This window comes from Crassostrea angulata, chromosome 8 (genome assembly GCF_025612915.1).
Source record: "Crassostrea angulata isolate pt1a10 chromosome 8, ASM2561291v2, whole genome shotgun sequence".
NCBI lineage: Eukaryota > Metazoa > Mollusca > Bivalvia > Ostreida > Ostreidae > Magallana > Magallana angulata.
Genome location: NC_069118.1, coordinates 7,623,345 through 7,911,702, shown reverse-complemented (window position 1 = coordinate 7,911,702; position 288,358 = coordinate 7,623,345). Strand labels below are relative to the sequence as shown.

The 288,358-nt window shown below is 33.3% G+C and overlaps 15 protein-coding genes and 1 pseudogene across 23 annotated transcripts in view; 6 read left to right on the top strand and 10 right to left on the bottom strand.

Moving 5' to 3' along the window:
* The window catches only part of LOC128159711 (uncharacterized), a 140,952-nt gene extending 37,732 nt beyond the window's left edge, over positions 1–103,220 (bottom strand). For 2 of the 3 annotated variants that reach the window (XM_052822892.1, XM_052822894.1), the window contains exons 1-12: positions 103,099–103,220; positions 96,988–97,057; positions 96,350–96,646; positions 95,946–96,251; positions 95,571–95,858; positions 58,852–59,166; positions 58,676–58,729; positions 58,082–58,441; positions 57,694–57,996; positions 57,306–57,596; positions 42,114–42,194; positions 40,928–41,017 (exon numbers count right to left, since the gene is read on the bottom strand). In XM_052822892.1, coding sequence (XP_052678852.1) covers positions 40,928–41,017; positions 42,114–42,194; positions 57,306–57,596; positions 57,694–57,996; positions 58,082–58,441; positions 58,676–58,729; positions 58,852–59,166; positions 95,571–95,858; positions 95,946–96,251; positions 96,350–96,646; positions 96,988–97,057; positions 103,099–103,140 — 2,497 coding nt within the window. In that variant the 5' untranslated portion in view covers positions 103,141–103,220. Of the gene's footprint in view, positions 1–40,927; positions 41,018–42,113; positions 42,195–57,305; positions 57,597–57,693; positions 57,997–58,081; positions 58,442–58,675; positions 58,730–58,851; positions 59,167–95,570; positions 95,876–95,945; positions 96,252–96,349; positions 96,647–96,987; positions 97,058–103,098 lie in introns of those variants that run through there. The other variant, XM_052822895.1, reaches the window with a different exon arrangement.
* A 12,694-nt stretch (positions 103,221–115,914) lies between these two features.
* On the top strand, positions 115,915–119,277 carry LOC128161290 (uncharacterized). Its single transcript, XM_052824546.1, has 3 exons — positions 115,915–116,246; positions 117,092–117,179; positions 118,028–119,277. Exons 1-3 carry the CDS (start codon positions 116,042–116,044, stop codon positions 118,482–118,484), a joined length of 750 nt encoding a protein of 249 aa, XP_052680506.1. The 5' UTR covers positions 115,915–116,041; the 3' UTR covers positions 118,485–119,277.
* A 457-nt stretch (positions 119,278–119,734) lies between these two features.
* On the top strand, positions 119,735–122,130 carry LOC128159072 (sushi domain-containing protein 6-like). The gene is made up of 3 exons (XM_052822123.1): positions 119,735–119,939; positions 120,061–120,148; positions 121,240–122,130. The coding sequence occupies exons 1-3, from the start codon at positions 119,735–119,737 to the stop codon at positions 121,310–121,312; spliced, it is 366 nt and encodes a 121-aa protein (XP_052678083.1). The 3' UTR covers positions 121,313–122,130.
* Positions 122,131–122,270: 140 nt separating this feature from the next.
* LOC128159060 (polyglutamine-binding protein 1-like) lies at positions 122,271–283,420 on the bottom strand. 2 transcript variants are annotated; one of them, XM_052822103.1, is made up of 8 exons: positions 283,417–283,420; positions 127,981–128,087; positions 127,650–127,794; positions 126,517–126,669; positions 126,070–126,170; positions 125,637–125,719; positions 122,989–123,149; positions 122,271–122,546 (listed from the first exon to the last, which is right to left on the bottom strand). In XM_052822103.1, the coding sequence occupies exons 2-8, from the start codon at positions 128,051–128,053 to the stop codon at positions 122,408–122,410; spliced, it is 855 nt and encodes a 284-aa protein (XP_052678063.1). In that variant the 5' UTR covers positions 128,054–128,087; positions 283,417–283,420; the 3' UTR covers positions 122,271–122,407. The 2 variants fall into 2 exon arrangements, with proteins under 2 accessions (XP_052678063.1, XP_052678061.1); XM_052822101.1 differs by lacking the exon at positions 283,417–283,420 and adding an exon at positions 137,621–137,624.
* On the bottom strand, positions 130,619–133,157 carry LOC128159056 (uncharacterized). Its single transcript, XM_052822098.1, has 5 exons — positions 132,511–133,157; positions 132,108–132,254; positions 131,740–131,869; positions 131,519–131,659; positions 130,619–131,398 (listed from the first exon to the last, which is right to left on the bottom strand). Exons 1-5 carry the CDS (start codon positions 132,969–132,971, stop codon positions 131,207–131,209), a joined length of 1,071 nt encoding a protein of 356 aa, XP_052678058.1. The 5' UTR covers positions 132,972–133,157; the 3' UTR covers positions 130,619–131,206.
* LOC128159066 (complement C1q subcomponent subunit A-like) lies at positions 134,044–135,615 on the bottom strand. 3 transcript variants are annotated; one of them, XM_052822112.1, is made up of 5 exons: positions 135,588–135,615; positions 135,403–135,477; positions 135,060–135,110; positions 134,817–134,849; positions 134,044–134,682 (listed from the first exon to the last, which is right to left on the bottom strand). In XM_052822112.1, exons 2-5 carry the CDS (start codon positions 135,458–135,460, stop codon positions 134,279–134,281), a joined length of 546 nt encoding a protein of 181 aa, XP_052678072.1. In that variant the 5' UTR covers positions 135,461–135,477; positions 135,588–135,615; the 3' UTR covers positions 134,044–134,278. The 3 variants fall into 3 exon arrangements, with proteins under 3 accessions (XP_052678072.1, XP_052678071.1, XP_052678073.1); XM_052822111.1 differs by having other exon boundaries at positions 134,045–134,682; positions 135,403–135,472; positions 135,588–135,609; XM_052822113.1 differs by having other exon boundaries at positions 134,046–134,679; positions 135,403–135,472; positions 135,588–135,609.
* On the bottom strand, positions 146,156–147,542 carry LOC128159067 (complement C1q-like protein 4). Of its 4 annotated transcripts, none has more exons than XM_052822114.1 (5): positions 147,516–147,542; positions 147,363–147,437; positions 146,871–146,921; positions 146,701–146,733; positions 146,156–146,575 (listed from the first exon to the last, which is right to left on the bottom strand). In XM_052822114.1, the coding sequence occupies exons 2-5, from the start codon at positions 147,418–147,420 to the stop codon at positions 146,172–146,174; spliced, it is 546 nt and encodes a 181-aa protein (XP_052678074.1). In that variant the 5' UTR covers positions 147,421–147,437; positions 147,516–147,542; the 3' UTR covers positions 146,156–146,171. The 4 variants fall into 4 exon arrangements, with proteins under 4 accessions (XP_052678074.1, XP_052678077.1, XP_052678076.1 ...); XM_052822117.1 differs by having other exon boundaries at positions 146,156–146,572; XM_052822116.1 differs by having other exon boundaries at positions 147,363–147,432; positions 147,516–147,540.
* On the top strand, positions 150,278–153,294 carry LOC128159069 (complement C1q tumor necrosis factor-related protein 4-like). Its single transcript, XM_052822120.1, has 4 exons — positions 150,278–150,313; positions 150,855–150,916; positions 151,190–151,228; positions 152,848–153,294. Exons 2-4 carry the CDS (start codon positions 150,862–150,864, stop codon positions 153,258–153,260), a joined length of 507 nt encoding a protein of 168 aa, XP_052678080.1. The 5' UTR covers positions 150,278–150,313; positions 150,855–150,861; the 3' UTR covers positions 153,261–153,294.
* LOC128159070 (EMILIN-1-like) lies at positions 200,896–205,583 on the bottom strand. The gene is given in 3 exon segments (XM_052822121.1): positions 200,896–201,312; positions 203,728–203,766; positions 205,419–205,583. Coding segments are annotated over 3 exon segments (495 nt in total). The 5' UTR covers positions 205,471–205,583; the 3' UTR covers positions 200,896–200,908.
* LOC128159071 (complement C1q-like protein 4) lies at positions 213,763–215,389 on the bottom strand. The gene is made up of 3 exons (XM_052822122.1): positions 215,342–215,389; positions 214,703–214,741; positions 213,763–214,386 (listed from the first exon to the last, which is right to left on the bottom strand). The coding sequence occupies exons 1-3, from the start codon at positions 215,385–215,387 to the stop codon at positions 213,983–213,985; spliced, it is 489 nt and encodes a 162-aa protein (XP_052678082.1). The 5' UTR covers positions 215,388–215,389; the 3' UTR covers positions 213,763–213,982.
* On the bottom strand, positions 222,526–224,352 carry LOC128159068 (complement C1q tumor necrosis factor-related protein 4-like). The gene is made up of 3 exons (XM_052822119.1): positions 224,237–224,352; positions 223,641–223,706; positions 222,526–222,943 (listed from the first exon to the last, which is right to left on the bottom strand). Exons 1-3 carry the CDS (start codon positions 224,292–224,294, stop codon positions 222,546–222,548), a joined length of 522 nt encoding a protein of 173 aa, XP_052678079.1. The 5' UTR covers positions 224,295–224,352; the 3' UTR covers positions 222,526–222,545.
* Positions 228,055–244,843, bottom strand: LOC128159063 (ubiquitin-conjugating enzyme E2 H). The gene is made up of 7 exons (XM_052822109.1): positions 244,710–244,843; positions 241,413–241,489; positions 237,143–237,217; positions 236,375–236,414; positions 235,980–236,032; positions 231,719–231,847; positions 228,055–230,104 (listed from the first exon to the last, which is right to left on the bottom strand). The coding sequence occupies exons 1-7, from the start codon at positions 244,760–244,762 to the stop codon at positions 229,983–229,985; spliced, it is 549 nt and encodes a 182-aa protein (XP_052678069.1). The 5' UTR covers positions 244,763–244,843; the 3' UTR covers positions 228,055–229,982.
* On the bottom strand, positions 248,471–249,382 carry LOC128159062 (perlucin-like). The gene has a single exon (XM_052822108.1). The coding sequence runs from the start codon at positions 249,326–249,328 to the stop codon at positions 248,732–248,734; it is 597 nt and encodes a 198-aa protein (XP_052678068.1). The 5' UTR covers positions 249,329–249,382; the 3' UTR covers positions 248,471–248,731.
* Positions 266,266–269,775, top strand: LOC128159059 (uncharacterized). Its single transcript, XM_052822100.1, has 3 exons — positions 266,266–266,707; positions 267,504–267,632; positions 269,157–269,775. The coding sequence occupies exons 1-3, from the start codon at positions 266,287–266,289 to the stop codon at positions 269,552–269,554; spliced, it is 948 nt and encodes a 315-aa protein (XP_052678060.1). The 5' UTR covers positions 266,266–266,286; the 3' UTR covers positions 269,555–269,775.
* LOC128159057 (uncharacterized) lies at positions 272,387–275,592 on the top strand (annotated as a pseudogene).
* On the top strand, positions 282,181–287,184 carry LOC128159058 (uncharacterized). The gene is made up of 3 exons (XM_052822099.1): positions 282,181–282,649; positions 283,467–283,595; positions 286,649–287,184. Exons 1-3 carry the CDS (start codon positions 282,229–282,231, stop codon positions 287,047–287,049), a joined length of 951 nt encoding a protein of 316 aa, XP_052678059.1. The 5' UTR covers positions 282,181–282,228; the 3' UTR covers positions 287,050–287,184.
* Positions 287,185–288,358: the final 1,174 nt, after the last annotated feature.

Below are 288,358 nucleotides of genomic sequence, written 5' to 3'. Positions count from 1 at the left end.
GTCGTTCTTGAAATCGGAAAGGTGTTTGTTAAGTCCTACTTAAAATAATTCGTATTTTGCTAAGTCGTACCAGGACTAATTCGATTTTTTTCATCTTTTTATTTTAGTTTTTCTTGCTATTGGTATAAGAGCTCTGCTTCTTACAGGAACTTACAGCTTTACTTCCAACATTAACGGAAGACCCACTCGTTGCTTTGCAACGAGCTTTGCTCTAGTTATTATACTTTTTTAGGGTCTTCCGTTTCCAACGGAAGACCCTCTTGTTATTCTACGGTTTCTTTTTCTTTATTAGGGTCTTCCGTTTCCAACGGAAGACCCTCTGTTATTCTACGGTTTCTTTTTATTATTATTCTACATTTTTCCTTTGACATTTTTCGAGAGCTATAACTCAAAAACTATTTGGTCGATTTTCACCAAATTGACAGGACTGATAGAACATAAAACGTGCTTGCGAATGTAAAATTTTGAGCTGATGACGTCACATCCGGTTTGAGATTTTGAGGATTTTGTGAATTTTTAAGGACCATTTTGTCCACGTAACTCCTCCGAAACTAAAGGGTATAGAAAAGTGAAACTTTCAGGAATATGTAGATGAATGTCTGTAGATGATCCTCTGTATTTGACATTGTGGAAAATGCGCACGGCACCGAAGCTCGCCCGAGGTCAAAATTTGGCACCAACATTTTTGGCAAAATTTTAACACGTTTTGCAAAATATCTTTTAACCTGTTGATAATTTGTTAAAACATGTAATGCAAAAGTTGTTAAGATTTACACGAGCTTTTGTTTTGTTTTAATAAAAAAGGGCTGGCCCTTTTAATTAGGGGCCAGGAGGGCTCTAAAGTCTTTTAATTTTAACTCTTAACTGAGCAATAATTTGTCATTAATTATAGAAGCAAAAATGTTCATTGTACAGCTGTTGATCTACACAGTACCTTATTTTAAACATTTGTTACGTAATTAGGGGTTTCAAGGGGCCAGAAGACCAACACTTTGATCATTAATATCTTAAAAAGGAGAAATATTTTGAAAGGCAATGTTGAACAAAAGTTGCTTAAAATAATGTTCTTTAGAACATGGTACCTTAAAATTTATGGTTTGTGGCCCCAGTAAGGAGTTTAAGGGTCGGCCCCTAAAACACTGTTGTCAAGATATCTCCAAATCGGTCAACAATTTCTGAACACTTATTAAACAAAATATGTTTATATTAAGAAGATCTTTTATCTAATATTAAGAAAAAGGGACTAGCCCCTCAAATTAGGGGCCAAGAGCGCTCTAAAAGCTTTATATAATAACTCTTTACTGAAAAATAATTTGTTATTATTTATAGAAGCAAAAATGTTCATTGTACAGCTGTTCATCTATTCTGGACCATACTAAAGTCATATGTTACATAATTAGGGGTTTGAAGAGGCCAGAAGTCCAAAACTTTGATCAATATTATCTTGAAAAGGAGAAATATTTTGAAAAACATTGTATAACAAAAGTTGCTGAAAATAATGTTGTGAACAATGTGATACCTAAACATTTTTCGTTGGTGGCCCCAGTAAGGAGTTGAAGGGTCGGCCCCTAAAGCACAGTTGTTCCGATATCTCTATAACGGTTAATAATTCGTGAACACTTATTGAATAAAATATGTTTATATTTGCGAGACCTTTAATTTGATATCAAGAAAAAGGGGCTGACCCTTCCAATTAGGGGCCAGGAGGGCTATGCTACAAAGTCTTTTTATAGTAACCTTTTTTAGAGCGATAATTTGTTATTAATCATAAAAGCAAAAATAAAAGCTTATTAAGTTTAATGTAAAACTGAAATCCGTTTTAAAATCGGCCGATGCATTACAAAGATATAGGTGTTTGAAAATTGACTTTTCTGGAAATTTTGATTCCACATTCTTGGTAAAGAAAAGAATGTTATGTTCATAGTTTAATTAACTCGTACCTAAAATATATCGATAATTGTTAAATCGTACTTAAACACATTCGGATTTGTATTTGCTAAGTCGTTCTTGAAATTGATAATGTTATTGCTAATTCGTACCTAGAATCATTTTGATTTTGTGAACTCGTACCAAAAATAATTCGATTTAAGTTGGTTTAAGAACTCTGCTTCTTAGAGACAGTTTTAGCTTTACCTTCGACATTATCGGAAGACCCACTCGTTGCTTTGCCACGAGCTTTGCTCTAGTTATTCTTTTTTTTCTTTTTCTGACTTTTTTGGAGCGCTATTTCTCAAAAACTATCCAACCGATTCGCAAAAAATTTTTAGGACAGATAAAGCATGATCGGCGCTACATATTAAAATTTTTTTAAATGATGACGTCACTTCCGGTTTCAGATATTGACGATTTTGTAAGTTTTAAAGGGTCATTTTGTCCACGCATCTACTCCGAAACTAATCAAGATAGAAGCTTGAAATTTTATGGGATTGTAGATGAATGTATGTAGATGTACCCCCATGCTTCCAATGATGAAAACTTGTAAAGGCCTCAAAGCTCGCCTGAACCTGAAAATTGGCACCAAATTTTTTCACGAAATTTTTACACATTTTCTGTGATATCTTTTAATGTATTAATATGTTGTTAAAACATGTAAGGCAAAAGTTGTTTTAAATTACACGGGCTTTCGTTTAATATCAAGAAAAAGGGGCTGGTCCCTCAAATTAGGGGCCAAGAGGGCTGTAAAGTCTTTTTACAATAACTCTTTACTGAATAATAATTTGCTATTAATTATAGAAGCAAAAATGTTCATTTTTGGGCTGTTTATCTATACAGTACCATACTTAAGTCATATGTTACGTCATTAGGGGTTTCAAGGGGCCAGAAATTCAAAATTTCAATCATTGATATACGAAAAAGGAGAAATATTTTGAAAAGCATTGTAGAACAAAAGTTGCTTAAAATAATGTTCTGTACAATATGCCACCTTAAATTTTTTTGTTTATGACCCCATTTAGGAGATAAAGGGCCGGCCCCTAAAACACATTTGTAAAGATATCATAAGAACGGTTAACATTTCGTGAACACTTGTTGAACAAAATATGTTTATATTTTCAAGACCTTTCATTTGATATCAAGAAAAAGGGGCTGGCCCCTCAAATTAAGGGTCAAGAGGGGTCTAAAATCTTCTTACAATAACTCTTTACTGAACAATAATTTGTTATAAATTTTAGAAGCAAAAATGTTCATTGTACAGCTGTTTATCTATACAGTATCATACCCAAGTCATATTTTACGTAATTAGGGGTTTCTAGGCCAGAATTCAAAACTTTGATCATTAATATCTGAAAAAGGAGAAATATTTTTAAAAGCAATGTAGAATGTAGAATGTAGAACAAAAGTTGTTCAAAATAATGTTCTGAACAATATGATACCATTAATTTTGTTGTTAGTGGCCCCAGTAAAGAGTTAAAGGGTCGGCCCCTAAAATACAGTTGTTTAGATATCTCGATAACGGTTAACCATTCGTGAACATTTGTAGAACAAAATACGTTTATATTAGCGAGACCTTTTATTTGATATCAAGAAAAAGGGGCTGACCCCTCAAATTAGGGGCCAGAAGGGCTATAAAGTATTTTTATAATAACTCTTTTCTGACCAATAATCTGATATAAATCATAAAGCAACAAAGGAGCTTTTATTAAGCTTAATTTAAAACTGAAATCCGTTTGAAAATCATACGATGCATTACAAAAATATTAGGATTGAAAAATTGAGTTTTCCAGAAATTTTGATTCCACGTTCTTGGTTAAGGAAATAGTGTTTTGTTAAAAGTTAAATTAACTGGTACCTAAAATAATTCGGAAATTGTTAATTCGTACTTTAAGACATTCGGGACTTTTATTTCTTAGGTCGTTCTAGAAATTGAAAAGGTTTTTGTTAATTCGTTCTTGAAATCATTCAGACATTGTTAAGTGGTACTAAGAATTATTCGATTTTTTAAAAATATTTTTTCAATTTTCTTTGTAGTTGGTTTTAGAACTCTGCTTCTTACAGGAACTTCTATCTTTACTCTCGACACCACCGGAAGACCCACTCGTTGCTTTGCAACGAGCTTTGCTCTAGTTTCTTTTCTGACTTTTTTGGAGCGTTATTTCTCAGAAACTATTCAACCGATTTACACCAAATTTTAAGGAGTTATAAAGCATCAATGTCGCTACTGATTAATAAAATTTCAAATGATTACGTCACTTCCGGTTTCAGATATGGACGATTTTGTAAATTTTTAAGGGTCATTTTGTCCACGCATCTCCTCTGAAACTAATCATGATAGAAGCTTGAAATTTTCAGGGATTGTAGATGAATGTATGTAGATTTTCCTCCATGCTTCCAATTGCGAAAAATGCACAAGGCCTAGAAGCTCGCCTGAACCTGAAAATTAGCACCAAATTTTTTCACAAAATTTTCGCACATTTTCCGTAATATCTTCTGACGTATAAATATTTTGTTAAGACATGTAATGCAAAAGCTGTTTCAATTTGCACGGGCTTTTATTTGATATCAAGAAAAAGGGACTGGCCCCTCAAATTAGGGGCCAAGAGGGCCCTAAAGTCTATTTGCAATAACTTTTTAGTGAACAATAATTTGTTATCAATTATAGAAGCAAAAATGTTCATTGCACAACTGTTTATCTATACAGTACCATACTTAAGTCATATATTACGTAATTAGGGGTTTCAAGGGGCCAGAAGTTCAAAACTTTGATCATTAATATCTGAAAAAGGAGAAATATTTTGAAAAGCAATGTAGCACAAAAGTTGTTTTAAATAATGTTCTGTACAATATGCTACCTTAAATGTTTTTATTTATGATCCCATTTAGGAGTTAAAGGGTCGGCCCCTAAAACACATTTGTTCAGATATCTCAAGAACGGTGAACATTTTGTGAACACTTGTTAAACAAAATATGTTTATATTTACAAGACCTTTCATTTGATGTCAAAAAAAGGGGCTCGCCCCTCAAATTAGGGGCCAAGAGGGCTCTAATGTCTTCTTACAATAACTCTTTACTGAACAATATTTTTTTATTAATTATAGAAGCAAAAGTGTTCATTGTATAGCTGTTCATGTATACAGTACCATACCTAAGTCATATATTACGTAATTAGGGGTTTCAAGGGGCCAGAACTCAAAACTCTGATCATTAATATCTGAAAAAGGAGAAATATTTTTAAAAGCAATGTAGAACAAAAGTTCTTCAAATTAATGTTCTTAACAATATGATACCAAACATTTTGTTGTTAGTGGCCCCGGTAAGGGGTTAAAGGGTCGGCCTCTAAAACGCATTTGTACAGATATCTCGAGAACGGTTTACAATTCATGAACACTTGTAGAACAAAATATGTTTATATTAGCGAGACCTTTTATTTGATATCAAAAAAGGGGCTGACCCCTCAAATTAGGGGCCAGAACGGGGCTATTAAGTCTTTTCATGATAACTCTTTTCTGACCAATAATTTGATATTAATCATAAAGCAGCAAAGAAGCTTTTATTAAGCTTAATTTAAAACTGAAACCCGTTTTAAATCGGACGATGAAATACAGAGAAATTGGGGTTTAAAATTTGAGTTTTCCGGAAATTTTGATACCGCGTCCTTGGTTTAAAAAATAGTGCAAAATTCACACTGAAAGTAACTTCTACTGAAAATGATTCGTACTGATCATAAAACTTGATAAGAAAACATAAAATTATATGCATATAGTAGAGTTTGCAACGCTAAATACGAAACTGAAATCCGTTTGAAAATCGGACGATGCATTACAGAGATATCGCGGTTTAAAAATTGATTTTTCCGGAAATTTTGCTTCCGCATCCTTGGTTAAAAAAATAGCGTAATGTTCAAAGTAAAATTAACTCGTACCCAAAAAAATGTTAAGTCGTTCTTGAAAACATTCGGATTTTTTTTTGGTTAAGTCGTTTTTGAAATCAAAAAGTTTTTGTTAATTCGTACTTAAAATCATTCGGGATTTTTTAAGTCGTACCATGAATTATTCGATTTTTCATCTTTTTTTTTATTTACTCTTGTTATTGGTTTCAGAGCTCTGCTTCTTACAGGAACTTCCAGCTTTACTTCCGACATTAACGGAAGACCCACTCGTTGCTTTGCAACGAGCTTTGCTCTAGTTAATTTTTTTTTTCTTTTTCTGACTTTTTTGGAGCGCTATTTCTCAAGAACTGTCCAACCGATTCGCACAACATTTTCAGGACGGATAAAGCATGATCGGCGCTACAAATTATAAATTTTTTAATTGATCACGTCACTTCCGGTTTCAGATATTGACGATTTTGTACATTTTAAGATTCATTTTGTCCACGAATCTACTCCGAAACTAATCAAGATAAAAGCTTGAAATTTTCAGGGATTGTAGATGAATGTATGTAGATGTACCCCCATGCTTCAAATGATGAAAATTTGTTATGGCCTCAAAGCTCGCCTGAACCTGAAAATTGGCACCAATTTTTTTCACGAAATTTTTACACATTTTCTGTGATATCTTTTGATGTATTAATATTTTGTTAGAACATGTACGGCAAAAGTTGTTTCAAATTACACGGGCTTTCGTTTAATATAAAGAAAAAGGGGCTGGCCCCTCAAATTAGGGGCCAAGAGGGCTGTAAAGTCTTTTTACAATAACTCTTTACTGAATAATAATTTGCTATTAATTATAGAAGCAAAAATGGTCATTGTTGGGCTGTTTATCTATACAGTACCATACTTAAGTCATATGTTACGTCATTAGGGGTTTCAAGGGGCCAGAAATTCAAAATTTCGATCATTAATATACGATAAAGGAGAAATATTTTGAAAAGCATTGTAGAACAAAAGTTGCTTAAAATAATGTTCTGTACAATATGCCACCTTAAATTTTTTTGTTCATGACCCCATTTAGGAGATTAAAGGCCGGCCCCTAAAACACATTTGTAAAGATATCCTATGAACGGTTAACATTTCGTAAACACTTGTTGAACAAAATATGTTTATATTTTCAAGACCTTTCATTTGATATCAAGAAAAAGGGGCTGGCCCCTCGAATTAGGGGTCAAGAGTGGTCTACAATCTTCTTACAATAACTCTTTACTGTACAATAATTTATTATTAATTATAGAAGCAAAAATGTTCATTGTACAGCTGTTTATCTATACAGTATCATACCTAAGTCATGTCTTACGTAATTAGGGGTTTCAAGGGGCCAGAATTCAAAACTTTGATCATTAATATCTGAAAAAGGAGAAATATTTTTTAAAGCAATGTAGAACAAAAGTTGTTCAAAATAATGTTCTGAACAATATGATACCATAAATTTTGTTGTTAGTGGCCCCAGTAAAGAGTTAAAGGGTCGGCCCCTAAAATACAGTTGTTTAGATATCTCGATAACGGTTAACCATTCGTGAACATTTGTAGAACAAAATATGTTTATATTAGCGAGACCTTTTATTTGTTATCAAGAAAAAGGGGCTGACCCCTCAAATTAGGGGCCAGAAGGGCTATTAAGTCTTTTTATAATAACTCTTTTCTGACCAATAATCTGATATAAATCATAAAGCAACAAAGGAGCTTTTATTAAGCTTAATTTAAAACTGAAATGCGTTTTAAAATCGGACGATGCATTACAAAAATATTGGGATTTAAAAATTGAGTTTTCCGGAAATTTTGATTCCACGTTCTTGGTTAAGAAAATAGTGTTATGTTAAAAGTTAAATTAACTCTTACCTAAAAATAATTCGGAAATTGTTAATTCGTACTTGAAGACATTCGGGACTTTTTTATTAATTCGTTCTAGAAATTGTAAAGATTTTTATTAATTCGTTCTTGAAATGATTCAGACATTGTTAAGTCGTACTAAGAATTATTCGATTTTTTAAAAATATTTTTTTTATTTTCTTTGTAGTTGGTTTTAAAACTCTGCTTCTTACAGGAACTTCTATCTTTACTCTCGACACCACCGGAAGACCCACTCGTTGCTTTGCAACGAGCTTTGCTCTAGTTATTGTTATTATTTTAGTCCGGATAATATTTTATCTGATGAAATAACGATATATAGTGGTGTTCCATAATTGTATAAGTAAAAGTGAATTTCAACAGACAATTTTGATTTGCTGCTACTTCGAACGAACTGCCAAGAAAAGAGCATTAAGATAGACGTTATAAACAGATACTTGTGACAACATTTCAAATATCCGGACGCTTCACTTATATGGACGATTTCACTCTGTGTGTGTGTGTGTGTGTGTGGTGTTAGCGCTCATCATTCCTAAAAGAGTGTGTTCCAGAGGTCTTGGGTCAATTCCCGACCGGGGCGGATATGGAACTCCAATTTAGCATCTATTTCGCGAGGCGAAGCGGAGGGAAATAGTTGCTTTCGAGGGGGATATTAAACTTGCTATCATCCGAATAGTCAGTAAATAGCTATCTTATAATACCGAGTAAACTTTACTTGTCTGCGATGAAGAATTTCTTGATATTAACAAATTATAATTATCTGATTTTATGTAGCGATCGGATTACGTCAGAGGTGTTCCGAGTTTAAAAGTGAGGGAAATCGAATGTCGCCGGTGAATATTTTCCATGACTATTCACCATGGGCAGATAGCACTGGAACTATTTCTGGGCTAGATAGAATGGCATTTTCATTCGATTTACTTTAACATAGAAAATATTCACAGAGGTATAATGATAACATAATGGTATGCTTGTTAATACGTTTGTGGGGATGCAGATTCGTGGGCAATGGTTACATGTACCGGCAAAAGCCACAAACGCTGGTCCCCCACTTATAACGTCCACTGATTAAAGGTTCTCTGAGCTGATATAATCAAATAAAACAAGTATTCTGAGAGTATTGCATAAGCAATACACGTCCCCTACAGGTTTGTAGAAATTTGTGAGAACAATGCACTGTTATGTGGAAATTTGTGAAAACAATGGACTGTTATGCAGAATATCATTTCTTACCGTCTCAACAGACCAACCCGATAACGAACCCGATTGTAATAATACAAATAAAAACCTGTAGATTATATTTACAACCCGATGCTTGACACTATTTTACTGAACTTATTTGTTTGTTAGAAACAATAAAAGGAATGGCCCAAGTAATGCACACTATTATTACTAATAACATACTTTCCTCGTTTATTCAATATACACCAAACCCGATAACGAACCCGAACATTAGAAAATTGGAATATAAAAAATTAATTTTCTCGAAAATATGTCAACCAGACGCTACAAAAGTGTAAACTTGATCTGTAGTTTGACATTTTGAAGCTGTTCAGCAAATTTCATATTATTCCCCAAACGCATAAAGAAACAAGAGGCCCATGGGGCCACATCGCTCACCTGAGCAAAAATGGGCGTTCAAAAGATATTGTGCCATATGACCCTCGGTAGAATAACAAAAAAAAAAATATTGTAAAGTATTCAAATTTTACACTTATTTTTGCATACACGTAATCTTTGACATTGTACCTTCATGAAATACTGTTTTTACACAGAAAAAGAAAATCCTACGCAATATAGAACTAAATATTTGGTAGGGGTACACAGTTATATAACTTCTAATTCCCTGTATTTTCGTTCTGCCCCCCCCCCCCCCCTCCCCCACTTAAAGCGATCAAAATATATGATAACATATAGGTACATTTTCTTCCTCAACTACTTACTAGTTATTTTATTTTCTTTTTAAATATAATAGTTATTGTATTTTATAAAAAAAAATCCTGCATGTATATATGTGAAGAAGAAATTTGCACCTCCATGTGCTCAATTTCTCAAATTAAATATATTTAACAATTTAATTTGTCCTCTCCATTATAATTAAATGACTGTTGTTTACCTCGCGTAAACTCGTGACTTTTATAACTTTAATCACACTTGATTGATGAATACACTGGAATGAAAAATGTTGTCACTTGACATGTTAAAAAGCTATAAAAATCAATGTTACCGTATTGACAGACACATCACTCTAATTTACTATGGCCCACCCATTATTTTCATTTTTATTCAAAAATAACAAATGGCTACAAACCAGGATAATTTTCCGCTGTAATATTTTCTTAGGAATAGCGATAATTCTTTTATCCCCGCAACAGAAATGTGTCAGAATTATGGAAACTGTTTAAACGATGTCGTTTTTATTTACTCACATTTCACATTATTCATTGTATAAAGAGGGGGCCCCAGAGAGTAGTTATATACAGCATATCATTCTTTAATTTTTTATGTACAAGTATTTAACATACTCTAATTTATATAGAATTTCTAATGATCAACCAAAATTTCAGCGTCAATCGTAGAATTATAAGCAAGATGAGCTCAGAATTTTGCTAGGTTTGAGTCATATTTTGTTCACATGAGTTTATTACATTCATGCAGCTTAAGATTTTTAACTTGGTATTTCCTATTCGGCATTTAAAATGGAAAAAAATGAATGGCCTCAGATCTGTATACAAACATAGAATTGTGAGCAAATCTCTGTATCTTGCTTGCTTATAATTCGAAGTTTAACACTCAAATATGGTAAGTAAATAGAAATTGTAAACAATTAAACACAAGAAACATGCACTATAACAAATAAAGAACACAATTTATTTTTTCAAAATGAATCATATACATGTATATACCTACATATTTCCGTCAGCGATATTAAACTCTATTTAAACTGAATAAACCCGAGAAAATGCCGAACATCTCAACAAAACATATTGCATTATTCTACCATTACGCAAAAGATAAGACAGAATTACCGATAGCCTGAATGAATTGCATCTTCATACATCAGATGTTGCTTAATTTGCGCAAGTAAACAGTAAACTGTTTGATTTACCGAAGTCTCTGTTTGATTTGATACGTAAAAATCAGGAAATACAAGCGACAGTTCCCAGGTTAACGCAAAGCATAAATGAAAACGAAACGAAAATCACAAGCTAACGCCACCGTCATATGTGAAAACTGTCAGCGCATTGAAATATTTAGCCTCAATTTACTTCACAAAATCGGCACCAATGTATTTTGCATGTTTCAAAGATTCCCTTCGTACACGAACTGTTGCACAACAAACAAATTCATCATTGTCAGATCGACCCGTTTATCAAATAGTGTCATGGCTGCTTTAAATAAGGAACCTCGTTTTAGAATTATGGAATACGAGTCTTGGTAAAATGGGTATGCAAACCCGGGCCGTGTCAAAATAAAAGCCGGGGCAGATCGGCAATCGTCAATTCCAAATACGCATTATTTTGCAGCAATATTTACAGCGAATACAAATATACTGGTCCATCAAATGTCCAGAAATTTTAATGAAATAGCCAGATTAATAACTGCCAATCTTTTGTTTTGCCCAGGGTAAGTCTTGCCTACCCATTTTACCGGATGCCGAACCCGAAACTATTAAACTGATTGAAACACGCCTTTTCTTTCTTATTATTTTCGTAATAACTGAGATTTGAAACAGAATTAGCACTTAATTTTTGCAATTTATATTTTTTCTGCTATAAGGATTATTCTTGCTAAATTACATTGAATTTGCCTCAGTAGTTCTTAAGAAGAAGATTTTTTAAAATGTACCCTCCGCTTTCAATGAAAATTTTTCTTTCATTCACTACTGAATTCAAAATCCACTGATATTCCCAAAAATTGACTGACATTGTCTGACATCCACTGTATATTCACTGTACCCTACTGTATATCCACTGTACACCCACTGTACAGTGCTACTGTACCACACTGTATCCCACTGTACCCCACTGTACAGAGCCACTGTACTCCACTGTACTCCACTGGACAGCACTGTACCTACCCACTGACCAGCACTGTACCTCACTGTACACCACTGTACGGGGCACTGACCAGCACTGTACCCCACTGTACACCACTGTACAGGGTACTGACAAACACTGTACACCACTGTAACCCACTGTACCTATGTTTTTATAAGTTATTAATATGTTTGAACAATGAATTGAATAATAACTTTATTTGAGACCAAAATCTGGATTTGTTTTGATTCTTTCCTATTGCTTACAAGAGAGAAAATGGGCTTCTATTTCTTTAAGTTCATATATAATTAGATGCACGGTCAGGGAAAAGGCAGGAATATCATCGATTTCTCGGGGAGCTTAGACATATTTTGGATAGTTGTACAATGTAAGTTTTAAAAAATTGAATTATCTTCTGACCCCCCCCCCCGATCCTCCGATCCGTGCATGTATTAAAAACTCAGAATCCAATAATCATACGAAATATAGCAACTCATCCAATTAAAAGAGGGAATTATTTATATGTATTTCAATATCAATGTTTTAGTAACTAAATATTTAATTAGGTTGTTTTTTTTTTACAATGAATTTAATTTTATCGATATTATCTAATAAATATGAGTTAACATGTTACATTAAAGTTTTAAAATTCAGAGAATTTAAAACAATGTATAATTACAATTTATAGATATAAAAAAAATCCACTATATTGCTCAGCATACTGAATTTTTTTCAAAAGAGAGAAGATTACCAACTGGTCTGGACTTTAAAATGTCTTTGAAGTTTTACTTCACAGGAAGATCAGTGAGTCGGTGTCTGTGTATAGTATACATACTTTCAGTAGATCAAAAGGTGTGAGTGTCGCAATATTCAACCTTGTAAATTGTCAGTCTGACACCTTGTTCAAGATATTATGCAATTCCCTTATAAGGGTATATGTGGTCTTGAGAGTATTAAATCCAGTTGAAATATGTATTTTTAAAAATATAACATTAATGAATAAACAAAATAATCTTTATATTAATCATTTTAGACGCGTTTTTTATCATTTAAATCAAGTCGGATATTATACATGTTAAATATTTATAAATCCTCCCCCCTCCCCAGCATTCGCTGATATCAAAATAAGTACATTGTATAGTGTTAAATTAAAAATGGAATGTGGTGATAACGAACACTGTTCAAATAATATTTCACTCTGTTACGGTACTTTAAATTATATGCTTTTGAATTTTAACACTGTTCGTTATCACCAGTGTCATACATCTACATGTACCTTCTCTTGCACGGCTTAGAATGTTGTCATGATATAGTTACATAGTTTTAATAAGAAAAAAATATATCACCTCTCTCTCTCTCTCTCTCTCTCTCTCTCTCTTATGTTGTAACTATCTTCCCAGATGTTTATGGAACAAGGTCAGGAAGGCATTAACACCCCCTGCATCACAATTTAATTTTAGCAACTCTTCAATTATAAGCGACATTTCAATTAATAGGCAAACATATTTATTTTCTCTTTCCGTAATAGGTAAATTGTGTACAGGTCGGATAAATAAGAAAAATATTTCTATTATTCAGTAATTGAAAATACGCAATTTATATTTGAATCATGTTAAATGTCTGTGACCTAATAAATTCCACGAAGATGAATGAGCATGCAACCCAAATGAAATCATGCGTATAAAATTTTCTTTTTAAAACAAACTACTGTATTTACTGGTTATACAGACAATTGGAACTTGTTGCACGAAAACGTCACTCCATTGAGAACGAACTCCATTAGTTGTCATCGTATAATGGCTGCCTTTACATTCAACATTTTAACTGATCGTATGATTTTTTTTTACACACTTATATCTAAAATTGACGTCTTAAACAATGTCGAGTGCTAAACACAATGTACCGAGTTAAATTGGGGGGGGGGGCAGAATTACATGTAGTTTACCAACTTTTGCTTTACACACTTAGAAAAAATCCGGACGACACGTAATCGCTTCGTGTTGTCTTTAGAACAATAAGATATTCAAACAAAGACCAATTCTGACTAATCATTTATATCTTGTGTAATATTTGCTTCCTGTGTATAGTGATTAGCAGCGTTCACGACCGCTTGCGGGTAGACTTTCCAGCCCCGGAGGCTTTCACACTTCTAGAAATTAAGCCCCCCCCCCCCCCCTCCTCACCTGAGATTTACCACCCGGTAAAAATGTTCGGCCTTTAAATTGATTTTTCGTTTTTTCTTCTTCTTTATTTACTGAAACCAGTATATTGGTATATTGTATCATAGCAAACAAGATAATCTCTCTCTCTCTCTCTCTCTCTCTCTCTCTCTCTCTCTCTCCATGCTTACGTACAAATATTTTAGTATTTGAATAAAGTACTACCGGTAACATGTATAGTAATGTTGACAGCGGCTAAATGTAAATGTTGGCATAAAAAATTATTTCTTGTTACGGGATAATGTCCATGGATTCAAATGATTTGAATTGAAGTTCGTTATTGAATGATTGTCATTTAAATTCTTAATGAATGAAAGTCAACGCTAAAAATTAATTTTTAATATCGACGATGTATTGTCTCCTTCTTTGTGTATGTCTACAGATAAAAATCTTTTGTCTGTTTTGGAACAATGAAAAACTCGGAACAAACAGAAAAAGGCGCAGACTATACACACGACCGGCTGACTGCGCCGAGATGTGAAAACTGACCACCTGTGTATATATGTTGTAGCCTAGGTATAAATAGATGTAAACGTCAGGGAAATACACTGTTGAAACAAAAATCTGAATTTTCACTTTTGATTAAAAAACCCATTACAGTTGCCGTGTGCTTTAGGATCATAATCATTTAGAATCTGTCTTAAAAGATTCTTTTTATTTACTTACAACTAGGTCTACTTGCATGTAATGCTTACAAAAGTGGGATTAATGATATCTATTTAATAGTTATTCCACACCGAGGTAAAAAATATTTTCATTCTGAGTAAACGTCATCCTTAACATAATATTCATGCTTAACATGAATCGTTTCGACATAGCACAGTACTGCAAGGGGTATCAATTTGCAAGTGGATGAGGAAAAAAGGGGGGATTTATTATCCGTACTACATTCTATTTTTTGATTTAAAGTTTGCAGATTTTTTTAAACCCAGGAGTTAGTTGGCAGAGATAAACTTGAGACTTAAGAAAAAGAATCGGTATGTAAAAGAAGCAGATTAATAGACAATCAGTTTCTTACCCCAATCGATTTTTGATGAATCTCTCTCTCCCTCTCTCTCTCTCTCTCTCTCTCTCTCTCTGATTAAAATTAAAAATGCAATCTGCATTATATGTTATTTTGCAAAATTAAAACCCAACATTTGCAATGAATTTTTAAATATAATTTTTAAAAAAAATCAACATATGAGCTAGAAACTCGCACGCTTTCTTCAAAATGTACCTGTGTAGTGAAGCGCGCAGTCATGATACACGGACATGTGTACACGAACAAGGATGAATATATTTTGTGGATTCAGTGTTTAATTGACTGTTTTTCAGTGGGTTAAAGCGATTCATGAGACACAGAGAATTAAAAACCCGATCCTTTAAACAAGGGCTTGTCGTATATCATCAATAAGGAATGATAATGCACCTTGCTGGTTTTGGGGGGGGGGGGTGTTATTTTCCAATGACTGGCAGAATAAACATATTGACATGCACTTTTTTGATAATCAGATTCAACATGTAAAATTCAGAACTTTCACCTGATAGCTATGGACATTATCATAATTTTGTGATCGTAACATTCAATAACAATAGACGTTAATAAATAAAACATACTAAATAAATTTAACGACCTGTTGCATTCTTCTGTCAGGTTGTATCTATGCATAATGTGAATGCTATATACAGCATAATAAAAATAAGTATTGAAAAAAAAAAATATCCTGAAGATTTAAAAATCCGATATTTTCTCAAATTAATAGTACAGTGGCGTACAGTGGGGTACAGTGATGGTCAGTGCCCGGTACAGTGGCGTACAGTGGGGTACAGTGCTGGTCAGTGCCCTGTACAGTGGCGTACAGTGGGGTACAGTGGAAGTCAGTAGGACTGTACAGTGGTGTACAGTGGGATACAGTGTTGTTCAGTAGAAATGTACAGTGGGGTACAGAGGGGTACAGTGGAAGTCAGTGAAATGTACAGTGAGGTACAGTCAATGTACAGTGGATGTCAGACAATGTCAGTCAATTTTTGGGAATATCAGTGGGTTTTGAATTCAGTAGTGATTTCTGCAATTTATATTCATCCTTCCATAACAATGCTTTGAGCCAAATTTGGTTGAATTTGGTTAAGTGGTTTTAAAGAAGAAGTTCAAAATGAGAAAAGTTTACAGACTGACAGACAGACAGACGGACAGGCAGACTGAGAGACGGACGACGGACATGTGATTAGAGAAGCTCGCTTTCAGCTCAGATGAGGTAAAAAAAGTGTGGAAAACTGAAGTGGGACAAACAAATAAGTTCTGTAAAATAGTGTCAAGTATTGTGTTGTAAATTTAATCGACAGGATTTTAAGTATTATTACAATCCAGTTCGTTATCGGGTTGGTCTGTTCAGACGGTAAGAAATGATATTCTGCATAACAGTGCATTGTTTTCACAAATTTCTACAAACCGGTAGGGGACGTTTATTGCTTATGCAATACTCTAAGAAATCTTGTTTTTCTTATAAACACTCCTATATTTCCCTTGACAACAATCCAAATTTGGATTAAAGAGAGAATATTTCATTGAAAGCAATGGGATTTGACTTGTATCAGTACTTTCAGTTCTTTGATTTTAAAGGGTCATCTATTCGTTTGAGGTCAAAAATGTAATCTCTTGAACTAGGTTGTTTCTGTCCCAAATTAATCAAAAATTGTTATAAGAAACTAAAAACAATATGAATTTTCACTTTGTGTTTTCACAAACATGACAGATATTGATAACTTAAAACTGCACAGCTACACACATCTTGAAGATTTGAACACCTGAAAATAATGAAAGAACGTCATTAGTGTCTACTCTACAGCCATTTGTTAAGAAAAAGCTACAACACTGATATGCAAGATCTGACTTTTTTCTATCAAATGGTCGTAGAGTGACACCAATAAATCCCTTTCATAGTTTTTTCAGATTTTTAAGTCTTCAAGAAAAGCCTGCAGCTGTGAAGTCTACACATGTTCCAGGTGGTTAAAAGAAATTGTTATGCCCTTCTGTGTGCAATTGTCATGCGAACCAATTTATATAACCTCATTTTTATTGCTTTTTTATCTTTTGACAACAGTTTTGGTAAGTTTTTGCCATAAACTAGCTTGTTCAAGACATAATTATTTTTTTGAACCACATTTCAGTAATAAATGTAAATAAGATTGGTTTTGGCATTTTGATCAGCTCATATATCGTTCCAGAGTTGTGAACTGAACATGAAATAGAACGGGCATCCCCTTGCCCGGCTAAGATATTCGAGACACAACTCCGGTGGGAAGTAATTTTAAGTTATCCCTCACAACGTGCCACGTTTTCTACCTAAGTAAATCAAATCGTATAACTAATTGTACTTCACAATATATGTGCAACATTACCCTTAAAGCACCATATATACTTTTAAAAGAACACATTTCCCCAAATAAACTAGCAAATGTTCTGCAGCAGAGTAACTGCTTACACCTTTTGGCATTTCCACACTTGTGAGATTATTTCCGCAAAATCTCATTAAATTCTACTTGATAGGAATCATTGTGAAATATTTTAAACCTCCTTTAATTTTCAAAGTATGAATGACCAAATTTTCTTTAAAGAAAGCTTAAACAGGTTGGGACCAATCGCGCAAATGAGATATAATAACCCTTTTGGGATATCATAGCCCAAATGGGATATAAATTTTAAGTGCAAAAAATAAGGAATTTGATTTTGAAATTTTTGATATAAATCCGCATTAGAATAGATGTAATGCAACAACTTTTTGTAAACAACTTTTTCTGGAACTGTTCTGTTACAGAAATTGATCCCTCAGTATATCCAAAACTTCTTAGGGGTCAATCTTAAAAACCATTGAAATGTAGAAAACTTCTTAACCAAAAATTGTTGCATTTGATACATATTAAGGTGGAATAACACACCTGGAAAAAGTCACCCAAATTAACAAGAAATTTTTTGATAATGTAAGATATAATGATCAATAAACTGTACAAATGTCGAAAAAGTGAAAAATTTGCAGTTTGGGGATAAAAAATAAATATCAAAAATAATTATTCCAGTAATTAAAACAAAAGCCCCTGCAAAATTCGAACCCGAGATGTACGGATCACAAGTCCGACACTTTATCCACTCGACTATGGAGTAAGTTATATGTTTCAGTCCATAAAATCATTTTAATAAAACGAAATGTCTTTTCTATCAGCGGTCAGCCAGTTTGTGATGATGTGTTATTCCACCTTAATGTATAAAATATGATGCTATTTTATCCCATTTGGGCGATTGGTCCTAACCTGTTAAAGGTGCTTAAAGGTAGCTTAAAGACGATCTTTAAGCCACCGTTAAGCTATATGTGGTGCTTAAAGGTGACTTAAATGTGGTTTAAAAGGGACTTAAAGAAAGCGTAAAGATGCCTTAAAGGTGCTTAAAGGCAGCTTAAATACTATCTTTAAGCGACCTTTAAGCCACCTTTAGGGACAACTTATAGGTCCTTAATGTCCAAACTTCTTTAAGCCACCTTTAAGGCACCTTAAAGACATTTGAAAAAACCTCTTAATTCAAAAGTGTGCTTAATTTACCAACAAAATGTATTAACTTTATCACAATTTAATTAGCTGTGATCATAAGAGATTTTGATTATACATGAACATATACGGTAGATAAGTAAATAACGTATTATCTGTCAAAAGTTGCAATGATTCCAAGACAGAAAAGGTATTTAGGACGGTGTTTGCTCTGGAATATAACATGAATATTAAGATTTAAAAAAACCCCGCCCAATACGAGATTTGAACCCAGGATCTTTGTTTACTGACCTCACCTCACTCCCTCTGCTCCACGGCAGCTCATATAGATTTTTATATCCTATACATCGGAGGCTATTGAATCAATATAATGAGGGTATATTTTTTGCTTGAAAAAAATTGACTTCCATTCAGTTTGTAACAACCAATTATATTTAATTTATAAATTACATGCAAGTGTTTAGAATGAAATACGGTACTTGGTCTTCGGTGAAAAAATATACATTATACCTGATTGGAAACTGTTAGGCTTACTAGTACTTATTTAATAAATTTAAACCGGATAGATATACGTTCGCCTAACTTATAACTATATGAAATGCAAGAAGATGAAACTATTTTTTCAATGCAAGAAAGAAGATGAAACAATTTTTTAATGCATTGAAACTATTAGGGTAATAGTTCTACATGTACGCAATTTCCCGGTTTTCATGATCACAGCGCCGTTTTAGCAGCATGTATTATTTTAATAATATTGATTAGCATACATCTAGAATAACAAATCAATTGATAAATGTTTAAATATTTAATTGTATGCATGATTTTTAAACTATCAATTCTATAACAAACAAAGTCACCAACTAGTAAACTAATTGTTCTCAAACAATTAGAGGTCTTTCCACCTTAATATTTTAATTAGTTGCTAAATTGCTAAAAAATATACAAAAAATTCTCATACCTATAATAGATATTGTACTATAAAATGGAAAAACCACAAGCCCATCAGTGATTTTAAAAGATTTTTTTTTCATTTCAAGTCATTTAAGAATTCTATGTTGTTAATTGTAAACATTTCTGATTTTTTTTGCATATACTCTGTACAAAACCGAACCAAGTGAATATTCTTTACACAATCATATAAACAGAAAATCTAACACCACAAGAGCGTGTTCTAGAGGCTAGCTATCTTTGAACAATATGGATTGGTTGACTGTAAAAACAAGTTCCACTTGAGTAACCACATGACTTGATGTGATACCTGGCTGACCCAATTAAATACCTTATTGCGCAATGTAGCAAGCTATTAAAACCCTAACTATAATATTGTATTTCAAAAAATATGAACATTCATTAATTAACAGATTTCAAAATGACCTTGACCTTTGAGCTATGTGTCATTTTGTTCGGCCAAGGTAGACGCTTTCATACAAAATGGTCCGAAGACTCTATGATAAGTAATAATAATAAAAGTTGGAAGTGGTTTCAATAAAGTTTCATTACTTTTAAGGGGAATAACTGCTAGAATGGGGCAGCAGACATTGGTTAAAATTTCAAGTCTTTATATCTTATGGTTTCAGAGGAGTAGCGATAACAACCATTAAGTATAATAGGGGCAATAATTCTGTAATTATTTAAAGATGTGAGCCAAGGGTTTATATTTTAAAATGTCTTTAGATGTCCTACTACATACATGAAAAAGTTTTTCTCTAGCACCTTAAACTAAAAAAAATATAAAAACTCATTAATTAACAGATTTCCAAATGACCTTGGCCTTTGACCTATATGTCATTTTGTTCGGCCAAAGTAGACGCTTCAATCCAAGTGGTCCTAAGTCTCTATGATAAGTAATAAAAAAGTTGGAAGTGATTTTTTGGAAATTTAAATACTTTCAGGGGCAATAACTACTTGAAGGGGGCCCTCAGATTCTTTCTGTATGAATACATTGAAAAACCCTCTAATTGTATTGAAGATGTTGGTAAAAGTTTCAAGTCTCTATCTCTTATGGTTTCAGAGGAGTAGCGATAACAAGCATTTCCTTTTCAAAGGGCAATAACTCTGTAAGTTTTTTGACACATGGTCAATTGGTACCATAACTTTTCATGAGCAATTACATAAAGTTTAATTTCTTAAGATATCCCTAATAACAAAAAAGTGACTCCGAGGTAAATAGAAAAAAAAAGAAAACGAGGAGGTCTTCCGTCTGATTTTAGAATTTGAGATATATGTTCGATCCTGATTTTGCTATTTAAGAGCTAAACATGATTTAGAATAGAATAGAAAAACAGGGTCTACATTTTAAGGGCCAGATACTATTTTGTTTCAGGGGGATAAGATCTTTGTTCAACAAGTGTTTAGAAATTCGTCACCGTTCTAAAGATATCTGAGAAAAAAAGAGTTTTAGGGGCCAGTCCCTTATCTCCTTATTGAAGCCGCTGAACCAAATTTTGAAGGTTGCATTTTGTAAAGAACATTATTTTGAGCATCTTTTCCTTTTTGAGATATAGGTGGTCATAGTTTATGGATTCTTGACCCCTAAATAATCCTTATTACATAACACATGAATAAATCATTACATTACTTGGATACAAAACTTCAAGATTGACATATTTGCTTCTATAACGTATCACAAAATATCCCTAAGTAAAGGGCTATAGATAAAAGACTATAGAGCCCTTTGCACCCCTAATTTTAGGGGTCAGCCCCTTTTTCTTGACATAAAAAAGGTCATTTAAATCTCAACACATTTTGTTCAACAACTGTTTAGAAATTCGTTACCGTTCTTAAGGTATATGGGAAAGAAAGTTTTAGGGGCTGATCCCTAAACTCCTTATAGGGGCCGTTTAACGAAATTTTGAAAAATGCATATTATTTAGTACATCATTCAAATTATCTTATATTCTATACTGCATTTCAAAATATTTTTCCTTTCTGGGATATTGGTGATCAAATTTCTGGAATTTTGGCCCCTAAAAACCCCTTATTATGTAACACATGAATAAATCATTACATTACTTGGATACATAACTGTAAGATAAACATATTTGCTTCTATAACCGTTCACAAAATATCCCTCAGTAAAGAGCTACAGCTGAAAGAATTTAGAGCCCTTTGCTCCCCTAATTTGAGGGACCAGCCCCTTTTTCTTGGTATCAAATGAAAGATCTTGTAAATATAAACTTTTTTTGCTTTACATGTGTTAACAAAATATTTTTGAGAAAAGAGATAAACTAAGAAAACCATGAAAAATTACGACTTTTTTTAGTATCAATTTTCGGGACCAGGTGAGCATTAACGCCTTTTGAGCATGACAAATATGAATGCCAAATTGCACATCTACAATCTCTTGTCTACAATCCCTGAAAGTTTAAACTCAATATCTTTTACCGTTTAGGAGGAGATCCTTGGACAAGCCGACCCTCTGAAAATTGCTAAAACGTCATTTTCTCAAAAACGGAAATGACGTCATCAAAATAATTTTTTTATTAAGTTCGGATTAATATCTATTAGATTTGAAAGTTTCACGAAAATCGGTTTAGCCATTTCCGAGATATCGCCTGCACAAATTTTGTAAGAAAAAAAAAATAACTAGATACGATCTCGTTACGAGTAACGTGTAGGTCGTCCGTCCGTTTTTTTTAGTTTAAATGATACCATGAAATATCGATACAATTTCAAAATTACCCCCCCCCCCTCCCCCCAATTTTAAGATAAAGAATTAAAATCCCTAATTACGTCAAACATGGGCCTGACGATGACTTTTTTCAAACCGATAATGTAGAGATCAACAACTTTGATTTTATGATGCATAGGAAAATATTTATCGTTTTCAAGTTATTCGTAATAGACTTCACGAGTCTCTTGGTCCCTAATTAAAGGGGCCAGCCCCTTTTTCTTGATTTTATTGGATAGAACTTTTGATTTTCTACTACTTTTGTTCTATATGTCTTCAACAAAATATCAACTCATAAAAAGATACTGATCAAAACATATGGAAATTTTGATTCGAAATCTGTACTCCATTTTCGTGCCTAAGCGAGCTCCAAGGAATAGCGCCACTCGTGCAAAACAACTAAATAGTGCACAACTTCAAACCATGCTCTACGTATCCTGAAAATTTCAAAGTCATATCTCTAATACTTTCTGAGATCAGCTCTGCACAAAATTGGTCGTAAAAAATTACAAAATCGACCGTAAATCCGCACCGGAAGTGACGACGACGACGACAAAAAAAAAACAAAAACAGATAAAATTCAGATAATGTCCCATCATCTGTGAAAAAATTGTTGAGATCGGTTGAGCAGTTTTCGAAAAATCGTGTGCACAAAATTTGGACAAAAAAAAATAAAAAACAGTACGAAAACAATAAGGTCTTCCGTTGGAAACGGAAGACCTTAATAATAGGGAAAAAGAAACCGAACGAAAACAATAAGGTCTTCCGTTGGAAAACGGAAGACCTTAATAAAAAAACATAAAGAAAACAAGAGGTCTTTCACCTTAAAGGTTGAAAGACCTAACAAGAGATCATTCACCTGAAAGGTGGAAAGACCTAATTACCGGTGACGTATTTACTGGCAATTGCAAATGATATATACATATAAATGTACATATGATGTACCCGTTCTGGTATGTGACATATTTACACTTATAAATATATTTAGATAACTGACCCCCATTTATGATTACCGGTACTGTAATTAATTAGCCTCTAGATTTTACTCTTTCATATATAATGAATATCTTTCGGTATACAATCCGAAATTTTATGTTTTGTTTTTGTTGGTTCCTTATTTAGTGACAAACTGGAAGTTGTTAGAACGTACTTGGAACGTAATTCAAAACATGCTGCTGCCCCCAGGACTCATTTTTACTTACTAAACTCAGGTGTTAGGCCATGTACGGAGTAAGTTTTATGAATACCTTTTCACAGTAGTGCATATATATCATGTTTTATTAGTTAAAAACTTAAAAGTAATTTTCATGTAAATTTTATAGACAACAAACAAATTTAAACAAACACAGGGGTTTCAACAATTTATTTTGGTCTTGTGTATTGTAATAAGCTCATATATTATATTGAAATATTAGGTGTATTTTGACATTACATGTGAATTAAATGGGTTTGATTCTGTAATATGTATCTAAATATTGTTTTATTGTACTTGTTACAGTTTTGTACCCTCTCCGGGGGTTTGGATCGCAAATAAAGTTTGCACAGTACAAAATCCTGGTCAGACTTTTAGAACATCGGAATGGCTGCGGGAGGGCATGCTACGATTTCAAGCCTTAGAATCAAGAAAGAACCGGAAGAAGAAGAGAACATTCGGACCCACACAGAACAAGTTCAGGAGAATGTTAGAACTCCTTCAGGAAAAGCGGAACCGAAACTGGAAAATCCAGCCACAGATAAGAAACCCAAAACCAAAGGGATCCAAGACATCAGTGAAGAAAGCTAAATCAGTGGGATCCAGAAAATCAGGACTTTCTAATCTCTCCAGTGTTAGTACTCTATATCTGAAGCAGAAGACAAAAGTAGAAGAAGCCCGTGTTAGACTGAAGTACGCCAAACAAGAAGCAGAATTGTTAAAGGAGAGTGCTGCGCTGAAAGCGAAGATGGACATTCTAGATGAAGAAAGGCAATTTGAGGATTGCAATCAAGGATTAAATGTCTTAAATGAGTGTTTTGACTTAGAGCCGAGCGATGAAGAAGACGAAGAGGAGGAATCTAATGACAGTGATACTACCGACAACCGTGAAGCTCGTGTTAAGCAATATGTTGAAGAACAAAATCGTATTGCAGGTGCATATAGTTCCCAACCTAATCACCAGGAACCTGTCTCGTATGATAGAACCAACAGTATTCATTCAAACCATGCAGTACCCTCACATACAGAAACTGTGCCAACCACTACAGATCAAGGAAATATGTGTGAAGAATTCTCAAAGTTTATGGTGAAGAATGACATGCTCCTTAAAAAAAATCCATGAGTTTGATGACAGACCAGAGTTTTTCGGTTCTTGGAAAAACACGTTTTTGAACATTGTTCATGAACTTAATCTAAGTCCAGCAGAAGAAGTTGATGTACTTGTGCAGTATTTAGGACCAGAGTCGAATAAAGCAGCTCTAAGTATTCAATCCGCAAACTATAGCGACTCACGCCGAGCAAAAGAAAGGATCTGGCGCAGATTGAATGAACGATATGCTAGACCGGAATTGGTGGAATCTTCTATCAAACAGAAACTAATGTGCTTTCCCAAAATCACAGTCAAGGAACTGAGAAAGTTATATGACCTTGTAGATATTGTCGTAGAAATTGATTCTTTGAAGAATGATGAACAGTACTCTAGTCTTTTTGCCTCTTATGACTCTTCAGCTGGAGTGAATTTAATTGTGAATAAACTTCCGTATCAGTTACAAGAAAAGTGGACCAATGAGGCGAGCAGATACAAAGAGCAACATAACTTGGGTTTTCCACCATTCCATTTCTTTGCAAGCTTCCTGGAAAGAATGACAAAAGTGAAAAATGATCCATCTTTCATTTACGAAGATACAAATTTTAAACCATATAAGCCAAGATCTCAAACAACATCTCACTCTGTTTTTGTGAAAAAAGTGGATGTGCCAGTCATGAACTTTTCGACAGAATCAAAGACTTCTTCACTTGTGCTATGTCCTTTACACAACACAAACCATACCTTGAATAAGTGCCATCAGTTTCGTGAGAAACCACTACAGGAACGATTAAAGTTCCTAAGAAGTAAAGGACTTTGTTTTAAGTGTTGTGGTCAAAAGAGTCACCTTGCTAAAGACTGTCGCTCAGTTGTAGTGTGTAGTGTATGTAAGGGAACCAACCACCCAACAGCGTTGCATGAAAACAAACTTGCCACCAGTGATCAAGATTTTGACAAAAACAATCCTGCGCGGATGAAGACTGAAGAAGTGACATCAGCATGTACTATGTTATGTGGACGGGCTGGTGCAAGCAAATCGTGTGCAAAAACAGTATTTGTAAAAGTCTACCCCAGGGGAAATCCAGAGAAGGCCATTTCTGTGTACGTTATTATAGATGAGCAGAGTAATCGCTCACTAGCAATGTCAGCATTCTTGGACTTTTTTGGTATCCCTGGACCTGAAATGCCTTACACTTTATCATTGTGCTCAGGAAATACAACAGAATATGGCAGAAGATGTTCGAACTTTATTATAGAGTCCTTTGACGCAAGCTACACGATTGATCTACCTACGCTCATAGAGTGTGACCAGATACCGAACATAAGGGATGAAATACCATCTCCAAAAGTAGCTGAAGCTTTCAGTCATTTAAAAGACATTGCTGAGTTCATTCCCCCTGTTCAGGAAAGTGCAGAGGTATTGTTGCTCATTGGAAGGGACCTGCTGCCTGCCCATCATGTCTTAGAACAACACATTGGACCTATGCATGCGCCATTTGCACAAAGGTTGCGGCTGGGCTGGGTGATTATCGGCAACATCTGTCTTGGTACAGCTCATCAGCAAAACACTATCTCAGTACACTGAAGGATGGAAGGACTACTCTGCTTGAGCCATGTCACAATTAAATTAATGTTGAAGAAAATTGTGTTTTCTCCAGAACAAGTGAGGACAATTTACCTGGACTTTCTATAGACGACAAAGACTTCTTACATCTCACGGAGACAGAAATATATAAGGTCCTGATGGATCCTTGACAGCTCCTCTACCCTTTAGAAGAAATCGTCAACGTTTACCTAATAAGTCCCAGGTCCTAAGAAGAGCTCATTCCCTGGATGTCAGCTTAAGGAAGAACCCCGAAAAAATGGAACATGTTATCGCATTCATGAAGAAAATACTTGAAACTGGACATGCTGAACCGGCACAACACGTAGACTCTCATGCAGAATGCTGGTATTTACCACTATTTGCGGTGTATCATCCGAAGAAACCAGGAAGCGTTAGATGTGTTTTTGACTCTTCAGCTAAATATGAAGGGATTAGCCTCAATGATGTATTATTAACAGGACCAGATCTTGTTAACCCTCTGTTAGGAATACTCTGGAGATTCCGGCAACATCCTGTTGCTGTTACTGCTGACATAGAACAAATGTTCTATCGTTTTTCAGTTCCAGAGAAACATAGAGACTACCTAAGATTTATGTGGTATAAAGACAATGACCCAAGTCAAGACCTGATTGAATATAGAATGACTAGACACGTGTTTGGTAACAGCCCATCGTCCGCTGTTGCTACATTTGGACTTCGGAAATGTGCCGATGAGGCAGATGATGATGTGAAGAACTTTGTTGAAAGAAATTTTTATGTGGACGATGCCTTAATGTCATTTGACGGCAGCGAAGAAGCTGTAGACCTATTATGTCACACAGAAAACTCTCAAGGAAGAGGGAAATATTCGTCTGCACAAGATTTCATCAAATTGTCTGGATGTGATTAAATCTTTCCAAGTAGAAGATCTAGCCAAAGAGGTGACGGGTATCAAACTGGATCTAATTGAAGCACCACTTTTAAGAAGCTTAGGAGTCAGTTGGGACATCTCCAAAGACTCGTTTACATTTCAAGTGTCTAGTACCAAGAGACCATTTACAAAAAGGGGTGCCCTCGCAACAATCAATGGACTATATGACCCGATTTGTTGCTCCAGTCACAATTCAAGGCAAGTTTATCCTACAGGATCTGATGTCATCCTCAACGGACTGGGATGAACCGCTTCCACAAACGTTGAAGTCCCATTGGAGCAACGGGGTGGAATCCCTTCCTGAATTACAATCTATTCTTATACCCAGATGTTATATCAACTTACCTTCATCAGATGTGAAACGTAGAGAACTCCACATCTTTTCTGATGCTTCGCAGAGAGCAATTAGTGCAGTCGCATATCTGAAGATGTACAGCATCAATGAAGATCATCATGTCAGTTTCATTCATGGAAAAGCAAAGGTTGCCCCTTCTCAAGGCCATACCATTCCAAGACTGGAATTATGTGCAGCCGTGCTTGCCACTTAACTCAAAGACACCATTATGCAGCATTTGTCTATACCTATTGACTCTATCGCTATTTACACAGATAGCCGAGTCGTGCTCGGATATATAAACAATGAACACAGACGTTTTTATGTATATGTTGGAAACCGAGTAGAAATAATTCGTCATTCAACAACAGCAGACCAATGGAACTATGTATCATCTGAGGACAATCCAGCTGATATAGGTACCAGATCTATTCCTCCAGGCGAAATAGGACACAGTGCTTGGTTACAAGGACCGTCGATTTTGAAAAATGGACGTTCAGAGGAACTTAGAAAAGCTTTGTATGAACTAGTAGACCCAGATGAAGATAGGGAAGTGAGACTTCTGGTTGTATCTTCGAAGAAAACTTCCGCTGTACAACATACATCATTCGGTGTTCATCGATTTGAAAGATTTTCTACTTGGTGGAGCCTTCTGCGAGCCATAACTAGGATTAAACGTTTGGCCATGTCTTTCCAGAAATTTCAGAAAACTTCAGAAACATTTGTGTCTCCTGTCACACCAGATGAACTCTCTCAAAGTGAACTGTTTATTGTAAAGCAAGTTCAACGGGAATGCTTTCCTAAGGAAGTTAGTGCTCTTATGGAGGGTAGAGAATTACACCGAACAAGTTCTATTATCTCTCTGTCTCCAATACTCGATTCAAGTGGAATCATGCGAGTTGGCGGTATATTACGACATAGCAAAGGAGCTGAATATTTGGAAATTCATCCAGTAATTATACCAAAAGGCAGCCATATTGCTGATCTGCTTATTCGTCATTATCACGCTAGTGTCCATCATCAGGGACGCCACATCACGGAAGGAAACATTCGAATGACCGGTTTCTGGGTCGTTGTTTGTAAGTGAAAGGTGACATCTTTCATCCATTCATGCGTTACCTGTAGAAAGCTAAGAGGAAGATTCGGAACGCAAGTTAAGGCCGATCTACCCGAAGACAGACTTACTCCCTCTCCACCCTTTTCATTTGTTGGAGTGGACACATTCGGTCCCTGGAATGTTGTAGCGAGACGGACCAGAGGGGGGCAGGCAAACCAGAAAAGATGGGCAGTGATATTCACGTGCCTCGTGTGTCGCGCCATCCACTTAGAAGTGATTGAAGAACTGAGTAGTAGTTCCTGCATTAATGCGCTCAAACGCTTTATGTCAATTCGAGGCCCAGTACGACAATTCAGGTCAGATCGTGGGACAAACTTCGTTGGAGCGGTTAACGAATTGAAAATTGATTCAATATCAGTTGAAGATCCGCCTGTAAAGAACTTTCTGACCAAGAACCAAGCGATATGGATTTTCAACCCTCCTCATGCTTCCCACTTCGGAAGGGTATTGGAGAGGATGATCGGAGTTACAAGAAGAATTCTTGACAGTATGTTGTCACGTACTGACTCGAAGGGAATCACCAACGAAGTTCTTGTCACATTTATGGCTGAAGTATTCTCAATTGTAAATTCAAGACCTTTAGTTGCTGTTTTGACCCCCTAACATCTTACTTACTTAGAAAATGGACAGTAGTATGTTGCCAAAGGACTTACCAGAAATGGATCTCAAAATAGCTTACCGATCTCAGTGGAAACATGTTGTTGTCCAATCCCAAGAATTCTGGAAGAAATGGCGGATGCAATACCTTTCAAATTTACAAAATAAACGCAAGTGGACAAAAACGGAAGTAAACCTTACAGAAGGGGATATTGTGTTGTTAAAAAAAAGGTGAAGTAACCCGAGACCAGTGGCCCATGGCTGTTGTCGAGAGGGTATTTCCTAGTGCTGATAATCGTGTCCGCACAGTACAGATTTGCGTTGCAAAAGACAGGAGGAGTTTTATCCGCCCAACCGTGATCTTATTCCACTGATGCGAGAATGAGTATTCTATTTGACAAGTGATTTTTTGTATGATTGACAATAGGCCATAAGAGTTGTGTAATTTGCATTGAAAGAATTATTATGCTAGAATCAATATTATATTCTTATGCATGTTAAGTGTAGTGATTTCAAGTAGAACTCACTAGGAGGGGAGTGTGGTGGTACACAATCCGGAATTTTTATACCCACACTTTCTAAAGAAAGTTCGGGTATATTGTTGTTACCCTGTTCCGTCCGTCCGTCCGTCTGTCACGTTTTACTTTCTCAAACTGCTCTTACATCTTATAAACCAGCAAACTCCACTCTTGGAGTTTGATTTGTGGTATCATGTTGTTTTGAAAAAAGGTTTTAAAAATTCTCTGCTAGTCCTGGGGGTCAAATAATTGGTAAAAATGACGTTTTTTCACAAAAAACCTTCTTCCTCGAACTCCTCCTACATTTTCAACAGTAGACAAATCATCTCTTGGAATATGTTTTAGGGTTTCCTATAGATGCGCAATAAGGTTTTGGAATTTTCAAATTTGTCCTGGGGGTCATTTAATGGCTGAAATATGAGGTTTTTTTTTTTTTATTATAAAAAACTGGTTTCAAAAATTTCATTTTTTTTTGGCAGTATCCAAATGATCTTCCAGAATATGATTGGGGGTGTCATATTGAAGTGTGATCAGGTTCCAGATTTTTTTTATTAAGGGGATCAGTGGACAACAAAAAATGACGTTTTTTTGCAAAAAAAGTATGGTTCCCAGAACTCCTCTAACAACTTTTGGCGTAGATACGTCATCTCCTAGGATATAATTTGGGCTGTCCTATAGATGTGCAATAAGGTTTTAAAAAGTTAAATTTCATCCAGGGAGTCAAAAAGTAGCAGAAAATTGACGTTTATCACTAAAATAAACCCATAGATCCAAGAGCTCCTCTTATGATTTAATGAATAGACACATCATATCTTGGGATATGATAGGGACTGTTCTATAGATGTGCAGTAAGGTTTTAAAAATTTAAATTTCATCCAGGGAGTCAAAAAGTAGCAAAAATTGACGTTTATCACTTCAAAAAAACATTGATCCTAGAACTCTTTTTATGATTTAATGGATAGACACATCATGTCTTGGGATATGATAGTAACTGTTCCATAGATGTGCATTACGGTTTTGAAAAATTAAATTTAACCCTGAGGCCCATTACCTACATACCTTTTGATGCCCTTCAAGAATATATATGGTTAAGGGGTGGGGACCTCAACCGTTTTCGAGATATTCGTGCACTTCCTGTTCAAGGGGGGGGGGGGGTCATGACCACCTCCGGGGCCCATGACCTACATACCGTTTGATGCCCCTTGACACGAGGAACAAGAGTATATATATGGTTTAAGGGTGGGTATCTCAACTGTTTTGAAGATATTAAGGGACTTGCTGTTTGAGGGGGTCAGGACCTAAATAATATTTAATGCCCCTTGACATCAGAAACATGAATATATATGGTTTAGGGGTCATGATTATAACAGTTTCTTAGATATATGGTAATTTCAAATTCCTGGGGGGTGGGGATGACCCCAGGGGTCAGATCTAATAAACCCTATATATTGCCAGTAACAGTCAATATATGATAATGAAAACCCTTTATTATTATCTTTGTCCGTTTTCGAGTTACCATTTACAATAGAGTCTACGATTCTTCTTACAAGGTTCGATGTCCCCCCCCCCCCCTTTTGACCCCCCCCCCCCGAAAAGTGGTTGTTTAACCCAAAATGAGAAAAATCAAACCAGGGTACACAACTTGATATGCAGGCCTATCATATCCTATAGTTTTGTGCAATTCTGTTCAGCCATCTCTGAGAAACAAGTTCAGAGCGGGAAAGAAGAAAAAGAAGAAGACGAAGAATTAATACATGTAGTAAATACCGCACAAAAACTATACGTCTCCAAATTTCATTCGGGAGACTTAATATTAAAGATTAAATAGAGATAGGATCACCAAACATCAATAATTTAAAGATAATTAAAAATTCTGAAGGAGGAATAATATCTTTTGATTTAGGTGGGGATCTCAATGGTTTTTATGATATTTGTTAATTTCAGGAAGAGCACTTGGGATCATGACGTACATACCATCCGAAATGATTTGAACAAAGAAACAATAATATAATATGTACATGGTATAAGATTCAATTTAAGAACCCAGATAAAGATCAATCATCTATGTTTTGTTATATTTCCTATGTATATATACCTGTATTAGTTTGTGTTTTGTTCTATACTATTCATGTTCATGACTGTAGTATGGCTTAATCTTATCTTAAATTACATTAAAAAATTGTCAAATATATGACTTGGAACACCCACCCCCAAACAAACTGAAATATTAACTGTTCTCCCCCCCTTAATTGTCGAATGATCTATTAAAATCAAAATATAATTTAGTTGTCTAAAAACTTTTATAAACTGGTAAAAAATGTTATTCTTAAAAAAAATTGCATTACACCTTGCATAATTGACAAATGATCTATTGAGATATGATCAGAGGTCATATTTCTACCTTGGGATAACTAACTATTATTCATTGACAAGTTAAGATTAATAACAATAAATGATTCAAATTATAAATGTTTATACTCCACATTCACCCCCTCCACCACCCCTCCCCCAATCTAACCTGGTTCTAAAGATTAAGTCCTCTTAATACATTCTTACATGTGTACAGTAGCATATTTTAAATCATTTCTTGATTGCTTTTTTCTCTCCTGTTGCACATTAACATTTTGGAAATTGCTTAATTCAATTTTTAAGATTTATAAACAAAATGTTATATGCATGTGTATTCGCTTATTTGGGGCCATTGTAAATCTCCTAGACAAAGCAGTGTCATCATTAGGCTAGGAATTACCCACATGGATCAAACACTACATATGAATAAGATAAAATACTTTATTATTTCTAGTTCTAGAATGTCAGAGTGTTTCCACGGGGGCATAATTTATATACAATTTTATGCGCAATGACAAAAAGAGCAAGAATAAATTATATGCATGGTTTAGGGATGAGAATTTGTTTATTTGATTCATTATAATACATTAAGAAAGAAATACTCATTCGTTCCTATTATAACTCATATAAAAATGATAAGTGTCTACACTTACTTACTGTAATACACAAATTTAATACGAAATTATTTATACAGGGTCAATATGGGTTCAACTCAATAGTGCAAGTGTGACATTTAAATGAAAAAAAAATAACTTTTTAATTAAAATGAGAGAAACTTTACAAATGCAATAGAATAAGTAACGATGAAAAGCTTATTTAAATATTAAAAGATGATGATACAGTATGCTGTCAAAGGGAGATCACATTTAGTAAGTGAAAGTAGAACTTATGTATGCTGACATCTCATTATATTGTGCTTCTGCTACTACATGTATTATGCTTACCTATATTGGTCAGCCTCATAATGATAATACAATTAAAACACAATAATGCATTCCTTTAGCTGATCTTAACTAATCCTTTTCTGCATATGGAAAACACAGACATGTATGTATACACGTGAACCGGCCATTTAATCGAAAATCTGGGTAAAACTAGTACCCGCTAATGAGACCTGCAGACCTGTGTTGTGTACGTAACTTCAGACAAAGATCAGTTATTTATAACATGCATGTATTTTTATGACCTATTCCACTTGCACCATTTTATTAGGTAAATAACAGCGTTAAGGTGGTGCAGGACACCTGCATATTGTGATGTATACTTCCTACTAAGATAAACAATAAAGTATATTAAATACTAATTAAATATTTACCCCCCCCCCGCAAATAATGTTACCTAACATTGAAGCGCAATGGGTTAGAGCGTTTACATGTCTAAGAGCGTTGGGGTCCAAGGTGTATTTTTGGTAATTTCACTATTGATATAGATGAAGTTTCATGGGGGGGGGAGGGGTTGGACCCCTCACTCCAACCCCTTCTCTAAATCTGTGCACACGATGATGTACATGTAGGCACACAGAAGCAAATCTAATACCGGCAACCGCCATGGGGAGGGGGCATAATTTAATTTTCAATTTTGTTTGTAATAATTATATAGACCATTATACTTTCTATGACATGAAATGTTAAGATTATTGATTAACTGAATATTCACTGCAAACAGTTCAGCCCCAAATTGCACATAAAGTGCTGCTCATTTTATCATATGGGAAGGGATCTCATCCTTCAGTTATGAAAATTATAATTTTTAAATGTATTACCAGAGCTTGCATGTGGCCTTCATTTTTAATTAAACTGGTACAAAACAGTGTTATTTAGGGCAAACACTTGGTACGGGTATTACTGTCTAATGACAGTTTCTAGTATGTTTTGTTTTTGTTGGTTCCTTATTTAGTAATAAACTGGAAGTTGTTAGAACGTACTTGGAACGTAATCCAAAACATGCTGCTGCCCCCAGGACTCATTTTTACTTACTAAACTCAAGTGTTAGGCCATGCACGGAGTAAGTTTTAAAGATATTAAGGAACTTACTGTTTGATGGGGTCAGGACCACCCACAGGGCCCATGACCTACATAACATTTGATGCCCCTTGACATCAGAAACATGAATATATATGGTTTAGGGGTCATGATGATAACAGTTTCTGAGATATATGGTAATTTCAAATTTCTGGGGGTGGGGATGACCCCAGGGGTCAGATCTAATAAACCCTATATATTGACAGTAACAGCCAATATATGATTATGTAAACCCTATATTATTATGTTTGTCCGTTTTCAAGTTACAATTTACAATAGAGTCTACAATTCTTCCTACAAGGTTCAAGGTTCGACCCCACACCCTTTTGACACCCCCTCCCCCCCTCCCCCGAAATGTGGTTGTCTAGCCCAAAATGAGAAAAATCAAACCCGGGTGCACAACTAGATATGCAGGCCTATCATATCCTAGAGTTTTGTACAATTCTGTTGAGCCATCTCTGAGAAACAAGTTCAGAGCAGGAAAGAAGAAAAAGAAGATGAAGAATAATAATACATGTATTAAGAACCGTACAAAAACAACAAGTCCCCAATTTCCATTCGGGAGACTTAATAATAAAGATTAAATAGAGATAAGATCATCAAACATCAATAATTTAAAGATAATTGAAAATTTCTGATTCTAAGGGGGTCAGGATGACCCCTTAGGGTCATGACTTACATGCCATGATGATCTGATGCGCCTGCATGACCTAAGGAGGAATAATATCTTTGGATTAAGGTGAGGATCTCAATGGTTTTTATGATATTTAATAATTTCAGGAAGAGCACTTGGGATCATAACCTACATACCATCTTAAATGACTTGAACAAAGAAACAATAATATAATATGTACATGATATATGATTCAATTTAAGAACCCAGATAAAGATCAATCATCTGTTTTGTAATACTTCCTATGTATATATATACATGTACATGTATTAGTTTGTATTTTGTTCTATACTATTCATGTTCATGACTGTAGTACGGCTTAGTCTTAATTTAAAATTACATTAAAAAATTGTCAAATATATGACTTGGAACCCCCACTCCCAAACAAACTCAAATATAAACTGTTCTCCCCCTGGGTGTCTAAAAACTTTTATAAACTGGTAAAAAATGTTATTCTTAAAAAAAATTATATTACACCTTGCATAATTGACAAATGATCTATTGAGATATGATCAGAGGTCATATCTCACCTTGGGATCAATAAGTAGTATTCATTGACAAGTTAAAATAAATAACAATAAATGATTCAAATTATAAATGTTTATACTCCACATTCACCCCCCTCCCCCAATCTAACCTGGTTCTAAAGATTCAGTCTTCTTAATACATTCTTACTTGTGTACAGTAGCTAATCTTAAATCATTTCTTGATTGCTTTTTCTCTCGTGATTCACATTAACATTTTGGAAATTGCTTAATTCAATTTTTAAGATTTATACACAAAATGTTATATGCATCACTTCCATATGTATATTTCGCCTATTTGGGGCAATTGTAAGTGTCCTAAACAAAGCAGTGACATCATTAGGCTAGGAATTACCCACATGGATCAAACACTACTGTATAACATATGAATAACTTAAAGATAAACTACATTATTATTTCTAGTTCTAAAATGTCAGGGTGTCTCCGAGGGGGATTATCTATATACAATTTTACGAGCAATGACCCAAAGAGCAAAAATAAATTATATGGTTTAGGGATGAGGATATCAAATGTCAAAAGTTAACAAAATATACAGTGTATCATATCATTTCCTATTTCATAAAGGCAGGGGGGGGGGGGGGTTAAAGACATCACCTGGGGGTCAATAATGTACTTTACACCATTTGATGCATCATAATGACATTAGAAGATATTTTGTATTTTCCCGTTTCGTGGGGTCAGAACAGTCCCATAAGGTCATGACCTACATTGTATTTGATGCATTATAATACATTAAGAAAGAAATACTCCTTCCTTCCTATTATAACTCATATAAAAATGATAAATGTCTACACCTACTTACATGTAATACACAAATTTAATAAGAAATTGTTTATACAGGGTCAATATGGGGTCAACTCAATAGTGCATGCAGTCTGACAAATGAAAAAAATAACTTTTGCAACTAAAATTACAGAAACTTTACAAATGCGATAGGATAGGTAACTACGATAGGCTTATTTAAATATTAAAAGATGATGATACAGTATGCTGTCAAAAGGAGATCACATTTAGAAAGTGAAAGTAGAACTTATATATGTATAATGGCATCTCATTATATTGTGCTACTGCTACTACATGTATTATGCTTACCTAAATTGGTCAATATCATAATGATTATCCAATTAAAACACAATAATGAATTCCTTTAGCTGATCTTAACAAATCCTTTTCTGCATACGGAAAACACAGACATGTATGTATGGGTGTTGCTAAAACGCAGAACGGAAAACGGAACGGAAAGCGGAACGGAATGGAAAATATCATCACGTTTATCACTTAAAAAGGGTATAGACTGGCCAGAAACGATTTACTTTGTATCTGTTATTTATATCTAATGAATGATTATCAACATGTTGTTATCTTATTAATATTCATATGAATGTCTATCAATTATAGCATTGTATTCATTCGGCTTTAGTTGAGTACAAAACGGAAAAATCATATGTATACGAAATGTGAAACATTAACATGATTAAACGAGCAAATTAGCCATAAGTTTTTACTTATTTTTCTTATATGGTATTGCTATCATATCAGCGTAACGTACGCAGTTAGTGAAAGCGTTTTATGCGTGTTTTGAGTATTTTTATATTTCAAATATGATGTACATGTATATACCTACATCAAAATTGAATTTTCGGTGTTCTAGACGATCTTTTATCATACAGACGATACAGTATCATTGAGATGGAAGAAAAAATCAAAGTACTGAAGTACTGAAAGCCGGGCTCTTTTGGTGTGTCTTTTTATGCATATTGTGTAGTAAAGACTGAAAATATCTATCTATCTCCCTCTCTCTCTCTCATGCTTTTGATGTCGGCAAAGAATCAGAGAGCGACTAAATTTTGTAAGCGGCTATAAACAAAAAATATGTCTGTCTAGTAGAAGTTAAAAAGTTCAACAGTTGCTGCCTTGAATTTTGCAACAAGCATTATATATTCAATCCCCGTTTCTTCATCGCGCAGCAAAGTAGTTCATGGAAATTCATGCGCATTGTATGTGTCCAAAATGCATAGTAATGTTTTAAAAACACGTTATTAATAAGAAAACTAAAAAAGATAGACAATTCATTAGAAATTTAAAAAAAAGAAACAAAATGCCAACACTTTTGACAAAACGTGGCTCTTTGTGTAACTATATGGTATAGCGGAAGCTTTACCTTGACGCTGTTTGGTTTTTTGTTTATTTGTGCTATTTATAGTAACATTTGCGATTTGCCTGCCTATAGCCAGGACTCTGCTTTCAGCAGAGCCCGGCTAAAAACCGTAGGATTGACAACATTAAAAATTTAAATACAGTAAACATTAAAATACCCGGTAATTTGTGAAACTAGTAATTTGTGAAACTAGTATTTTTAGCAATGCAATTTTGTTTACGTTTGCATTACTTAGAGCAGTTGTTTATTCCAGCAGCTATATACATATGATCCGAATAGAAAGCTCTAGACGTTGCCTGGTTTGGTTTTCCGATTATATATTGGGACTATAGTCTGTCGATCCCAAAATATTCATGCAGCACATTTGGAGAATTTATAATTAATAATATAATCCATTTGGAAGTCACTCAGAAGACCTTGCACAATTTTTCAACACTATCATCCGGGTCTGTTGAAATGCAAAACCCCGTAGACTTCTTTTTTTTAGCCGTGCATTTATACCAGCTGATAAGCTAGAGAGGACGTTTTAAAGAAAGAATAATGAGAATGTTTAATGCTTCTAGAAGAGAATCGCTTGAACCCTGAGGTATATATAAATATACAGCAAAAAGTGAATCGATGATATTTTGGGACAGAATATAGTGGTCAATGCATGTACTGTTAATTTTGAGGAAATAAATATTCTTGAATAAATAATCTAATATTGCTAATCTTTCAAAAAAAATTAAAAAGGTACATAAAGTATATCGTTTTAGCATGATTAACAAATCTATGAGGTAAATAACATTAGATAAGATTTTCCATTTTCCCTTCCGTTCCGTTTTCCGTTCCGCGTTTTAGCAACACCCATGTATGTATACACGTGAACCCATCTAATCGAAGAGCTGGGTAAAACTAGTACCCGTTAATGAGACATGCAGACCTGTGTTGTGTACGTAACTTTAGACAAAGATCATTCATTTGTAACATGCATGCATTTTTATGACCTATTCTTCAAATCCACTTGCACTATTTTATTAGGTAAATAACAGCTTTAAGGTGGTGCAGGACACCTGCATATTGTGATGTACATGTATACTTTCTATTGAGATAAACAATATTAAAATATATTAAATATTGATTAAATATTTACCCCTAACATTGAAGCGCAATGGGTTAGAGCGTTTACATGTTTGAAGAGCATTGGGGTCAAAAGTGTATTTTTGGTAATTTTACAATAGATATAAATGAATTTTCATGCGGGGGGGGGGGGGGTCTGGACCCCTCACACCCACCCCTTCTCTAAATCTGTGCACACGATGATGTAAATGTAGGCACACAGAAGCAATTCTAAGACCGGCAACCGCCATGGGGAGTGGGCAAAATTTAATTTTTAATTTTGTTTGTAATAATTATATAGACCATTATACTTTCTATGACATGAAATGTTAAGATTATTGAAAATTACTGAAAATTCACTGCAAATAGTTCTACCCCAAATTGCACATAAAGTGCTGCTCATGTGTATTATCATATGGGAAGGGATCTCATCCTTCAGTTATGAAAATTATAATTTTTAAATGTATTACCGGAGCTTGCATGTGGCCTTCTTTTTTAATTAAACTGGTACAAAACAGCGTTGTTTAGGGGCAAACACTTGGTGCGGGTATTACTGTCTAATGACAGCATCTAGTTTTATATTGTCTTAATAAATCATATCAAGTATTTTGACAACGATTTTTAGCTTTGATGTTTATGTTTAACGTTAATTTATTTCCGATTTTAACGGATTAAGTTGTAGACAATTTATCTTCATTAAACTGCCCTTTTGTTTAATTCTTGAAATTAAATAGATTAAATCATGCGATAGAAAATACTTGAATCATTTTATTTTAATTGCTTTCATGCATTCAATATGCCACGAGGAAAACCCAAAGCAAACAAGGATAAAGGAGCCACGTGCTCCGGCGCCGGCGGAGGTCCGTCAAAGCTTGACTCAGGGACGAAAAAGAGAAGAGCGTAGAGTCCATTAGATTCAGAACAGCCTACCATCAGTGCCATACAGGTCACACAAGTACCTCCGACTGCTGTCGAGGAGCAACAGCAGGCAGCAACAAGCGCATGGATTGAAAACCCAGCAACTAGTGCAAGCACATGGAAATGTACGCCCGAAATGTTGGCAAGCAGTATGTACCAAATAGCAATTGTTTCGCAAAATATTAAGGCCAAAATTATTTGTTAAGCTTATGTAGACCTTGCTTTGCTGTTGAGTAATACAAATGTAATGCCTACAGAAAAATCTATCTATGACAATGAAAAGGGGGAACTGATGACAAGAGAAACGAGTAAACCATTGGTAAAAATTGACAGTATTGAAAAGTGGACAGATGCGTTCGTTCATTATATATAGCAGTATCTATTTATCAGCCCATATTGATTTCGTTCAAAGTTTATTAGAATATTTGCATGATGTTAGGGGGTCTGGGTTTTAAAAGCTACAATGAGAAATTCCGGCTACGGCGTAGCATGGATCCCTCAATTGCATGGGGAAAGGTAGAGAGCGAACTATGGCTTATTTACATGTCTCAATCTACCTCATCGCAAATTGCTTCCACTGTTTCCCAGCAGTCTACCAACATATGTTTTGATTACAATTACAAGGGTACTTGTATTCGCCCAGTTTTCTTTTATCACCATCCATGCATCAAGTGCCACGGTAACCACCCAGTATTCCAATGCCCGCTTGTACTATCCTACCCTCAGTCTCAAACTCGGGTCAGCAACAGTAGGTTTAACAACCAGTCCTAAGTTAGTTAACCATCAAGCATTTGCCCCCATTCGTTTTCGTCTCCGAGCACTGCTGCCTCGGGTCCCCAGGGGGAACCCCCAAGGCATAACTGGCCTACCACTACCTATGATATCGCGTATTCCACCAGAACTATGGGAAATGGCAAAAACTCAACTTTATCCAGCTACATTTGATGTCTGTTTTGCTTGCTTTCTTATACCTAAAAATTTTGAAATATTTTTTATTCATTGTCTTTTGTAAGACTAAAGGAAAACTTAAGTGTAATTTAGGATAATTACGTGCAATATAAAATGCTATTATCTTTATGCTTGAATACAAAACATGTTTTTGATCAGCAATGAAAACAGCTGCAAAATGATTCCATATTTTTTTTAATTACAGTATGGTTTAATGGCATAATCGGGGTGTGTACATGTGTAACGCACTCACTTGAACTTTGTAAGATGTATCTCTTTTGGAGGCCTGCACCGATGAATTGATTACTCGATATTCTTTATCAAACATAGAATTCAACACTCGGTCACTCTTTTCTGCTGCCTCACTCTCCCTTGTTAACTTTCTGTTACCGTCAACATACGTTGCCCATTACGCTATTGACAACCCATACCTTTGAATGCCCGGGAGTGTATATTCTCGCGATTTAACTGAAGTAAGAGACTTACAGAGCATTTTGATAATGTGAGGTGGTTAGTTTGCTACACTGTAAAGTTTCCGATTTTACAGCAAACATATGTATCTGCGATTTGCGGCTAATAATTACAATATTACTTTTTGCTCAAGGAGTTTTAACAATGCACTTAATTGCTTTTATAGCAGCTTGAAAGTTTTTCCTCTCAAGTTTTTAAAAAAAAAGTAGTTTCACACATACCTTTTTTTAAAACTCGTTTCATGGGAATTTGGCATTTTCCCACTTCTTTTCTTGATGTTTTTTCGGATTCATTGACAATTTCAATCCCATCTATGAGAAAAAAAATATCTAAATTATGTAATTTAATGATATATATATTTAGATGTTTCTGACTGTGTTTTGTTGTGATCAATTTTTAAATTAATTAAAATTTTAAAAATTAATAAAAAAAATGGGTTTCGTTAATGTGAACTGTATCCATAATTCATTTCAACCCTGAATTGATGAACACTACCTAACGTATCCAGAAAATTGGAGTATTCTATGCGCAATTTTCCGTTAGAAAATGACTTAACATCAATTTACAAAAACTCAAAATCTAAGTAATGCACACACCTTCAAAACATGTCTAACTAATCTGTAAAACCATAAGTTCCTTTCGTGAAACTTTAGTATACAAAAGGGGTACCCTTTATGCAATATTTTGCCAAAATATGATTAATTTCGACAGCTCAATTTTTTTCATGAGTTACAAGAAATCCAAATCCTACCAATATGCACATTTCTTATATATGTACAATTATCCTTCAAAACAACAACTTTCTATCTTGAAAATTGTAGGTGGAGTTATCGATAAAACAGGGCTACCCTGATGCAATATTCTGCCGAAAAATTACTATATTCAGAAATCAAAATCCATGCAATATGCATTTATATATATATTTATATATTAAACTGTTTCCCCACTTCTAAAGGGAATTTACTCTAAATTATACTTATAGAACTGAGGAAACCCCCCAAAAAACAAACATTGAACAGGTACAAGGATGTAAATTGCATTAGATTCAACATAGATTGTTTTGAATTGAAATTAATCTTTCTAATAAAAAAAAAACGTTAATGTGTCTCCATAGACACAAGAGTTCAAGGTATAGACTGGATTTTTCTTATTCTAAAAATAGATCCCATGCCGACTGATAAAAATTGTGTACCCTTTTTTGAGACAAAGTTACGACATATGGAAGATTCAAACTTTTTCTCAACAAAAGGTTGTAGAGAAGACACCAATGAACCCCGTCATATTTTTTTCAGATTTTTAAATCTTCACAATTTGTCTGTAGCTGCGCAGTTCGACAGCTGTTTTAAGTGATTAAAAGGCATTGTCCTGTCTTCCATTCCAGGTCTTACATTAGTAAATATACATTACCATTATAGGCCAAAGTGATAACAGATTCAAACAAAACATCTTCTGAAGATAATGGAGTATTGTCTTCAAGAACGGTCACCTCTGTATGAAAAAAAATTATATACAATAATTGGATATGGCATTTTGTTTTCTTCTAAAAATTAGACTTTTACATCTTTTTTTCGACAAATTGTCCAAAACAAATTAGAACTGTCGTCCATCATTTTGAAATTTTAAAAAGATTTTATTCAAAGGAAATTTTCATATGTCATAAAACCACGTCCGAAGAAAGTAACACATTATTATTCGATAGCGTACACAGGCAAAAGTGGCTCGCATGAATTTCATATGAAATTCGCATGAAGTTCATGCGAATTCTTCGCATGAGAAAGAGACGAAAAGTAACATGCATGAATTTCATGCGAAAACTTCATGCGATTTTGACATAATTTTCATGCGAATATCATATGATAAAAATTTCGCACGATATTCATGCGAAAATGTATATCTTATGTTTCATTGTTGTTTCATGCGAATATCATGCAAATATCATGCAATTTTCATACAAAATACTATGCAGCTTAATTCAATAGTCTTGAAATCTTGATGTCTTTTTATCTAAAATTGAGAATATTATAAATTTGAGAATATAATCTGTTATATTTTGAAAAGAAAACTGAAGTCTTAATCAGTTTGCTTCATACAGAATTAACGTTAACAGAAAACAATGACAATAATCTTCTTAGGATAATCTTCTTTATTTAGATGAGAACAAAATTCAAATTTCTTCTTCCACTTCTCGAAAAGGCTTGTTGCTTCATCAATCTACAAGAAAATATACATAATGCAGTGTTCATGAAATTTTCCTATTACTGAATGGAATACTGGTATATATTTTGAATGTGAATTATTAATATTGGCAGATAAAAACAAAATTCATTGATACATGACATGCAGTTGTTAACATGATAAATGCTCGTTAAAGAAGATTTGATCAAATACAATAAACTTTTTGTCATATCCGAATACTTCCATTCTCACTTTATCACTCTGGTCCATGTCCTTATTGTAATTTTATGCTTTCAGTTTGTGAGTTTATTTAATACATAAGCCAAATCACTCACCTGAGCATCAATAGCCATAACTTATCAAATCTACTTTATGCTGCCAAATACAAAAAATTTGGACAACTTTGAAGAGTACTGTACTGTTTAAGAGGATTTTCAAATTTTTCCTCACATAATCATCAAGCCCCTTTTGTTGTTTCAATTTTTTAGGAAAATATTTATAAATGTCAAAAACAATTTCTTTTGTGGCCCAACCCTAATTTGAATTTGAATCTGCAATACCTCAAAATGCTTCCATACAAGTTTTAGCTCTTCCGACCAAAGGCTTTTAAGATTTTTTTTTAAAATAACAACACATTTTTTATCATTCTAATTTCACTAAAAAAAGGTGTGACTTTCATTGTTCAATTAACAAACTGGAATTCCCTTTCACCTAATAATGTTTTGTGTCAAGTTTGGTTAAAATTGGCTCAATTGTTTTAGAGAAGGAGAAAATGTCAAAAGTTTACAGAGGGTGGAGACTGTCCTGGGGCAGAATTAAGACAGACAATAGTGATCAACACATGAACTTTTCGCTCAAACCGGTTGTCTGAATCTCTTAAATGAGCTTCAATGTTAAACATTGGTTCAAATTATCATACAATTCTTAAATAATAGAAGTATTACTAACCACTAGCCTATATCCGTGAATTTTTCCTAAATGGTGTTGGTTTTTACGCTGTTAAAAACTTTTCCAAAGAGTCTTTGCAAATCTGCATGTTCAAACTTGAGGTTCTCTGCAAATATTTTTGTTGCATTACTAAATGATTTCATTCCTGTCTGATCTTATAAATATCTAAATATAATTAAGTAATATAAGTAATACAGCTATTGTAATCTTGATATTATTTAATAATTCACATCTCCTTCACAAATTCTTGACTAAACTAAGTTGTTATGCTTACTCAATTACGAACCTGCTATTAATGGCGGAAAGACACTCTAGAAAAATATGGGAGGATCTTTTCTTCTCTTCTTTGGACTTTTGGAAGAAAACAAGCATATGTAATAAACAATTTTCAAGCTTTGGATTGGCTCGAAAAATCTCAGTATATTTAGTACTTTGATTTATCCTCACCTTTTATACAGCCAACAGGCATGCATGTCATATCCTGTTCACACCATCCAAATAGTAACAACTCCATATCCGTGTAGGAATGTTTTTGTCATGCTTCAATGAAAAAGATATCAGATATTTTATTGCATAAGCCCATAACATTACGCTAAAATTACGCTACAGAAAAGATATAAGCAAAGTTTGCTCTGGTCATCATCACACAACATTTAATTTCATCTTTATTATGCAGTTATAAATAATTGTGACGAATTCTTTATAATAGTTTGCAAAAATTTCGAATGATATTTTTTTTTCATCAAAACGGGAAGCAGAGATCTTCCGATATATACATAAAAAATTCATGTTTCCTACCTCTGTCAATTACTGTACTCCAGTCTCGTTCCTGCTGACGTCACATATTGCGTATATTTTTGGTACCGAGAACCGTCGGGATGGTGTTTGATTTTACATAGAGCAATATACCAAAAAGCAATAAATCAGATCAGATTTCGTAATTTAGATATGATTAGAATAATTATCATTAATAATTTAAAGCGCTACAGGTTGATGTGCATCTTTTTTGTAAGCCCTTGCAAACATTTTTATTCGTTTCCGAAATCCCGTTCGAGTTATCTCCCGCGATAACTTATATGCAGGCAGACTGAATTTTCTCTAGCTGCAAAGTTATGTACATCGGCACTGGCTGATCAGTGATGCAAGCCAGCAGAAACTTTACATCAACATCATCAAGATGTGTCCGATCTATCGTACGATTATTTACTCAGCGATTGAAAAGTTCGTGATCCTGGCTTCGGATAGGAGAGGAGCGGATCGTCAACATGCAGGTACCCTAGAACTACGATGTTTCAAGTGTATGCATATTCTATGTTTACATGTTATATGTTAACTTACGTTGCCAGATACGTGTTTAGATACTGAAAAAATCTACTGTTATTATTAAACTTAGATGCAGGTCTTCACATGTAACTTTACAATACACGGGGAAATTCGGGTTGACAGATGGTCTGTCAATTTTCTCCGAAGAGCTTCGGATATACAGTAGTTGGCCATGAATGAGTTCGCAAAATGGCGGCGGCGTAAACAAATATTGTCCGCTTGGAAAGTTGAGAGTAAAACTTTACCGTAAATCATGAACGTATCGAGTTCAATTTTATCCGAATTAATAGTTTTATAATTTTTGGATTGTTTTGTTTTATTTTCTGGATTATTCCCCTTTGGTAAACAATTTATCGTCTGCATAGAAACAATGGCTCGCCACGGGAAAGAATTGACAGAAGAACAAAAAGAAATCATTTTATCTTTATCAAATAACGGTTTTTCAAGCTATAAAATTCAGGAATTCACTAATATAAACAGCAGAACAATTCAGAAATTTTTGAAAAGGGTGAACGAGAGAGGAACTACAGAAAACAAGCGGCGAAGTGGGGGTAAGAAAAAAACAACACCTCGAGATGAGCGAGTTTTATTTAGACGTGTGAAAGGCAACAGACGACAAACATTAAAAGATCTTACAAGTAGGTTTAATAACATAACGGGTTGTAATATATCTGAAAGAACTATAAGAAGAAGACTATGTGACGATGGATATAGGAGGCGTGTGGTTTCAAAGCGAATTACTATCTCGCACGTAAATCGAGAGCGACGGAAACGCTTTTGTAGACAGAAATTAACATGGACTGTCCGTGAAAATTGGTCTCGAGTCATCTTTAGTGATGAGACGAAAATTATGTTGGGTAACAACAATAAAATATACGTCTGGAGGAAGCCTGACGAGCGTCTACGACCCGAGTGCTTGGGTGAATTTGGAGACAGGGAGCGCACCTGCAAGGCATCTGTTATGTTTTGGGGGTGCATATCATACCATGGCGTAGGAACCCTTTCACCAGTTGACGGCAACATGAACACTGATAAATATATTTCTATCCTTGATGATTATTTATGGCCTGTGGTCGCACAACATTTCCCGAACCGACCCTGGATCTTCCAGGAAGACAACGCCCCTTGTCATGTGTCTGCTAGGGCCAATGCTTGGAAAATCACCAACAATATAAGCACATTACCATGGCCAGCCCAAAGTCCAGATCTGAACATAATTGAAAATGGCTGGAAAACCTTGAAAACTCGCATACAGCGACGAACATCTGAAATTAAAAACGCCGAAGACTTGAAACGCATAACGCTGGAAACGTGGACTGCATTGCCTCTTCACTACATTCGCAGCTTGTATGACAGCATTCCACGCAGAATTAGAAGTGTAATACGCACAAAAGGGCAGATAACTAAATACTAAACAAGAAGGTAAATGATTTATAATTTTAAGATCAAATATCGGAGTTTGATTTTTGCAGACGAAGTTTGTTTACATCGACGACGCCGCCATTTTGCGAACTCATTCATGGCCAACTACTGTATTTCTTCCTATTGTGTATTTCTTATACAAGAATGAATTAACAAAGTGTAACCGTAATGATTACGAAATAAATCTGCAAATATTTATTTTAAACATGCGGTTGCAAGCATGCAATCTGATTTCAAGCGCGGATCCAGAAAAAAAAAATCGGGGGGGGGGGGATGTGATTGATTGAGTAACAAGGTTGGGAGTAAGCCGTATTTTTATGAATTTTATAATTTAAATTTAAAGAGTTTTTAGGGGGTCTGGATCCCCTTGACCCCTCCTAGATCTGGTCTACATGTATAATTTTTGTGCATATTGTCACGGTGAATCCATTTATAGGAGTATACATGCAGTTTGAAAATGTTCATCACATTTTTTTCCTACAGGGTTGTTTTAAGATCCAAAGCAATGTTACACAGACAGAAGAATAGGTGAATGCTGCTCCAGTATATGTTGTTTATATATGATGGCTATAACAATAACATACATGTATATCACTTTGAAAATCATGCACAACAAACTGTCCATATGATGATACCATGTAAGTATTTATTCGGTGAAATATGCCTTGCGTTTTGAATATTTCTAAAGTTGTAATTACATGTATATAAAATCAAACATGGATTAATATATATTTGATAAAAGAGGTTGGACATACCTCTTGATCTCATTTGCTTTTGGTCGATAAAACATACTATTAATAAGTTATTTCAATACAGAGATACATTATGATTGTATTTTTAATTTTATCTAATTGTATAAATCTTGTGCTTTACGCTGTTATACATGTACTCAATACATGTACCTTTGTTTGCATGTTTTATTATGAATTATATTTTGTCTTGCATATACACAAGGTTGGCAAAGATATTTAAATATGGAGAGGGATAAAGAGACATGCTACAGAAGAAGGAAGATAAAGGCACATGATACAGACACCAGAGTGATTGCACCAACATCAGTCCAATAACATTGGTACACACTGAAACTTGAGACCACAAAGGCCTGGATTCTTTTGAAATATACTGTGATATGTGCAATATCACTTGGAATCATGGAAAACTTGTATCACAGTGTTAAGAATTTTCAGTGAATTTTCATTGTCTAGCATAGAAATAATTATGTTTGAATATATAGCTTTTTCCTATATACATGTAATTCACTTACTGCATTCAACAGGTTTGGTACACGCAAACTCATAACTTGTATCTCAAAAACATAAGACTTAAAGTATGTATCCTAAATAATGACCAATGCAATCAGCACAGTATTACACATGTAATAAAATCTTAATGTCTACCGACCTTCTAAGAAGAGAGATATAACTCTCAGTGGGTGTGAATGACTATTGTAAAGGCAAAGTCTTACATGTTTACATGAACAAAAACTTTAAAAGTTTTGAAAACATTTATATTTTAATAAAATGTAAACTCTATTCTAATTTTTATTTATACATGTATTAATTCCAACACATGTAGAAATTGTTTAGTTGTCTTGATGTCAAATTTGTTAACAAAAAAGACACTAGTATGTCAACATATGAATGAAAGAATGTTTTTAAAGTGTTATAGATTGATTTGTCATAATTAAATTTTCATATGAAAAACATGCAATTTTCATGTGAATTTTGAATGAATTTTATATGAATATGACACATATATCTAATCGCATGAAAAACATACGAAAAATTATTCGCATGATATTTGCATGAGAAACTTTTCATCTGATTTTCGCATGATTAGCGCATGATTTTCATGTGAAAAGGAAATCACATGAAAATTATGCGAGCCACTTTTCCCTGTGTAGCCTTTTAACTATGCTAAAGAGCCAGTAAGAGTTAAGCTAATACTACATGTTATATTATAGTTTTCTATTTTGATAAAACGTTTCAATGGAATATATGGCTTTGTGTATGAGCTTTCAATTGCATTGTGCATGATACTATAAGGGGTATCTAAACTATTTTGACACAAATAGGCTAGTAATATACCTTGAAATTTTGGACTCACTGGTTTAAATGAAATTAAATAAAATATAATCATTTCTTGAAAATTATCTCAAAATGAGGAACGTCTTGTGTGTCTTTAAAGAGTTTTGTTTGCTATTTTAAATCTCTAATGAAAATATTGTCAAAGCGATTACCTTGTGTCTAATTAAAATTCAATTCTTCGGATTTAAAAAAAATCCCGAGAAATTGGTTAACACTATATAAACAGTGCTTGCAATTGTTTGGGAGGGTAACCGTTAAAATTGGCACCCCGAGAAATCCATTGTCAACCAACGCGAAGCGAAGGTTTACAATGGTTTTTGAGGGGTGTCAATTTCAACAGTTACCATCCCAAACAAGCACTATTTATTTTACTGTACCGAATGTCTTATTTTTAAGGAAAATTTTACTGCTTTTATATAGAAATGAAGTGAATTATACGGCAAACCGTACGTGTATAATTTACGCGCATGTAACAATTCGTTTTGTTACCCATTGTCAAGTGTGTTGCTAACGCTGAGGGTAATAGAACGGATTAACAACTGCGTCTTAACCAATCAGATTTCAGTATTTTACATGAAAGTATAATAAATTAAAACGTGTCATGATACATAAGTAAATATCCTTGCGACATGGTTTTCCGAAAGTGGAACATCTACCCCATATTACCCCATATTATGTCATCATTGTCAACTATTTGAAACAATATTAGTTTTAACCTCAGACATGCTATCGAACATTGCCGATAATAAGTAGTTTTTATTTAATTTTTAAAAACTGGTAAAAATTTTAATTTACCCCAATATAACATTTTATAACTGATGCAAATTACAATACAAATATTTGTATGACTATGGGTTGCTTTGCAAAACGGCACGAGCAAAAGTCATTAGACGTAAATTTCATAAGAGTTGGTTTAGATAGTTTAGAATTTAGGTAATTTTAATGATTTTAATAAAAGTTACCGTGAAATTTTGTTTTTTATCATTCACTTTAGTAATTGTCTCATTTTAATTTTAACATAAAGCAAAATTTTGGTGGTATGGATGTAAAAAGACAAAATAAGGATTGTGGTTAAGGTTGTGGTCTTATTTCTAAGATATGTCGACCGGTTGTTATGTGTTTGTGACAAGTGTGTGATATTCCGCAAGTAACATTACCATAATTTGGTTCCACTTTTTAGTTAAGAGCATGTCTACGAGAAAACCATGCAAAAGGTGGTGGGAGCAAGGTTCTCTGACCAACTTCATATTTTGTGTGTAACAGTGTGCATCTATATGAATTAATTTGCCACAAAATGTTTTTAGCTGTGGTCAGTCTGAACTTGGTTCTGCAGCAGTGTTACTTAGAATAGCATTTTGACCCTTTTAAGAATAAAATTTGCATAACTCACCAAATTATTGTTAAGAGTTTAATTTAAATATAAATTCAAAAAGTCATTTAGAGTTAACACTAACAAGATACACTTGTGTAAATCATTTTGTGAGAATTCCCAAATATTCTTTCTGTTTAGTGCAGATAGGTCATGAATCTGGCATGTTTCCAACTTTTTGTAAAATTGTAAAAATACACATTTTTTAAATGCTTAAAAGTCAGAAAGTGGCACTTGAAATTTAATAAATCTGCTTCTAGTTATAAAAGGACATTTATCTTTACAATATATCAAAAATCTGTCTTTGGACTCTCAATAATATTGCAAATATATTGTCTTGAAGTTTGATATTTTTCTACTTTTAAACCTCTCCAGAATCTGTAGTTTAGCGTTAGCTTTACATTGTCACATGTATATTATGGGAAAAAAACCCGACATATTCGCGAGCCAAACAATTTTTTACTGACCTGAAGGGTTGCTTCAACACATTTCAGGGTTTTTTTTTTAAATCAATGCCATTAAAACACGAAAAATCAAGGGAAAATATGAATTTGAATATACATGTAAGCTAAAGTTAACTTGACTATTTTTTAAAATCTTATATATCTCACTATTAATGAAAGAAAAAGTAAGCAAGCTTACATACCCCCTCAGACCCAATTATTTGCCAGTGCTACACATTAAGACAGGCAGAATACTCATTAGATACATGAGTGAATAATTACAGGGGCAAAACTACAAAATTCAAAGTACTGAAGTACTTAAACCCGGGCTTTTTTGGTGTGTGATTTTACATATTGTTTACTACAAATTGACAATCTCTCTCTCTCTCTCTCTCTCTCTCTCTCTCTCTCTCTCTCTCTCTCTCTCTCTCTCTCTCTCTCTCTCTCTGCTAATTCGATAAACATAGTGATACATGTATTGATCTTTTCATTTTTGTTATACTTGAACTAGTGATCTTTTAATTCAGGAAGTAGGACCAAATTTCAAACCCCCCCCCCCCCCTAAAAAAAAAAAACCAATAAAAAAACCCAAAAAACCCATAACAAACAAAACCAAACGAAACAAACCAAAATCAAGCGAAAAAAACAAAAACAAAAAAGATCACCTCCATGGAAAAAAAATGATTTAACATATATTTGTTGAATTTAACAGACGATTTTTTTTAAAATGTGGAAGTGGTGTGGAACCCATTGCCAATGAATGTCCATCACATTAAATGATCATAGAATAAGGTAGATTTGGTAATTATTTTTGTCCGACAGTATAAAGGATTGAACTTTTATTGTTTGAGATGTGGAGGGAACTAATATCAAGCCTGAAAAATTGTTAATAAAAATATAATACATCATAAATTACGATTAAAATTTGTGAATATCAGCGTAATATATTATGGAGACACATTTTATTAGCATTTCATTTTTTCAATTTTTTCAATCACAAGACAATAAGAGGGTGTAAAGATTTTGACTTTTTTATTAGACTGCTTCATAATTCCGGGACCAGGTCTTCTTATGATGGGTTATGATTAAAAAACATCCCAAATAAAAATCCAAAAAAACCATGTTAGGATGTTTATATTAATATTTGGGATAACTTTTTTTACAGTTAATGCTTATATTTATATGCGATTTTCGCAGGTTGAGATCCCCGGGGGACAGGGTAACCTAACACCTCCTTTTTTTCATTACAACTATATTTTAGTTTTAAGAAAAGGTACAAACTTTAATTTTTTCCAAGAGGAGATAAACTGCTAATAGAGAGGTAGGGAGTAGAGCTCTTTATTAATTTCAGATGTACTTACTGTTTTACATTCTCAAGAACAAAAAAAAAATCCTGGCCCCCTGTCCGTCATTTTAAGATTCCATGAATATTATAACTTAGAAATAGTCAAAATTAATGCTTATAAGAGTCTAACCTTAACATCTGAAGGGTGGTTTATAGATGGCCAGTGAAATATACATGTACAAAAATGTGATGTCTATTGCAACAGACTCCGATGATGATGAAAAATTGCACGAGGCATTCCTAGTGAATTCCGAATTATTTCAACATAGATAGAATAATCGTACCGTGACCAGGATACGCTCAGGTCAAACCGGGTTCGTTAGACATCTGTCATTTTCAACGTGCCCCATTATAAATTAAATCTTTGTTAGAAATCCGTTCTCGTTTTTGTAGATTTTTTCGAGTAAAATATGATAATCTGTTTATGGGATTATCTTGGAAAATTTATCTATTTTAATTGCACTTCTATCACAGGTTTGTATATTTTGATTAAAAATCGTCCAAATGTGCTGCTTGAATATATCGTGACAGAAAATAGCAGTTTATAGACTAGATACAAGTCTCCATCAAACTTCAATTTATGATATACTGAATATAACTACAAGATGGGGCAATTTTTGAGCAATTAAAATCATTCAATATCATAATATATATTAACAACACTCACAGCATTTCTCAATACTTTGCTTGAACTTGAACTTGTATAGCTTTGTCAACATTCTGACTAGTTTACCATCTCTACAGAAGAGCGCAACAGGGGAGACAATTCTTACAGAAGTAATGAAATGCAAATGTAATGAATAAGAATTCTTCGAGAAACAATGATAACAACTAATTTTTTTTAATTAAAAGCAAACTAAGATGTTTTTTTCATGTTACAAATTACAAATATTGACTTGAGTGGATTAAAATCGCTTGTAAAATAAAATTTAAGTAAACAACAAATTTTTATTTTATTTGAAAATGGGATGTTTTTGTTCATTTATTACTTTTTAGTCCTTGAGAGTCCAAAGATGGATTTTATGTATTTGTAACAATGCATGAGACAGTTTCTTATTAACACAAAATTTCAAAAAAATAATGCGCCACTTTCTGAGAAATTCTTCTGAAAAATTGCCAAAAATGTATAATTATCATTTCTTGGCATCCTGCCAACATTTACACCCTTGGGACTTCATAGTGTAAATAGAAATATGAAAACAAATATGCAACGATTAAAGGTTTGAACTTCCTCTTTAAGAATATAGTCTTATTTTTTTCAAACATTGTTAATACATTTTGTAATTAATTACTGAATTTGACAATTTTTCTCTTAACTTTTCTGGATTTTAGAGGCTTATTAACCAGAATGCAATACTGGCCGTTACTATAAATAGAAATATCCAGTGCAAAAACAAACATCATATATCTGACTCTAGATGGGTATCCTTTAAATCTATAAAAAAATTATGTTCATTCTTGAGACTTGCTACCACAGCTTTTTTTCCATATTTGCATGGTTTTCTCGTAGACATGGTCTTAAGTATAGCGTTATTAAAGTGGACGTCCTGTTAAATTGTTATTTCTACGCAAATGTAAAAAAAATATTCTGTGTTGTATCCCTAGAGAAAGCACTTTATCTACATTATCTTAATCCAATCAGCTGTGAAATATGAGGAAACTGCTAACGCTGGGGATTAACTTCTGATACAATAGTGTCAAATCCAGGAGGATTCAATTACTCTCTACCGCTTAGCACAACGGAAACCGAAAATTAGCACCGATTCTACGTGCATTCATATCTTTAAGAGGGATTTAACTTAATATAATTTCAGTTGGCCAACTTAAGTTTTCATTGCGCATGTGTTTGCGCAGTTCATCAAAATGCAGTGTATTGATAGCTTTTAAAAATGATTTGATACCAATTATAAATTTGAACCGAATAGACAAAATACAGAAAAATTTATTTGAATTTTTAAAGTTGACTGGTCCGAGTTTATATATTAAATGTTGCGATCGCTTTTAATCATGGTTATGCTAAGTATGTGTGTAATAAAATGCATTGCTTACGTTTTCCAGATCAATTAAGCCATATTTCAATGGGAAAAATGATATACAAAATTTATTTTAAAAACAAACGGCACATAAGAGTACCGCGATATTTCGTCTCATATTAAAATTTATCCAGACGTCGAGGCGGATATTATACATATATTACATGGCTTCGAGGGCGACATACCAGAATATTTGACCCGAGGTGACAGGAAAGCCCTGGAGTGTTATGTCGCCCGATGCCGAAGGCAGAGGGCGACATAACACTCCAGGGCTTTCCTGTCACCGAGGGACAAATATTCTGGTATTGTCGCCCGAGAAGACATGTGATATATGTTATATAACATTTTTAAACAAATCAAACTCGGGTTATCAACATATTATTTAATTCACAAGGCAGAGGAAATTTTTTTAAAACACTAATGCTTGAGTTTTTCTCTTTTGTCGTATTTGCCGAATTTTTTTCATCAATTAAACTATCGAGTACATCTGAATTAAGATGAACAAACCGCAGACGTTGGCCTGACATGTTTAAAATTCGCGGATCTGTTTACGTTTGCTTAGCAACTGACTTGTTGAATTTCGAACCCGACGTAATTAATATGCAGAATTCTTGCACGAGATGGTGATATTACAGTTTCGGGAGGGCAATATAACTATTTCCTGTGAAATATAACTGTTTCCGGGAGGGCAATATAACTGTTTCCGGTGTGATTCAGCAATTTTCAGGGCATAGTAATAAAATTATCTCATTTGTGACATAACGAGAAAACTTATTCAAAAATGTTATATAATTGTATAACGGCTTTGACATCACTACTAATAAAGGCCATAATGTACTAGAAATTTAAAAATAATCAATATACAATTTGCTCACTAATATTTCTGAAAGAACTATATAGGATATGTCAAATTTGGCCCCCATAATTCGCTATTTTTAAAATGATTCAGGTACATTAATTTGTTGTGTTATTTTATAAAACAGTTGACATAAAATATGTTTTTCACCTATTTATTTGATTTATATGCACTCACTGGCAGTATATGACGTCAGAAGTGACGCTATTTTTATAATTCAATCAAAATCAGTCAAAAATTGACATTTTTTTCTTTTTACGAATGGGAAATAAAGAGCGACTCTTTGAACGAGAACAAACTTTTTGTCACTTATAAGAATTGGAAAGATGCATCTTTGGTGTAAATATTTTGTTTGTTCAAGCAGTCGCTCAATGTTTCCTAAAAGAAAAACTGCTTCAAAACGAACCGTTTTATGCTAAAAATGAAAAAAATGGCGGGAAAAGGAAAAGTCCTCGGGACCAATGGATCTACTTCGTTATATCCGTAATTCGTTATGTCCGTATAACGAATTCGTAATAATAACTATAGCGAATTCACTATATACATGTTTTCTTTCACCAGACTTTTACTTTTGCTGATTGGGGCTTAAAATAAAATTACATTACTTTGATACCTTTAATGAACGGATTTTTGGTCGAAACATTTATATAAAAATAGATTCATTCAAACTATTATGCTAAATGACAGAGCAAAGTTTTTTAACTGTAAAGAAATTCGTTATAAATTTGTTAAATTTCTTTATTGTTAACCTCTACGGGACTCAAAATCAGTTCGCTATATCCGTAAATTCGTCATATCTGAATTCGATATAACCGTAAAATTTTGCAAAGATCTGCTAAGAATTTGACCGGGGACTCAAAAAAACTTCGCTATACCCGAGAATTCGCTCTATCCGTGTTCGTATCTAACGAGTTTTACCGTACCTGTATTTTTGGATGGGTCCTCAAAAGAATTTATTGAAACTTCGCAAATATACTAGAGATATACTAGAGATGGTGTTTATTACATATGGGGAAATGTAAAGAGTTTTACTTCTGTAGGTTTTAAGCCTAAATGTAAATATAATATAAAATTGTAATTAGCTACATTTTTGAATATCATTTAATACATATAGTCTAAGGTTTCATCTTATATGTGTTACATATCATGTATTCTTGAGGACATAAGATCATTTATATTGAGGTTGCATTCTTGAGCCAAAAATGTACAGTTTTCCTGACTAGTCATAGTGTGCAGCAAAATATTTTTGCTTCATTGTATGTTAAACTCACTCATGTCATTCATACGGTCAGGTTAATTCAGTGAACAGTTATTTTATAAAGTTTAATATCTCAGCCCTTGATAACTAGACATAGTTCAGTATAAAAGTATGTTCAACCACATGAACAATAAAAGTGCCCTTAACTAAGGTATATGTTGTTTATTCAACATTTAATACTAGAACTAGCATTAAGTTTAATAGGACATATTTATAACTGTTAATTCATTACTCTTAATTGGCTCGTTCTATATTCTTTATAAGTATCGCATTTCACATCATATTTTATGGTGCAAACTTTTAAAATTATTGAGATTTTGTCATAGTTTTATTCACATATCGGAATATGAGCATAACACATGGAGATAATTATATTGTTGCACTCTAAACATATACATTTAAAGTATTTTTTTTATTTATTTCATTTTAATCCTTTAACGCTTGAATCGGATTAGTAATAAATACAGCATCATTGAATTTGATATAGTTTTAGTGGAATGGCGATAATAAACTTTTTATACATGGAGGAGAGTAACTGTCCAAGTATAAACAAGTTTTTAAGCAGTTAAAGTAGATCCAGTGTTCTGTGACGTCACACTTTTTTGTAAAACTTTGAATTCTTTAAAAATTGTGCAAGATAGTTTTATTTATTTTATGCGAATATAATCATATGGATGTAATTAGAATTATTGGTAGGTTCAAGATATTTTCGCACTTAATTTTATACTAAATTTCCAAATGTTTATATATTTTATCTATGCAATGGGGAAATAACTCTGTTTCTGACTTTTCTCTCAGTTGTATGTCTAAATGCTATAGTTTTTCTTATTACAACGATTAATTTAAAAATATTTTTGTAATTTTAGTTTTCTGATAAAGTTGACATAAGATTAAACAAGAAAAACAAATTTCTGCCTACACGATTTTACTTTTAACAACAAAAAAATACATTTTTCTAATGCTAAAATATGCTTTAGTTTATGTTTATCTGGCATCTCAAAAAGTGTGATGACATGCATATTTTTTCTAACAATTAATGACATTTAAGTCTATTAAGTCGAAATCAGTTCGGTTTTTCAACTTTCCTCAGAGAATTTTACGAGTATGGAGCTACCTTAAATCTTTTTTGTTTATTTTAGATTCATGAATTGTATTGATATATCAAATATCAAAAGGCTGTCTCGAGATAAAAAAAGACAGTCAATCAACAATTGTTAAAAAACCTACTGATTTCTTTTAGGTCAGAAAATACATTTATGTTTTTATGATTACTGTCCCATCTTTCGATTTCAACTATATTTGTAATATCTCTCATGATATACAGTACATATTATCCTTACCTATGTCTTTTTTAGATACATGCTCTCCTGAAGCATCCTTGTTTTTCAGCAGTTCCCTTAAACCATTATTACTTAGCACTTTCTCAAATTCTATCACATTGTGGTCATTTTGAAGAATGAATTGGAGAAAACGGTTCATTCTTTGTCTACGGTTTCCATTTCTCGGCAAACACTTTTCGTTGATGTCATCAACACTTCCAGTGCACTTTGATAACGTTTCTTTCACTAAAGTCATCTGCATTTCTTCCAAAATATTTTTGTAGTTAGATGTTATCATATTTCTGATATTTTCTGTAAAAGATCCATATATACATTGCCTTTTTTTCGTTAAAATTGATATTATGTTAACGTTTAGTACAAACAATAAAACGGTTTTGAAAATACTTGCCTGCTTTGTCGTGGACGTCAGATGGACAAATCAACTTCACAATTTCACTATATCCAAGATCATTTAAAGCTGTTACAAACTCTTCAACAATATCATTATTCCCATTTTCAACTAGTAACAAAATACGCTCAACTCTTTTATAACAACTATCAGCATCATCAACAGTGTCTTTGATCCTTTCTAAAAAACTTTTAGATTTTGATAATACCGCAGCTAAAGCCATTGGCTCTAACTGAGTGACAATTTCATGCTTATACGCTTTCACCCGTTCAATGATCTTGGCCGCCTTTGACATTTGACAATCTAAAATTAATTAAAAGAGAACATTATTATGATGAACTTTTTTGGTTAACTAACTCATCTTTATCCGATATTTTTTAATATTTACCTCTCAATGCATCTGCTGATTTAACGGAATATACCTGCAGTTTGATAGTCAATGATTCTGAGCTTTTTAACATGTGGGCACTATTGACCTTCTTGACAATTCCTAAAACCATTTCTAATAAACTGTTGTTTTCGTTGGCATTTAGCAAGTTTTGAACAGCTTTGTCAGTAAGTGGTCTTAACTGAAGGACTACACAGCCATGAGATACTTTCGTTATTTCCATTTGTCCAAGTGAAATGGTGTTTTCCAGAATCTCAGTATCGGGAGAATTTATATGTTGATATAGATCTTCTTCTACTTGTGTTCCAGCACGACCATCTACTTTCAGTCGTACTTCTATCGGTTCATTTGGTACATCACCTAAGAACATGACAATAATAATAATGATAATGATCATCATCATTATCATCATCATCATCATCATCGTCATCTATTACGTGGAAAAAGAGCTTTATTGAGCACTTGAAAAATGTAGATTAATGAATACAAGAATAATTCATGAGTATTATACTAGTATTATAATTTGTTGTCAACTGTATAGCCTATTTGTATATGTGTCTGAATAATATAAAAACTAAGGAAGTATTTTTCTACCTTGTACTTTCTTCACTCGGTGTGATAATCGCAATTTCAAATGTTCACTTGAACCTACACATAAAACAGAATTGATAATATAATATAATAATACAATATAGTGCTTATATAAAAACACTTCAACAAGAATTAAGTTTAAAAAGGGAAGAACTTAAAAGTTAATGTTTTAAACATACCAACATTTGTAGCTCTTGAGGCAGGTCTCTCAAGTATTTCACGAATACATTTATAGTCCTCCCTTTCGAGAATATACAGAAAAAAATGAAAACAGTCATTTTTATTTTTGATAACCGTTTCTAAAAGATATGTTATCTGTTTTTGTCGTAGCTTTACTTCTGTAATTTCGTCATGTTCAAGAATAGTTATTGCTCTTTCCTCAAATAAAAGGTCACATAAATACAAAGGGTCCAGTTCATTATGAAGTACTTTTCTATGCTTTTGAAGACATGTGGTTTCCAGTCCTTTTAGCTTGGGAGACAAGTCAGGTTTACCTGGTAAATATATACATTGTTACATTCAATTCATAATGCACAGTCCCCTACCAGTGACATGAGTTATATTTGCAAGAAGATAAACATCAACACCAGATTCAAATTTACGAAATAACAAATAAAACACATTAAATTAACAGATATAAAATTCATAACACTTTCATCATTGAAGTGGGAAAAATAGATAAACATGTTTCCTTTTGTAAGTGTATTGTATTAATATAAACGCATTGGTTTCTTTATATTTTTATACCTGCACTAAGAAAGTTCGGGTATATTGTTGTTACCCTGTTCCGTCTGTCCGTCCGTCCGTCTGTCATGTTTACTTTCTCAAACTGCTCTTACATTTATACACCAGCAAACTGAGCTCTTGGAGTTTGGTTAGGGGTGTCATGTTGTTTTGTAAAAAGGTTCTCAAAAATTCTCCGGTAATCCTGGGGTCAAATAATTGGTCAATAATGACGTTTTGTTTTCAGAAAAACCTTCTTCCTCGAACTCCTCATACATTTTCAACAATAGACAAATCGTCACATTGAATATGTTTTGGGGTTTGCTACAGATACGCAATAAGGTTTCGGAAATTTCAATTCTAGGGGGTATTTTGGTGACTGAAAAATGACTTTACAAAGAATCTAGTTTCAAAAACATCGACAATTTTGCAGTAGCCAAATAATCTTCTAGAATATGATTGGGGTGTCATTTTGAAGTGTGATAAGGTTTCAGAATTTTTTTATCACGGGGATTGGTGGGGAACAAAAATTAAAGGCCGGAACAGCCATAATGGCGTCGATCTGACATCTTCTTTTATATAGAAATATATCAATAATTTGAGTATGTACTAATAGTCGTATATCAATTAATATGTGAATAAAAAAGTAAATAAATTGTTTAAATTTGTGTTGCGTTAAAGGGGCATGGTCACGATTTTGTCAAATTTTATTTTTATGTTTTTATTATTTACAAATCTTTAGAAATGCATGGCCTGTTTTTGTTTACATTGGTTCATTTTTTTCATTTTATGTTTCTAAAGATCATTTGCTATTTTTAAAAGAAATGTCTGAGTTTGCTATGACGGTCAACTCTTTACGATGAATCCTATTGTGAAGTCAGTCAACCCGCGAGCTACGTTAAATAAATAAATAAATACATTTCCCCCTGAATATTATGGCGTCTTTCTAAGAGTATTATGACGTCGGGTTTGTAATATCCGGAAATCTATTGTCCATTTTGTAATGGTTTCATGTTTAGTGTGTTGTCTTGTTTGTGACGTCAGTTCCGTAATAGGATGGGATTGAATCTGCCTCAATTCCCTGAAATTGTAGTACATGCAGAGGGAAGTATTGCAACAAGATGAAAGAAACGGAAGGATCGACTCGAGAATCTATTGGTTGCATTGAATATCAGCAACAAAAAGCACAGAAAGGCAATTCTTCTATACTACGCAGGTGAGGAAGTACACGACATATTTACCACGTTAACTCTAGCACAGGATGAAGAAGACTCTTACAAACAAGCGGTAGATGCTCTCGATACTTACTTTGTCCCCAAGCGGAATAAGGAGTATGATATTTACAATTTCAGGCAGTCCTAACAGGAGACAGGGGAAACTAAAGACACTTTCCACACACGTTTGAGGAAGCTTGCTGAGACATGTGAGTTTGAGAACACAGACAATGAAATTAAGTCACAAATTTTTCAGTCGTGCAGCTCTACAAGATTGCGGAGAAGAGCTCTTCTAGAGAGTGAAATTGACTTGAAACAACTACTTCTATTGGCGCGTTCATTTGAAATTAGTGATAAACAGGCCAATGGTATTGAAAACGACGCTGCGCATGTCAACGCCATGAAAAAAATTACTGCACGAAAACAAAACCACACACCAAATCAACCTAACAGAGGAAAAGGCAATTATCACAGAAGAGGATACAGAGGCAACTATCATAGAGGGGGACACAGAACAAACTCAGGAAGAGACAAAGAAGAAGAGTGTCACAATCGTTGAGGATCATACTCTCATCAAGGAAAGTGTCCAGCGAAAGGAAAGCGATGGAATTCCTGTGGAAAGGACGATCATTTTAGTCGCGTGTGTAGATCAAAATCAGTGAAACAAATTCAGATGCGGGAGCCCGCTAACATTGAATCTTCGAATTCAGAAGACGAATACACCTTTCATATCAACAGACCCAAAGTAAGCAACATTAAGCAACCGAAAACAAAGGTCAAAATATGTGACACAGAAATCGAAATTATGGTAGACACAGGTCCAACCATAAACATTCCTTATGAATCAAGCTACAGTAAACTAAGAAATTGCCCAGCCGTTAACCCTACTTTTACAAAGGTGTTTGCAATTGGAGCAGAAAAAACCCAGTTAACTTAGTCGGCAGTATTTATACAAACATTTCATCACTCAGTTGACAGACGTCGGTGGTGACAGAAGTTTACATTGTGAGGGGCAATAGTGGATCCTTGCTCAATTACCAAACAGCTGTGGACCTAGATATCATTCCAGTTATCAAGTCGATTACATCAGACCAGATTCTTGATGAATACTTAGACCGATTTGAAGCTATCGGGAAGATAAAAGACCTCCAGCTACATATTCTTGAAAATGAAAGCAAAGCACCTGTTGCACAGCCACACCGACGCATACCGTTTCATATGAGAAAAGAAGTCGAGGCTGAATAGGAAAGACTATACTCTGTCCCAAGATTTTGCTTCCACGATTTTTTGCTTGATATTTCAATAATAGTAAATACCTTTGTACTCAAACTACGTTCATCCACTAATATGAAAAATGTCCAGATTATCTGTTTTGAAACGCCCCCTCTACCGCTTCAGGTTTCAATACACATCATAAAATTGAAAGTCTACGGAGATTTTGCATTGCATCAGCCATTATTAAGCCCGGATGATAACGTTTAAAAATTGTGCGATGTATTCCGAGTGTATTCCGAATAGAGAAAAGATGAAAACATTTCCCATTATAAATCTCCGTTAAATATTGTTTTCGTTCCTTTGAAATTTTATGAGTGAAAAGGGATAATTGTTCAAAGAAGATATCTTGGATATATTCCCTTTCATCGATTTCCATTGTATTTCTTTCACAGATATGTTTATTTTTATTAAAAATCATCAAAAATTGATGGAAGCAATAACTTGGGACAGACTTTAGAACAACTTGATATTATAGAGAAAATTGATGGGCCCACACCCTGGGTATCTCCCATATTTGTCGCCCTTAATCCAAAGAAGCCAGAAGAGATAAGGATCTGCGTAGATATGAGACAAGTCTATACAGCCATCAAAAGAGAACGACACATCACCCCCACCATAGACGATGTAATACTAGACCTAAACGGCTCAAATATCTTCTCGAAATTGGACCTCAACTCCGGATATTACCAAGTTGAACTTGCACCCGAATCACGAAACCTTACAACATTTACTACACATGTGGGACTCAGGAGATTGATATTTGGAATCAGTTGTGCAGCAGTAAAATTTCAAACCATGATCAGAGACTGTCTAGAAGGCCTAGAAGGTGCAAGAAACATTAGCGATGACATCATTGTATTTGCTACGACCCAAGAAAAACATGACTGCAGACTCAAGAATGTGCTTCAAAGGTTGCGTGTGAAAAACATAACACTTTGAACAAGTCATAATGTAAATTCAACAAAAAATCTGTTGAGTTCTTTGGATACCACTTTAGCTCAGAAGGTGTGTCAGCTGACCCGAAATAAGATTGATGCCATAAAATCAGCCAAAGCTCCACAGAACGCTGGTGAACTTAGTCCTCTCGGATTGGCCAATTACGTATCTCGTTTCATACCGGATTTCGCAACCATCGTGGCTCCATTACGCACTCTAACCCACCAAAACACAACATGGCAGTGGGGCAAGAAGGAGCAATCTGCATTTAAAGTAATCAAGGAGAAACTCAGCAGTGAAGTAATGGCATATTCAACCCAGCAAAGAGTACCAAGCTACTCGTTGATGCAAGCCAAGTTGGACTAGGCGCCGTTCTGACTCAGGAAGGGAAAATCATATCATACGCAAGCAAGGGGCTATCAGATGTGGAAAAGAGGTACTCACAGACAGGAAAGGAAGCGTTGGCCATAGTATGGGGAATTGAACACTTTCATCTGTACTTATTTGGGTCAGAGATCATACTGACCACTGACCACAAACCATTAGAGATAATATTCAACAACCCTCGCAGCAAGCCTCCGGCGAGGATCGAGAGGTGGCGTTTACGGCTATAACCCTATGATTTTAAAGTGGAGTATCAACCGGGTAAAGGAAATCCGGCGGACTATCTCTCAAGACACGCTGAACAGGAGGTGAAGACATTCAGACACTCAAAGATTGCAGAAGAATACTTGAACTTTATTGTTTCCTCATCCAAGCCAAAAGCACTTACCATCTAACAGATAACAGACGCGTCAAACAAGGACCACGTCATTCAAGAAGTCAAGAATGCTCAAAGCAGAATGGGAATCATCTCCAAATGATCCCTGCATTCGATCATACTTCGTCAACCGTAACAAACTTACCATCGCTCCCACTGAAAACGGACGCATTCTACTCTTCGAAAACCGTCTTATCATACCTTAACACCTACAGAAGACAGTTGTAGAACTTGCGCACGAGGGTCACCAAGGAATAGTGAAGACAAAGCAACTATTACGAAACAAAGTATGGTTTCCTTGAATCAACCAGCTAGTCGAAGAGATTTGTAAGAAATGCATACCCTGTGCTGCTAGTACTCCAAAAAAAACAGCACGAACCACTACAGATGACCAAAATACCTGAAGAACCCTGGTTTCGTGTTTCCACTGATTTTGTGGTCCGTTTCCAACAGGAAAGTACCTATTGGTTGTGATAGATGACCATTCAAGAGACCCTGTGGTAGAAATACTGCGATCTACATCTGCTAGATCTGTAATTCCTCTATTTGACAAAATTGTCTCATTGTTCGGAATACCAGAAGAACTGAAAACGGATAATGGCCCACCATTCCAAAGTTTTGAATTCAAACAGTTTGCAGAACAATTAGGATTCAAACATCGTAGGATCACACCATTATGGCCGAAGGCCAATGGAGAGGCTGAGAGATTTATGAGAACCCTAGGCAAAGTCATCAGAACAGCCCAGATAGAATCCAACACCCCATTTAACCACCAACCTATCTCCGGCAGAAAGTCTCCTAAACAGAAAAATGAGGACCAAACTACCACAGATGAAGGAAAAGAAGAAGAAACTGATTAATATCTTCAGCAAGGACAGACAGGCAAAAGATAAAATGAAAGTGTATGCGGACACGAGAAACAATGCGAAGGAATCGTACATCAAAGAAGGCGATACAGTGCTTGTGAAGACTCCAAAAGAAGACAAGCTATCAACACAGTTCAGTTCCAAACCATACATAGTGAAGGAAAGAAACGGAAGTCAGATAAACACAGAACGGGGATGGCAAACCATAGTTCGAAATTCATCTCATTATAAGAAAATCAAAGTTGATCCTGACACACTGAAGGACCAAGAAGAAGGCAGAGATGAGCTGGAAGAAATCCAAATACCGAATACTCCGACTATCATTGAGCCCGACAAAGATCCTCTCCCTTATGCTCGCAACAGACCAACACGCGCAGCCAAACCACCGGAGTATCTGAAGGACTACGTTCTCACTTGAGTGTTCTTAAAACTGTTCGTGTGACTTGTAAACGTGTTTATTTGTTGTAATTAGACTCAAGATTCTAGTCATGCAAAAGCGTGTTATCTAGTCATGATTTTGTTTATCTTCTCGTACAGCAGAGAATTTCTTTTGGACTTTATTCGAACATTCAAGTAATTTGATTGTCATTTAATTTCAAAAAAAAGAAAAAAAGAAAGTGATGTTATATCCGGAAATCTATTGTCCATTTTGTAATGGTTTCATGCTTAGTGTGGTGTCTTGTTTGTGACGTCAGTTCCGTAATAAATATGTATGAGCACATGGTGTTATTTTTCCGAGCAGCATTTCCTCGATATTACAGGGTTTTGTACTTAAGATCAAGTTCTAGATTCCGGAGTGTCATTTTGGTGCTAGAACCATTATGACGTCATAATTGATTTGAAAATTCTTTTTCCCGTACTTTACGGCTTTAAAGGAAATATGTAGAAAAATTAATAATTTCTTGACGTTCTATGTTAAATCATGGAAAAAGTTACCCCGATACTTATATTAAATTTGACATCATTTTAAAAAGAAGGTCAAACGCTTGTTTAATTTCGTTTTGAGGGAGACTGTAGGCATTCTAGATATATTTTATTGGTCAAAAGTGGACAAAACTCCGACACGGTCTCCAATATAAATGTAAGCGATAAACATATCTAGTGATATTATTGCAATAAATAAACACGATGTTCAACCATTTTAGATAGCACGTGTTGTGGATTTGTTTGTAAACAACCATACCATAGGTAATCTTGTTACAAACGGGAATTGAAATCAATAAAAGTATGGTGTTATTATAATTAGGGACACACCGTTAAATTTCAAAAAGTTAAATTGCAGTTTATACAAACATTTATAATTATCAAGTGCTAAAAATATAGATATATATATACATTGTCGCATTTAGTTCTATAGGGTATGAATGTGCGTTGGAACTCTTTCATCTAAAATCATGTTTAGACAAGTACATTGTAAATGAATTGAGCCGTAGGCATTAGCTTTGCTTGTTTAACAATTATAAATTCTGTGTTTTTAAATACCGATCTACTATAAAAATTATTTTGGCTAGTTATCGTATAGTTACGAGTACAAACTTAATATGTATTACGATGCGACCGTTTGGGCGAGCGCAGCAGGTGATCAAATAATGAATTATGATAAATCAATAAAAAAAAGGAGCAACATAACGTAAATGAATTTGAATGCAAAATAAAATAAACATACCTATTTTTTCAGTAAATTTTCCTTATTCATAATTTAAAAGATTTATAAGATATTGCTAAATGCAGTTTATTTCCTCTTTTCTTGAAGCAGACATTTCAGCAAAAATTGACTTATCATAGATCCCACCCCCGTTTATTTTTGTTTTTAAATTCACGCATAAAAAAATCTGCTGATCATATAAGGAAGATGGACCCCCCCCCCCATCGGGAGCATGAAATAAATGGGAGTGAAAATAAAGATACCATTTAGCAGCTAAGAGCTAAAGGCACACTACGCACTCCCCATTCCTCATCCGGATTAGAATTTTCCTGATTTTGAGATTTTTTTTTCTTTTTGCATGTGAAGATAATGATGCTGCCACGCCCTATTCAAAATCGTTCCTGGAAATTCAGGTAGATATAGTGAATAAAATAAATGTAGGCATTCATCCAAATGAGAGCAAGTTACAACAGTTACTGTTTCCTATCTCTGAAGAAATGTCCCCATTCTTTTGCTTTGCAAGATTTTGAGAAGATTTTGGTATTTATATTTCAGCAGATTTACAATAACTACTTAAAGTAATTTCCCCTTTTTGTGACGTCAAAGTTCACGTCGGTCAAGTGTCGTCTATCACTTTGAAAACACACTGAAAAAAAATACTCGAAATATACTGTTTACTTTACTTAAAAAGATGGTATCCTTGAAATTACACAATTTATCTGTTTCTCAAAAGTTTTACTTTGACTCTCGCGAGAAGGTATCCAGTCTAGTGAGATCGACCGCGATGAATTGCATTGTGGGTCGAAATTTACAGACGCCAAAAAATTCTGTCGGATCAATGAGTAAGAAATCCATTGTGACGTCTCTCGAAAGGACTATAACTCTGTTAGTCTTATGTAATGGAACTACGTTGTGTCAGTAGTATATTTACAATGCATGAACATTGTCTTTTATCTTGTTCTCGTGAGAGAAATGGGAAACCATATTTACAGGGAACTGCCGGTCCGATAAAAGCAGGCTTTACCGGCCTGAGTAACTGACCCCAAAAATAAATCTGTTGAATCAACATACAACTTCTTGTTTAATTGTTTGAAGAAATAATATGGTACACAAGTAAATCTTTATTGCAAAAATATGAAACAAATAGTATAATTTTTTTTAGGTACTTGAATCGTATATATATATTGATTTATATAGCATCATTTTCAAAATTGTATATTTATAAATCACGTTGCAAACTTAAAAGTGAAAAAAATTAGCAAATAGTGAGTGACAACATAAACATTAAGTTAGTTCATGCTCCATTTCACATTTTCCAAAGTAACCAGCAAAGATACCGACATTGTTCTGGTTGTGAAGACATTTTATTGTTTTTTGAAATGTTTACATCATAATATCTCGTGTTTTGTAGAAATGTGCTTAAAAATATGAATATGCGTAACTTTAAAACGAAATGGTAAACACTAACTTTACACATGCTTTTAATACATAATTAAAATACCCCTTAACCATGATTTAGAACCCCATCAATCAAAGTAAAACTAAAACATTTCAGTTTCTCATCATATCATTACATCCTGTCTCCCATTTGATATTTAGAAGAAGAAATATATAATTGTTTTTAAGATCGTCAATTCTAACGGTATTAATTAAAAATTGATAGCCTTTTGGACGAAGGGAGTAATACATTTCCACTTTTTATTCCATTCCTCTACAAAATTAAGTTAAGATTGTTCAGTTAGTTCCCTAAGAGAAGCTTATACATTGATGGTAATACATTGGAAAATTAAATTTCCAAACCGGCGTATTTTCACTCAAACATGTTCTCACGTGTTCATAACGCCGAAGTCAAAACTGTAGATAAGCATCGATTAGATGAAAAAAGATTCGAGGTATTATGAAATCCGTGTAAAAGGTGTTCCAAAAAGGGGTGAGAACAGGTAAAATAAACGATGATGACACATGCATGTTATGAAGGCGCATGCCTTAGTTCATATTTGGGGTTGAAAAACCATGTATTTTATTCTATGTATTAATAAATGCCATAATTATCCTTTTTTATGAGAAACAAGGGCGTCGGAACAGGGGCGGCAGGGGCGGCGCTCGCCGCCCCAATAATTTTGTAAAAAAAATTGAAATAAAATTCTGTAACGGCGTTCTGTGTTTATTGGAGCGGCAATCATAACGGCGATCCGTGTTCAATGGAGCAGCGAAGTGTGAACTCTATTGTTACACAAGCAAAACCGGGGTACAGTTACCTGTGTTGACAATTAACATGGCATTAATTAGATAGGTTCAGCATTAAAGAAATATCGATGTTCTCCAGCTTTGATGATTGCAAGATGAAAGTAATTAAACAATTATGGGAAAAAATTACAATGTATGAGCATTTGAATTAGTACATATTACTAAAAATAGATAACTTCTCTATATTTTCAACAATTAATAATAATTGTCAATAACATGTAATTCTCGAATTATCGGTGTTAAGACCCAGATGCAAAGTTTTGACTTCCTCTTTGGTGTGTCCCTTGGATATGAAATTCTACGCCACACAGACAATCTCAGCCGAACCCTGCAGAAGAAGGACCTCTCAGCTGCAGAAGGTCAACACATTACAGAGCTCTCCTTGACAACTCTCAGTGAAATGCGTAACGAAGACTCTTTTGACACATTCTGGGAATCACTAAGAATGGACGTCAGTGAACCAAGACTCCCTCGACGCAGGAAGATGCCAAAGCGATTTGAAACCGGGAACGCTCCTCCAGAGTTTGCAACATCCGAGAAAGAACTATATAGACAGATGTACTATGAAGCTTTGGATCTTGTGATGAGTTGTGTGAAGGAGCGTTTTGACCAGCCATGTTTCCGCGTGTACCGTCATCTAGAGGGTGCTTCTAAAGTCTGTGCGCGGTGACAAGACATTTAAAGAAGACTTGGATTTTATCTTAGAATCTACAAAGATGATTTAGACAAGACATCCCTTTTATCACAACTAGAGACTTTCACATCGTACGCTAGAAACAACCTGTGTGATCCATCAACAGTGTCTGTATCGTACTTGGTGAAGTCAGTGTGCCAGATGTCTCCAACTTCAAGATGTCTATTCTCTGAGATTGTGACTCTCTTGAGACTTGTACTAGTGATGCCAGCCACCTATGCCACAAGCGAGCGGACTTTCTCATCACTGCGCGACTTTGTGTCCGCACGAGATTCAAGAAAATCTATTTTTGAAAGTTTTTAATGTGCATCTTAGACTGATAAGTTGAAGACATTAGTGCTTACATGTATATATGTAGTTGAATAGACATTTAGTGCTTATACATGCATGTGAACTTCTTTGATATTAATTTTGTGAGTTGTGTTATCTTAGTTAATTTTATTGTGATGAAACGAAAAAAACCAAACATCAAATTCAATTTTGTTTTGTTTATTTATAGGGCCATCATAAAAACGGCAATATAATAAAATGATATGTTATTAAAGTATACCAATTATTATATAAATTTCATGTCAGATCCGGACACCGGATCTGGGATCAAATCCGCCGCCCCAATATGAAATACCTTCCGACGCCCCGGAGAAATTAATATCATATCAATTATTGCAAATTATTGCCACGAATGATCCGCCATATACATGGCCGGAATGTAAAAAAAGGGGAAAATCCACTATATAGTAGGTTTTCCGTGGGGGTAATCTGGTTATAAAAAGGGGGAAAGCCCACTATATAGTCAGCTTTCCCTGGGGGGAAAACTGCTGTACAGCCATTTTTCCGGGGGGAAGAACTGCTACATGTATATAGCCATTTATCCGGGGGGAAAGATGGCTAGGGGAAAAGGCACTATATAACACCGGAACCGGTTGTGTTGACAGCAATTAACGGTTGAATTAACTAATGAGCATCACCCCGTTTTAATCTACCGTAAATAATTTGTAGATTATTAAAACACTCTTTAAATTTTATATATGAACGTCGAATTGGAAATAAATCGGTACTTTGATATTGCATGATCGCATCACGAAGTCGAAAGAAATGTGTCCAAAGTTACATTTTTAAGAACGTTTTAACGCTTGGGTATTAATAAGAGGGAATTGAATGCTAATAATGAGATACAATGGCCCAGAGAAAAAAGGAAATGCTTCTGTTTAGAAGTAGTACAAGCTATTGTTTCACGGCATAAAAATCGGACTGAATTTCCTTAAAGAATGTCGACCATGCGTTTCCGTTTACTTGAACAAAATGTTCAACAAATAGACATTATTATACCATGTTGTAAATTATTTACGAGCAATCATTGTATGAAATCTCAAATAGTTTAGAATAGTAAAGTTTAAAAGGGTAAGAAAAAAAGAGAATGATAGAAAATGGTTTGTCCAGACTCTGATAGAATATCATTATTTCAATTATTATACATAATATCAGAAATAAGAAAGTTAGCTTTTTAGGTCTTTCCACCTTTCAGGTGAAAGACCTCTTGATTTCTTTATGTTTTTAGGTCTTTCCACCTTTCAGGTGAAAGACCTTTTGTATTTCTTATGTTTTTTATTTTTTTTCTTCTCTTTTTTTCCAGGGACAGCTTTTTTGTTTCAAGATATATTGAAACAATTTTTTCTTTATGTAATTTGCCATTAAAAGTTATGGTACCAAATGACCCTTTGCTTGATAACTCCCAGAACTTACAAAGTTATTGCCCTTTTGTACGAAAAGCTTGTTATCGCTACTCCTCTGAAACCATGAGAGATAGATACTTAAAACTTTTACCAATGTCTTCAGTACACTTAGAGGGTTCTTCAATCTACTAATACCAAATGGATCCGAGACCCCCTTCTATCAGTTATTGCCCCTGAAAGTATTTAAATTTCCATAAAACCACTTCCAATTTTTTTATTATTTATTATAGAGACTTCGGACCACTTGGGATGGAAGCGTCTCCCTTGGCCAAACAAAATAACATTAAGGTCAAAGGTCAAGGTCATTTAGAAATCTGTTAATTAATGAGTTTTTAGATCTCTTTTGTTAAGGGAGGTAGAGAAAAAACTTTTTCATGAATGTATTAGGACATCTTAAGACATTTTAAAATATAGCCCCTCGGCTCATACCCTTGAATAAACACAAAGTTATTGCCCCTATTGTACGAAATGTTTGTTATCGCTACTCCTCTGAAACCATAAGAGATAGAGACTTGAAACTTTTACCAATGTCTTCAGTACACATAGACGGTTCTTCAATCTATTCATACCGAAAGGATCTGAGGTCCCCTTCTAGTAATTTTTGCCCCTGAAAGTATTTACATTTCCATAAAATCACTTCGGAATCCATCTTTTTTTTATTATTTGTCATAGAGACTTCGGACCACTTGGGATGGAAGCGTCGCCCTTGGCCGAACAAAATAACATAAAGGTCAAAGATCAAGGTCATTGGGAAATCTATAAACTAATAAGTTTTAAGATCTCTTTTGTTTAGGGTGGTAGAAAAAAAACTTTTTCAAGGATGTAGTAGACATCATATGAAATTTCAAAATATAACCCTTTGACACTTACCATGTTACAATTATAGAGTTACTGCCCCTATTTACGAAAAGCTTGTTATCGCTACTCCTCAATAACCGTTAGAGATAGAGACTTGAAACTTTTACTAATGTATTCAGTATACTTAGACGCTTCTTCAATCTATTCATACCGACAGGGTCCAAAGTCCCTTTCTAGCAGTTATTGCCCCTGAAAGTTTCGAACATTCAATTAAAAACACAAATAACTTTTGAATCAATAATCATAGATACATCGGACCATTTGGTATTGAAGCGTCTACCTTGTCAGATCAAAATGACATAAAGGTCAAAGGTCAAGGTCAAGCAATAAAAAATTGCAAACATAATCGTTTGAAACTTTTTTTGAAGTAACGCAGAAAAAATACTTTATTCTATTGAAGCAATCTTATTTCAAACATAAAAAACAATGAGGTGGAAAGACTTCTAATTGTTCGCGAACAATTAGTCTACTAGTTTATTCTTCTTCTTTTTTTCTATTTAGCTCGGGGTGACTTTTTTATTATTAGAGTTATCCAAACAATTTAAACTTTATGTAATTGCTCATTAAAAGTTATGGTACCAATTGACCCTGTGTCAAAGAACTCCCAGAACTTACAGAGTTATTGCCCTTTGAGAAGAAAATGCTTGTTATCGCTACTCCTCTGAAACCATAAGAGATAGAGATTTGGAACTTTTACCAATGTCTTCATTACAGTTAGAGGTTTCTTCAATTTATTCATACCAACAAGTTCTGAGGCCCCCTTGTAGTAGTTATTGCCCCTGAAAGTATTTCAATTTTCATAAAATCACTTCCAACTTCTTTATTATTCATAATAGAGACTTCGGACCACTTGGGATGGAAGCGTCTACCTTGGCCGAACAAAATGACATAAAGGTCAAAGGTCAAGGTAATTTGAGAAGCTGTTAATTAATGAGTTTTTATATCTCTTTTGTTTATGGTGGTAGAGAAAAACTTTTTTATGGATTTAGTAGGACATCTTAAGACAATTTAAAATATAGCCCCTTGGCTCATACTTTTGAATAATTACAGAGTTATAGCCCCTATTGTACGAAATGCTTGTTATCGCTACTCCTCTGAAACCATAAGAGATAGAGACTTGGAACTTTTACCAATGTATTCAGTACACTTGGAGGGTTCTTCAATCTATTCATACCGAAAGGATCTAAGGCCCCCTTCTAGTAGTTATTGCCCCTAAAAGTTTTTAAATTTCTATAAAATCCTTTCCAACTTTTTTATTATTAGTCGTACAGACTTCGGACTACTTGGAATAAAAGCATCTACCTTGGCCGAATAAAATGACATAAAGGTCAAAGGTCAACGTCATTTGGAAGTCCGTTAATTAATGAATTTTCATATCATTTGAATTACAGAATTATAGCAAGGGTTTCAATAGCTTGCTGGATTGCGCAATAAGGTATTCAATTGGGTCAGCCAGGTATCACATCAAGTCCTGTGGTTACTCAAGTGGAACTTGCCATTCATTTTGTTCAAAGACAGCTAGCCTCTAGAGCACTCTCTTCTATTGTTAGTTAAATCTATTTCTATAGTATTGGCTTGATAATAATAAAAAATCTCTTAAAAAACCATTTACCAATTAATGGCTTCGTGGTTTTCCCATTTTATAATACAACATGTATCATAGGTATAATAATTTTTTGTATACCTTATTGAGCAATCTAGCAATTCATTAAAAATATTAGGTGGAAAGACCTCTAATTGTTCGAGAACAATTAGCCTACTAGTTTTTAAAGAATTCTACATAGTGATGAAAGTCCAACGAACTTAAATTAATATATTTGTAATTTTTCCTCAAATGAATCGTAGGTAAATTCAAAAAATCATTCAGATAAAATGAATCTAATTTATTTGTAATCTAGTTGTAAAACGATGGATTTATACACAACTGGTTTATTTTCAATATTTTTTACGTTCTATGTATGTTATTGTGTATAGCAATTAGCACCTCAACCGACCCTGGCCACTGCAGGTAAAGAGAGTCAGAACCCCTACCACGCGTACGGGGGCCATGGAATTTATAATTTTGGTAGAGGACTTCCTGGTCTACAAAATTCCTACAGGTGTGTTGGAGTAGAGAAGATAATAATAAACATAATATGCATTAATTATTACATTTCTTTTCAAGTTGCAGTTTAAAAGACCAATGGTTAGCAAAATCCAAGATCAATGAATCGCGTCTTTATTCGGGTGTTTAAGAATCAAAAATTGGCATTTCCTTTACTTTTTAAAGCTTATTATTTTAAAGTTTAAAGGGCCAGAGTAAAGTGTGGTGCAAATGTCACAAGCCATACTGTTTATTACCATAAAATTGAAGTCAATCAAAAGAGACATTGTGTAAAACGGGTTTATCGGAAGACCGATGTCTATGGTTACGCTACCGTCTCTGTGTAATGTAAAAAAAAATTCATCACATTTACATTTTTACACTTTGGACTGAAAAGATTCCTTACAGTTTCGTCATTTACAATATAACAAAGTGCTGTCATGTATGAAGGAAAGATATTTATGATATTACAGTGTGATAACTCTGAAAATCTCTAATTAATAACTATAGAAGTTTAAGAACAAATGATGCCATTTCATTGAATTAAATTAATTCAAAATAATAGGGAAGGACCCAAATGATGAGGAGTTTGCAAAAATACTGCTGCATTTCTGCATACTACATGTACATGCTAATGAAAAAGACAACCAGAAGGACAGGAATGGAAGTTAATCCAGAATTAGGTCACTCGTCAGCAACGGCGGCAGATTGAGAGCAAAGCCTACTTCGAGTTCAAGGATGGCAACAGACAAAGAACAGGTTTTTCATCAAAAGGGTGATTAATTATTTGTGATATGTAATTATTAGTAATTAATTATGTATTGTTAATATATTGGTTTCTAACCTATTAGTTTCATTGATAGGAATGAATTATTTTGATATTCACTTCAACCAGGTACTACCTGTTAAAATGACAATCATCATCAAGTGATTTATGCATTGAAGGATTCAAATGGTGGAAAACGTAGGAAGCTACAAGATTCAACAACTGAGATCAAGGGCAAGGATGGTACACAGATTCAGCAGGTGAAGGACAAGATTAGAGTTCTCTGTACCCAGTCCAAACCGAGTGAAGCATTGATTTTAATAAGTTTAGATGAATTATCTAGGTTAGCTAGGAAAGTGAACCATGAGGACATAGATGTGTATAAAGAACTGTAAAGACAATGTAGGAGGATGCAGGGCAAGATAAACATAGAAAATTTATTATGTTTAACGGTTCTTGGGGGGAAAGGTACAGGTACAGTGACTAAGGCCATAAATGTTTAAAGGAGAGTGGGATTTCTGAAGTTATGATGGGATAATACTTCATGTAAAGAGGATATCCACCAGTGCCCATGTATCCAATAGGATTTCCTCAGTCTTATTCATTTGTACCTCAATATTGCCGGATACATGTATAGATCAGTCAGACTCCAGGGTCAAGGGAGGCCGTATAAGAAACAGAGTATGGACAGGGGTATACATGCTTATTTTGTGAATCATCAAACCACTATGTAAGAGATTGTGAACTTATGAAACAGGCGAAGAGAAAGTAGAAAATTTCCAGTGGAAAGTATGGGTTATTAGTCAGATAAACTATAGGGGGTCTTTAAGGTTTATTGCCTTCAACATTGCAATGTTAGGAATTATTTTGGTTGTGAATTTTCCACATTCCTTTTTTATTATTGTGAAGATGTTATTCTTAACATTTTGTATGATTTTGAGATTTATAAACACAGTCTTTCATCATTTTCGGTTTTTTTGTACCTTTACATGGATGAGGTAGTTAAAAACATTTTTTCAACAATGTATGTTTTGGAATGTCTGACCTTATAACCTGAAGACAACTTAGTTTTAGAGAATTTGTTCTCGTAAGTTACAGGTGAGGGAGTTCCATCATCCATATGTTTCCCATATTTGACTCTTGATAGATTAACCATAAATTTATATTTACAGGGAAATAATACCAGAATGGGAGAGAGGAGTTGATTTTGATCCAACTCGTGTAGAACTAAGTCAGAAATCATCATGAGTGACATTGGGAGGTGGAACTACCGTATTTATAACCAAACATCCTACAGCTGAGTCTGTTCTTCAAGGGGTTAATTTTGACATTAAAAATTTACTGTTGCGTGACCCAATGTTATGTCAGGTCAGATACATCATAACATGGATCATTGAAATGATGTTTTGAGTAAGGGAGATGTAGATGGAGACGTTCAGTTTAGAATATGTAGGTGGCTTACACAAGGTGTAGATGTTATGGAATTCTTTTCACTTTTCAAAGGAAATTTGAAAAAGTCTTTCTTATGACAGTGATGAGCCTCCAAGTATTTTCCTAGAAAAACAATGTTAAGTGTAGGGATCACAAATAGTTTGTAAGCCAGATTTTGTATGAGAAAATAAGTCAGGAGCCATAAGAGTTCTAGGGAAGATTGGTGAATGTGACATACCTAGGGTTGTGATGCCTTTGTTAGTAGAGCCATCTAAACCACGGTTATGTTTGGATGGTAGGTACTTAAATTTGTGGATAAAAGATTTTTTCCTTTTCGTCTTGAAACTTTAAACGATGTTCATAGGTTGATTATGGTGGCATATCTCTCCCCCTTGTGTTATTTTTCTATTAATTATGTCGACATGCAATATAAAGATGTTTACATGCAAGGTAGTTATGTCAACATGCAACATAACTATGTTGACATGCAAGAAAACTGTTATCTCAAATATCGCCAACATCTGACATCCAAGATGCTAGATACGCTACCTCTTGATGTCAACATGCAATTTATTTATGTTAACATGCAACTTCTTTATGTCGACATGCAACCTAGTTATGTTAACATGCAGGATAAATATGTTGACATGCAACACATTTATGTCGACATGCAACTTAGTTATGTTGACATACAACTTATAAGTTGCATTTCAACATATTTATATCGCATGTAAACATAACTAAGTTGCATGTCAACACATTTATCTCGCATGTCAACATAATTAAGTTGCATGTTGACATAAATAAGTTGCATGTCGACATAAATAAGTTGCATGTTGACATAAATAAGTTGCATGTTAGCGTATGTTTTTTGCATGTTAACATAAATAAGTTGCATGTTAACATGAATAAGTTGTATGTCGACATGAAGAGGTAGCATCTAGCATCCTGGATGTCACAGGTGGGCGATATTTGAGATTTTTTTTAGATTTTGAATAATTCTTTTCTGTTTGCAATTTTCTTGCATGTCAACAAAGTTATGTTGCATGCTAACATACATGTATTTATCTTGCATATCGACATATTTGATAGAAAAATAACTTGCACACAAGAGGCAGAGATATGCCACCATAGTTGATAGATTACGATGCATGGAAGGCAAAATGTAATGAAAAGTCAGGCTATGAACATATTGCTTTGTCAGACAATTCACAGACTTACTTTATGATTGAATTTGGTGGCTTTATCATAGTTTAAACAATTTTTCCTTTTAGATGGAAGGCCTCACCACAGTTTATTAAATTGTTGGATTGACAATTACATATTATCTTAGAAAATTGAACGTAAAAACAACTCAGTATATTGATGACCGTTTGATGATAGCTAACCCATCAGAGTGCACTCCGACTTGGAAGTAAAGGAGTATTGTTTAAGGGTGATATACGCTCTACTTCAAATTTAACCCGTTTCGGTTACACATTATCTCTTTAAAAATCATGCCAGGAACCCCAGCAATGTATACGGTTCCTTGGATTTTTGATGGATTCGGTAAAGTTAGCTTATATCTTGCCAGAGGATAAAAAGTTTAAGTTTTAAGAGTTAAGAGAGCGACTTTCGGTAGGCAGGGGGGTTTCAATTCGAACTTTACAGCATTTTGCAGGCAAGTGTGTTTCGATGGGTCTTGCAATTCCTGGAGCTAAATTATAAGGCAGGGAAGTTAATAATGCTATTTCAAGTGGGGTTAAAAATTCAAAAAGTATTGTCATACGTATTCAATTGCGGGAAGAGGTGAAGCAGTGGCGTTTCTTAGACTCGTTGATGGGTTACGCAAAATGGAGGTCAAAGAGTCATAAGCGATTATATTACCCCGCGTTTCGATAGCAATAGCGGGAAAATGTTGTATTAATGACCACATGTTTATAAGTTATATGTATTGTATTGGTCGGAAATTGACCAATAGAAAAAGGTTTTCAATGGAAGCAAAGAACATTTTTTTGAGGATGAGTCACTTCTAGCCGCCGTTTCAAGCGAGTGACATCAAAATGGACGCGGATGACATTCAAAATCAAATAAACCTGACAATCAAAGAAACAAACAACGAAATATTGAGCCAGTTTACGAGTATTCTGGACAGTCGTTTGTCGACAGTGCATAGAAATATTAACGAAAACCAGAAAGTTATTGCAGAGAGGCAAGAAGCTAAAATAGAACAAGTCTTTGCAGATGGATATAAGTTTTAAAACGCGGGAATAAATAGCAGTACAAGCATAGCGCGAAAGTGATGGCAAAAATTAAGGAGGCGAATGAAGAAATAGAAGAGAACCGCAGTCAGGAAGCGAGACAGAAGATATCTGAAGGTTATGACATTATAAAACATAGACAAAAACGTATAAAATTAGCAAATTCTTCAGCCGCAGGGTGGAGAGCAGTAGACGAATTTGTAAAAAAAACCAATAGCTTCAGACTCAGAAGATGAAAAGCGAATTTCCAAAGCACAGACAAGAGCCGAGAGAAAGGTCAAGGACGAACGCATAACGAGACGGAGATACACGGGAAAGATTAAGGCCCTATCCGTCCACTACTTCCAGAGAGTCAAAATCAACTAATGGTCCAACGGGTGTATGGAGATCCGGACAGTGCTACAGATGTCACAAGAAAGGACATTGGAGAAAAGATTGCACAGAGAAGATAGATGAAAAGATAAGTAGATTTTCATTTGCATGTTCAGATAGTATTCAGTCGAGCGAAACAGAGGTACAGACAGGTAAATCCCCGGTAGGCAGACTGAGAAGTAATCTGGGTCAATGGCGTTTGATTGAAGCGAGCAGGTATGTGTTGAGTGTTATTGAATTTGGCTATAGTCTGCCGTTATTTACTATTCCAAGTTCTGTAGAAATTAAGAACAATAAATCTGCTATAACAATGACAGGTTTGTGTCGTCAGAGTTAGAAAAGTTGGTAAGGAAGGGTTATGTGCAGGAGGTTATAGGAAAACCTAAAGTGGTCAATCCATTGACAGTAGCAGGTAACAAATCAAAACAAAGATTTGTTGTAGATACAAGGCATGTTAATCCATATTTGTTTAAGAATAAACACAAGTATGAAGACGCGAGTACATCGCGAGAGTTGTTTCAGATGGGGGATTGTTTTCATTTGATTTGAAAAGCGCTTACACTCACATTATGATAAATCAAGTGGATAAAAAATACTTGGGTTTTAAGTGGAAGAAAAATATTATGTTTTCAATGTTCTACCTTTTGTTCTTAGTACTGCTGGATACATTTTCAAAAGTTTTGCGTGAAATGGTCAAATTTTGGAGATCAAAAGGTCACAAAGTTGCCATGTATTTATATAATGGCATAGGAGGTTCTCAATCTTTTGAGAGTGCTGAAATTCTTAGTTAAATACAGGTAGACTTAAATGCTTTGGGTTTTATTTTGGCTGATGATAAATGTCAGTGGAAACCTAGGCAGGAGATAGTTTGGTTAGGGTTAGTATGGAACACAGAAATTAACAAAATATCGGTGTCTAATCCCAGAATTCAGAAACGTAAGGGAAATATTCAAAACATTTTGGAAGGCTATGCAGCAGGTTTCAAGTGGTTTGAAGTTCGTCCCATTGTATCAGTAGTCGGAAAGATTATTTCAGCACAGACTGTGATTGGTAATATGGTTAGGTTAAGAACAAGATAATTGTATTATTGCATACTAGTAAGATCATGTTGGAATTCGTATATTATGATGAGTCAGGAGGCGGTGGATGAGCTTCAGTTTTGGGTAAATAATTTAGAAAGCATGAATGAAAAAGGTGCTCATTTGAGTCAGATAACTGATACAGAGATTAGACAAATCACATTGTTCTATGATGCTTCAGATTCATGTTATGGCGGATATTTGACTTTATGTTCAAAGGATGAACAGCAGGAATTTGAATGGTATGGTATTTGGAATAAGCGGGAAAGCATTCAGAGCTCCACTTGGAGGGAGCTGGAAACGGTTGAAGAATATTGAATAGCTATATAGATTTAGTGAATAACAATTCAGTTGAGGTGAATTCAGATAATCAAAATGTGCCACACATATTGAAGGTGGGTAGTAAGAAAAAGGCTTTGCAAGACATTACCATGTCAGTACATAGTCTGTGTGACGAGTAAAATATTCTTTGAATTGCATTTGGTTGCATAGAGCGAAAAATACAAAAGCAGACACTCTAAGCAGAATGAGCGATTGCGATGGTCAAATAGTGTTAACTGGATTGTACCACCACATAGGTTGATACGAAAAGTGGTTAGAAAAATTGAACAGGAAAAATGTAAATGTACTTCAGTAATACCAGAATGGGAATCTGTCCCGTTTTGGCCAATGTTGGTCAAGGAGGGTAGTTTTAAACTGTATTTGAGAAGTGTAGTTAAGTTTAAAAATGTAGAAGCTGTATGCAGAGGAAAGGGAAATAATGGAATATTTGGGAAAATAAGACTTGTTTGATATGCTTTTCCTAAAAACTGAATTTTGATTTTGTAGGATTAGGATTACAGGAGAGAGTACGGAATGTAGCACTGGACAGTGGAGTTAAACCTGGCAGTTATTTGGACGACCTTTGCCCCTACATGAGTGTTAATATTTTTTCAAGTATAAGTGACAAGAGCAATAAGGCATATTTCAACTCTTTCAAAAAATGGGAAAAGTTTATAAAGTTTCAAAGACACAGTGCTCTGCCGGCGAATCCGATTCATGTCGCATTATATCTAACACATCTTTTAAAAAATGGTGCAACACATCATCCTGTAAATTCGGCTGTGTATGCGATTAAATGGGCGCATGACAGTGTTAGTTTACCAGACCCGACCAAGAATTCTTATGTTTCATCTATACAGGAAGCAGCGAGGAGAAAGGGTCAAAATCTGTTAACAAAAAGGATTCAATAACAAAGGATGTGTTAATAGAGTTATGTGAAAAGTTTTCGGATTCAACAGATTTGTTAATTGGTAGAAATCTCACGATGATTTGGTTCAGTTTTGCAGGCTTTTTACGATTCGACGAACTTAGGTCTCTGTGTTTTGATGACATGTTAGTTAACGAAGATCACCTGGTTATTTTTACAAGGAAAAGCAAGACAGACCAATACCGCCAAGGAAACGAAATTTTGATATCGAAAGGGAACCCAGCGGCTTGTCCGGTAAATATGTACCCAAGGTATCTGGATCTTTTGGAAAATGTGGAAGAGAAACATTTTTACATATTCAGACCAATTTTTTGGTCAAAGGGCATTTGTAAATTAATATATAAAAACAAAAAAGTTAGTTATTCTGCTGCCAGAAATAACATATTATCTTTAATTAAATCTGTTGTGGGGAATGTTAATAAAGGGCTTCATAAAACTGCTAATAATCTAAAGAAAATTTTAAAAACTCTTAGTATAAAAGATAGCTGGATACATTTTGGAAAATAATCCGAATTTACTTGGTGTGATGGAGATAATGTCCCAAAAAAGTATAATAGACTATGTTTTCCGTTCAGATTGTTCATGTTCCATACTTAACAATATTATGACAAGAAGAGCTCCCAAAGAAGAAAATAAAGATTAACAGATCACATGGGGATAACTTTTGAAATATGTACATCTGAAAATCCTAGAGGCGTAGGTTATTGGAAACTAAATACCGTATTGCTTAACAATGAACATTTTTGCAAACAACTAAAAAAATATATTCGAGAAGATACAACAGAAATACAAGACCCTATAAGTAAATGGGAAAACCTTAAAATACGAATAAAAACTCTTTGTATAAACTTCTCTAAAAAACCTGGCTAAAAGTAAGAAAAATCCAATAAACTTCATTGAAAAGCAAATACAAAAAATAGAATCTCAGCAATACTCTGAAATAAATATGAACTATAAACGTTTATTTGAGAGAAAAAAAGATGATTATTATGCGGAAAAATGTAGTGGAGCTTATGTTCGCTCTAGATCTGTATGGTTAGAAAAGGGGGAAAAAGGACTTATTTTCTAAATTTAAACAAAAAAAAAACCCCAACAAACAAATAATACGATCAACAAGATAAAAATGAAAATGGAATAGAATATACGATGACAACAGAAATAATAGATGTTCTTAAGAATTTTTATGATAAACTACATGTATATACAAGCAATGATATTGATTATGTTGATATTCAACATTATCTCGATAGTATTAATTGTGAAAAAATCAGTGATAATGAAAAGGAAATGTGTGATGAAATACCAACATTATATGAATATAAAACTGCAGTTGAAAATATGAAAAAATAATAAATCTCCCCGACAAGACGGTTTACCGGCAGAATTCTATAAAGCCTTTTGGGATGATATAAAACATATTTATTATGAATCTCTAATCAAGAGTTTAGAAAATGGAATATTGCCTTTTTCACAAAGAAACGCGATAATGACTTTAATTTTCAAAGAAGGAGAAAAAAAATAATCCCCAAAACTACAGACCCCTTAGTTTAAGAAAGACAGATTATAAGATATTGCACACGTATTAGCTAATCGTTTACAAAAAATAGCAAGTACATTGATTGGACGTGAGCAAAGTGCATATATAAAAGGACGAAATATCGGAGAAAATGCTAGACTAATACTTGATGTTTTTGAATATTACATGCACAACGACTTAGATGGAATATTACTCTTTCTTGATTTTGAAAAGGCCTTTGATTCAATACAATATAAATTTATATGTTTAAAACGCTAGAAAAGTTTAATTTAGCAGATAAATTCATAGGAATGATATAAACATTGTATAATGACCCAGTCACAATGCATAGAGGAATTCGACAGGGATGTCCTGTTTCCGCTCTTTTATTTGTATTTGTAATTGAAATATAAGCCATTAAAATTAAAAATGATAACGATATTAAGGGTTTGAATCTGAATAAAAATGATACTTACAATGATTTAAGTTTTAAAATTGTTCAACATGCGGACAACTGTACCAACATGCTAAAAGATACAAACTCTTTGAGAAAAGTAACAGAAAAGTTACCGAATTTAGTAAGGATGCTGGACCTAAACTTAACTTAGAAAAAACAGAGTGTCTGTTAACTGGTTCATTTATCGATATGTATTCTAACAATTCTCATATACATGGAACAAAAATAACAAAGACCTGTATAAAATCGCTCGGTATTTACCGGGGACATGATAAAACTGTATGCTATGAAAAAAATTGGAGAAGTAAACTAGAAAAATTACTAAGTGTCTGAAAAAAACGAAATTTAACCATATTTGGTAAATGCACTGTAGCAATATCAAAATTATTATATAATGCCAATATTTTAGAAAACCCTAAATGTGATTTTTTTCAAGCTGCTTCTAAACTAATATATAACTTTATTTGGAAAAAGCAAGACCGAATTGAAAGAAATACTTTAATTGGCACAATTGAACAAGGTGGAATAGGTGTTATTGATATTGAAAGCAAATTCCATGCTGCCAAGGCGTCATGGATAAGTAGAATATTAAATGTAAACAGTGTTACACATAGAGCACTTAGTGCAGTTATGAGTAAATATTAACTAAATGTGTCCGATATCTTAAAAACAACACAATACAGCTTTTTTGAATCATCATTTTTCAAAATGCTGAGACTTCCTGTTGTTTTTTTTTACGGAAATGTATTTTCAGCTTTTAACAGATGTAAAAAACAAAAAATAATGTGAATACGATAAATAGAGACGAATTCCTGAGTCAATTTATATGGAACAATAACCTTTTCCAGTATGAAAATAAACCAATATGTTTTGAAAATTGGAAAAAAAGTGGAATTTTGTATGTTAAAAATATTTTTGATGAAAATGGAGAGTTTTATGATACGATGTACTTTACACAAAAACTGTTTAGAAAAAACCCAATATCTTATGTGAATTTATCATGATTAGAAAAGCATTTTAAGTTTATAAAAAAAAAATTGACTGTCAAAATCAAACCTTGCGTATCATTTTTATTTCGAAAAAATACTGTTAATTCAGTTAACAATGTAAATAGTAATTTTTATTATTCATTGTATATTGATATTAAGTTTTAATAACCAAAATATGAAAATAGATGGAGAAAAAATTTTCACGACACATTATGTCAATGGGAAAATGTGTATGCTGCATAAATCAAAGAAATGTATGAAAAAAGAATCTCAGAATTTAATTACAAACTCCTTCATGGTATATTGAACAATAATGTATGTGTCAGTAAATGGAACAAAACTGTCTCTCCATTGTGCGAAGTGTGCAATGTTAACGAGGATATAAAACACCTTTTGTATGATTGCAAAATTGTCAAACATATCTGGGAGAGAATAAGCATTTACTTAAAATTTGACGTCACATGGAAAATTGTTGTACTAGGTTTTTACAATGAAATTAGCGAGAAAACTTCTTTTTTGAATAACTTTTTATCTTTCATTAGTTTTACGATATATAAATATAAAATGTATTTAGAATTCAGAAAGAAAGAATGTGTAAACAAGACCAAGGGCACAAGCTTAAAAATACTTTTTTTCTCCAGAATGTAATTATCACCAGTATTGGTAAAAATAAAAACCCTTATTACATAGAAGATATATTTATACGATACGAGTATCAAAATATGTATGTTTTGTGATGAATAATGATATTTATAAAAGATATATATATATATATATATATATATATATATATATATATATATATATATATATATATATATATATATATATATATATATATATATATATAGGGCTTCATTCTTTGAGGGCAATGGGAGCGACTGTGGCTGCAAATTCAAGTGTGGACGATAGGTGCCTGAAAAGGCATGGTAGATGGAAAAGTGAAAGTTCAAACGATGGCTATATTGTGGATTCAGTTGAAAAGCGTTTACGTGTTTTAAAGAATCTTGGTTTGTAATTACAGTCATTTTCCCATACGTTGAAATATCTAGTACACGCACGGCTGGCTGTCATACATTGTACATGTATGTTGTTGTTTATGTTTATAGTGAGTGAAGTAAATACTCGCGTTTCGATAGCAATAGCGGGAAAATGCTGTATTAATGACCACATGTTTATAAGTTATATGTATTGTATTGGTCAGAAATTGACCAGTAGAAAAAGGTTATCAATGGTAGCAAAGAACAGGTTTTTGAGGATGGGTTACTTCTAGCCGCCGTTTCAAGCGAGTGATATCCAAAGTTAAATTTTTTTTTATTAAGGTACAAAGCAATAAATATACATGTATTTATATAATCGCATAAGGATGTGTCATTTATTATGGTTGTAAGTTATGAGATTCGTCATAATATTACAACATCCAGCGGCACTTGGCTACGGACACAGGTTTTCTAGAGTTTTTATGATAAAATATTTTTTATCTCTAGTTTTTTCCTGGCCGGCCCTGATGCACTTCGCATATTTTGCGTTTATGCGTAATATAACTTTATTACATGTTCTAAGGTGTAACAAATATGTCTGGTTGAATTGTGTTGAAAGTAAAATAAAATGAATACGGCGTCCAGCGCACACGCACGGCTGGCTGTCAAACACTGTACATGTATGTTGTTGTTAATGTTTATAGCGAGCGAAGTAGATACGTTAATATTTCAACAGATGCTTCTGGCTACAGGTATTGGGCAGTAGTTTGTTTTCAGGAGGAAAAGGATAAACTTGGAGATTTTTGGGAGACAAACGACAGTAGACCTATTCATTTGAAGGAAACTGAGGCAGTCCTTCAGGTCTTGAAGTCAATAGAACAAGTAATTAGAGATTCAAGGGTTGACTTACTGGTAGATAATGTTGCTGTTCTGAGTGTTTGGAACAATCAAGGAGGACGGGATAGATCTTTGAACAACATAACAAAACAGATATTTCAGTTGGTGACTTCTTGTAATTGTGATCTGCACATACAATATCAACCCTCAGATTTGAATGAGGCAGATTTACCTTCACGTAGTCTTAGTTACAGTGATGCATGTTTAAATATTGGTTCATAGGAGTGTGTTGACAAGCAACTTGGACCTCATTCAGTGGACCTCATGGCTATTAATTCTAATGTGATGTAATCTTCAGGAGGTACAGCACTACCACATTTAACCCCATATCCTACCCCATATTTATCTGTTGTAAATTTATTTGCTCAGAATTTGTCAGTGGTGGTTAATACATATGTTTATCCCCCTTTTTGCCCTCATACATCATGTTCTCTTATCTTTAAGGGAACAGAGAGTTGGTATATGCACCTGTGTCCTACCATTGATCAAACCTGTACCTGTTTGGTGGCTCTTGTTCAAAAGCACACAGTCCAGAGTTTAGAAGTAGGGGTCAGGGAGATAAGGCAGTAATAAGGGTTCCTTCTAGAAAAGGTTTCATTACTGATAACAAGGGTCTGAGATGGCCACTAGTTGCTTTCAGGCTATTGTTTATCTAAGTTATTTGTTTTTCAGTTTGTAGAGAGAAAGCTTGGATCTGGTTAAGATTGACAAGAGGATTAAGTAATTGAATGGCAAATCTTCATCATCATCTTTATCTAAGAGAAAAGATACTTTAAGAAACTCTTTGAATTTATTTAATTTCTTCCACTATTGAGGAAAGATTGCACAATACTCATTGTACCCCTGATGATCTAAAGCATTTTCTTGTATGGAAGGAATATTTTAGTAAAACACTTTCATAAAATAGATTGTACATTTTTGGGTACTAAGGAAATAGGAAGTTGTGAATGTCCAAGACAATTAGCAGCTGGGACAGTATCGGTCATGGAACAATTTGTTGGAGATCTTTAACGAAAGTGGTCGTGGTAAATTCTAGGATGAGAAAAGTGATACAGGTAACCCTGCAGCGGCACATTGCATCAAACAGTATGTGAAACTGATTCAAGAAGAACAAGCTGCAGCACATGTAGTTTCTAAGAAGGCAAAGCCTTTTTTCTGGGTATAGTAAAAAGAATTGCCTCGTATAGTGATAATAAATTGGGTAGGGTTGATATTTCATCGAAGGAAAGATATGTGCTCCTTAGAGATTAAGCTTGGATGAAATTACAGTTTTTTGGGGGAAATGACTTATCAATGCTTGTAGGACAGGAGGTAGAAAGATTGGATGACAATTCTGATTTAGTAATAAAACAAACATTTGGGAAAACTTTAAGAGGAAATAAACATAAATCATGTTTTTGTTATTAAGAGATGCAGAGACGAGACTATTTGCGCGGAAATTGGTTTGCATACTATGTTCAAGGTTGTAAAAAAAACCCGGGCGTGGTTCTTGCAAATGATTTTCTTTCGAATTGTTTTAGAGAATAGTAGAGTCATAGATAGTGATAGAGTGACATATTCAGTTCTGTATAAAAGACTGATTCGGTATCTTACTTTGTTAAAATTATATAAGGGTGAGACTCCTTATAGCTTTAGAGCAGGGTGTGTAGTGACTCTGGCTTTATCTGGTTCGGTTGCCAATGTAGGACGAATTATGAACCATCTGGGATGGTATGGAGAGGGAACAGCTGAATATTATAGTAGATTGCCAGCTTTAGTGGAATCTGATTGTATAGCAGGTAGACAAGCTGATAGTGCAGGTCATTGTGATTTTGCAGAAGATCAGTTCCAACAATATGGGGATTTTAATATATTACAAAAAGCTTTTCAATAACGATAAGGCCTTTAAAATGTTAATACAATTAAGGGAATACGGAAGATCCTTTGTTTTTCTAATTTGCAGTAGATTAATTGCAATCTACATCATATTAGGATTTTGTAGGACTCCTTGTTATGTAATAGCGGTGACTGTTAATTTGTTGTTGACTAACTTTTTGTAGATATGTAACAACTGTATAACTCATAGTAGTGATAAGTTGAGAGAATGTCAAATCTAAAATTTGAAAATAATATATATAATGTTTTTTAATTATAAATTTATCCCATTTTGAATGAACTTTTTTTTTATCTTTAAGTTCAGGAGTATGTTATACGAGACTGTTTGTAACTCAACCAATTTTGTTTAAACGAATTTTATAATGATGAGTACTTGAGAAGGAAAGGCACTTTAGTTACAGTGGTGATGGTCTAGGGAATGATAATGACTACATTTCCAATTTACAATGCTTGAGAACTAGAGCAGGAACGTATACACTTAGGACAGGTATATATCCTAAGTGTAATACGTCACCGCGAAAGTGTTGATGTCATCTTTCTCAGAGCTGTACCAGTGATATCGAATATTGAGGATGAGCACGGTAGATGGCATTGGTAGTTCAGCGTATCTATTCCATGATTTTTACCCCACCTACCCCACCCTACCCTTGTATATGTTCTTGTCCGGTTCAAGATAATGACTACATTTCCCAATACTTGAAAAGACTAGAGCAGGAACGTAAACACTTAAGATAGGAATATATCGGGTAAATTGAATTGCTTTTACTGAAGCTCTTGGCCACCGCTGTTTTTTTTAAAATCAATTTATCAATTAAGAGCCATTCTCTGTAAGCATTTTAACACTTGTATGGAGGTTCGGCATGCATAGTCACTGATTTTTCTCAAATTTTAATACGTTGCTTGTTATCATATACGTATCATAAAAGCACAAAAAGTTGGTTGCTAGGCAACTCTGTTACCATGGATACACATACTCATCATTCTTAGCACAAAATGGTCTTGATTTATACAAAAGAGCACACTTTTTCAGCTTAAATATTTATTTCAATTGGATTAGTTTGTGATAAATCTTCATCAAACTTTAAAAGTATCACATCTTAACTATTGAATGATACATTAATCAAATCAAAGTGTTTATTTTTCTTTATTGTACCAAGGGCTTAAAAGTACTTGGTTAACGATTTTGTAAAAAAAAACAAACAAACAAACACCTATAAATGAGGCATTTTTGGTGATGCCCCGAATATTCTAGCGGACAGGTTGATGCAAACCAACACCAATCCTGAATTGACTGGGTCTTCTGTTATCAGAAACAATCAAAACATGATGGGGAAGTTACCTCAAAACTGTTGTTTCCATGGAAACAAAAGTGTATATTTTACAATTTTTTAAAACTTCATAAAACCCTTATTATGGTTCATAAATATGTGTAAATTATGTCCTTTTGAGAAAAAAAATATGTGAATATTTAAATATACAATAAATTGAGAGTGTTTGTAATATTGGTTTACAAAGTATCGACTCTAGGTAAGATATATAAGCAATGGTTACCATGGAAACATAATAAACAATTTCTTTCAATTCTATGTATAATAGACAGTTTATATGTCTTTGTATCTCATTTTATTATGTAACGATTACCAAATTTTGATGAAAAAAAGGAGAGCATATTTTATCAAACTTATAAAGCAATTTGGAGGGCATCTGTCTCTGTCTGTCCGTCCATCTGTGAACTTTCCACATTTTAGCTTTTTCTCCAGAACCACTAAGCCAATTCTTACCAAACTTAGCACAAATCATCCAGAAGTTTAGGGGATTCAAATGTATTAAAATATGGGGAACACCCTCTTTCAAGGGGGGGGGGGGGTGTAAAGGACTAAACATCTGCTATGATCTTAACATTTGACCTTGAAATTGGTTCAAGGTCACTGCACATTATTTACATAAAAAAAATTCTCTTTATGAAAAGTATGAGCCAGGCAGAGCTTAAAGGAGGGTGTATATGCTTAGAAATTTTTTAGAGTAATCTGGTATGACCTTCATTAGATGGACAGATGTTTGGATGGATGGATGTACAGACAAACAGATCACTATTGGTCACATTCAGACCACGACCCTTATTTATAATTATTCAAAATTCGTTGGCATTCATTAAAATCTTCTAAAAATCATTTAGCCATAAAAGCTGAAACTTGTGTGGAAGCATCCTTGGGTAGCGTAGACTCAAGTTTGTTCAAATTATGATTCCTAGGAGAAGGGTGAGCCCACAATCAGTGGAGGGGGGGATTTTTACATAGAAATAAAAAGAAAAATTCAAAATGTTCTTCTCGAAGAAAAAATCCATTAACGTTGAAAATGAGAATCTGCGCAGAAAATTTAAAGATCTTTTCTAAACAAAAATTACTTTACTAACTTGTCAAGATACAGTGTTCTAATTTCATCAGAGTTATGGCTACAGTCGATTAGGTGAGCCATGAGGCCCTCAAACCTCTTGTTTGCATAACTGATTGCTATGGTAATATTTTATTTTATGGTAAGAAAGATCATAATGCTACATGTACAAGTATTCATTTAGTGCGAAAAAAACCAGTTGACTTCTTCCTTGATGTTGATGTTTATGGTTAAGGTATCGAAATATATTCTATGGTAATTATTACTCATACCAGTTATAAATAGTATTCTAATATAAATTATCATGAAATCCTTTGCCATCTTCTTTTTCAATCCCTCAAGTAATTGTTGCAGCACTAATAAAACCATACACCTGTATTTTATTTAATTATAACTTAAATGAATTAAAATCAAATGCATAAAGATGAGAATGCTGAAATTAATTAATTTTTAGAATCAAGTGTATATATTATATATTTAAAAATATAATTAAAAAGATTTACTTGTAAGTAATGATCCATGTGTTGATTAAGTATATAATATGTTTATGAATGCTTGCATTTTTCTTAGCTGCCAAAAAAAAAATGAAAGTACTTCTAATTATAAATATGCTGATCAGAATCCCAATTGTTGTAGTTTCCATTTCTCCATTGCTTAAAATATCAATTCACTCATTCAAACAACTTGAATTTTTAATTCATTGATGAACCCATATGCTTATAACCATGCAGTTTGAAGAAAAGTTTAAAGAATTCTTGAAAATTTATCTGGAAACTGTTACTCAGCATTCAAGGCTATTTTTCTGTTACCAGATATACACTTTTTATACCAAATAAGTCATTGTAATAGAACTGTATTTGAAACACTCTATTCCCCTTAGATCAAAGTATTTGCATAGCTGCTAATTTCATTCCATATTTCCTGTTTAACTGTGATCAAGGATCAGGAATTTTCAAACTATCTTCTTTAAAACTTCACAATCTAAATTATACAAGTACCCGATATGATGTTATAACTATTAATTTACATGCATTATTTACAAAAATACCATTCCTGCAATTTACCAATGCAGAGAATGTTTAAACATGTTTATTCAAATAGCAAGATTGTATAAAAAGTTATGTTTACATCCTAATGCATAATATTTCCTTCCTTTCATTGTTTCATACCAATTAACAGGTTTGGCTAAATAAAAATTGCTCACTTATATAGAACTCAGCATAGGAGTTATGCATGAAATATAATTTCTCAGCAGAAAAAAATATTACTTTCAAGAAGAACAGAGAAATTCAAATTGCATAGTTGATATAGAAATTGAATGAAAAATGGGTAAAATAATGCTCTTTATCTCCTGTTATTTCACCAAGTCCATTAAGTATTTGCCGGTAGCAATTTGTGAAAACAGTGCACTGTTATGCAGAATATCATTTCTTACCGTCTTTTGTACCCCGAATCAACAGACCAACCCAAAAACGAACCTGATTGTATCAATACCAAAAAAAACCTGTCGATTAAAGGACTAATGTGCGGTATGTTCAAATATCTGCCCCCGATTTCAACCAATTTTTAAATAGTATCGTATAAAAATAAAATTTTCACAAATCATTGTATAGAGGTTGCCTATTACTTTAATCTTGATTTTAGTTATCATTTAATATTTATTCGTTTGATGAGATATCGGTGCTTCTGATTGGTTGAAAAATTTCTTTGATACCTGCATCAATAACATTTTTGCCGGATCTACTTTTCTCAACTGTTCTGGTCTAACACTATTTATAGAACGGGTGTTTCCATGATAAACACTGTCAACAAAATGGAAAGTTGTGTCTGTTTTATTGTCAGCAAAGAAAATGCAACCTTGGGAATATAAAAACTTGAAAGTTTAACCTTCAAAAATGAACAAAACACATTATTTGATTCACGAAATAGAAAATTAAGCGTCTTCTCACGATTTCGTCTGCTTGAGATCAATCAACATTTACAGCGAGGCTGGCTGTTCCTTTTCCAGGAATATTATAACGAACATATAGGCCTATAAACTTTCACGGTAACACTGCTGTTCAAATTTGGTAACGATAAGTTATAAATTTACACACGTACATGATCGGTCATCAGAAATGGCGTCGTAAAGAAAAGCTATTTGAAATGCATCAACTCCTTCGGCGCATTCCAAGCGGCAGATATACCATTTAAGTACATCACTGGCTATCTAGTTACCACAACGTTTACAAAAGTCGCTTATACATACTATTCTTTGTCGACGTATCAGTTATTTTCGTCCACGATCGCCTCTCCTTGGATGGTTATGTCCAGTTGCATATTCCAGCGATCTCACATGAAAACTAGTTTTAATACGAGTTTTTCTGCACAGTGAATAATATCACAAGCTATCGCATGTACTTTCCTTTCGTTTTCAATTCAGCCGGTTTAGATTTTAACTCACTATTTGTGTTTAATCCATTAAAATTAGCTCAATAGCTCAGCATCAGCTGAAGGTGCATCCATTTTGAGTATTATTGCTGTTGTTGTTTTGTATTCATACGCGCTGCTTCATTTACATTATTTACATTTTTGATCAATGACACTTCACATTTTTTTATTTGAAAATGTTTAATTAAATGATAAGAAATGAAGATAAAAAAAAAATTGACCGGAAAACTTTTTCATCAATGCGCTACGCGCATTGATAAAGTTTTCCGGTCAATTTTTTCTTTGATACGTCGATCAATAGAAAAATTATTATCTTCATTTCTTAAATCATTGCTCATTCGCTATTTATCTATGACGTCACCTAAATGACCTAATTCCCGCAAATTTGCAAACAAATGAAAATATTTTCATTTTTGCTCTATATTTTGCATTCGGAAGTATAGAGCGCAGGTCTGCTCAAGTGCGATTTTAACATGTTTTTTTTTCGATAGTTATACACTTTACACTAAAAAATGGTACTTGAGCAAGCCTGCGCTTGATGTTTCCCAGTCGAAAAACTATCGGAAAACACCCATATTTTGCCACAAAACATCAATTTATCAAAATAATGCAATCTTCATTACGTCATTTCTACATTATGACGTCACTGTGGTGATAACCTTTTACACCTTTTTACACCTTTGTTTGACAGTCCACGATTGTAAACTCACTAATGTAATCTATTGTTATTTTTATAGATGTTACAAAAATGGATCTTTTATGCATCCATGGATAAAATGTATACATAATATACTCAACTCGTTCGGGTTGTCTTATAAATGGGAAAATCAAACAATATGTAGTTATAACTGGCTAAAGTCAATAGTTCAAGAAATATTACAAAATCAATTTGTACAAGATTGGAGAAGTATAGTAGATAACTCACCAAAATGTATTAATTATAGAATTTTTAAAACAAATCTCAATTTAGAAAAGTACTTGTTGATTTTACCTACAGATCTACGGATCACGTTTACAAAATTACGATCATGTAATCATCGATTCCCCATAGAAACAGGTAGATGGCATAATATTGAAAAAAAAATAAGAAAATGTACAATGTGTGACTCTAATAGTATTGGGGATGAATTTCATTATATTTTAGAATGTACACATTTTGTAAACGATAGAAAAATGTTTTTGCCCAAGAGATATTTATGAAAACCCAAATATTATAAAATTTAACGAGCTCATGAATACTTTTAATGTAGAAAAACTAAAAAAAACTTGTCAATATTTATTAAGAAAATTTTCAAAGTCTGTTCTTCCAGAAACCAACTTTAACAACCTATTGTTTGTGATATTAACCTTTTTTCGTCATTATTACTCCTACTGTACATGTGATCCTTGACTGTGTTCGTGTACATTTGTATATACTGATTTTGAACCTCAAATACCAGTGAACTGGTCTTGAGTGAAATTGAAATTGTTTATTTAATAATCTATTGACAAGCTAATTAAATCGGCCGCTTTCCTTGCGCAAACCGTTGTCTAATTATACCTGAGCTACTGGTATATGTAACGGTACATGATCTATTTATCTATGACTATTTGCTTCTCTGAAATAATTATCGGTAATTATTTCACATTAAGGAAAACTTGGTAATGGATTCATTGTCCAAATTTTTTATTACAAAGAGTTACAACTTAGATACTTTTCCCCTCTCTCCTAACAGGTTGAAACAATCGTAAATTATATTTACAATGTGACTTTAAAATAGTGAAAATTTGATTCGCGTAAATTATATATACCGTTCTAGGCTCTGATTCGCGAAAAGAAAATCATTACGCAGAAAAAAACTTGATATAACGTATGTCAACCAGACGCTACAAAAGTGTAAACTTGATCTGTATTTCAACATTTGAAGATGTTCAGCAAATTTCATATTATTCCTCAAACGCATAAAGAAAAAAAGTATGGAAAACTAAAGTGGGACAGACAGACGGACGGACGGACAGACAGACAGACAGACAGACAGACAGACGCAGAGGAAAGCTATTGTCCCCTCTGGTGAAACCGAAGGGGACTAATAAACGATTAATTTTATTTCAGAGAATTTCGAGCATTCAGAAAAAAATCATGCAAGAGCTTAAATTCTCTTTGAAAATATGTTTCGTTTTATCTCTCATGTAAGCAAAATTGTCCATTTATTGATAAATAAGCAAGTTTAACATGAAATCTTTTGTTTTGAAAAATCCGTAAATCTTACATAAATCTTACATATGATATCAGTCAAAAATGATTTTCTGAAAGACAAATTTTAGAAGATTGCCAATTTGTTTTTAGTTTTTCTCAATCAAGCTTCGCTAATTATTTATCAACGAAAATTCCTTTAAAAAATCCGGAAATCATCTCAATTATTTTAATTTTACAATCTTGCGCATGCACATCACATTCATGCTAAATCACGGGAGGCTCTTTAGTTTATGCTTTCACTATATCATATTTGCATGGATAAACTCAGAAACGATATTACAAAATCATGTAGATTTTCATTGAAAATTTGCAATCTATTCTGTTCATTAAAGGAAATACGGGAGATAACTCTTACTCAGTGCATTTAAGATGAAAAATCCCGAGAGTTTCGAATGTCAACATGCCGTGCAAATTCGAAGCGAGTAAAAAACTTTGGTGAAAAAGTGTTGAATTCTTCATTAATATTGATTATATTTTTAGATGAAAGGTAGTTGCAGCCTCAAAATGGTTTGTTATGAATAATTTAACTGTTATTTTAAATGCAGCTTCATCAATTTTTCTCACAAATCGTTTCGGAGCGATTCTGCAATTTTTTGCTACATGACGAGTACTAGTATATAGGAGGCATTTTATCTGTGGCGAAGGCCTGGACCCCGAGACACAGTTAAATTATTCTTACTCAGCAGAGTGTAGTAAAATTAACAGCATTATTGTGGACTTAAAGCTCAGTTATGTAAATGTCACCAATACGGTTTCATCATTGTCTGAATTTGTATTTTTTTTAGCAGCAGTCTTTGCTTTTATAAAACCGATTGACAGCCAACTTGGCAATTTGATAAGGACGTATATATTCAGGTATATGTTTCAGAAATATGAAATTTTACTTATACATTGGGATATATGCCATTTAAAATTATATTATAGGGCAATCAAAATTGTTCAGACATTAACATTACCTCTCCTAATTCTATCATCACTGTTTTTCTTCATCTTTTGTATTAGATCTTTCCTTTTCAAATCCTCGTCGACAACTCTGAAAAATTCCTCACAATCAGATTCTCCTCTCATAAGAAGTATCTTCAGTATCTTCGATTTCTTTCGCCTTGTACCAGTACAACATTTTACGTCAGCAATATTGCATTCATCAAAGATATGTTCAATCATAACGATTGCTTCATCATCGGTGTACGGAAGCTCCTCTTGGAGAAGAGTAAAGTTGTGTTGTATGCAAAGAGCACAAACGGCTACAAATAAACACATACTATAGAGAAATAACATCATTGAAGTATAAATATCATTCTAAGATGAATAATTTTGAAATATATACTTACATGGTTTATTATTGAATTCTTTTTCATTTTGTAATGTGTCTAGCAGTAAAGTATATTTTTTGGACTCTAACAAACTAAAAAATTGTTCAAGCAAACATTTTGTTTTCAAAATGTGTACAAGGTTTCTCAGTCGTTTATGTTTTTGGTTGTGGTCTGCCACATCGTCATGATCACTGATTGAAAAGAGACCTGTTTGAAACATTGCATCTGCAATTTCACAAGGTTCCAGTTCCACGTAGAATAAAGCAAAATGTTTCCTAAGCATTTCATCAGTGATAACGAAAGAATGAGTTTTTGTAGCAGCACCTTATAACAAAACAATAATTCTAAATTAAATATTGTACATTAAATATATCTAATTTCAAAGAAAAACTCCTAAAAAAACCGAATTATTCATTTATTACCGGATGCGCTTTGATCGTTTAATTCTCGTCGAAACTCCATGATTTTCGCAGATATATGCTGATAGCTAGGCATATTGTTTAAGAGTGCAATAAATTTATTGCATTTGTTGTTTCTTATAATGAGTTTGAGTAGCCTTTCATGCATTTTGAACTTGCATTTATCTTTACACACAATGTCATCTCTCTCAATCTGAGTTAATAGTTCATTTTGCTCCAGTTCATCTTGTAGCGAATCAAAAAGAAGGTTCTCTTTCAAAAACACAAATAATCCTCTGACAACAAGCATATCTCGATATTCTAAAATACAAGAATTTCTTTATAGTTGTAATTATATAAAAGAAGAACTAAGATATTCTGCTATATGACAATTAAGAATGATGTAAATACATAATAGGTATACTAAGCATGTATAAGAAACTTAAATAAGTTTTTATATATATATATATATATATATATATATATATATATATATATATATATATATATATATATATATAAAGTTCTAAAAATGGCCAATTTTTGAGATAATACATCACATAAAATAGGAACGATTGACAACAATTAGAACAAACATACCAAAACAGTTTTGATATCTTAACTTTATAGAGTAATTGACTTATTTTGTGTATATAACTTACCATATCTGTCCATACCATGGCATTGGTCCATTGCGACAGGAACGTGAAGTCTCAGAATTTGACTGCATATCTGATCGTAGACATAAAACATAGTAAATTTATTTTTTCTATTATTATATATAAAACTTTATTGACCTTACTCAATTTAAAATGCACTTACGTGTAACTAGATCAACATACGCTTTACATTATTTTTCACATAAACCCTGTAATATTCGCTTTTAGATTTTTTATGCATGTAATTTGGACTGTGGCCTTTTACGTACTGATCAATAAACCTTAATTTTGTTTTTGAGCGTACATGTACGTAGTAGCATAGTTTTTAAAAGGTTTTCTAAAGACTCTTGTGTTTTATTTCGATTTGAAGTTGTTATGAGATAATTATCATCAAACTTATTTTGGATTTTATTTCATATTAATATATCAACACTTTTACTTGCCTTACTTGTTTTAATTTATGAATAGACTGAATCGCGAAATTTTTTTCAACCAGTTGGAGAGAGCAAAATCTATAAGACCTAAATAAGGCAGTTTGGAATAATAACTGTATTTCTCGGGGTTCGTTTTCATTTGGATGCAAGTCCAAAAAAGCACCCTGGAGTATAGAAAAAGAGATTCACAACAAGCTAAAGGACGAAAAATTGCAAAGTTGACGGAATGATATGATTCTTGTATGGAAAGTAGGATATCAGTGATCTATAATTATCAGTGATCTATAATTGTAGGAGGAATCCGTCGATTACAGTAAGTTACTATCAAATCAATTTAATTTTTTTTTCTTATTGTGGTCAACAAAACTAAATCAATAGATCAATTGACCTGGTGTAACACTTGTTTAAATAAGACATACTATATGTATTAAATAAGGAAATGCAAAAATAGTCACGTCCTTAAAATCTGATTGAGGCAATTTGTCAAGCTGTTTAGCTGGAGGCCCACATTCGGAAAGGGGGGGGGGGTCAGATCTCAAAAGGTAATTCATGTGTCTCAAATTCAGAACGCCACTACAGTAACAACAGCAGAAACTAGTGAGGCTTACACGAATGCCCTGACTCATTAAATCAAACAATTAAAGATACGTGAGTTCACTCATTTAGGTTACGAAAGAAAATGAGGTGAACAAACATGTTTTTTTCCTTGATGTTACAACGAATGTCACATTGTTCGTAACTGTCTGAATGTAAAGAGGCGACCATGTGAAAGCAAACATAAACAACGCTTATTATGGATCAAGTTAACTTGTTAGAAGTAATGTTTAACCAGTTTGATCAACTAGCGTAGGGTTGTCATTAGAAGAGTCTGATTTGTGCATCAAAGTTAATGTACACGGAATACATGCTTAAATTTTGGTTGACACCGGAGCAACATTTACATTTTTGTCGCAGACTAGACCACGGGAAACCAGGATAAGACAGATATATTACTGCAAACGGGGAAAATGGGTGGGATATTGATATGGTAATTCACTGCAATGTAAAGGTAGCCCGGAAATGCCAACGGAATACTGGGTTTAATGTTTTCTGGTAACAAATTATTATACAGTTGACGTTAACCATAAGATACTTTAATTAAATGATAAAAGAATAACGCTGCTTTTTAGGGTTACATTAGTTGCAATTAAAAACAGCAATCAAGACAGTAACCATAAATTCAAGAACTGAAATTTTGAGAGTTGAAAATGTATGAAATAATGACAATAGTATTCTAAATCCTTTTTTGTAAAACCTTTTGCATAAGAATCGTCATCAAATGTTTTCTGGCCGCCAGAAATATTTTCATCACAAGAAACAGTTGAGGTTTTACTACTAATTGTCGAGAAAGAACCCACATTTTTTATCGCGGAAGAGATTTTAGACAACTGAGTGATGTCTAAGTTGTTAAATCATCTGGAGAAGACGCAACGTGACAGAGCAGAAAGGTAATACCTGATCTCGTGAAAATATTGAATACTGTGGCTAAAAAACGGACACAAAAGCAAAGGAGAGACATTCATACACTCATGCATAATTATAATAATCATTATGATTACATATAGTCGGAATTAGGACGCATGGATATCGTTAGGCACAACACTGATACAGTGATAAATCGCCCTGTTAAAATACTACCAAGATGAGTTTCAGTCCACTTTAGAAAGGAAATTGGTAAACAGTTTGGATGTCATGGCGGGGGGAGGGGGAGGATGAATGTTCGAGCCATCTAAAGTCCATGATCTGCGTACTTTAAAAAGGCTTATAAAATTATACATTGATCTTCGCAAGTTAAATATCATATGCAGAATGCATATCCTATTCCCAAAATTGAAGAGTAGAAGTTCCTGGTTTTCTTTATTTCATCTGCTCGGGATATTGACAAGTAGATATGGACCTTAGACAAAAAAAATCGCCTTTGCAACTCGTCGAAAACTTGTCCAATTTAATGTAATGGTTTATGCTGAGCTACCAGCAACAATTAGACGCCATATAGAAAGTGTGTTTGCAGGCCTTCACTGGGACATATGTTTTGTCCATTTAGACGAAATTATAGTAACACGCAAGACATTTGAGGAACTATTATCAAACCTCAGGAATGCATCTGACAGACTGAAAGGAGCTGGACTTATAATTAAACCTATGGCAAAGGATTGGTGTCTGTTTGCATTTTATGTACATCTACCTTGGGCATGTAATATAAGCAAAAAGAATAGGAACAGATGCAACCAAGATTGCAGCAGTAGAACATTGGCCAGTTCCTACAAATACCACTATAGTACGCTCTTTACCTTTGTTACAAAGCTACTATATGAGACTCATAAATGACTTTTCCACCGTTGCTAAATGTTGACATACCTTTACAGAGAACAGAACATACTTCAAATGGAGACCCGGTTATCAATGAGCCTTTTATTCTTTACATTTAAGTTAAACGTTGCGCAAATGCTTTGTAATTCATATTTCAACCTGTCATATTTCAACCTACTATAGATTCAGATTCAAGCAACGTATCAATAGGTGCAATTTTGTCAAACATAGCTGTTTATCTGTCAATAAAAACAGCACATGAAGGTCGGACCTTAACGAGTAAAAGAACTTATTGTGTAACAAATAAAAGAACTTCTTGCGATGGAGCATTTTATGAAGCATTTCAAATACCATCTGTGCAGAAAAGAGTTTGTTGTGCAAAGTGAATACAGCCCACTAAAACCGTTTTCCAATTTATTAACCCATAGAGACAGCCTGCTGGTTGGCAATCCTTAGCTTTTACAAAGAACTATATATCATATATATATGAGTCAAATTCGGCTCCCATAATTTGCCATTTCATAAATGTTTCATGTCCATCAATGGTTATGTTATCTTTTGGAAGAGTTGATGTAAGATATATTTTGTACCAATTTATTTGACCTAATCGCTCACACTTTCTTGTAACTTAATAAAAATAAGTCAAAAATTGACATTTTTCTATCATCTTTTTTTTGGAATGGGAATTATAGAGTGACAGTTTAAACAAGGACAATTTTACAATAGTTCAAGCAATTGCTCAATGATTTCTGAAAGAAAAACTGTTTAAAAACAAGCCGTTTTATGCTACAAATGCAAAATTTGCGGAAAAAGATTAACTTTATGATGACACAATTCTTAATTGAGGACACTTGGATCAAAGTAAAAACTATGAAAAAACTTCACATGTATATCAATAAAAGGAAACAAAGAATTACAAATATGTAATGATATTCATTTTTGTGGCCATTTTAGGCCCATATCATATACTGTGAAGTCTTTTAAATTCGAGGAAGCCAATTGTCGTGGATAATGGGTGTTGGTTTTTTTTTCGCAGGGGTGCAATTTCATAAATGCTTCCTTTTTTTAATTTTCAGTAAAAAAAAAACCCTGACTCTTTTAAAGTTTGATTTTGTTGAGGATGTCAATTAGTGGAGGGGAGGGGGGGGGGGGTTACTCATCACAAAGACCATTTGATCCCCCATGAATTCTAATGATTCCTGTTATGACATTACACAAAAAATGAAGCAATCGGTAACGCTCACAAATTAAGTTAACGCGATTACTATTAGCAACTATCGAAAGTCTCCTGTGACATGATTTCATAGGTCCCAAACCCTTTGATGCTTCGCGACAAAAAAGCACGTCGCCTTAGTTTTTCCCACAGAAATAAGAGCAAGAGTGATGTTTGTAAATGAAGAAAGATTTTTACGAAGCGTTCGATTACTATCAACATCCATGAGAACAACATCCAGCAAATGCCGAAACAAGTTCTGGAACCTGAGTGCAAAAGAAAGAGGGGACATCGAGAAGCCAGTTAAAGTGGGACATGAAACAGAATTGAACATGCAGGACATAACCTGATATAACGCTTTAAAAGCAGCCCATAACCGTGTTTTAATTACCTATGTTCTCATAGAACGACATGCCTAAGTAAGTAAGTAAGGATATATCATGCAAGCAATTTGTATGAAATGCCTTTTTAAAACAGGAATTTTTGTGTAAAATGCATGGTCTGTCGGAATCGGACTAGGGACATATATGTACAGTGTATATATCAGTCGTGCTTATTATCGCCAATGAATAATTTACAACACATTTTTTGTTTTCCTTGCAATCTCTGAGATAATAATGATATAGTATCTCTGATCCATGAATTAAATTGAATTGAATTGTGGCTGCTAATAACCTTATATTCACGCTGAATGGAAGTCTTTTTTATTGCATAAGTTTAAATTTTCTCCGTTTTCTCATGCAAACAGCGTTACATATTAGTTATCCTAAAAGCAAAAAGTGAACATAAGTTGACTTGTTATCTGATACTGCACAAAACAGCCTGCCCAGGTATGAAACCAATCTCCTTTTACTAGTAAATACGCATTTTATACGATTAAACCGACCTACTGATGGATGACAGACCTTGAAGCGTGACTTGAATGTGCCTAAAATACTAATTTAGGTATCAGGTCATCTTTCGTAGGCACACGTTGTGCTGCACGGTATTTATTATATACATACGATATATATACGCCTTTATCTATCTATATCTATATCTATATCTACCATCATGCATGCAAATGTTACTATTTAAAACTAAACAAGGTAATCAGAGCACATTACCTCGAATATTTTTCTTTAGTTTCAATATTGATCATAAATAGACAATAAAGAAAATAGTTAGAGTCATAGAACATATGCGCAGTAAGTAGCTGACAACGAGATTTCCGTTTCCTATGTTAAAATATAAAATAAAGGATTGACTTTCAAATGACATTCAAGCGGTATCAACCACGCATGCGCCTATATTTTTGTTATTGCATATTTCCAACGACCTATTTTTTATATGTGCAAGTATCACACCAGCTGCTAGCTATTACGAAACTGAAAGAAGGAACGACAATTTGTTTCTTAAATCTTATCCCAAGTGTCAAACAGTTGATTGATATTAAGCTATACTTTTGAGAAAATGAGTTAATAAAAGATTTAAATGTGTTTACAACAATTCAAAACTTTCACTTTGCTTTTTAAGTTAAGGACACCATACTGAATTTTTTTTGTGTGTTTGAAGACATGACGTGAGCCAAAACTTGTAAAAACCAGAGTTAATTATATTAAAAGACTTAATCATTCATTAACATGCTCTCACTGCTTTGATTATTAAAAAATAAAGCACACAAATCACGGGTGTCCATTTAAAGAGATTTAAAGCTAAAGATTAACAAAAAACCATTTTTTTACCCACATTTGAGGACACATTTTGTCGATAATTTCGACTTTCCATGATATATATTTAATTAAACAAGGCGGTATGTTTTCAAAAAAAAAGAAGAAAAAAATGTAGAAATGATCATTCTAAATCTATATCACATGGCAACACATAATCTCTTATAACAACTTGTTTATAGTTAAGTGACTTGCTGCTTTAAACCCTAGTATGTTCAATGATTTTAGTAAAACGAAAGTCTGGGCTACGTGGGTACACATGTATATTGTATAATGTTTGAACAATCACGTCACTTGAAAAAAACAGTTTAATTTTTTTTTCATTTAAAGCAATAATTCTAATATGTTAATATATATAAGTTATTTTAAAAAGTTACTTGTTCTGATGGTAAACATGTTGATCCCTTACCTGAGAAAGGTTGAAGAATAATGTGTCTTTGTTGTTTTTCATTTATGCGGTCAACTTGGTTTTAAACAAAATCTTGAGTTACATTACAGGGTTAAACGAAATTATAAGAACTCCAATTACTTTTTTCAAATATGAAACATTATGATATTTGTTTTATCATTAACCAACCTTTAAATAATTAGAATTTTGCATCAAAAGAAGAAGAATAATAACTAGAGCAAAGCTCGTTGCAAAGCAACGAGTGGGTCTTCCGTTAATGTCGGATGTAAAGCTGGAAGTTCCTGTAAGAAGCAGAGCTCTTAAACCAATAACAAGAGTAACTAAAATAAAAAGATGAAAAAAAATCGAATTATTCCTGGTACGACTTAACAAAATCCCAATGATTTTAAGTACGACTTAACAAAATCCTTCCTGATTTCAAGAACGACTGAACAAAAAAAATCAGAATGTGTTCAAGTACGACCTAACAATTATTTTTGGTACGAGTTAACTTTACTTTGAACATTAAGCTATTTTTTAAACCAAGGACGCGGAATCAAAATTTCCGGAAAAATCAATTTTTAAACCCCGATATCTCTGTAATGCATCGTCTGATTTAAAAACGGATTTCAGTTTTGAACTCAGCATGAAAATTACTGTAAGATAGGTATGTGAAATTTTTAAAATTGAAAAACATGAAAAAACAAAAAAATTGGTTTTGCTTCCGGTTTCGACCGGAAGTGTCCAAATTGAGTTTCCAGCCTTATGTCATTAGTAACACGGTATTTCTACCTATTCTGTAAATCTCATAGCTTTATCTTAAATCAAAAATGAGAAAAGCTCCGGACAAAATCACTTTTTAAAACTTGAAAAACGTCAATATCTGACGAATTTGATGACGTCATCAAATAATTTTTTCATATCATAGAGATCTTTTAGATACACATTAAAGCTGTAAATTTCAAAACAATCGATGCAAGCGTTTTTGAAATATTTGAGTTGGAAAAAAAATAAAAAGAATAATAATAACTAGAGCAAAGCTCGTTGCAAAGCAACGAGTGGGTCTTCCGTTAATGTCAGAAGTAAAGCTGGAAGTTCCTGTAAGAAGCAGAGCTCTCAAACCAATAACAAGAGTAACTGAAATAAAAAGATGAAAAAAATCTAATTATTTTCTGGTACGACTTAACAAAATCCGAATGATTTTAAGTACGAATTAACAAAAACCTTTTTGATTTTAAGAACGACTTTACAAAAAAAATCCGAATGTGTTTAAGTACGACTTACCAATTATTTTTGGTACGAGTTAACTTTACGATAAACATTATGCTATTTTTTAAACCAAGGACGCGGAATCAAAATTTCCGGAAAAATCAATTTTTAAACCCCGATATCTCTGTAATGCATCGTCCGATTTTAAAACGGCTTTCAGTGTTAGATTCAGCTTAATAAGCATTACAAAACACATATTCATTTTTGATTTGATCAGAAAATTCATTTTTTCGAAAAATTTGTTTCACTTCCGGTTTCGACCGGAAGTGACAGATTTTCATTTCGAGCCTTATTACAGAGGTAAATCGATTAAATCATAACCATTGAAAATTTCAAGCCTCTATCTCAAAACGTTTTTGAGAAACGCCGCGGACAAAGTGACTTTTTGAAAATTTCAAAAATGACGTTACGTCAAAACAGAATTGACGTTGTCAAGAAAACTTTAACATCTTTGAGGGATAATAGTTTCACATTATCTCTGAAAGTTTCATTAAAATCGGTTGGAAACTTTTTGAGTTATAAAGCCGAGAAGGAGTCAGAAAAAAAAAGAAAAAGTATAATAATAATAAAAAGAAACCGAAGAATAACAAGAGGGTCTTCCGTTGAAAACGGAAGACCCTAATAATAATAAAAAGAAACAATAGAATAACAAGAGGGTCTTCCGTTGGAAACGGAAGACCCTAATAAGAATAAGAAAACTAGAGCAAAGCTCGTTGCAAAGCAACGAGTGGGTCTTCCGTTAATGTCGGAAGTAAAGCTGGAAGTTCCTGTAAGATGCACATCTCTTAAACCAATAACAAGAGTAACTAAAATAAAAAGATGAAAAAAATCGAATTATTCCTGGTACGACTTAACAAAATCCGAATGATTTTAAGTACGACTTAACAAAAACCTTTCTGATTTCAAGAACGACTTAACAAAAAAAATCCGAATGTGTCCAAGTACGACTTAACAATTATTTTTGGTACGAGTTAATTTTACTTTGAACATTACGCTATTTTTTAAACCAAGGACGCGGAATAAAAATTTCCGAAAAAATCAATTTTTGAACCCCGATATCTCTGTAATGCATCGTCCGATTTTAAAACGGCTTTCAGTGTTAGATTCAGCTTAAAACGCTCTACAAAACCCATATACATTTTTGATTAAATCAGAAAATTCATTTTTTCGAAAAATTTGTTTTACTTCCGGTTTTGACCGGAAGTGATAGATTTTCATTTCCAGCCTTATTACAGAGGTAAATCGATCAAATTATAACCATTCAAAATTTCAAGCCTCTATCTTAAAGCGTTTTTGAGAAAAGTCCGGGACAAAATGACTTTTTGAAATTTTTAAAAATGACGTCACGTCAAAACGGAGGTGACGTTCTCTTTAAAACTTTCACATTTTTGAGGGACGCCAACTTGCAAAAATCTCTGAAAATTTCATCAAAATCGGTTTAAAACCTTTTGAGTTATGAGGCAAAAAAGGAGTCAGAAGAAAAGAAAAAGAATAATAACTAGAGCAAAGCTCGTTGCAAAGCAACGAGTGGGTCTTCCGTTAATGTCGGAAGTAAAGCTGGAAGTTCCTGTAAGAAGCAAAGCTCTTATACCAATAACAAGAGTACCTTAAATAAAAAGATGAAAAAATCGAATTATTCCTGGTACGACTTAACAAAAACCGAATAATTTTACGTACGACTTAACAAAAACCTTTCCCATTTCAAGAAAGACTTAACAAAAAAAATCCGAATGTGTTACAGTACGACTTAACAATTAATTTTTTGGTACAAGTTAATTTAACCAAGAACTTGATACTAATTTCTTAACCAAAAACGCGGAATCAAAATTTCCGGAAAAATCATTTTTTGAACTCGTATATCTCTGTAATGCATCGTCCGATTTCAAAACGGCTTTCAGTGTTAGATTCAGCTAAATAAGCTCTATAAAACACATATTCATTTTTGATTTGATCAGAAAATTCATTTTTTCGAAAAATTTGATTCCCTTCCGGTTTCGACCGGAAGTGACCGATTTTCATTTCCAGCCTTATTACAGAGGTAAATCGATTAAATCATAACCATTGAAAATTTCAAGCCTCTATCTTAAAGCGTTTTTGAGAAACGCCGCGGACAAAATGACTTTTTGAAAATTTTTAAAATGACGTAACGTAAAAACGGAAGTGACGTTTTCGAAGAAACTTCACAAACTTTGAGGTATTATAGTTGCACATAACCTCTGAAAATTTCATCAAAATCGGTTGTAAACTTTTTGAGTTATAAAGCCGAAAAAGAGTCAGAAAAAAAAATAAAAAGAATAATAATAACTAGAGCAAAGCTCGTTGCAAAGCAACGAGTGGGTCTTCCGTTAATGTCGAAAGTAAACCTGGAAGTTCCTATAAGAAGCAGAGCTCTTGAACCAATAACAAGAGTAACTAAAATAAAAAGATAAAAAAAATCGAATTATTCCCGGTACGACTTAACAAATTCCGAATGATTTTAAGAACGACTTAACAAAACCCTTCCTGATTTCAAGAACGACTTAACAAAAAAATCCGAATGTGTTCAAGTACGACTTAACAATTATTTTTGGTACGAGTTAACTTTACTTTGAACATTACGCTATTTTTTAAACCAAGGACGCGGAAACAAAATTTCCGGATAAATCAATTTTTAAATCCCGATATCTCTTTAATGCATTGTCCGATTATAAAACGGATTTCAGTGTTAGATTCAGCTTGATAAGCTCTATAAAACATATATTCATTTTTGATTTGATCAGAAAATTCATTTTTTCGAAAAATTTGTTTCACTTCCGGTTTCGACCGGAACCGACGGATTTTTATTTCCAGCCTTATTGCACATGTAAATTGCCAAATTCATAACCACAGAAAATTTCAAGAATCTATCTTAAAGCGTTTTGGAGAAATGTCGCGGACAAAATGACTTTTTTAAAAGTTTAAAAATGACGTAACGTCAAAACGGAAGTGACGTTGTTATGGAAACTTTACCATCTTTGAGGCATAATTATTGCACATAAACCCTGAAAGTTTCCCTAAAATAAGTTGAAAACTTTTTGAGTTATGAAGCCGAAAAGGAGTCAGAAAAAAAAGAAAAAGAAAAAAAATAATAATAAAAAGAAACCGAAGAATAACAAGAGGGTCTTCCGTTGGAAACGGAAGACCCTAATAATAGAAAGAAACCGAAGAATAACAAGAGGGTCTTCCGTTGGAAACGGAAGACCCTAATAATAATAAAAAGAAACAATAGAATAACAAGAGGGTCTTCCGTTGGAAACGGAAGACCCTAAAAAAAAAACGTAGAAAAACAAAAGGGTCTTCCGTTGGAAACGGAAGACCCTAATAAGTTTAACAAAATAAAGACGGATGTGTCCTATTGTGATCCTCACTGAAACCGAAACTTGAACCCGATATGGCTATATGATCACGTGATGCTTTTTTCCCCAAATTTATGGATTACTTTACACCCTGTGATTTCGGAAAAAATAAAATGTACATTTGTATACAGTGGAGGTTATCTTATTAATATCCGAACGGTTTCGTTCCCACGTCAAATCGTCCGGATATCATAAATGTTGTCACAAATGATATAGTATTTATTTATCATGATTGTTAATACTGTTTTCTTTGCCTTTCATATGAAATAGCAACTAATTAAAGTTGTCTAAAGAATTTCACTTTTTTATTACAATTTAGGAAAACAACTTTATATCTTAATTTCATCAGAAAAAATGTAAACCGGATTATAGTAATAACAACCGAATTAAGCGAACTATATGCGATATGTGTTTATTTACGTTACATTTGTATACTTTACATTTCACGACACCAAATTTCCACAATAATTGATTTATTATATGCTGTTTATTCTTCAAAAATGTTTGTTTGATTAATAAATTATGTTGCATGCTGGAAAATTGCAAGATCCAACGATGCACTTACGGAGTGAATATGCTTTTATTTTTTTAGTCTGCTTCCGACTTGAACTTAATATAACAAGGTATCCATGAAACAAGTCGTTAAAAACTGACATGAATTCATAAAAGCATTTGGTCGCCATATTAGTGTCGGTCGCTCCTCTACTGCCACAGGGGTAAACATGTATTGACCGATTGAGAAATTAAAGTTACGATCAGTTGCTTCCTGATCGAGGCATGCGGGTTGCACGGACTTCTAAATTCATGAACTACACATTGTAGTAAAATTTTGTAGTAATGAATAAAGGAAACAACAATCAATAAAATACAAATTAGATAAACTTATTTTTTGAAAGAATTTCCAAGGTATGGGTATTATTCTGCACAGATAGTGCTGCCTTATTTGCATGCACATCGGACACGTGTGTTGTTCATACAGAGTGTAAAACGTCTGCATCTTTTTAAAAACTCTAGAGGCACTACATCCAACACAGCAGCTAAATGATAGTAAATCCAAGAAGGTAACAGTGTGACATAGTTTCCATTGGTTTCTACCATTATGCTCCGTTTCTAAAATCCATGCGATCATTGACATTACTCGATCTGCCAAATTTTAAAAGTGGTTTGGGCATGTGCGATGTTATAGCATAAACAAGAAAAAGGGTCTACATTTTGAAGAATTTGTTCCTGGATTATTGTACAAAACGCGTTTGTGCACGTCTTTTTGTCCAAGACAGTGTGATCTGGTGTGTGGAATACCTTAATACGGTGAAACTTGAATAGTGCTTTCTGCCTTATATATAGGGGATGTGTAGCAATGAGCAGAACAATAGAAATCGACAACTTATATGGCGGTAATTGGAGATTAAAGGAAAATGTCAGCTTTAAGATACTTTCTTTAAATAGATCAATCGCCAAGTTACGTAAGACTTTCCAGTTTTAAAAAAAAAATCGTGCACATTCTTACTATGAACTTAAAGAATATTAAAAAGTGATGACAGTTGACGAGTGTACAGGTAAAGATACCCAAGTGAGACGTGGCTAATCTTGTCTGCATATATAGACACTGTCGGTAATTTGAAAGTAATTTTGAACGTCAGAGTGTTTATACAAGAAAGAGAAAGTGTGAAACTCAATTGACAGACGTAAACTTTCTATTGTAATGAGTCAGGTATCGTAACATTTTGCAGTTAAATGAAGCAAAATTGATGGTTAAACTGACAGTGTGTGGTATAAACAGGCCGCCAGGATCCGGAACACGGAATTCCGGATAAATGAGACAAAATAACCTAAACGTGTCACGTGATTGCCTAATATATTTCTTTACACGGTAAGCGTCAAAATTTATACGGCAAATGGCGGACGTAACGTTATTTGAGCTGATTTTTTACACAAACGTTCAACCATACCTTTCATTTTTAAGCTCCAAAATATTTAGAGTAACCCCCCCCCCCCCCCCTTTTTTGCCCGTGACGTAATATTATGATCCTACAATGAATTCCAGGTTTGCACAAACGACTGACAAGGAAGGTAAAAAATTAGAGAATATGGATATGAATCCAATTGTTATATATTATCCGTTGCTCTTTTAAGACTAACTAGACTTTGCCCCGTGCGTACACGGGTTGACATTGCATATGATATCGGACATATACGGAAGAAATACATCGACACAGCGAATTGTTGACATTTACATATCGAAGCTTTAAGCATACAATAGTGCTATAAATTTCACTACAGTCTGCTTAGTTGGAATTATCTAACTGTGTCTCAGGACAGGCCTTTGAAAAGTTGCATTGAAAATAACAGTCTAATTATTTTAAAAAAAACAAACATTTTGAGGCTGTAAATTGTGGAAAAGTAAACTAAGAGCCTCCCGTGATTTAGCGTGAATGTAATGCGCATGCGTAAGATTATAAAATAAAAAAAAACCGGATGATTTCCGGAATTTCTTTTAGGAATTTTCGTGGATTATTGATAAGCGAAGCTTGATGGAGAACAAATAAAAACAAATTGGTAATCTTTAAGTACCAATGATGTTCAAAGTATAAAATACAAAAGACAGTACTCTTCCGATTTATTGGTATTAAAGGCCAAATATTTTAGTCTATTATTTAAATATCGTATTATAGATACTGAAAGCACCCTCATATAGTGTAAGGTACCTTTTAAATGATTTAAAGTGTGACCGCTGGACCAAACTTGGACTTTGGTGCTCACCTAGAACTATACAGGGAAAATATTAAAAGATATTCTAGATAAATTCATTCTACTTGTTCAATGCACCATTCATATCAGAGAATCTTGGTCGTGATGTATCAATAATGACCGAAAATGGGATATTAAAGTTTAAACATTGTCCACCTTTATGTCTTAGATTCTTGTAAGTCAATGCATATAAGGCCATATCATTTTTACAAGTCGTTTTATCAACTTGTCTGTCAGTAGCCTGCCTCGCCTTAGAATCTGTTCATACAAAGAGCATGCTCTTGTGTATCGAATTAACTGAGAGACAAAAACACCATGTGCAGGTGTTGAAGGTATTTTGCTACATAAGTAGGAACAGTTGACTATAGATAAATTGAAGTCAACGGGTTCATCATAAAGTTTTGTTGTTAGGTTACCATCAATGTCCATTTCCAGTAAAATATCCAAATATGAAACAGATGACACAGTCTCTGTGGTATCATTTATTTCAAGTTCACTGAAATATATCGAGTCGAGGTAAGTATGGAAATAACAATTGTTTGAGATATACTGACCTAAAGTAGGTCATCGTAGCCTTCCTTCTGAATTCAAACCCCTTTCACCGCCCCTTTCCCAGTTGGCAAACGTGCCCATTACAGCACGGCAATCAGAATGTTATAGTTTCGCACGTGATGTTAGAGACAGTGATGTAGATGTGCAAGTATCACACAAGCTAGTGATACAAAACTCTAAGTAAAGCCAATGTTTTGTTTCTTAAATCTTGCAACGATTGTCAAAGAGGGGATTTGAGTACATGACAATCTATTTTTTGTGTAAAATAAGTTGATTGAAGATTTTACCGCTATAAAACCATGTTTAGAATTTTGATTTTGATTTTAACGTCAAAGATAGATTCCTGCACAACACACGAAATTTTTGGGAGGAAAGAACCATTGTATTAAAAAATAAATGTGTTTTCCGACAAGGCTTGCTTCCAAAATTTCTTCACCAAGTGTATGAACACAATGAGATTTAGGGATGTTTATTCTTATGGGGTTTTTTTTCATTTCGAATACTAAAATCGGTACTCGGTTACTCGAATGTATATTTTTTTAAATATTTCTATTTATTTAATAATGCTGAAACGAATTGAACGCACCCATAAAAAATGGTATGACCTGACAACCCGTAAAATGAACTGTTCCAAGGGTATATAAGTCAGCTCAGCCGGCAACTAAGGTAGACTGGCTAGGAAGCTCAAAGGCGACAAATTGGAGAAGTCTGAGCAGAAGAAGAAATGTATTCGGAAGGCAATAGTCAGGAAAGTAGAGGCTAGGGTGGGAATTAGAAATAGTTTCACCAGCAGTATTGGTGTCTGGGGAATTAAGTTGGGAATCAGGACGTAGTAGATCTACATAAGATTGAGGCACCTGGTTCCCAATATTAATAGGAACCCAATACCGGGAAGTCTGCGGTGACAGTATACCCAGTCTAAAGAATACCTGGTAAAGTCTCTGGTGAATCATTTTAATAGAACTCAGGAAGAGTAGAGGAAAATCTTTTATAATAGGATAAATCAAAATACTCAGATAGAGTATCTTAGGAAAATTATATATATATATATATATATATATATATATATATATATATATATATATATATATATATATATATATATATATATATATATATCCCTTAAAAAGAACCCTTATATTTATTGTAGTTAGAGAAACACGTTACAATGCATTAAAACAACGTTTTTAAAACTTAAAATGTCCATTGCACTTGTACATACATTAATTAGAATTTCCTACGCCTCTAAATATGCTAAATGACCGTTATCGCCTACGGCAGTGTTTATATAGTAATTTTCGTGGCCAAGCACCTGATACCTAGCTTTTCTCACCTTTGGCTGTCTTTTACCCTTATGTTTGGCTTACTTTAATGATTAGTTTTCACTGAAAATCGTTTATATAGTCTATTATATAATTAGATAGCACACAATAGAGACATTGAACAGACCTAAAATGCCGCCACCGACTTCAAATGTCTAGAAATATTTTCAAAACTGTGAAAAGAACTGAAGATTCAAAAAACGTAAAATGTCAGCTGTGCGAAGTAAACTTATCCTATACGGGGAACGACAAACATGTTAAATCACATTCGTCTTAAACATAAAGAGGAATTTGACAGGCCAGATCTATACTCCAGAAAATCAACCGACTTTAACGAATTTTGTCAATTCTCCAAGAAGCCGTAAATTCTCCAAGACGCCGTAAATTCTCTGGAAAAGAGACAGATATTATTACACAATATTACACGTGCGATTTTGATATGGTTGTGTTTGATTACATGGTCGAAGGCAAAGGCTTTAAAAAACTGATGTCCATCGCCGCACCAAACTACAACATACTGTCCCGTAATACTATAAAATCTAGGATCAAAAAAGTGTACGAAGATCGTAAATTCGCTCTATTAGGTCATGCGGTGTTAATTCTACAAAAGTGACCAAGGTTTTACAGTTATTAATGTACCTGTTCATTACCGAGTACCCCGCTACTCGATCGGAAAAACGTCCGAGTAACCGAGTACTAAAAATTGACCGATTTGACATCCCTAATATATATATATATATATATATATATATATATATATATATATATATATATATATATATATAGCACAGAGATATTCATATCATTATATATAATTCATTTTTTACATATAATAAGCACAAACATTTCAAGAACTCACGACCTCTGGAATCCATTCTCCTAGCAGTATGCTAAATTACATAGAATTTGACTCAGTGGTTCTCGAAAAGAAGATTTTAAAAATGCACCCCCTTTTTCTACAGTTTCAAGGTTTTCTCCACTTTGAATAAAGATCGGTTTTTTATTTCAAAATGTAAAAAAAGTGAAAGACGGATGGACAGACAGACGGACGACGTACAAAATGTGATCAGAATTAGCTCACTGTAGCTGTCAGCCCAGGTGAGCTTAAAACTAAGTCATTAACCTACTATTTTGAAAGTGAAAAATAACACTACAATCAAAAGTCTATAACATACCATAGATTTAATACACTATCATCAGTGGTTTTTTTACACTGAGTAAATTTCGTCATAAGGAAGAGAAATTCATGTTCTCATATTATGCGTGGCTCATAGCGTCAGCACTGCGATCACTTACGTGTGAATGAACCCTGCACCCATTGTCTAACATTTTGTTTTGTTTTTTTTGCGTCGAAACGTGTTTCAGAACCCAAGGCGTTGAAAGACGCATCCCACACCGTCCAAAAAAAACCCACTCAATCCCATTATCTTAACGCGGATGGCATAGCCATAAGTCGTAATTTCAAACAATTATGACGAACAATTCATTTGATTTTTTTTGTAGTACACACACCTGAATCAATTTATTGCCCATCGTGAACGGAACAAAAGTATTGTTTATGCATAGTTATGGCCTCAGATTCACAGATTCAGAAATGGTGAAAAATTCAGATTATAAATACAATCCAGAGGCTTAAACCGTTTTTGGATACTACGGTTGTCTTTCCTGTCATTCTACACTGGTGACCGAAACTGATCCAATCGAGTCGACTGTACCTACAGCACTTTGTTCGAACACACAATTAGACGAGAACACCTTTTGAAGGAACAGGGATGCCAGGTGATTAGTGTTTAGAGGCATGATTTTGATAAGCAAAATAAAAGCAACACGATCTTTAACACTTTGTACAAATGTTAATCCATGAAAAGCTCTTTATTAAACCGCACTAATGTCATTTGCTTAATCTGAAATGTGTTGAAATACAAACTTTTCCCATTAAGACAAAAATGTTGACATAGAGAAATTCGGGGACCTGAATCTACTTTGGACTCTGCACTATCTTATTTATCACAACGGAGGAAAACTATTGTCTCCAATTTGTTGGACAGGATTAGAGACGCCAAAACTATCGGTGTCAACATTCGGTTCTGAACCCTCTTTGTCAATTGACGGGAACTTTGGTGACCATTGATCTATAGGAATCGTGTTAGATCAAATGAATCTTATTTTCGAAATCTGGCAATTTCCAGATAGCAGCAGCACTTTGTTTACAGCCTAGATCAACAGTTTTTTCAAAATCAAGTTAAAAGCCTCTGTATTTCACCATGACTGCCAAACAGCAAGCCTACGTTCTGGATTCTAGCAACGAGAACAACTGATGTAAGATCTCTTGAACGTTGAAAATATCCGCTTAAAAAAACTGTTTATAAATGGTCTACGGGGAAAATTTACACGTAGTCTACAAAAACATACAATGAAATACTTGACCGCACAAGAATTGAACAAAATGTAACAAGACAGTAACATTCAAATAAAAAAAAAAACAACCCAAAAACTCTCGAATCTTCCAAAACAACCTGATTTGGACATGATCCTGGTCAATGATTTATAAGTTTATACCCCGATTCACCTTTTCACATTGCTGTTCATTTCTGTAATAAATCGCAAATGTAATGCTCTGTTTGGGTTCAAACAGTAAAATTACAAATATTTGTTGAAGAAATGAATGCAAAATTGGAAAATTGTACTATTTAAAAAAAAAGTTTCAGACGTGGAGCCAAGCCTAAAAATACAAAATGGCAGCTATGTGTACCTTGTGTACATGCATTGTTATATGTATATTTTTATGCTAAGAATATATGTAACATCATCTGCCTGAGTGTAAAAAGGCAGAAATGTCTTCAGGAAACACGATGCATTTATAAATACATGTGCTAAGAAATTTGAGAACATTTTCTTGTAACGTTTTCGTGTTGAAATATACCGGTAAACTACATGTATGTCAAACATATATTTGATTCGTAGAGTACGTGAACTTTCTTATATTTAAGATATGTATGTCAACACATAGTACAATGATGGCTTTATGGATTATTCACTTGTATTAAACACCCCTATATATGTTTCTCATACCACATTTGTGTTTATTGTTTGATTTAAAGTTAAATAAATGGCACAAATTCATCCTGTTAAAAGGACTATGTGCGGGGTAAAGTGTTTTTATGCCCCAAAGTTCAAAGTTATGAAGAGAGTCATTTTTAACATGATATGCAAAATAATATGAACAATTAATAATGCATGTGAAAATAGTTTGGGGGCAATATTGCGCTCTATACCTCCTACTCTTTAATATAAAGAAGAATTGGTGAATGTTTCACGCTTGAGAAAATGAGGGAAATGGCCCATTAACGTGACGTCATTGGAGCATAATAAGGAATAACCGAACTTGTAAAACTTTTTAAAAAATTCTCTAACTAGCATATTCAGTTTTATGTTTTTATCAAAATATCTTTATGCTATGGGTTTTTTTTAAATCTATTAATCACGGGGTAGAAATTAGACCTTATCGCATAAAATTCTTTGTTCTTTAAAACTCTTTGTAATAGATGAATAATGGAAGAAAACATGAAACATGCAGTTAAGCAGTAATTGGTCAATATCAATTAAAGACCTGAAATTTAAATAGTCTCTATCGACCATGTTTGTCGACAACGAACTCTGACTTATTGATTGATTGTCACTACTTCTGTTTCCGCCGCCATGGCATGCCCCGTTCCTACTGCAATTTCCAATGGATATTATGTCGGGGCTAAGGTGTCGTACGCTGCGGGTGACGTCATACAGTACGTTTGTAACACTGATTACGTCATGTCCGGAAGCCCAATGTCCATTTGCGATGCAACCGGAAATTGGGTTCCTGCTTCTGGATCCCTACCTGAGTGTAGCATCTCATATTTTAGTAACAGTAAGTAATTGTTCTTGTATTTATACTTTTTAAAGACTGAACAATAATACTTTATCGTATTCCTATCCATGTTTATTCATTGCGTTTTCTTTAGTTAACAAAACATTGTCATATTCTTTAAAAGTATACTTTACATACTAGGTTTTTTCTCGTCTCTTGGCTTATTTGATAAGTTTGAAGGGTCTGTATTCATTATAGTCAAGTTTTACCTGTAAGAGTCTGTATGAGTTTTTTATTTACAAACTTTACTGCATGTATTAGAACAAAAGTATCTTCTACAACTCAGTAGGGGTTCTTTGATTGTAGAGTCATCGTAAGTTTCCTATGTAATGGTATCATTTTTGTCTTTTAACATATTACATTTTTAATTGCAGATTGTTTTATACTGCAAAATGTTTACATGTTGTATGCTAAATCTTCAGTCTGTTTTCCGTGCTGTATGCTATTATGCCTGTTTATATTATTGCATTTACAATCTAGTTTCTGTGTTATATGCTATATAATGATACAGATGTTTATGTTTGCATATAATGTACATGTACTTACATGCTGATTTATGCGTCATATGCTATAAATTACTGGTCTGTTTCTGTGTTGTGTTACTATATTTACACTTTTACAGTCTGTTTTTGTGCTGGGTGCTATACATACAATCTGTGTATATGTGTTGTATGATATCAGTCTGTTGTATGTGTTATATGTTGTACTTACAGTTTGTTTATATGTTCTGTGTTGTATACTTTAGACAGTCTAGTTTCCGTATTGTATTCTATATATACAGATTGTTCATGTGTTGTATGTTATATTTATACAGTCTATTTATATGTTATATGTTGTATTTGCAGTCTGGTTTCTGCTGGTGATAACGTTGATAGGATTCATAGCTCTGATCATTATTCTGATTCTCGTGGTTATATGTTGCAGAGTGTGCTGGTAAGTTAATCTCATTGAGGTAATTTGATATCGTCGATCATAAAGAAAAATCAAACGGAAAAAATCTTTTCCTTGATCAAAGTCTCTCTGTCTTCATACAATGCTGGCATTGGAAAAAGTTATAATGAAAAATTAAGATAATTTTTAGAACAGGCAAAACAACTTTTTGAGACAAGTCACAAAACAAAGTAATGATGTTCCTATCCATCGTTTGAAACCTAAAGTTTATTTTCTAATTCGTTGCACTCAAACGATCATAAACTATCTACAATGATAACAGACACGTGAATCGCTGATCTGCCTGCATTTATTACAATGTACAAAAACAAATAGATCTTCCTGCATTTTACTTCTTTCTTGTCAAACAGATAAATACACAATAATTATTCAGGCATATGTAAACCATGAATTTTCAAGTACAGTCCTTTTTGTGATGTTTGCATACTTGGCACAAAACTTGATTTGGGTGAGAGGGAATAATATAAACACGGCAAAGAGAGCCTTCGAGTGACACTCGTGCTTGTAATGAGTACCTGGACCCATGGCCATAAAAGTTAGACGAGCTCGCGTATTTTGATCTGTCTCACTTTTACCAAAGGAACATGTGGTGAAAAAATGAAACTTAGATCAAAACTGAACTCGTCTCTGGTTGTAGATATTTATAGTAACCGAAAGCTGTGATTTAAATATGCAACCAAATTGTAGACACGTGTTCTAGTACCCATGATACTTATTCATAAACTAATATTATAATTTTAATTTAAAATCATGATTTCATTAAAAAATGTTCTTATTTTCATTATAAATATGTCTTGAAAATGGTTTAATTAGTTCTGTTGCCGTTCCAGTAAAAAACGTGTATATGATGAGGAGAGTGAGACAGGGGGAGGCTGCTGCAGACCGCGCTGCTCGTGCTGTTCAGCGGACAGTGACGATGAGGATGACGGGAAACCGCTCCGTCCTGTGAGGAGAAAACCTCTCACGACGGCAAGAAAAGGTCCGGCTAAAAAGAGCACGGCAAAGAAAGGCACTGCAAAAAAAGTTATAGGTAAAAAGACTGCCTCCAAAGCTGGCAAAGACAAAAACTCGAAGAAGAAAGTTGTGTCAAAGAAAGGAAAGCTGTTTAGTAAGTCTAAGGGCAAAAAAGGTGGTAAGACTTTAAAGAAAGGAAAGGGAAAAACACCAGGGAAGACACAGAGCGGCGAAGCTCGTGTTAACAAAAAAGTTTGGAAACCTTTCGCAAACCCTGTGAAATCTTTGGACACAAGTACAAGTACAAAGATAACAAAGAGGGTTCCACTATAAACGATAAAAACGTTACAATATACACTTAAAGAGCAGTGTACGATTGAATTAAAATGTGTATACGTCAAGAAAACTAACCAATTATTGTAACAGAATGATAACAAGAAAAGGACTTCTCATAAAATTAAATATATACTTAAAAAATCATAATTGTTACTTATAAACTTATGAAACAAAGGAAAACAACATGTGGAAGATATAACATATCAGATATGATTAGTGAGAACTCCGAGATCCAAAAGAGACACGTCGGTCGTTGGACACCTTAAATCAAGTACAGACAGTGTCAGAAGAAACTTCTGCACAACTTTTCACTTAAACTACTTCTAAACATTGCTAATGGAAACAATTTGATATTATTAAAGGACCAATATCATTAAGGAAACTAGTATTGTTTGTACATGTATTAATTATTTGTATCATTGATTATTTAACTAATAAAACCATCAAAGCTATTGAAAAATAGGCATCTGCATGCTATGAATGTAAAAAACTTTTAAAAAGTATTTTAATATTTTCTTGCCTTACATAATAGGCATTGTATTAAATTATTATTTTGTATCTAGATTCAAATACCAATGTTCGGTCATCTAGGCTTTTATGATTTGTTTTCGTTTAACTTTTATCACTTTTGTTCAAGTTACCTAGCATTTCTATCATCAAAACTATAAATAAGCAGATTATTCCGACTCTCTTTACGGTACCATTCAAGATCATTAGTTTAAAAACCATGAGCTGGGCCTTTCTTACGGAGCAAACAGCTAATATTGACAGTCTTTCAAGCGGGTAAGGAAAGGACAATATTTCTTAATAAACAATGAATTTCTCGTGACTATATATTTGCAAAGTATAAATTATGATTTAAAACAAGATCAAACTTTAAAACAGTTCTTTTCATGTTGATAGCTAGGAACAGAAATAAAAGTTTGACAATGTCTAAGTAAAAGACCTACATTTGTATCCTAAAACTCTATTAATTAAAACTTACACTAACATCTCTGTGTGTTAGTAATAGAGCCCTGCATGTATTTGTTAAACATCGATAAATTAAGCACACATTGTGCATTCTACCTTTTAAATTTCAATTTAAACTCAACGGGCACCGGCTTACACAGAACAATAAGTCATAATGATTACTACTTCAATATCTTAAATTGAAGAAACAGTGTCGTAAGTGTTTGGATCAATAATATATGCTCTATTCTATTCTTATCGGCCGTCATTTTTACCGTACCTTCTTTTTCTACATAATGGCATGTCCCGTCCCAACTGCCATTTCTAACGGATATTATGTTGGGGCAAAGGTATCGTATTCAGCGGGTGACGTCATACAATACGTCTGTAACACTGGTTACGTCATGTCCGGAAGTCCCGTGGCTGTCTGCGATGTGTCGGGGAAGTGGATTCCTGCCTCAGGTTCTCTACCAGAATGCAACAACTCATATCTATCTAACAGTAAGTCGATGACACGGGTTATGCAGTTTGTTTGCAATGCGCTCTACCTTCACACCCCCCCCCCCCCCCCCCCCATGAACCACAAAAAAAAAATACACTCTTGGTTTTTTTTATCTTTTAGTCTGGTTTTTACTGGTGATATCGTTGATGGGGTTCGTCGCGTTTGTCATCGTTTTGATTCTTACCGTCATATGTTGTAAGGTGTGTTGGTAAGTAAATTAAGTATTCACTACAAAGCTTCAACATTCCACTTTAAATAAACTTATTCTAAACGAGAAAAAATGAACCTTATCCAAGTGCGTGAATACCATGGACAAATCATTTAAACCATGCAAGAAATTTCGGACTTATCAATAGTTAGCTGGGCTAGAAACAGCAATTCGTTGGTATCATTAATCTGAGTTTATAGAATATATGCTCAAATTCCATTCGTTTATTGCATCATACATCACAATACATTCATCTTTATGTACACTCTACATATGCTTCCAACTAATTTCCAACCATACACCATACTAGATGCTTGTTTTATGCTATAATAGTAAAATTGTAAAACTATGTAGTGTAAATGTTATCAACCGTTGACAAAAGTAGAAATTCTACAGCATTTCTCATACACAGCGGACATTGACATATTTTTTTTTGAAGAGGGATAGATGGTCGGGGCCATCTTTAAAGTTTATAAAAAAATTAATCTTTTTTGAAAAAGAGTTTTGTATCAAAAAATAGAATATTAAATACATTAATTATTTTAAATGTCTTTGAAAATCTTTTCCCAATACTTTCCTATACTCTGTCCCAAGATATTTTGGATTCACGTTTGGACGATTTTTAATAAAACTACACTTACCTGTGAAAGAAGTGCAATTGAAATAGTTGAAAGGGATATTTTCCAAGATAATTTCATTGACACATTATCATCTTTCACTCGGAAAAATTCACAGGAACGAAAACAGATTCCTTACGGAGATTTATAATGGGGAATGTTTACATCTTTTCTCCATTCGGAATACACTCGGAATACATCGCGCAATATTTCAACGTTATCATCCGGGCTTGCTGCAATGCAAAATCTCCGTAGACATCACATTTTTTAGCATTGTATTGAAACCTGATATGCTAACAGGGGCGTTTTGACTGAGAAATCTTGGAAATTTTTCATATTTTTGAATGAACATCGTTTGGATCCTGAGGTATTTATAAATATCAAACAATTAAGCCAAACGTGAATCCAAAATATCTTGGGACAGAGTATAGTAAACGAAACGGTGATGATTGCTTCATAATGCTACATTTGCAGTAAAACTCGTGTTGACGACGAAGAGAGTGAAACGGAGGATGGTGGGTGTTGTAGATCGAGATGTGCATGCTGAACTTTGTCACTGTGATGTCTGCGTCGACTCGTCCAAGAAGACAAAGAAACTTCCGATCGAGATGAATATAGTCCTTCAAAGACTTCAGATAACGACGCATCCATAAAAAGATACCAAGCGGTTACATATAAACTAAAACAGAAAATCTGTCAAATAAGGAGAACAGTATGCGTGGCCGTCAAGGGAAGACCTTTGGAAAAGGGAACAAATGAAACAAATGATAGAACAAAACGGAAGAAAGTTAGGAGGTGAAAAGCATTTAAAAAGTCTTCCAAAATCGTTAACTCCAGCTGAAAGTATCGGCAGAGCACATATAAGTCCGTGACATTGATACGTGTACGAACAAAAACTCTTTATTAAGTATTCATACAAATATGTGTACATTCCATTACATACTCATTTAATCAGATTTTTGGTACATTTATAATATATTTACAAAACTGATTACAATTTTGTGCATAATATAATTGCACTTTATCATGTTAATAGTTGTATTACTGCATGTGTATTTATCATGTTTATATGTAATCATAAATGTTATATGTCATGCCTGACTAGGCCCTAATTTGGAAAATAAATTTTATTCTATGATTAGAATATAATCCACTTTTTTACCCAGTCAGCAGTCACTAAATTTTCTTTAAAGTGATGTTATTAATCATTAAGTTCTCTTAGCTCCCACTTAGGTCAAATATCAGTTGACATTAGATTTGCAATTCACTTTTAATCAGCAAATGAAAAGGTATTTTGTTTTAAGTGAATTGGATCATATTTAGTAAAATTTAGCGATTAGGAAGGGGCTCAGTCGCTTTGCTTCCTCCATCCCCTTCATAGTCACTAAAATTTTTACTTAAAGTTACTTTGTAACTATTGCTCAACAGTGTTTTAATACATAAACATATTTTTTGTAAATAAAAGAACTAGTACCCGTAGTTCATGCGAAAGAAACAAATAAACAAACAGTCATGGCATATATCAAACTTTATCATTCTTTTACCTAAAAATATGGAAAATAACAAATTGCTTCATGAAATTTCAAAGACAAAGTCAACAATGATACTGAATGGAATACATATAAAACACTGCTGAGGCTGGCTAGGTCTGATCTCGGTTTCGGCGCAGGATTTCCCCAGGGCTGGGGTAAGGACGCTGCTGAAACAGAGGCCCTGAGGCAGTGGTGTCGGCTCCGGTTTTTGCCTCCCCACGTGACACAAGCCCTGTGGACCAGGTACCCCTGTAAATTAAATATAGTAATGGAATGTCTTGTTATAACCCTATCTACTTGTTACAGGTCAATATACTAGAGGTGGTTTGTTTGTTTTGGATAAATAAGTCACCCTACAACCAGGTGAATGTTTCTTCATTAATTGGATAGAAACTTTTCAAAAAAACATTTGGTTTAATGGCTTAGGGTTTTAAGAATTTAAACACTAGGCTTGTGGTGTGTTCTGTCATCAAAGGAATTAATTTGATCCATATCTTGAGGAATGACCTGTTTTTTTCTCAAGATATTAGTGTTCAAATAGTCTGTATAATTCAAAACTTAGAAATGAGGCCAAATTTGAAAATACCTTGAACCCAGAGACAGACCTTGCACATTACATAACAACATTCTTTGATCTTGTGAAGTTATTCTGATTTAGTGGTATCTAAATAAAACCTGAGCCTTCACTGACCTTGGTACTTCAGAGTACGCTGCGGGATCCATGGGGTCCAGCTCCTCCTTCTGCCGCCTCCCTCGTCTCTGCCTGTTGTCGGGCTGACGGCGCCCTCTATCTCTACGACGTTTCTCGTATTCATCCTCTGAGTCAGAAGAGCTTGAGGAGGATGAGGAACTCTGGAAAAAATAAAACAACAAAATCTCAGACTTCTTACTAGCATTTGTTTACACTCTGTGTCAAAATTTGATTTTTTGGAGTGTGTTGAGTAACGTGACAAATACAATTAAATTGACACAAATAAATGTAAAATTTTAATAAACGAACTGCCTTACTATATATATAGTATTAGATCATTATTTATCTCAGTGTTTCACTGAAACCTGCCTAGATGTGGGATTAAGGTGGTATGGGACATCTGTCGATATTCATGTGGATTAAAGTACTATATAATTGAAAATTTTTAACCGGTTTAGAATTTTCAAATTTTACAATGTTTAACCAAAAAATAGCTTTTAAAAATATTTGTAAAGGTAAAACTTGTAAAACCCCCAGCGGGATTCGAACTCATGACTTACAGGTTCGTAGTAAACCCTCTAACCCACTGCGCTATGGAGTTAGGTGACCATTTTTGGAAAGAAACTACTTATATAATTACACTTTATTTTATTGTTTATTTCGATAAACAATATGTCACAACATGGAAGTGTCCCATACCACCTTAATTTAGATTTATGTTTATAGCTCATGTCTAGACAAGTAGGGTCGATTAATGTTTAAAGATAGCATCACTTAGGCAGCAAACACACGAAATTCGTCACTATAAGCTTATCTTAAAATTTAAGAATTGAGCTTCCGCAAGTGGTTAACCCATTGAGAAAAAAAGAGCATTCACTTAGTAAACAAGAGGCCAATTGGCCTTAACGGTCACCTGAGTAGCATATATCCCATACACGAACTTGTCATGGAGTCTCATATATGCATCTAATTAATTAGGTTTCATACTGGAGTAAAAAAATAATAAATTTGAAATGACGACCACATTTCAAAAAGAACTGTGAAACCTATTATTTTGGTGAAAAACTAAAAGATCTGGTCTTCAAAATCATGAATTCAGTTTTCCTTTCAGGTGTGTGGGAGTAAAGAAAATAATTTTTTAGCGTTATATGTATTAACATCTATACATCCATTTTGGCCCTGTCCTAGAGTCAAAACCCATCCTTGAGGGGAACATGAAAATTAAAATTTCAGTAGAGGACTTCCTGGTAAACATAATTATTAGTCAGTTTTTTTTTTTTATACAGATGTGTGAGAATAGAGAAGAAAAACACTATATTGCCATATTGCGCCCCCCCCCCCCCTTCATGTCCTGAACCCCTGACCCAGGGGCCATGAATTTCACAATTTAGGTAAAGGAGATTGTGGATATCATAACCATGTATTCAGTTTTTTGCCCACATGTGTGGGAGTAGAGAAGAAGATTTTTTAAGATTTAAAACATTTTTACTATATGGCCATATTGCGCCCCACCCTAGAGCCTGAACACCTAATAAAGGGGTCATGAATTTCACAATTTTAGTAGAGGCCCTCATGAACATCATAACCATGTATTCAGATTTTTGCTCACATGTGTGGGAGTAGAGAAGAAGATTTTTTAAGATTTAAAAAAGTTTTACTATATGGCCATATTGGCCCCACCCTAAAGCCTGAACACCTAACAAAGGGGTCATGAATTTCACAATTTTGGTAGAAGGCCTCATGGACATCATAGCAATGCATTTAGTTTTTGACAAATATATATGGTAGTAGAGAAGAAGATTTTCTAAGTTATAATACATTTTTACTATTTGTCCATATTTGCCCCACCCTAGAGCCTGAACCCCCGACCCAGAGGTCATGAATTTCACAATTTTGGTAGAGGGCTTCATGGACATCATAATCATGCATTTAGTTTTTAACAAATATATATGGTAGTAGAGAAGAAGATTTTCTAAGATTTAATACATTTTTACTATTTGTCCATATTGGCCCCACCCTAGAGCCTGAACCCCTGACCCAGGGGTCATGAATTTCATAATTTTGGTAGAGGGCTTCATGGACATCATAATCATGCATTTAGTTTTTTAAAAATATATGGTAGTAGAGAAGAAGATTTTCTAAGGTTAAATACAGTTTTACTATATGGCCATATTGGCCCCACCCTAGAGCCAGAACCCCTGACCCAGGGGCCATAAATTTCACAATTTTGGTAGGGGGCTTCATGGACAATATAACCATGCAACCAGTTTTTTCCTCACATGCGTGGGAGTAGAGAAGAAGATTTTTGAAAATTTGGCTTTTTTTGCATATTTGGCCCCGCCCGTGGCACCCCAGGGGTGGTAGAGCGATGAATTTCACAATTTAGATTCTTCTTACCATAGAGATGCTTCACACCAAAAATGGTAACGATTGGCCTGGTAGTTTTCAAGAAGAAGTTAAAAATGTAAAATTGTTAACGCACGACGCACGACGCACAGACGCACGACGACGGACGAAGACCAATTGCAATTGAGTGACTCAGGTGACCTAAAAAAAACCAATAGGATTTCTCCTTGATTTTTTAGAGAATATAATCCTTGTTGTGTTTTTTTTTTATGATGTTCTATTATTATGGTGATGATACATACCCCATCACTTTCTTCAGATGCATTTGTTTCCATCTCTTCATCACTTCCCTCCCTGGCTGTCAGAGCCTGGTCACCAAAGAGATCTATAACAGATCATGGAAAGAAAACCACCGATCACAAAGTAGTACTGATATAAACTGTACAATAGCTGGGTGAAATCATCAGCTAGCAAACCTGGTCAATAAAAGTGTCCCATTGAAATCATTCATTTGTCATTTTCACCTAGCCCGTGGTGAGCCTCTTAGTTTTTTTGTGTTTTTTTTCCCCATTATAAATACCCTCACTGAACCTCACATGATTGGACCTTTAACCAAACTGAGCCCCTTTTTTCCCCCCGAATTTTTTTTGAAATAAAATAAAATACATTCAATGGGATGAGCAAATTTCAGAGAGGGAAGCGGGGATGGGAATCTAAATAACCTGCAATCAGTACCTTGAATTCTCTGGGCAGACACTGTGATGTTGGCCCGGGGGTGTATAGGGGACAGCCAGCAAACCTGGTCTGTGATGGTGTTCCAATAATAGTAACGATTCCTGTATGAGGAAAAAAAAAAGAAAGAAAATGGTCAAATAACATCCTCAAATAAATGAATACATGTATTATCATTTATGACACAGAAAGCATGATCCTACAAGCAATCAATACACATCAGTATAAACAAGTCTTTTTATATCAACTCAGAGACATTTGATGTTTTTTTTTTACACAAACATTTATATCATTACCCATAAACATGAATATAATATATAAATAAAAATGCAATATTGAATAATGCATACATTCTTATTTGTTTTATATTAACATGAATAAGTAAATGTAAATTAAACCCACACACTTGCAACATTTTTCAAAAATTTATTGAGAGCATTTAAATCTTACGTTAGAGGGTCAGCCACCTCCTCCCAGCCCTCGGGAAGAGGGTACCGCTTCAACATCCTGTCTCTCTTCTTCAGCATTGTGGGGGGAGGCTCAAACTTCTGACTCCCCCACCTCTTCAAGCAGTACTCTACACAGGTGTGATATCTGTTAAACCTGGTAATAAAGTAAAAACAAGTGGGATATTCATAAGTCTGACTCATTCATCTGTTCATTCATTTATGTAAATCTACAAGTCTAACACACATGTACGGGATCCAGTGCACATGTATGTGTGTGGGTTTTTTCTTTTATAAAAAAGATTGTTTAAAATTAATTCTACGCTTAACCATGTTAACATCACCAGTGCAGTATAGGTTTAGGCAAAATTGTTATTTATAATGAACAAACAAATTCCAAGTTTTCATTTTTACAATTTTTGCAACTACGGTAAAATACTGCTAGCTGTAGGTATACAAAATACTTCAGGCACAATATGGATTATACATTGGGTATTCCATTGGAATTTAAATCTTTAACACTGATAGGAGAGATTATTAAACAGCTAGTGTTCATGTAACTTGAATACTCACTGATTTTTATTAATATAAATTGCTTGAAAATTTTGTTTCTTTTTAATTTTATCACTCTTCCTTGTAGTTTTGGTATTTTGAAGGAGACAAACGTAGAATTTACTGTGAGCAGCCAAACTATTTTAAGTATGAGTAAAATAAAGGAAACGGCAGACCTACATGTAGTTTGATTTGCTACATGTCAGATTATGATATATATTAATATAAGTACAATACACATGATGCATGGCACCTGATAGGAGTGTTAGAGCACCGTGCATGCGTAGTAACTAGTTTGATTTGCTACATAATTTTAATAACTATAAAAACAATATAAAATACGGTTAATACCTGTTAGGACAGGTGGAGACTGATAGTGCACCTGTGCATGTGTACTAACTAGTATGAATTGTCATTGTGTATTAATTTACTAGTGATTGTAATATTCATTAGAACAATATAAAGCACCTGTAAGGGCAGGTGGAGACTGTTAATGTACCTGTGCATGTGAACTAACTAGTACGAATTGTCATTGTGTATTAATTTACTAGTGATTGTAATACTAATAAGAACAATATAAAGCACCTGTTAGGGCAGGCGGAGACTTCGTGTACCAATGGTTTGACCTGACTATCCCCGGTCTCCATTCCTTGCTCTGTGGTGACAGGAGTTGCGTTTTCTTTGATCGGATCATCGTAATCCTCAGCAAACACTTCCTCTATTTCTTCACCTATAAAATAAAATTATACAAATCTTGTGAATTTCAATATAACATTTCGAACAAAGTAGTGTTTCTGTTGAAACAATATGAGCTTTAAAGGGAAAAAAAACTCAACAATTCCCGAGGAAATTCGAGTCATCAGGGCTACTTATGACAAACTGTAAGGTTAACATTGCAAAAAAGCAAACAACTCACTTGACTTCTCTTGTTGTGCATCTATAATTCCCCTCTTTTTCAATCTAGCAAGCAGAGCTGCTGGAAGCGGCATTTTCTTACTAATCTTATTTTCACTGACGCTTCTGACGTTCTGTTTGTAAATGGTACACTCGCGAGAAGCTCCGAATTGAGGTGAATAGAAGTCAAACCCGTATGAGAATCTGTATAATCCGGAAAAAACTCTGAATGACTGTATTTTTACAGGAAATATAAGAATTAATTTTATCAGGTGGAATTCATGAAGTGAATTCAATGCGTATTATATGAATATTTTTTTTCAATTACAATAATGTGAAATTCAAGAGGGAATAGTTTTAGGCGAAACTTGTGTGTAGTGAATTCACGTGTATCGAATAAAAAATGTTCATTATATTTGCTGATTACAGGCTTAATTAATTAATGGGGTTAATACTAAATTTACTCTTCTAGAAATAGATGTAGGCCTATAAACAATGGACCCAAACTTTCACACGTGGAGTATTATAGCGAGCGCAGCTCGCCAACGCGCAGCGCCGGCTAGCGAAGCGAGCTCTAAGAACCAGTGTGCGCGGGAAAAAGAACGAGCTAAACCTACAGTTCATCAAACAAATTTTTTGTCTACGTCCCATAATGCTCTCTAATGTTTTCACCCGTGGTGCTATGCCAAAAATGGCCGACTTTTAACTCGTTATTTACGGTGACTTAAAGTTTGAAGACACGTTTTGAGTACCGCATATGCTTTGGCGAGACTCAAAAGATGTGTTACATGCTTCCATACCTTCGTATAGAGTCGAGAAACGTAAACAAAGACGAACAAAGTCATGGATGACGTCACAGTGCACTCGCGCTATATTTCCCGCGATAAATTTAGAGGTGGATCAAACATCTGTAATGAGTGTAGGGTGATTTCACTGGCTATTTCAGTATTGTCTGCGATACCTGCCTCATTGATATATGATTTGTTTTTACTTTTTTTTTAATATAGAGATTTTATATATATATACTAGCAAGAGTCATACTTTACTGTCATATCGATCCATTTTTAAACTAATTGTGCATGCATGTACAGTAGGCAGGTAAGTATATGAGTAGGGAGGAAATAAACAATAGGACATTTTGAACTAAATAAAAAGGAATAAAATAAACAGGTAAAAAAATTATGTAGATATTGCAAATAGTCAGACCATTAAATTTAAAAGTGGGAAATTACACAGCAACAAACAGGTACCGGGCTCTCTCTCTCTCTCTCTCTCTCTCTCTCTCTCTCTCTCTCTCTCTCTCTCTCTCTCTCTCTCTCTCTCTCTCTCTCTGGGTAGGGGGTTGCGCTGTATGTATCATAACCATTAAAATTAGTACCTTTGGCATACTTAATTTATTGTAGAACAATACTCTCTCAAAAATTCGTTGACGTTCGTTGATACCTAAATAAAACTATAAGTTGACAATGATGCAAGGTACAGTATGTGTAATTCTTGCTGCGCTCGCCAGAACGGTAGCACCGTAAAACATATTCAAAATAATGGAAAATGTTTAGGGGTTCTAAATTAAGGGACATGGTCACGATTTAAGCTGCATGAAAATATTGTTGTTTTCTTCCAATTTTTAATTTTGCATTTATTTGCTAGGATTTATCAATTGCTCAACCAAAATCTGAATGTCAGGTTTCGAGATACAGGAGCTACATGTACATTTGTACATGTAGGTTATAGAATGGAATCATAATATGGCTATTATGGGGTGGGGGGGGGGGGTGGGGGTCAGCTGGTTAGGATGTGCGTGGTGCTAGATGGCGGAGTGTTTATAAGCGACTCACGAACCGTAAACTATAGTTATATTGATAATCGTATTAAGTAGGGCTTAGAGATGTGAAACAAACAATTTCACGTCGTCAACAATTGTTTATTGTGTAATCTAAAACATGCATGTTTACTCGTTGTTGTTAATTTGACATGTCATAAATACCTGTACAACGTTCACCATAGCGCAGTGAATAGATTTATGGGCAATATATGTTTAAATTCTTCTAGACTAAAATTTGAAAAAAAAAATATATTTCAAAATGTAGGACATTAGAACTCATTAAAAATTTTACGTCATATTTATGTTTTGCAGTTAATACCTAAACCACAGAAAACCGAAAAAATTAACAGTTAGTGTTTTTTTTTCTCTGCATGGAATATCCCAGTTGTCCTTACACTCTAAATTGTACATGTATATGATGATGTTAAAAATGAGCCATAATAGGAAAAGAACGATTACCGCATTCAGATTTCATTCTCTTTACTCATTTTAATTCGTTTATTCGGCTACTGCACGCCTAATTAATAGTTTTGTTTTGTTATGTGCGTTTTTTTCTTGCAAGTAATGTTGTGGCGACACATGTTATTATCACAAGAAACTCGAGACCATTCCTCTATTCATTGCAAGATTTACTCATTATGACAAGTTTAATCTAAATTTAATAAGACAGCAAGAAGTTTTAGAAATTATTACTTTTAAAATTCCGTTGATTCATATCTGTTTTAATCGATATCATAGTACATGTAACTCAAGATCAGGATATAACATCGTAAGAATATATAAAGACTGTAGAGTGAAAGAAAACATCAAAATGTGTATTAATGATACATAAGTTTTTATTCTGTTTTCATTTTTTACAAAAAACAAATTATAAATACAGTTTCAAGACAGAATTACAATAGGCATCAACATGACATGATAAAATGATGAAAAATATCACAAACACAACTAATTTTATGTATATGAGAACAATATGTTTACCATGTCACCGACACGTGATACTCCATCATGTGTGAACGGCCTTGTATTATAAAATGCACGAGAATTCCTTCTTATTTTAATCACTCCTGCTCCCAGTCAAATGTGAATGGTTAATAGGTCTTGCAATAAATTCATTCAAACCCGCGTACGTATTTAATTAACTATTAATCCCAATCGTTAATTATGAGGCATATATTTCAATCACTTTCGACTCAAATATACATGTACATGTATGTATCACTTTACTTCCTATAATTTCACGCTGAGCAAATATATGCATAAACCACATCAATCAAAAACATGTTTCAGTGTCTTCGCAGTATATCAATTAATGCAGGTAATTGTTCAACACAGACAAGTTTTTTAAAAATGTCCTTCATCACAAAAAGCATAATGTGCGATGTAAGGGGCAGTAACCGTGCATGTATGGGGGCGAGATCTCGCGTCATTTGGCCATGGTCTGGATGTACCCCAGCCAGAACAGCGTCTCCAGGAGTTCGTCCCGCTCTTCCTTCACCAGGTAGTCAAATGTCCTTGTGTAGTAAACCACACTCCTCTCTTTTCGGAGAGTAGCCTCATCTCCCTTAATGATCTCCTCTAGATGTTTTCTGCTGATGTTCAGATATGTAAGCATCACCTAGCAATGAATATATATCTCTAAAATTGTTAAGCGTTAAAAATCAAAGTACTGATAGCACACATTATAAACGTTATAGCTACGATACATGTAGTTGAGAGATCGTCAATGTTAACATACCGAGGACTGCCAACATATCATCCCAAGCACCCGCGGGAAGAGCAGCGACTCCTGGACCTCCAACAGAAGCTCGCCTGCGTGCTGAGCCAGAACCGCGTCCTCCATCTCGAGAAAGTCCGGTCCCGGGGTCTGTCTTCTAGCCTGTCAATCAAATAAGTATCAATTTTGATATAATGATGACTCGCAATTATATGAACATAGATCTATGAGGAATAGTTTACTTCAACAGAGGCCAGGAGAGTTGTTCTGATGACTTGGAGACGGGTAGCTGGCATGTTCTTCACGTAATGGAGATCAGGAGTACTGGTCACGTGTATCATATTCATCTGCATGTCTCTCGCTGAACCAACTCTAGAGAGAAAAAAATATTACTACCTGTATTTTCTTCATAATTTCACATTTTTAATAAATCTTATGGTTGATTTTATAAAATATAACTGATCTAACAGAAAAAATGTATAACCCACGAACAAACGTGGGTTACGTTTATTCTTCACGTTCCACGTGAAATTAATGGAATTTGATGTTTTTCATTTTATATGAATTATATACACTGAATACTACGCGTGAGGTATCTCTATAGTTTTACCTTGGATCGAGATGGACAATTCTTGTGAAGGATCTCAGTAATTCTGTGTACTGTGTTTTTGAAACGACTTTGCTCAGTTTACAGTGTGCGATCTCCCGGTACAGTCTGAGAAATTCTCTGATTTTGAAGCACCAAGACAATACCAACCTAAACATTGATCAACATAAACGAAAAATATATTCAATCGCAACAAACACTATAATGAAAAAACAAAAATGAATTAAATTCTAGATATTGTTTTGAGAGAATCTGATTTCACTAAATGTTCTCTGAAAAGTTTGAAACATATTTTGATATTTAATGAAGAAAGACAGCAATTTCTGAGGAGAAAAAAATAAATCATGTATCGCTTCAGTACACTTGGTTTTAGAAAATTTTCACTAACATTTTTGAAAATACTTACATCGATCTGTTGTGACAGAGACCAATTTTCTCGATCTCGGTGTTCAGTTTTAACTCGTACGCGTCAAACTCAGCCATCGCCCTGATGGCTTCCTCGTAATTCTCCACGTTAAGGACCCCGTCGCCGACTTGTCCGGACTCATTGAACGTAAACTGTAGGGCGTTCTGTGTGTGCTTCACCAATTGCTTCATGATCTCAGGCGTGTCCTCGACGGGCGTACAGACAAACTTGTGTCTGTTTCCATTACTGATACTGTTCTGTACGACAAGATCAGTCAGTTCTTTTAACGTACTTTCCCGTTCGTTGTAAAATATGCGCTTTGTCCACAAATCCTCCAGGGACCAGCTTGACACATGCTCACGTTTGAGGTCTCCTTCTGATTCCCGACTGAGGTCGGATCCCGAGGAGCTCCGAGAATTGCATTCGGAATGACTGGACGCGAGTATCCCGTGGTCGGACATGTTCTTTTCTGTAACACAAACTAATACGAAAGCTCGTTCATAGACCTATTTTATAAGATTGTTACTTCTAGCTTCATCCCTACCTGTAATTCATCACGTGGAGGCTCGTAATGTAAGTGTAAGTTTTAATAGCTTATGTCATTTCTAATAATGTTCTTTTGGAAACTGACAAATGCATTGTTACACACTGTACGAAAGAACAAACTTGCATAGATTTCAAAGAAAACTAATTGCCGCCCCGTTTCTAGATTCATCTTTATGACGAGTAATAATGTCTGCATCGTATATATATATGAAAAGGTAGTGAAATATATGCCTGTACAAATTTTTATTAACAAATATCAAAATACTTGTAAAGAACGTTAATTCATGTATTCCAAAAATAAACAATGCACATTCTTAAAGCGGCTGGATGGTCAACAAATTAACCATCAAATCTACCTTAAGATTTTAGACAGGATTTTTTAAAACCATTAACTATTGTTAAGTAAAGAGAATTCCTAATATTTAGCTGTGAGATTTTTTTCTTATTCTAAAGACGAATTATCACGGTATAATAGACCCTTTTAACAATGAGTATGATTATATCGAAATTGCCTCTACTCCACACAAATCCCAATTGTTTTCATCTGTTGTCAGTCTCATAAGGAACTTTGCTATTCTTGTCTTTGGAAATACACATGAAATATAATTATTAGATATAACATTTGTATTTAAATGAAAACGACTATGGAATTAAAATTTAAATAAAGAGCATAGTTAGATAGATAGATAGGACATGATTAAAATCAGTTTAAACCCTCTATTCATCTTACTGTCAAATAACTTGATCTTTGCATGCCATACCGGTGATTGTAAAAGCGACAATGAATTAGACATCTTGGGAATCCCATTGGTATTCATTTTTGATTGTTTTTTTTTTTTTAAATTCTGTTTAAAGGAGAAGTCGCATTTGAGGAATAATACAAACACATGGGATTGGCATGGAACTAGTTTTATCTTGCAATTTCAAAATAATAATAAACCTCATTAGGAGCTATGATCTTTATTTATTTTGATTCTACTCAACTGTTGGTTAAGATTGCACACACGATTAATCTCAAACAACATCAGCAACAAAACACCAGTAAAACCATTTCCAAAACTTGCGCTTTTTATCTTTATAATCATTTTTACTAGCTTTCGGTTTACCGGTAAATTGTATTTATCCAGTTTTCAAAAGAGAAAATTAAAATTTCCTGGAACATCATCAATAAAAAAAAAACAATATTAAGAATACTAGTAATTACTTTTATAACAAGGTTTATTTACATTCTTGTAATCAGAGCACCAGAAAAGACATTATACGCGCCATGGTCATGCAGTTTAGCTGTTTGCGTGTTTTCGTTTTGAATCCATATTTTGTCTCCTTTTTCAAGAAGAAGTTGCAGGGTTTGTGCAGCGAGTGGATATGTTCCAGATGCAGAGTATAGCGTAGACAGGGCTTTGCCATTCTTCATGATGTTAAGGTGGACAGCATTGACTGGGTTGCTCATGAGGCTACAGGAAATGGTGTAGATACCCTTATAGGGCGCGGCAAATACCCCCGTGGACGGTCGATAGGCTCCACCTACATTGGTCAGCACTTTGTCATACTTTACAACCCCTTTACTGCCAAATGTTGTTACCTTCGACAACAATGCAGTAAATGCTACAGCCTGATCTTTTCCTGCTGATATAGACAACTTAATTTTAAACCATACTCTAACAATGCCTCAGAGGCTCTATATTTATAAGTTTATCGACATTTAAAGTATTAAAAATATCCGTAAATGTAAAATCAAGTTAACTGGTCTTGTTCCTCACCCTGGCCGAGATTGTGGATAGTTTGCACAGTGTCTAAAATTCAAAACATTTTTTGTAAGTTTTAAGAACCTGTTTCCAATCCTTTTGTGTTATTTACACAATGAAATATGTTCAAATCAAATCAAACATTTTCAGTATTTTTATACGTTTCCTGCTACCGAATTTGACTAGCATTTAAAAAAATGTCTAACTTCCTTTTCGTTTTGTCCAATGAATTTAGGTATTGGCTACATAAATTCTTACCCTTATCCTTACACTGGCCGAAATCGTGGATAGTTTGCACAGTGTGTACATCTAAAATTGAAAATTTCCAATGTTGTTATATATTTCCTGCTACCGAATTTGATTAATTTGTATTTAAAAATAAATGTCTGACATCATTTTCAATTTATCACCTAGATCTAAACATATGAAGAAATGCAACATTAAAGTGACACAGTTAAGGACAATCTAACTAGTAATGCACCCCTTTCATCTCAATCACTGCAAAAAATCAAATATATTTTTTCTCTTTGAAACTCACATTTATTACTGAAAAATCCACGAGATACGAAATGTTCATCATAAAGAGTATACATGTACTTACACACTCCATCTGAACAACCCAGAAACAACACACCCAATAGAAACCAAAATACCACCATAGCGATTCCAACCTAAACTAACCGAAATAAGAATGTTTGATCATTGTTTTAATATTAATGTACTCATTGTGTACTTTTAATGATAATTATAATAATGATGAATAAATAAATACATAAAGTTATTTACCTTTTGATACTGCAGTGTATAAATTCTTATTATCGATCGATTGTCCTTGCAGTGCTTTTTATAATAAATGCGGACATGCAACGTATATCAATTTCATTTTAATGATAGATGAAGGTTTGAGTTTCATAATATGTCATGTAGATACAACTTATTTTGGTATAGAAACATTTGTCTATTTTAAATCAACATCCTTTTCAATAGGAAATTTAGCGGTTTGTTAAATGCAATATTACATATATTGTTATAATAAAATGTAGATTGACAAAACGAATGCATTTGATTGATGAATTGTTACTTAAAGATGGGTATGTTTAATTACTGTGTATAACAAACTGATAAAAAAAACAAACAAGCAAATCTAAGGATATATACATGAGGTGTAGCGGAACATCGATATATAATGCACAGACTTCAAACTTTCAACGATATTACTGTTTGCATAGCTCTTGCAAGTGTGTTTAGGTAGCTCTGATTCACAAAGGTTTGACAAATTAAAGTTAGGATTTTGATTAATCAAAGCTCAATGTATCATACCATCTAATTATACGATCTGCATTTAAAAATGCAGTTACAATCTGCATTTAAAAATGCAGTTACGATCTGCATTAAAAAATGCAGTAGAAAAATAAACAATCTACAACTTCTCGAAAATATCCCTGCAATAAGTAATAGAAAACACAAATCTTTATACAAGTGTCCCCATAAATTAAATTAAAAAATTAAATTACAATGGAAGTTTATTCGTTCGCAAAAACTTGAGCTTATAATTCTACACTCACTAGTGATCATGTAACTTATATTTTTAAAATGCATATGGTTTGCAATAATGAGTGTCTCTCATGTCTCGTTTCTATAAACCGCTTATAAAGGCAATGCAGATATATTATTAATTTTAAACGTATTTAATCAATTTAATCCTTGGTTTACTTTCAGTAACTGTGAGGAATATGACACGAACTGATTTGTTCATAAAGACATTTGAATATACTTCTATGTCATCTGTTACTGTTAAGCTTAGGGTTTAAAATACCTTAAAAATTGCCTGCAAGTGTTTCAAACTGTAAGCGTCGAAAGAAAATCTGTCAACGTCGCTATTCCAAATATGAAATAATGTTTTAATTTTCGATTGTGAAAACAAATTATTTCCTCATAGCTGTAAATCATATATTTTAAATGTATCTGCTAGTATATGCTTATTCTTTATGTCCTACTAGAGATGATGCAGAGGACTTAATTGTTCAAGTAATATTAATTTAATAAGTCATGACAAGGTGAACTTGTGTTGTGTATTCGAAGACTATTTAAGGAGAGAGGAATGTAGTATGTGAGGCCTTATGGACCGTGGATATCGCTCTGGTAGCTCAGTGCACGTGGCAAAACTCTTGATTAGGGTTGCAGGGGTTCCGGATTCCCGGTCCAGCCATTTGTTTTCAATTTATTTATATGCTAATTTCTCCTTTTCAATAACATTTCATTTAAGAAATGAAGATAATAATTTTTCTATTGATCGACGTATCAAGAAAAAATTGACCGGGAAACTTTATCAATGCGCGTAGCGTATTAATGAAAAAGTTTTCCGGTCAATTTTTTCTTTGATACGTCGATCAATAGAAAAATTATTATCTTCATTTCTTATTATTTAATTAAAACATTTTCAAATCATAAAATGTGAAGTGTCATTGATCAAAAATGTAAATAATTTAAACGAAGCGGCGCGTATGAATACAAAATAACAACAGCAACAATATTCAAAATGGATGCGCCTTCAGCTCAGCTGATGCAGAGCTATTGAGCTGAATTTAATGGATTAACACAAATAGTGAGTTAAGATCTGAACCGGCTGAATTGAAAAGAAAGGAAAATACATGCGATAGCTTGTGATGTTATTCAATTTGCAGAAAAATTCGTTACATGTAAAACTGGTTTTTATGTGAGATCGCTGGAATATGCAGTTGGGCAAAACCATGCAAGGAGAGGCAATCGTGGACAAAAAAAGCTGATATGTCGACGAAGAATATTATGTATGAGCGACTTTTGTAAACGTTGTGGTAACTAGATAGCCAGTGATGTACTTACATGGATATCTGCGGCTTGGAATGCGTCGAAGGAGTTAATTAATGAACTATCCATACAGTAGCTTTGCTTTACGATGCTTATTTAGATGACCGATCATGTACGTGTTTAATTTAAAACTCATCGTTACCAAATTTGAACAGCAGTGTTACCGTGAAAGTGTACAGGCCTATATGTTCGTTATAATTTTTCCTGGAAAAGGAACAGCCAGCCTCGCAGTAAATCTTGAATAATATCAAGCAGACGAAATCGTGAGAAGACGCTTAATTTTCTATTTAGTGAATTAAATAATGTGTATTGTTTATATTTGAAGTTGAAACTTTTAATTTTTTATATTTATAAATTTGTATTTTGTTTGCTTACAATTAAACAGACACAACTTTACCCTTTGTTGACATTGTTTATTTTGGAAGTTCCCGTTCTATAAATAGTGTCAAATAAGAACGGATGAGAAAAGTTGATCCGGCGAAAATTATATTGATGCAGGTATCAAAGAAATTTTTCGACCAATCAGAAGCGCCGATATCTCATCAAACGAATAAATATTAAGGTAGGTCCCTTCTTTTGGTTAAATTAAGTTTTTTTCATTAATCAAGTAGAATAATACCTTATATAATTTAAAAAAAAGCCTCAAAAATACATGTCTTAACAATCTACTTTTATCACTAGAGTCTCAAGAAGATGCATACCCCCTTCTTCGATTACATGATTTCAACCCAAATCATTATTTGGCCCATATTAAAAAAATATCAGAGCAAAATAAAGTTTCAAATGTTGTAATTTATCATTAAATATGTAAGAAGGTAATAACAAGTGTTATTATTGTCATTTGATTGATTTAAATGAAATTTTAAAATACAATGTTACAAAAATGCTATTTCAAATTGTTACATAATTTCACATTTTTTAACTTATCTTAAAAATTTTATGGTTAAACACCATTTTTTAAACTTTAAAATATTAGATTTATGTCTACTGCAACTAAAAAGCAAAAAAAATATAGTACTTCACATGCTTCTTTTTTTTCTACGACCCTTAGAACACATATACCCCCTTATCAAATGCAGCTAAAAAATTGTCACAAACACAATTTAACATTATATCAGAAAACAGCACATTTATTTCATTTGTATGCTTTAATAAACACTAAAAGTCTTCTTTCAAAACTACATGTATAAACACAAACGTACTAAAATCTTAGTACAAAAATTCACGATTTCCAACTATTAGACTCATTGAAGATCAAAACCTTTATATACTGGTAGACATTATTTACACTTGACTGCTTCAATCAAATTCAGAATTATCAATTAAATAAGACATAAAAATAATTATATTATCTAAAATGATGATTGTACATGTATAATGCAGAACAGTCTATGCAGTACATATATAGATATACCAGTACTGAAGATCATATATCCTGTTTATATGTACATTATTTACAAAGAATTCAAAATTTCTACAACTTTGTCAATAACATTTTTGACTTAGAAATACATGCCCTCTTAGAGTCTGATACTGACTCACTAAAAACATAGCGAATGCCATTATGGGGGTCTCGTGTATGAATAAGTTTCAACTTATTCAAACTGAGTGAACATGAAACAAGTCTATGGCATATAACAGATGAAATAACTCTCTTGCGAACAAGTGGTTCAAATGATGGTTTATCACTGTAGTAAGCTAAGCTAAAAACATCAGTATCTCCACAATGTATTGAGAACTTTTTTTCATAAAAAAGTCTCAAACTACATGTAGTAACGTCAGACATTGCATTGTTTGCATCATAATCTATGCCAATAAAGGTTTTTACTAGTGTTTCTTGCTTAAAATTGGCTACACTAGATTTTTCAAATACTAGCTTTCTTTGAAAGTTTGTATGTGTCAATAAAACCGGAAACCTCATTCTGAAAACTATTTACAAGATTATATTTTTGTAAATTGTGTATCAATTAAAATCGGAACATCAAAGTTTTGAATGTTATGTCCAATCAAAAATGGTTTGGAGGATCATGCAAGGAACATGACAAACTGCTTTAGTCCTTCATCAGCACTAACCGACACCAAAGGCTGCCGAAGCCGCTTCAGAATGCCATTCTCATATGTCAGTCCAGTTACCTTGGATGCACCCACACTGATTCTACCGTTTGGCTTCAAGTGGATGTTGAGCGACTTTTTCACCACAAACAGCAGCAATCTGCACAATATCTGAGGTTCGCTCTAAAATAAAAGTGAAAGAAATGAACTTTGTGTGAATTCAGTGTTCCAATATTATAAAAGACATAAAAAGTTCGACTAAGTGTAGAAATTTCAAACTAATACTTCATATAATTTTAATGGGTTTAATAACACCTACGGAATCCTGTTGTTTCCAAGTCAAAGTACATCAAAGAACTGCTCTCAGGTGATGGCTTTAATGGTACAATGGTGATATCCTCCAAATCAGGGTTGTGGTGTTGTGAAGGGAAGGACCTTTTCATAAAATTTGATAACTTTTCTTTATTTATGACTTCCTATAAAAAAAAACAAACAAACAAACAAAAACAAACACCCCAATTTGCATATTTGTTGTTAAGTTTGATAAATTTTTTACATGTTTTATTAATGGGTCCATGAAGACGCGTCTGAGTAGGGACCTACCTTAAACTGAATAAACTCAAGAAAATGCCGAGCGTCTTACCAAAACCTTTTGCATTAATCTACCATTAAGCAAAAGATAATGCCGAATTTCCGATAGGATGAATTGTATTTCAGTACTTTTTTGATACATCAGATTTTGCTTTATTTGCGCAGGTAAACAGTTAACTGTTTGATTTACCGATGTCTCTGTTTGATTTGATACGTAAAAATCACGAAATACTGACGATAGTTCCCAGGTTACAAAGCATAAATATAATGAAAACGAAACGAAAATCAGAACAAGCTAACACCAACGTCATGTGTGAAAACTGTCAACGCATTGAAATATTGAGCCTCAATTTACTTCACAAACTCGGCACCAATATATTTGGCATGTTTCAAAAATTTCCCTTCATACGCGAACTGTTGCACAACAAGCAAATTCATCATAGTCAGATCGACCCTTTTTCGTATAATGTCATGGCTGCTTTAAACAAAGAACCTCGTTTTAGAAGTATGGAATACGAGTCTTGATAAAATGGGTATGCAAACCCGGGCCGTGGCAAACTAAAAGCCGGGGCAGATCGGCAATCGTCAATTCCAAATACGCATTATTTTGCAGCAATATCTACAACGAATACAAATATACTGGTCCATCAAATATCCTGAAATTTTAATAAGATTGGCAGATTAGTAACTGCCAATCTTTTGTTTTGCCCAGGCCAAGTCTTACCGGATGCCGAATCCGAAGCTATTAAACTGATTGAAACACGCCTTTCCTTCATTATTATTTTCGTAATAACTCAGATTTGAAACAGAATTATTCCTTAATTTTCGCAATTTATATTTTTTACTTCCCATAAGGATAATTTATGCTAAACTACGTTGAATTGGACTCAGTAGTTCTTGAGTAGAAGATTTTCAAAAATGCACCCCCCTTTTTCTACAGTTTCAAGGTTTTCTCCGCTTTGAATACAGATCGGACTTTTATTTCTGCAATTTATATTTGCCCTCCCATAAAGATGCTTTGTGCCAAATTTGGTTGAAATTGGATAAGCGGTTTTAGAGACGAAGTTCAAAATGTAAAAAGTTTACAGACGGTCAGACGCACAGACAGACGGGCAGACAAACGGGCAGACGGACGGACAGACGGACGACGGACAAAATGTAATCAGAATAGCTCACTTGAGCTTTCAGCTCAGGTGAGCTAAAAAACTGCATCGCTAGATATTAGTGGGGCAATTCAAATCTAAACTGAAATGGATAATATATACATGTAGGTCTTAATCCTATTTGTGGCATCTGACTGAAAAAATATTTATTTTCAACCAGTGAACGGGTATTTTATTTCTCTCCAAATTTGGTTCTTTTGGCCAATTTTCAATATAATTTCTATTACTTTCCCAAATAAGAATTTCAAATAAAAGACTGTTATGTAAAAAAAAATCTGAAGTGGACTGGGCATTCCCATTAAACTTTTTCATTTTATACATGCATTATTTATCTATGTTCATTAGGGTTTAGAAAATTAATGTCTTAGGTTTACAACCAATCTGTCGTGCTATGATTATGCATAAAATTGAAACAACCTTGATTTTCATTTTTCGTGGATTGTGAGTTTTTTGTTTATTCGTGGGTATGTTATTTCGTGGATGCGTCGGTTTTAAGTTTCAGTGAGAAAGATTTGTTTTCGTTGAGGTTGTACATTCTAGAGAGAGGACTACCCACGAATACCACGGCAATTGAGGCACCACGAATTCTAATGAATTCACAGTATTGCATTTTAAATATTTTAAACCAAAGTGGTAAGATTCAAAGTATCTGCCCGATGGTTTACTCGCCCCACACTTTCGAACCGCCATGATGTCAATTAGTCCACCCGTTTCTGGGCACCCCGATCTAGAAAGTTCTTTCCATTCATACTAAAATGTCTTTAATTCTTTATTAACTTTTTGTATTAATCGAAGTCCAATCCAATGTATCTGTCCGCGATGCACGATGAACTCATCTAATACTTTTCGTTAATTAGTCAATCCGCGTTCTTGGTTACCCCGTTCTGAACAATGTTATCCCATTCTCTCACCTGAGGTCGTGTTCGCAAGCAAATGAGTATTAAAACTAAAATAGCCCACTAAAGAAACAAATTGACTCCTCTTTTTATTTAACAATTGTCAAATCTTAACTTCTATGTATTCTCTAAATAGGCTCACAGTAAATATATTCACTCTTTACGTACTTTTTCAATATCATTTCATTGCAAGTTCATATTTTGATCGAGACTATCTCTGACTTGGATCCGCCAAAGCGTGTCCGCCACCTTACTCTAATTTTGCCATTCCGGGCTTGTTTATCGTAAATGAAAGTAGATTTTTGATTAATTTCACAATGATAACTTTTCAGTTAAAATTATACCTTTCGGACGTCATCTCTTATGTGTTGAAATACTACATGTGTAAGCAAGTACTCTGGTGCAGGCATTTAATTCGCAAAATGCCTTAATTTATAAGTATAAGATGCATACTTCATGAATACATATTCTTGACGACAGTCAAAAACTCAACAAAAAACAAATTCATATAAAAGACCCTGTTTGCTGAACACGTGCTATTCAGAAGCAATTTCGAACGACTTGCCAGCTACTTACAGATCAATTTATAATTCTTGTTCATCTTCTTATTTACTTAGTCGTATTTGAAAGTGAAGCAACATTTTAAGCCACTGTATAGAATAAGAACAAATAAATTAAAAATAATAATTGCAATGAATTGCAAGTTTTCATATCGGCAATGTTTTTGCTTTTTAAAGGTGCATGGTCAAGATTTTGGTCCAAAATTATTTTTCCAATTTTAATATTTACAATGTTTCAGTAAGGCATTTTTAATAGGCAACAGACATTTGAGAGTCATTTGTTGAGTTATAATCGAGGTACAGAGCTTGAAATTCGTCGCTATGTAAACAAAGCGTTTGTTTACATTTTGAACGTTGAAGTAAAGATTTCAGTTTTAAATCTAAACCGAATGTATTAAACGTTAGGAACTGTTTATCTATGCTTAAGATAAATAAAAAGAAAGACAATTAAGCTGGAAAAAGATTGTTTACTGGTATATTGAACCTACATACACAAAAACAAGGCACGAGCCTTGTTTACATGATAAAGAATTGTGAGCTCTGTATCTTGCTTATAACTCTACGAATGACTCTCAAATTTTATCTGATCATTAGATATGCGTTTCTAAAGAGCTGTAAATAAACGCTGTAAAGAAACATAAAAATAGAATTTGACCAAAATCGTGACCATGCCCCTTTAAGTTAAGTGTTTATTTGACGTTTGGTCCTCTCTGAAAAAAAGCATCTACGCAGATATTTGTACCAGTTGGAATCTTATTTGTCTGCACTGCTGTCACAGGCAACAACATTTGTTTCCGTCAATCACAAAGCTTTCAATTGTTTGCCGCTAAAATATTTATTATTTGTAAATACTATATACATGATCAATGTCATAAATAACAATATCTAACATTTAAGAGTAGTGCAAACAATTTTCAATAACTTTCCATTTTGCACAATGATGCAAAAGACTTAATATATAAAATTTCATCAGATGAAATCCACAGACCGACAGCTCTGCTTGCTTGTGTAGGTAATTATTTATTTAGTTCCGATACATGAATGATAGCGTAATAGATTTAGTATTTTTTTCATTTTAGTTTTAAAAATCAAATTTCGACAAGCTCTTGTCCATTTGCATGTACAAATGTTTATTTTATTTTTTGGTTTTACTTTTGAATTATGGTGTACGTATGCCATATTGAGACCAAGTTAAAAATAGACTGTGATTGTGCTATTACTAAAGATAAAGTGTGTATCGGAGCATATCGTATATTTCAATATTACCAAAAACTACATTTTATAAACTTGAAACTTGTCGTTTTTAAAGATAACCGTCCCTACTCTTACTATTTTTAATCTTATGCCAAAATCTCGTCTTCTCGTATTTTGTTTAATTTGAAGATTTGGTAATGACAATATAAAGTAAAATTATAACATATTACTAAACTTTTAATACAGCAACCATCAATAAAAAAAATGTCCTAAGGTTTATCAGATAAAACTGGAGGGAAAAAGCACAATCTTTGCAATGGTTCAATGATCAGCAACACATTCTATTTTTTGTTCTTATTAGGTAAGTCATGATTGGATTTTGATTGTTGCTTACTTTGACCCTGACCTGTGCAAATGGCTTATGCAAGTTGATTTTTTTACTGCTGGTTAAATAACACTTTCATTTCTTCAATATGTAAATCTTCATTATTTCTTTATAAACATTTATAAAGAATAATCTGTGCATTTATCGTGAATTTTCATTTTGAGTTTTAAAAATCCTTTTCCTTACATCAGAACGTTTAAAAGATATTTTAAAGAACCATTATCAAATGTCAAATGACATATGACAAATGTCATTTTATAAATTCTTGATATTTATTTTTCGAATATACACACATAAAATTATGCTTTACAATTTGATATGAACAAAGAACAAAACGCGTCAGATTTCCATCTGCCTTAATGTCCTCCTCCGAATGCTTTTGTAAGTAAAAATGTGTAGGTCCACCTATTCTAAATTAGTGGGATTTGAAAATTGTTGTGTCAAGGCCAATAAATTTGACAGACTTATGTAGTACAGATGTGAATTGATATCTAGTAAGAGGTTTGTGGTTGAGATGGCAGAAAAATAAGCCTTGTATTTGTGTTCTAACTGACAAAAATTCATCCATGTGCTTGAATAAAGACTGGATTTGAGAATTTATTTGAATAAGTAGCTTAGTACCCCTATTGTATTGGTCTGTTTTTGAACCTTTAATATACATACCAATGTGTTCTTGATTAATAGTCACGTCTTGATATTATAAGGTTGGTGCGTCGTTACTTGTGAATTTGCTAAGTGCAATAATGCGAAAAAGGACAAATGAAAGGTTGCTGAAAACATAGCAGCTTCATACAAGCGTGTGCACACCGTAGGTAGTATAGAAACTAATTCATTGAGACAAGATAGGGAAATTGGGGACAGTACATCCTTCGCTGGATTAAACCGATGGAAACCTTCTAACATTTTGTTAACTATAAAAGTTTTAGTGTTGTCAATTTGACCCTCTTATTCTAAAGAAGAATTAATACGATTTAAAAGGTTCATTTAACAGTGAGTATAATCATAACAAACTTGCCTCTACTCCACACAAATCCTATTGTTTTCATCATGTAAGTCTTATAAGAAACTTTGTGTTTCTTGTCTTGGGAAATACACATGAAATATATTTATTAGATATAGGTATTACTTTTGTATTTAAATAGGAACGGCTATGGAATGAGCCATTAAACGAAGAGCTTAGACAGATAACACATGATTAAAATCAGTGAAAACCCTCGATTTATCTTACTGTGAAATAACTTGACCTTTGTATGTTATAAAGGTAAATGCAATGCAAAGGAAATCTGTGGAATCTCATTGGTTTTCATTTTTTTAAATTTCTTTTTGAGGAGAAGTTGCATTTAAGGAATAATACAAACAAGTGGGATTTGCAAGGATTTCCTTATTAGTTTCATTTCAATATGATTATAAACCTCATTATGAATTACGATCTTTACTTTTTTTTATTCAACCCAAATCTTGATCACGATTGCACACAAGATAAATCTCAAACTTACAAGCAGTAAAACGAATTTCAAAACTTGCGCCTTTTATCTTTATCATCATTTTTTACTGGCTTTCGGTTTACCGGTAAATTGTATTTATCCAGTTTTCAAAAGAGAAAATGTAAATTTCCTGGAACATCATCAATAAGAAAAACCAATATTAAGAATACTAGTAATCATGTTTACATCAAAATTTATTCACATTCTTGTAATCAGAGCACCAGAAAAGACATTATACGCGTTATGGTCATGCAGTTTAGCTGTTTGCGTGTTTTGGTTTTGAATCCATATTTTGTCTCCTTTTTCAAGAAGAAGTTGAAGGGTTTGTGCAGCGAGAGGATATGTTCCAGATGCAGAGTATAGCGTAGATAGGGCATTGCCATTCTTCATGATGTTAAGGTGGACAGCATTGACTGGGTTGCTCATGAGGCTACAGGAAATGGTGTAGATACCCTTATGGGGCGCGGTTAATACCCCTGTGGACGGTACATAGGCTCCACCAACATTGGTCAACACTGTGTCATACTTTACAACCCCTTTACTGCCAAGTGTTGTTACCTTCGACAACAATGCAGTAAATGCTAAAGCTTGATCTTTGCCTGCTGAAATAGACATCTTAATTTTAAACCATACTCTAACAATGCCTCTTTATTAATAAGTTTATCGACATTTAAAGTATTAAAAATATATTTTAATGTACAATTAATTAACTGGTCTAGTTCCTCACCCTGGCCGAGATTGTGGATAGTCTGCACAGTGTCTAAAATTGAAAACACTATCGGTATTGTTATACGTTTCCTGCTACCGAATTTGAATAGTATTTTTAAAAAAATTGTCTATTAAATATTCTTTTCCATTTTTCCATTGAATTAAGACATTGGTTACATAGATTCTTACCCTTATCCTTACACTGGCCGAAATCGTGGATAGTTTGCACAGTGTGTACATCTAAAATTGAAAATGTTCAGTGTTGTTATACATTTCACAGTTCCTGCTAACGAATTTGATTAGTATTTAAAAATAATTCCTGACATCATTTTCCATTTGTCTATTAAAGTTAGGTATTGGCTTCATAAATACGTAAATACTACATAAATACTTGTTATCATATTTTGAATTTTGTTGCTACCTTTTAACTTGTTTTAAATGTTTTTGTGATTATTCTCAGTTCTTTTTTAAGTAAACATTTAGGTTTTTTCAATTAATCCCAAAGAGTTTTATTTTCAAACACATGAAGAAATGCAACATTTTTTGACATGGTTTTGGTCAATTTAACTATTAATGCACCCCTTTCATCTTAATCACTGCAAATAATCTACCATCTTTTTATTTCCTTCACATTTATTACTGAAAAATCCACGAAATACGAAAGAGTATATATGTACCTACACACTCCATCTGAACAACCCAGAAACAACAGACCCAATAAAAACCAAAATACCACCATGTCAATTCCAACCTAAACTAATCGAAATCAGAATGTTTGATTATTGTTTTAATATCAGTGTACTGATGAATAAATAGATACATAAAGCTATTTACCTTTTGATACTGCAGTGTATAAATTCGTATTATCGATCGATTGTCCTTGCAGTGTTTTTATTATAAACACGGATATGCAAAGTATATCCATTTCATTTTAATGATAGATGAAGGTTTGAGTTTCATAATATGTCATGTAGATACAACTTATTTTGGTATAGAAACATTTGTCTATTTTAAATCAACATCCTTTTCAATAGGAAATTTAGCGGTTTGTTAAATGCAATATTACATATATTGTTGTAATAAAATGTAGATTGACAAAACGAATGCATTTGATTGATGAATTGTTACTTAAAGATGGGTATGTTTAATTACTGTGTATAACAAACTGATAAAAAAACAAACAAGCAAATCTAAGGATATATACATGAAGTGTAGCGGAACATCGATATATAATGCACAGACTTCAAATTTTCAAAGATATTACTGTTTGCATAGCTCTTGCAAGTGTGTTTAGGTAGCTCTGATTCACAAAGGTTTGAAAAATTAAAGTTAGGATTTTGATTGATCAAAGTTCAGTGTATCATACGATCTAATTATACAATCTGCATTTAAAAATGCAGTTACGATGTGCATTTAAAATGCAGTTACGTTTGTTTTCAATTTATCTATATGCTCATTTCTCTTTTTCAATTATATTTTATGTCAGAGTCAACTTCAAAAATGCTTGTACTAATTATATTTATTAAGAATAGATGATACACCACACAAGCAAAGGAATTAACACTTCACACATTATTTTTATTTGTTGTTCATTTTTGTATATGCTATGTCTGATTTTTTCCTTATCTTATTCTTTAAAATTGAAATAATAATAAAAAAAACCTGTATCGTTGGATATTAGTTGGGCAATTCAAATCTAAACTGAAATGGATAATATACAATATACATGTAAGTCTTAATCCTGTCTGTGGCATCTGACTGAAAAAAATATTTATTTCAAACCAGTGAACAGGTATTTTATTTCTCTCTAAATTTGGCTCTTTTGGCCAATTTTCAATATAATTTCTATTACTGTCCCAAATGAGAATTTCAGATAAAAGGCTGTTTCGTAAAAAAAATCTGGAGGGGATGGGCATTCCCATTAAACTTTCACATTTTATACATACATTTTTTATCTATGTTCATTAGTGTTTACAAATTAATGTCTTAGGTTTACCAATCTGTTGTGGTATGAATATGCATAAAATTGAAACACCCTTGATAATGTATTACTGTAAAATCATTTAATTTCGTGGGGCCAATTTTTGTGGATTGTGAGTTTTTTGTTTATTCGTGGGTATGTTATTTCGTGGATGCGTCGGTTTTCAATTTCAGTGAGAAAGACAACTCTTTCTAGATTTGTTTTCGTTGAGGTTATAAATTCCAGAGAGAGGACTACCCACGAATACCACGGCAATTGAGCCACCACGAATTCTAATGATTCCACAGTATTGCATATTAAATATTTTAACCCAAAGTGGTAAGAGTCAAAGTATCTGCCCTATGGTTTACTTGCCCCACTCTTTCGAACCGCCATGATGTCAATTAGTCCACTCGTTTCTGCGCACGCCTAGAAAGTTCTTTTTATTAATTCTAAATGTCTTTAACTCTTTATTAACTTTTTGTATTAATCGAAATCCAATCCAAGGTATATGTCCGCGATGCACGATGAACTCATCTAATACGTTTCGTTAATTAGTCAATCCACGTTCTTGGTTACCCCGTTCTGAACAATTTTATCCCATTCTCTCACCTGAAGTCGTTTTCGCAGGCAAACGAGTTTGAAAACTAAAATCGCTCACTAAAGAAAAAAATTGACTCATCTTTTCATTTAACGATTGTCAAATCTTAACTTCTATGTACTCTCTTAATAGGCGCACAGTAAATATATTCACTCTTTACGTACTTTTTCAATATCATTTCATTGCAAATTCATATTTTGATCGAGACTATCTCTGACTTGGACCACCAAAGCGTGTCCACCACCTTACTCTAATTTTTGCCATTCCAGGCTTGTTTATCGTAAATGAAAGTAGATTTTTGATTAACTTCACATTAATAACTTACTTGAGTCAGTTAAAATTCAATTATACTTTTCAGACGTCATCTCTTATGTGTTGAAATACCAAAGGTGTAAGCAAGTACTCTGGTGCAGGCATTTAATTCGCAAAATGCCTTAATTTATAAGTATAAGATGCATACTTCATGAATGCATATTCCTGACGACAGTCAAAAACTAAAAAAAAATTCATATAAAAAACCTTGTTTGCTGAATACGTGCTATTCAGAATAAAATTTTAACGACTAGCCAGCTACTTACAGATCAATTTATAATTCTTGTTTATCTTCTTATTTACTTTGCCGTATTAGAAAGTGAAGCAACATTTTAAGCCACTGTATAGAATAAGAACAAATAAATTTTAAATAATAATTGCAAGATATTGCAAGTTTTCATATCGGCAATGTCTTTGCTTTTTAAGTCAAGTGTTTATTTGTAGTTCTGTTCTTCTGAAAAACAAAGCATATACGCAGATATTTGTACCAGTTGTAATCTTATTTGTCTGCACTGCTGTCACAGGAAACAACCTTTGTTTCCGACAATCACAATGCTTTCAATTGGTTGCCGTTAAAATATCTATTATTTGTAAATACTCTGTAAATACTCTGATCGATGTCATAAATAACAATTTCTAACATTTAAGAGTAGTGCAAACAATTTTCAATAACTTTTCATTTTGCACCAGATGCAAAAGACTGAATATATAAACCATCCATCAGATGAAATCCACAGAACGAAAGCTTTGCTTGCTTGTGTAAGTAATTATTTATTTAGTTCTGATACCTGAATGATAAAGGGATATATTTAATAATTCTTTATTTTTATTTTGGTTTTAATATTCAAATTTTGACAGGCTCTTGTCCATATGCATGTACAAATGTCTATTTTATTTTTTGTTTTTACTTTTGAATTATGGTGTACATGTGCCATATTGGCAACAAATAGTTGTTGATTGTGCTATCACTAAAGATAACGTGTATATCGGAGCATATAGAATATTTCAATATTACTAAAAACTACACCGTATAAACTTGAAATTTGTCGTTTAAGATGGCTGTCCCTACTCTTACTATTTTTAACCTTATGCCAAAATCTCGTCTTCTCGTATTTCGTTTAATTTGAAAATTTAATTATGACAATATAAAATAAAATTAGAACATATTGCAAAACCTTTAATAAAGCAAACATCAATAAAACAAATGTCCTAAGGTTTCATAAGATAAAACTGGAGGGAAAATACAATCTTTGCAATGATACAATGATCAGCAACACATTCGTTTTTTCCTTCGTATTAGGTAAGTCATGATTGGATTTGGATTGTTGCTTACTTTGACCCTGACCTGTGGAAATGGCTTATGTAATTATAAGTTTATTTTTTACTGCTGGTTAAATATCACTTTCATCATGTTCCTAATACTTCAAAACGTTTAAACGATATTTTAAAGAACCATTATCAAATGTCAAATGACAAATGCCATTATATATATGTTCTTGATATTTGGTTTTTGAAAATAACAAAGCATCAAACCTAGCATTTTAACTTAAACAAATTCATGACAATTTTTATGTTTGATAAAAAAAATATTGAAAATAACTTATGTGTCTTTATAATAGATTCATTTACCTTCAGATATACAAACTGTGCAAACATTTCAAAACTTTAACCAAGGTATGAACACTTTTTCATATTATTTTCTTTAAAGCTACTTAAAAATTCAAATAAATGGGTTTTTAATGTATATTTTCATTTTTAATTCTTATCACGTAACAGCAAAAGAAGTTTAGGACGTGTAATTTCAAAGATATATATTATTATTGGTTTTCTGTTAGAAATATCATCTATACTACTATATTAAAATAGTAGACTCGAATTTTTGGGCTTTAATACCGATAAATCGGAAGAGTACTGTCTTTTGTTTTATATATTCTAAACATTATTGATACTTGAAGATTACCAATTTGTTTGTATTTTTTCTCAATCAAGCTTCGCTAATTAATTATCAACGAAAAATCCTCAAAAAATTCCGGAAATCATCTGAAATTTTTGGATTTTACGCTCATGCGCATTACATTCACGCTAAATCACGGGAGGCCTCTATTTTATGTGTCCACAATATCACATTTGCATGGATAAACTCAGAGACGATAAACAAATGCGTGTAAATTTTCATTGGAATTTTTTTTTCCCTTTTTATCAAAGAAAATACGGATGATAACTCTAACACAGTGCATTAACTATAAAAAATCCCGAGAGTTTCGAATGTCAACATGGTGTGAAAATAACGTTGTTGAAGAACTGTTGAATTCTGCAATTAAAGAATTAAACTTTTCGAAGAAAGATATGAACAGCTTCAAGATGATTTGTTATCAATTTGACTGTTATATTCAATGCAACTTTATTAATTTTCTCCAAAATCGTTTTGGGGCGTTTCTGCAATTTTCTGCTACATTACGGGTATATGGGAGGCATTTTAACTGTGTTAAAGGCCTTTTCCCAGACACAGTTACATTATTCCAACTCAGCAGAGTGTAGTGAAATTAATAACATACGTGTAGGCTTAAAGCTTGGTTATGCAAATGTCAACGATATACGGTGTGTCGGTGCATCTATTTCGTAAATGTCCGATATCATATACTATGTCAACCCATGCACGCACGAGTCAAAATCTAGTCAATGTTTATTTATTATAACTTAAAAATTATTTAATTATTACTTCTCTTTTGGATGGGTTTTTAAATATACTCTCAGTATATTGAAAGTGAAACCTAAGTAAAAGTACGTACTGTTTTATCATTATCTATCAGTTTGTAACATAGAAGGGGCTACTATTAAGATCTTTGTTTGGCAGAAAAGCGAGAAATATAAAATGGTATACGTTTATATTTCTTAAATTAAATCTTTATCTAAAATTGTGCTGTTACATAAGCTCATTTTTTATCATTAAGTATATGTATACAATTTGCACTTAAAGGAGTTTGAAATGTTTCTATAACAGTTATTCTTTTTTAAATATTTTTTGATGAAGAAACATGTTCATACTATTGTTTGCGTTTTTATCATTGTTGTATTACATTTAATGAAAAGCAGAAATCCAATTTGTATCACTTTGTCAACATTGCTATATTATCAATTATTAATACTATGGAATACGTTGAACACCGATATGTAAAATTGAGGTCCTAAAAATACTTCCGCATTTGTATTTTATCGAGGTAACAAAGGTAATTGAAAAACATTTCAAGAACTAGAAGACTTGTATTCCTAATGATTTTTTATATATATTTAAGGTGAAAGGAGATCTCGAGCTGCTGTTGCTTTTACTGCCCTTTTGTCCAAAGACACAACGGTTGGCAGTCAAGGGGTTGTAAAGTATGACACAGTGCTGACCAATATTGGTGGGGCTTATAAACCATCCACGGGAATATTTACCGCGCCCTATCAGGGTGTTTATACTATATCATGTAGCCTTATGAGTCATCCAAAAAACTCCGTTCACCTTAATGTTATGAAAAATGGCGTTAAACTGTCTATGTTGTACTCTGCGTCTAGTTCTTTTCCTCAATCTGGACAAACACTGCAGCTCTTTCTCAAAAAGGGAGATAAAATTTGGATTCAAAACTACCAAAACAAGAAGGGAGCCATATTACATGATCATGGCTCCTATAATTCATTTTCTGGCGCATTGGTAAATCAGTTGTGAAATTAAAGGTAGTAAATGTTTATCATAAAGTTTGTACAGTGTTCTTTGTACTTATGTTAATTAATCCAGTTATTGACAATAATAGCAAAGACATTACAACTGTGTCCTTGCTATCATCGGCGTTTTCAAGATACCATATCTGTTAAAATATCTTCTGTTTTATTTAAATGCATTATCTAAAAAGAAACATGTTTTACAGTCGAATATTAGTCTAATCATTCAAATAAATAATAATGCATGATTTTACAAGGCATAAATATCCTTTATTCCTTTAGAATATTGGCTTTATTTATATGTATTTTTTATTACAAAAGCAGGGAGGAAACAATTCCAACAAGAGTATGTAAGACTAAACATGATTTTGATTTTACTTTGCCTGTGTATATAATCATAAAGTAGAGGTGCTCTATGAACCAATGCTCTTTCCCCGAATATTATTTCAAAATAGTATTAAATGTTGCTTTGTTGATGTTGCGTTTGAGAAATGTTCTATTTTATTGACTGGTTTAAGCCAGTATAATTTCAAAACTTAAATTAGAAATATTCAATATTCAAGTGTCATGATTTGCTGTTCGTTATGTTATTTTTTTGTATCATCACCCTTTACCAACTAATACAACTGTATTAGGATTTGTTATACTTTCATGTTAAATACTGAAATCTGATTGGTTAAGACGCAGTTAATAATATTTACTATTACCCTCAGCGTTAGCAACGCACTTGGCAACGGGTAACATTAAAAAATGTTACATGCGCGAAAATTATGCGCGTACGGTTCGCTGTAGAATTCACGTTATTCCTATATAAAAGCAGTAAAATTTTTAAAAAAGACATTCAGTATAACAAAATAAATAGTGCCTGTTTGGGAGGATAACAGTTGAAATTGACACCCCTCGAAAACCATTGTCAACCTCCGCTTCGCGTCGGTTGACAATGGTTTTCTCGGGGTGTCAATTTCAACTGTTACCTTCCCAAACAGGCACTATTTATATAATACAACATGTATGACTATTGTTCAGAATATAGCTCGTACATCTAAAGCAATAAAAATACTATATCAAGAAATGATGTATAAGATTAATTTCATGTCTAAGGTTCAACAACATTTCTATCATATTCACTCGTTACTTGTTTTTATCAACTCACAAAGCCCGCTCCCCCCCCCCCCACACACACACGTAAAAAAAAATTGAATCAATAGCGGCGTGTCGTGGCCTATAAGGAAGTGCACTCTTCTGTAGAAAAATGACACTATACCATTTTTTTATTTTAAGAATACCTTTTCTTAAAACGGTTTCAGGTGAGACATATTACAACTCCTCCCAATTGAGTTGGCAACGATTTCAATGCTGAGTGTGTCACAAGAGTTTATTATACTTGTTGGTTCTGTTGAAGTTTTGTCATTTCAAATGTGCTTTACTGGCACATTAGACTTAATATCTTTGTATTGAGAGAAGCACCATACCCCGCGAATATTACGACAGACCTTTAAAGTAGCCCACTACAGCAATGTTACACTTTTTTTGACGCGACGTCACAAGCTTCATATTGCAATTATCAAAGATGAAAGTTACAATAAGGGAGTGCCAGTATACCCAATAAATAAATCAGGAAGAAATAGCTAGTTCATACTGTATTCTTAATATGGGCTGAATGGGCCATGGCCGTTTAAATGAGGGAGCCGAGGCATCAATATAAAGCCTTGTATGGTATCTCTTAAAATGCAAAAATGGTAAACCCTGGGAACAGATGTTCACAATTACATACTGTCAAGATAAGCAAGCACATATTAGTTATAACCAAGTCCATGGATACTACTGGTAAGCTGAAAAGCCGCACCCACACTTTGAGGCGTCTCAGACTTTGGTGAAGAAGATACGAAAAACGGCCATGACGATGGGATTGATGAAGACAGTACATTTACTTAGCAAGATTAAAGCAACACGGCCTGTAAATACAACAAATCTAACATCAGAAAAGGTGTAACAAAATCACAACTAATATGAAACATTTTATATTCAATAACCGAAAATGCTAGTAAAAGTTGGTGGGAGGGTGGGTAAAATATTCTGCTTTGACTGATGATGTAAATGCGTACTATAGTGACATCAGCAATTCATGATGTTTTCACTAACTTTCGCGCGCAAAGTCATAAAGCTCAAATTGAAAAAAAATTAAAAAAGGAAAAATATTGTCCGTTCACTTTGATAAATTAATTTAACCTTAAATGGTGAAATCATTATCAAAGATGAAAGTTAAAATAAGGGAATGCCAGTATACCCAATAAATAAATCAAGAAGAAATAACTAGTTCATACCGTATTCTTTTTATTGGCTGCATGGGCCATGGCCGTTTAAGTGAGGGAGCCGATACATCAATATATAGCCTTGTATGGCATCCCTAAAAATGCAAAAATGGTGAACCCTGGGAACAGATGTTCACAATTACATACTGTCAAGAGAAGCACATATTAGTTATAACCAAGTCCATTGATACTACTGGTAAGCCTAAAAGCCGCCACGAGACTATGCGAAATGCTATGGCATAGTCTGCGCCACCAGTAGTAAAAATAAATAAATAAATAAATAAATAAGCGCCCAATCTCCACAGAAAAATTAACTTTGGATAAAAATAAAAAGGTAATCAGCAAAAGGTTTACGAGTGATCAATTATTGATCACTGTCAGATAAATAAACTGACTGGGTATATACGTGCAAATAAGTCAAGAGCAATAATATAATCAACGCAGCCACTACAAATTTGTGACTGAGACTATGACCCGTTAACTATGACCCGTTAACTAATTTTGGTGACACTTTTTCAGTGGGTTTTGTAATGAAGGTCTGCAAACCTTGTTGAGGGCGGTACAAGAAAATTTGGTTACTTAGTTCAGAAAAATGAACTCCATCAGGGGCAAACAAGAGCGTACAATCAATCTGAATTTCTGGATATCGAATATATTTCCCCCCTGTGCGGATTAAGGCGGTTGCAACAAAACTGTTTAATCGTGTTCTGACCATATCCATTGCTTCTTGGTCAACATCGCCTCGCCAGTGCTGGCGGGGAAGTGTCTGTGACCAAACCAAAACAGTGTCGGGCAACAGCTTGGCCAAACTGACCAAGGTGTTCTCACCTTTATCACCCGGTATGTTATTGCACCCACAGTGCAATACGAGGAAATTGGGTGGGTCCTCTACTTTTAGTAAACACTTGATTTTCGGCATGATTTCCGCTCATTTCATTCCACCCTTACCCTGCCAGAAAACTGTTGCCCGATGCCTTTCTAGCTCGTGGTGAGTTTGAAATATTGAATGCCTTGTCTGACAAAAGGCTCTCTTAATAATGGACGAACCCACAATCCAAATTCTAGTATCTACAAATACAAAACTAATTGAACGAGAACTATATACACATTATAATACGTATTCCACAATAGTATGTTAGTTTATGTCTAGATATGACATACAGCAGCTACCATTGTAACCCTTATGTAAAATAAATAAAACGGGGCAGCGTGACAATAACAAACTAAATTGTATTACACTTTAAATGCACAATATAAATGCTAGAAAAATGCTTAACTTCTGATGTACCTATACATGCAACGAGATTTCCAACTCCCATTGCCCGCAATATCCTTATGACTCATTCCGCTAGCCCATGCGTTGGAAGCTGCTCAAATGCGGAAAGAATGAGTCTTATACATTTTGGTGTCCAAGCCTAGCATTCTAAAAGCCTTGTTAAATACCGATTCTGCTTGATATCTGGTCACTGGATAGCCAGACAAATGAATGAAAAAGGCTCATGGGGAATTTGGTCTTAAAGTTGCATATTAGGTTAGATGTTGGATAGGTCAGATTGGACTAGAGGGCACTAAAGTGATTGTGGCACCCTTTTCCTCTTGATCAGTTTTGGAGTGTCTAAGGGTTATAATGACTGAATTGCTTGTTGATAACCGAACATCACCTACTTGTATTGCATGACCTGGTTTTAATTTTGAATCCTGTACTAGCTCCCCTATTCTAAAATATCCAAAAAATACTGTGCAAAAAGTGCACTGAATAAAATTGATTCATAGTTTGATAGGAAAACTTGAGGAAGAATAGAAACAAGACCTTGAAGGATGCTGATGGTTATGGGTTTGCAATTGGCAACTCTTGTGTTCATACGACTAAACCCGACCAATACCTTTTGTAATATATATGTTTTTGTTGTGTCCAGAAAACCTCAGAATCTGCAAAAATATGATATTCCTGCAATATACGAGTATGCTTTGACTGTGCTTGATGAGATTTGTTTAAATGAGAGATACGCTACAAAATGGATCAAGTCATAAGGGTTTGGTGCCCACGTGGTTTGATAAGCATGGCAAAATGAATTAAACTGATGAACTGCTGTCATGTATTATTTCTTTGTGTTTTCAGACAAGGAACAACTTAGCAATTCTTGTGCTCGATATTGTAGATTAGTCTGAGAAATGAGTCTGGGACAATCGATGGGAGCTGGTCGGCTTCTGGAAAGACATGTCTGAATCTGTTCCACTGCAGACGAGAGAGAGAATCAGCTTTAACGTTTTGAACTCCTATGATATGCTGCCCTTTAAATTATATATTATGCACAAGTCCCTTCAGGACTAACAATCTTAAGAGAATCATGACTCTGGGTGATTTGAATGTTTTAGAATTTAAAATGGTGACAAGTGCTTTATTATCTGTGTGAAGAATTATTCTCTTTCCCACCAACTCCTTACCCCAAATAGAGAATGCCATTGCTATGGGAACCAATTCTAAAAATGTGATGTCCCTAAATATGTCTGCCCCTTTCCAGGATTCAGGCCATGTTAAAAAGGCCCAATGAGTTCCCAAAATTGCCCCACAACCTAGGTTTTCACAACCAGCACTGTCTGTGAATAATTCTAACTAAAAGTCGCTGGCCCAGTCTACATGTTATAAGAATTTATACCATTAAATGACTCAAGGAACACAAGCCACATTTGTATATCTTGTTTCATTTCCAAAGAAACTCTACGTTTGTGATAAGGCTTGCTAAGCCCAGCTGTGGCATCATACAAGCGCCTTACGAATGCTCGGCCTGCTGGAATAGCTCTAATGTAGAAATACAGTTGTCCAGTTAGTGATTGGATTTCACTAAGGGTAACCTTTTTACGGTAAAGAAAATAGTTAAATTGATGACGTAATTGACCCAATTTGTCTAAGGGAATACTAACCGTCTCTGCAACTGTATCGAGTCCGAGTCCTAAAAGCACTAATTTTGTTGTAGGACCCAATGTTTTGTCATGGGCTAGTGGAACGCCTAATTCATCACAAAGACTGGTAAATTTTGACACTAGATAATAGCATTCCTCAGTCCCACAAAGACCTGCTAGTAGAAAATCATCAAGGTAGTGCAATACGTTTATAAGATTTACACAGGGTTTTTAATACCCATTCCAAAAAGGAAGCAAACTTTTCAACTCTCTGATTGGGTGATTACCAACATTTTTAAAAAATATAAAACGTTTTATTATACATGTATATCAGTGTCTTTTCTTTGTAAAATTACGACGAATAAACGGTTTAATTTATCCGTGAAATAGCTTTTGTGTTTTTTTTGCCCATGGTAAATAGTCATCAATCCTATTCACCGGCAGCATTCAATTTCCCTCGTCTCTAATTTCGGAACACCTCTGGTCTTATCTCAGTCGCTACGATAATTAAAAGTAAAAAAAAAATATATTTTATTTATCATGAACAACCTCAGCCTTGTTGACAACTTATGATTTTTTTTTCTACATTGGTCTGGATATAGATCAGGAATGTCCAAAATAATTAGTTGTCATTGTTTCTGTCGTCCAATGACATTTTTTCGCGTTTCTAAATGTGTTTGGAAAAAATGACTTCAAATAAAATGATGAGATTTTCCTCCCTTGCTACCTGACAACACTTAATGAAATGTGTCTGTATCATCTTGTCATTAAATCATTAAATTCATATATTTATATCGCATTAAACAATACATAGGAACTCTTGAGAATGTAGTTTAATCCACCTTTATGTGTGAATTTCTTATTTTGACATCGTAATACAGCATGTTTACTCTGAAAAGAGGAAATCTCGCAACATTAACTTCAATTTAACGTTCGTGTCCAAATGGTAGAATTTAACAACTGTGGAATCAAGATGGGCATGCTGATGCTAAAATTGATATTTTATTGACAGATATCTTAACGGAATACCTAAATCATTATTTATTGATATCATTGTAGATAATTAGATAAACTTATGTTCAAACGCTGTGTATAATTGTCAAATATATACAATAAAACTAGAGACGAGCTCGTTGCAAAGCAATAATAAGTCTTCCACCGGAGCTGAGTCGTTAAATTGCGCAGCAGTGTTAGGTGTCCCGGAGCTAAAATACGACTGGAAAACGATATGTTGTGGATCAGCCAAAAATACTTTGTCCAGGAGTATTCCTTAAAATCTGAATAACATTTACTGACAAAAATGTGAAACATCCCTTACCAAAATATTGACCTTCTGGCAACACGTTCTGGCATTATTGCAGCAATACTGCAGCAACATTCTGGCAATACATTGCGGCAATGTTGCTGCATTAGCGTTTTTCGTATGCAAATGAGATTGCGGCAATATTACCAGAAAGGTGTTGCCGCAAAAGTTTTGCTGCAACATATTGTTGCGACAACACCTTTCTGGCAATACATTGCGGCAATGTTGCTGCAGTAGCGTTTTTCGTATGCAAATGAGATTGCGGCAATATTGCCAGAAAGATGTTGCCGTAAAAGTTTTGCTGCAACACATTGTTGCGACAACACCTTTCTGGCAATACATTTGCATAAGAACAATGACATTGCAGAAATATTGGTTCAATGCATTTTCTGTTCTCTGGCATCAATGGTACAATATTTATAAATAATAAATGTATACAGTAAAGCAGTCATGTATATTATATTAATCTACAACCAAAATGAAAAAAAAATCTTTAATTGCCAATACAGTTTTATTTTTTTAAAGATGCAAAAAGGTTACAACAAGACTAACATTTCGCATTACATTAAATTTGGACTTTCAAAAATAAAAAATTAAAAAACAGTTTGTGATTACACAATATTACAGAAGTAAAAAAATTATATTATTCAATGTAACATGCACAAAATAAGTATTGATTAAAAATATAAAGTATAATATTAGAGACCTGAAACTGGAATTTCAACATGCTTATAAAGGACACCAGTTAAAATTAATAATCTTTAAATTTAACACATAAATACAATAAACACAAATATGATGAACAAATCATGATGAAACTTGACTAAAAGTACTCGGCCAATCAGTGACAATTTATTGCTGCAGAATAACATGTATTGTAGTTTGATTGACACAACGCGCACAGACGGATTGACACAACGCGCACAGACGGATATGGACAAAAGTTCACTGTTTACCGTAAGCAAAGCTCAAACCATATAGTTCACAAGTCCTGCACAACCACTTCTTGTATTACGACTGATCAAGGGCATTCGTCCTAGGCATTCCAAATGTCCTTTTTTTGACAGCCTCGTGGGCATTCTGATTTCACACATAAACAATCACAAAAACAGCTATCAGAATATCACAATAATATCCACATTGGAATTCAGCACTGTTGTGTATATGTTCCTCTCCATAATCTTAAACAAATTACGTCATCATTCTTTTTTGGTTGCCAGTTCCACCATTCACTTAATCAGTTAGGTGACAGCTTTTCACCATTCATTTAATCAGTAAGGTGACAGCTTTTTTCATGGTTTTCTTCAGGTCTGTGTAGCCCAGGGCAGACCTACTGGAAAGATAAATGGATTTCATATAAGCACATTGGCAACTCATTGGCAACTGTTTTCAGAATTGCAGTTTCAAGGGGGGTCAGGGGGGTCCAGACCCCCTCCCCCTTCAAATTTTTTTTAAATTACATTATAAAATTACCAAAAATATGCCTCGGACCCCCTTCCCCTGGCAAACTCAAATAACCGTCGAACCCCCCCCCCCCCCCCCCGGAATAAAATTCTAGATCCGCGCATGGTTCTTAAACAGTGTTAAACCCATTGGTATAATGGTAAAACACAGTCTTTCGGTTTATATTCTAATAACAAATATGTTTAAACTGCCATTCAATGAATATATTTTTTTTGCTAAACTTACTTTTTCAAAAACGTGCTCATGCAGATGGTGCAGGGGATGTCAACACGATGTCAACACTCGATTCGTTCGTCATCAGTTCAGCCGTTGATTTTTTTTTCCAGATAAACACTCCATTAACAGTGTATTTTTTAACCTTGTTTACAGATAATTCCCGTATTTCATTCATTTCACCATCTCCAGTGATCACTGTGATGGCAGGAGGCTCGATGGCAGACAACATGGCAGCTTCGAATGTGAAAATTGGCGGCTAGCGATTTGATCGACCAATCAGCGCGCGCGTAACTTAACATTGAAACGAAAGTAAAAGTGGAAACAAACAGCATACGAAAATTCTTAATTCAACATGCATCGAGCAGTTTAGATACTCAAATCTAAGTAGACTGATATTTTAACTTAATAAAAAAGAATATACCGTTACAAAAGAACAGACAGGTCGATATTCACGTAAAACATGAGTTGCGGGGGGGGGGGGGGGGATTCAAACAGTACATCGTAACCATGCATAACAGTTTTATGCCATTGAAGGGAATATCACTGGATTTTTTTAATTGAGACTTTCTTAGAATAAGACTTTAATCATAAAATATTTATTAGATTTAATTTTTTCGACTTATTATAAATCTTTTTTGGGAAAAATATGTATATAAAGGCAATTCATGCAATTATAATTGACAGTTTTAGACTTTTGCTGAACGTGTAAAATCTTATAAGTCTAAATTCTGCTAAAGCTTTTGCAAGCTCGGTAAGCATAATAAATCAGAGGAAAGAGAAAAGTTTGTGGTAAACTTCTGGCAAATTTTGAGGTATTATAACTGAAACCATATCTAAATAATTGACAATTTTTTAACCCCCCTCCACTGCCCTGCTTCTCCTTAAATTATAATTAAAGCAGAAATCAAATATGATGCCTAGCAGTATTGCCAGATCGAATTATATATATTATGAATAAATCAGTTCATGATTTAAATGATCAATTATACATGTACCGGGTAGATGTTACCAGAAATTTATTTCTGGCAGTATGATACTGAGTGTAACCAGAATATTGCCAGAAGTCGTTGAAGCTAGTGGCAATACTCTAGGTGCATTTTAATATAATTTTTTACAGAAATAACTTTAATAGTATTGCCAGAATGTTGCCGGAAGTTATTGCCGCTAGCGGCAACACTCCAGCAGTATTGCCAAAATGTTACCAGAAGTTGTTGCAGCTAGCGGCAACATTTCACGAGTCTCAAAATCTGGTTTCTGGTAACAAAAATGTGTTGCTGCAATATTGCGGCATTGTTGCAGCAATAATTTTACTTTGGTAAGGGATTATATTTGATGCATTTTTTGTGACGTCATATGTACTTCGTTATCACGTGACGATAGTATCCTAACATTGCAACTTACCTTATTATATCGCAGCGGCTCAGGTAATTGATGACAATAAATCATAAATATTTTAAATAGATATCCTTTTTATGTCATATTCTTTGAGGTTCTTGCTTGGGCTTGACATAGAATTTTCTTTTATTAAAGATATTGTTAAAACATTTCATCAAATCATTAAAGGATGTTACATTTGTACTTATTAAAAACAATTTAGATACAATTGGGGTATATCCGTCGGTTTCCCAAGCATGATTTACATTGGTGCTTATATTCGTTGACAATTTTACGTAACATATTTAAAATTTTTATTGATCTTTCACTAGCACCAAGTTGTTTAAAAATTTCTTTATCATTTATAAATAGTCTTTTAGCGAAGTTTTAAATCAGTCTACTATTTGATACTGATTATTGATATAAACGAATTCTTTAAAGCTGACATGAATTCATATATAAGCATTATTTCCCTTTTATCTCCGACTACCGCCATATTAGTTGTCGATTTCTATTGTTCTGCTCATCGCTACACACCCCCTATATAAGGCCGAGAGCACTATTCATGCTTCACCGCATTCAGGTATTTCATACACCCGAAATCGTTACCTAGCTTGGACGAAAAGGCCTGTAAAAACGCGTTTTGAACAAAAATAATACCACAACCACTTCTCTGGCAAGATATATCCAATAAGCGACGAAACAAGACTGACTGAAATCCAGGCGCATATACTCATGAATAAGAAATTCCTTGATAATTGTGGACCGTTTTCATGTGTATGTTATAACATCGCACATGCGCAAACCACACACTGTGGCAGATCGAGCAATGTCAATTACCGCATGGATTTTATAAACTGGGAGTTTTTGTATGAACGGATGGAAACGTTGTTACTTTCTTGGATTTAATATCATTTAGCTACTATGTTGGATGTAGTGTCGCCGGGGTTTTCAAGATGATGCAGAGGTTATGCACACTGTATGAACGACACACGTGTTCGATGTGCATGCGAAGTAAGGCAGCACTGTCTGTGCAAAATAATACGGATACCTTGGACATCCTTTCAAAGAATAAATATATTTGTATTTCATTGATTGTTGTTTTGTTTATTCTTTATTACTTCATTTTACTACAATGTGTATTTCATGCATTTAGAAGTCCGTGCAACGTGAATGCCTAGATCGAAAAGCAACCGACCGTAACTTTCTCAATCGGTATATATACCCCAGTGGCAGTAGAGGAGCGATCGAAACTAATATGGCGACCAAATGCTTTTATGAATTCATGTCAGCTTTAAGTCTAGCATTAGCGTCAGCAAATCCGTCCTCTTCTTATCATAGACCAAAGGTATTTGGAAAAAAAATATTCATTTTGTTTTGATCAGTTCTTATGCGCAGATCACGCATTCCTCTATGCATGGTTCTCACAATTATCAGTTACAACCAATTAAAGGTCACAAATGCATTTCCAAAGAAATATATCGGTAACGCAACAGAAGTGTGTACTATGGTACAAGTGTGTACTAAGATGGAATGTACACTGTTGATTATTAATTGAGGTTGAATTATTTAAGGAATTAAAAAAAATCATAAGTTGACATTGACATACAGAGTTAGATAACAGAAAGAACGAAACTGCGGAGGAGATGAGCATACTGGACGATTTCATTCGTCTTCAATATGGTGTGAGGAAGCGTGTCTTATAAAAAATAAACATCTTAGCCGATTAATCAAAGTACTGAAGTACTGCAGGGAGTTGATTTTATCGATTATCATTTATTTTAAAATCAGCAATATGTGATTTTGCATGACAAGTAGTATCAGTAATCGAAATATATCTGAGAAATTGTATGGATCCAGGCAAGATTGAACTCTAGTTTTGCTCAACAAAACGCTCTACTGTCTCCGTTTATCTCCGACAAGCAAGATAGACTCTCTGTTTTGTTTGATTAACAGAGACAGCCGAGCGTCTGGTTGAACGAGACTAGTACAAGGATGTCTATCGTATGAATACATACTACTTCAAAAATATCTAGTAAACTGTTTGTACCAATTAACATCTTACTGTTTTCATGGTATTAATAAATAGATTTTCTTAAAAACCATGCTTCAGAATACGTTGCATCTGAATTTATCGATTATTTTCAGGAACTAAGTGTTGTCAGCGGTATTGATTTGTGCTTAGGTCCTCATACTGTTTTACATTTGGTTTGCCCGAGTAAGTGCATAGGAGAGTTGATTAAAATGAACTCCCTGCCTATTATTTTTCCGTTTCATTGCTTATAAAATAGATGGATACCACTGGCGTTTTGTCATCAAATGACAGATGTAAATGTACTGTTCTGTCCGAAAAATTTATATGTGTGTTGCACAATGCATAGTATACAATACAGATTGATAAAGAAAACAAAAACAGTAATCCCATTCTTTCTGTTTATTTAACATTTACATTTCTCTAATAAAGATACCAGAGAAAACATTATATCCCAAATATTCGTGCAACTTTACTTGACCAGTATAATGGTTTCGCATCCAAATATGGTCCCCCTGATTCAGGACCAGGTAAATAGTTTGAGATGATTGCGGATACGTATGAGCTGCAGAGAATACAGTAGATACTCGCTTGCCATTTTTAACCATTTCTAAGTGAACTGTGTTACTAGGATGACTCATCAAGCTACAGGAAAAACTGTACAGTCCGCGATAAGGAGCAGTGAAAATTCCAGTTGTCCGTTGATAAGCTCCACCCAAGTTAGTCACCACGTGATCATACCTGACGACAGCTCTTGCACCAACTATTGTATCAGAGGACAACATGGATGTGAAAGCGACCACATGATCCCCATGATCTACAAACGATCAAAAATGATAATCAGAGTACCAGATATTCAAAAACTGTTGCCAGTAGATACATCATCAAGCAGGAATGTTAGGGCTGCCTAATTGATTTGACAGCAATGTGTAGAAAGTCACGTGTTAGTACTTTATACTGAAGATATGATGTCATATACAACTTTGAAGTCATGATTTGTATTTTCAGGGAATGTAAAAACAACTTTGCGCAAGTAAAAGATCAATGCAATCTTAATATATTTTACATGAAAGTGGGAGAGAAAATAAGTACCAATTTAAATTATGCTAGGGAAAACCTACCAATTGACCCAATTTGTGTAAATACAGCCTTAAAAGGTAAAAATGTGCCTGATTTCTATGATTGTGTGAAATGTTTTGACATTATTAAGAAAAACCCGAAACATTGATTTGAACCCCCAGCACGAATTGCAAAATAAATTACTTAACAAAGGAATTTTCATGAACAAATTTCTGATTACATGTCATTAATCACTTGTGCCGATGAGATTGAATTATATCATTTGTCATGTTAGAATACGCACTTCACGTGTTTAAGAAAGACATATGACGTCACAAAAAGCATCAAATATAGTGTTGGATATCACTGTTAATTTATGTAATAAAAATGTAAAGAAATTTGCAAGGTTAAAAGGTTTTTTTGTTGTTTTGGATAATTCAAATACTATAGTTTTCCGATATACATTTATTGAAGGAAATACTGACATAGCTTCCAAAAATATATTAATAAAGCTCTTATTGTTAGATAGTGTCAAAAATTCCTAAAGGATGATGTGAAATACAGCCTGCAGTAAATTGTCAGGGAAATAAATTTGCAAAATGTATTATTATTCTGCATATACTTCATCTTCAATGTGTGTTGTCTCATATAATCCCTTCATAACCCAAGATAAAACAATCACATGGGAGATAAACTTCATTGTTTATGGTAGGGGAAAACTGTTTACAATTCATACCCTTATACTTGCAGTTCCGATCCACATTTTAAAACCTTTAAAATCCAAAAGTCTATTTAGAGTTATTTCTCTCCTTAAGCTGGCCATTGTAATCATTCAAAATCGATCTTATTTTGAAAGAAGAACAAATATACTTCCTGCATTCGTTACTTTAATTCAATGGACCTTTCCCATGTTAAACCGATGTTTAGCACCTGGTGTGAACTCGCTTAATCTTTCATTTGTACACATTACTTAATTAATTTGATAGAAACTTGCATTTCCATTTGCCAGCATATGAATCTACATTTATTAGCTACATATAAAATTAAATCTATTCAGTACAAGAACTTCATATTTATTGCTTAATTAACTAATACATGTACATGTAAAATAGGATTATACTATAAAAAAAAAGAACAAAGAACAAAACAAAATGCTCTATCTATAAAGTAAATTGGCTTCTTGAGGCTACTCGGTAGACCTAAATAATATCAAAGAAACCTAGGAGAGTTTGGCAGGCTCTGAGTATTTTGATTCTAAGAACGATGGCGATAAAACCCCGGGGGGAGCCCTGCAGGGTCTAACAGATCTAAACTGAGTATGAAAACAAAACAAACCATGGGGGAGATCCCAGCAGGGTTTGCAGCTGACTAATAAACGGTCATTACATTAACAGAATTAACATAATTCCGAATTTCCAAAGTTTTCCGACCCTGGGGGAGACAGGCAGGGTAAAAGACAGCACCTGGGTGAGCCCGGAAGGTTAGCTGACATTCAAACTGAGCTACCAAAAAATAATGTGTGACAAAAGATACATTGACAAATTTATCAAAAATATTATAATTATAAGTATGCCTAAAGTTTTAAAGGAATAAAACTGAATGGGGCTTAAAGAGGCCTTGTTGACGGCAAGAACACATATATTGTTTTTTATAAATTAGGTAGCCCAATATGGAGAGAAAATATACATGTATCAAAAAACATATAATTACACAGATGTTTTTACAAAAAGAAAAATAACATTATGATTTCAACCAAGTATGTAAAAAAATAATACAGAAAAACCACAAACAAGGTGTACAGCACTTTCTTATACGACATTTATAATATGGATTTTCAATGATCGGAGTTGAGGGGGATGATGAGTGAGTTTTTTGAGCATTTGCACTTTGCAACGTTACACCATCCGAATCAATTCTGACCATGCGGGCTTAATCTACACACGTTCCATGAGCTCAAACCACGTTACCTGTGGTAATTTAATTAAAACTACACTGTTTATTTTACCCGCATTTTCTAAAGAAAGATCGGGTATATTGTTGTTACCCTCTTCCGTCCGTCCTTTCGTTTGTCCGCCGTCTGTCCCGTTTTACTTTCTCAAACTGCTCTTACATCTTATAAACCAGCAAACTGAACTCTTGGAGTTTGATTTGGGGTGCCATGTTTTGTAAAAGGTTTCAAAAATTCTCTGGTAGTCCTGTGGTCAAATAATTTGTAAAAAATGACGTTTTTTCACAAAAAACCTTCTTCTTCGAACTTCACCTACATTTTCAGCATTAGACAAATCATCTCTTAAAATATGCTTTAGGGTATCCTTTAGATGTGCAATAAGGTTTCAGAAATTTCAATTTTGTCCCGGGGTCATTTAATAGCTGAAAATTACTTTATTTTTTTTTTACAAAAACAAAACTGGTTTCAAAAAGTCAACATTTTTTTGCAATAGCCAAATGATCTCCTAAAATATGATTGGGGGTGTCATTTTGATGTGTGATCAGGTTCCAGGTTTTTTCTATATTAAGGGGATCAGTGGGCAACAAAAAATGACGTTTTTTGGCAAATAAGTATGGTTCCCTGAACTACTCTTACAACTTTTGGAGTAGCTACGTCATCTCTTGAGATATAATACGGGCTGTCCTATAGATGTGCAATAAGATTTTAAAATTTTCAATTTCATCCAGGGAGTCAAATAGTAGCAGAAAATTGATGTTTATCACTAAAAAAAAACAACCAAAAATCCCAGATCTCCTCTTATGATTTAATGAATAGACACATCATACATATATCTTGGGATATGATAGGGACTGTTCTATAGATATGCAATAAGGTTTTAAAAAATTATATTTCATCCAGGTAGTCAAATAATAACAGAAAATTGACATTTATCACTCCCAAGAAAACCCTAGATCCCAGAACTCCTCTTATGATTTAATGAAAGGACACGTCATATATTGGGATATGATAGGGAAATGCGTTTATTTTTGCTTATAATAAAAAAAAATTACATTGAAACTTTTCTTCATTGTCGAATGATCTATTGAAAACCAAATATAATTTGGGGTCTAAAAAGTTTTACAAACTGGTAAAAAAAAAGTTTAAAATATAAAAAAAATCACATTATACGTTGCATAATTGACAAATGATCTATTGAGATATAATGAAAAGTCGTATTTCTACCTTGGGATCAATAACTAATATTCAAGTTAAAATTTATAACAATACTTGATTCAAATTAAATGTTTATACTCCACATCACCCCCCCCCCCAAAAAAAAAAACCCCAAAAAAACAATTAAACCGGGTTCAAAAGATTCAGCCTTCTTTCATTCTTACATGTGTACAGTAGCAAATTATAAATCATTTCTTTATTGGTATTTTACTCTTTATACACACTAAGATTTTATTGCTTTTTAATTTTTAAGATAAACAAAATGTTAATGTATTCGGAGCAATTGTAATGTCTCCTAAACAAAACATGTTCATCATTAGGCTAGAATTACTAGTAGATAAATAGGAGAATACTTAAATATTTCCAGTTCTAGAAAGTCTGGGTGTCTCCAAGTGGGTATAACCTATTTACCATTTGATGCACAATAACACAAAGAGCAAGAATAAATTTAGTTAGGGATGGGGATCTTAAAAGTTATCGAAATATATCACCATTTCCTATTTCGGAACATCTTCGCTAGCCAAGGGTTTTCGGTCCACTTTGCTCCCCATAAACCCTTGGCGGATTTCATTACGAAAACTCGGTGACAAGCTCCGTTTTATGATTGGCTGCAGCTGCGAGTAGCTGATCCAATCGCAGTGCTTGTAAATATAAACTTTAAAAGAAAACACATGTGTGATCTTTGGTAAACATTCGGTGCTTTCAACAAGTTGAGACACAAGTTCTCGAGTACAGTGCCTCCCCAACGATGGTCTAACCAGATCGCTTTAAAAACCTATATATTTTACTGGGATTGACCATAGTTCTACAAACTTGTCAAGGCTCGCGTGATAGCACGGGAAGTAAACATGGCGAATGTAGAAGTTGCCTATCCCGTTAGTATATACGTTCCTGCATATGGTTATTGCTTTTAAAGGTTCAGTGAGCTCTGTTTTATTTAATTTTTTCTTTGGTCCGCAATATTCACGACAACGATACCTGATTTTATGGCATGAAAGCTTTCATATAAATCAGCGACTTTTTCACTCCCGGTACATGTCCTTACAAAACACTATGAATAAAACAATCCGTGCTTTCCCTAGGTTATAACTTAATTCGTATTTATGAGCATCGTTAATTATGTTCCGATATTCGGTAGTCAACATGTTTTCAAGTTGTATTAATGCCGTAGTGTGTATATAACCTGTTGTTTAATTCGATTAAAATGTAAATATGCAAGGGGCGCAACTCAAGTTGCTCGCTAGATAGCGCCACCACATCACCGAGTTTTCGTAATGAAATCCGCCAAGGGTTTATGGGGAGCAAAGTGGACCGAAAACCCTTGGCTAGCGAAGATGATTTCGGAAGGGGGGAGGGTTAAAGATAACACCTAGGGGTAATGTACTTTTCACCATTTGATGCATCATGATGACATTAGAAACAAGAGTTAATATACCGGTATATGGTTAAGTGGTGGGGATTTAAACAGTTTTCAAGATATTTGGTATTTTTCTATTTCATGGGGTCAGAACAATCCCATAGGGTCATGGCCTACATTATATTTGATGCACCATTATACATTGAGAAAAAATGACACCTTCCTTCCTATCATAACTCATATATACATGTACATGATAAGTCTCTACTCAATAGTGTAAGTCTGACAAATTAAAAAAATAACTAATTGCAATTAAAATGATAGAAACTGTACAAATGCGATAGGATAGGTAATGATGATAATCTTTTATAGTTTAAATAGTAAAATATGATGATACCGTATGGTGGCAAAGGGATATCACTTATTTAGAGAGTGGAAGTAATACTTATGTCGGTGGCTCATTATTTTGTGCTACTACATGTATTTAAATCCTAACCTATATTGGTCAACATCATAATGATAATCCAATTAGAGCACAATATGGATCCTTTTTGCTTATCAACACTATAGAAACGTTTATGCATGTTCAATAATCCCTTTCTGCATAAGGAAAACACCGGAATGTACACCACGTGAAACCCATCTAACCGAAGAGCTGGGTAAAACTCGTTCCCGCTAATGTGGCCTGCAGACCTGTGTTGTGTACATAACTTCAGACAAAGATTAGCTATTTGTACGATTGATGTATTTTTATGACTTTATTCTTTAAAACCCGTTGCACTATTTTATTAGGTAAATAACAAGTATGTAAAGCACACATTCTTAAGGTAGAGAATTCAAATCCTGTTTGGGCTTTTCTGTTTTTACTTAAGTTTCCAAAATTTTAAAAAAAAACTTATTATTTTTTGCCAAAGACATGTATTGTAAATCTAAAACATCACCATGAAAGAATTTTGATTATATCCACAGATATATCGACATATGTGTTTTTAACCACCTTAAATCAGTAATTACATATTTTGTTCTTACAGTTCTGCATTGAAAATCATTGCACAATATAAATATGTCTTTTAATTTGCTATGTTAACACTGTTCTTTGTCGCAACTGCATGTAAAGGCTTTCGATGTCATCAATATATTCTATTCATGAAGATTATGTGTATGTGTGTGTTTGTGTGTGTGTGTGTGGGGGGGGGGGTCAGAATAACACATGTGATCGTGATTGCAAGGGGGGGTGTCTGAGGTGTATTTTTTTTTAAATTTTACTATTACGGTAATATCAATGAATTTTCATGGGAGGAGGGGTGTCCTGATCCCTCATTCCCACCCCTTCTCTAAATACGTCACATGATGATGTCGACACACAGAAGCGAATCTAAAGCCGGCAACCGCCGAGGGGAGGGGGCATAATTTAATTCTGTTTGTAATTATTTTATAGACCATACTTTTTTTGACATAAAATGTTAAGATTATTGATTAACTTAAAATTAACATTCCAAAAATTGAACCCCAAATTGTACATAAAAGGCATCTTAATGGTATTATAGGATGGAATCTCAATTTATGAAAATTATTTTTTTTTTAATTACCAGACATTGCATTTTCGTTTTCGTTTTCACTAAAACTGATACAAAACAGTGTTATTTAGGGGCAAACATTTGGTGCGGGTATTATTGTCAAATGACAGCATCTAGTTTTTTTTGGTTAGACGTGTCTCTATCGTTTGCTTTAAGAGGATACCAAATGTTGAGATTGGACATAACTCAACGCGTAAGAACATTGGCAACCAGAGAGCGGTTAATAGCTCGTATTTCAGCACATAAAAGAAAATCTCGAAAGTCAATTCTGGATGTTTGGACATTATTATTTACACTTTTGTTTCGTAGTATCTTAAACTTCAAAATGTTGTATAAACTAATATTAAATGAATATACATTAACTTAACGCGTCTGTGCCAGCTGTTTTGCGTGACATAGACGTTTTTTACCAATAACTTTAATACATGGAATTGCATCAATTAAAGATATGATCGCTAAGTTTTCCTACGAAAGGTAATAATTTTGAAATAAAGTCAAATATTATGTATACGAGTATTTTCCGGACTGCCTAATTCATTCTTATAGATATCATAGTACCAAAGTCCACCCATTCTAATCATTTTTATTCATATAAAGGACAGAACCACAAACCAGAACAAATTCACTGTTACTGGTGTACAAATCTATCAATGATGTGTCAGTCATAACAAGTTACATGATTCAAGCTATAACTACTAATCAGTATGTGTCATTTTTATTTATTCTTGTTTAAAGAATATCATTTTCCATTATATAGTGTACAAAAAGAGGCTGTTTACACATTTCAATACATTGTCTTTGTTTTAGTTATTTACTAGTTTTATTTATAAAAAAGATAAGATTTTCCTTCAGAAACAAACCGAGCATGAATTTGTATTAATTTCAATTCCGTACTTTACATCCTTTACATCCTTGATGGTATGCACAGTGTATAATACGAAATTAAAAATTTTCAGCTCACGGTGCGGGGCCTACCATATAAATTGGAGGCTATTTTGTACGACGTCAATTTATTCATTAATTGTCGGTCTTTGTTAATAAATATTACCTTGAAATACCCGTGAACTACATGTAGTTAATAACAATTGCGCTTATGCAATGTTTATCAGGGAAAATGAATGAATACGCAATCAAGATACATTTTTGAAACTCTTATATTAGGACAAACGACTACTTATTTCACATTTCGTCTACCCTTTTCAAGAATGAAATGGAAAATATCAAACAATTGATTTTTAATGCTCAATATAAATGAACAAAGTTGATATTATAAACATTATATATAAACATTTTATTATATTTTAAGTTTATAAAATAAAATGAAAATATCAGATTTATTTTGCTCGACTACATTTCTAGTAAACAAAATTAGTTTTACACACCAAAATAATACAGTGTTAAAACATTTAACTAAGTTAGCGACCTTTAAAGTGTTGTCGTAATAAAAGATCTAACTGAACCTTACCAACACATTTTGTTCTCTCTGAATCTTGAATATATCAGGAATTGTCAAAAACTGAAGATGAGGTACATGTACTTACGCGTCTGTTGAAAGCTCTCAACTTGAATTGCAAAACAAAGCAGGGGAATAAGCAACTGTAACATCTTGATCTGAAAATAAAAATCCAAAATAATGTTGAGGTAGCCACATATAACCATTATATTAATCAATTGCAAGTTTGATATTGAAGTGCTAATTAAATAATAGATTAACCTTTGGAAGTTTTGAAGAAAAAATTAATAGAAACAAATTTATCACATCTTGATTTTAACATTGACGTCCATGGAATATGTTCAGCTTTTAGCTATATAATTTTGATACAAGTTATTTTCTCACAAATCTCTTAATAAAAGGTTGCAAAAGCTATCTTTCTTTTTCTTTCAAAATGCCAAACAATTTATAATCATTTAGACAGACAACTTTAAAAAAAATATGTGCAAATTGTCCATTTATTTGATTTCATACATACTCCTGACGTTGGTTTATGTCAGGGTAATAATGATATTAAAATAAGTTTTCAATTTAGTTAAGATCAATCAATATTGTTAAATGCAGTTTAGTCATTGAATGTCTACCTCAATTATAAACACAACAATATATTTTAACTTTAATTGCAGAACAGCACAGTGGAGATAACAGTTACATTTTGATCCTAAAATGTCATTTAAATTCAAACTATATAGTATATATATATATAGTTTAATACTTGAATTGCAAAGAAAAAAAAAAGAATGTTAGAAACAAATCCAATCTTCGTTAAAAATCATAATGATTTCTTTGAACAAATAACTATATATTTGTCTAATTTTATTACAATCAGTTCTTAGACAAGTTTGAAATAAGTTCATACATACCCAATGACGATTTCTGCCAGTGTGTTTACTTCATACATTTAGATGTTATATTTATAGATATTAAGTCGTCCTCCTGTTGCCAAGGTATAAAGAATTTTGTGGGTTTTTTTTATTTTGTTAATGTCAGTACTATAATAAAACGTATGTTACCTTTACAATGTATCATTACAAACACTTTTATCTTTTTTAAAATCATTAAAAAATACCAACACCATGAAAGGTACACGTTTAGCTCATCATTGAAGAGTCTATGTTACACCATGAAAGGTACACGTTTAGCTCATCATTGAAGAGTCTATGTTGCATGCGCGGATCCAGAAAATTTTTCCAGGGGGGGGGGGTCCGAAGGATAATTGTGTTTGCCAGGGGGGGGGGGGGGGGGGGTCCGAGGCATATTTTCGCGATAATTTTACTATGTAAATTTAATAAATTTTCATTTTCCAGGGGGGGTCCCGACCCCCCCGACCCCCCCTCTAGATCCGCGCATGACATATCACGATAATAGAACAGTGAAAAGGTCATATTTTTGGCACGATTAACACGTGCAGATGTTTGGAAACTACTATACAAGAATTTGTTTGTTTATCACAATAATCACTTGGTTAATATTCATGTGTCTACTAAAACATTACATCAAAGAGAGGTGAATTGAAGCGGTCCTTCACTGATATCATCGTAGATAATAAGATGGGGTCATAATAACGGTACATGAAAAGGCCTGTAAGTAGGGATGGTGTTATGAAAGGGGGTTTGACATAGGGGAAAAATCGGCTGCGACCTATAACACAAATTTTTAAAATATGTTTTAAAAGTGTTTAATCAAAACGTTTGGCAAAAAGGAAGCTTTTGTTTAGAAAAAGAAAAACACTCTTATATTTAACCCGTTGTCTCTGGTGAGCTAAAATATTTATGCAGTTTAATGAATGCATGCTTTATTGAGTGCCGTTGACAGATAGCATCTTTTCTATTATAAACATCGACACATTTTGTTAAACTTGAATTAATGTGTCCATCCCCTTACACTATGGGCAGAAAGAAGTGATCATTGATATTGATAATATGCGTTTTTGTTTACAATTTAGAAAAAATATACCGTGGCACCAGGTGTATAAAATAATGATTCTACTACAGTTATTGCCGAGATCAAAGAGATGCCGCGGACATTATTCTCCAATATACCACGAACGTCATCAGTAAATTATCAGATCAGAAATACCTATTTGTCTCGCACTGATCATGAAAGTACAACTTCAAACCGTAAAATGTTTTAAAACCATGTCTATTTCACGTGTTAGTTCCAGTCAAAACGATGTGTATTGCCTCAAATGTTTATTTTTTAAGAGATCAATGCGGCTGTTCCTAGGACCTCCCTAGCACATTTTCACTGCGTGTTTTTACATAAAATACATAAAATATATAACGTGTAGTAGTAATTATCGTATTAAATTGCCCTTAAAATATCAGGAACATGATTCAAAGATATTTTATAAATAAGTAAAGAGTATTAAAAATCCAAAGAAAAATTCTGTCGTCTGCATGTGATTCTTTTGATCGATACACATGTAAACATTACTAACAAAACCATTGGGGTTACACGGAACAGCTGTCAAAATGAACTAGATCGTCTCTCTATAGGAGAAATGATCTGTAGAAATACTGAGCTGTTAGTAGAATAGAAATAAAGTTCTTGTTATCGTGAATGTTGCAGGATAACCTCCTCGGTCTCGAAATGTTGTTTGAAATATAAAAGCCTCGGCTAACGCCTCGGCTTTTATATTTCAAAACAACATTTCTCGACCTCGGAGGTTATTCTGCCTCGTCACGATATTCGTCAGGTATGTGACTTCACCTAGAAATGGTCAAGATTAGAAAACGAGTACATTTGTATCTACTTTGTACTCTGCATCAAAAAACGTTTCCGCAATCGTCTCAAACTCTCTATCTGGACCAAGGGAACAATATTTTTTTTGTTTTCTATAAAACGTTTCAAATGTATCAGCATGGTGCAATATGCATAGAATTTTTTTTAAACAAAATTCATTTACATCTGTAAGTTGATGAGCAGATTGCTTATGGTCTTTTTCATTGCAATGCAATGATGCAGAAACGTAATGAGATGTTACGTATAAACATTTTTGAAATATCTAAATTACAAGTAAACAGATATACATATTACCATAAAAATAAATAAGTATTTTACCATTATGCATTTGTAAGACAAAGGAGTATATTTATCTCTGTCTATTGAAGTCAAAACCGCCAATGGTCTATTTCAATCGAATACACAATGCATCGAAGCAAAAAAAAAACCCTACGTAATAACAGGGTTTAAATAAAAATGTTTGAAATAGTTCAATTGCAAATAAACATTTTTAGTACCTTTTTAACCACAATATTTTATCATTATTTGTTTTAGGTGAAGAAGAAATGATGTTCCACCTGACGTTGTTAATCATAATGTAGATATGCACAGTTGGCTTTTTATTAAATTACAGATAAAACAATCAATCGAAACTCAACTAGATCTCGTTACGAATAACGAGTAGGTATTCAGTCCGATTTGTTTAATGTGATACGATGAAATCTCGATACTCTCTGCCAAATCTGAGATCCTTTTGAAACTAGGTTATTTGTCTCGGGACCGGAAATGGACGAACGGAGGTGATTAATGAAAATAAAAGCTGGTATTTCTTGTTCATTTGCCTAGTGTACATCACTGTTTATCAGGGTAGATGAAAGCATGTTAAACTTGTAAAAAACATGAATTGTTTGAACCCTTCTCGTACGTACCGAAAGTGACGGTTGACAAAATAAAACCTGTTCACGATATTTTCAATCATTTATTTATCATTTATAAAACTTTCGTGTCTTAAATTACATACAGTGACAAAAATCTTGCAGGTATCAAATTTGTAAAAAGGATAGCCACCGAAGATGTTTGATAACAAGAACTTTATTTCTATTCTACTAACAGCTCAGTATTTCTACAGATCATTTCTCCTATAGAGAGACGATCTAGTTCATTTTGACAGCTGTTCCGTGTAACCCCAATGGTTTTGTTAGTAATGTTTACATGTGTATCGATCAAAAGAATCACATGCAGACGACAGAATTTTTCTTTGGATTTTTAATACTCTTTACTTATTTATAAAATATCTTTGAATCATGTTCCTGATATTTTAAGGGCAATTTAATACGATAATTACTACTACACGTTATATATTTTATGTATTTTATGTAAAAACACGCAGTGAAAATGTGCTAGGGAGGTCCTAGGAACAGCCGCATTGATCTCTTAAAAAATAAACATTTGAGGCAATACACATCGTTTTGACTGGAACTAACACGTGAAATAGACATGGTTTTAAAACATTTTACGGTTTGAAGTTGTACTTTCATGATCAGTGCGAGACAAATAGGTATTTCTGATCTGATAATTTACTGATGACGTTCGTGGTATATTGGAGAATAATGTCCGCGGCATCTCTTTGATCTCGGCAATAACTGTAGTAGAATCATTATTTTATACACCTGGTGCCACGGTATATTTTTTCTAAATTGTAAACAAAAACGCATATTATCAATATCAATGATCACTTCTTTCTGCCCATAATGTAAGGGGATGGACACATTAATTCAAGTTTAACAAAATGTGTCGATGTTTATAATAGAAAAGATGCTATCTGTCAACGGCACTCAATAAAGCATGCATTCATTAAACTGCATAAATATTTTAGCTCACCAGAGACAACGGGTTAAATATAAGAGTGTTTTTCTTTTTCTAAACAAAAGCTTCCTTTTTGCCAAACGTTTTGATTAAACACTTTTAAAACATATTTTAAAAATTTGTGTTATAGGTCGCAGCCGATTTTTCCCCTATGTCAAACCCCCTTTCATAACACCATCCCTACTTACAGGCCTTTTCATGTACCGTTATTATGACCCCATCTTATTATCTACGATGATATCAGTGAAGGACCGCTTCAATTCACCTCTCTTTGATGTAATGTTTTAGTAGACACATGAATATTAACCAAGTGATTATTGTGATAAACAAACAAATTCTTGTATAGTAGTTTCCAAACATCTGCACGTGTTAATCGTGCCAAAAATATGACCTTTTCACTGTTCTATTATCGTGATATGTCATGCGCGGATCTAGAGGGGGGGTCGGGGGGGTCGGGACCCCCCCTGGAAAATGAAAATTTATTAAATTTACATAGTAAAATTATCGCGAAAATATGCCTCGGACCCCCCCCCCCCCCCCCCTGGCAAACACAATTATCCTTCGGACCCCCCCCCCTGGAAAAATTTTCTGGATCCGCGCATGCAACATAGACTCTTCAATGATGAGCTAAACGTGTACCTTTCATGGTGTTGGTATTTTTTAATGATTTTAAAAAAGATAAAAGTGTTTGAAATGATACATTGTAAAGGTAACATACGTTTTATTATAGTACTGACATTAACAAAATAAAAAACCCCACAAAATTCTTTATACCTTGGCAACAGGAGGACGACTTAATATCTATAAATATAACATCTAAATGTATGAAGTAAACACACTGGCAGAAATCGTCATTGGGTATGTATGAACTTATTTCAAACTTGTCTAAGAACTGATTGTAATAAAATTAGACAAATATATAGTTATTTGTTCAAAGAAATCATTATGATTTTTAACGAAGATTGGATTTGTTTCTAACATTCTTTTTTTTTCTTTGCAATTCAAGTATTAAACTATATATATATATACTATATAGTTTGAATTTAAATGACATTTTAGGATCAAAATGTAACTGTTATCTCCACTGTGCTGTTCTGCAATTAAAGTTAAAATATATTGTTGTGTTTATAATTGAGGTAGACATTCAATGACTAAACTGCATTTAACAATATTGATTGATCTTAACTAAATTGAAAACTTATTTTAATATCATTATTACCCTGACATAAACCAACGTCAGGAGTATGTATGAAATCAAATTAATGGACAATTTGCACATATTTTTTTTTAAAGTTGTCTGTCTGAATGATTATAAATTGTTTGGCATTTTGAAAGAAAAAGAAAGATAGCTTTTGCAACCTTTTATTAAGAGATTTGTGAGAAAATAACTTGTATCAAAATTATATAGCTAAAAACTGAACATATTCCATGGACGTCAATGTTAAAATCAAGATGTGATAAATTTGTTTCTATTAATTTTTTCTTCAAAACTTCCAAAGGTTAATCTATTATTTAATTAGCACTTCAATATCAAACTTGCAATTGATTAATATAATGGTTATATGTGGCTACCTCAACATTATTTTGGATTTTTATTTTCAGATCAAGATGTTACAGTTGCTTATTCCCCTGCTTTGTTTTGCAATTCAAGTTGAGAGCTTTCAACAGACGCGTAAGTACATTTACCTCATCTTCAGTTTTTGACAATTCCTGATATATTCAAGATTCAGAGAGAACAAAATGTGTTGGTAAGGTTCAGTTAGATCTGCAAACTTATTCTTTTATTACGACAACACTTTAAAGGTCGCTAACTTAGTTAAATGTTTTAACACTGTATTATTTTGGTGTGTAAAACTAATTTTGTTTACTAGAAATGTAGTCGAGCAAAATAAATCTGATATTTTCATTTTATTTTATAAACTTAAAATATAATAAAATGTTTATATATAATGTTTATAATATCAACTTTGTTCATTTATATTGAGCATTAAAAATCAATTGTTTGATATTTTCCATTTCATTCTTGAAAAGGGTAAACGAAATGTGAAATAAGTAGTCGTTTGTCCTAATATAAGAGTTTCAAAAATGTATCTTGATTGCGTATTCATTCATTTTCCCTGATAAACATTGCATAAGCGCAATTGTTATTAACTACATGTAGTTCACGGGTATTTCAAGGTAATATTTATTAACAAAGACCGACAATTAATGAATAAATTGACGTCGTACAAAATAGCCTCCAATTTATATGGTAGGCCCCGCACCGTGAGCTGAAAATTTTTAATTTCGTATTATACACTGTGCATACCATCAAGGATGTAAAGTACGGAATTGAAATTAATACAAATTCATGCTCGGTTTGTTTCTGAAGGAAAATCTTATCTTTTTTATAAATAAAACTAGTAAATAACTAAAACAAAGACAATGTATTGAAATGTGTAAACAGCCTCTTTTTGTACACTATATAATGGGAAATGAATGTGATATTCTTTAAACAAGAATAAATAAAAATGACACATACTAATTAGTAGTTATAGCTTGAATCATGTAACTTGTTATGACTGACACATCATTGATAGATTTGTACACCAGTAACAGTGAATTTGTTCTGGTTTGTGGTTCTGTCCTTTATATGAATAAAAATGATTAGAATGGGTGGACTTTGGTACTATGATATCTATAAGAATGAATTAGGCAGTCCGGAAAATACTCGTATACATAATATTTGACTTTATTTCAAAATTATTACCTTTCGTAGGAAAACTTAGCGATCATATATGAAATCAATTATCTTTAATTGATGCAATTCCATGTATTAAAGTTATTGGCAAAAAACGTCTATGTCACGCAAAACAGCTGGCACAGACGCGTTAAGTTAATGTATATTCATTTAATATTAGTTTATACAACATTTTGAAGTTTAAGATACTACGAAACAAAAGTGTAAATAATAATGTCCAAACATCCAGAATTGACTTTCGAGATTTTCTTTTATGTGCTGAAATACGAGCTATTAACCGCTCTCTGGTTGCCAATGTTCTTACGCGTTGAGTTATGTCCAATCTCAACATTTGGTATCCTCTTAAAGCAAACGATAGAGACACGTCTAACCAAAAAAAACTAGATGCTGTCATTTGACAATAATACCCGCACCAAATGTTTGCCCCTAAATAACACTGTTTTGTATCAGTTTTAGTGAAAACGAAAACGAAAATGCAATGTCTGGTAATTAAAAAAAAAATAATTTTCATAAATTGAGATTCCATCCTATAATACCATTAAGATGCCTTTTATGTACAATTTGGGGTTCAATTTTTGGAATGTTAATTTTAAGTTAATCAATAATCTTAACATTTTATGTCAAAAAAAGTATGGTCTATAAAATAATTACAAACAGAATTAAATTATGCCCCCTCCCCTCGGCGGTTGCCGGCTTTAGATTCGCTTCTGTGTGTCGACATCATCATGTGACGTATTTAGAGAAGGGGTGGGAATGAGGGGTCCAGACACCCCTCCTCCCATGAAAATTCATTGATATTACCGTAATAGTAAAATTTAAAAAAAAATACACCTCAGACACCCCCCCTTGCAATCACGATCACATGTGTTATTCTGACCCCCCCCCCCCCCCCACACACACACACAAACACACACATACACATAATCTTCATGAATAGAATATATTGATGACATCGAAAGCCTTTACATGCAGTTGCGACAAAGAACAGTGTTAACATAGCAAATTAAAAGACATATTTATATTGTGCAATGATTTTCAATGCAGAACTGTAAGAACAAAATATGTAATTACTGATTTAAGGTGGTTAAAAACACATATGTCGATATATCTGTGGATATAATCAAAATTCTTTCATGGTGATGTTTTAGATTTACAATACATGTCTTTGGCAAAAAATAATAAGTTTTTTTTTAAATTTTTGGAAACTTAAGTAAAAACAGAAAAGCCCAAACAGGATTTGAATTCTCTACCTTAAGAATGTGTGCTTTACATACTTGTTATTTACCTAATAAAATAGTGCAACGGGTTTTAAAGAATAAAGTCATAAAAATACATCAATCGTACAAATAGCTAATCTTTGTCTGAAGTTATGTACACAACACAGGTCTGCAGGCCACATTAGCGGGAACGAGTTTTACCCAGCTCTTCGGTTAGATGGGTTTCACGTGGTGTACATTCCGGTGTTTTCCTTATGCAGAAAGGGATTATTGAACATGCATAAACGTTTCTATAGTGTTGATAAGCAAAAAGGATCCATATTGTGCTCTAATTGGATTATCATTATGATGTTGACCAATATAGGTTAGGATTTAAATACATGTAGTAGCACAAAATAATGAGCCACCGACATAAGTATTACTTCCACTCTCTAAATAAGTGATCTCCCTTTGCCACCACACGGTATCATCATATTTTACTATTTAAACTATAAAAGATTATCATCATTACCTATCCTATCGCATTTGTACAGTTTCTATCGTTTTAATTGCAATTAGTTATTTTTTTAATTTGTCAGACTTACACTATTGAGTAGAGACTTATCATGTACATGTATATATGAGTTATGATAGGAAGGAAGGTGTCATTTTTTCTCAATGTATAATGGTGCATCAAATATAATGTAGGCCATGACCCTATGGGATTGTTCTGACCCCATGAAATAGAAAAATACCAAATATCTTGAAAACTGTTTAAATCCCCACCACTTAACCATATACCGGTATATTAACTCTTGTTTCTAATGTCATCATGATGCATCAAATGGTGAAAAGTACATTACCCCTAGGTGTTATCTTTAACCCTCCCCCCCCCCCTTCCGAAATAGGAAATGGTGATATATTTCGATAACTTTTAAGATCCCCATCCCTAACTAAATTTATTCTTGCTCTTTGTGTTATTGTGCATCAAATGGTAAATAGGTTATACCCACTTGGAGACACCCAGACTTTCTAGAACTGGAAATATTTAAGTATTCTCCTATTTATCTACTAGTAATTCTAGCCTAATGATGAACATGTTTTGTTTAGGAGACATTACAATTGCTCCGAATACATTAACATTTTGTTTATCTTAAAAATTAAAAAGCAACAAAATCTTAGTGTGTATAAAGAGTAAAATACCAATAAAGAAATGATTTATAATTTGCTACTGTACACATGTAAGAATGAAAGAAGGCTGAATCTTTTGAACCCGGTTTAATTGTTTTTTTGGGGTTTTTTTTTGGGGGGGGGGGGGTGATGTGGAGTATAAACATTTAATTTGAATCAAGTATTGTTATAAATTTTAACTTGAATATTAGTTATTGATCCCAAGGTAGAAATACGACTTTTCATTATATCTCAATAGATCATTTGTCAATTATGCAACGTATAATGTGATTTTTTTTTATATTTTAAACTTTTTTTTACCAGTTTGTAAAACTTTTTAGACCCCAAATTATATTTGGTTTTCAATAGATCATTCGACAATGAAGAAAAGTTTCAATGTAATTTTTTTTTATTATAAGCAAAAATAAACGCATTTCCCTATCATATCCCAATATATGACGTGTCCTTTCATTAAATCATAAGAGGAGTTCTGGGATCTAGGGTTTTCTTGGGAGTGATAAATGTCAATTTTCTGTTATTATTTGACTACCTGGATGAAATATAATTTTTTAAAACCTTATTGCATATCTATAGAACAGTCCCTATCATATCCCAAGATATATGTATGATGTGTCTATTCATTAAATCATAAGAGGAGATCTGGGATTTTTGGTTGTTTTTTTTTAGTGATAAACATCAATTTTCTGCTACTATTTGACTCCCTGGATGAAATTGAAAATTTTAAAATCTTATTGCACATCTATAGGACAGCCCGTATTATATCTCAAGAGATGACGTAGCTACTCCAAAAGTTGTAAGAGTAGTTCAGGGAACCATACTTATTTGCCAAAAAACGTCATTTTTTGTTGCCCACTGATCCCCTTAATATAGAAAAAACCTGGAACCTGATCACACGTCAAAATGACACCCCCAATCATATTTTAGGAGATCATTTGGCTATTGCAAAAAAATGTTGACTTTTTGAAACCAGTTTTGTTTTTGTAAAAAAAAATAAAGTAATTTTCAGCTATTAAATGACCCCGGGACAAAATTGAAATTTCTGAAACCTTATTGCACATCTAAAGGATACCCTAAAGCATATTTTAAGAGATGATTTGTCTAATGCTGAAAATGTAGGTGAAGTTCGAAGAAGAAGGTTTTTTGTGAAAAAACGTCATTTTTTACAAATTATTTGACCACAGGACTACCAGAGAATTTTTGAAACCTTTTACAAAACATGGCACCCCAAATCAAACTCCAAGAGTTCAGTTTGCTGGTTTATAAGATGTAAGAGCAGTTTGAGAAAGTAAAACGGGACAGACGGCGGACAAACGAAAGGACGGACGGAAGAGGGTAACAACAATATACCCGATCTTTCTTTAGAAAATGCGGGTAAAATAAACAGTGTAGTTTTAATTAAATTACCACAGGTAACGTGGTTTGAGCTCATGGAACGTGTGTAGATTAAGCCCGCATGGTCAGAATTGATTCGGATGGTGTAACGTTGCAAAGTGCAAATGCTCAAAAAACTCACTCATCATCCCCCTCAACTCCGATCATTGAAAATCCATATTATAAATGTCGTATAAGAAAGTGCTGTACGCCTTGTTTGTGGTTTTTCTGTATTATTTTTTTACATACTTGGTTGAAATCATAATGTTATTTTTCTTTTTGTAAAAACATCTGTGTAATTATATGTTTTTTGATACATGTATATTTTCTCTCCATATTGGGCTACCTAATTTATAAAAAACAATATATGTGTTCTTGCCGTCAACAAGGCCTCTTTAAGCCCCATTCAGTTTTATTCCTTTAAAACTTTAGGCATACTTATAATTATAATATTTTTGATAAATTTGTCAATGTATCTTTTGTCACACATTATTTTTTGGTAGCTCAGTTTGAATGTCAGCTAACCTTCCGGGCTCACCCAGGTGCTGTCTTTTACCCTGCCTGTCTCCCCCAGGGTCGGAAAACTTTGGAAATTCGGAATTATGTTAATTCTGTTAATGTAATGACCGTTTATTAGTCAGCTGCAAACCCTGCTGGGATCTCCCCCATGGTTTGTTTTGTTTTCATACTCAGTTTAGATCTGTTAGACCCTGCAGGGCTCCCCCTGGGGTTTTATCGCCATCGTTCTTAGAATCAAAATACTCAGAGCCTGCCAAACTCTCCTAGGTTTCTTTGATATTATTTAGGTCTACCGAGTAGCCTCAAGAAGCCAATTTACTTTATAGATAGAGCATTTTGTTTTGTTCTTTGTTCTTTTTTTTATAGTATAATCCTATTTTACATGTACATGCATTAGTTAATTAAGCAATAAATATGAAGTTCTTGTACTGAATAGATTTAATTTTATATGTAGCTAATAAATGTAGATTCATATGCTGGCAAATGGAAATGCAAGTTTCTATCAAATTATTTAAGTAATGTGTACAAATGAAAGATTAAGCGAGTTCACACCAGGTGCTAAACATCGGTTTAACATGGGAAAGGTCCATTGTATTAAAGTAACGAATGCAGGAAGTATATTTGTTCTTCTTTCAAAATAAGATCGATTTTGAATGATTACATTGGCCAGCTTAAGGAGAGAAATAACTCTAAATAGACTTTTGGATTTTAAAGGTTTTAAAATGTGGGTCGGAACTGCAAGTATAAGGGTATGAATTGTAAACAGTTTTCCCCTACCATAAACAATGAAGTTTATCTCCCATGTGATTGTTTTATCTTGGGTTATGAAGGGATTATATGAGACAACACACATTGAAGATGAAGTATATGCAGAATAATAATACATTTTGCAAATTTATTTCCCTGACAATTTACTGCAGGCTGTATTTCACATCATCCTTTAGGGTTTTTTGACACTATCTAACAATAAGAGCTTTATTAATATATTTTTGGAAGCTATGTCAGTATTTCCTTCAATAAATGTATATCGGAAAACTATAGTATTTGAATTATCCAAAACAACAAAAAAACCATTTAACCTTGCAAATTTCTTTACATTTTTATTACATAAATTAACAGTGATATCCAACACTATATTTGATGCTTTTTTGTGACGTCATATGTCTTTCTTAAACACGTGAAGTGCGTATTCTAACATGACAAATGATATAATTCAATCTCATCGGCACAAGTGATTTATGACATGTAATCAGAAATTTGTTCATGAAAATTCCTTTGTTAAGTAATTTATTTTGCAATTCGTGCTGGGGGTTCAAATCAATGTTTCGGGTTTTTCTTAATAATGTCAAAACATTTCACACAATCATAGAAATCAGGCACATTTTTACCTTTTAGGCTGTATTTACACAAATTGGGTCAATTGGTAGGTTTTCCCTAGCATAATTTAAATTGGTACTTATTTTCTCTCCCACTTTCATGTAAAATATATTAAGATTGCATTGATCTTTTACTTGCGCAAAGTTGTTTTTACATTCCCTGAAAATACAAATCATGACTTCAAAGTTGTATATGACATCATATCTTCAGTATAAAGTACTAACACGTGACTTTCTACACATTGCTGTCAAATCAATTAGGCAGCCCTAACATTCCTGCTTGATGATATATCTACTGGCAACAGTTTTTGAATATCTGGTACTCTGATTATCATTTTTGATCGTTTGTAGATCATGGGGATCATGTGGTCGCTTTCACATCCATGTTGTCCTCTGATACAATAGTTGGTGCAAGAGCTGTCGTCAGGTATGATCACGTGGTGACTAACTTGGGTGGAGCTTATCAACGGACAACTGGAATTTTCACTGCTCCTTATCGCGGACTGTACAGTTTTTCCTGTAGCTTGATGAGTCATCCTAGTAACACTGTTCACTTAGAAATGGTTAAAAATGGCAAGCGAGTATCTACTGTATTCTCTGCAGCTCATACGTATCCGCAATCATCTCAAACTATTTACCTGGTCCTGAATCAGGGGGACCATATTTGGATGCGAAACCATTATACTGGTCAAGTAAAGTTGCACGAATATTTGGGATATAATGTTTTCTCTGGTATCTTTATTAGAGAAATGTAAATGTTAAATAAACAGAAAGAATGGGATTACTGTTTTTGTTTTCTTTATCAATCTGTATTGTATACTATGCATTGTGCAACACACATATAAATTTTTCGGACAGAACAGTACATTTACATCTGTCATTTGATGACAAAACGCCAGTGGTATTCATCTATTTTATAAGCAATGAAACGGAAAAATAATAGTCACGTATAGATATTCTTTAAACTAGAGGAATTATAAGGATCTACTTGTAATAACAATTTCCTCCTTCCAAAATACATGTATAAATAACAATTATTTGTATTTTGTGAAAATGCCATTTTTTTTTAAAATAAGTTTTAAAGAAGACGGACCTAATTTGCTTTGCGCAGATATACTTCGAACCTAAAAGGAATTATTGTTACGAAAATCAATATTACGTCACAATCACTTAAACTCAATGAAAAATCGCTTATGTTGCAATATGGCTGTTTTACGTCGCCAATACACACTTTAGATAGTGCATGTAGTTGCTGGCCTTGCCATAATTAACAAGCTAAATAGCTTTATTTTAACATATACAAATTTCTTAAGAGGATACCACAGTTCTGCAGTGAGTGTTATATAAGCTCAAATTATGTAAATTCATCTACATAAAGTAGTTAACAGGGTGCAGACAGGGTGATCTAATATCACCCTACTTATTCTTGCTCTGTGTAGAAATATTAGGCACAATAATTCAGAAAAAATAAAGACATTAAAGGCATAACGATTTGAGATAATGAATACAAAATTTTACAATACGCAGATGATGCATCTTTATTTACAAACGGATCACCAAAACATTAGACGGTATTCTTAGAGACCTAGATTTTTTTGCTGATATATTGGGTCTAAATATAAACTTCTCTAAGAACTAGATGGTGTGGAAAGGAATTTAAAATTCAAAAGAAACTGTTTACTATGGTGCCATAGATCTGCCACCACTTGTCAGATAATTATGTCGACTTGTCAGATCTTGATGTCGACTTGTTAGATAATTATGTGGACTTGTCAGTTCTTTAAGTCGACTTGTCACTTATCCACGTGTTTAAAAATTTAACACTATAACCTTTCCACGCTCATTTTGTGCCATCAAGTTGAAATAATATTTTCTGACAAGTCGACATAAGGATCTGACAAGTCGACATGAGCATCTTTTAAGTCGACATAATTATTTGACAAGTCGACATAATTATCTAACAAGTCGACATACTTATTTGACAAGTCGACATATTATTTGACAAGACGACATAACATCTGACAAGTTAACTTCACTGTCCGACACCTCGGCTTATAATATGAATGGTGGCATGGATCTGCCACCACATGTCAGATAATTAAGCTGACTTGCCAAATGATTATGTCGACTTGTCAGATATTTATATCAACTTGTCAGATCTTTATGTTGACTTGTCAGAAAATTATCATATTAACTAGAAATTCAATATTTTGTTGTCAAAGTGTGTTTGTGCCACTCAATGTCATTAACTGGTCATTATAATATCTGACAAGTCGACATAATCATCGGACAAGTCGACATAATCATCGGACAAGTTGACATAATGATTTGACGAATTAACATAATTATTTGACAGAAAAAAATTGAATGAAGAAAATTATCATTCATATTATAAGTCGACTTGTCAGATAATGATGTTGACTTGTCGGATATTATGTCGTCTTGTCAAATAATGATGTTGACTTGTCAGATAATTATGTCGACATGTCAGATAATTTGGTCGACTTGACAGATGATAATGTCGACTTGTCAGATACTTATGTTGACTTGTCAGAAAAAAAAATTGTCAACTTGATGGCACAAATTGGGCGTGGAAACGTTAAAGTGTTGAATTTTTTCAACATGTGAATAAGTGACATTTCGACATAAAGATCTGCAAGTCGACATCAAGATCTGACAAGTCGACATGATTATTTGACAAGTGGTGGCAGAACTATGCCACCATAAATATGAATGATACATTTCTTTAATCTATTGTATGTTAACTTGTTAGATCTTTGTGTCGACTTGTCAGATATTATGGCACTAACACGCTTTAACAACAAAATATGAGTTTCTAGTCAATATAGCTATTTTCTGTCAAGTCAACATAAAGATCTGACAAGTTTACATAAATATCTGACAAGTCGACATAATCATCGGACAAGTCGACATAATCATCGGACAAGTTGACATAATGATTTGACGAATTAACATAATTATTTGACAGAAAAAAATTGAATGAAGAAAATTATCATTCATATTATAAGTCGACTTGTCAGATAATGATGTTGACTTGTCGGATATTATGTCGTCTTGTCAAATAATGACAAGTCGACATAATCATCGGACAAGTTGACATAATGATTTGACGAATTAACATAATTATTTGACAGAAAAAAATTGAATGAAGAAAATTATCATTCATATTATAAGTCAACTTGTCAGATAATGATGTTGACTTGTCGGATATTATGTCGTCTTGTCAAATAATGATGTTGACTTGTCAGATAATTATGTCGACATGTCAGATAATTTGGTCGACTTGACAGATGATAATGTCGACTTGTCAGATACTTATGTTGACTTGTCAGAAAAAAAAATTGTCAACTTGATGGCACAAATTGGGCGTGGAAACGTTAAAGTGTTGAATTTTTTCAACATGTGAATAAGTGACATTTCGACATAAAGATCTGCAAGTCGACATCAAGATCTGACAAGTCGACATGATTATTTGACAAGTGGTGGCAGAACTATGCCACCATAAATATGAATGATACATTTCTTTAATCTATTGTATGTTAACTTGTTAGATCTTTGTGTCGACTTGTCAGATATTATGGCACTAACACGCTTTAACAACAAAATATGAGTTTCTAGTCAATATAGCTATTTTCTGTCAAGTCAACATAAAGATCTGACAAGTTTACATAAATATCTGACAAGTCGACATAATCATCGGACAAGTCGACATAATCATCGGACAAGTGGTGACAGATCTATGCCACCATAGTTTACCACTCCAGGTGATAACTTGATTGGAACAATACAAACTTTGACTTGCTATGAATAAGATTTTCGGTAAACTTAGATATGATGATAAACTTGAATTACAATTCTAAACTAGAGAATACAAAAACCTCATAAAGCAACAAAAACTACGTAAATTAACTGTTTTAGGAAGGTAAAGAGTCATAAAATCACTTAACATTCCAAAAATGAATTATTTAAATAAATACTTACACTACCAAATCCATGTAAAGACTTCTTAGAACACTTTGAAGCAAAATACACAAAGTAAGCAAACAAACTATTATAAAAGACTATAGATCTGCCAATCTTAAAATTGAAGACTACTCTGACTTTATTCTGGCTTTGAAGACAAGCTGGATAAGGACACTAACTCAATCAAAATTTTTATGGGGTAATTTCTAAGAAACTAGTTTGAATATAACAATGAAAAGTTTATAGGTTTGAGGAACAGATTTCCTATCCAGATATAGTAATATAGTGCATAATTGTTTTTAGAAAGAAGTGTTTTGTAGCTGACAGAAGATAATAGATATTTCAGTCCTTAAAAATGAAAACATTTACAGTAAACACATATGATATAATCCCCAAATTCGAATTGATAATAACTCAACTTTCCTAAAAAGTTACTTTAATACAGGTTTTAAATCTATAATTTTACCTTTTGATTCATAAGGCGATTTCATAAGTCTTGAATCCCTTAATCATTCAAATGTAATATAAACTTTTTAGAATATGCTGAACTTCAAAAGGTTGTGATGGATAGGATTGGTCGTTATTATATTTAAAAAAGCAAGAATTAAAATACAAGCACACATACAAAATACAATTACAATTTTCAAGGAAGCTAACAAAGATTGCAAAGATATGTATAATTTATTACCAAGTAAAAAGAAAGAAACAAAGCAGTTTATGAATGGCATTATAAGCCCTTTAGGTTTGGGCCGATACCAACCGCTCGGGCTGATACCAGGGCCGAGATCAATACAACAGTGTGATATTCTTTATGTCTACCGTGTCTACCGTGTCTGATCAAAATGACATAAGGTCAAAGGTGAAGGTCAAGCAAAACTGAAATTACACACTTAATCTTTTGACGTTTTTTTTATGAAGTTAAGCAGAGAAAATACTTTATTCTTTTAAAACAAACTTAATATTTATACAAAAAACACAATTAGGTGGAAAGACTTCTAATTGTTCGAGAACAATTGGTCTACTACTTATGTATTTCGTTGTTCATTTTCAAGTGTTTAAACACTTTTAAGTACGTTTGCTAAAACGGTAGCAAATACTTATGAATAATTTTCATTCCAATTTGGAAAACAGATAAGATAAAATAAACATTTACTCCTCATTTTTATTTTTATTTATTTTTCGTTTTAAAAAGCATTATGTTTTATTTATGTTGAAGCTAAGAGAAAAGTTACTATGACAGTCAATTGTCAAATTATGAAAAATTTAATGGTTCTTAACATGTTGACAAATTTAGCGAATTTTATAATCTAACTCTTGTCGTCTCAGTTTTGAAAAATTGCATCTGATTATGATGTAAAAGAATGTTAGTATTTACCAAACGTCTTAATGTTGACAAAGAAACAGATCAAAACAATCAAACGTATGTGTACAGACGTAATAATAATTGTCTAAAGTGAATAATGAAGAATGCAAGCTTGATCCTATTTCATACTATAAACTAATATTTATGAAAAATACCAACAAGAAATAAATGGACTCAATTGCCAAAAGAACGATATAACTGAAACAAATAAATAAACAAATCTAAATAAATAGTGTTTTGTTTTACCTCGAATTTAATCATAAATGAAATTATATGATTTATTACACTGTAATAAGCTAGTAAAAACCACGAAGGCCTCACGAGAAACATCGAATCAAGTTTCTTCTTTTCATGTAGAATGGGAAAACAATTATTAAACTAAATTTAAAAAGTATTATATTTGGTTGCTGAATAGAGAACCTTATGTTAGTCTCTGTATTACATTAATAGAATTAAACATGTTTTTCTACAGATGACTTTTAACAAATATACATTCTAAAATGTAATTATTCACACTGAATTATATTCAAATATTTCAAAATGCATATTACAGATATCTATGGTTGATGTTAAATACCGACGTGACAAAAATGCTAGTATGAACTAGTACGAAAAATGTTCTTATAGTAAGTTAATTTATTAGTTGCAATGTATGCTACATTTTTAAGTGGTATCGAATTTAAGATATTGTGATATATACATGAACCAGCGACCGGTAAAAAACTAACAAAATAGGCGGCCATGATGCTTTAGGAATACTGGTAAGTCGAATTTCAATCAAAACTTTTCATGCCATATATTTTTCCCGAGATAAAAATATTTTTAAAATCCATGAATCAGCATTAGTATATCCGAATTTTGTGTAGATTGAAAATATTGTCATCGCTATACTTACAAGATTCTTTCTACTTGAATTGCTCAGCAAAACAGGGAGATTATCTGAAGCATCTTGATCTCAACGTCCAAATATATTTCAAAAATTTATTTCACATTTGAATGACAGTTCTTTTTCCAATTAATTTGTAGACAAAATTAAAATAAGTTCATACATAGCCAAAGACGATCTGTGCAAGGGTGATCACTTCTTACGTGTTATATAGACACTGTGTCGTCCACCTGATGCCAAGGCATATTAGAAATTGTATACCTTTTTTATAATTTTTGGAATGTTAGTAATAATAATCTTATGTTACCTATATCAATAGCAATGAAAAAATTTAATCATTCAAAAAAAAAAAGATACCTACATGTTTAGCTTGTCTGAGATGATAGAGTGTTACATGGGTGGAAGAAGCCAAACATGCGGGAATGATTAATACGTGCAAAGCTTTGATGACTACCGTAAATGTACATGATTTATTTTGTTAATTAATAATCTACCAAGTAAAACCGAGTGCAGTTCGCCAGCGCGATGCGATCTCTACCGACAAGGCGTGTAGGAATAGAAAATTCGGACTAGTTGCACATTCATTCAACAAATTTTTTTGGCGTCAGTAAATCGGACCAGTAATGCATCGTTTTATTCGTCCCAGTAGTTACGAATGTGTAATCATGGCATTTTTTATCACTTCACACTCTCACGAGAACCAGCAAGACAACAAAAACAATAACGATGTATACGACATCCAATCAATGTTAACTCTAAAGTTCACCTCAGTACACTCAATCAAAGATAATCGAGTGACGTCACAAAGGTTTACACATTGATCCGATAGATTTTTTCGGCGTCAGTAAATTTTGATCCGCAATTCATAGTACCAAAGGTTTCCAACTTCACGTTCTCGCTAAAATCAAAGTACATATAAGATGTGTAATTTTAAGAACATCATGCTTTTTAAGTAAATAAAACAGTATACCTCGCGTACTTTTATTTCTCAGGGGAGTTTTAATTTAAAGAGTCAGACGACACTTAACCAACGTGAACTTTGACGTCACAATAAGGGAAAATTACTCTAACCGAAGTTATTCTAAATCTGCTGAAATTCCTCTCAAAATCTTGCAAAGCTAAAAAATGATGACATTTCTTCAGATATAGGAAACAGTTGTAATTTGCACTCATTTGGATGAATGCTAACATTTATTTTATTAACTATAATTACGGTAACGTTAATTTCCAGAAACGTACACGTAGCATCGTTTTTTAAAAGGGGGTTAGGTTGGTGGATGGCAACCTCATCCAAAAAATCTTTACAAGCAAAAAAAAAAAAAAATGATAATTCTCAAAATCATGAAAGAAAATTCTAATCCTTCAGCTCTTTAGCAGTTCAATGGTTTCTTTATGTTCAATTCCATTTATTACATCCTCCCATCCCAATGTGGGAGGGGGGGGCAATTTCATTTTCTTTTTATAATATGATAAGCAAATTTTTTAAGCCTAAATTAAAAAAAAATTAAAAATTATTTTTATTAAAGTGGAGAGGGCAACTCCATGATAAGTCTATTTTCTATGTGTAAATTGAAAACAAATATATTTTTTGGAATATGGGAGGAAGGGGGGGGGGGGGGGCTCTGTTGCAACCACTATTGAAATAAAACCACTATTGAAATAAATTATTTCAATAGTGGTTGGAAATGCATTTCATTAGAAAAATCACTTTGCAACCACTATTGAAATAAAACCACTATTGAAATAAATTATTTCAATAGTGGTTGGGGATGTATTTCATTTGAAGAATCACTTTGCAACCACTACTGAAATACAATCACTATTGAAATAAATTATTTAAATAATGTTCCAGGATGTTTTCCATTTTATAAATCAATTTACAGACACTGTTGAAGTACAACTACCATTACAATTATTATTTCAATCGTAGGCTTAGGGTGATTTTCTTTATTAATATTTATATATATATTTTTTTACATTTCTCTTTCTACAGACATATCATGTTATATGAATATTGTATATCATTTGCACAATAGTGAACATCTTGTAATTTGCCAGAACTTCTATTCAAACCCCTGCATGTTAAATAATTATTTATTGATAAATCACTATTGAGAAAAATTATTTCAATTATAGTGGTTGGGGATGTACTTCATTCAAATATATTATTTCAATAGTGGTTAAGAATGCGTTTTATTTCAATCACTATTGAAATAAATTATTTCAATTGTGGTTAAAGATGCGTTTCATTTCAACCTCTATCGAAATAAGTTATTTCAATAGTGGTTAGGGAGGCGTTTCATTACAACCACTATTGAAATAATTTATTTCAAAAGTGGTTAAGGATCCGTTTCATGACAACCACTATTAAAATGAAATATTTCAAAAGTGGTAGGGATGCATGTCATTTCTATGCCTATTGTTCTTAACACTCTCAGTTGCAGGTGACTGGTGGTATGAAAAACATGACCATATAAAGGAAAATCTAAGTAAGTAAATCATGATTAAAAAGGAATTTATCATATCATAAAACATACTCCTTATATTCTTAGAAACTCCCCAAGCAGAAAGGAAAGTGTTACAAACAGACATAATGATAGACATAAAACTGAAATGCATCATCGACGACTATTGAAATACTTTATTTCAAAGGTGGTTGAAATGAAAGATATCCATTACCACTATTGAAATAATTTATTTCAATAGTGGTTGAAATGAAACCCATCCTTAACCACTATTGAAATAATATATTTCAATAGTGGTCGTAATGAAGTGCACTCCAACCACTATTGAAATAATGTTTCTCAATAGTGACATTGATAATAACATTTATCTATAAATATTAATTCAATATACAGGGGGTTTGAATAGAAGTTCCGGCAAATTACAAGATGTTCACTATTGTGCAAATAATATACAATATTCATAAAACATGATATGTCTGTAGAAAGAGAAATGTAAAGAAAACAAATATAAATTTTCAATGTAATATTTATAAAGAAATTCATTCAAAGCTACGATTGAAAAAATAATTGTAATATTAGTTGTACTTCAACAGTGTCTATAAATTGATTATAAAATGGAATACATCCTGGAACATCATTCAAATAATTTATTTCAATAGTGGATTTATTTCAATAGTGGTTGCAAAGTGATTCTTCAAATGAAATACATCCCCAACCACTATTGAAATGATTTATTTCAATAGTGGTTTTATTTCAATAGTGGTTGCAAAGGGATTTTTCTAATGAAATACATTCCCAACCACTATTGAAATAATTTATTTCAATAGTGGTTTTATTTCAATAGTGGTTGCAACAGGGCTCTATGATAAGTCAATTATTGTATGTAAGTTTAAGAAAAATTGTCTACTGCAAAAAAGGGGATGAACTGACATACGTTACAATCACTTTAAAAGAGGATATAGAGTGCAATGAACAATTATATTAAAATCTTTATTATAAAACAACATTGTATCTGAGATTGAACTATTGTTCTACTTATAACAAATCCTAAAAACTATGAATAAAGTAAATTTACTGAAAAAATAGGTATGTTTTATTTTATTTTGCAATCAAATATATTTACGTTTGTTAATTTCATTTTTATTGATTTATCATAATTCATTGTTTGATCACATGCAGTGCTCGCCCAAACGGTCGCACCGTAAACATATTAATATAAATATCTATAAGTGACCGCAGTTGCAAATCTTTTCAAAATTACATTAAAACATTTCGACATTGATGTCATTGTAGATAGTTAGATGAACTTGTGTTAAAACATTTTGTATAATTGTAAAATATATACAAAAAATATGTTCAAATTAGATAATTAGATAGATCAGGGCTTGTACTATAAAGAGGGATTCGACATAGAAAAAAATCGGCTATTTTGACATTCCCTTTTCAAACACTGCGGCTTATACAGCAGGATATTTCATCAGCATTCAATTTGTTAAGCAATAAATGTGGGCGATTACATCAAATAATATGCATGCATATGAAACGATAACGGCCACGAATTTGCTACCCCGATAACAGATTTAGGCACGATAGAACTGTTAAACAATTTTGATGTGATTCAGTCTTTCGGCTTCATAATTTGTACATAATGGTCTTTTGCAAAAGTTCCCTGATTATGTGGTGCTAGAATTTAAACAGGAAGATCATTTGAAATAAAAGCGGGTATCATATGATCAGAAATAAAAGTTTTGTCATAGGCGAGCTAAAACATCTATAAATGTTGTCGCTTTGATTGCGTAATTTTATGCAGGAGATATAGGAAACTTCTTGTTTTTTCCCATTGTTGTCATCGACACATTCATTAAATTTAATGCATATCTTTGTCATACCAGCATGTTTATGGACATTGTTCATTGATAGTGTTCAATAACAAGTTTAAAGGGAACTTCATGAAGATGACTTTTTATGAACTAGTATTCAAAGTTTCTTTTATTCTATACTGTACTGTGATACATAGCTTACCAAGTTCTTGAAATGAAGTAACTTTCAAATTTGAATACAGGCACTCAGTGAGCATATTTAGTACGGTAGTATATATATATATATATATATATATATATATATATATATATATATATTATACTAAATGTTGTATAAAATCTAAATAAACTTCACTTTCTTTATTGCAGAACTTAAAAGTGTATGCATAAGTTTTATACACACCTTTCTGTAGACATTTTTAAAAATTTATTGTTCAAAACATCAATGATGACATATTAACAATATTTAACAATTACTTATAGTATCAAGGCGAACTTAATGGCTTGGATGGTACATGAGGCAACATGAAATGTTTTACGCCTAGACGATTAAACATTTGTTATTTTACAACAGCTAAAAACAATTATATGAAACCCAAATTGCGAAATAATACTACGATCTATCAACCATCAAATGACGTAGAGTACATGTATTCCGTCGAATCCATGAATTGCTTTCAGAGAAAGCGCAACGAACAAATGTATAGTGCATAAGTAAGAAAGCCAGGAAAGCTCATTTAAGATTCATAATACGAGATTTGAATACGAGATTCGTTATTCGAAATGCTTTATCTAAATTAACCAATCAAATCATAAATATGAAAACATGTATCCTAGTGACACACAACATTTCTTTTAAAAAGATCATCAAATCCGTACATGCTCTTAAATATATGTAAATGTCATATAATTTCTTAATTAAAATCAATATATACTTTAACATGGATCAGTTTCTTCACGCAGAATAAATAATAAATCTAATGATAATACCGAGAGCTTTTCCATTCTATGTGAATTTGCTTGAAAGAGGATTTGGTACATAAGCTACATGTAATCTCTTCTACGATTTTTTCTCTATTCTTAAAATTATGATGATATTACTGCCTTATTTTCTTTAATTTGCACAACAGCTGACTTATATATCATAATTATGTATTTTGTATTGTTCATATGCAAGTTGCAAGTTTTCAAGCATTTTTAAGTATGTAAGCTAAAACAATAGCATAAGAAACAGAGTTCATATACATTTACTCCAATTCTCAGATAGTATGAAAAAAGGTGCAAATTTTTCTTCATTTTTATTTTTAAGACTGAGAAGCATTAAGATTAATTAAAATTTAATTTTATAATTTTGTGGCTAGGAGGGAAGTAAATATGACCAAGTCAATTGTGAAATGTTACTTAAGATGCTTACAAGTATAACGAGTTTTAGAATTTTTTTTTTCTTCTCAAGTCCTTGAAGAAATAAACCCTGAATATGATGTAACATAACGTTAGTATTTGATAAACGTCTTAATGTTGACAAAGAAATAGAACAAAACAATCAAAAGTATTTGTACAGACGTAAAAATAGCGAAGCTTGCTCTAAGAACCAATGCGCGGGGAAAATAACAAGCTACGCCTACATATTCATCAAGATAATTTTTCTGCCAGCATCTCAGCATTCATTCGAGCACCCGTAGTGCTATGCCAAAAATGACTGGCCTTTCACTCGGAATTTACGATTTTGTGAGGATTGTCGACGCATTTTGAGTATTACACACACTTTGGTGAGAACTATCGGAGTATTAATCGCCTCCATTACTTCTTGCTCTATCGAGAAACATAAACAAAGCAAAATATGCATGACGTCACAGTAAACCTGCGCTTTATTTCCCGAGATAATTGTAGAGGTGGATCAAAAATCAGTAGCCTACTAGGAGCTGCCAGTAATGAATACTTACTTTTTCAGTGTAAACTGCGACCCCTTAGCTAAGATAAGGGTATGATATACAAGCTAGTTCCATGTTCTATGGTCATATTGATCCAATATTGTGAAGAACTTTGAAAAAAACCAATTTTTTTTAGAAACACATCCACAAAATGTAAAAAGAAAAAAAACAACTAAACAGTTGAAAAATCTATGTAGAAGTTGTATATGGTCAATCCTTTAAATGATAATGAGTAGTTACACACCTAAAAAACCGGGGAGCATGCCTTAATATATTTTGCATATAAAAATAAGCATATTAAAAGATAAAAATATGAAACAGGTGAAGAAAATGAAAACTGATATAACAACCAGGAAAATATGAGAAATGATACTCAGAGAAACAGTTTATTGATGATAGATTCCACTGATTAAATGCTCGCCAAAGTAAAGAACTAGTTTACAGTAATGATAATATACGGGATGCAGTTGACAATGATGCCAGATAAGCGTAGTTCCTGCTGCACCGTGAAACGTAATATTGAATGTAAATTTGAAAATGATTTAGAAGGCAAGCATTGATCCTATTTTTGCAACTAATACTTATGAAATGAAAAATACCAACAAGAAACAAATTGACAAAATCGCAAAACGAACGATGTAAATGAATCATAATAAAAATACAACTTTCGAAATATAGTGTCTTTCCTAGGGGTTGATTATAAGTGAAATGAAAAGATTTTATCATATTGCTATGAGAACTGCTATGGTTAAAAATTATATGATGCTAATAGATAGTGTAATTGCAGTGAACATAAAGCGGTTAGACAACAAAACCACGCAAGTCTTATGAGGAACATCGAATCAAGTTTCTTCTGTTCGATGTAGGTCGGAAAAACAATTGCATGTGTTTGAATAAAACATATATTATTTTTGCTTGCTGAATACTGAATCTCGTGGTAAACCCTCTCTCAAAATAAGGAATTAAACGTGATTTTTAAAAGACAACAACAAATGTTTCGAAAATATGCTATTTGTGCTGCTGAAAGAAAATAATAACTATCATATGTGGTTTTAAGACAAAAAATAAAATGTAGACGAGATTAGCTTATATACAATACGTTTGTTTGTTGCTTTTCCTCTGAAATCGATGGTACTCTACGCCATTTGATTTTAGATAACATGTATCATATAGCAATTTGTGTTTTTTTGTGATAAAAATCCAAGTGTTTGATCATTTAGGCTTAAAAAAATTATATTGCCTCATGTGTTGTTCAAGCAATTATGTTCACAATGAGTATTTGTTTAATATTCATAATGTTGTTGTTTTGAGAGGTTTTGGCCTCAATTACAGCGTGTTACTTTATTTAGGCACATTTTCACGTTTTTTAATAAAGCCAACGGCATTTTGATTTTTTGTTTTCCCGATTTTGAAGTGATCTAATGGTTGGAGTGTTATAGTTTGAACAACCTTTTTTACGAATAAATGCTCTATATTTGAGTTTTCCTATAAACATTAATATTTTATGTGCTGTGGGCATTTATCATTTTCGTTTATAATTTCTTAATTGTACTCTGTACACGTTCACAATGAATCAAATATCTTATAGCTAGAGCTCACCACCTTTATAAAAAAATGTATTTTTAAAAGTATTTTACATTTGATTTTTACAACGTAATAACAAACATAAAATATATTTATATGTAATTAGGACAGTTGAATACAAAAGGGTCATATTCAAGTTTCTTACTTTATCTTTATCTTGGCATCTTGGTCCAAAGTATTTGAATAATAATTGTTGAAATATTACGTATTTTGTACAGCATGTCTGAAAAAAAATTCTAAATATATCGTAAGACAGAATTGTGGCAGCGTTTTACCTATATATACGATACATAGTATTTCTAGGTAAATAAAGGTATGTGCAATGGACATTTAAACACAAGTAAAACATATAATAAATGAGTCATATAGTGATGTTCAGTATTTTTATTTCAAATTTTTTTAATCAACACACCAGAAAATACATTATAAGACCCATGGTCATTAAGCTTGGCTGTCTGGTCGTTCTCGTTCTGGACCCAAATTGTGTCCCCTTTATTGACAAGAAGTTGCAGAGTTTGTCCAGAGTGAGGATGGGTTTTAGGCCCAGAGTACACTATAGACAACTTTTTATTGTTCATGGTCAATCGCAGATGAACATAATTGCTTGGATGGCTCATTAGGCTACAGGAAATAGTGTAGATACCCCTATAAGGTGCGGTAAATATCCCTGTAGACGGTTCATAGGCCCCACCAACATTAGTCAGCACGCTATCATACTTCACAACTCCATGACTGCTCACTGTTGTGTGCTTGGACAAAAGAGCAGTGAAAGCAACAGCAGGTCAATTTCCTCCTAAAATATAATATGATATCTATATTTCTTACTTCAATGATATCAAGGCTGCTGGTTTTTGTTTATCACATTTTATACCACCAGTATGATACTTTAATATTTAAAAAAATATTGTAAATGTCAATATGGGTTTGGTTGCGTATATACATAAAATCTAACATATTTCCTAATTGTATAGGAATTTTGAATAATACCCTTTCTTTATTTAGACTGTATTAATATTTGTTTCAATTAACGAGGCCAGGTCTAATTTTTTCTGCCCTAGATTTTTTAATGAATTTTTTTACATTAATTTCTACTGATATAATTATTGTTTTAAGGAAAAAAAATCAGACATTTACCACACCGTTTGTTCAAGGGGTCATCTCAAAGTTTGTTTATCTTTAACATGGGACCCTATGGGATTTTGCCTGAAATGTATCAATTTTGCACGTTTTTTACATTTTTTTTTAAAACTTCTGCCCTAGGGATTTCTTTTTCTGTTCTACATATTAAAGTTATTGCTTAAAGACATCAAATGGTCAAATAAAAAAACCCTTTTACCTCCTGGTTTGATCCAGGGGTCTTATCAAAGTTATTTTTTGCATGCCTAATTTCCCAGTTTGCCAGATAATGGCTATTTTTTGATTTGACAAAGACGGAAATGGTAATCTTTAAGGTATTATTAAAACATTCAGACACATTTCAGTAATAAATAAATATATAACATCGCATATTAAGGGTTATTAATATAAAATACATGGTTACTGTCTTGAAATATAGAAATTAAGCTATATTTAGGCGGATAAAGAAAACGTGACAGAGGGCTAGGCTTGCTGAACCCCCTTCACGTATTCGAACCGAGCCCAAATATAGCTTATACTTCGAGACATTTATGTTTATTCCACAATATAATATCAATTTTACGCATCAATCGAGCTAATTTCAACAAATTTTGCTGAATATCTGCAGTTGAAACTATTACGCCATGGCGTCAACAAAGCAAAAATATGACGTCACAATACCAATGAAACGCTGCGCGAAAGCGTGCGTACTCGTTCTGTACTCGGCCTCGTTAATTGTTTTTGCTGTCATCACTCAATCAATAATAAAGGCAACAAAGGTTTAACTAGCTCACCTGAGCTGAAAGTTCACGGGAAAAAAAACGGTTGTGAGTAAACTTTCCTTTATTTTTCTTCTTCTCCAGATTCATTATGTTAGTGTTAACAAAACTTTGCCTTGAGCATTTGTAGGTAAAGGACATTAAAGTTAATTAAATGGGAAGTCCACGGCATTTTTAAGGATATAATTTAGATTTATTGAAAAAAAATTGGCCTTTTTAAAACATTTTCTTCTCTAAAGTACAGTACCGATCAGACCCAACCTAATACCAGAGTAAACCCAAACTAAACCCCGTGTTTACTTTCTGCGTTTACTTTGGGTTTATTTTTGAAAATTTGGGTCCACTCGGGGTTTACTTTGGGTTTACTCGGGGTTTACTTTGGGTTAAATCGAGAATTGCTACGGAGTCAACTAAAAGCACTTAAGTGTGAGGCAGACCTGTATTTTATCTTATCATCCTACTACCTGTGATTCCTGTCCCTTGTATATTCCGAATACACATGTAGCGTCTGCTCTCAGGGTACAATTCTAATTGGGGTTTACTCTCTGTGTCCACTCTGGGTTTACTTGGGGTCCACTCTAGTACACCCAGAGTAAACACAGAAAGTAAACCCAGGGTTTTATTTGCGTTTACTTTCTGTTAGGTTTGGTCTGATCAGTACCGTATTTTGCCAGAATAGCTGAAACTTGTGTAGAAACATCTTCAGAGAGCAAAGTGTAGATTCAAGTTTGTTAAAAATCTTTATCACCGTGGGGCTAGAGTTAGGTTCCATTTCTATAAAGTTGCATATTGTGCATTTGATACCATGAAGCTAAATAGTTCAGAGTTATTGCAGGTTTTCGCTCAGGTGAGCGATGTGACCCCTGGACTTCTTGTATATTGAACTCTTTTAGTGCACATTTCTATTCATTTTAAATAACAGCAACAGATGATGAGCGACTGTAAGTATTAAATCAAATCTAAAATCCATTTTCTTTACATTTGACTCTATTTCAATAAAAATGACTATAGACTATCAAACAATTCTTAATCAAGAGTGTAACAGAAAAATTAAAACTTAATTAAGGAAAGACTTTGCTTAGCGTTAAATTCTTATCCAATTTTGATATAGTTATTCATTGCTTAATGTATGATCCAATGTTTAGGTCCTTATTTCTTAAATAAAAAGACTCAATTTTTATGAAACTTACCCATCTAAAGTACTTTACCGGTATCATGAATCATTTCATTTTAAAAAACGTTGACTATCTAGAGAAAAGAATCTAAAATTTTACACAAAAGGCAAAATAGAAATCATTGTCCTATTTCCTTACCTTGTCTGATATATTCAAACTTTTGTACAGTGTTTATGTCTGAAATAAATGGAGAAAAGTTTTAATAATTTCAACCGCCAATGAAATAAAATGCACATTATTATGTCTTGACTGAAATGTTAAATGTTCGGTCTGCTAGTTTTTACCAGCAACGAATACATCTCTTGTACACTATAATTTACGAAGAAGCCTTAATATACTTGTAGATTTTAATTCATCCAAACAATGCAAATAACGAGATCCAGTACAGTTTTAGAGCGCATGGCTTTGCGCATCTACGTATTTTCAAACTTCCTTTGTATAGACTGAAAAATTGTGATTTTATGAATCTGATAGGGTATAATGTTTAAATGCCGCTTACAAATTGTTTTCCCGGTATTTTAACTAAGCATAAAGCCGAACAAAATCAAAGTACTGGAGTACTGACGGGAGTTGATTTTATCGATTATCATTTATTTTAAAATCAATTTATCTTGCATGGCAGTTAGTTTCTAGTCTGTATTTGAATTACGCTTTTTTATATTATATGAATTTTTTTACTTTTCCGACAAGAATTTCGAGAAACCCCATACTTGAATCATGTTGTGTAATATTTAAAGATATATTTCAAACTATGTAATAGTAATCGAAACAATTCTAAGAATCGTATGGATCCAGGCACTATTGATATCGAACTCTAGTCTCGTTCAATCAGACGCTCTGCTGTCCCCGTTAATCTCCGACAAGCAAGAGAGCCTCTCTGCTTGTCGGAGATTTACGGAGACAGCCGAGCGTCTGGTTGAACGAGACTTTATTAAACTCTGGCGTAGGAACACATGAGACTACAAAAGAATCTAAATTGTTCGTATTATATATAATCTGACTATTTTTAAAGTGTTTATAGAAAAGTTTCCTTGAAAAACAATGCTTCAGCATACATTACATCGAATTTTATTTATCATTTTCAAGAACTAAGTCTTGTCAGCGGTGATGATTTGTGCTTCGGTCCAAACACTGTTTCACTTTCGATTTGCCAGAGTAACTGCATAGGAGAGTTGATGAAAATCAACTCCCAAAAAGCAATATTAGCTCATTTATTGGAGGCGGCGATGGATTTTTAAAATGATATTATATTGACATATATTGACAGAGCATTAAGCGAAATATATTAGCTTCCTAAAAATGTTATTTTGTAGAAAACTTATTTTTATAAGCCAATATATATTGCAATATGCCATTTTCAAAGAAAATTGTTATTGATAATATTCCGGAACCAAACCACTTGTTCACCATTTGGTGACTTTTTACAATAGTTTTTATATATTTGAAAAAAAAAATCTTTAAGTCAGAAATATCAAATAACTTTCAAGACGAACCCCTAGGAAATAGAGGTTGTAAATTTAAAAAAAAATGATCTAAAAATAATTCATATAGAAGTAAAACTACATGCAAGAACCTTTATCAAAATATCTAGAGTAGATATAAGTAGACTTGACCTAGTTAACCGTACTATAAAAAACTTATTGCGAAAAATATTTTGAAGACAAAACGGCTAGTCGTACATTTACATATTTAAATTCATGTAAACAATGAGTTAATAATGATGTTGCAAAGAAACGAAATTCACTTGTATAAAACCTTAAAAAGAGACTGATATGATGGGGAACACTAATATAAATTTGGTAGTAAAAGCATAAATTAAAGTAACTTACATAAAGCACCTGTACTGGTCATCCCACTGAAGAGAACAGCAAATCCCAGCATTGTTTATGAATAAATCTAACAAACGAAAGCGGTGAGCTTTGGTTTCAATTTTAAATGTTTTTGTATTATTTATTTCTGTTGTTTTGTATTGAAGATAAAATACAATGTAGATATACAAAAATTCATTTGTGTATATTACATAGCAAAGATCCAGTGAACAGTGTTTTATTACTGATCCTAAATAACAGAACACGAAGAATGTGTCACGCCATGCGTATCCATTTCAATTTAATGATATGTGTACCTTTTCATTAAGTATATAACTTTCGTTAACTAGATATTTAGTCTATTTGAAAGCATGTCGTCCTCTGCAGAAGAAAGCAAGAATTCCATGTCAACGTATTCATACCTGCAATAGAAAACTCGAAGGGCAATCACCAAGAATCAATATCAAAACACCAAGTGAATACCGCCAGGAATTTAGTAGTATATGTTTACATTTTCCAGTGTATTCGTCTGTAATTACACAGCTAATCAAATTTGTAACAAATATACCATAACATTTTATCGATGACGCAAACGACTATTGCAGGGCGCAAGCTGGGCTTGTATATTTACAATATGAAATTAACATAATAATGCCAGCAATTTAATATTAATGAGAATTTTGATAGCATTATAAACAATCTATTTAATAACTAAAATTGTTTTAATATTATGAAGTGATCAAATACGGTCGGGTATGTTCAAATCAATCATATGGCCTTTCGGGATTTATCGTATTTGATCAGCTCCGACCGTATTTGATCACATCATAAAAATATTATCTAATTTCATTTATTTGATCACAACATGATAAGAACTATGTCACAGCTATTAAGATAAGAACAGATGTTAAATAACTCAAAGGAATAAAAAATGTTTTTAAAGCGTTTACTCCTTTCAGGTTGTTTACACGTAAGTTTAATTTTGAAAAAAATATAGTTAAGAAAAGTTCCTGATATTTGGCTTAAGAAAATTTATAAGCCCATCTTCTTTAATTTGATTGTCACATGACCGACGGAATATTTCCCAGTAAAACTATAAACATACGAGGTTTGTCAAAAAAGTTCGTGGACACATGTAATTTCAATATTTCGTCAATAACGACGCTATTATTAGGAGAGTATTATAATATTCAAATAGAGACTATAATAAATAATATTTATTGATTAAAATCAAAGCAATGTACATTCTTATGTTGGCGTTATCGTTACATATGCATTGCGTATACAGACCAGACGGCCCAGTCTGACGTTGATTTATAACCGTTACGACGTTTTTAAAATTCGTTTTCCTTCGTTTACCTGAGAGTGGTATTACCTTTTGGTCAAAGGGTACCATCGCACACTCTATCAAAATATCGCTTTTGCTATTTGTGGATAAGTGGTCTTGAAATATGATGATGTTTTCCTGTTTTCTTCATCAATTGTATTTTTCTTTCGATGTTTTTACCCAAGTCAACACAGAATATTAGGAGGCGAAAATGACTAATACAAAGCTAATTACATAACAATTGAAGATCGTGATGTTTTTACATGTTTTTTAAAATCTTAAATATTCATAACTAGAAACTCTTCTACGAAGTTTAGACAATTTTAACACTGGGACGCGCGTACTTTCCGCGACACTTAAACACAGTAAATTTTTTAGTATAGTTTAAAAGAAGGGAGCATGAAAAAATAACAAGGGCTCAAATTTGTCTGTTTGATGTGTATAATGATATCTGAAAACCGTTTAGACAGAGCTTTCCTCAGTAAGATGATATATCACTTAGAATAACTAATTCTTGTAATCAATGAGCGCTACCATATTTATTAAATCATTACCTCCCTGCTGGGTTATCTATAAGCTTCTAAGAGAGGGCAGCACTGCTGACGTCAGTGAGACACATTGCATTTTTACACACGTTTAGTAACAAAGATAAAATGCCATCATCAAAATGTGAATTGAAACTTGAAATGGATGTAAAGAGTTGTCATTTTGAAACAGTGTTTATGGAGGAAGATTTTGGATCTCAGAATGATGCATTCCCACAAGCAGCACCAACATGAAACTAGAATGGAATGTCCCTGGATCAGTGTTATTGTGACCTGTTTTTCCTGCTCTCAGGAATTTCTTGTTGAAGAGTTTGAACATATGTGTGCTACATAAATGAGCACACAAGGTGTATTGCTCAGCATCCTGACTTTTAAAAAGTGTCTTAGTTCTGTTATTTTTCTGACAGCATAAACAGGACCGGCGTACATATCATCAAGATCTTATCTATCAAGATAAAAACAAATCAGAAAAATGTCCAGGGCATCTAAATAAAAAGTAACGGTAAGAAACCCCACAAAGAAAATGAAATTACATTTTGTACCTGTGTTTTATATCTGCATTGCCATTCTAGAAGACATCACTGCATATTTTCTTAAGTACTTAATTAGACTATGAAAGGCATCCTAAAACATAAAATCAAATATGTTTTATAATTTTAGGAAACAGGATTTTAGAAAAACACAGTACATTTTCCCTCCAAGCAGTGTTTCATCATCCCTATATCTTGATTTTTATGCAAAATTAGTATTTTCGTTTTTTGCAGTTGTTCTCTTTGAGATTTTGTTCCGAAACGTTTAAGGGAATCGAATTTAATAAATAGTATTTTATGAAAGTTTCTATTGTTTCTTTAAAAGGACAGCACGCCACTTCCATAAACTGACCCACAAATTGTATAACATAATTCTTCAAGGATGGCATAAAAAATATATATTTAGGATAGTACGAAAGGTATTTGAACTGGAATATACAAAAGAACAAGAAAATCTTACTACCTATAATAATTTAGGATGAATTATTCCAACAATAGAAGACTGGTGTTCCTGTGGACAGTGTGAGGTAATGTCTACTGCCAAGAAATGCATGTGTTGTCAACACTGTGGTAACACTGCTGGGGATCTGTGAGAGCAAGGGTGTATAAATGACCACGACCAGTTCAATTTACAAATTCTAAATCCAGATGTTCTTTCCATTGCTTATATTTATTTTATGATGTTTAAGAAACAACAAGGACGTGTACCAGAACACTTATCCAAAAAGTAAGATTGATTTATATATGATTATAAATAGATTTATATATATAATTATGAATAAATTTCAAAACTTTGTGTTAAACATTTACTTTAATTATATCCTTTCTATATATCTACGTGTTAATTAATATGAACTGTGAATGGGGTGTGTTCATATCACAAAGCATTTGGAACTTATCGGGATGCGCAATAAAACCCGATGATAAGCCACATCATATTCAACTCTAAACGGTGAAGACCATCAAAATGGCAGCTCACATGAATTTGTCAAACTTTGATTATTATGTTAAGAAAATTTTAATGGCTGACATCAGTTTTATGCTAACTATAATTATTTAACTCTTCTTTCTTTTTGCCTGACCTTTCCCTTTAAAGATTTGTATAATCTAACAGTTTGTGGACGCGGTTTAACGAAAAACAGCTTTATTAAACTTTTAAGGTATCTATTTTTTAAGTTTTTTTTTTCTAAAATAAGATTGTTTCCATAAATGTTTATAAACGCAATCAAAGAAGCGTAATATATCATAGACACTGAACTGTACTAGGTATTTATTAAAATGTATATCAGTTTAATTTATCAAAAGAAACTATATTTCTAGAAATGTTGTATTTGTTTTCAAACTTTAACGAGAACCCATCATTTAAAACATGTATTGAAAGATATGCATTAAACATACAATTAATGCATTAAAATGTATTGGTTAGTTTTTTCCCCCAAAGTCCGATTTCATTTTTTTATCATTAATGTTGACAATTTAAAAACTTCCTTTGATTCTTCAGGAACAACAAGCACTGCGGGAAAAAACATAAACTGCGTCAGCGAGCTATATTTTTCTTCTCAATATCAATGTTTGCTAACTTTATAGCCCAAATGAACCACACAGGAGAACGCTTTTTTCTGATGTACGTACGAGTCTAAATCTTTTTTTTTTTCATTTAACAAAATTGAATGAGTAAAAGTACATTAAAAAATTAGGAATAAAATTTAAATACAATAAAAAGATTTACACATTATACATGATAGGTATTTGAATGAACATAACCATTTGACGCATTGAATGCTGCTAGATGAATAATTGTTATATAAAGTTCAATGAATGCATTTTTTATACGGGCGTTTATTAATTAAAATCGGTGTATTGGTTTTCACACATTTCGTTATATCTATATTAATATACAGTGGGTTTAAACACAAGTTCTGACAACTTACTCGGTTAGACTGTGGATCGCTTATGTCAACAGTTGTTTGCAAAATCTAATTTCTTTATTAACAAGCAAAAATACATTCAATGAGTATGGATATATATTTTAGTAGAATGAAGGAAAGGTGTTCGACATATCGGATATATAACTCAGACAACAGTTATCAATTGATTGTTGCTCAGTGCAATTTATGGTTCAAATTAAAAAAATTGAATGGATGAAGTTCGTATGATGTTTTTAAAGTGTCCAAATTAGCCATCATATAGATATGTTCAACGCTGGTAATAGTGGGTAAAAATATGCATTATTGGCGACTGCTTAAAGAGCGGCACTGAGTAGTGTAGTTGGTTTGATCATGATCGCGTCCAATACTCGAAATGATGGGGTTTTTTTAGGGTACAGATCTTTTGATTTACACGCTTTTCATTAACATGAAAAAAAAATTTTGTATTGGAAAAATTATTAAGGAGGCTATGAATGACAAAGCTTCAAATCTTATGGAGAATTATCATTCTATTGAAGCAGTATTTTATTATGTAAATATCGTCGGAGGTCCTAAATTCGTTACGGTCCTAGAGTCGTGTTCCTTTTGTTTTCTTCGCGTATCTCGCGAGATTTGGTTCGAGGCTGCATATTTCGTGAGAAAACATTTACTACAATATGTGTTAATATAAGTTTATCAATGATATTTTTTTGTCAAAACAGTTCAGGTCTCCAATTGTCGCATTCTCTGCCCTGCTGTCTACAGATACAACAGTTGGAGTAAGAGCTGTCATTAAGTGTGATCAGGTGGTAAGTAATTGGGGCTAGGCCTATCAACCGGCTACAGGAATATTTACTGCTCCTTATGACGGGCTTTAAAGCTTTCCCTGTAGCTTGATGAGTCATCCTGGCAATTATGTTTACCTGAGTATGGTCAAAAAATGAAAGAAAAGACTACTCACTTTGTTCTCTGCCACTTCAAATTATCCACAATCTTTACAAACTGTTTATCTTGTCCTAAATAAAGGATACATGGTTTGGATGCAAAATTATAGTAGCCATGCTTCAAAAATACACGACAGGAAAATGTATAATGTTTTTTCAGGTGCCTTGATTAAAGATATATAAAATCAATTTAAAATTGAGAGAAATGATTGTTCTTCTTCTTTTTCTAGCATTTAAAATCTTTCAGAAAAGGTATACAAGTTAGAGTAAATCATTATGAGGTCTATTAAAGAGGTAAGGCACGATTTGAGCTTATTTTTCTATTTCATTTTTAATGAGTAATCCGCTTTAGTACATTACCTTTAAATGAACTAAAATTTGGAGGTGTGGACGGGTTTAAAGCGAGATACAGAGCTTGTTCGAAAACTAATATCACATTTAAAGCAAAGTGAGATATGACAAACAATATTATTCGTTTAATTATGTCCAAAGTTAGCAGGTAAATAGGAAAAAATCCTTATATAAAAGATATTCCACACAGCAGAAGTGAACAAAACTACTGCAAAAGCCATGTTGACAAATCGAAGACTTGTGAGCCCTGTATTTTGCCTATACCTCTACAGCTGACATCGAAGCTATAATTACAAATTAAAAAAAATCTTTCTTTTTAGAAAAAACAAAAAAACAAACAAACATGAGAAAAAATGAAAAATATAGTTCAATCGTGACCAAGCCTTTTAAAATAAAAACTGGTTCTGTCATTCAGTCAACTTCCGGATTTTAACAGGCGATTAAAGAGACAGTATAGCTGAAAAAGCATATGTGTTTAACTTCAGTTTTCCCATTGTGTCGTTAGGAGATAAGAAATAACGTTGTGACAGTCGAAATACCTACAAATCCCTTTCACATACCTAATTAATGTAATTATGAGCTTCCGCAATCTTAAACGAAGATTTTTAACTTCAGAGGGTATAGGTTTTTTTTCCTGAAATATTCTTCATTCTCACATATACACGTAATCTCGTGAGTGAGCTTTGCATGGTTCTAATCACCAAATATTTCATTTGATTTCAATGTAACATCTGTACATGTAAATAAACAATGTCACACTATAATTTTAATGTGAAAAAAAATAAATCCCAAATGTTTCAACTTGAAGATACACAACGTCATTTAATAATTTAAATGGGAAAACAAAAACTGAATTACAAACATTTGCACATGTTTATAGGCAATGTCACAACATTATTTTAATGTAAAAACCATAAATTAAATCACAAAAATTTGGACTTGTATAACGACTATGGCATACCATAATTTAAATGTAAAAACTAAATATTAAATAACTTTACAATCATTCAATATGTTTCCATCATTTTTCATGTATTCGGATGAAATAAATAATGACTTACACAAGCAAACAAAGCTGTCGGTGTTTGTTCCATGGAATTCATCTGATGGATGTTTCATCTATGCAGTCTTTTGCATCTGGTGCAATTGTAAAGTTATTAAAAGTTGTTTGCAGTACTATTATAAGCTTGAAATTGTTATTTATGGCCCTAATCATAGTATTTACAGAAAGTAAATCGCTTAACAAAAAGATATATTGTCCTCCCTGTGACAGCAAAGTAAACAATTAAACCCACAACTGATACAAATGCCTGATTAGATGCTTAGTTTTTCAAAGAGAACAAACAGTCATATAAACCCATGACTGAAGTAGCAAAAACACTGGTGATAGGAAAATATGCAATTACTTGTAATTATATTACAGCACTTAATTTCTTCTTGTTCATTAAAATAACATCGTGGCTTTAAACAAAATTCCCTTTCTTACTATGACAACGCAAATAAGAAAAAAATTAGAATTATAAATTTGTCTGTTAATAGCTGGCAAGTCATTAAAGATTTACTTTGAATAACACGTATCAGCAAACAAGGTCATTCTTATGAAAGTCACTTTGTTGTGATTGCTGTTTATGATAATTACAATGGGATTAACACAGTGAGAAAAGAATCTGAATTTGAGGTTACTTGATGAAAAATTTCCATTTATGAAACAGATATCTCAATAACTTTCGATAATATCAGAACCTTAAGTTTACATCAACATATATTCTTAACTGTAGCTAATAATAAACAGCTGTAAAAATTAACTTCAAATATCACAAAGGAAAACCAAAACGTTATTTTATCTTTGAAATAGCGACGTTAACAGATGTGTTTTTGACGCTTAAACTTTAGTACATTGCGGATCAAGTAAGGCATTTTTATAACCATGAGCTAAATGGTAGCAGATGCCATATGTATTATTATAAAGTAAATCAGTTTTTACCAGACAAGTGGTCTGTAGAAACTATGAGGAAATGTGCAGCGACAATGATTATTGTAAACCATTTTTAAATGTATGGTATATGGTGACTGATGTTTGTAGAATAATAGATTATAAGCTCAAGTTTTGCCGAACGATTAAACCAACGTTGTCTTTCAATTTAAAATAATAGGGAAAACGATAATATAGTATATGTATGTTGTGCGTTTGCAAATACTTATTGCATGTATGTTTCAGAGTAAGTCGTGAATTGTTCATTCTAATTCAATTTCATTTAATGAAATGCGAATCTTGCGATATTTTTTTAATTTCAAGTTATAAAACCTTTGCATACAATGGTTATTTATTACTTGAATAATTATGATGATAAGGATATCACACCATTCTATAGCTATTACATCTTGTATCTCGTGTTTTGTTGTTTTGTGAGGAAATGAAAAGGGGTGTATAAGTTGTAAAATAGTCTTAATTATTGCTGGTAACAAATTTTGTTTTTATATAGCCCAAACACTGAAATAATTATTGCATTGCATAAAAAAATTATTGAATAGCCTTGATTTATTTGGGTGTATTCATTATATACACATGCAATTCCATATACCCCCAAACTGAACTGAATGAGTCTATATTTGATATGTTTTACTTACACATTTACAGTTCTTGAAAGCTTATAAAACAACATACAGTTTGTTAATAGTCTTTCATTATTAAAACTTCAACAAAAATGAAAAAATATTGAACAACGTTTTCATCATACCAATTTATTCCTATAAAGTCAGAGTACATTAATTAAAACACAAAGTTTATCTAAAATATAAAGTTTGATCTTTATAATTTGTATGCAGGTAGCTGATGTTTTACTGATGATGACGATATGAAAGTTTCATTTGTTGATGCTCTGTACATAGCGACATTTCAAACTTTCGAAAACGTGAAATGCGAAGTGATTTAAAATATTCCAAAGGACTGTAAAAATGAATTATTTGGTGTGCGAATTTATTTATAATGTTGTAATTAAAGAGCCAGAAAACAAATTATGTTTACCACTGATGTCGAGTTTTGCAATTCGTCTGTTCTCATTTTGAATCCAAATTTTGTCTTCTTTATTGAGAAGAAGGTGCAGGGTTATTCCTGTTTGTGGGTATGTTCCTGATGCAGCAAACAACACTGTTTGCATTTTTCCATTCTTCATGATGTCAAGATGAACAGAATTGCTTGGATGGCTCATGAGGCTACAGGAAATAGTGTAGATACCCTTGTAGGGTGCAGTAAATATCCCCGTGGACGGTCGATAAGCTCGACCTACATTGGTCAGCACTTTGTCATACTTCACGATTCCAAGACTGGCGATGTTTGTGTCTTTTGACAAAAGTGCAGTGAAAGCAACCGCTGGTATCCTTTCTCCTACAAATAATATGAAATGCCAAAAGTTGATTTAAATATCTTTAAGTTTGCGGATAGAAAAAAAAGTTTCGAAAACAATCGACTTAAATTCGATTACAAGAGCAGCTGTTATGAAATTTTATCGATAAACAGAAAAAGGGAGAAAAGACATTTATTCATAACTATTTAGTTTTTTCATCTTTCTATTTCTTCTAATGTTGGATAAAAACAACTTAAGTTTCATTTCGTTGTGTGATCTAAATAACAAACAAAAACCAAAACAAAAAACACCGTGATCATGAATTTTTAAAAAGTATCAGTAACAATATGAACTTACTTAGTCCAAAATATTGAAACGTGCGAACAGTGTTTATATCTAAAAAGAGAATAAAATATATCATAAGAATTTCAATTTCATAAGTTTAATTGATCAAAAGTAAAATGTTCAAAACAAATGAATATCTAATTTTGTCACCGTAATTTTTCCTGATAAATTTTATGGCATACACTTAACATTGCCAAGATACCAATAATAATCATGTAAACAAGTATTATACGCAGTTAACTTACAGTTAACGTTAAAAACGGATCACGAAAACTGTTATTTTTTTCTGGAACGTAAACAACTAACGACGTACGACATTCTAGTGATATATCCCATTGTTATAACTGATTTTTGGTTGCACGTTGTCCGTTATCCTGCACCCTTTTTCAATGATAACAAAACGTATTGAGGAGGAATGAAATCGACAAACTATTTTGCAGAGCAACGTTTTTATATTCAATTTGAAGTATGATTCATTTTTGTATCAATTAAGAACATTAGATATTTTCTTGTTCTAAACATCTAAACATTATTTACGTAAAACTACTTCACCAAATGTGTTCTAGACTATTTTAATTCCTAAATCTTAACATAGAGTGTTTATAAAGAGACGACGACAATGATGATGATGATGATTGCAGTGGTACTTACATGAACAGCTCAGCATCAAACTCAGTAATATTCCAGTTAACAACATATTGATCTGTATCGAAACAAAGATAAGTCAATGTCTTTGTTTTACATTACCGGCTGTAATTTATTTACTAAACATTCAATATTTATTATGAAGTGTTGAACATAGAATAAAAACATTTATGCTATTTACTGTACCTTTCAAGGCTGAAGTATGCAAGTAACTGATATGCATCGCGCATGTTTGGTGGTCTTTATATAAAAGAGTCGGTCATGTCAAACATATCAGTTTCATTTCAATGATGTAGGTACAATTGCTTACTGATGTAGGTAAATATGGAAGTGCATCAGTTATTTTAATAACATTAGTATTTCAATATTGTAACTTTATAATGCTTTAAAGTTTTGAATTTACAGTTGACTATTCCAACCTCTAATGATAAATCGCCGCTTATTGATAGAACTGCATCGTTAGCCGTCAAAAATGCACAGCAGCTTTGATGCTAAATTGTTTCAAAGAAATACCTATTATACCGCTCATTATACAAACTTTTATAATCAAGCGTTGCATTCGTACCCTTTAAGGTAAGGTTTGCGTTTACAGGGAGATAACTCACACATTTTCATTGTGATGTAACACCAACTACCCTTTATTTCAGTTATGACGTCAAAATTTATATGACGTCATAAATGCATTTTATCAATTTCCACGAAAACGAAATCCGCATCATATGGTTTTGAATAGTGTTTTAGAAACATCAGATTACACATATTACATATTCTAAGATACGTTTTTCCTGAAATCGGTGGACTTGGAAAGGTTTCAAATAAGATGTTTTCGTTTTCATAATAGTAGTCCAAAATTAAGACTTTTGTTGCATTTTATTCTATTTTTAGACAGTTCATCAGAAAGTTATAAAAGTGAATCATGATGTTAATAGTGATATTATTTTCGAACATTTTAAGCATAAATAACCCCCGTAATAGTCACATATAAATGTACATATTTTCACAAAATTGTTTACATTTCATCAAAATGAAAATTGGAAATCATGAACTTTGACCTTTTGTAGTTATAAAACGGGACGGGCAAAATTCATTTGAATTTCATGAGAAAAAAGACTTTAGTATAGTGAACAAAGTGGTATGTAATTTTGGTACAACCTCTAAAAAATGCAAGCCGCAAACCTTACCGTAATGATACAAAATCGAAGAATTTCGTAAAGCGTTATATGAATTATCTCTTTTAAGTTTTCTAATTCTTTTCGGTATTAGTGGTATTTTTACTATTACATTCACATTTACCTGATCTGTTAATGTACAAGTTATGCATAATTTCTAAAACTTTAGTAAAAGCAAACAGACAGACAAACACTCTCTTGTAACTAATGACTACATTTGATACTTGGGTTTATTTATTTTTTGTGAGTTTTGTGCATTTTGTTGTCAAAGGATTATTTTTGTATAACATGTTTTACTGATTAAGTTTTAACCTCTACACGAGTAAATTAAAAAAAAAAGATTGATTTTCATTATTATATTTGTTTTGTATTTCAGGAAAAGTGTACAAGAAGAATATTTATTATGTTGAGGTTTGGTTAAGTGGAAAGCTCATTTGTAAAAATCAGCAGAAACATTTAAAGGTATGTTCATAAATAGAACGATACGCCGATTAAACCGATGTTAGCCAAATGAGTATGTGCTTTACATCTATAGTTTTCCTAAAAGAACATAATTTGATAGTCTCTTTCTAGGTTTTTGATTTAATTAATTTTTAATGTATTTTTTTCTTTAACAATGATACAGATGCATCTTAAAATTAATAAATCACTTGCATAACTATATACTAATTTTAAGGTCAGGATCTAGTAAATAAAAGGTGCCTACAGGTTTATAAAATTTAAAATATAAATTCTTTCAATGATGCTTCATAACAATAGTTTTGTTCGAAAGGGTGTACCGGGGCTAAAATGAAAAATCATGTTTTATACTGTCATTTTCAATGAAATATGAAGGAATTAAGGAACGAATTTTGGAGTTTTGTCCATTTTGACGAATAAAATATATCTAGAATGCCTACAGTCTCTCCAAAAATAGAATGAAACAAGCTCTTGACCTCCTCTTTAAAATGATATCAAATTGAATGTAGGTATCGGGATCGCTTTTCCTATGATTTATTATAGAATGTCAAGAAATTGTTTAATTTTCTACATTAATAAATCTACATAATAAAGCTATTATTATGAAGCTTCATTGAAAGAATTTGTATCTTAAATTGTATAAACCTATGAATTATGTCCTAGATCTTGAACTATTTCTTAAAGACAGGAAGAACGGATTTGTTAATCCTTGTCTATTTAATATCCAAAACCAGACAGTATATGAATGCGTAAGGATGGCAGTTTATTTACCAAAACATATCTTTGATAAAATATAATGTGTCAACCTTAAGCTTTATGTTGAATTTGTAAATAATAAATGCAAATAAATCTGAAATAGATATAAATGTGGTGTGATATGTTGATAGTATCAATTGTGGTACATCACTATTTCTTCAAAATGTTTAAAAAGCCAAGAATATAAGAATAATCATTCATGATAATGAAAATATGACATTGCAAATTTTCTATATGTTACTTGGACTATATCAAATAGAGTTCAAACAAAAAAATAATTCTTTAAAAAATGATAATGGTACAGAAAATCTGTACAGGGACACAATGTTAAAAGGATAGAGAGATCCTCGATATCTGTGTTGGTAAGAGTATAGATGAGCAGTGCTGGGTAGGAGAAAGGGGTACTATACTAGAATGTATGCACAAAACAGGCCAGAGGTTATAGCTCGATGTCTTGATCTTCGTCAAGTAATTTTTGTCCCTTTTCATTATTTTTATAATAGATGAAAATAAACGAAGCACATTCTTTTTAAATCCTTATATCTATATGAAAACTTTCAACATTTCAGTTTCCATCAGCGAGGACTGTATTATCCGATACAAAATGGAATGTTATATCATTTGGAATTAAACTTCTTTTTATACGGTAAATTTAATAACCTAACAAGAATTAAAAATCTCCATTGCGTATGGTACATTTAAATCCAAATATAAAACTTGTTTGTATAGGGTTTTTAGTTAAAGGGTGCACAATTTCATTTTATTCACAATATTATAAAGTATACAATTTTTTATCGTAAAGGTTATTCTCTTTCGATAAACAAATTATTTCAATATGAAACACGCTAATAGAATGAATTGTCCAATTTTTAAACCTTGGTGACATCGGAAAATAAATTGTTTTATTATACACTGACTATACAATAACACACAATTAAGCATTGTAAACATTTTAAGTATTTTAGTAAACGTATAATTTAAATAGCTTAACAATGCATACATGATTGTTTAAAAAAATGAAAAAAATGACAATACAATAAAGTATATCAAGCAAACATTGGAGTGTTTTCAATCAGCTTTTATCTTTAAGGAGGCTGGGTGGCCAATAAATCGAAGCTTGAGTTTATTTAAGCGTGGATTATTTTTTTAAAAATTGTTTTGATTCCATAATGTGTTGATAAGCTAGTATATGTATCTGTAGATGTGTAGATGACTTACTATTTAAACTGTTTCTTTCCTAGACTACTACCTGATCTTAATCCAATTTCTGTGGTGGCATATCTCTGCCCCTTGTATGCAAGTTATTTTTCTATCAAATATGTCGACATGCAATATAAATATGTAGACATAAAACATGGTTATGTCAACATGCAACATAACTATGTTAACATGCAAGAAAATTGCAATCAAAAGAGAATTATAAAAAATCTCAAAAAATCTCAAATATCGCCAACTTGTGACATCCAAGATGCTGGATGCTACTTATTTATGTCGACATGCAACTTATTGATGTTGACATGCAACTTAATTATGTCGACATTCAACTTATGTATGTCGACATGCAACTTATTTATGTCGACATGCAACTTAGTTATGTTAACATGCAAGATTAATATGCTGACATGCAACTTATTTATGTTAACATGCAACTTAGTTATGTTGATATGCAATTTATAAGTTGCATGTCAACATATTTATGTCGCATGTGAACATAACTACGTTGCATGTTGGCATAAATAAGTTGAATGTCAGCATATTTATCTTGCATGTTAACATACATAAGTTGTATTTCGATTAAATACGTAGCATATAGTATCTTGGATGTCACATGTGGGCAATATTTGTGATTTTGGAGGATTTTTAAAAATTCTCATTTGATTGCAATTTTCTGGCATGTCAACGTAGTTATGTTGCATGTTGACATAACTATCTTGCATGTCAACACATTTATCTTGCATGTCGACATATTTAATTGAAATATAAATTGCAAACAAGGGGCAGAGATATGCCACCATAAATTTCAGATATGATAAGTTAAGTAAATCAAAGTACTGAGAGTACTGAAAGACGGGGTCTTAAAAGTTTGAATTTGTAATTGTCCACAGTTCCAAAAATTATGAGTTTGAATCAGCTGTTTCAATCTAGTATGTTGAAATTCGGCTTTTTGCAATTGTCTGATACTTTGTCTAAATTTTGCTACATCCCGGCCGGGACTGTTCTTCATAATTGTTGAAAATTGGCACAACGGTATTTTATGTAAGATAAGACCCCAAGGAAAAATTTTAAAAACTACAACTAACCGGGAAAATCAAAACAACTATATTTAAGTAGATAGTTTAAATAATTAGATTTATCTAATTATGTGATCCAAGGGAAAATCCACAAGTCGGACGGTATCTGTTATACAAGGTTTATGAAAACTCCGAAAACTCTCAAACAGCTGAATAACCGAACAAAGTTAACATTTGTATACCAATAACAAACACAGGGACCTGCGTTAGATACTTCTTTTTACAAGAAGATTATTCCAAGTACTATAACAATAAAAAAAAGTCTGTCACGGTAGCCATTTTGATTTTTTAGACCGACTTGTCTGTCACGATTTTCTTGCAGAGATTCATATAAAATTGAGAGGTAAAAATAAATTCGTTCGCCACTTACTACTTTTTTGTGTAAACTCGTGCATCATCTACACGAACTACCATACAACCGTTCCTTTCATTAAAAATCATACTCCGAAATCAGTCAACTGCTTTTCAAATCGATCAAACAAGAAAATGGAGACCAAAAGTGAATGAATCACGTCAAATTTTGGGGTAGACCTTTCCTGATTGGCTTTTATATATGTCGTTAAAAATAATTGATAAAATTAATGTACAGAGATAACCCAGTTAAAGGACTGGTTAGAAAAAAATAAAGTTAATGTCCAGATCAGTTACTTAATGCTAATGAAGGAGAGTTGGTTTCATGTCTAGGAAAAATGGTGGTAATTTGTTTTACTGACAATTGATGAATCAATAATTATTGTATGATAATTGTTAATTTTAGCTATTAATTCAGAATTATTTGATTTTAAAATTCTTAATATAAGCAAAGTTAACGCTTTTAACAGCAAAATTATCAAATGTTGTAGGACATTGTCATTTCAGGGATCTGTGTCCTTTCAATAAACTCTTGTCTATTAAGCGCACATTTTCATACGTGTCTTGGAGAAAATGAACTTAATTTCGAAAGCGATTTAATTTCATTTTTTTTTTCGAAGAGCTGCAATAAAGGATTTGTAAATCAAATTTTTAAAATACGATAAAGACTTGTAGTTTTTAATTTTCTTAAAATTTAGATAAGCACTATTTTTTTTTTACATGTACTACCACACGGTAAAACTCTAACACATAACAACAATGCATTATCTCTGAATTCATAGGTCTAATATTGACCGATGGGAGAAAAATTAAATGAGTTTCAGATGAGAGACATTAAGATATTGATGATGAATTCTTTAAAATCATGAATATGACTGGTTTTGTCCGTTATAAAGTATAAAAAAAGTGTAAACTTATGTCTCATAACATAAAAAAAACTTACATGATTATATATTCCAACTAAGCTGTCCAACATGAACATTAACATTTAACTTGGTTCTTCAATCGATAAGATTGTATATATTATTTGATCTATTGGTCACCCAAAATGTATAATCTATATAGATTATGCTTACTATACATTGTTCAAAATTTAAATTCAGTTTAATAAACTAAAGAGTCAATGAACGAAAAGGCAAATTCAGACTTGTTTTTATTTTCTATGAACAAAATTCCTTTAAATATGAACAGCAGTCATAGCGAGACTCGAAGCCAATGAAACACCTATTTAATATGTAAAACATCTGTGTATATCCCGTCCAGATTTTAGCCTCGGCTCGCGCATGAAGTTCGGTATTTTTCAGGTGAAAGAATGTTAAAATGAATTCACAACTTTTCAAAAATGGCACATTGCGTTTGGGAACTTTACTTTCGATTCAACCTTCAACCTCTTCTATTGATTAATGAGCTCGTCCACTGTCTGAATCGTCGACGGCGTTGCGCATTCAGTTAACTCATTCCACCACTCACTACAACTATTGAACCCGAGCAAGAATATTTTGATCAATAAAGCTATATTTGTTTATTTTCTTTATAGAATTTGGTTTATACATAGAGGACTTAAACAATTTAATGTGTGTTTTTATTATATCTTTTTACTATAATGCATGGAAAGTTTCTGCACTATTTTCTTACGCGTAGACTAATTCATGTGTTCTACGCGTGCCTTCCGGTTTGAGACTTCGGCTGACAGAAAACTAATAAACGGGGTCACGTGACCCCGTGTAAAAATTATCATTATGTAAAGAAGAAATTTAAATACTTAAGTTTAAATGATTAGATATTAGCTATATTTAAAATTAGCCATCTTCTTCTAAGGATATTTAAATAGTCTATAAATGAACAAGACCATTCAGCCCTCTTAATAGGTCTCCAAGTATCGAAGTGGACATGGCACTGGCTTCTCACCGAGTTCGATCCTCAGGATTGCATGGTTGTATGTGAATGGGTTTGTAATTGTACGCATAGACACGTGGCCATACCCTGTGCACCCCGACTTCCTCTTACATTGATGATTCCCTTGCGCTAGTCAACGGGAGATATTAACATACATTAACATTGTACAACTTGTTTTTCAATGTAAAATATAAAACGTTCAGTTCAATTTTAAACAAAGCAGACCTCATTCATATTTCTGTAGATTTGGTTAAGAATCACAACAACAACCTTTAAAGGGCCTTTATTTCATATTTGTGTTATCAACACACCAGAAAACAAATTATAAGACCCGTGGTCATGGAGACTGGCTTTATTTTCGCTGTGGTTTTGAATCCAAATATTGTCTCCTTTCTTAAGAAGTAGTTGCAGAGTTTGAGCAGAGTGAGGATTTGTACCAGATGCAGAGTAGACTATGGATATTTTTTTACCATTCTTCATGATATCGAGGTGAACATAATTGCTTGTACTACTCAGGAGGCTACAGGAAATGGTGTAGATACCCTTATAGGGCGCAGTAAATACCCCTGTGGACTTGTCATAGGCCCCTCCGACATTGGTCAGCAAGCTATCATACTTCACAACCTCCTTACCGCCAACTGTTATACTTTTGGACAAGATTGCACTGAAAGCAACAGCGTTTTTCTCTGAATAAAAACAAAGTATACCTATTTATTATCTGTGTAATTCATATCATCTACGATCTGATAATTGGATATCAAACGAAAATTCCACTGTTTACTCTTAAATGACCCGTTACTGAAATATTTAACGAACAATAAAAACAAGAGACCATGGGACTTATCGTTCACTAGAGCAACTATACACATGATAAATTTCGCTTTATGGAGTCATATACAAAATATCTGGACAATGAGGTAAACTAGATTTAAAAATATATATTTTCAAATCTTTTTCCAGATCTTTTCATGTCGAATATTGAGCCCCTTTTGTAACAGGATGATATCATAGTTATATCTCATTTTGAACATTGCAAATCAAACTTTGAATCCTTTGAAGAGCCCAAGAAGATTTTGAAAGATTTTTTTTTCCAATATATTCCTAAATAAAAATCCAACTCCCCCCCTTCCCCCATTGTGGTCCCACTCTACAGATTTGATTCATGATTTGAACAATGTTGAATCCACGCTACCTGAGGTTGCTTCTACACAAGTTACAGCTTTTCTGGACGAATAGACTTTTAATACGATTTTTGAAAAATACATGTACCAACACCAATTTAACAATTCCTAATTATCTTCTTTGTTAATGTCTTAAGATAAAAAATGTTTTTTTCATTAATGATGATACAAAAAACTAATTTAAAAATAAAAAAGCACTAACCAGCAGCTATTACTTTTCCAGCCACACTTTTTCCGAAATATTGAAATGTCTGCACATTCTGTATATCTAAAAGAAATAAAGGGGGAGGGGGGTAAAATACATCAAAGTAGTGTCAGTTTTAGATGTTGGGCTCAACATTGTAGAGGGGGGTCAATTAAAGCGTGCATTGGTTGTTGGTTTAAATGTCTATAATGAAGGTAAATTGTTCTACTTCCAGCATTTTTGGTCAACGAGTTTTAAAGGAAACCATTCGTTTGAATAGAAAATGTGTTATTGTTTAAGAGAGGAATCGTAATCAGGTTAAAGACTGAATACATATTTATGAACTGAGATATCCTCTACTTGATATGTATTTATCAACAAATAAATAATTGATATAAAAAATATTGATCTGTTCATATAGCAAGTCGTTTGCATGAGATAATTTACAGGTTTCAGTTTGTTTATAGATGAATTCGTTACTCTAATGCTACTGTCTCAAAATTGTTTCCGATTGATTTCTGAATATTTACATATAGTATAATGGAAGTAAAAAAGAAAACAATGATGATGATGACAATGATGATGATAATGAAGATATTTTTGGTGTTACTTACATAAACTATCTAAACAGCTCAGCATCAAACTTCCAATCAACATTCCAATCAACATCATAATTATTTCTATCGAAACAAAGATAACATGTTCATTTGTTAAAAATGTTTAACTGTTTTTATTATTTTACTGACAGCATTTTATATTTTAATAAAGTATCAAACATAGACTTAAAAATACCTTTCAAGCTAGAATGCAGTTTGATATCCATCGCATGTTCGTCGGTCTTTTTTATAAACAAACTTGACCATGTCATGAATATCAGTTTCATTTTAATGATGCGCATACATTAAGATATTGATTAGTTGAGTATGTAAGTATATCAGTTATATTTATTGATATAACATTTTTTAGAAGTTTTTATTTTTATCTTTAGAAAAGTTAGTGTTTATATTTATTTTTTTATTCATGTTTTATCTTCAAAATTAATTACTTATTCTTTGCAAGTAATGCTTTTCGGAAAATAAGCACTTTGACCAGAATTGTAATTCTTAAATACATAGAGTATTGCGCGTTCACGTCTTACATAAAAGATACGTGACATGATTTAAGGTTTAGTATATCTGTGTATAATGATAACTTTACTCGCAACAAAATATCTCATTAGTAAGTGTTCTTTATAACTTTTTCCATTCATGTACTTGATTATTAAGAGATAACTTAAAAAATTATTTAACTTAATTAAAAATGTTTTCGTAGATTTTGTAATACTTTGGGGTGTTTTCAGAGATTTATTTTATGGGCGTAAAATATTCATAGGTTTTTTTTAAAACTTTAAAAAGTTTGGTGTCTAGCCATTTTAACATCACATGCAATGCACATATGACTCACTTGAGGACTGCAAACCAATACGTCAGATCACGCAACTGCAAGATCATGAAATACAGGTTTATTTTGAAACACACTTACAACTTATAGCTCTTTCAGTATTCTTAGTCATCATCATGGTAGAAAAATGAATTTTGATACTTCGGTTATAAACCCTAAATTGTTTCGATCAATGTCAATTCCGATAATATACAGCAAAGAAAACAATATCATTGTGTCTCTTTTTTAGTCATTTATAAATAGCATTCAGAAGAAATGGCCAAAGATGGTGTTCATTATCTTCCTGCGAAAACAAACTGGCCATGAAAGAGATTCTAACAGAAAATTGATTAAATTATATGTTGTATCTTATATTTTCAGGAGCGGTAAATAAACGAAAATTTCCTAGGAAGAATTTTTTAGAAATTTATTGATACGAAAGAAGCACCGCTTTCCTACATTTTAATGATTTTTTTAAAATTCTTTTGGTGCCATACATTATTGTTATAGATGGTAGATTTTTAGTTTTATTCTCTAATAATGAAATATTGTATTTTCTAAATAGTGTGTCATCCTTTGTCCATGTCATAACTGTTGAATATTAATTTCAGTATATGAAAACAGCACGACGAGGAAATTAATAAAACATAATCATTACATCATAGGGATTGGTGCTTTATAAAAAAAAAATCGTATTCTGTAGCAAAAGGTTTATGTAGTGAAAATTAGCGTTGATACAGCAAATTTACAACTTTCTCTTCAGTATAGCAGTTCTTTCATCAAACTACACTGTTCATTACTTTTTGTGGACAATACATATAGCTGAAATAAAGCGATGCGTGAAGTCAAATTTTTTACAAGAAAAACATCCCCTTTATGCATCTATATTGATAAGCAATTTTTTGATTATCAAAAATACACACGTCAGTTAATCAAGTATATTTACATTATCCAGTGTCTTTGCCTGTGATAACACTACGTATCGATTTTGTACTATATAACTCATAATACAAACGACGCCAAATCGAGGCGCCAGCGGGGTTTGTTTATTTATATTTAAATATTCAATCGTACGATGGCCTAAGATTATATAAATATAAGTAATAAGGTATCATTCTTTGAATATTATGAGATGATAATTTCGGTCGGGGCGTGATCAAATCTATCATAAAGCCCTTCGGGCTTTATTGGATTTGATCACGCCCCGACCAAAATTATCACCTCATAATACTCAAAGAATGATTCCTTATTCCTTATATAATGTCGTATATGAAAATGGATCTAGCATCTAAAAGGCTTATAAGCCCTTTGCTTTCTGATTGTAATGGTTTTATACATAAATTATATCCGGCATGATAACAGGGGACGATGTTCAGGGGTCCGATTGTCTTGAATACGTTAGAGCAGTAATTTACACACGGTCCGAGGTATCTGTTAATCGATAATAGCTAGATGAATGATCACATAATTTGATTAAATATCCACTACTAGTAAGTAATTGCTACTCTTCAATTAATGTTTTGTACATTTTTTACTTAAACTAAATTGAAATGCATCAAATGTCTCTTTAAACTAGAGGTACTGTGAGCAAGCTCACAATTGATACCCCCCGCTAAGAAAAATCATAACTCATGTATTTTTTCTATTATAGAAAATATTGAATGAATCTATTTCATCGTCCATTTTCTATAAATAACAACTGCTCTATTTTTTAAAACTGTTAATGCTTATATGAGTACACAAACCAATTTCTATTCTTTAAATTCCATTTTAGTTCAAGTTAACTGTTAATGCATGAGGACATTTGCATCCTTATGTTAACAAACATGACTCGAATCAAACGAAATTCCAATTTTGAATTATTGGTATACTGAGCCCGATTTTTTTTTGTTCTTTTTTTAACAATGACCTTGAACTTCCTCAATTGACCTTTGGTCAAGGTCATGACATACTCTCAGGTTATAAGCATTCTAGATGTGAATTAAGAACTTCCAATATTTGTCCATTAGAAAGATATGGACTGGACACGAGTTTTATACTTTTCTGCAAGTGACCTTGGCCTTGCCCAAATGACCTTGGGTCAAGGTCATGACAAACCCTTATCTTATAAGCAATCTTTGTGTGAACTGAGAACTTCCAATGTTTCTCCATAAAAAAAAAGGACCGGACAAGAATTTTGCACTTTTTTCTGCCATTGTCCAAATGACCTTGGGTCAAGGTCATGACACACCCTTAGGTCATAAGCAATCTTTGTGTGAAGTAAGAACTTCCAATGTTTCTCCATTAAAAAGATATGGACCGGACACGAATTTTGCAATTTTTTCTTTCAGTGACCTTAACCTTGCCCGAATGACCTTGGGTTAAGGTCATGACACACCCTTAGGTCATTAGCAATCTTTGTGTGAAGTTAAAACTTCCAATGTTTCTCCATAAGAAAGATATGGACCGGACACGAATTTTGCACTTTTTCTGTTGGTGACCTTGACCTTGCCCGAATGACCTTGGTTCAAGGTCATGACACACCCTTAGGTCATAAGCATTCTTTGTGTGAAGTAAGAACTTCTAATGTTTCTCCATAAGAAAGATATGGACCGGACACGAATTTTGCACTTTTTCTGCCAGTGACCTTGACCTTGCCCGAATGACCTTGGTTCAAGGTCATGACACACCCTTAGGTCATAAGCAATCTTTGTGTGAAGTAAGAACTTCTAATGTTTCTCCATAAGAAAGATATGGACCGGACACGAATCGAACAGACAGACGGACAGACGGACGGACGGACGGACGGACGGACAGACGGACGGACGGACAAGGTGATTCCTATATACCCCCCCAAACTTCGTTTGCGGGGGGTATAATTATCAATTACATGCATAAATCACCATTTAATGAAATAATGAAAATACCTTCTAGTTATGATTTGTTCATTACTGTTTTTAAAAAAAAAAAACCACACAGTATATTAATGTAAGAAATACATCTTATCCTCCAAAAACAAATCTTTTAAAGAGAATTAATATTTGTCTACTTTATTTTGTATCTGTAAATAATAAATACATATAATTGTGATATACATATATATGATCTATCACTCTAACCAATCACGTTTACCTTTCGTGGAGCGCTCAATGAAATCTGGGGGAATTAAAAAATCTATGGGGGAAATAGAAAAGCGTGGATTCAATGTCGATGGGTAAAGAATTAGTCAGTTTTAATCATAAAGAACACTTGCTACTAGTATATTGTTTTTCAAATAATTTATGTAGTTAGAATATATCTGGGTAAAATGCCTTCAACCTGCACATTTCGAACAAAAATTATCTCTTTTGGATAGGATTATACACAAGTAGTATGTACACTGTAAGATGAACACATAATATAATTCTACACACGTTAATGCAAATAAGTTTTTAAATGTTGAATATCCACACAATAATGTAGCAAGTGCTTAAAACTCTTAATTTTTTGTCAGCAAAATCCAAAATATTTTGTTTTATCCAAAGAAAAAGAATTTACTTAAATACAATAACATTTTCAAAATAAAATAACTGCAGAGATACATGATACAAGGACTTGTGTTTAGTGAACCCATCAGATGGCGCTTCATCAACTATCACAATTAAAACATAACAACGCAATGGCTACGGCAATAAGCTACCTGCTGCAAGGAAACCAAAATATACCAATTGTACAGGACACAAGCTTAAGCTTACTGTCCAAAAAAGAAACATTTTCATTGTTACCACACAATTTACAATCAAATTAAAAGATTGCCATATTTTATATACAGAGCACACAGGAAGTTTACATGCATGTGTAGCCACAAATAAAACAATAAAAGTTTTTAAAAACAAGAAAAGCAAATTCTCAGGGGAAAACAGCACTCAAAACTGATCACACATCTTTCACACTGTGATAAATGTTAACAATGGTAGATAGGGGTCATCTTCGGGAAGAACCTTACTGAACATCACACTACTGTGGTCCTTTATCAAAAGAGAATCTTTAGAGCAACTATCCTATGACAATGGGCGTCAATCTCATTATAATTTCAGTTCTAAAAATAGATTTTATCAAGGTATACTTCATGCATGAAATTCAAAAATATTTTATCCTGGTCACTTATGACGAAAAATACCAGTAAGTGGACAAACTAGAGATATTTTGCTTAAATGATTCTCAAATACAGTTTTGCAACAAAACAAAGAGCACACAATATAATCTAACATACATGTTTCTTCAATAAACAATAAATGTTGAACTATTGAACAAATGCACATTCATTTATCATCCACTTCCATTCATAATTTCCAGAACCAAACTTACTTTCACACAAAGAAAATCAACTAGTTGCAAGAGAAATCCATCTAATTAATTGATATCTGCTTTCTCATAATGAGAGAAACATTAGATACATGATTAGTTTTCTCCAAAGAAACGACCCCTTAAATGAAGGAAAAATTCCGTATCCACAGCACTGCTCAAATATCTTAACAAAAAATATACATTGATACCATGGGAAAAGATTCTGTGAATGTAAAACTTGACAAACAGCTCCAACATAATTTTTACATACCTTGTATAAGTACAATTTTTTTAAATGTTTGTAATTTCAAATATTACACTATCTAATCCAAATTCTTAAAAACACCATAAATACAAAAATGACCATTTCTGATAATGAAAACATGGCATTTCAAGATTTATCTTTGTCACATGGCATGAAACAAATAGAATTATAATACAAATAAAATAAACCCAATACAAATTCAAAACAATAAAAATGGTACATGTACAAATGTACAAAGAAACTGAACAGGAAGAAAGAAAATCATGAATGTTAAAATGATTGAGAGATTCACAATATCTTTGTCGGTAAGAGTAAAGATGAGCAGTGCTGGGTAGGAGAGGGAGGTAAATGTACACAACACAAGCCAGAGGTTATAGCTCCATGTCCTGAGCTTCATCCTCCGAAAAGTCACTCATACTGGACTCACTGGACGATGATTGCTGTTCGTCATGCTCCCGCAGGGCTTCCTCCGTGGCGTATTTCTTCACATACTCTGTAAACACCACATGGATAGGAGAATCAGTAATATAACACAATGCATGGCACTAAAAAAGGCATCAAGCAAATAGGAACATTACTCATAAAAGACAATACACGGTTCTAGAGTATAGGTAAGGTATAGGTATTTTGATGGATTTAATGCTAAAACATTTTTGGCTCAGACATTGAAATGTCAGACATATTTCTTGACTTCATGATAAATTTATTCTCAGTTTCTCACTTTAACATAAATACTGACATAACACATTCAGTTCTGATTTTAGGGATTAAATCACATTATTTTTTATGTCGACATCATTTTTGTACAGAAACATCAGACCCAAAGTCACCGAAAAAAAAAAACTGCTACAGATTTTTTTCTAATCACATTCACGTACAATAATTATAAACAACTGTTAGGAAACTCTTCTTATGAATGACATAGTCAACAAAAGCCATAATGAAAATATTTCTTGTGTTCAACAAACATTTAATTTCAATTTTACATTAATAGTTGAAAACTGTCACAATCAGTTGCAATATAAATTTTTTCAAAAACCCTGATTAGAAGATTTATTTATAAATGTACAAAAATCATGAAATTTTATTATCGTGAGATGCAATTCCATTAAAATTACAAGTAAATCAAAGGCCGGAACGGCCACAAAGGCGTCGAGCTGACATTTTCTTTTATATAGATTGATAAAATGATATCAATAATTTGAATTTTTGTACTAATAGTCGTATATCAAATAATACATATTAGAATAAAAAAAAGTAAATGAATTATGTTTTGCATTCTTTAAAAACAAAAATCACTATATTTCCATATATAATAGGTTGTGATGTGTTTATAAAACACTCATCATGGTTACAAAAATCAAAGAAATTTCAAAGTTAAAAAAAAATTATATAAACAGTCTTTGAACAATTTTCAAGGGGAATACATTGATTACAGTGTGTCTCTAATTATAATATTAAAGCATACTTTTATTTATTTCAATTCCCGTTTAAAACAAGATTACCTATGGTATGGTTGTTTACAAACAAATCCACAACATGTGCTATTTAAATGCTTGGCAAAACTGACTGCATTATCGTGTTTATTTATTGCAACAAAATCACTAGATACGTTTATTGCTTACATTCATTTTGGAGGCCGTGCCCGATAACAAATAAATTTACATATCAAATTTTATTTCTATCGGGCACGGTCTCCAGTTAAAATGTAAGCGATAAACTAAAATAATATTTAGTGAATGTTTACACCTTTTGTATTCATCCGCCATTCTTGATTAGGCAAATTTATACTTATGCAAAGAGTTATCAATAACCTGCAGGGAGGCAAAGTTGGATTTTTTTTACACAATGTAGTTGAATAAATGGAATAAAAATATTGTAATACGTTTAATACTTTAAGGAACTTATTTTTTGTGCGCATTTAAAAGGCGGTGCAGTGCATGAATTTTTGGATGATTGCCAATCCAGACGATCACTCGAAGGCTGCCGAGCATTAGCTCGACGCCTTAAAAATTTGTCACAAAAAATAAATTTACATTATCACACTACAATAATCCTTTAACAGTTTAATGATCTTTATCCAGTAGATACAAAACTTTCAACTCACCTAGGACTTTCTTTTTGTAGTCCTCTGGTTTGTGGAGATACATGGCGGCTGCGTCTCCATTCAGTGGGTCGATGGGATTAGGGTAGGTCAGGAGCTGTGGCAAGAAAGCCTCAAAGATGTTGGCCAGATCTGTGAAAACAAAAGTGTACAAAAATCAAAGTACTGAAAGTACTGGAAACTGGTTAGCAAGCTTGCTTTCAAGTTGTTTGAAATACATGCATTAAGGTACTATAAAGTTTCAGAACAAGTTTCACCATTAAAGTTTAAGCTTTAAGTTTTTATTGTGAAGGTGTGGTTTGCCCGGAAGGTTGCACTTCAGCTTTCTACTTAAATAATTTCTAACATTCTCAAATGTATATAGGATTAAATTTGATTTAAATCGTAATGTAAAGTTACTGAAAATCCATATGGTGAATTCAGGGGTAAGCTCAATTCGTTACACTCACTCAAGTAAACGCTGAATAAAAACGCCAAAACAAAAGTTTGACAAGTTGTATTTTAGTTGGTGGAAAAAAATTGGTAAATGGTATTTCAATGTAAACAAGTCTTTCAGTTCTCGAGACAATAATTTAATAATGTGCAGACGAGTCCGATATAATTTTGTTTACAAAAATGATACCAAGGTGTGGAATTTCTATAGTTAGACTTACATCACACACTCCTCTAATATGCGGGCTTCCAGCAGTTTGCCCAAAATAATACACTCTTAATGTGTTTCAGCACAATTTGCCCAACCATACTCTTTCAGGGCTTTCACTATTCCCCTATTATTTGTGGGACTGGCATTGCTTTTTCTTTTAATTACAAAGAGATGGTAATGACATGTCAGAAAAATAAAAATTCACATGCATATACAATATAGCTGTGCAGATAAGTTCAAACATCTATTGTCCAGCAACTATTTAATTCACCAGGAGATAAGTTAAGAAGATATCTGATTCAAAGACTAGTGTTAGTGGGATCAACATTTTTGTCTCATTAAAGCTTTTTGATTTTTTTTTGTTTTACAAATTATTATGCAATATATAACTGTGAAAAAAATGAAACTGATCTTCTCATAGCAGCTGGTACATTTTAAATCTATAATATAGTTAAGTTTAGAAATCTTTAATTTAATACTTTTAATGTACCACAAGCTCAGAAAAGATCTTCTTTTCAGTGTTATACAGTTTCTTAGAATAACTAGAAAACTGACCAGTCAGGAAGGGCCCCGCTATGACAATTAATATAGAGAAGTGAAAAAAACTTTGAATTCCATCCTCTTTATATTAACAATGATGAAAAATAAATGCCCGGCAGAAGATGTAAAGAACTGGAATATATAGGATCTCGTGATTTGTAGTTGGATATGATTTTCATCCAACAATTAAAGTGTTTTTTTCTTGAGCCTTAGTGAGGGGATAAAACACACAAGTTGGATAAAAATCATATTATACTACAAATCATGAGATTCTATTTATCCCATATTTTATACACCGCAATCAATGTTTACACTGTTTATAAAACTCTACATTATTTTTACTTCATTATGCCTAGGCAAATCCCATTGTAAAGTCACAACTGTGGAATATCAAAAAAATATCCAATGAGTCATATCCACGGGATAAAGTGGGTTAACATGGGATGAAATAAAATTTGTTAAAAAAACAAAGAATTGATACCAATGCAATGATACCTAGGCTTTGCCTCTATTCAATAAAACTATCATATATCATTGTGTACGGTATTTTAACCAAAAAAAATATGAATATTATATTTCAAATCCATATTTCAAAGAATGTACACAATACTACACATCATTCAAAATTGACCTTAACTTCAAAACAAAGTTCATTTGCAGACACAGGCAGTGCAGTAATTAATCTCAATGTGACAGATAAAGATAAAGCTTAGGATTTTCTTCCTGTGGAAGGTTAATTAATCCCAAAGGACAAATATTGCACAGCCTTCCATGTATACAATGGTAACATTCTCAGCAGTTATCTCTCTTTGCCCATTCATTCTCAGCAGTTATCTCTCTTTGCCCATTCTTCTTATGCATAGTTAGGAATCTACCCCACCACCCCAGCTCCAAACCAGAAGACATAGAGAACCAAACTTAGCATCAAAATATGTATTTCTGCCTACTGAACTACCATACCAAATTTGAACTTGATTGGGCAACCATAAAAAAAGTTATTAGAAAAAAACAGGAAATTTGTGGACGGAAGAGTGACAGACGGATGGACGGACAGAAGGACGGACGGACAGTGATTACTATAGGGCACCCGCAAATCCTTGCGGGGCCCTAATAATGTGTTTTAATTTTAACCTCTATAAAAAGACTTAAAATAATAACATTTATTTTTCTAATGTCTATTAATTTTTTAGGATGTGCATAAATAAAACAAGTGTATGAAATCAAATTGTGTTGAGTAAAGGAATACATTTAAAATTAATCAAATCATCTTTCAAGTAGGATTTACATAAAAGATAGAAGGAATTTAATCATCCCATCAATTGCATTTTTTTTAAATGTAGAAAGGTATCAGTTTTAGACTATGTTAATCAACACATCACCAATAATATCATAACGAACCTAGTTTTAATGCATAGAGAACCAGAAGTTCATTTCATTTTATTACGCAATGTGCTACAATATTCCTTTTCTTGAATTTTTGTTCTCTTTCAAAGTACTGCAGATCCAGTAAATGAGTAAATTGTTGTTTTTTAGTACCGTATTTTTCCGACGATTAGTCGCTATTTTTTCTCTCTGAAGCAGACCACCCGACTTATCGTCTTGATCGACTTGTCTTAGGCTTGAGGTCAGAAAATTGTTAAAAATAGTATTAAAAATTTTGGTTTCAATCATCTTGAGTTGGCTGTGTGATTGAAAATTACGTTGTTGAATTCTTTGTTCATCTTTAATAATTATCATTTTCACCCATCTGTTATTACTAGAATACATAATAATAATAGTTATTAAAAAATGGTATATTGTTTTTAATGAATTAAAAGTTTTACCATTCCGTTTTTATAAACACATCGCAACATGGTTCATATACCACTATTGGGAAGATAACATTGCGCAGTAAAATTGAAACCAAACTTGAATGGAAAAAAATTATTGCAGTAGGTCCAGGGAATGTTTTTAAAGTTTTATAATTTTATCAGTAAAGAGTTGTTAGTGGAAAGTATGAATAAGAAATATTTTATGGTCAAATTTAATCTTAAAATATGTAATCGGCAATTATCAATACTATTGTTAATATAGTAGGCTGCGCCGGTTGTGCTAATTATCTTGCCCTGAGATCTATACAGCGTGTTCACACCCTGTGTATATAAAGAGTACCGTTATAAGAGTGATTATAGTTCATTGATTAATTCTTGTCCAATTCTTTGATTATTGTTAAATAAAATTTATAGGAAACGTATGGTATGTCGTATATCGTCATTTTCAAGTCATACAAATGATCGATCAATTTCTAACAGTGTCTATGTAAAACAATAGCAGGTAACTGCATTACTGGATACAAAGTAAACAAGTTTCATCAAATCATAGTAATTGCTAAGCTTTCTGCACTTGAGATCCCCCTTTGAAGTCCGACACGAGACAGGTGCATGTCTCTGCCACCGGAAATTGTTAAACAAACATTGACCACGCGCTGAGTCAACAGTTGGCTGATTACGTAAAGGCGAATACACTGGCGATAGTCAGAGTGGATAATTATTTTAATACATGGGAATAAAATATTTCTGTCAAAGTAAGTTTAGTTTTGCATAACACGCGATATTGGGAATTGTTAACAATGCCAGCGACTTTGTAGATGTTGCCGGTATTTGAAAATATGATGCATAAGTATAAAGTGTAATTGTTTATATGTTAATCATTGATAATAATTGGTAGCAATATCGGGGACATCCTGGCATCATACACTGATAATGTTACTGCAGTTTTATAAGCCATTTTGAAGTGATAAGATGGACGTATCGTCTGAATCAACGTATCATATGATTTTGTTAAAATTTTGGCTAAAAATGAGCAATTCGACTAGTTATCCACATCGACGATTCGTTGGGAAAATACGGTACATGTTAATCTGACCTCAAGTTCTTGTTAACATTCAAATTAATAATTTGTCAATGATCAAATAATGTGGATGGAAAAAACTTTGAGAGTCAAAATATCACAAGAAAATTATTGAAAGGAACATGTTGAAAAGATTTGTATGTTAAGTGAAGTAAGTTTCTGTGTGTATCATGTATCATCTTTCAAACCTACCATATATAGCCGTCCAGGCTTGGTTGATCACATCTAAGCAAACTGTACCGGATCTAAAATTCAAGATTACCATTGTGTACATAATTCACAAACTTTGGATAATCAGCATTACCTTAGCATAACAATCTGACATAAAATATACATAACCATATATTTATCAAATTAATATTCAGCTCCAGGCTTGCAATAATTCTTAGTCAAAATATGACATAAATATTTTTTATCAAACAAAAGCGAGCTTTCTTTGATTATTTAATATAAAGATTTAACAGAAATTGAGACTTGTTAACATCAGGATGCAGAATTCTTAAAAAAAAAAAAAAAGGCACAGACCACATTCTTAATTCTTAAGAGATGTTTCTTGTTAATCACAGTACAAGTATTGAGTTACTTACACTTCATCTATGTTAGGGTGGTATATTCTATTCATAAAACCTGCAATAAAATTAAAACATGTTAAAAACTGCTCCTTGCTGTCTAAAAGGTATCAATATTTAATTAAAAAATAAACAGGTTAAAAAGTTCAGCAGGATATGAACTTGGTTGGTCACGTGATAAAATCCTGTGAACAGAAGATTTGATTGAATACCAACGAAGTTCATATCCCAGTGTTTTTTTACCATGGCTGTTCATTACTTATATCAACGTTTGAAAAAGAAAAATCATAAAGAATTGTTAAAATTACCAAGATTTTTTGTTTACAATAACCCTAGTGACAAGTGATAAGCGCATGCCATGATCATTGCGAAGTCATGAAAAAGTTCATACATATTTGAACGTTTTCAATTTTTTTATAGGTTCATACAAGGAGACATATTTGCTTATGTAAAAAATATGACATGCATTTCAAATAGGTTTTGTTAACATCCAAACTCCTTGGAAATAACTACCAAGTTGGTACTAAGGTAATAAATTTTCCAAACTACTCACAATAGCAATGTGTTCTTGTGTTTAGAACTGATATTTTGTGTATCATTTCTCAACCAATAGCATATTTTCAATCATTATTTCTAGCAGAGAAAGAAATGGACAATGAATGAAACAGAAATTGGACATACCAACCAGTATAGTCATGAATACATGTCTAAGCTATATCTACAAACAGTATGATGATGATGGTGATGATGAAGCCCAAGATGTCGATAATCAAGATGGTGATATACCTATAGAGGGCGACTTGAATGGATACTTCTCTGGCAGATCTACGCGGACTTTCCACACTCCTCCTTCATATGGAGCTAGAAATAAAATTGTACTAAGTGAACTATATGTTACTAACAATATTGCTATTGTTGCTTCAAATGTTTTTATCAATTCATAAATCAATGTCTTATACATTCGAAAATAAATACAGTCCTGTGGCATTAAATGAAAACTGTAGACTCCTTTTTAAGCATGAGGAATTAATATTCGCATAAAATTGAAAGAAGCAACCCTAACCAATTTTAAAGTACTGCTTTTATTTTTAAGACACTGACAGTTTTGAATTTTTAAAATAACGACAAAAAATTGGTGCTCACGATTTTATATTCTCGCAATTTGATACAAAACAGTGGAATTAAGTACTCCATATAATAAAGAATTGATTATGCACGCTCATTCTGTTCACTAACATCAAACATAGGTAATCACAGATTACAAAGCTCACCGAGACGAGACATCACTCTTATGAGACTTCACCTTTATGAGACCACCTTTATCATATTAAATGAAAATCATACTTTATGATCTTGGATATTCATGGATTCTGTTTTGACACAATATCGTATATCATCTGTTAAAAAATTGTATGATAATCATATGTCCATTTGTTAATCAATACAATAATATAACATTTAATATTGCATCCTATCATATTATAAACCAATATCATATTATACAATATCGTATGATACAATATTTTATAATATTACAGTAACATATTATACAATTTCATGTGATATAATTCTATATTACAGAAACTAATATCATATCATACAATATTGTATGATACAATATTATAGAATATACAATATTATATCATAGGATACAATATTATATTTTGCAATATCTTATGTAATAGTATCATGTGATAAAATAATAAATTAATAATACAATATAATATTATACAATATTGTATCATAATACACAATACTATACATAACGATATCATGATACAATATCATAACATAAAATATTTTAAAAAATTGATACAATATCATATCGTATCATATAACTTTTTATAATATTACATATGATATTATATTGTGTCATATTAAACAATATTGTTTCATACCAAACAATACTATATCATAGGAATCATGTTATATCATTTATCAACAAACACATCTATCTATCGAGCAGGTTTGAGTGAGGTAGGAAATTTCTTTAGCATCCTTGATGATGGAGATCAGGCTCTGCATCTGAAGCAACCTCTGCGTTTCATTTATAATATAGTTAAATCAACTATGCAACCTATCATCTATAAAACATGTGATCTGTTCCAAAAAAACTTAACCTCATCCAGCATCCGAAACCTATGGCTCAGATTCAGCATTCAAGCCTGTCAGGTCCATCAGTATGCATAAGACGCATCTCCATGCAAGTTTGGTGAAGTTCAGACCAGTAATAACTAAGATATCTTCATCAGAGGGCAATAGCAATTGAAACCTTAACCTGCTCCAGCATCCGCAACCTATGGCTCAGATTCAACATCCATGCCTGTCAGGTGCATCTGTATCATAAGACACACCATCCATTTAAGTTTTGTGAAGTTAGGACCTGTAATAACTAAGATATATTTTTTAGCATCCTTGATAATGGAGATGAAGCTCTGCATCTGAAGCTTCCTCTGTGATTCATTCATACTACAGTTTAATCAACTATGCAAGTTTGAAATAGTACTATTTATATAATAGTGTTGTGCTGTGCATGTACTATGCCTAAATAGTAGTCAGGGTTTGATACATAGTGCACGAGCCGGAGGCGAGTGCACTATGTATCAAACCCTGACTACTATTTAGGCATAGTACATGCACAACACAACACTATTGTACCGGAGGCGAGTGCACTATGTATCAAACCCTGACTACTATTTAGGCATAGTACATGCACAACACAACACTATTGTTATTATTATGCCGACTGTTGAATATACTGATGTGCTTTGCTATATTGAAGTAGCTGTGGCGTTCGAGTGTTGAAAAGTCCCTATAAATTATCACTGGAAAAGCTAGCTTTTTAGTTTTTTTCTTCAAATTAATCAATTGATTTGATTGTTTATTTAATCAACTAGTTGTTGTACAATAAAAAGTCAACAAAGGTTTATGTTCTTTTCAAGAAAACGTCTCGCTTGGCCTTACCGAGAAAACTCGAAATGTTTAGCAGACGAAATCTCATTGAATTTTTTTCTTGTACATTCTTTATCAAGCGTCATTTAAAAAAGCGTTTTTGTGATTCTCATGTAAAATTTCTTTGAAAAATGTTCAAACAATTTGTTCAAAAGTTTATAAGAAACTTTAACTTTAAAATTACCGTCAATAATGAAGTGTTTTTGGAAAAATGAATAATCGTAATTGCTTGATGTCAGTCGTATATATCTACGTTTTATATCTATAAATACCAGAGTTTATAATAACGGCTAATATAGCGTAGCGGTAACGCGTTGGGCTTCAAGCACGAATGATTTTAGCGTCGTGAGTTCGAATCCCGCTGTCGGCGACTGAAAGATTTTCGTTGAAAACATTTGCCGTGCTCTATTTCGGCATAGTATGCTTACGCTATATAAATCCTTTAGTACTATGCGAAAATAGATGAGTATTGGATATATCGTGACAAACTGACAGAAGGCATAATAATATCTATTAAACATGTGACCTGTTCCAAATAACTTGACCATATCCAGCATCTGAAACCTATGGCTCAGACTCAGCATTCAAACCTGTCAGGTGCATCAGTATCATAAGACGCACCATCCATGGAAGTCTGGTGAAGTCAGAACAAGTAATAACTAAGATATAATCATCAGAGGGTACCCATTTCAAAAACTTTAACCAGCTATAAAAACCTTAACCTCCTCCAGCATCCGAAACCTATGGCTCAGATTCAGCATTCAAACCTGTCTGGTGCATCAGTATCATAAGACGCACCATCCATGGAAGTCTGGTGAAGTTAGGACAAGTAGTAACTAAGATATAATCATCAGAGGGCACCTGCAACAAAAACTTTAACCAGCTCTAAAAACATTAACCTCCTTCAGCATCCAAAACCTATAGCTCAGATTCAGCATTCAAGCCTGCCTGGTGCATCAGTATCATAAGACGCACCATCAATGCAAGTTTGGTGAAGTACAGACCAGCAGTAACTTAGATATTGCTATCAACGGGCACCTGCAACAAAAACTTTAACCTGCTCCAAAAACCTTAACCTCCTCCAGCATCCAAAACCTATAGCTCAGATTCAGCACTCAAGCCTGCCTGGTGCATCAGTATCATAAGACACACCATCCATGCAAGTTTGGTGAAGTACGGACCTGCAGTAACTTAGATATGCTATCAAAGGGCACCTGCAACAAAAACTTTAACCTGGTCCAACAACCTTAACATCCTCCAGCATCTGAAATTTAGGACTCAGATTCAGCATCCAAGTCTTTCAAGTCCATAAGTAGGTCCAGATGCATCATCCATGCAAGTTTGGTGAAGATAGGACAAGTAATAGCTTAGATACAAGACCTGCAACAAAAACTTTAACCAGGTCCGGACGCCGACGCCGACGGTATAGCATAAGCTGCCCTGACTTCGTCTCGGTGAGCTAAAAACAGATCAGGTATTTTGGTTCAAATGTTCATTTATCACAAAGTGTAATCCAACACAAAATCCTTGGTTAAAGTCCCTTCTAAAATGAGCAAATGGGTTTAACAATCATATGCCAAATTCCCCTCAATCCACATTACATCTCATTACTTAAAATATTATTTAAAGTAATGTCCATGACTTTATTTACAGCCTTAGTACACTATATACAGTTCTCCTGTATTTCTGTCTGCCTCTTGTCAAATCAGTCTCACTTTTGTAAAAAAAAATTGAGTTACTTTAATTACATCTCTCCTTAAAGAATTGGTAACAAAGTTTAAAATAAGTCTTACGCCCCCAAACACATAGTAAAGGAACAGGAAAGTTTTCAAAGCAAGGAGGACAGCAAAATCCTACGTATTTTCTCAAATCCGTTTGATACAAACTACAGTGGAATCATTTGAATATACAGGGCTGATTTTCACACATTCGCACTTTATATTGTGGTACAATGTGATGATTGTGGACATCAAAATATACAACAAAGTGATATACAATCTACATGTCCTAGATAGCTTGTTTCTTAGTCCTTTGAGCAATTGTCTATTGAAAGTAATGATAATTGTGTCACCACTAATTATAATGATTCCACCGTGTCACTTACTTCCCTGTGGTCCGTGGAATTTGACGATGAACTCGTTGAGTCCTCCAAGGATCGTCACCTCATGTTTACTTTCTATTCTGATACAGGTTAAGGATGCTAAGATTCATTGTTTTTTTTATAAATAACATGAAAAATAAAAGTTTTACAAACAACATGTACCATCATACAATACACTTGAAATTACAGATGATTCTTTATATATATTATTAGTTGTTCTAAGATCTAAGAAACCTATCAATGTTTTAGCAATTAATGCCTGTCGCTGACTAGTATGAATTGAAACAAAAACATATACATGTAGTACTTAAAAATTAAGCAGTGTGAATACTGGCAAATGTATAACATTACTTCATTAACAAGACTTAATTGTGTATTTAATTTCCCTTTCATGTGCTATTCAGTATCAAAGTTTTACATCACAGACTTTCATCTAATAAATATAACATGCTTATTGTCAGAGTCACATACATGACACTATTCGTCCTGTTTTACAGTTAAAACAATATAATACATCCTCATCCCTTATCTCAGCATGTTTATCACATAACCCGTCACACAAATTACTCTTAACTTCACTTCCTTCTTTTCTGTCATAAGCATATTAGATGTTCAATGCAGCCTCTAGGCATACATCAAAAATACTAATGATGGTCACGCAGGGCCATGCATTTCCAATATTTGATTCATGATCTAAATTGCAGCTTTGCTCAGATTTGTCAATACATGTACTTTTTTTTAATAGACAATATTTTATTTTTAATTCATGAACATTAATATTTCATGTGGTCTGATGTTTTGGATAAAAATGGGAAAATAGAGTAATCAATGAAAAATTGATACTGAAGAAAAAAATTGAGTACTGTAACATAAAATATAAACTTTATGTAGAATTTTCAATATACATGTATGACCAGTGAAATTCTATCACCAAAAATTAACATTCAGTGTAATATAGGGAAGCTAAACTTGAATAATTAAATACTAATATCTGTCTGAAACACAACTTAATAATTCACATGTACATACTTTTTTAAAATATATCACGTACATCACATGTATAACAATTTGTAATTTGTTTGCTATTATTTTGAAAATTTAATTATAAGAAATGATTAACTCAATAGCTTCAAAACATATACAGTACTAAGGAACTGGGTTGTAGCAGATTACGTACACTTTTTTAAAAAGCACTACATGACTTATAAAGCATAAGCTGTCCACCTAAGTTTACTCTTTTAAATTCTGTAGCTAAAATCTGTAGCTAGTGAGTAAATTCGTGATGCTTTAATGATGGAAAGTATGAATCAGCAGTTGAATTTTTAGCACTGAATGAAACAAGCCTCTTGGTCTGCTGCATCATGTATCTGTGAATATCACTATATTTATTACAAGTATCAACTGAAAGGGCAGAAAAATGTGATAAAATACCAGTAAATATATGAGTTTTCCAGATAACTACAGAAATTATTAATCCCACCCACTTTGACATACCAACTATCACGTATGGCTTTCAAGATATGAAAGAATGTTTCAAATAATTAAAATTCTTTTCATTAGTTAGCGCTTACTGACAGTGCTTGTACAATTAATTGCAATTTACCGGTACCTCTGCTTGCAAAATATGTATATGCAGATCTCTTGAAATGGGAGCAATTATATGATCTTTGTTTAGCCAGAGGTCATTGCATGCAGTGTCTATTTCAATCATTTTGTTAATCAAACATGCAGTGTCTATTTCATTCATTTTGTTAATCAAATATCAATCCTAGGACTAAGGTTTTAACCTACAAACTCACTTTAGCTAGATGAGTAATGATTGAGTTACCAAAGATATGTGATCATGCAGTCACTGATGTCATATCAGCCAGATATCATATATCAACCTGGGTATGCCACTATGGACCTAAATGTTTCCAAGATATCAAATGGTTGGTTATCATTGGGGTGTGTGGCAACACGTACAATTAGTTAGGAATAATGGCCACATATGTAATTAATTTGTAGGTATAACAAGGTCAGTCTACAGTAGTGTGAATGTTCTTGATTATTCAATTTCCGTTTGTAACATGCTATTTAACTGGCTGAGAAAAATATAGTTTATTGAAGGAATTAATTCAATAACTTCATAGTTTATATATCAACTCATGGTTTAAAGTTTATGCTAAACAGCCACAACACAGTTAGTAACTTAGTATATGCATAAATTCTTTAGATATCAAACCAATAATTTAAAATTGTTAGGCCCCTAGATCTGGTACCTCGTGCTGTGGTTATAGAACTAGCACAGTGCACCAGGCCCTGGGGCCATTAAACTTAGACAAGCTTACTTTTGATCTAAGTCTCACTTTTACAAAAGAAACATACAGTGGAAAAGTGAGACTGAGATCAAAAGTGAGCTCGTCTAAGTTTTATGGTCCCGGGGCCTGATGTAATGGACTCAAGGCCCAGTTCAGTTCCACTGCAACATAGGTGACCACCAATTTTCACAAGTCATGTAAATGCCCGAGTGATAACAATTAGAGTTCCATCCTAAAGCTAGGTCATTTTGAGTCAAAATTTTTGACACTCAGATCTACATATACTTATAATATTCACAGCATATAATGTAAACAAATCATAAATTTTGGGCCACTATTGTCATTAGGCCTATTACATTTATATATATATTATATATATAATACACGTAGCTCTTTCTAAGTTTTGTTAGATTTGAATTAACTCATCATTAAAGGCACATGTAATTAACTATGCCCTTAATTGTACACAAATACAAAGAACTCACAATTGAAAATGGGTCAACTGTGAAAAGTTGAGCTTTTGTTTTTAATATCTCCTTGAAAACAGCTGCCATGATGCAATGGCTTATCTATATTCATTATATAATATGATACCTTATTGAAATAGATATCGACTCAAAAACTATGAAGATTCAGAAAATTTTCATCAATCTTATTTTTAGACTGCGCAGCAAACGTTTCCGCTCAATATTGGGGTCACCACTGTCAGCAAAAGGAAATAAAGAACAGACGACTTATACCGTCGATCATTATTCCAAACTAAGCGATATAAGCTTCGTAAAGTGAAATAATTAAGTACAAAAGTGAAAATGCATCCTTCCTCAAAGAATCTCATATTTCATATTGCTAATGAAGTTTGTAAACAAAGCCCTGACACACCAAAACAGGCTGAAACCAATCGGACGAATCGCGCAGATCCCCAGATGTTAGTACCCTTTAAAACACCAAAAAAACTGGGATTGAATATTGCAGTTTATCATATCAAATGTAAAAAAGATACAGTTTTACAACATCTGTATCCATCCTCCGCTTTCCTGGGCTGGGGGATGACATTTTTACTGATTTTCCTCCGCAATATCTGTTTACGTAGTCGACTTCTTGAAAACAACAATAATAATGGCGGATATGTGTTATCCTAATGCATGACGATAGATCACGTGATTTTTAACCCCTCCCACTTAGCAAGATTTTTGATAGATTTCTTTTAAAAAACCAACAAGAGTTCTTTATTTTGATATAGTTGATTAGAGCCTGTTTATAAAGTTTCTGAAAATACTCTTATTAAACGAATAAAAGAACAGATTACATTATTTTCATACCAGGGTCAAAGGTCAGCAATGTGTAGATACTGGTCACATGACCCCTTTACCACGAGGTTCTACGATCAGCTGTCGGATGTAAACAAATGATGTTTATACTTTGTCAACGATGATGACATCATCAATGCGAAAGAAAATACTATAAATGTAGCATTTTGATATTATGCATATTTTGAGAATTGTATAGCATTTAAAAAAAGTTCTTAAATTTTCGTGACATTGATAATCATGTAGACTCATGTGGGTCATGGGGCCTGAGAGAGGGTTACTCATTGAGGATCTCTAAAGGGAAATTGAAAGTATAAAAAAAAGGAACATTCGAAAATTAAGTAAACTTACACAACTTTCTTAAATTACATGTATCTTACTGAAATTTGGACAGCGAAGAATATATGTACAGCTAGATCGATTTATTTTTAAACAATTCCAGTTATCGCGCTTTGGATGTCCTACATGTAGTACGTATATATATAACGTTATTTAACCGAGTTGGTCATGGTACCTGAAATCAAAATGTCTGATAAATGCATCTTATTGAAATAAATATAATCTAAAAAACCTTTCGACAACTTATACTCCAAGTCTATCAGAGAAGAATGACTTTCTAAGTAATACATGGTACATGGCATTTAGTTGTGCATGCATCAAATGCGGATCAAACCACCGCCGCCACCACCACCCCTCTCTGCGTTAATATGTTGATGTTTTATTTATCTATTTATTTGTTTGTAAACTTTGTTAAAAAAAAATAATAAATAAATAAATATTGGATACATAGTTTCAATTAAGTAAATGTGAAATGCATGTAATTCAAATGTATATACAAATATTGCAACAATAGGGGGACAGAGGGGCAAATTAATTAAGTATCATTATCTATAGCTATAACTTTGTTTTAAATTATTTGTTTGTATATTCAACTACTATAATGTTAACAGAATTTGGTACTCATCCTTTTGTTCTCCATCAAACAATAAAATATGTTTAAATTAAATCATATGTCCCCAACATATTTTAAACTCTTGTTTTGCAGATTAAAAATTAACACTGTAAAAAAAATTCAAAACTTGTGAAAACCAAAGGTTTATCTTTCCTGTGCAAAATTTATGGGTTTTTTTCTAATTATCTATTTTCAAAAAAAATTAGATCTTTTAATTCTTATGAAAACGCAACAAAAAATATCTAAATTATTTGTTCAGCTTCATTTAGCTTTTAAAATGTCTTATTAAATAATAAATCTAAGAGCTTTCGGGGGCTTCGTCCGGCCCCTGGACCCCCAGATAATTGATTTATTCATTTATATCGGGGACCTCTACAAACACGTATCAACAGTATTGACCCTTTCCATTTTTCAAAAACAAAATTTATCTACTTCTTTCTTTTCTTATTTCAACTTTAATAAAAATACTAAAACCATTTGTTTTCGTTGTCTGACACTCCCTTCCCTCAATTTATTGCGTGCCCTCAAATTACCTGACTGTCAGTAAAAAAAAAAAATGGCACCCCTTGTAAATTTCTGCATCCGCCCCTGTGTATCTTGTGGAATTCAAGAAATGATACATACAAATTAAAATTATACAGGGCAGCTGTTTAAAATAAAGACGATTCCAAGCACGTAGCATCGATTTTGAAAGTGGGGGGGGGGGGGGGGGCAGACACTCATCCAAAAAATCTTGACAAGAAAAAAAGGGGGGGGGGGGGGGGGAATAAAGGCAACTTCCCAAAATTCTTTAAAATCCTATGGGGTGGGAGGGGGGGGGGGGGGTAGAATATCTATAACTTCCAATTTCACACTTCATTTCTTCATTTTCATTCCAATTTTTTACATACTCCCAAAAAAGTGGTGGGGGACAACTCCAGGATAATTCAATTTTTAATATGTAAATTTTATAAAATTAGTTGCTGCGAGAAAAAGTGGGGGAGGGTGAAGGGGCAGCCCCCCCCCCCCCCCCCAACAAACTATGAAATTTGGTATATGAATTTGTTTACTTCGCTGTAACGATTGGAGTGTTACGTGATAGTGGTTACCGTCTACGAATATAATACTTTAGTTTTATAACTGACATAGTAAGAAAAAAATTGGACTTAGAAGTTATGTAATGACTGCGATCAGAAACCTTTACAAAGAGTACACATTTCCATTCCTTTGCGCCTACATGTACATGACAGTGAGTGAGGCGGAATTAAAGAAAAATATAATTTTTTTATGCCAAACAAAAATAACTATTTATTCAAATATAACCATTGTTTAATATCGCCATTTTACAACATGCATTTTTGTCAAATGAGAAAGAGAATATGTCAGAACTCGATTGTTTGTACATAGACTCGAGTGTTTGTACATAGACTCGATTGTTTGTACATAGACTCGATTGTTTGTACATAGACTCGATTGTTTGTACATAGGTAAATCACTGCTCTGTGCATCACCAAGTCCTCTCAGTGTGAAAAGATCTAGTATACCAAAATTAAATGTTATGGCGATTAGAAATTAAGGCGATAATCGGAACCAAGAAAAGAAAGATCAATCTCAAGTTGATATACCCGAGAAATAATCAAAGTGCTGAAGTTCAGAGAGCTGGACTATTTCGATGCATTCACACTGACTGACTCTCTCTCTCTCTCTCTCTCTCTCTCTCTCTCTCATATTTCTTTGATGTGCAGCCGAAACTTACTAATGTTTTGTAAAATTGTTCATGGTGAAAACTTATGCGCATTGTATGTGTCAAAAATCATAGTCTTGCCTTTAAAACACGTAATTGATGAGGAATAAGTAAACAACAACAAAACAAACACTCCTCGCTAAAAAATTTTCGTTAAAAAACCCCCAAATAATTATTGACAAAAAATAACCCTCTATGAAACTGTTTGGAATAGTGGAAGCTTTTATTCTGACGCTGTTTGGTTTTTTGTTTACTTTTAAAAATGTGCTATTTATAGTAACATTGGCGATTTGCCTACCCTTTAAATCGCCAATCATCTCAACCAACCAACCCCCCTCCCCCTCCTTCCACCAGAGATTTGCAAAGATTAGTATAATCAGAAATAAACCCCCCCCACCCATTCTTGAAAAACACCTATCACTTTCTTAAATGCCAGATCAAAATATATTTTGTTTTGTTTATAAGGAGTACCGGTATATATATACAAAAATCAAAACAACGTTAACTTTGCCATAATTCTACATCAACACATTCCAAATAGATTACAGAATTGAGAGATACATTGTTATGTTATCTAATGGTCATGCTGTAAAGTTGGGATAATATGCATGTACGGTGTATTCCATTTATTTTGTTGGTAATAAATACATTTATTTTACCGTATCCATTCTAAAAATATGTCATGTATGATGTAAGATATGTTAATTCAATCTGAAAATGAAGTGACAGTTTTCGTAAAGTTTTCAATCCGATGAAAAAAAAGGTAAAAGTAATTATAAGTCATTTCTAAAAACACATTTATCGTTTTGTACATTAAAATAAACATATTTTAACAAAAGTAAAAATATTCCAATGACGTTGATGCCTAAAATAGCAAACAAACGTCTCTTTAATGACCCCTACACTGTAACTCATTTTCATCAAAAGTCCATGAAAACGTTGAACAACTTTCATATTTTATGTATCAATAATACAATCTCCTTCAATAGTCAATAAATTCAAGTGCTATTTGGACCATTAAAAGGTTTATATGTACTACGTCAATAGAACGTTTTCCGCTCGCAGACGTAGTTCAGTCTACTGGAGCAGACGTTATCGTTCCAACCGTCACCACTGATGTCGAGGCAGTCCTCGTTTCCGCCATTGCCATTGTTCGGGTTTCCCGCTCTCCAGTTTGTATAATTGAAATATTCGTCGGTGATCCACATCCACTTGCTTTCTACCAAGAAATCGTGGCCACCAATCCAAGTGTAACCATGCGACAAATCCACGAGATCATTCCTCTCACGTTTGACGTAATCCAGGATGAATTTCTCCTCTTCAGCGGAGTGAACCGCTGCAAGATGTCCGCTCAGTCTCTCGCAGGCGACCTCGGCGTCTTGCCAGGTCTTCGGAACAACGCCAAAATAGTAACAGGATTTATCGAACATAGTCCAGCCATCCGGGCAACGCGGCGCCAGGGTGGACGCACATCCACACGAAGATTTGACCTGATTGGTCAATGTGGAAACAGCTTCCTTTAATTGTCCAATTTCTGCCAGTATTTCTGAAGCATCTCCAGGATATACCAGAAACTCGCTGGAAACATCAATTCTTGCAACAAGAAGAAAAGAAATCAAAAGCAAACCTTTTAGCATGGCTCTGATCTAAATTGGTCGATTTCGATGTTTAAGACCCTCAAATCTCTAAGAGCTAACACAGAAAATGGAACATTTTTCTACCTTTTATCTATTAAGTCCCCTCAAGACTCTTTATTTGTTATCGTTTGGAACCCAGTTTATACAAACAGAGCCATCGAGTTCAATCAAGATGTTGCTAAATTTCTCTAAAACCATAACAGTGAGAAAGCTTCATTTGAGATCTAGAGCTGTACATCGTATTAATTACTAGCAGTTACATCGAGCGGCTTTTCATCTGCACTTTTATTTTAAAACCCTCAGATTATTTCGCAAACGACAATATGTCTAAAGTCAGATAATTCCAGACTCTATATTATATACAGCTGAGCACCGTAATTAAAAAAAAAATCCAGTAAGTTGCAGTTACACAAAAATCTCCTTTTGTGACATAATCGTCTTACAAATCTTCTGCAAATGTGTTTACAAGACTTAGCATTTGGGATGCTATTAAAAAGAATATGAATGTTCTCAGATTGCTGAAAGCAGATCGAATCATGGCTACAGGCAGGCAAATCGCAAATATTACTATAACAAGAGGCCCATGGGCCACATCGCTCACCTGAGGAACAATAGGTATGATAAAATCAGCTTAATGGAGTCATAGTACAAACTATCTGGACAATGTACAATAATACATGTAGATCCTGTATAAATAAAATCCATTTTCCCCTGGATATTCTTATGTTTATAATCATTAGTCCCTTTTCTAACAAGATGATTTTATAGTCATATCATATGTTGAGTATTGCAGTCCTCAAAATGATCCTTAACAATAGTTTATATATTAGATATAAACGTACATCAAACTCTGAACCTTCTCGGGAGGCCAAAGAATTGTCCTGGGGCCAAATTGTTAACAATTATAAAGAAACATCTGGCTGATTAGTTTCTGAGAAGATTTTTAAAGATTTACCCTATATATTCCTTTGTTAAAGTTTGACCCCCCATTGTGGCCCCACCCTACCCCTGGGGATCATGGTTTTCACAACTATGAATCTACACTACCTGAGGATGCTTTCACACAAGTTTCAGCTTTCCTGGCTGATTAGTTTCTGAGAAGAAGATTTTAAAAGATTTACACTGTTTATTCCTATGTAAAACATCGACCTCCCATTGTGGCCCAAACCTACCCCCAGGGTTATGATTTTCACAAATTTGAATCTACACTACCTGAGGATGCTTCCACACAAGTTTCAGCTTTCCTGGCTAATTAGTTTCTGAGAAGAAGATTTTTAAAGATTTACTCTATATAATCATATGTTAAACTTCGACCCCCCATTGTGGCCCCATTCTACCCCCAGGGGTTATTATTTTCACAACTGTGAATCAACACTACCTGAGGATGCTTCCGAAGAAGATTCAGCTTTCCTGGCTGATTAGTTTCTGAGAAGAAGATTTTTAAAGATTTACTCTATATATTCCTATTTTAAACTTCGATCCCCAATTGTGGCCCCACCCTATCCCTGGGGGTCATGATTTTCACAACTATGAATCTACCCTACCTGAGGATGCCTTCACACAAGTTTCAGCTTTCCTGGCTGATTAGTTTCTGAGAAGAAGATTTTTAAAGATTTACTCTATATATTCCTATATTAAACTTCAATCCCCCATTGTGGCTCCACCGTACCCCGGGGGTCATGATTTTCACAACTTTGAATCTACACTACCTGAGGATACTTCCACACAGGTGTCAGCTTTCCTGGCCGATTAGTTTCTGAGAAGAAGATTTTTAAAGATTTATTCTATATATTCCTATGTAAAACTTCGATCCTTCATTGTGGCCCCACCCTACCTTGTAACAAAATAGCCCTTGTTACATGTAATTATATAATCGAACACTGGTGATTGGACTTTATATTTACCTATTATTATATAATCGAACACTGGTGATTGGACTTTATATTTTACGTATCCTATAACTTTGACTATACTGATTGGACGTTACATATTATTCTTTGAACTATTGTGAATTGACTTATCATTTTATTTCAGAATCAGTATAGAATGCTTTCGTAAAGTAAATACCTTTATTTAATGTATATTCCATGTAAATTGAATCACGATAATTCTGTGTCCATCAAAGACTTTATTGCTTTAAAGGAAGGTCAGAGAGAGAGAGAGCCAATAGCTACCATGTTTACATATTTATGGGGTATATTGTTTTGAGGTGAGGATCCTTTAATGACCGTAATTAAATCCTTGCTGGTCAGTATGTCTCCAATTTGGACATTATGTTCCCGATTAGTACACAAATATCCTGAGGGGGTAAAGTTTGATGTAAACCAAACAATTACATACATCAATCTGCTAATTGAAGTCAATTAGTCGTTTGATCGGTTCATGTAGATGACAGTAATTGGTCACGATACAGTGACCCACCCCCTAGTAAATATCTGTCGCGACCTTGGTTGACCCTAAGTACACTGATTAGGGGCGGGTTCTTGACTGACCAGCTTGACGCCATCTTGGAGCATCATAGTAACAAGGTGGTGGCGCCCTCTTAATGGGCTTTTCAACACCCAATGAACACTTGTATTACTTTGATAGTTGTTTTCCCCAAATAGTATAAAACTTCCAACTTCTCGCAAGTTAGGTTAATTCCGACGCTCTTTCGAACTCTCAACATCTCTCTCTGACTTCCCCGAATTGGGACTGTGTATTTAGTTTGCTTTTTGCCGAATAAAACCACTATACGATCACTTAAGACTTTTACTTAACGTGTGCACTACTTACGTAAGATACGCGTGGTAGTGTTATACGGGCTGATTGGCGCCAGCGACCAGGATTTGTACCTTCTTTAAAAGACTTTGGATTTTTGGATCTATCTAACCAGTCACGGTAAGACAATTTTATTATTCTTTACTGTCCTGTTTTGTAAGTCCGAGTCTCATCTACTCTTGATTTATTCTTATTAAGGTCTTCCGTTGGAAACGGAAGACCTTATTGTTATTGCTTTGTTTCTTTTTCCCTATTCTTCTTCTTATTAAGGTCTTCCGTTTCCAACGGAAGACCTTCTTGTTATTCTTCGGTTTCTTTTTCCCTATTATTATTATTATTTTTTTTCTTCCTTTTTTTGTGCACGCGATTTCTCAGAAACGGCTCGGCCGATCTCAATCAAATTTTAGGATGTGATAGATAGTGGTCTGAACTTGATTGGAAATTTTTTGTATTGATGACGTCACATCCGTTTTTGAGATATTGAGATTTTTCTAATTTTTATATGGGTATTTTGTCTTCTGTTGTTCTCCTAAAGTATAAGAGATATTAAGCTCAAATTTTTACGGTAGGTAAAGGAAAGATTGAAGTTTTGCATGATTGTTGTTTTGTATGTTTAACACTACTGACGCCAAAGCTCGCTATGGCTCGAAAATGGACATTAAAAAAGCGTCGTGAATTTTTGTGCTTTTCTCTCTTTATCTCTTTTCTGGAAAATATTTTGTTAAAACATGTAATGTAAAAAAAGTTTATATTTACAAGACCTTTCTGCTGATATCAGAAAAAAGGGTCTGGCCCCTCAAATTAGGGTTCTAGAGGGCTCTAAAGTCTTTTACCCATTACTCTTTACCGAGGGATATTTTGTAATAAATTATAGAAGCAAATATGTTTATCTTACAGATATAAAGCCAAGCAGTATAACAATTTTCTCATATATTACGTAATTAGGGATTTTTAGGGGTCAGAGGTCCAAAACTTTGACCACCTATATCTCAAAACGGAAAAATATTTTGAAATGCAGTATAAAAGAAAAGATGCTCAAAATGATGTACTTTACACTATGCAACCTAAGAAATTTGGTTCAGCGGCCCCAATAAGGAGATAAGGGACCGGCCCCTAAAACATTCTTTCTCAGATATCTCAAGAATAGTAACGACGCGGGGGTGTTAAGGAAGCATATGGGCAATTTAGCGTCTTATTTTGACTGTTATATTCAAAATCGTGAAATTAAATAATTATTTTGAATAAGATCAAAAACTTGGTATTATCCTTTAAAATAGATGTCAGTGCAATAAAATCGGGTAGTACATAACTGCCAAATTGGTGCATTATCACGTGACAACTATAAATAGCTAACGTATATTCCTTAACATAAAATGAGATAGAACAACACTACCCCGCGGTTTAAAAAATAAAATAAACATATCAAGTGAAAGCAAAACATCTCAGTTTAATCAAAACTGCTGCTAGAATCCTATGTTTTTCCTTATAAAAAAGTTATTTATCCGGTTCTCGTAAAACCTTCCCAACTTTTATATGGTTTGCACGGAAAACGGCAAATTTCATCAAAACAACACACAACATAGGATTCTAGCAGCACTTTTCAATTTAAGCATTAATCAAACTAACGATACGTATAAAATTTCAAGTTCAATATATACGGGGTAGTGTTGTTCTAGTCGGATTTTTATATTGTAAACAACGACAGAGGAAAGCCTGGCCGAGAAATAAAAGCAAATTTACATACCTTTTAGCGAATGATTGAAAAAACTAACATCTCCCCCAGTATTCTTATGTTCATTTCTCAATAAATCACACCACAATACTTTATCAGAGTTCTTAGATTAGTTATATTTTGAATATGTTTACAATGCTTTCCGATCAAATTCACACGACATTCAACTTTTAGTCATGACGTCATCAATGTGTAAATCTACGTAATACAAACTAATTTCTGGAAAAAGATTGTCTTCAGTATTTTTTATTTGTTTTTGATCTACGTTTAGTTGCTTAGATATTTGAATATGTACATAATAATTAAGATTTGTGATTTCACGGAATTACATTTAACTCAGATTCCATATGCTTCCTTAACACCCCCGCGGAATTTCTGAACACTTGTTGAACAAAATGTCTTTATAATTAAATGACCTTTCATTTGATACCAAGAAAAAGGGGCTGGCCCCTAATATTAGGGACCTAGAGGGCTCTAAAGTCTTTTACTATAGTTCTTTCCTGAGGGATATTTTGTAATAAATTATAGAAGCAAATATGTTTATCTTACAGTTATGAAGCCAAGCAGTATAACGATTTTCTCATATGTTACGTAATTAGGGATTTTTAGGGGTCAGAAGTCCAAAACTTTGACCACCTATATCTCAAAACGGAAAACTATTTTGAAATGCAGTATAAAAGAAAACATGCTCATAATGATGTCCTTAACAACATGCAGCCTAAAAAAATTGGTTCAGCGGCCCCAATAAGGAGATAAGGGACCGGCCCCTAAAACATTCTTTCTGAGATATCTCAAGAATGGTGACGGATTTCTGAACACTTGTTGAACAAAATGTCTTTATAATCAAATGACCTTTCATTTGATACCATGAAAAAGGGGCTAGCCCCTAATATTAGGGACCTAGAGGGCTCTAAAGTCTTTTTCCTATAGTTCTTTACCGAGGGGTATTTGGTAATAGATTATAGAAGCAAATATGTTTATCTAACAGTTGTGTAGACTAACATTATAATGATTTTTCTCATGTGTTACGTAATTAAGGATTTTTAGGGGTCAAAAGTCCAAAAATGTGATAACCTATATCTCAAAAAGAAAAAATATTTTGAAATGCAGTATAAAAGAAAAGATGCTCAAAATGATGTACTTTACACTATGCAACCTAAGAAATTTGGTTCAGCGGCCCCAATAAGGAGATAAGAGACCGGCCCCTAAAACATTCTTTCTCAGATATCTCAAGAATAGTAACGAATTTCTGAACACTTGTTGAACAAAATGTCTTTATAATTAAATGACCTTTCATCTGATACCAAGAAAAAGGGGCTGGCCCCTAACGGTAGGGACCTAGAGGGCTCTAAAGTCTTTTTCCTATAGATCTTTACCGAGGGGTATTTCGTAATAGATTATAGAAGCAAATATGTTTATCTAACAGTTATGTAGATTACCTTATTATGATTTTTCTCATGTGTTACGTAATTAAGGATTTTAGGGGTCAAAAGTCCAAAAATGTGATTACCTATATCTCAAAAAGAAAAAATATTTTTAAATGCAGTATAAAAGAATAGATGCTCAAAATAATGTACCTAATAACATGCAACCTTACAATTTTTGTTCAGCGGCCCCAATAAGGAGATAAGGTCCGGCCCCTGAAATATTTTTTCTGAGATATCTCAAGAACGGTGACGAATTTCTAAACACTTGTTGAACAAAACTCTTAAACCTGAAACAAAATAGTATCAGGCACTTAAAATGTTTATTCCTCTTTTCCTGTTTTAAATCATATAGCTGTTAAATAGCAAAATCAAGATGGAACATAAATCTCAATTTCTAAAATCAGACGGAAGACCTCCTCGTTGCTCGCAACGAGATCGTGTCTAGTTATTATTATTTTTTTTCTTCCTATTTTTGTGCACGCGATTTCTCAGAAACGGCTCGGCCGATCTCAATGAAAGTTTCAGATACGATAGATATTGGTCTGAACCTGATTAAATTTTTTTTGTGTTGATGACGTCACATCCGTTTTTGAGATATTGAGATTTTTCTAATTTTTATATGGGTATTTTGTCTTCTGTCGTTCTCCTAAAGTATAAGAGATATTAAGCTCAAATTTCTACGGTTGGTAAAGGAAAGATTGAAGTTTTGCATGGTTGTTGTTTTGTAAGTTTAGCACTTCTGGCGCCAAAGCTCGCTAGGGCTCGAAAATTGACATTAAAAAAGCGTCGTGAATTTTTGTGCTTTTCTCTCTTTATCTTTTTTCTGGAAAATATTTTAATAAAACATGTAATGTAAAAAAGGCTCATATTTACAAGACCTTTCGGCTGATATCAGGAAAAAGGGGCTGGCTCCTAAAATTAGGGACCTAGAAGGCTCTAAAGTCTTTTACCCATAGCTCTTCCCCAAGGGATATTTTGTAATAGATTATAGAAGCAAATATGTTTATCTCACTGTTATGTATTCAAGCAATGTAATGATTTTATGATGTGTTACGTAATTAAGGGTTTTTAGGGGCCAAAAGTCCAAAATTTAGATCACCCATATCTCAGAAAGGAAAAATATTTTGTAATGCAGTACATAAGAAAAGTTGTTCAAAATGATGTACTTTACAACATGCAACAGTCAAAATTTCGTTAAACGGCCCCTAAAAGGAGAAAAGGGACCGGCCCTTAAAACCTTCTTTCTCATATATCTCCAAAACGGTAACGAATTTCTAAACACTTGTTGAACAAAATTTGTGTAGAATTAAATGACCTTTTATTTGAAATCAAGAAAAAGGGGCTGGCCCCTCAAATTAGGGGACCAAAGGGCTCTAAAATCTTTAATCTGTAGCCCTTTACTGAGAGATATTTTGTGAAATATTATAGAAGCAAATGTGTTTATCTTATAGTTCTGTATTCAAGCAATATAATGATTTAATCATGTGTTACGTAATTAAGGGTTTTTAGGGGCCAAAAGTCAAAAAATTTGATCACCCATATCTCAGAAAGGAAAAATATTTTGTAATGCAGTATAAAAGAAAAGTTGTTCAAAATGATGTTCTCAACCAATTGCAACCCTCAAAATTTCGTTGAACGGCCCCTAAAAGGAGAAAAGGGACCGGCCCTTAAAACCTTCTTTCTCATATATCTCCAAAACGGTAACGAATTTCAAAACACTTGTTGAACAAAATTTGTGTAGAATTAAATGACCTTTTATTTGAAATCAAGAAAAAGGGGCTGGCCCCTCAAATTAGGGGACCAAAGGGCTCTAAAGTCTTTAATCTGTAGCCCTTTACTGAGATATATTTTGTGATAGATTATAGTAGCAAATATGTTTATCTTATAGTTCTGTATTCAAGCAATGTAATGATTTAATCTTGTGTCACGTAATTAAGGGTTTATAGGGGCCAAAAGTCCAAAATTTTGATCACCCTTATCTCAGAAAGGAAAAATATTTTGTAATGCAGTATAAAAGAAAAGTTGTTCAAAATGATGTTCTCAACAAATTGCAACCCTCAAAATTTCGTTGAACGGCCCCTAAAAGGAGATAAGGGACCGGCCCCTAAAACCTTCTTTCTCATCTATCTCCAAAACGGTAACGAATTACTAAACATGTGTTGAACAACATTTGTTTAGAATTTAATGACATTTCATTCCATATCAAGAAAAAGGGGCTGGCCCCTAATAAAAGGGGACCAAAGGGCTCTAAAGTCTTTAATCTGTAGCCCTTTACTGAGAAATATTTTGTGAAATATTATAGAAGCAAATGTTTTTATCTTATAGTTATATATTCAAGCAATGTAATGATTTATCATGTGTTACGTAATTAAGGGTTTTTAGGGGCCAAACATTTTCTAAACACTTGCTGACAAAATGTGTTCAGAATTAAATGTCCTTTCATTTGAATCCAAGAAAAAGGGACTTGCCCCTTAAATTAGGGGATCAAAGAGCTCTAAAATCTTTTATCTATAGCCCTATAATGAGAGCCATTTTGTGAAAGGTTATTAAAGCCAGATTAGGTTAAAAAAGCAAGAGAACTTATACAAAAACAATACAATAAAGCATTAGTACTCTACTCCTTTTCCATAACATGTCGAAAATAAAAGTCGATGATGTCATATTTCATTCTAAAAATCGAACGGAAGACCTCCTCGTTGCTCGCAACGAGATCGTGTCTAGTTTATTCTATTATTCTTTTGGGTATTTATTGTCTGGTAAACATGACTGAAGGTTTAGAACAAGCAACAAATATTGTTGCTGGTACGATACAGCAAGGGTTTACTGAACTTAGTACGACAGTGAATGAGAAACTCAAACAAATTAAAATTGCCATTAAAAAGCAAGAAATCATAATTGATACACCTCCTTTTTCGGGGAAGCCGTCGGAATTCCGGGCTTGGATAAATGCAATAAACAAAGCTTTGGTCTTAAATCCCCATTTGACAGATGATGAAAAAGTCCGTCTTGCTCTAAGACATAGTAGGGGGGATGTAAGTGACTATATCGGCCTGTACATTGAACAGCGCGTGCATGACCAAACTGTAGAAAGGGGATGGGGACACCTGAAAAACCAACTAATATTAAGATTTGGGGAATGTAGTGACAAACATCACGCATATGCATCCCTGTTCAAAATTAAACAAAAACCTGACGAAAATGTCCAAGTGTACAGCACTCGACTCTCTCGACTGGCCCTCGACGCATTTGACAGCCTTGACCCTCCTGAGGTGCAGCGCCAGTTGGTACAATTGTTCATTGACGGTATGTCCGACGATCACATGAAAATCAAAATCATGCATCAAAAGCCGACTACGCTAACAGCTGCCGCGGATAGCGCGCTTTCAATACAGAACTTTCATACCGAGGTTAAAATGCGGTTAGGGAAAGAGTTTGTTCCGACGCGAGATCCGGAAGAGGTGGTATTTCCCAGGCTCAGACCTGTCGCGCCTGATCCGCCTAACCCTATCCCAACTTTAAATCCTCAAAATCCCCTCCCTTCCCCACGCACTATTGTGCCTATGGAAATAGGTCACATGCGGTATAGAAGAAGGCCCAGAACTGAACAATTTGAGAATGCATGCTTTAATTGTAAAAGAGAAGGTCACATAGCTCGAAATTGCCCCGAAAGAACAAGACAGCCCCAAGCTCGAAAACGTCCCACCCCGAAAAACCGTTTAAACTAAAAACCCTCCGTCGCAATGAGGCCGGCGGCGGAGGAGGAAAGGTAAGAATAGGAGAACTAAGTAATCAATCACCCGCCAAGAGGTTAAAATCAGCTTTCATTAATTTTGCTGGTAGTCCAAATTCTTGTTTAATTAAAGTTCAGAACCAGAAACTTAGGGCTTTAGTGGATACTGGAGCAGAAGTGAGTCTTATCAAACGGAAAATTTACGATTCACTAAAATCCAAACCGGAACTACAAAGAAAAAGGTTAAATTTAATGGGTGTGGATGGTTCCCCATTAGACATAGATGGGGTGGCTAGAATTTCTTTTATTATTGGCGGAAATAGTGTTGTACAAGATTTTTATGTAACGCGCTCAATGTCCAGAAATGTTATCCTTGGGCGTGATTGGTTGCTTAGTAATGGTGTTAGGTTGTATTTTGACCTAAAATCTTTACGAATTAAGAATGCGTATGTACCCCTGGAGGAGGATGTGCACATCTCTGTAGAAAAAGGTACGAATTGCAGACTGGCCTCACTGAAAATTAATGATACTATCGTACCATTGGATGATGATTTGTGCATATCTTCCCTGCTACGAACCACGGGTAAAGTTAAAATAAAACCACTGAAGTATGTCTTGGAATCCCACATGCAGAACAAGAAAATCCAGCTGTGGGCAATGTGTATGGCTGGGTATGACTGTACCGTAGAATATATTGCGGGTACAGAAAACTCTTGTGCTGACCTCCTCTCTTGGATAGATCACTCACTACTGACTGATAACTCTGATATTTGCACAGAGACGGGACCGGATGTAAGCGACAAGATGTACGAGATCGGAGTCCTTGATTCTTCTAATTTTCGTCCTAATTTTCGTCCGAAGGATCATATGGACTCCACAATCGAAGACGAAGGGCCAGAAGCTCTCAATGACAAGTTCCGAGACGAAAAGACGGACTCCTCTGATGAGGATGACATACCACTGTCAGAACTACAGAGGCGAATACAACATAGGGAGGAACGTTTAGCTGATAGGCCAAATGAACTTAGTGATCAGTTGAAACTTGAACCCGACGACATTGATACCGATGAGACTATGCATGGTGACGTTGAACCACTGACAGACAAGCAGCTTAGGGGGAATTATATAAGGTCAAATTCGGACACAGACATGTCAATTGAGGAGGTCAAGGTCAAGAGGCCCAAATTAAGGAACAGTAAGGCTAAGGGTCTCTTGAAAGCACTGTATCAATTTTTGTAAACTCATATATACCCTCACCACGTGGATTTTAAAATCCGGACGATATTTACGTCTTTAGGTCATAATGACTGACTTATGCGTGGGAATAGCTAGATACATGATTGAAGCACTGTAAGTAAAGTATATTTGTTTTGTTTTGTTTTTGTTTTTTTTTTATAAATTAAATATGTTGGCCATGGGACGTTTAAGCCCAGCAGTTATTTCCCATTGTTCACAACCCTCTCTTAGACGGATATTCTACGTTTGAAGTTTACCGATGTCATGTCGAGCTGTACACGGTCAAATAACCTTATTCCCATATTTTCGCCGAGAAACAACTGTCAAATTCCCCGAAAACCACCTTATATTACAATTGTACACACCCTCAACACCAAAAATATTTAGGAAAATTTTCACCGAACCTTACCGAACTTTACCTATTCTACTTATCCTTTTAAATTAAACAAAATAAAACACATTGAAACGGATGATTTGCAAAATGAGCTAAAGTACATGTATTTTCCACCTGAAGAAAAGTTTTACTTACCCCATTGGTCTTTTCCTTTTATAGGGATTTTGGGTATCTTACTCATTGTCGTATGTTTAATTGGTATTAAATATCGTAAACGAATCAAGAGTAGAATAATTGGGCTCTGGAATGCAAAGGGGGATAGTGGGGAATATAAGATGTCTGTACTGCCGACGTATGCAGCGGTCAAGACCCAAGGTGGCGACATTCCTACACTATCCACTGCGCCGCCTGCAGAGACTGAACCTACTGCGACCTTGCTACCTCAACAATCTCCAGAGACGCTCAGGATGACTGCTGAACACGGGCCTATCTATCCAAACCTACCAAGATTTGAACTGATTACAAGCCGGGCCTCATCTTTAATTGGGTCAGCTCCGACATCCATTACTGACTAAGGCAAATTAGGACATCTCCGGTTACAGGACATGGGATGTATTGGGCACGTCTCATGTAAATCAACGGCCTTATTTTTATTTGACCTGATCTGGACTTGTATCAACGACCTGGACTTTCCTAAAGAACTTTCCGTGGGTATGTGCTACCTTACCCATAGCCAATAACTTTTAAATACTTGTTACAGCAAACTACAATCATGTATAGTGACGCAGATGAGGGTAATGGAATATGTTAAACATTCCGATGATGCCGGAAGGAAAAATACCTTCTACTTTTTGTGTATATTGTGTATAATCACAACCAGAGCCGAGGAAATACCGATGATACTAGAAGTATCAACTTTCTAGTATCAACTCGACGATGTTACGGATGACACCGACTACGACGAACCTACACGAGACCTGTTTCGTTTCCGATGATTCCGGAAGTGTCATACGCTATTCGATGAATTCTCCGATAGTACCGGACGCTTTACTCTATACAGACTTTTCTGTGTAAAGAGACTGTTTTGTGTATAGAGACTCTTTTGTGTATCGAGACTGTGCTTAAAAAGTTGCAGTGTATTGAGCAACTTTTTCCCGATGTGGTGGAGGTGTGTAACAAAATAGCCCTTGTTACATGTAATTATATAATCGAACACTGGTGATTGGACTTTATATTTACCTATTATTATATAATCGAACACTGGTGATTGGACTTTATATTTTACGTATCCTATAACTTTGACTATACTGATTGGACGTTACATATTATTCTTTGAACTATTGTGAATTGACTTATCATTTTATTTCAGAATCAGTATAGAATGCTTTCGTAAAGTAAATACCTTTATTTAATGTATATTCCATGTAAATTGAATCACGATAATTCTGTGTCCATCAAAGACTTTATTGCTTTAAAGGAAGGTCAGAGAGAGAGAGAGCCAATAGCTACCATGTTTACATATTTATGGGGTATATTGTTTTGAGGTGAGGATCCTTTAATGACCGTAATTAAATCCTTGCTGGTCAGTATGTCTCCAATTTGGACATTATGTTCCCGATTAGTACACAAATATCCTGAGGGGGTAAAGTTTGATGTAAACCAAACAATTACATACATCAATCTGCTAATTGAAGTCAATTAGTCGTTTGATCGGTTCATGTAGATGACAGTAATTGGTCACGATACAGTGACCCACCCCCTAGTAAATATCTGTCGCGACCTTGGTTGACCCTAAGTACACTGATTAGGGGCGGGTTCTTGACTGACCAGCTTGACGCCATCTTGGAGCATCATAGTAACAAGGTGGTGGCGCCCTCTTAATGGGCTTTTCAACACCCAATGAACACTTGTATTACTTTGATAGTTGTTTTCCCCAAATAGTATAAAACTACCAACTTCTCGCAAGTTAGGTTAATTCCGACGCTCTTTCGAACTCTCAACATCTCTCTCTGACTTCCCCGAATTGGGACTGTGTATTTAGTTTGCTTTTTGCCGAATAAAACCACTATACGATCACTTAAGACTTTTACTTAACGTGTGCACTACTTACGTAAGATACGCGTGGTAGTGTTATAACCTCCGGAGATCATGATTTTCACAAATTTTTATCTACATTACCTGATGATGCTTTCACACAAGTTTCAGCTTTCCTGGCTGATTAGTTTCTGAGGAGAAGATTTTTAAAGATTTACTCTATATATTCATTTGTTAAACTTCGACCCCCCATTGTGGCCCCACCCTCAGGTGAGCTAAAACGGTTAAGGTTACAATACAATAAGTTGTTAAAGTTGGTTTCTGGAAGAACAGGCTTTGAAAATTTTCTTAATAAATATTGACAAATTTTTTAATTTTTTAAGCTTTAGTTTTTAAGATCTGTGTACAAACATAGAATTGTGGGCAAATCTCTGTATCTTGCTTATAATTCGAAGCTTAACACTCAAATATGGTTAGTAAATAGAAATTGTAAACAATTAAACACAAGAAACATGCACTATGTGTATAACAAATAAAGAACACAATTTATTTTTTCGAAATGAATCATATATATACATGTATATACCTACATATTTCCGTCAGCGATATCAAACTCTATTTAAACTGAATAAACTCGAGAAAATGCCGAGCATCTCAACAAAACCTATTGCATTAATCTACATGTACCATTACGCAAAAGATAATGCCGAATTACCGATAGAATGAATTGTATTTCAGTACCCCTACATCCGATTTTGCTTAATTTGCGCAGGTAAACAGTTAACTGTTTGATTTACCGAAGATTTGATACGTAAAAATCACGAAATACAGACGATAGTTTCCAGGTTACAAAGCATAATGAGAACGAAACGAAAATCAGAACAAGCTAACACCATCGTCATGTGTGAAAACTATCAACGCATTGAAATATTTAGCCTCAATTTACTTCACAAAATCGGCACCAATATATTTTGTATGTTTCAAAATTTCCCTTCGTACGCGAACTGTTGCACAACAAGCAAATTCATAAACAAAGAACCTCGTTTTAGAAGTATGGAATCATTTTACCGTATGCCGAACCCGAAGCTATTAAACTGATAGAAACACGCCTTTCCTTTATTATTATTTTCGTAATAACTCAGATTTGAAACAGAATTACCACTTAATTTTTGCAATTTATATTTTCCTTCCCATAAGGATAATTTATGCTAAACTAGGTTGAATTTGCCTCGGTAGTTCTTGAGAAGAAGATTTTTAAAAATGCACCCCCCTTTTTCTACAGTTTCAAGGTTTTCTCCGCTTTGAATACAGATCAAACTTTTATTTCTGCAATTTATATTCGCCCTCTCATAAGGATGCTTTGTGCCAAATTTGGTTGAAATTGGATAAGCGGTTTTAGAGAAGAAGTTCAAAATGTAAAAAGTTTACAGACGGACAGACGGACAGACGGACAGACGGACGGACAGACGGACGACGGACAAAATGTGATCAGAATAGCTCACTTGAGCTTTCAGCTCAGGTGAGCTAAAAAGCGTTACTTTAAAAGTAAACAAAAAAAAAACAAACAAACAAACAAAAAAAAAAAGGAAAAAGAAAAGTAAAAGCTTTCGCTATACCAAAACAATGATGTTACTAATAGATCCATGTTTTGTCACATCTTTTGAGTTTTTATTTTGGCAAATAACAGCGAAGACTGTTTTTTAAATTAATTGCCGTGCGATTTATGAACGAGATCATGCATTTGGGGCACATACACAATGGAATGAAATTCCACATACTTCTTTACAAAGCATTTATTTGGTATTCAATTGCACATGAATTTGTTTCAAAATCCAATATACGTTGATTTTTTTTTTCTACTAGACAGCTAGACAGCCATATTTTTGTAAATAGGAAATCCGATATACGTTGATTTTTTTTCTACTAGACAGACAGTCATATTTTTGTAATTAGGGGCTTAAAAATTTCATCGCTCTTTGACACCATGCCGATATTAGACTTTGGAGAGAGAGAGAGAGAGAGAGAGAGAGAGAGAGAGAGAGAGAGAGAGAGAGAGAGAGAGAGAGAGATAGAGAGAGAGAGAGAGAGAGCGAGAGAGAGAGAGAGAGAGAGAGAGAGAAGGGTCAGTGTGAATGCATCGAAATAGTCCGCTCTCTGAACTTCAGCACTTTGATTATTTCTCGGGTATATCAACTTGAGATCGATCTTTCTTTTCTTGGTTCCGGATATCGCCTTACTTTCTGATCACCATAACATTTAATTTTGGTATACTAGATCTTTTCACACTGAGAGGACTTGGTGATGCACAGAGCAGTGATTTACCTATGTACAAACAATCAAGTCTATGTACAAACAATCAAGTCTATGTACAAACAAACGAGTCTATGTACAAACAATCGAGTACAAACACTCGAGTCTATGTACAAACACTCGAGTCTATGTACAAACACTCGAGTCTATGTACAAACAATCGAGTACAAACAATCGAGTCTATGTACAAACAATCTCTTTACTATACAATATGCATGTAAAAGGACACATTTAAAAAGCCCGGCTATCGGTACTTCAGTACTATGATTATAAAATTTGCAGTAGCTATTTTACTGTGATTAACAAATAAGAACTTTATTCAAATTTTAAGCATTTTAAAAGTGTCAAAATGCATGTATGATATAAAAAATCAGATACACCAATTTTCATTTTTGTTCATTAAAATCTTAAAATAAGCATTCACGTTAAAGAAATCACGTATTGCAGATTTAAAGACACTCCTAAAGACCATATAAACATCTTTTGTTCTACTTAATCTATAAATATATACAGAATGTCTTTATCCGGATTCCTTCTATAATTGTTGAATGGAATGACGCTTGCTTTGCGTGAACAAAACGATGGAGCTACAATGTTGACTAGTTAGAGTATTGGTATACTTGATATCATGCGGAAAAAGAATTAGTTTGGCTACAGTCTTGGCAAAGACAAATAGAGTACAATGTTTTTTCAAGGACATCGGCATTCAGATCATATTCGGCAAATGGTTTAATATAGAATTACACGAGTGAGTTGGTGACAATTTTCACGTCCAACATACATCGAATTTAATTGCTGAATCATCTTCATCAGATTGCTACGAATACCTCTGCTTATCTAAACCACTGAAAGAAACACTTGCATGGCCAGTAAAGATTATCCGCCTTAACTTTCATATCAATCAACTTGACAGTATCCAGATATAACGTTAACAGATCTATACGAGTATACCAAAAGACTTGACATTAATGCACTTTACTCTGCAGTCCTAGAAATGTTTAAACTATCAGTCTACTCGTGAATTTTTATACTTATTTAAACAAACGCGTTTTTCAATGGAATGTCAATCTGTCTTGATTAATGTTTTGTAACGTTACACAATAAATTTAAACAGTCATAATTAATACGTGAATTATGTGTTTGCGAGAGGCAGTTTTTTTGTTTGTCAAAACTAACGACGATATATAAATGCTTATATGAAACATTACTACACACTTGTTGCTGAAGTATTGAAATGTGAAAAAAATGTCAATACTCTTTTGTATTATCTTTTTTTACGTTCTAGCATAACTTTCTAGCTATGATACCCCATTATTTGTGTTAAATAAGATACACCTCGATAATACGGGTATAGGTTAAGTCAACCAAGTCAACAGGCCACGTTCTCAACTCAAGATGATATTTTCTGTGGTTTTAGTAACGGCCGTTTTTGTCCAAGCAATTTCTGGACTACTGAATGGTAACGTTCATACTGATACAACTAGATCACCAGATGGCGCTGTTTTCCACCAGACTCTTGCACAACTCGTCGTGGAACTGGACAAACGTGTCAACGACCTCCAAACTAAGGTCAATGCCCTTGAAACAGAGAAACATGACTACATTGTAAAAAACTCTCAGTTAGAGACAGAAGTATTGACACAGCGGCTGAAACAGGAGTCTCTACAGCGGATGCTCCAACAGCAAAATGCATCAGTGATGACTCTTCAAACAGAGGTTGAAGTCTGTAGAACTTTTAGTTTTCAATTAAACGACGCGTTACAGAATCTGACTGATGGCCATGAAAAACTGAAATCAAACTTGGACGTTGTAAAAAGTACGTATATGTAACAATTATTTACTATATATTTGTTTGCATTAGTCAATCGATACACAAGCTATTGAAAGTCTCTCTGATCCTTAGCCTCAAAGATTTTTTTTCTTCATAAAAATGTCATTTATCCTTCAAACTTTGAAATGAAATAAAATAAAATAAAAATTTAAGGTTTCCACGCTTTTTACAAAGTTTTTTGCAATTTTAGCCCCGAATATAATGGTATAAATAACGTGGCAAGTTGTGATCAAATTATAAAAAAAAAAAAAAAAAAAAAAAAAAAAAAAAAAAAAACACTTGTACTGTACCGGTCTCCGTGGAGCCAAAGGCTATGCGTATAATTATAATACTTCAAGACTTTAAGATACGAATAAAAATTCCGGATAATTTAGAGTTATCGAACATTGCTGAGGATCAGAGATCGTAAAGACACTAAAAAATACCTGCCGTGTTTCTGCTGAAATAAAATTTGAGTGTCTACTTCAACCAGACATTGGGTTTTCGCACCAAATTTTAGCCCAGAGAGAGAGAGAGAGAGAGAGAGAGAGAGAGAGAGTTTTATGGTTCTTTACATCGAATTTGTGAGTGGATATTCGATGTAGTGGAAAATTATATATATTTTTTTATAATTTCATATTCAAAGATTTCTTTCTTAATTTTTTTCTTTTTAGTCTAGAAAAACAAACGGGTTGCGGTCGCTTGCGTCAATTATTTTCTTGTATTAAAAATTATCGGTATTTTGAATTACCTGTGAGGAATTAAGAAAGTTCGTACAGTGTAAATACATTACTTTTTTTAGACCTTACTATTCTGCCAATGAAGAACGATATCAACAATATCCAAGGACACATCAACGACATTCTGACCGCCCATAGAAGTCTCTCAGGAAATGTGTCGCATATCCAGATTGATCTCCGTGATTTACACGGTATGGCAGGAATTGTACTTCAATTAAAAAAAATTCTCATGCTTTTAGACAAAGATAAATAATAATTTTTTTTATTAATAAAACAACAGAACGTTGTACTTACTCCACGATTTATTTGTTTTTATTTGTATTATATATTCAATTTCAAAAATAAGCATATTTTGTTTAAAAAGAGAAACGACATTTCCCTGTAACTGGAAACTAACTTGATATACATGTAAACTGCATGAGGTCTTTCATCAGACGATAGTCCAATAAAAGTCATCAACACTTTTTGGAAAATTTCTAAAATACTTCCTTAAAAGATATAAAAAAAATACTTTTTGAAATGTCATTTATTTAAACTAATGCACAATTTAAAATTGATTTGAGAAAAGAAACTTTTGGGAAAAATCGAAATTTCAGAATAATATTGCAATTTAAATAAAACATTCAAAACTCAAAATCTAAAAGAAGGCTGGATATGCATCCCCATTTTTTTGTACCAAATAACTCTCCTGGAGAAGAAGAGTTCTGTACATATACACAGTATAAGAAAAATGTTTAAATTTTATAGCATTAATTTTTGGAATTTTAGTTAAATGAATAAAAGTTTGTGTCAATAAGCCATTAAAAAAAGTCACCAAAATTGGTTGTCTATCTAGGTATATATATCTTCGGTCTACTTACCTGCAGGTCCCGAGTTCGTTTTTTTTTTTTAATTTCCCCAGAGCATTTTTTCCCGTCATTTTCAAGTCAAATGCATGCTTGATTTTCATATAAGATATTGGAATTTTATTACAAATTTTTCCAGATCTAGAAATTGTGGAGAAAACCCGGAGAGAACGAATGTTATTCAATTTGCTACAGTCAAAATCGAAAATAGATCCATATAGTTTAAAGAAGATTGTCCGCGTATGAATATGCACATTCCTTGAACGCCGTGCATGCAATTCTATCTTATTTTTAATTCAGAGTCAATGGATATAAGAACTGATCAAGTGTTTTACTGTACCTAGTGAAAAGCATAAACAAGGTCAAATGATTTGATAACAAGCTTATTTTGCTACTCGTTTAAGCTATTAAACTAATCAATGCTTTGTCCAAGTAATATTTTTAAATATATGCTTTATATTAACGGGACTTCAAAGGTAATCCTATAATAGAATAAAAAGAACTTCCAAATACCTTTTGCATGCAGATAGGAGGAGTTAGATAAATATTTTAAGATAAATATTTTATTACTCATTTAAAATAGTTTATAGTAAATGGAAATTTTACGAGGCTACGACATAAAATTGCGATATACACCAAAATACTCTTGATTTATAGAAATTCAGTTGTAGAAGGAGAAGAGAGTAAATTGTTCCCATGTTCAATACGCAAACTTTTCCAGTTGGAATAAGCATTAGCTTTTATTCCGTAACACCCGTTTCTCAAGACCAACTATTTAAGAAATAAATATACAGATATAATTGCCAAATCTAAATTGACATTCAACTAATTTTCGGACCAGATACATTTGCACTTGTATTTATTTTATAGCACATGTCCACCAAGAAAAGCCCGGATTTACAGCATACGTTGATGGCTCCTTTGACGCTACCGGTACCGTCATACTTCCACACGTCTACAGCAATACCGGATCCCTCTATGACCCAAATACAGGCGTCTTCACTGCAGACAGAAGCGGGCTCTATGGCTTCTATTTGGGTATTGAATGCAGTGACACAGGCACGAAAATTGTTGATTTGGTGAGGGACGGAAGTCTCATAGGACACGCTGTTTGTTTTCCCCAAGCAGGTGTTGCATCTTATGGTAGTACATTCTCTGTCCACCACATAGAGAAAGGGTCAAAAGTGTGGGCTAAAAACGCATACGATTCAGGTGACATTGAACTAAGAGGAAAAACTACCTTATCCGGATTTCTTATTTCAAGCTAACAGATTGAAATCAATATACATGTTTATGTTACATAACTTAAAGGGACCAAAAATGTGTTATTTTAAAACAAAAGTTTGATTGAATGTATATATATATATAGTGGATAAATATCGTATGTGTTATACTATGACAGATATCGAACAGACACAAGTTATATATAGCAGTTGCCTACGACATAACTTTTGAATATCAACAAAATATATTGGTCTAGAGCATATTATATGAATGTTTGTTGAATTGTTTCCAGCAATTTTTCTAAAATATATCATTTCGGATGCACAATGGATAAGAACACCTATATCATCAAACAGTATTAAGCGATGTTTTCTCCTCATTTTCATTCATCCAAACAATGCAAGGATATCCTGATGTGGAAAGGTCCATGAGTTGTGCGCTTATATTAAAGTGCAAACTTCTAGAAAAACAATATTACTTCAGAAATTTGTGGGGTCGGTAAAGTCCATAGAAGGCGAGGCGAAAGGTTTGTTACTGACTGTGTACAGAAATTTTGGGGTCGGTAAAGTCCATAAAAACCTAATAAGTGTTTTGTTTTGTAGAGGACCTAAAGTTTGATATGTAAACAACAAAATCTAAAAGATCATATCTAAGAATTCAATTCATAGGCTTATTCTCTAATTCTGTACCTTTCTCGTTAGTCGTCTGTGCAAACCTGGATGCCATTGTATATAGGAATGTTTTATTAAGTCACGGACAAAGGGGAGTCACTCTAAATATTTTGGGGCTTAAAAATTAAATATATGGTTGATCGTTTTTGAAAAACATTAACTCAAATAATGTTACGTCCGCCATGTGACCGTATAAATTTTGACGCTCGCCGTGTAAAGAAATTTATAAGGCAATCACGCGACGCGAATCATCAAATAACGTCGAGACATTCTATTCCGAGGCAAAACAAAAGTAAATGCAGAGAAATGAGAACAAAAGAGGCTGATTTCATCGCCTTTTTAATCATTTAGAACGGCGCAGAGCCAGACTTAAATTCAAGATTTAAATACGATGAAAGGAGGCCTAATATTTATGGAATTTTATCATAGTTTTGGGCAAATTTTGGCAAAAACAAGCCAATTCAATAAATGTTTACATTGTGATTATCCAGTGTACAAAATGGCCGCATATTTCTCTGAAAGTTCTCTTATTTCAATATCCATCAATTTATAGATATGAGCATGAAGTATATTATACTGTAAAAACTTTACATTGCATTGTAGAGATGGTTCAAACTATCATACGTGTACGTACTATTCCGTAACTTCCTAAAGATTTCAGACATACTCATCAATAAAGATCAATATAAAATGATAACATGGAAAAAATTTACAATTTCTTATTGACACGTCATCTGATTTTAACCGGAAAAATTCACAGGAATAAAAACAAATTTCTAACGGAGAATTATAATGGGGTTATGATGACATCTTTTTTCCATTCGATAGTACTCAGGCATAGTTTAAAACATAATCATCGGGGGTACAATTTTGTAATTTGCAATGTAAGATCCAGGTATACGTATTATTTTGAGCTGTTTATTGAAATCAGATTATCTAGAGGTCGTTTTACAGGGAAAAAATTAATTCTATTGAGTAAACATCGTTAGACTTTGAGGTATTTCTGAATATCAAATACTTTTAAAAAATGTCTGCATAGATATCGTGAGACAGAGTAAAGTGGCAAACTCTACCACTGTGAAAAATGATGATATATTTACCTCCTTTTTCTTGGAAGTTTCTGGGCCAAACTGAAAAAAAAATACTCGGATCGGAAACATTAAATACCTTGGGGACTGAAATCTTAAGGTAACTCCATATCTATAAAATTATGGGTTCAAAGTTAAAAACTAAACTTTTTTTTAACTTATTGGACTTGAATTTCATCAATAAATAAATAAAATATATATGTATCCATACTATTTACGATGTAAGGTAATAAAAACCAAAGATTGAAATTATCATCTAAAAATCACACTTTTTTTGTTTAAAAATTATATATAAGTGGATGGATACTTGTTTGTCTATTTAAATTTTATTGCTTACTATGCCAGAAAACTAAAATTAATTTTAAAAAAAGAAAAAAATTGTTTACATTAGAAAAATTATAGCATTTAGATATATCGCTTAGAGAAAAGTAGAAAAGAGTTATTTCCCTTTGTAATTATTGAATTATGTCCAATATAAGGATGAAAAACGCTTATTAGATATCTCCAAGTAAACAATGATTTGAGTTTTTGATGTGCACCTATGATAACATAGAAATTACAAATCTACTTGCAAGAATTTTAATGAATTCATTGTTTATGTAAAATGTATGACGTCACAGGAGGGTGGATTTACTTGAAGAGTGAGAGTGGTAAACAATTAAGAAAAATGGTGATATTGAAACCCTTAGAATTTGAGATTCGAGGCTGTACAAATGAAGAATACTCTATTTATCAAATGAGGATTTAACAAATCGGGCTCTGAATCATACAAAAATTCTACCTTTCGATCGAAAGGCCTAAATCGTAAAAACTAGAGATGATAACTTCACCCTTTGGTCACAGTGGTACATATTTATCACAAGTAGCTGACACAGAAAAAACCGCAAAGAGTTCGGGTCTGCATCTCCAAACCTAGAGATGACCACAACACAATATTCTCTTGAAAAAATTTTAAGAGTCAGAATGGTAAACGTGAAGTGTTTGGATGTGTAAATAAAAATCAACATAAGTTAGAATCAATTTTCATATTCGCCGTTTCATAACTCCTTTGCTTGGATACCCTATCGTCTGTGTCAAACTGATAAACTTGGGTTTTACATAGATTAAGAGTCAGGAGCAAGGACCACAAGTCAACAGGCCACGTTCTCAACTCAAGATGATATTTTCTGTGGTTTTAGTAACTGCGTTTTTTGTCCAAGCTATTGCTGGACTACTGAATGGTAACGTTCTTACTGGTACAACTAGCTCACCAGATGGCGCTGTTCTCCCCAGACTCTTGCACAACTCGTCGTGGAACTGGACAAACGTGTTAACGACGTCCAAACTAAGGTCAATGCACTTGAAACAGAGAAACAGACCTACATTGCAAAAAACATCCAGTTAGAGACGAAATTATCGACACAAGAGAAGAAACTGGAATCTTTACAGCAGATTCTCCATCAACAAATTGCCTCAGTATTGTCTCTCCAAACAAAGGAGGAGCTCTACAACGCTTTTAGTTCACAATTAAACGACTCGTTACAGAATCTGACCACTGATCATGAACAATTAAAGACAAACGTTGAAGATATGAAAAGTAAGTAACGATTATGTAGTTACTGTGGATAATCGATCGACTAACATATGCTGTCTTTTAGTTTTCAAACTGATACATGCATTAAAAAAGCACAAAGCAAAAACATAAAAAGTTAATTTTATTTAACTATTGAGTATATTGATTTACAAATTATCTCATTTTTGGTCTAAGTTATTTAAATGATAATTAATCACGTTTGAAATGTAAAATTCTTGTGATAAGTTTATAGGATCCATTAATCAACATTCTTTACCATCTTGTTATACACCCTTTTCAAAATCAATTATGCTCTCTTTTAGATCTTTCAATTTTGCCAATAAAGAACGATATCCACAATATTAAAGGACACATCTCCAACATTCTGGCCGCCCAGGGAAGTTTCTCAAGGAATCTGTCACATACCCAGAATGATCTCCATGATTTATTTGGTATTTATGGGAATTTAAAGGGACTTACACACGATTTGAGCTCAAATTTGAATTTCATTTTTTTCATTTTTAATGTTTAGAATGATTAATATGGGTATCTGTAATGCTTTGTCAAAATTTGAAAGTAAATATTGAGTTATAAGCAAGATACAGAGTTTGAAATCCTTTCTTTTGTAAACAAAGCCCGAGCCTTGTTATTGTTTCCATATGTGTTTGATTGGTATACGTTTCAATCTAATAATGCTTTCTTCTGTTGATAATATTATTCATAAACACATTGAATAAGTTAATCTTGTTTTCCACGAGTCATTTTTGTCAAAGAAATGGCAATTTCATATTTTACATTATTTGTAAACAAATATTAGACTAGTGCTTTGTATACAAAAAACAATGAATTCTTACCTCTGTATCTCTCTTATAACTTGATTTCTTACATTCAAATTTGGTCAATCATTCAAAATGTGCAAGTATATATATATATATATATATATATATATATATATATATATATATATATATATATATATATATATAAATATCTAAAATCGTGTCCAAGTCCCTTTAATTTTATTTATAAACATTTCTTCTTCTTTTTTTTTTTTGACAAACAAAATAAATGAAAAAAAATTCTAGAACAGAAATTACAGAAAACTAAATTAACTCCATGATTTATACGGTACACTGTATTTTAGGAAATGTTTACTACTGTATACACTTATTTTGTTTTTGATGAAGCAAAAGATAAACGAATCTTTTTATGAGTGAAAACACGTTACAGTGGTATGGGACACTTGTCGATATCAATGTGGATAAATGTTAAAGATGAAAAACTAGATAGGAAGTAGGTCACACATAGATAAAGGTGTCCTATACAACCTAACATTCAAAGAAATATGACATAGTCATCCGGCAGTGTTAATATTTTCTTCTTTGTCCCTTAGGAGAATTGATTGTATTTATTTTGCAAATGACCAATTCCATTTTAGACCTTAATGTAACCAGATTGAAGCAATTTGTCCAGTTATGATATACGGATACTTTGAGCACTTTGCACTGCCAATTCTGCTTTGTTTTTTTAAAATTCACTTAAAATGGACGTGCGCCTTGGTCAAGTGTTTGTCTTTCTAGCTTACACATATTTTTGGTACATGTATCCGAAAGGTCGAAACAATGTTATTTGAGTGGTGCCTTGACCTTTCAGGTTGAAGGTCTTTTTTATACACCACTTTTGTATGCCTGTAAATTGATATTATTTTTTGATATGTTTCTAGTTTGAGCATTATCATGGCTTGGAGGCTTCTTTTGTTTTGTATTTATATACATGTATCTAGTTCTTCTAGTCAACAGTTTCTTGGTCTTACAACACTTCTGATGTATTTGATAATGTTTCTGATATTTTAATTTTATTGCCTCAAACCTGAACCTTAGTGCTATATACTAGTATTGAGTTAATAATTGAGTCTTATGAAATAAACAAATCAAAACTAGACTGTAACTTTCTTAAAACAATATGCAGTCAATGGCACCTTTATTTATTTTATAGTACATGTCCATCAAGAACAACCCGGATTTACAGCATACGTTGATGGATCCTTTGACGCCCCCGGCACCATCATACTTCCACACGTCTACAGTAATATCGGGTCTCTCTTTGACCCAAATACAAGCGTCTTTACAGCAGACCGAACCGGCCTCTATGGCTTCTATTTGGGTATTGAATGTGTTGACATAGGCACGAAAATTGTTAATTTGGTGAGGGACGGAAGTCTCATAGGACATGCTGCTTGTTTTCCTCAATCTGGTGTTCCGTCTAATGGTAGTTCATTCTCTGTACAACACATAGAAAAGGGGTCAAAAGTATGGGCTAAAGATTCATACGATGGAGGTAGCAAGAGAATTGAATTACGAGGAAAAACAACCTTATCAGGATTTCTGATTTCCAGCTAACACGGATAATCCAAAAATCATGATCATGAAACACATTGGAAAGGAGCTAAGAATGTGATAATGCAAAACAAAAACTATGTACTGTATGCAGTGAATAAATTAGGTGAAATGTATGCGTTATATTATGTCACATTACCTATAAAACTAGAAATATTATACTTATAGGGACAAGGTCACGAATTAGGCTGAAATAAAATTTTCATTTCAATTTGTACAAGGTTTTATTAACGCATTTCAAATCGTCAACTCAAATATGAGTGTCAGTCGTCGAGTTTTAAGCAAGATACAGCTTAGTATTTTTTGTTATATACATAAATGTCGTTTCGGAATGATGAATTAAATTCCACGTTTAAAATAAATTTGAATGTTACAAACACTAAAAACAGTGGAGTTTTTTTTGTGTTCATAGTAAACTAGCAAATAGATATAATCCGATTTACTAGTAAACTTAAAAAATGTAAACAAAAGCCTCTGGTATTTGTGCACATAAGAAAGAATTGTGAGCTCTGTATCTCACTTTTAACTTAATATCTGACATTCAAATTTTGGAAGAATAAGAAGTACCCTAGTAAAGCGATAAAAACATTAACGTTGCAGCTCAAATCGTAGACATGCTCCTAATACTTGTTTCTTCTGCTACCCGTAATCTTTGGTTCATGTTTTCTTAGATAATTTAACTAACAAAACGATGTCATTTAAATATTGGTTTTCCTCTTTTTAGTTCCACCAAGGATATTATTGAGTGAAAAGGTTACCAATAGCACGCCTATATAATTATTATGCAAACCAAAACTTTAGAAAAACAAAAACAAATGCAGAAGCGAAATAATAAGAAAAGATACTGATATCAACACGTAGTTAATATACAGATTTTTCAGGCGGCAGAGGATAGTTTTTTATTTATTTTCGCTAGCCATTTTTTTTTCACTTTAACGGGTCCAGCACAACGCTCCAGTCCCGAGCAACTGCCATAAACTACCATAGGATTTGTAGGTTAATATCTATACATGCAAATAATCGCCTACTAATGGGGGGGGGGGGTCAATCACCCTCTTTTTGAGTGATATTTCGAGTTCTGAACCCACCTAGTTCAAGCACAAAACAGATAGTGAAATTTTTGGCCGCATTTTTAATCCATATAAGGATAGGGTATTGGTCATTTGTAATGGTTATTGAGTGTAATTAATTACAAATGTTGCTGTAATTGAAAATAATGTGTAAATGGCCAAATTGTCAATTATACGTAATGGAAATACCGTTTAACGTTCGAAGAAGGCATCTAATTCCAATGAATTTTCAATTTCTTTCAGTTAACCATTGATGTGCATGTTAATATGAAGCTGTACACCAACCATTGTTCCTCATACTATCAATGCTACAATGTCAAGTTAAGAAAAGTAATTAAAGATCACTGAACTAATGTTTTATTACTTAATGTTTTTAAAAATATATAATTTTACAGTGATTCAATGAAAAAATGACAATAACAAACCGTCAACCATCTCAAAAATGCATAAAACGAAATATAAATTCAAAACAGAGCAACACGGACCTCCAAAAAGATAGGATAGGTAGGATCAGGTGCTAATATCTAATTTTTTTTTGGAATAATTAATGAATCAATTATCATTGAATGAGTTAAACAATCATTTATTATTTTACAAACAAATTCAATGTTAACTAAATTTGAAAAATCATTAAGTCATAATCGATAGCCTAAAACACCTAGGGCTCTCTTATTCAATTGGTACGGAACAACAGGTGTGAGTTGTGTTTTGATAGTAATTATAGACTCCCGCCTATATTTGGACATTGTGTTTTAAAAAAAAAATAGTGGACATAAATGCAAAGAAGAAAACTCCAGATAGAAATTTTGCGATACTTTTGTTAAGACATGATAGGTGTAGGGAATATGACTTTCAAATATTTATCGAATATCAAGGTGGTATGGGGTACCTCCATATTGTAACTACATTTGTTTTGAAATAAGCAATAAAACCTTTTCCATTTCTAGGCTATCAGTACTAAAATATAAGTACCAAATATCAATTAAATGGGAATGTGCTCCTTTATCCACAAAATGAATGCAAGAAATATTTTAGTAATTTATACCCCTCAAATAACCAGCCAAACCCCAGGTTCTCCCTTTATTTCAATATGTTGACCAGATCTTTCGTGCGAAACTATCCCCTGCAACCTCAGTCTTTAAAAAACCGGACTTTATATCACAGCGGCCTAGGTCTGAAGATAAAAATGCGAAAATCGTACATCGCAGTGAAACTTTGGAATCCATCGTGGGCTAGATAACGTATGCCGGCCTACTTGACAACATATATCATTTTGGATAGCGCACTAGTACAAGGTGTTGGACAAAAATATAGTCGTGTGATTTATTGGAATTCTTAATGATATTGTAAGCTTGCCTTTACTTCATAATTTAATGATATTTGCAATACTAAGGGGAAAACGTGAACAAGTTTAAATATACAAACTGTATTAAGATTACTTAAGTAAACATAAGAGAAACACTTATTGATATACATATATTGCCTTCATCAGACCAAATTTGAATTATTTTGAATTCGAACAATTGCTCTAAAGAACACTTTAAATTTATCAATTGAGTGCTGCCAAAATAACAAAAGATTGATATTTTAATCTTCTTTAAGTGACCCATATAGTCAACTTGGGTGAAAACTTCGAAGAGATAAACATAAATGTGTTTTACAAAATAATTAATCTATTGGCCTCATACAGTATTTCAGATTTAATTCAACCATTTATTTCATTTGAATATGCATTTCAACTTTGTTCCAATTGCAATTATTACAAAATTGCTTCAGTTGCCATTTGTCTAGACTAATTTAGATAACCATTGTTTTAATTTGTTTACAAATTTATCATAGGACGATAATCTATAACTTTATCGAGCTTATTCTTTCTTGCACACATTATGTTCTTGTGACATTACATTCTTCATTTTAGGGATCAACAGAATGATCTTAAATTGGAAGCTACTGGAATCGAAATAGTTTATGTAGATTTCTTCTTTCAAACTAAGCTAAAATACATGTAAAAAGATCAATAATTTTTGTTTTTAACCAAATTATACATAAATCATGTTACGTTGTTATAAGTAATTAGTTAGTAATTGTTGATAACTAAAAATGTGGTTCAACGAGTTTGGAATGTTTTAAATTTAAGAAAGAATATATTCTAATATGAACATTCTAAAAACGCGTATTCATTTGAAATAAAATATTTGGATATTTGAATAATTACTCAATAAGCAATGACAGAGGCGACCTAATGTAAGCATGTCTCTAAATGATTTAATACAAGGATAGGCTTTTTTCAGACTATGGCTGTGCTTTGGAAGAATCAAGAAACCTACATCATATTAAAATGTCAACACCAATAAAACTCAAATACAAAATGATTGCAAAATGATTTCTGCGGAAAAACTACAATATCAAAACTCTTTATTTTTTAACCTTATGTCATTTAAACAAACTCTAGTTTATCTGCGAAGTGTCAAGAAAATCGACCATCTGGTTATTTTTAGGGACCATCTCTAAATAGAGGCACATTTACTATAGAAATATATAGGAGATTGTCATTTTCCCTACTTCGAAGCAGATTAAAAAATACTACAATAGCTTTTTTTCTCAAATTGTTAAATATGATTAGTAATATGAATTCCTACCTTATGTGTAAAAAATATACTAAATTCTACCATCTGGTTTTCTTTTAAAAATCTAAATATTTTTTCCTGTAATTTGTTTATTGTATTTCATACTAAAAATGATATCGAAAAAAAATCTTTAAGAAGTATAAATCTATTGTATTCTACTGAACTTAAATGTGCAAAAACATGCACAACGAAAACCTCCTTAAATCAGAGTTTCAAATATCAAAAATCACCACGTTGTAACATATAAGGAGACTGGTATCAACAAACAAGCCGTCAGATCTGCTTACATTTTAAAATATATATACATAAAGCTAAAAAAAAAACAACAACCGTTGTTATCTATAGTGTCGGATCAAAAGACACACGGTTAAAAGATGAAATAGTAAAAAAAAACTCTAAAGCCCGTCCCTTCTCAGGACAACAAAATAAAAACTTTATATGAAAGGAGAAGATTTACAGATCTAGCACTAAACTAAAATTTTAACAATAAGTGTGTTCCTAAGATATGACTTAGGAAAAAGTTAGGAACTTTCTAAGATCAACTTAAAACACGTCTTAAGATGTAGCTCGACGGTAACTTAAGAACATTTTAAGTTAGGATATCTATACCTTCTACAACTATTCTTATTTTTCATATTTATTCATACAGATCGACTTTGAGATACTTTTGTGGTGATAAATCATTAAACAGTTTGCCAGAGAAATGTATGCGTGTCGGTGGTTTACACAATATGCCTAATATTAGTAATTTTAATATATTCATTTTTAAAAATTTACAAATGCTTACATATATATCAGTGTCCAATAACAATTTAGTTTAAAAAAACAAAACCAAACCAAAACAAAAAACAAAAAAACCAAAAGAAAAAATAAAGCACCCCCCCCCCCCCCGAAATCCAAATGGCTGCTTTTTTTAAAGAAAATATGTATCAGGACAGATTTAGCTTGAAAATCAAATAATTATTTAAACAATACGTGTGCATTCTTTGAGTGTAAATTAACATTTGATAATCTTGTCATTAAAATTCATGTAATACATAAACAAGCGCTTGTCTTAGAATTTAATGTTACATGTAGAATAAACACACGTACAAACACAACCATTTTCCCTTTAATCTGCAAAAAATAGAATACAGGAACATATTAGATAAGGAATAAGACATAATATATCTCGAAAATACATAAATACAGTTTATTCAACATTCCGAATTTTTTCAAGATTATTTTTTCCAGAATGAAGTGATAAAAATTAGCCGATGTAAATTTACTTTTTAGCCAAGGATATTTGAAAAATTTACAAAAGAATCAAAACAAAAAATGTACCTCACGTAGCGTACATTGTAGATATTAAAAATAAGTGAATAATTTTCATTCCCCAAACAGAGACAGTATTTGCGCTAAAAAAAATTTCCTTATAGGCAGGCGGGGAATAGGAGGGGGGTGAGAGTTTGGGGTCTCTCTCAACAAAATTTTGTTTAAATGAACAAACGTGATAGAATAAACGACTATGCCCCCCCCCCCCCTCCCGGATTGGGAGTTTGATGTTTGTCGGAAATGCTGGAACTGTAGAAAATATTGCTTTTTTTCTACCGGTCTTAAGAAAAATCTTCACAACAATCCCAACATTCCCAAAAATGTGATTTTACAGCCTTAGTATGGTCTTAGGACAAGGTAAGTGAGGTCCTAAAGTTGGGACAAAGTTATGGCGCTTCCTAAATTTATAGAGCTTCGAGAAACAGACTTAAGACTAAGACGTATCCTAAGATGTACTTAGGACACACCATAGTCCTAAGATAGCTTTGTGAAAATGCCTGCAGGATCTTAAGCCCGAGAAAGACAGACGGTCTAAGTGCTGAAAGGTATAGCGAACGAATTAATTTGCTGATTAGGGGTTGCTGTTAATTAAGTTATACTAGTAGGATAATCCGTAATGAAGGTTTATAGGGGGAACAGGCTCTGTAAATGACCAAATATATATTCACAAAGTGTAAAAAAAAAAAACTAATAGGAGTTAGATAAAGAAAATAAAATAAAAATAACATTTTGTAAGTACGGCCAGTCATTGGGCTAGAAAATTATATATTTATATATATTGCATTTTCATAAGTGATAAATCTCTAAAAGTTTTGATTATGGCATATTATATGAATGATTGATAATTTTTGTCCAACACGATTGATATAAATATTTACACTAAATGACCTCAATATCTGACTTTTATATAATAAAACTGTAATTGCAGATGCAATTTAGATAAGAATTGCTAAATCTTTAGACAATAATTAAGCGACATCATTAATATTGGATATTCTTTTCCACTTTATGTATCGAAACAACGATGCTGTGATAAGGAAAAGTTCTCATTAGTACGTCTATGTTATAGTGCGAAAGCAAAAAGCCATGGAGAATAAATTAATATGCAGACGTCATGTCGTAAATTTTGGATTTACCGGGTGGCAGAAAATAAAAAACTTGCAACATGACAACTAAATTTTGTATTTACTCCCACCCGCTAAGTTTATAACATGACACAGAAACGAACTAATGACAACAGAAGATGGGGTCATAATGTAGTTCATAATCTTCATGTGTTTTTTGCGAGCTGTATTCGTTCTATAAAACTAAATCAAATGCTGTATTTGGTATCAACTATTACCGAAAATAACGATGCTCTAGGTCCAAGGATAAAAAAGGCGAGAACTGTACGTTTGATTGTGACGTTGGAATCCATCGTATACAGGATTACATATGTCGGACTACTCGACAACATGTATCACTACGTTTTGTGAAAAAGAGGAGTCATATGATTTAAATGGCTGGGTGGCTAGCAAATCATCCACCAGATCTGTCTTAAAATTTTAATGGTGATATTTTTGTATTTTAACTATCAAATAGTTTTTTTTTTAAATCCAAATACTCTCAATATTTTGGTCATCATTTACCTCTCTTCTTCAAGAACTCTTCTTGGAGTGGATCCAGTCTAATTGTCGGGCGGATTTCAGGATCATGAAAAGGTTTCAGATCATCCACGTGCGCCCCTGATTTTAACTCAATGTTATCTTCATAATTTATATCTACCAAATAAGAATACTGCGAACTGCGTTTTAGTGTGCAGATCTTTTATAAATTGCGAATAGCAAACAGCTGCGTTTCAAAAAGTGTTAGTGTTAAGACGTTAAAATATCTTACGCCATTTTGTATCTCCATTTCTAGGATACCCCATATTCATCGCTAAATTTGATAAACATAGGTTAAACATACGTTAAGAGTCAAGAGCGAGGGATACAAGTTAACAGGCCACGTTTCATTTCAATATGATATTTCCTGTGATATTTGTAGGTGCTATTTTTTTTCATGGCATTGCTGGACTACTGAATGGTAACGTCCATACTGGTACAACCAGCTCACCAGATGGCGCTGTGCTCCATCAAACTCTTGCACAACTCGTCGTGGAACTGGAAAAACGTGTCAACGACCTCCAAAATAAGGTCAATACTTTAGAAACAGAGAAACAGAACAACGTTGTACTCAACACTCAGTTAAAGACGGAATTATCGACACAAGGGAGAACACTGGAATCTTTACAGCGGGTTCTCCATCAGCAAATTGCCTCTGTGTTGTCTCTCCAAACAAAAGAGGAGTTCTACAATGTTTTTAGCTCTCAATTAAACGACTCTCTACAGAATCTGACAACTGATCATGAAAAGTTGAAGTCAAAAGTAGAAGTAATGAAAAGTAAGTAGCGATTATCCAATGTTAAAAATGAGCATTTTTTCATCTTTCATACTTTTATATCAAAGTTTCATATATCAAAAATCACCACGCTGTAACATATTAGGAGACTGGTTGTCAACAAAGTAGCCGTCAGATCTGACTCACATTTTAGAATATAATGATATGAGCTATAAACTACCATTTAGTCATGAAAACATTAACATATTTTACCGTTAAAGTGTGAAAAGTATTCCCTATACAGAGCTCCCCTTCCCAGGGGGATTAATATAGTATAAACCTTGCTACGACCATCCAACTTAAAAAGGTGACTTAAGGTGGTATGAGACATCTGTCGATAATGATGTGGATTATGTGTATCGAAATCAAGATTGTTTTAGCGTTTCAGAATTTTTCAAATTTTACAATATTCAAAAATTCGTTTTTAAAATTTTCCGAAAGGTAAAGATATTAAAATCCTCAGTGGGATACGAAGTCATGTCTTACAATTCTGTAGTTAACCCTCTAACCCACGGAGCTAGGCTTTTATATGATAATTATGGGTAAGAAACTATTTGTAAAATTATATTGGATTTTATTATTATCTTGAAGAATAATACGTCACAACATGGAGGTGGTCCCTACCACTTTAATGTAACTATATGAAATCATTTTACAAAATAAAGCCCTTTTTTACAATTTTTTTTTCATGATAATTAACCGAGTTCAAAATTTGATAATGCTGTGATTAGATTCTATGATCTATTAATCACAATTCTGTACCGCTTTATTTTGTAAATGTACAAAGTCAATTATATTGCATTATACTATACTTTTTTAGACCTTTCAATTATGCCAATGAAGAACGATATCAACAATATGCAAGGACACATCAACGACATTCTGGCTGCCCAGGGAAGTCTCTCATGGAATCTGTCACATGTTCAGAATGATCTTCATGATTTATACGGTATGAAAAAAATTGTACTTCTACTACTTGTAACAGAACATTGAGTTTACGCCATTTTATACGGTATTTGTACAACTAATTAAATGAACTTGATTTGTTCTTGAAAAAACCAAATAAAACAACGAATCTGTTTATGAATGAATAAATCTAAACGTTCAATGAATATGGCATAATCATCTAGAAGGGATAATAGTTCATCCTCTAAGTATATTTGTGCAGAACGCCAATTGAAAATTTGTATAATAAAAATATGTTCAAATCAAATCAAGAAAATCATTTGTATCCATTATGTTACCGACAAATTCAAATTTAGACCGAACTTGTTTGAAGTAGTTTGTCCGCTTATGATGTACGCTTTCCCTGAACACTGTACAGATGCCAGTTCTGCCTTGTTCTTAATTTGCTACTTATGGATGTGTGTCTTGGTCAGGTTTTTGACTGTTCTGGCTTAGTAAATTTATTGTTCTATGTATCTGAAAAGGTCGATACTATGTATTTTGAGTCATACTTCGACCTTTCGTGTTGACGGTTTTTCTATGCACCACTTTTGTTTTCGTTGGGATTTTGATATTTTTAGCTCACCTGAGCTGAAAGCTAAAGTGAGCTATTCTGATCACATTTTGTCCGTCGCCCGTCCGTCCGTCTGCCGTCTGTGCATCTGTAAACTTTTTACATTTTGAACTTCTTCCCTAAAACCGCTTGCCCAATTTCAACCAAATTTGGCACATAGCATCCTTGTGGGAAGGCAAATATAAATTGCTGAAATGAAAGACCGATCTTTATTCAAAACGGAGAAAACCTCGAAACTGTAGAAAAAGGGGGATGAATTTTAAAAAATCTTCTTCTCAAGAACTACTGAGTCTAATTCAACGTAATTTAGCATAAATCATCCTAATGGGAAGGAAAATATAAATTCCAAAAAATATAAGCTAATTCTCTTTAAAATTTGAGTAATTTACGAAAATAATAATAAGATAGAGAGAATGGGGGTCAATCAGTTTAACTTCGGGCTCGATATTTCATATATCGAAAACCAGTTTAGAGGACCAGTCTATGTTAGAACGGAGATGAATTTACCTGTTGTGCAACAGTTTACGTGCAAAGGGAATATTTGAAACAGCCAAAAGATATTTGCGCAGTTTATGTGAAGTGAATTGAGGTTAAATATTTCAATGCGTTGACATTTTCATTTGTGACGATGGTTTTAGCTTGTTTTGATTTTCGTTTAGTATGTTTAGTTTATGTTTATTTTAACTTGAGAGGAACCATTGTCTTTACTTTAGAATTTAAATTTTTACGCGCCCTTCGGGCTTGGGCCGACACCAACCGCTCGGGCTGATACCAGGGACGAGATCAAAACAAACGTGTGATATTCTATATATATATATGAAAAATAAATTGTGTTTTTTCTTTGTTTTAGTGCATTTTTCTCTTGTATTAATTGTTTACAAATTTCTATTTACTAACCTGAGAGTCAAGCTTTGAGTAATAAGCAAGATACAGAGCTTTGCGCACAATGCAACTGTATGTTTGTACACAAAGCTGAGGTCATGCTTTATTTCGTTTATATTTTAAATGCAGCTATGCTGAATAGGAAATACATGTACCAAGTTTAAAAATCTTAAGGTGAATGTAATAAACTCATGTAAACAAAAACATGACTCAAACCAAGCTATGTTTCTTGCTTATAATTCTACGATTGATGCTGAAATTTTGGTTTATCAATAGAAATGTATTGCTAAAAGGATGACATGCTGTAACTAATTTCTGGTGCCCTTTCTTAAACGATGAATTGCATAAAATCTACACAAATTTTTTTATAGTTTTTCGAACAGTTTCCATAGTCCTGACACATTATTATTATGAGGATAAAAGCATCGTTATTCTTAAAACATTATTGCAACAAAAAATCATCTTTGTTTGTTTGTTTGTAGACATTTGTTGATTTTTAATAAAGATCAAAATAATGGGTGGGCTTTGGTACAATAGAGCGACATGCCTGCCAATACATTGATTTGAATTATAGCTCTTTAACATATGTGACAACATTTTCAGTTATAAATTAAGTGTATTCATCGGTACATCAAGTGAGTAAGGATATAAAACCTCATACGAAATGAATTCATGCCTGGTAAACGACAATCGTTTATAATGGAGAAGGCCACTGAAATTTGTCAATGTTTTTAATTTGAGGACATTCATTAAGCACATTCATTTTGGTGCATTGAGGTACACTTTTCTTCTTTCACATATAGGATTTTTTAAGATTAAACACAATAGCTACTAAGACGTGGAGGGAGAAAATGTACTTTCATGCTCTCATGTATTTTAATCGTTTTATAAAGTAATGGGGGGGGGGGGGGGCTAAAATAAAGGGAACTTGAAGTTAACCGCGAATACAAACTGAAACCTTAGTTATTTATATTGCATATGCTCTTTTTTTTATCTTTATTCCATAAAGGTACATATGTTAAAGATAAGTGTAAAATTTGGATATTCCTTTTGGGTGAATCTATCGAGGGGCACAATATCCTTTGAACGCCTATATAAAGCAAGTGTTGCTCAGGTGAGCGATGTGGCCCATTTGGGCCTCTTGTTTTATAAACGTTCTATTTTATATCCAGCTACGTTTTGTTTAATATATAAGGTTTTTTTCGTCAACTGTTTGGTCGTCTTATAGCCACTTTTGATTAAGTTGATAATGATTTTTATATTATGCGTCGCAACTGAACACAAGTGCCATCTATTTTCTTAATTATTGAGTCATACATAATTACCATATCAGAATTACTGTAAAATCATTTTTATTCGTCGGGGTCAATGTTCGTGGGAAGCTAAAAAATTTCCTGGTTCGTGGGGACGTTAATTCGTCGGTAGTGTAATCGGGAATATTTTAATAAATATTAAACAAATGATTGCATTTCGGTTCGTGGGGATGTAAATGGGCGAGGGTTATCCACGATGCCAAGAACATTGGTCCCTCAAGAACAATGATGGTTCTACAGTAACTCGTGACGTCTTTGAAACAAAATGTAAACATATGTATTTTGTAGAACATGTCAACCAAGAAAAGCCCGGATTTACAGCATACCTCGATGGCACTTTTAATGCCCCAGGCACCATCATACTCCCACACGTCTACAGCAATTTCGGATCCCTCTATGACCCCAATACAGGCGTCTTCACTGCAGACCGAAGCGGGCTATATGGCTTCTATTTGGGTATTGAATGCGTTGACACAGGTTTAAAAATTGTTGAACTGGTAAGGGACGGAAGTAGGATTGCACACGCTGCTTGTTTTCCTCAATCTGGTGTTCCATATTATGGAAGTTCATTCTCTGTGCAACACATTGAAAAGGGGTCAAAAGTATGGGCTATAGACGCATACGACTCCGGTGGCTCTAGAATTGGACTGGGGGGAAAAACTACCTTATCGGGAATTCTTATTTCCTAGTAGCAGATAAAGATCAATATAGTTGTACCTGTTTATGTTTTAATACATTAATCAGCAAAGTATGTGTTTCTGCGAAATCAAAACAAGCATATATTGTATGTATCAAATAAATGATGTGAAAAATATTGTTTTGTTATATTATGTTATCTATGTAAAAGAAAGTGCCTGGATACATTGCAATTCCTATGGATGTAAATTTGTAGTAGTTAAAAAAATTGCGGCAATATTGGTACACATGCCTTGCATGAATTTTTGTTAATTTTTATTTTTTTAATATTGATTGACCACATATGCTCGCTAAATGACAAGACAACGATAGTATGTCATGGAACGGTCGTGGTTTGTTCACCTGCAGAGTATATAATAGCACGAAAAAAAATCATGGAAATTTAAAAAAAAAACATTTATGATTCGAAATAATTACGAAGTAAATGTTAAAACTATGGATGTACTGTTGTAGGATAATAAAAATCTACATTATTACATAAAGACCAATTGGACTCCTTTTTTAAATAATTACAGAACTGAATCACAACAAACGGATGCCGAGAGCTACACGTAGTTCATGCTTTGAATGACAACTATTTCAAAAAAGTTTTGGTCAACAAACAAATGTTCTATTTTTGTTACCGAAAATACCAGAATTATACAGCGTCCTATGCGCTGACTGAACATAAAATTGCACAATTAGATCCTTTCGTGACGTATGAATCGTGTGCTGGGAGACATACGTCACCCAACTCGACAACAAGTATCACCATGGATATTACGACACCATGCAGTTGAAGATCTGAATTTCTTCTAGGGACAACCTCCAAAGTAAAATACACGAGAAATGAAACTTGCTGTTTAACTCAGAAACTGTATGGTACATTCACAGCCAATCAAAGGATCTAAACTCGATTTGACAAAAAAGGAAGTAAATAAATCACATGGCTGTGAATTCAGATTAAAAAAACAAATATGTACAACCTAGATTTATATGTATAGATACGCTGTTTGCTGTAAAGTAACGTGGTTGTTTATGATTTAATTGCATATATTTTCTAAATAAGTGGTAAGCTGGAGTTTAACACGTCCAGTAAAATTTATAAATATCAATTAAGAATTCGTCGAAGAGGCAATCGTACTTTGATGGGTTTTTTTTCTTTCAAGAGAAACAAGATCAGAAGTTCCACCACCCGTTTCAGTGTTGCGAACCTTTATTTAACATTGCGAAACACTTTCCGTCTATGAAATACAAATCTTTCTCTTACCTGTCTTGGATACAGCTAAACAAAAAAAACAAGTAGTCAGATCGTGACGATGT

Excerpts from the sequence above, each read along its gene's own strand:
- LOC128161290 (XM_052824546.1), top strand. The coding sequence starts at position 116,042 with ATGGCATGCCCCGTTCCTACTGCAATTTCCAATGGATATTATGTCGGG. Across the intron at positions 116,247-117,091 it reads CATCTCATATTTTAGTAACA|TCTGGTTTCTGCTGGTGATA; the intron begins GTAAGTAATTGT and ends TTGTATTTGCAG. Across the intron at positions 117,180-118,027 it reads ATATGTTGCAGAGTGTGCTG|TAAAAAACGTGTATATGATG; the intron begins GTAAGTTAATCT and ends TTGCCGTTCCAG.
- LOC128159072 (XM_052822123.1), top strand. The coding sequence starts at position 119,735 with ATGGCATGTCCCGTCCCAACTGCCATTTCTAACGGATATTATGTTGGG. Across the intron at positions 119,940-120,060 it reads CAACTCATATCTATCTAACA|TCTGGTTTTTACTGGTGATA; the intron begins GTAAGTCGATGA and ends TTTATCTTTTAG. Across the intron at positions 120,149-121,239 it reads ATATGTTGTAAGGTGTGTTG|TAAAACTCGTGTTGACGACG; the intron begins GTAAGTAAATTA and ends CTACATTTGCAG.
- LOC128159060 (XM_052822103.1), bottom strand. The coding sequence starts at position 128,053 with ATGCCGCTTCCAGCAGCTCTGCTTGCTAGATTGAAAAAGAGGGGAATT. Across the intron at positions 126,670-127,649 it reads GTCTCCGCCTGCCCTAACAG|GTTTAACAGATATCACACCT; the intron begins GTGCTTTATATT and ends CTTTATTACCAG. Across the intron at positions 123,150-125,636 it reads CATCTGAAGAAAGTGATGGG|AGTTCCTCATCCTCCTCAAG; the intron begins GTATGTATCATC and ends TATTTTTTCCAG.
- LOC128159056 (XM_052822098.1), bottom strand. The coding sequence starts at position 132,971 with ATGTCCGACCACGGGATACTCGCGTCCAGTCATTCCGAATGCAATTCT. Across the intron at positions 131,870-132,107 it reads ATTGTCCATCTCGATCCAAG|AGTTGGTTCAGCGAGAGACA; the intron begins GTAAAACTATAG and ends TTTTCTCTCTAG. Across the intron at positions 131,399-131,518 it reads TGATATGTTGGCAGTCCTCG|GTGATGCTTACATATCTGAA; the intron begins GTATGTTAACAT and ends ATTCATTGCTAG.
- LOC128159066 (XM_052822112.1), bottom strand. The coding sequence starts at position 135,460 with ATGGTGGTATTTTGGTTTCTATTGGGTGTGTTGTTTCTGGGTTGTTCA. Across the intron at positions 134,850-135,059 it reads CGGCCAGTGTAAGGATAAGG|ACACTGTGCAAACTATCCAC; the intron begins GTAAGAATTTAT and ends TTTGAATTTTAG. Across the intron at positions 134,683-134,816 it reads TATCCACAATCTCGGCCAGG|CAGGAAAAGATCAGGCTGTA; the intron begins GTGAGGAACAAG and ends TGTCTATATCAG.
- LOC128159067 (XM_052822114.1), bottom strand. The coding sequence starts at position 147,420 with ATGGTGGTATTTTGGTTTTTATTGGGTCTGTTGTTTCTGGGTTGTTCA. Across the intron at positions 146,922-147,362 it reads GGGTTGTTCAGATGGAGTGT|ATGTACACACTGTGCAAACT; the intron begins GTAGGTACATAT and ends TTTCAATTTTAG. Across the intron at positions 146,576-146,700 it reads TATCCACAATCTCGGCCAGG|CAGGCAAAGATCAAGCTTTA; the intron begins GTGAGGAACTAG and ends TGTCTATTTCAG.
- LOC128159069 (XM_052822120.1), top strand. The coding sequence starts at position 150,862 with ATGATTGGATTTGGATTGTTGCTTACTTTGACCCTGACCTGTGGAAAT. Across the intron at positions 150,917-151,189 it reads GACCTGTGGAAATGGCTTAT|ATATACAAACTGTGCAAACA; the intron begins GTAATTATAAGT and ends ATTTACCTTCAG. Across the intron at positions 151,229-152,847 it reads ATTTCAAAACTTTAACCAAG|GTGAAAGGAGATCTCGAGCT; the intron begins GTATGAACACTT and ends TATATATTTAAG.
- LOC128159071 (XM_052822122.1), bottom strand. The coding sequence starts at position 215,387 with ATGTTGTTAACTGGAATATTACTGAGTTTGATGCTGAGCTGTTCAT. Across the intron at positions 214,742-215,341 it reads TTTGATGCTGAGCTGTTCAT|ATATAAACACTGTTCGCACG; the intron begins GTAAGTACCACT and ends TTCTCTTTTTAG. Across the intron at positions 214,387-214,702 it reads GTTTCAATATTTTGGACTAA|GAGAAAGGATACCAGCGGTT; the intron begins GTAAGTTCATAT and ends TATTATTTGTAG.
- LOC128159068 (XM_052822119.1), bottom strand. The coding sequence starts at position 224,294 with ATGATGTTGATTGGAATGTTGATTGGAAGTTTGATGCTGAGCTGTTTA. Across the intron at positions 223,707-224,236 it reads GAGCTGTTTAGATAGTTTAT|ATATACAGAATGTGCAGACA; the intron begins GTAAGTAACACC and ends TATTTCTTTTAG. Across the intron at positions 222,944-223,640 it reads TGGAAAAGTAATAGCTGCTG|AGAAAAACGCTGTTGCTTTC; the intron begins GTTAGTGCTTTT and ends GTTTTTATTCAG.
- LOC128159063 (XM_052822109.1), bottom strand. The coding sequence starts at position 244,762 with ATGTCATCCCCCAGCCCAGGAAAGCGGAGGATGGATACAGATGTTGTA. Across the intron at positions 237,218-241,412 it reads ATTCCACGGACCACAGGGAA|CTCCATATGAAGGAGGAGTG; the intron begins GTAAGTGACACG and ends TTTTATTTCTAG. Across the intron at positions 236,415-237,142 it reads ATTCAAGTCGCCCTCTATAG|GTTTTATGAATAGAATATAC; the intron begins GTATATCACCAT and ends ATTTTATTGCAG.
- LOC128159062 (XM_052822108.1), bottom strand. The coding sequence starts at position 249,328 with ATGCTAAAAGGTTTGCTTTTGATTTCTTTTCTTCTTGTTGCAAGAATT.
- LOC128159059 (XM_052822100.1), top strand. The coding sequence starts at position 266,287 with ATGATATTTTCTGTGGTTTTAGTAACGGCCGTTTTTGTCCAAGCAATT. Across the intron at positions 266,708-267,503 it reads AAACTTGGACGTTGTAAAAA|ACCTTACTATTCTGCCAATG; the intron begins GTACGTATATGT and ends TACTTTTTTTAG. Across the intron at positions 267,633-269,156 it reads TGATCTCCGTGATTTACACG|CACATGTCCACCAAGAAAAG; the intron begins GTATGGCAGGAA and ends TTTATTTTATAG.
- LOC128159058 (XM_052822099.1), top strand. The coding sequence starts at position 282,229 with ATGATATTTCCTGTGATATTTGTAGGTGCTATTTTTTTTCATGGCATT. Across the intron at positions 282,650-283,466 it reads AAAAGTAGAAGTAATGAAAA|ACCTTTCAATTATGCCAATG; the intron begins GTAAGTAGCGAT and ends ATACTTTTTTAG. Across the intron at positions 283,596-286,648 it reads TGATCTTCATGATTTATACG|AACATGTCAACCAAGAAAAG; the intron begins GTATGAAAAAAA and ends TGTATTTTGTAG.